At 42.1% G+C, this 288358-nt stretch overlaps 2 protein-coding genes and 2 long non-coding RNA genes across 7 annotated transcripts; 2 read left to right on the forward strand and 2 right to left on the reverse strand.

Annotated features, from left to right (window-relative positions):
* The first annotated feature begins 31723 nt into the window (after positions 1 to 31723).
* On the forward strand, positions 31724 to 48175 carry LOC309359016. Its single transcript, XR_014163697.1, has 4 exons — positions 31724 to 32152; positions 41831 to 41945; positions 46346 to 47261; positions 47843 to 48175. It is a non-coding gene; the product is annotated as an uncharacterized lncRNA (long non-coding RNA).
* A 1244-nt stretch (positions 48176 to 49419) lies between these two features.
* TTC17 (tetratricopeptide repeat domain 17) lies at positions 49420 to 103683 on the reverse strand. Of its 4 annotated transcripts, none has more exons than XM_081891245.1 (25): positions 103418 to 103683; positions 93055 to 93144; positions 91792 to 91961; positions 90831 to 90942; positions 89513 to 89644; positions 88097 to 88206; positions 87064 to 87208; positions 86575 to 86714; positions 86111 to 86271; positions 85216 to 85328; positions 84297 to 84443; positions 83554 to 83669; positions 82904 to 83078; positions 81674 to 81751; positions 80023 to 80247; positions 78458 to 78644; positions 66106 to 66276; positions 63140 to 63396; positions 61949 to 62114; positions 59999 to 60119; positions 57608 to 57767; positions 56218 to 56301; positions 53546 to 53665; positions 52581 to 52724; positions 49420 to 50444 (listed from the first exon to the last, which is right to left on the reverse strand). In XM_081891245.1, exons 1-25 carry the CDS (start codon positions 103649 to 103651, stop codon positions 50313 to 50315), a joined length of 3690 nt encoding a protein of 1229 aa, XP_081747371.1. In that variant the 5' UTR covers positions 103652 to 103683; the 3' UTR covers positions 49420 to 50312. The 4 variants fall into 4 exon arrangements, with proteins under 4 accessions (XP_081747371.1, XP_081747372.1, XP_081747374.1 ...); XM_081891246.1 differs by having other exon boundaries at positions 86575 to 86663; positions 103418 to 103652; XM_081891248.1 differs by lacking the exon at positions 103418 to 103683 and adding an exon at positions 103256 to 103339.
* Positions 103580 to 109747, forward strand: LOC309359046. The gene is made up of 2 exons (XR_014163707.1): positions 103580 to 103689; positions 109383 to 109747. It is a non-coding gene; the product is annotated as an uncharacterized lncRNA (long non-coding RNA).
* API5 (apoptosis inhibitor 5) lies at positions 106619 to 125485 on the reverse strand. Its single transcript, XM_081891772.1, has 14 exons — positions 125287 to 125485; positions 123670 to 123831; positions 122488 to 122581; positions 120119 to 120184; positions 118970 to 119121; positions 118009 to 118215; positions 116968 to 117072; positions 116457 to 116546; positions 114529 to 114710; positions 112826 to 112919; positions 112105 to 112161; positions 111480 to 111556; positions 110115 to 110251; positions 106619 to 108099 (listed from the first exon to the last, which is right to left on the reverse strand). The coding sequence occupies exons 1-14, from the start codon at positions 125353 to 125355 to the stop codon at positions 108020 to 108022; spliced, it is 1572 nt and encodes a 523-aa protein (XP_081747898.1). The 5' UTR covers positions 125356 to 125485; the 3' UTR covers positions 106619 to 108019.
* Between the last annotated feature and the right edge of the window lie 162873 nt (positions 125486 to 288358).

Consider the following 288358-nt stretch of genomic DNA (forward strand, 5'->3'; position numbering starts at 1 on the left):
ACCCCCATTCATACAAACACAATGCAACGGAGCGTAGGTAATGTGCAGAGATGGTACATTCACAAACAGTAACGCAGTCTCTTTCATGCAGGCTGATTTCATTGAAAGGACATCCTAGCCCAGAGGAATTTGAGGAGCCTGGTGGATTTTTAAGTTTGCGAGTTGCTTATTAGATCTTTCATGGGGTTCATCTTAACCTGGGAAAGTGGAGGAGGGGGAAGTGAGTTGCGGGGTGTGTGTTTGTTTCCTCCCCACCCTTTCATTTTGACAACTGTTGTTTTGCAAAAGCACACACACACACACACACACAGACGGAGAGCGCCTTTCCAGGCAATAAGGAAGTCGTTCCAAATGTCAAGTTAGGTGCCACTGAATGGAGGATGGGATACTTAAGTCACAATGTGTGTTGCCAAGATACTGGTAGCAGGTGCTGTGGATAGTGGGATAAAGGCGAAGCGTGGAATAAAGACACCCATCAGGCTCCCAGAGGTGGGGGGGGGGACTGCTTTCGGAGTGCAGGCAGGCATATATAGTGTCTTGCTAAATTTTGTTCAGATGTGCCATTTTCTCATTTTCTTTTGGAGATCAAGCTCAAGGGGCAACTGGCTCTGCCCATTTGCAACAGAAATTAACTGTGTCTAGTGCTGATTGGCCAGCTGATTGACCACTTTCCCCACTTCAATAATATTGATTAAATAAAAATAAAAATAATTTGTTGCCAAATTAACATTTATTTACATAGCTCAATGTATAAGCAACTCTCTAACCATTTTTTTTTAAAAAAGGCACATGGCCTATCTGAAATAGGTAGCAAAACTGAAGACTAAATCCGTGTCTAAGGTGGCTTTAACAACACCAGTTAATTGCAATGCAAAAGTGGGGGAATGGGGAGTCATGTTCATTTCATTGGAGAAAAAAGAGTGATGTTCTTATATGGTGCATCGTATGCATTATCCAGTTGCAGTCCTTACAATGGTCCTGTATTGTCATTTACCATATTGTAAAGTGGGAGCTGAGGCTGGCAGAGTGGCTTGCCTAAAGCCAGCAACTGAATTCATGGCGGGGGTGAAATGCTAAATGGGGCTTCCTGATTTTCTACACCAGCTTATGTGGTCTTCACCAGTGGTAAAAGGAAGATAGTCTATAGCAGAGAAATTGCCTTTAACCAGACCCAATGAGCAACGTTTTCCTTCTGTTATGGGCTGCACCACTTCTTTCAAGAAACAGGCTGTAGTGACTGTATTGTATTGAACTATATACTTCAACCTTTTCCAAGCTGGTGCCCTTCAGATGCTTGGAACTACAACTCTCAAGAGCTGCAGCATGTATGGTGGAGCTGATGGAAAAAGATGGCAAAAGCTGTTGCATCCTGTTGTGTTTCACAGAGGTCCCTAACCTTTGTAGGCCTTGCGGCAGCACAGAATACCCATTTCACAGAAGGAAAGCTGGAAATGCTCAGAACCCTCCAAACAGCCAAGATGCCTACACAAATTCCAGAACAAATATTCCAAGATGGGCGGAAAAGCAGGCAACTTGCTCCCCAGATAGACATCACAGCACCAAACAAAACCAAAACCCCCAACTTAAACAAAAATAAAAATGGGGAGGGACAGGGAACCTTGGCAGATGCCCACAGTCACTATGTTGTGGGTCAACAGATATATCAGATCAATAACTCCAAACCTCTTGCCTTGCCACAAACTACAGAGAAAATGGCACCCGACATCCCATGCAGCAGCTCTGCCTAAGGATTTGGTAGATCAAAGTGGGAATGACAATTGATGCTCATTTGCTTGTTTCTCCTTCCATACCACAAAGCAATATTAGAAAGCGCAGATCACATGGGGAAAGTCCACAATGTGACTAATGTTGCCCCATTTTCTAGTAGCAAATGCTGGACCTTTGAAAATGTATGGTCTATGGTGGTATTCTCTTTAGGCTAGACTTCTGTCTCTGATTGTAACTAGTTACTCTTGCCCTTGTTATTAGCAAAACATTTCAAAATTTACTGCAATGAGGTGGCATAACAAGTCTATAGTCTCTGGATATACCAGGATGTCCCTGAACACAAACTAAGCATGTGCAGTGGTACCTTGGGTTAAGTGCTTAATTCGTTCCAGAGGTCCGTTCTTAACCTGAAACTGTTCTTAACCTGAAGCATCACTTTAGCTAATGGGGCCTCCTGCTGCTGCTGCGCCGCCGGAGCACGATTTCTGTTCCTATCCTGAAGCAAAGTTCTTAACCCGAGGTATTATTTCTGGGTTAGCGGAGTCTGTAACCTGAAGCGTATGTAACCTGAAGCGTATGTAACCCAAGGTACCACTGTACATAGGAATTTAGGCAGCTGCCTTATGAGACAAGCCATTGATCTCTTGCTCAGTATTGTCTACAATGACTGGCAGTGGGTCTTGTGGCTAGATTTCAGACAGGTGTCTCTCCCAGTCCTACCTGGAGATGTCAGGGATTCAAATCTAGGACAGAAGAGGAAGAAGAAGAAGAAGAAGAAGAAGAAGAAGAAGAAGAAGAAGAAGAAGAAGAAGAAGTAGAAGAAAGTCAAAGAAAAATGTGCTTCTTAACAGAATCTGCTAAGTTAACCCTGCAATTGAGGCTGGCATGTAGTCTCAGACTCTTTTGATGCCACTTGGTGCAGTTTTACACAGCAAATTCTAATATTAGTGGAAGGAAGCTCCCACAAACACATGGATCACTTTGGACCAACCTTCTCACTGTTCAAGGGTTGGTGGCAATGAGGTGACAATGTTGCTTGTTGAGCATTCATCCTGATGAGTTTGCAAGGAGATCATGTAATATTAGCTACTTACTGAGCATTCACTTTGATTTGTTTGTGGGGAGATTAGATGACATTGCATCAAGCCGGGGTTATCTCACACTTTCCACACTTTCCCTGTCATTTCCCTTATCACAGAAAAGTCCAGTGTCTTACTCCCTTGCGGGTTCCAAACAGGGCTGCCAACTTAAATAAAATATTGGGTGGGGGGAGGTAACCCCCCCTACATTTAAGGTTGTATTTTAATTTTGTTTTTAAGTTGTAATCATTCAACTTGTTTTTATTATTGCTTGTAAGCTGCTCTGAGCCCGGCCTTGGCTGAGGAGGGCGGGGTATAAATAAAAATTATTATTATTATTATTATTATTATTATTATTATTATTATTACATAATTGATCAAATGACACAGTGCACACACACCATTTGAATGGCAATGCCCATCAACTTGAAGGGGGGGCTGCCTCCTCAAATATTTTAGGGGGGGAGCGAAGCCCCCACAGCTCCTAGGAGTTGGCTCCTCTGGTTCCAGGTGCCTTCAGAGCTCCAGCATATCTCTTATGTTTCTTTCAGGAAGGCTAAAAAGTAATGCCTACACAAATTCGGAGTGGAGTCTTTAAGACACATGGCTGGTGCCAAATGTATTGCTTTCTTTCCTTTGGACCACATCAGCAAGGCCAAGAGTGGCGTCTTGTTGTCTGGGCAGCCCAGGTCCTCCATACACACTGCCCTCTTCCTCTTTGGTCATGCTTGCTCTCCCCTTTTCTTCAGCTCGAATCTCTTGTCTCTTAATTCACCACAGGTGATGCTTTTCTTACTCTTGTCTCTTGCTGCTACCCTTGTATTACCCTTGTATTTTCTGTCCACTACCTGGCTTTCTGCTTGTTCCTTGTCCTCCCATGTTACATGCTCACCCACACATCCACATGCCCTTTCTGTCCTCCGTTCCATTCCACTCACTGTCACATTTTCACGCTCTTCTTCATGCCAGGCTCCTATCCTGCCTTCACACACATAATCTCTTCCACTCTCTTCTTCTCTCATGGACTTGAATTTATATTGACTCTCTCTGCCTCTTTCACTCCTGCTCCCTTTTCATGTTCATCAACTTCTGTCTCTCCTCTTTCTCGGTGGCTGGGGCCCACATGAAGTGTCTCTCTCGACCCCCCTATATTCTTTGTTGGGCTGAGCAGCTCTGTAGCATATCCTCAACATGTCCTCTTTGTAACATCATTTCTTGTCTGACTGGCTCACCTCTGGTCACACCTTGGTATTTTGGACAGGATGCTGCCTGATCTCACATCCACTCTTGTGGGCAAGTTGGTTTGTTGTGCAAGACCTTCCATTCAACTGTAATTGTGAATCCTACCTGAAAATAACGACAATCTGGAGGTGCTCAGAGTTGCTGAATTAATAATAATAATAATAAGTTTTATTTATATCCCGCCCTCCCCAGCCGAAGCCGGGCTCAGGGCGGCAAACAACACTAAAATTGACTTTACACAGAGATTTCACTTTATCCTATCTAGAAATTGCTTTCATACAACATGTAATCGCAACAGATGTTTTTAATTGCCTGCTTTAATTTATTGCAGTCGTACCTTGGTTGATGAATGCCTTGCAACTCAAACGTTTTGGCTCCTGATCACCATAAACCTGGAAGTGAGTGTTCCGGTTTGCGAACATTCTTTGAAACCCAAACATCTGACACGGCTTCTGATTGGCTGCAGGAGCTTTCTGAAGCCAATCGGAAGCCGTGCCTTAGTTTCCAAACATTTTGGAAGTCAAACGTACTTCTGGAATGGATTCCGTTTGACTTCTGAGGTACGACTGTATAATGTTTATCTTTCTGTGGGTCACCGAAAGTTGGCAAAGTTAGGGTTATACTGTAGAAAATGCATAAAACATTTGAATTGACCTTCTGTTGCACCCCCAGACCTCAGTGGTCTTTCCTCCATCCTGCGTTCCTTCCTCACCCTTGAGCAACCCAAATTGGCCTTTGTGACTCTTGTTTCAATTCTGCCAACATCCTGGTGCTGTGTAAGCCATTGTGTCAGTTTCATAGACAAAGACCTATAAGTACCGTATTTTTTGCTCTATAAGACTCACTTTCCCCCTCCTAAAAAGTAAGGGGAAATGTGTGTGCATCTTATGGAGCGAATGCAGGCTGTGCAGCTATTCCAGAAGCCAGAAGAGCAAGAGGGATTGCTGCTTTCACTGCGCAGCAGAGATTCAGAATATTTTTTTTCTTGTTTCCCTCCTCCAAAAATTAGGTGCGTTTTGTGGTCTGGTGCGTCTTATAGAGCGAAAAATACGGTACATAGCTCAGTAATGACCTCTGAAGTCTTCAGCTGGAGTTTAAAGCTACCTGAAGTCCATGGTGGTCATCTTCCAGGAGGGAAGAAGGAAATACTGTTGATTTTAGGCTGGTCTAAGCCTGCAGCAAGTAAGAGAAGCTACATACACGTAGAAAAAAAAAGTAGGGCAAGTTTAGAAGCTAGAAGCAACATTTTATCATTTTTTCACTGCAATTCCATGTTCTGCATATTTTGTTAATGTTCCACATGTGTGGTTTGGATACAAGGGAATTCTGTACAGACTATATTAACTCATTCCACATCCAAACCTTGGCTTTTTATTTTAAAGGAAAAAAAATCTCAATGCAGTTTAGTGACGGCCAGAGGATTCCAGAGAGGGGAGAGGACTCTCTTAAGGACCTCCAGATACATCAAACTATGCCAATGCAATGTTGCTGTTGTTGTTGAACAAATGTCCAAGGCAGTGTTCTTCCTGCAAGAAGGTTTCCATTGAAGCTACTTATAAGGAAGAATGACTTCAAGAAAAAATCCCAGACAAGTTAAGGTAACCACAGTGAAAGTTCCTGAGCTTATTTCATTCTGCAATCGTCATGGGCCAGAAGCTGAATACCAATCCCCTTCTTAAATTCTCATTCATCCCATCCTTGGACTATAGGAATAGGCAGACTAGTTTTCATGCTGGCACCTAAACTTGGAGTTTGCTGTTAGGATTTTGCCATTGAGAAAGTAAAGACTTTAAATAAGAGCTCTTGGGACTTCAATGCATCCTCTTCTTATTAAATATAAGGACGTTTCGACTTCACTGTCCTTTGCATTGATGATTATATGACTCTGGGCCAAAAGTTTTGAATAGCCCAAGGCAAAAGGTGTAATCTTAAACAAGGAGAAAGATTTCTTCAGGCAGTCATCATATCCCTAGCATCAGCTAAAATGGGGCAGCAGTCTCAGATGGGCAGATGTCAGGTACTTAAAATGGCAGTCAGTAGTTAGTTAGTGATAAGTTTAAAAGGATTCTTGTGTTTATGTCCTCTGTTCTGATTTTTTTTTTTAAAAAAATTTGCTATCTACCCAGATAACCTTTGTTATCCTTATTTTTTAGATGTCCCTTTTATGAAGAGGCACGTAGTGAGACCATTGATCCCCTGCCGGTGAGGCTCGCTGACCTCCCGGAAATGCAAAAATTCAAACTTTTCCTGTTAGGCAAAGATTATAAGACGACCCGGATGGTCGCCAGATTCTGTATACAGATCTGTAGGTGCAGACCATCCCCCGATTCAAATTAGTTTGTTAAGAAAATCCGCAAACTCGGTTCCATGGGTGATTCTGGGTCATTTCTCTGCGGTAGCTTATCCTAAAGTTTTTAAGTGTCTACACCCTTATCACATTTATAATTTTTTAATTTACTGTTGTACATTGTTTTAAATGTTTGTTTTCCTTCTGGGATTGTACCCTCAAGTGTGTTTTATAAGCTGGTCTCCAACCATAATAAATTATCTATCTATCATCTATCTATCTATCTATCTATCTATCTATCTATCTATCTATCTATCTATCTAACCTTTGTTATCCAATGGTATATAAATACTATAAATGATTAAATAAATTATGTCCAGCAAAATATAATCACTTGTAGTTATAAATCTAATATTTGATGTGTTGAGTTGATGCAGATGGAATGCAGCATAAGCAAATGAATATATTCTCATGGAAATATATGGATTTGTTTACAACACCAGTTCTGGGGAGGGCCAGGAGTGCATTGTGGAAGGTGCCAAAATATTTGGGGCCAACTCTGTATTCAGGGAAAACAGAAGAGAATGCAATACCAACACCCTGGTTGTATTCATACTAGAATGCTGCAATGCTCTCTGCATAGGGCTGTGTTTAAAGACAGTTCAGAACAGAAGCGTGCCTAGGTTCCCTTGTGCCCTTGGCAAGGAGTATTGGCAGCCCCCACTTCAGAAAAAAATCACTTTACTGCAATAGCAACATTAGAAATTACTACATTTTATATGACTCAAGTACTTGAAGCTTCCAGAATGAAAGCTAGATTTGCAACCTTACATAGAAAACTTGAGACAGATTTTGCCAACTCCTAAGTTAGCCTGTGGTTCAGAAAAGGAAACTGGTACAGAACATAGCCACTAGGATGATTGTGAAAGCCAAACATATCGATCATTTTACATCAATATCACCCCAGGTTCATTGGCTACCTATTTGCTTCTGGGATCAATTTAAAGTGTTGCTTTTGATCTTTAAATTCCTAAATGGGTTGGGACCAGATCATTTAGAGAACTACTTGTTTCTCCTATGAATCTGTCCCTAGGCCTTGAGATCAGCCTGCTAGGCCTTCCTCCGTGGCCAGCCATCAAGAGCCATCAGGCTGGTAGATACCAGAAACAAAGCCTTTTCAGTTGTGGCTCCACTTCTCCAGAAGTCTCTCCCTGGATAAGTATGCATAGCCCTTAAGTAATTAAACAGAACATGGACACTTTGGTGTCTCACTCACCGAGTTGGTTCCAGACATAATCTTCCATGGATGAAAATACTCTATCCTTCCAAGGCTTTTGGTCCAGGGGAGAGATCCCACTGTTAAAGGGGGAAGTTGTGATACACCTCCCACCTACCCCAGCCTTTTACTTTAAGGTCACCAAGTTATTCTGGTCCTATTCCGGTCCTTCATCCTGTCAAAGCAGTGAAGCCACATCTCCCCTTCAATACACAAGTTGTGGAAAGTATTCAGTCTAGCAGGGAGGTTGAGAAATCCAGTAGTAATTAACACGCTGACAGCCCCACTTCAGATGCCCAAGGTAGCATCACTTTTTAAGCCATGTGACACTCATTCTATTGGCTTGACAGAACCATCTGTCAATCAGAGCCCACCTGGGTAAAGAGCCCTTAAAAGCTGGAGTGTTGCCAAAATTTGGTGGTCCCTCGCCATCAGTCTGAACATCCAAGATGCTACATTACTCACAAAGAGAACAGAAGCCTGTATGTAAGTAGCTACATTTGGATAGGCACAATTGAAATATTACTTTTTTTTACATTCATGAACCTTTGGTTTGCTGCCTGCTTAAACCCTCCCCCAATAAATCTCTTACAGTTGAATATTTAATTAATATTGCACCTTTCCTCCAAGAATCTCAAGGTGCCATGCATGGTTCTCTTTTTATTATTAGAGTTTTTATTGGTTTACAAAAGTACATGCCTTGTTTCTTCTTTCAAGTTGTTCAGTCTTTTCTACAGATCAGTTACATTTGTAATGAGACAATAGTGTTGAATACAGTATAAGGTCAGGAAGAAGGGGGGGAGAGGAGGGGTGGTGGTAAGAATTATATTTCTTGCAGTGTACATGTGGGGTTTTGTGTCAGTGTCAACTAGATAGGTTCTCTTTCTATTCACCTGCTACGTTTCCTTAGTAGTGAGAGAGGTTGGAGGCCTAGGGTATGGTTGGGTGTCTGTGGTTGGCTGCAATGGGGTTTGTTTGCCTTTGTGAGGGGGTGAAAGGCTTTATGGGTCAAGTAAGATTGATTTGTATGCTGTTGGTGGGTTCTTGCTATTGTCTTGTTGGGCTGTGATATGTGATATACTGGGGGGGTCCTCTTCTATTTGTCCCCTTGTCAGTTTGAGTTTATTGTTTAGCTTTTCTAGTAAGGCTGTTTCCCATATGATTTGGTGCCACCGGTCCATGTTCACCCTGACAGGTCTCTCCAGTGTCTGGCTATGAGGCTTCTGGCTCCTGAGAGTAGGTGGGTTATAAGCAGGGCTGGATTTAGGTTTGATGAGGCCCTAAGCTACTGAAGGTGATGGGGTCCTTTATATGTCCAGCTGTCCTTTGTCAACAACAAATTGTCACTTTTGTTGTTGTTGAATATATGCTATATGGCAGGGGTAGTCAACCTTTTATACCTACCGCCCACGAATGCCGCTAATTCTTGATTGTAAAATGTAATGGGAATTGGGGTTGCTCGTGCGTAAGTTGCCGCTACTCTAGGCAAGGTTGCCTGGTTGAACCTCTCCCTGGCTACACAGCCCTTACTCCGCGGCTGTGTCAGTCACTGGCAGAATCCGTCAGTGGGTGTTTCCTGAACTTCTTCCAGCATAAAAGTTCTTTGACGCCAAGTCTCCGCCTAGCCTCCCTGCACGGAAGTCTTCTGCACAGGGTGGGGGTGGCCAGCGGAGGACCTGTGCTCTCCCCGCTGGTCTCTGTGGAAGAGTCCTGGAGCCATCTCTCCGAAGCCCTCCCCTGCTCCCCTTTCTTCCTGGTGTCACGCTGATTTCCTTCCTCAGTAGCCGAGTTCCCTCTATCCCTGCTGGGCCCTTCTCCGGCATCGCTGGGGAGCCTTACCTCCACTCCTGGCTCCGATGGCAGTTCCCTGACATAAAATTTCCTTACCACCCACCTTGATGGAAGGATTCAGCTTGTGCCGTAGAACCCCTTACCGCCCACCTAGAATCCTGAAACACCCACTAGTGGGTGGTAGGGACCAGGTTGACAACTCCTGCTATATGGTAATTTATGGACCTAATAGGTATCTAAAACCATTTACCACTGTTACTGTATGTAGGTTTTATTTTATTTGTTTTTTATCTTATATTTTGGAAATGTACATCCAGTGTTTTTTTTCCTTTAATTTTTTTGGGGGGCCCCAAGAGAGTGGGGCCCTAAGCCTAAGCTATAGCATGTTTAGCTTATACATAAATCCGTCACTGGTTATAAGCTCTGTATAATGTGAATTGGTCATTATGATCTTGGAAGATGTTCAGTAGGGCCAGTTCTGGGGTGAGTTCTAACACCTTAGTTATTTTGCATATTTCTTGTAGGACTGCTGTCCAGAATGGTTGGATTTTTGGGCATTCTCACCATATGTGGAGGTATATGCCTGTGGAGGTACAGCCTACCCAACATCTTGGTCAGGTTCCTGGGCATATCAATGCCAGTTTCTGTGGTGTTAAGTATCACCTGTGTGAGTTCCCTTCTTTTGGCTGATATGGACTTAAAGGGAGGTTTAGAGCACATTCTAGTTCATTGGGTGGGGTTAATTTCCTAGCCTATGCCATGCTCTCATTGTTCTTTGATTGCATCAAGGGGGTTTATGGGATTTTGGAGCATCAAGGGGGTTTATGGGATTTTGGAGCAGTATTTTGTATATTGCCATGTCCCCCCTGCTGTCAGGAGAAGATTTTCGAAGATGGTTAGGCTGATTTTACAGCAGGATTATTTAAGAAGGCATTTAAAAAGGCATGTAATTGGTGGTGTGTTAGCCAGGGTATTTGGGTGTCCCTTGGTTTGTCATGTATTTCTTGTGTTGGCATGGGTTTGTTGTTTTTGTAGAACTCTTTTAGATGGTGAAGGCCTTTGGCTTGCCAGGTTTTTATCTGGAGGTTTTGCGTTGCCTGTTGGAATAGTGGGTGGTGAGACAGGGGGGTTAGTGGGGATGGGGCTAGTTTGCCTACTTTCCTCTTCCATGCTATTAGCATGGATTTTGCGAACCTGTTCAGTGTTGTGGGAATTTTCTTGAGTTTGTTCTGGAGAAATGGGTATGCTGTTGTGGAAGTGTTTTTGATGGTGTCTCTCTCCAAGTGAACCCATTGTCTCGTCTTCTAGAATTTACAGGATTATGTGGCGTACTTGGTTGGTGATGTGATATGATTCTATGTTGGGGATCATGGTTCCTTTGTTCACCATTTTATTCTTACAATGGACCTTGGAGGTAGGTTAGGCTGAGAGACAGTGACTAGCTCAAGTCACCCAGTGAGCTTCCAGGTCCTAGTTCAACACTCTAGCCACTACACCATATTGGTTCTCTTGGGGCTCTTGTGTACACTTGTTCCTGACTCAAAGGGATATTTCACCCTCACTGCCTTAGGCTATTGGGCCTTACGCTGTGTGTCCATATCAGTGGGATTGGACTGAGGAAAGCTTGGTCCCTTGCGGTGTGATGGGTGCCAGCAGGATTGTGCTGGTCCCGGGGGGAAGGTTACCGTTGGTGTAGTCAAAGTCCGGTCCTGGGTCACTAGCCTGGAAACAGTCCACAAGGAGCGGGGCGAGGTCCGAAGCAGGAAGCCGGGTGGGGACAGGAACACTGGAGGGTCAGGTCTGGGTCCGGGCAGGAACAGGTACTCAACAACGATGTTGCTCCCGCAACCTGGGACCGGGCTGACTGGCCTTTATCTTCTCTGAGGCCAGGGGCGGTCCCGGCCCCCAGGAGACCCACCTCTCCTGGCCTTAAGGCGAGCACTCCTCCTGGGAGAAACCAGTTCCCTTCGCCTCTCTGCCCTGAACCTCTGCAGTTCAGGAGAGGCTGAAGGGTTATTGGGCCCAGGGGGAGACTCACCTGTAGGTACTGAGTCTTCAACCACCTCTGGAGCCAGAGTGGATTCACCTGGTGCCTGCTCCTGAGGATCTGGCACAGGTGCAGGCGCTTAAGAATCAAGGCCCTGCCCCAGTTCAGCCGGCCCTGGAGGCAGGGACTCCTGTACAGGCTGGGATTCCTCCGGTTCAGCCTCTGAATCAGATTCCCAGGCCATCACAAGGATGATCCCTCATCTCCATGACTAAAATTAATTACTCAGAGCCTTGAGAACTGTCCTTGCCTCAGGGTTAGAGTGAAAGGAAGGCTGATAGCAGCCAACTTCAGTTCTGAGAGATCAGAAGTACTCCTGCTAATGTGTCAAGAGGGAGGCTACTCATGACCTCTCTGTTACAGGGTCTCTGTTACGGGGTGACTTTAGCAACTTTCGTTGCAGACATGGGTACCACCTCTGACACTGTTCCAGTGGAGTTGTGTAACATTTGGTGTTGAGGGCGGCCGGGGAGTGGAAATCTCCAAAAACAGCACCCCTCCCACTCTGCTCATCAGATACTCTCAAAACTGAGAGTGAAGTCAGGTTCCAACCCAGAACTGCTGTGGTTTTCCATGTGTTTGGTTTTGTGTGGATTTAATTTAATTTTACATATTGTCAGTGCTTTTTTTCTTGGGGGTGGGGGCGTGCAGGGATACACATACCCCTAAACATTTTGTGAATCTAAGTTGCGCCTCATTGAGGGGCAGTATTTTAATATGAATAGGAAAATGAGAGTACCCCTAAACTTTTTTTAAAGAAAAAAACACTGCATATTGTTATGTTTTATTGTTTCCTTTTGCAAGATACCATGGGAGAGTTTCTGCCCTGAAAGTTGGGTTGTGCATTTCTTGAATAATAAATAAATAAATGCTACTTATCACATAAAGAAATCAACATAAAACAATGTGCTAAGGAACACACTGTGTGTTAGCTTAGATGGTAGAGGCTCCAGATACTTAAGCAAGATAATTAGACATTTACAAATCCAATTACGTTGTCAGGGGCATTTCTAAGAAAGTGTAAATTTTACCGGTGTGAAAGAAAATGACTCCCTCCAATTTATAGGACAAAATATTTCAGTTCAGGTGATTTCATAGTCAGGTAGCTCTTTTGTTTCTTTAATTAATCAAAGCTTTTGACAAGATTTCATATAAGGCTAAAGATAGGCAGAGCAATTCTAATGCCCTGATCTGCTGGCTGGAGGAGGTTAGGATGGGGTGGATGAGCCTCGCTGCTGCATAAAAAGAGCTCTGCCAGAAGTGGTGCCACATCTGCCAAGGAAGTCCCCATTACAGTGGTACCTTGGGTTACAGATGCTTCAGGTTACAGACTCCGCTAACCCAGAAATAGTACCTCGGGTTAAGAACTTTGCTTCAGGATGAGAACAGAAATTGTGCTGCGGCTGTACAACAGGAGCAGGGGCCCCCATTAGCTAAAAGTGGTGCTTCAGGTTAAGAACAGTTTCAGGTTAAGAACAGACCTTAAGTTCTTAACCCGAGGCACCACTGTATTATTATTATTATTATTATTATTATTATTATTATTATTATTATTATTATTATTATACCACCCTATACCCAGGGGTTCTCAGGACGGTTCACAGAATAAAATAAAAATACCAAATAAAAATAAAATACCTAATAAAAATAAAAACAGCAACACAATAGCCACCCAAAAACACATTTTAAAAGGGCATAGGATGTAGATTGGATCAACCAAAGGCCTGGTTAAAAAGGAACATTTTTGCCTGGTGCCTAAAGGTGTATAATGAAGGCACCAAGCAAACTTTCCTGGGGAGAGCATTCCACAGACGGGGAGCCGCTGCAGGGAAGGCCCGTTCTTGTATTGCCACCCTCCGCACCTTTCGATATGCCCATGGGAAGCTCTGCAGGCATAGATCTTCTAATGGCAGAGTTTCTGGCAACAGAACCTGGAGTTACACCAGGAGCAGGCATAAGGCATAGTGGTGACCTGGGATCTGCTGCATTCAAAACCCCTCCATTTTCCTAAAAGGCCCTAGGATTGAGTCCCTTACTTACAACAGCCTGGCCATTTCTTCACCCGCAATTGATTTGAAAGTGGGTTGGGTGGACTGGGCAGGATTAGTGAGAAGAAACACACCACAACCACACACTTCCTACCCTACCCAGGGCAAACCAGCAGAGCTTTGGAAGTGGCAGACTGCCTGCCACTTCACTGGACCACCCGCAACCTCATAAAAGCATAAGAAGAGTCTGCTGAATCAGACCAGTGGCCCATCTAGTTCAGCATTCTGTTCTGACAGTTGCTAACCAGGCAGGACACAAGAACACTCTTCCTTTTTGTGGTTTCCAGCAACTGGTATTCAGAAGCCTCCAACTGTGGGGGTGGAGCATAGCCATCATGGCTAAGAAGAGGAAGAAGAAGAGTTTGGATTTGATATCCCGCCTTTCACTCCCTTTAAGGAGTCTCAAAGCGGCTAACATTCCCCTTTCCCTTCCTCCCCCACAAGAAACACTCTGTGAGGTGAGTGGGGCTGAGAGACTTCAGAAAAGTGTGACTAGCCCAAGGTCACCCAGCAGCTGCATGTGGAGGCGCGGAGACGTGAACTTGGTTCCCCAGATTACGAGTCTACCGCTCTAAACCAGTATACCACACTGGCCTCCTATGGGAGCCTATAGCTTGCTGCATTTGAAGAAGTACTGTATTTTCCCGTGTATAAGACAATGCTTTTTGCTAAAAAAAAAAAATTAGGCAAAAATTGGGTATTGTCTTATACATGGATAGTGAATGCAGAGTGGGGACATGTGATTAATGACGGCAGCAAGCAGGAGATTGGCAGCGGCGATTGGGCGGGTGATTGGTTGCTGTGGCAAGTGGGCGGGTGGGCTGGTGGTGGTGGCGAGCGGGCAGACAATTGGCCATTGCGGCGAGGTGTGTAATTGGCAGTGGCTGTGGCAAGCGATCGGCAGTGGCGGGCAGGTGGGTGAGCGATTGGCAGAAGTGCCCTCCCCCACCCACCCCAAAGCTAAACAACTTAATTTCTTAATTTTGGGTTAAAAAGAACAGGGGTCGCCTTATACATGGGAACGTCTTATACACGGAAAAATACAGTACTTTTTTTTTAATCGGTTCTGAATCATCCAACATTCAACTTCATTAGATGTCCACAAGTTCTAGTGTGACGAGAGAGGGAGAAACGCTCTTCTTTATCCACTCTTCCAATGCCATGCATAATTTTATAAATTTCTATCGTCGCCTTTTACTCGCCTTTTCTCTAAACTAAAAAGTCCTGAAAGCTGCAACCACAGTTTGGATTGGATTCCTACCATGCAGATCTACCTAATTTCCACTGATAAGTTTGAAGAGAGAAATAGATGGAAACCTAATTGGAACAATCAGACCACATCTGCCCAGACCATAAAACATATTTATTTGCCTTGTTTTGGGACTCCCTGTCTAGAGAAACTCGCCTTGCTCTTTCCTGGTGGTTTTCCACCATCTTTTGTCCTTTTGGCTGACTTCCTACTCTTTTGAAGCATTTTTACTGACTCATTAGAAAACAGATTTATATTGTTTTATGCTGTGCTTCTATTTTTTAATCTTCACAACATTTTATGAGATGTTTTTATTTTTCTTATACTTGGTTGCAAGCCACCTTGAGCATTTGTGACATGAGCATGACTGAACTGCAGTTGAAAACATCTGGAGGGCAGTTTTTTTATACACAAAGGTGAGATATAATTTTTTTTTTACTAATGAAGGTATTTATAAAATCAATGTCATTTCTTTCCATTCATATAAAAAATCAGTATGGGGCGCACAAAAATGCAAGTAATTGAAAATCACTTAAAACATCGAAACAAAATAGCCTTAAAGAAAACAATGATACAGCAGATATAGGTAGAACAACGCGATTCAAAATTACAACCTGCTAAAAGTAAAAAGAATAGTTATGAAAGTGTCTGGTGAGTGTCCCTGGAGAGACTATTCCATGACTTGATCAAAGGGAGAAGGTGCAAAGTATGTTTGCCAGTTGCATACACATCCTAGATTGGCCTGGACTAGCATTTCGTAACTCTGCCACCTAATTCAAATAGAGAGGGTAACAGATCCCCAAATGCAGCACAAATGCAACACATCTAATAAAGCACATATCTAATGCAGTACACTGATAATTCATACCACCTTTAAAAAGAATCCTAATGCTGAAATGCTGTGCAGAGCATTCTTTTCCTGATACTTGTGAGGCTACTATAGTGGTACCTCAGGTTACATACGCTTCAGGTTACATACACTTCAGGTTACAGACTCCGCTAACCCAGAAATAGTGCTTCAGGTTAAGAACTTTGCTTCAGGATGAGAACAGATATCGTGCTCCGGCGGCGCAGCAGCAGCAGGAGGCCCTATTAGCTAAAGTGGTGCTTCAGGTTAAGAACAGTTTCAGGTTAAGAACAGACCTCCGGAATGAATTAAGTACTTAACCCGAGGTTCCACTGTAGTCTTTTAAATGTTACCCAGCTTAAATTTGAACTACCATGATTTCAGATTGGTGTCATCAACCATACAATCGAGAGAGTGTTCTCTTTTTCCTGGGCTTTTCCAGGTTTAATGGAAAATTCCAGTTTTAATTTAACATATGACATTTCCTTTTGAAATGGCATCCTTGTTTAAATTTAAGTGAAATTTGGTTTCAAGCTCCCAACTACCTTCCGTGCCATAAAAAAAGAGCAGCAACAGGCAATGTCTCTATACACTGTGACCTTTTTCTTGTCCCATTATTCTCAGGTGCCTTTCAGCTGGTAATCAGCAAGAGCATCTGAGTTTCCTTCCTTTCTTATTTCTTTGTTTTCTCCAATCGTTAAGCCTGAGCTGCCTGGGCAACAGCTCAGACCAGGTACATGGGTTCCATCAAAATGTGTGGATCTGAGCCTACTTTTATCAATGCAGTGGGAGATGTTCAATATTGTTGTTGTTGTTTAGCTGTTTATTCGTGTCTGACTCTTCGTGACCCCATGGACCAGAGCACGCCAGGCACTTCTGTCTTCCACTGCCTCCCGCAGTTTATTCAATATTGTATTTTAGTTAAAATTTATTATTATTATTATTATTATTATTATTATTATTATGGTCCAGTATAAACCTACCACTAATGCAGTAGGACAAGCAAAAGTGTGGATGACTCTAAAGTGGAACAATTACTTCCATTGATCTGGACACTACTCTTCTGTTGTTGCAACCTAGAATTGCATTAGGATGGTTTTCCCCCCTTCTTTGCTGTTGACTCAGGTTAAGCTTTCGATCTACTAAGACACCTAGGTCCTTTTCACAGGTGTCCCCCATCCTACATTTGTGCTTCTGATTATTCCTGCCTAAGAGTAGACCTTTACATTTGTTGCGTTGAATTTCATTTTGTTAGCTTTGGCACAGCTTTCCAAACCATTAAGGTCATATTGAATCCTGATTCTGTATTCCAAGTTATTAACTACCCCTCCCAGTCATCTGACAAACATCCCTTCTATTCCTTCACCCAAGTCATTGTTAGGATGTTGAACTGGGCCCAGAACAGAACCCTGAAGCACCCTAGTTGTCACTTTTTTCCAGGATGGCAAGAATAAAACAGCCTGAAATGTCATACCTTTATATCACAGACTAGTACAGGTGTGCATAGTTCTGGTTGCTCCATCTTGAAAAGGATATTGTAGAGCTGGAACAGGCGCAGAAAATGGTGACGCAAAATATCAGCGGAAGTAGAGCAGCTTTCCTACGATGACGGGCTAAAGCATGTGGAATATTCCAGTTTAGAAAAGAAAGGCGACTGATGGACTAAACTCTGCTTAGAGGTTTATAAAATTTTGGATGGTGTGGGGAAAGTGAATAAAAATATTGTTTCCCTACTCTCCTAATATTTAGGGTTTTGTCACTCACCTGATATTTGTGACTTTTTAATGTAGAAAAACAGCAAGAGCAATAGAGGCGAATAAGATTATCAGTAGTACGGAAAACAGAACTGAGGTCATTCAACGAGGTTGAATGCTGTGTAATCAGGATGGATAAAAAGAAGTACAGTGGTACCTCGGTTTTCAAACGTCTCAGAAGTTGAACGTTTTGGTTTTTAAACGCCAAAAACCCAGAAGCAACTGCTTTGGTTTTCAAATGCTTTTTAGAAGTCAAACATGCCATGTGGCTTCCGTATTGAGTTTCCCATAAGTACCGTAAATGCTTCCAGAAGTAAATGCTTCAGTTTTCGAACATTTTGGAAGTTGAATGGTTTTCCGGAATGGATTATGTTCGAAAACTGAAGTACTTCATACAGTGCATAGTTAATCTCTGGAACTTGCTTCTACAAGATGCATACTTAAATGAATTAAAAGGGGTTTAATTCCACCAATTTAAATATATATAATTGATTTTTGAATTTCAATTAATATAAACGTATAAAGTAATAGTAAATACAGGGGTACCTTGGGTTACATACGCTTCAGGTTACATACGCTTCAGGTTACAGACTCCGCTAACCCAGAAATAGTACCTCGGGTTAAGAACTTTGCTTCAGGATGAGAACAGAAATTGTGCTCTGGCGGCGCGGCAGCAGCAGGAGGCCCCATTAACTAAAGTGGTGCTTCAGGTTAAGAACAGTTTCAGGTTAAGAATGGACCTCCGGAATGAATTAAGTACTTAACCTGAGGTACCACTGTAGTCATCAAAAGGAATACCGAACTTGGAGAATATTAAAAGTAAGTATCAGCGGAAGCTTGCAATCAGTTGTGTTCCAACATAAGGAATCAAATAAAGGTGTCTTTCCATAATCTTCCAGGCGTTGATGCAGATGGAAATCATGTCCAATCTATTTGACAGTCAATAAAAGGATACCATGTTGCATAAAAGGTGCTTCCCTCCATCATGTTCTTTTTGTAAAGCGGTTAATTTGTTCTTAAGAACAATGTTCCATACTTGTGAGAGCCAGGCTTCAAAAAGTTTTGGAGTTGGATATTCTTCTACCACTAATTTGGTTGCTTTTAAGAAGTGGTGAATAAGATCTTTATTGGTCTCATCTTAAGTCTTCAGTTGTAGCAACTGTGTTGTCATTTGTTGGGGGGGGGATTACCAAAACAGATAATTTTGAGGCAGTGCCACCACATATGGCGTAAAGACCCAGGTAGTTTGCATCCTCACCAGCAAAGCTTTGGAATATTGTGGCTGATTTTATTTAATCTGACTGGACACATATACCAGTGATATGCTAATTTTAAGTGTTTTCTTGGGTCTTGTCAAAGGTGGAACTAAATGGCAAACTGTTCCAAATTTGTTCCCAAAGTTATTTAAATGGATTTAAAAGGTATTTGGACAAATGGAGGATAAGACTATCAATGGCTACTAGCCTTGATGACTGTGTCCTCCCCTCCAATGTCAGAATACTTTTGAAGGCTAGTTTCTGGGAATCACTAGTGGGAAGAGTGGTGCTCATGTCCTACTTGTGGGCTTCTCAAAGGCTTTGGATGGATGGATCACCATGAGAACAGGATGCTGGGCAAAGACAGCAGGGCTCTCCTTATTTTCTAGAATTTTGAGTCAACCAATGACTTTGAGAGGCAGTAGATTCAGAGTAAAAAAAAAAGAGCAAAGACTTCACACAATTCACAATTCAATTATTGAATTTGCTGTCATGAGATGTTGTGATCCTTACTGGCTTATACCTGGACTACATGTGCAGCATAATGAGGTGATACAATACACTGTACCACCTCAGGGGGTACCTAAGAGCTTGCTGGAACAGTCTAACATTCAGTTCTCACAGTGTCCAACCAGCTGCCTCTTCTGGGATATAACATTTTTCAGTGTTCTCATGTGTCACGGTCCAGGTCATAGGTGGCAGCAGTTCAGCCCTGACACACCAGAACCAGGGTATGGATGGTAACAATGGTAGCAGTTCAATGGAGGACGGAAACTTGATGAAGCTGGAACGCAGGAACAGAACCTAGAACAGGAGAAGGAACTGAAGCAGGATCAGGAGTGAAAACAGGAACTGGGAACAGCAGAATATAAACCACGTTGTTGTGGCAAAGAACCAGAGGGAAATGCTGGTCTTATGTACTCCTCTTGGGCTTGCTTCCAGGTGCTGCACATATGATCTTGCCATACTTCCCAGGCCTCACCCGACTCCCTCAAGGCAAACACAGCAAGGGTTATTAGTCAGTATGGCTCTTGTGGGACATTAGTGCAGTCAAACCAACAATTCATGTTTTGCTAGATAGGCATATGAAAGGGCTGAAGCTCACAGAGCTTTCCTGTAAGATTTGCTAGAGAGAACTCTGTGAGATCACTTCCTTTGTCTGCCTTGGCAGGAAGCTGTAACCCTACATACTTCCTCCCTGCCTAGGCAGCCTTCTCTTTCTTCATCATGCTTCCAAGCTGACCACATGCGCTTGAGCTCAAGCACAATTTTCAACTTATATTTTGTACTTTTGTAAGTTAGTAGTTATAAACTGCTGTAACTTCTGCTTCAAGACCTAGATTATGTAAGTAAATACTACTTTTATTTATTCACAAAACAATGTGTATGTGATTGTTGTTTTTAAGGGAGAGCAAAGGGTGTACTACCAGGAAAAACCAGGCTGCCTAAAGCATTCTGGATTATTGTTTCTAGAAGGTTAACTCAACCTTGTGTTAGCTTCCAAGTTTAAGCTGCAAGGATGGTACTCTGCTGATCTCACTCAGGAACAATAATAACTGAATACAGTGGTACCTCGGGTTAAGAACTTAATTCGTTCTGGAGGTCTGTTCTTAACTTGAAACTGTTCTTAACCTGAAGCACCACTTTAGCTAATGGGGCCTCCTGCTGCCGCTGCGCTGCTGCTGCACGATTTCTGTTCTCATCCTGAAGCAAAGTTCTTAACCCGAGGTAATATTTATGGGTTAGCGGTGTCTGTAACCTGAAGTGTATGTAACCTGAAACGTATGTAACCCGAAGTACTACTGTAATATATAATAGCCTAGTGCCTAAATCCATTCCTACAGCTTTACGAGCAGTTTTTAGCTATGATGTTATACACTAATTCAGTGTTCAGAATCATTATGCCTCTGAATCAGTTGATGTGGAGCATTCCATCTTTACAGGGAATCCTGGGAAATGTAGTCTTTCTTTCTTTCTTTCTTTCTTTCTTTCTTTCTTTCTTTCTTTCTTTCTTTCTTTCTTCTTCAATCACTCGTAGCCGAGTAAGATGGTCTTCCAATAACATAGTCTTAACAGTGTGTCCATAGGTGACTGCGGAGGCCAATTCTGGATCCACACGTCTTTCCACAGTAGGGACATAGGTTTCCGGGTGGGAGTTGATCACGGTGAAGGTTTGCCAAGCATGCCTTCCTCTTAGCTTGTTTCTCCTTTTCGCCCTGAGTGCATGCTTCTTCAAAGTCCACGACACCTTTAGTAAAGACTGTTCACTAACTGGAATGCTCACAGGGCAGTGTTTCTCAGTTATCAGTGCTTATACTACATTTTTTTAGATTTGCCTTGAGAGCGTCTTTAAACTTCTTTTGTTGTCCACCTTATTTTGCTTTTCATTGTTGAGTTGGGAATAGAGTGGTTGCTTTGGACGACTATCATCAGGCATCCAAACATGACGAGTCCAGCTAAGTTGGTGTTGAAGAATCATTGTTTCGACACTGGTAATCATTGCTTCTTCCCAGTACACTGACATTAGTTTGCTTGCCTTCCCAAGTGCTGTGTAAAAATTTCTGGAGACACTGTTGATGGAATGTTTTGAGGAGTTGGAGATGGCATTTATAAGTGCTCCATGTTTCACAAGTGTATAGTAAAGTTGGTAGTACAATAGCTTTGTAAACAAGCATTTTGGTTTCCCTGTGAATGTCCAGGTCCCCAAACACTTCAATTGGGAGAAAACTGCACTTGCAGAGCTCAGGTGATGCTGGATTTTGGCATCAATGTCCGCCCTTGTGGAAAGATAACTGCTGGTGGTGCTCCAACACAGGATCATCAGCACCCTTACAACTTTCAGGATTCTTTGGGGAAGTTAATATTTGCAGGCAGGGTTGAGCCCCCACAATGATGTGTGCCTCCTCCTTGGCCTTCTGCCAATGATGCATGTGTTTCACAGCATGCCCTGCCACCCCCGCTGCCCCCTGCCTACAAACACAGGCCCGACCGCCTCGAACCGCTGCCACTGCCCGCCTGCCTGCCAATCACCTTACCTTCACTGGCTCTGCTGCTGTGACTAGGCCAAGGCCACTGCTGCAAATGCTCCACTGAAGTCCACAGCAGCCACAGATGTTCTTCTAGAATCTGGGCCACACTTCAGAAGTATGTCTGCGGCTGCAGCGGGCCTCAGTGGAAGCCTTATGACTGAGTCAGAGGCCTTGACCTAGTCACTGTGGCAGCAGCAGAGAACCAACAGAAGCAAAGCGGTGGGTGAATGGCAGACGGCCGTGGTCTGGGCTGTGTTTGCAGACAGGGAGTCATGGTGGTGGCTGGCAATGTTGTGCGTGCATCAGGAGGAGGCTGAGCATAGAGCTCAGCATCGCACATGTATGACGCTGTACCCACCCCCGATCTTGGGAAAGAGTCGGCAGCTCTGGTGTGTGTTTGTTTTCCCCAGACTCTATCTGAGGAGGCATGTGTAGACTGTCTACATAACTCTCCCCCTCCCCTCTTTCTGTAGAGGGTCCTGCCCACTTTGTGGAAGGGGGTGTTGATAAACACAAGAGGCTAGCATCCTCTCCTCCCTACAATCCTGTACATACCTACTGAGAAATAAGTTCCATTGGTTTCAGTGGGGCTTACTCCTGGGAAAGGAGGACTGCACAGGACTGCAGTCTTAGTTGCTTCAAATTTATAAAGTGATGGATTTAATACTACTAGTTCCAGTGATGATGACTTACAAAGCCATGAATTCACTATTACTACTAAATCACCAGCACCATCATATCCCTTAAAGCCCAAGATACCCTCTCAGACCCCAATCTGCCAGGCTCATGCAGATTCGCCTCCTTAGGCTCTCAGTTTCTCATCTGCAAACTGGTCTCCCTCCCTCCCTCCCTCCCCTTTCTCTTGTTTTTCACCCAGCCCCAGCCCCCCAGCTATCACCTGCGAGAGTCTTGGCTACCGCAGCATTAACTTATGCACACACCATTCACCAAGTGTTCAGCAATGGGTTTCTCTCTTTTTGTCAATGAATGCACATTTTATGAATTAGAACAGCACATGCCCCCTTGTGGCTTGCCTTGGCTCCCTTGCCTGCTATGCAAGCCCCTTCCACGCCTGAGCTGGTGACACTGGGGCTAGGGCAGCAGGAGAAAAGGTTTCTTTTCCTGATTCCCCCGGGCATTGCCTGCAGATTTTAAAGGAGGGCAGCGCGTGCAGGAACAAACTGTCCAGCGTGAGCGACTGACCCGCAAAAATCCAAGGGCACAGCCGAAAGAAAGGAACTGCCAAAGGAGCTGGTAAAGGCTGCTAAGGGAGGGAGGGGAAAGAGCAACACAGGCAGTAGCAAACTTACAGGAAAACTCTGAGCTTCAAATCCTGCCATGTGCCTGTCTAGCACATGGTTTGACTGCATTGTAAATAGCCCACATTATGCACCAGACTTGGCACTCCAGATTAGTTACCAGTCCCTGGATCTGCACTCCTATGTGCTAAAATCCACAATTGGGTAACATCTTTATTGGAACCAGCCAAAATGTCACAAACCAAAGCTTTTGTGGTGTTCTCCAAAACTTATGAGGCACATGGAGTTACATATGTATTTATTAATATAAATATTTCATAAAAATATTCCTGAGCAGTTTATAACAAACAAACTTAAAACCACACAGTAAACATACTTAAAAAGTTAAAAACAAACATCAATTAACTGTTGTGGAAAGATGTGTTATGTACAAGATGTATTCTTAATTGCCTGCATGGGCCTGGGGGAATAGAAAAGTTTTCAGGAGGGGTTTTAACTTTTGCACTAAAGACACCTGCTGAATCTCTGTCAGCGGTGTTTTCCACAATATTGGGCTGAGGACACTAGACATAGAATTAGAGAATTGTAGAGTTGAGAGAGACCCTGAGAATCATCTAGTCCAGGGGCGCCGACTTATAAAAAATATTGGGGGGGCGGGGGCCCATACCGACTTATAAAAAATATTGGGGGGGCCCAAGACCTCCAAACCGCTGCTGCTGGGGGAACGAAAGAGGCGAGCCCCCGGGCTGCCCCGACCTTAAGTGAACCTGTGAGGGCCTGCCCTTTGCGGCAGCCGATTGGCTGCCGCCGTGGGCGGTGAATATTAATGAGCTAGGGGGAATCCCCGCTTCTCGTGGGGCTGACGCCAGCCCCGCGAGATTGTTGATGGTTTGAGAGCCCGCAACCCCACCCCCTCTCTAGATCGGGAGTGGCTTTGTTTTAACTCATTACTGAATGTATTTTAAAAGGTAACTATCGTCAAACAAGGAAAATAAAAAATACCAACATAATTTTGTGATTTTACAAAGCATAATATAACTAATAATTTTCTTAAATTTTCTTAAACGATTTTTTGAGAGGGCTCGGGCCCCCTCAGGCCCCATGGAGTCGGTGCCTATGATCTAGTCCAAACCCCTGCAATGCAGGAATGTGCAGCTGTCCCATACAGGGATCAAACCTGCAACATTGATGTTACCAGCATCATGCTCAGCTCTAACCAGCTGAGCTATCTGTGCTCTCCCAGTAAAGGCTTTCCTTCTTGCTGCTATCAAGTGAAACTTGCCAACTTGGGAAACAACTAACGATGCTGCTGCAGATGATCTCAGTGACTGAGCTAGAATATAAGGGCTCAGGCGATCCCTAAGGTACCCTGGAACTAAGTTGTTCAAGGCTTTGTGGGTTAATACAAGGATGATAGATGGGCAACCAGGGCAGTTGTTCTAACAATGGTGTCACATGTTCTTGGCCAAATACACCCATCAGCAGTGGCTGCTGCATTCTGCACCAGCTGGAGCTTCCAAATGGGACCCAAGGGCAGACGCCCCCCCCAATAGAGTGCAATGCCATAATTCAGCCTTGAGGTTAGCAATGCATGGACTACAGTGGTCAGGTTGCACCTGTCCAGAAACAGCCGGAACTGATGAAGCAAAGAAGCTGGTGAAAAGCACTCCTAGCCACAGAGTACGTCAGTGAGAGAGAGGGAAGGGGGAACACAAAAATTAGGCTGATAGGCCAAGAGATCAGCTGATAGAAGTTCCAAGACTGAGTCCCTCTCTGCTGCTATGGCTTGCTCCTAGTTGCTCCCCATTTCTGAGAATTTAAAGTCTGACGTGTAACCCAGATCTGTCCCAGACTTAAATGAAGCATGTAACTCCTTGGCTAGGCAATGATTTCACAGATCCTAAATAGTTTGCTCTAACCTTTTAGGAAGCCTTATTAACCTGCCCGTGATTCACTTCATTTCTCCCTCATCAACTATTTCTGTTTGAAGCTCAGGATGAGCATTTTTAAACTCAGCCATCGTAGACTTTCTTTCCTTCTATTCCTTTCCTAACCCTCAGTGCCCAGGATTTCAGTTCAAGCAGAACTAGGGTTCAGATGCTAGGACTTATTTTGAATTGGGCAGCATGGAATGTATTTCGAATTAAAAGTGCTGCGCGTCTTGGGGGGGTCACCTCTTCCCATACGTACCTACTTGAGCCCTGAGATCCCCAAGGGATGCCCTTCTTTTGAGGGAACCACTCAAACTGGAGGGCAGCTACAAGGGAGTGGGCCCTTTGGCAGTGCCTTCCACACTCAGTATGGAATGCACCCTCCCAAGCAGGGCCTTGCAGAGCCAGGCAGAGGCCCAGGCCAGGTAGATAATGTGACCCCCCCCCCCCCGGGATAACTGAAGTCTTATATAAATAATTTTCACAAAAGTTATGCTGACAAATAATTTTATTTCAAGGCTTGAACCGTATCTGCATATAAAGACAAAATGGAAAATATAGATATACAATAATGCTTTTGATGGACGCTGGGGAAGCTTTGCTTTCGCACTGCCAGCCATGGCCCCAGGGAATCCGCCCACCGCCGCCTTTGCACCTCTGCGTTCGCCCCAGTGCATCCCCTGCGATTGTGAATATGTTGACCAAGGCCCCCTTTGGAATCGGAGGCCTGGGCCAAGTGGCCCATATGCCCCCCCCTCTGTCTGGGCCTGCTCCCAAGAGTGTCTCATTTGGTGTCTACATTCATGTCCTTCCAGGACCACACAAAGACTTACTTTATTCTCCCAGGCCCTTTAGCATCAACCGTGTGCCTTTTAACATTATTTGAATATTCCTATTAGTATTTTAGCCTCTGTTTTTCTGATGGCTAGAGTCTGCTTTAGCCCTCATGAGATGGTTTAATTCGCTGTGATTAGGTCAGATGATCATGGCTGGTGCTATCTGTTCTGGTCTGTGTTTTATTGGAGCTCATCATATCCAACAATGTGCTTTTCAAGACCACATATTCTGCTTCAAAGTGCACTGCTGATTAATCAAACACTGAATGATCAAGTGTTGTACTGGCACGGGTAAGCCAGTCCTAAGGTGCATAGAGTGTTGGTTCTGGAACAGGGTGGCCTTAATTTAAATTGTAGATAAGATGCATAGCTGGTTCACTGTCTGTATAATGGGAACGCTAGACATCCACTTCACTGAACTGGGATAAGAAGCAATAATCACCCATTCTTGAGCCACGGAGGCAGAGGTGGTGTAGCTGGGCACACGGGCACATGCACACATACACCCACCTTGTCCAGGAAGACCTTGAGCGATGACTGAACTGAAATTACCTTCTGTGCCTGGGAGGTTTTCAGGAGCAGCAAGCAAGCCAGCTGCTGTCCTGAGTTGCCCCTCATTGAACTAATGAGAGATGCTACTTGGAGTTCCATAGGCAAGACATAAAGAAAAGGGCTGTGAGAATCAAGAAAGCATATGTCACTAACTGTGGTCCATGGAGAATCAGCACTTGGTGCTACAGAAATTTTGCATTATACAAATGAGATCAGTAGCAGCGCATGCACACACACACACACACACACACACACACACACACACACAGAGAGAAATACTAATACTGCTTTATTATGTTTTATTTTTGCAAGGCAAGAGTGATGGAGAGCAGGAGAACATATATTCGCTTAGTAGGAGGGAGAGCATCACACATGATGCTTGGTTTTGCCATGTGTGAATAGACAATGAAAGCCTGAATGTGGCAGAAGCACTGAAGTATCATGGTATAGTCATATTAAAGTGCAGTTTTAGGCTGATTTTAAGCATGGTGTTCAGGGTTCACAAGTAACTATGCTAGCATGACATAGGCATACAGTGGTACCTCGGGTTACATACACTTCAGGTTACAGACTCCACTAACCCAGAAATAGTGCTTCAGGTTAAGAACTTTGCTTCAGGATGAGAACAGAAATCGTGCTCCGGCGGTGCGGCAGCAGCAGGAGGCCCCATTAGCTAAAGTGGTGCTTCAGGTTAAGAACAGTTTTAGGTTAAGTACGGACCTCCAGAACAAATTAAGTACTTAACCTGAGGTACCACTGTACTTGTTATTGGGAATCACAAGTATGGAAAATGCCCTTGCAGTCAAGTCCTCCTTATGAACTTCCCATAGGCTTCTGGTTGGCCTCTGTGAGAATAGGATGAAGTACTAGATGGGCTTTTGGTCTGATCCTGCAGGACAGTTATTATACACTTACGTTCCTAATGGAAGTACACACTAGTGTTCAGTAATCCAAGATGATCTGGCTCTATCTTTCTTGTGCCATATTTAAGGATAAGCAAAACAAAAAACAGAAATAAGTTATATATGAAACCGGCAAAGAAGCTTATATTGAGGTGCTGGGGTTCCCCACCCCTGTTCTAGAGGAAACAGAATTTGCTTCTCAATTTCTTCCTCCTGGTGTTTTGTATATCTTGATTTGATTGGGATGTAGAACATGGAACTGTTCTTACCTTTTCAGATACCTTTTCAGATACTAATCAGTCTAAAGCAGGCAGGCATGCACTTCTATAAATCCATTGGTTGATGGCGATTGAGACAACTGAATAACCCCTTTTTTTGTAATGTGGCTTTGCCTTCCTGCCCTCCGTTTAACAGATATTTGATTCATGTCATAGATATAGGTATCCCTTTTCTCTCCCCTTTCCATTTATGGCTCCATGTCCAAGATAGAAGTTCTGACTGCAAAGTTATATTTGCCTTTTCTGAATCTATTACTACTAAGCTCATGGTCATGGGCATAGCCAAGGGAAGCAGGGGGGCAGCTGCCCCCCAATCAATCAAAATCAATACAAATCTGAGGTTTCCCCCCTCGTAACCAAAGCTTGCCCCCCATGGTCGTAGCCAGGATTTTTGTTGGTGGGGGGCAGGCTTTGCATCATGCCTACATTGTATTCAGGATCAGTTCAAATATGCAGAAGATGCAACTGATGCTGGAAGGTCATATATTAGAATGCTTTCCTTGAACATCATGCTTCCTTCAGTTGAAAACTTGCATATTAGGAACACAGGTACAAGTCTAAAAAGTAAAGGGATCCCTGACCGTTAGGTCCAGTCACGGACAACTCTGGGGTTGCGGCGCTCATCTTGCTTTACTGGCTGAGGGAGCCGGCATACAGCTTCCGGTCATGTGGCCAGCATGACTAAGCCGCTTCTGGCGAACCAGAGCAGCGCATGGAAACGCCGTACAAGTCTACCTGCCTGCTAATATGCTAGATTTTCACCACAATACTTTATTTTTAATAGAAAAGGAAATCTTTAGTCTTTGGTTTTTTATGGCTATACCACCCACTTTTTCAGTCAATCCTTAGTGGAGGCTCAGAGATCAATTGTTTCTTGACCTGGGTAAGTTTTCTGACTGTGCTAGCATTAAACACTAATTCAAGGCCTGTATGCTCTTAAACTAGTATAAAAAGAAGAAGCATAAACATAGATATTTGAGTTAAACCCTCACATCTGGCAAATGTACGCAGTGTCCATTAAATGCACTAGCTTAATCATTCCCTAATACAACACAGATGATGGCTTCTTAGTATACACATTAATTTTCCATTTATATTTCAATGTTACTTTAATTGTATTACTCAAAAACTGTAATAAATAACTGCATTTTAAAACAAACATACCCCCCAAAATGGGCAGAGTCATCCTATATTCAGCAATGCAGAGTGGGGGATAATTGTATCCAAGGCATGCTGAGCTTGGGAAGGAAAGAGGAAAACACAAAAGGAAATACAATAACGACCAACAAAAGAGAGAGAGGCATTGGATATGACATGGGGCATTTGGCTTCCCCCTCTCCCACCTAAGTCACAGAAACCAGGAAAGCTATAGGAAGAGCTCTGGTGTGGTGGAACAGCTAAAATTTTGCATGGTGGAGGGGGCTGGTTTGAATCCAGGATGAAGTCCTACATTTGAAAGGAAAGCCCCACAATGAGCCTCACTAAGCCATTCCAGGAGTAGTGTTGTGTGGATCAAGAGACTGGCTCCTGCATTTGCCAGTCAACCCTTCAGCCCACCCTCCCCCCAGACAACCTATGTGGGCATCTCCCTCTTGTTTGATGGGCCATCCCTGCCTGGTATCATCGCAGCAGGCCTCCCATTACCCTTCCGTCTGCTCCATGCAGTTGACTGATTCAGACACTAATACCAGGAGCTATCCTACTCCAGCAACCTGAGACAGCTTTCTCTGAGCAGAGGAAGGGCCACTGCCCTTGGGCGCACCAAGCTCTCCAACCTCTTCTGGAGGCTACCTGAGGCCAGATAGGTTGGGACAAAGGGAACACCTCCTGTCATGCCTTAGCAACAAAGAAACAATAAATGTGGCAGTATCAAAAGTTTTTTCTAGGAGGGATGAAAAAGACACATGCTAGTCAGTCACTCTAGCAGGGTTCATGTGTCTTGGATTAACACCCAAAATATGTATTATAACTGGAAATCATTGTTTGAAACAACTCCTATATTCACAGTGTGCAACTATGGTGAATATGTGTTGCAAACCCGGCTGCTGCTTCCCAGTACAGGTATATGTTGCGTACAAGGCTGACTCACACCTGCATGCATATTATTTGGTATTTCTGCACTCTAGATTTATTGAACATTGCATTTGACCTGATGCCAGAGTTCTGCAGTGTTAAACGTGTGAAGGCCACCTCACATACGCAAAGGCATCACTGGATTCTGCAATTTCCCAACGATTAGTGATGTATTGTGAACACACCAAGGCATTGCTTGCTATTAGACCACACGAATGTTACTGGAATCCCTTTAATCTCTTGTCACTGACTGGGGATTTTGTGTGCTGTTGTTCTCATTTTTATTGGATCGCGGTTTTATATCGTTTTCATCGCTCATCGCCCAGAGACCCTTGACCACCATGCAGCCACTAATAAAGATAATAAATTAGTAAGTGCGATGCATCTGGACTCTTGCGGAGAGTTGCCTGCTGCCTACCCCTGTCATCTGTGACACAGCCCGATGGACCGAAGCCATTTGTGAGCGAGGCGCGTATTTATTGATCTTAAAATAGTAATGAAAAGCACTCGTTGCTACGGGTGACTGCGACTCGTTCCATTGAGGAATTTCCCTTCTCCTTCCTTTCAGACAGCCCCGCTCCCCGCGGGTTAAAATGATCTATTCAGTTTAACAAACAGCCTGGGCCACCTTCCGCAGCCTTCTCCTCTCTCTTTGCAGCGCCGCGCCTCTCTTTCCCTCGCAAGGCAGCCCCACTGAATTCCGTGGAGCCAAGTCTCAGCGAAACGTGCCGGAGGCTTGCAGTCTCCACATGCCCCCCCCCTTCTTTCTCCTCCTGCAGGCGAGCGCGGGGAGGGGCCTGAGCCCGTTTGCGTATTTCGCTCCGCGCGCCCCTTTCCCCCGCCCGCCTCTCCCTAGCGAATAAGATCGTGCGTTTGTTTGTGTTTAAATATAGCCTCAACCCTTCTAAGGCTCCCAACTTCGGAGGAGAAGGGCAGAGGCGGGCGGCGGCGGCAGCAACAGCAGCAGCTGGCCCCGCCTTCCCCGACCCCCTCGTAATGCTGCTGCTGCCGCCGCCGCCGGGAAGCGCAGGCGAAGGGCGCCTCCGTCTGCCGTCACCCCGTGTCCCCACGAAGGGTGAGACGGGAGGGCGCTGCTGAGGCACCGCCGCCGCCTGCACTCGCAGGGAGACACACTGACGAGGTGGGGCGGACGGGGGCACAAGCTGCTGCGGGGGCTGCTTGAAAAATGCGTCCCAGCCAGCCAGCCAAGCTCCCCTGCGCGCACGAGAGAGGGAAGCTGCAGTCTTGGCTTTGCAGCGCGCGCCTGGCTTTTGCACGCCCCTCCTCCTCCTCCTCACACCGCCCTGGAATTGTGTAGTAGCCCTGAATTAGCATGTCACGTGTACGGCATGTGGAAATGAATCAGGGGCATGTGAGCAGCAGGCGGGGGGAGGGAGAGGAGGACGCCTGTGTTTGCAGCCAAGGATCTCCTCTCGCTCGGTGGTTGCGTAGGTGTCTCGCTTCCTCCGCTCGCTCCCTCCCTCCCGCGGCTGCCTCGAGCGCTCCCCCTCCCTTCGGCCCTCCATCTGGCCGTCCCCCCCTTCTCTGCCCCCCTCCCCGTGCTCGCCGCCTCCTCTCTGCCAGCTCGAGCGAGCCAGCGGCGCGCTGCCTGCCTATTCAGCCCGGCAGAATCCCTGGTCCTGCAGCAGTGGCAGGAAGACGGGGGACCCCGCCAAAATTGCCCACTTCCCGCGCAAGCCGAGAGCCGCCGTGCGAGAGATTGATGCACATCCATGCGCTTCCCTCACGATGTCGAATTTTAAGCACATCGCGGGACACACAGACGTGCCCTTTGAAGTTTTCCGGGAGGGGGGAAGCAATGGCTAAAGGCCCCCCTCTGGGATATGGCAAAGCTTAAATGGCAAAAACAAAGCTTCTGCAGGAAAAGCAAATATTAACACTCGCCAACCCCCACAACGAAATTTTAAAAGCGTTTGTTGTGACGGGGTTGGCTTATACCTCCTCAGACCTAAATGCAGGATGATTTGAAAGAAGGATCACTCGTGGCCTGGAACAAACGGCAGGGCTGTTTTGTGCGCTTCATTGCTAAGAGATGTGCCCCATAGACAAGACACCCCTGGAGCTAGGGAGGGTCAAGTCCGTGCCCAGAGTGCAATACTGGTGGCCCACCATTTGGACCTAGAGACAAGGTCACTCAGCCTTGGGATATTCTGGAACGTGGCCTTCTGTGCACAGGGAGTGGGGAAAGCATTCATAGAGGTGGGTGGAAATTTGGGGTGGAACAGCCTTGCAGCCGTAATAGTAAATCCCTTTCTGTTCCATGAAGAAGATGGGCACAGGGATCAAGGGGGCATGTTGGGCTGGGAGAACAAGCTGCTTTCCCCCTTATAATTCTATAATTCTCAGCTGTGCTTGACTCAGAATGGGCTCATTATGATTTCTGTCAATATAACCCAGAAGGGCGATGGCTACATTATATTAGGATACAGGGTGTGAGCCCCCATATTTTTGTTTACACACACAACTTACCACAGCCTCCAAACAGAACAAGCAGGCAATACCTGACAGCACTTGCCCAAACCTGATGTCCTAGGAGGATGGCATAGCAACCGAGGAGGTGGTTCCACTGCTCTCAACACAGGGTGTATCTGCAAATGGAGGGAGTAGCCATAGAGAAAGTGCCCGGCATTGTTGCTGATTATGAAGCATGACCAGGAAACAGAATTGGTAATACAGTATATAATATATAGATGTAGGTGTTTGTATGTTTATAGATAAACACATGCCTGTATATAAGTACAGTGCATATATCACTCTGTGATGTCTACATCCTCCACATTTTAATTTATAAAGTGAGGAAGTGGTGGGGCCAGGGTCAATCCTGTTTAGGAGTCTTGTAATCTGACTGATTTCTATCATGTGTGGCTATTTGTGGTTAGGTTGCTCTGTGGTGAAAGAAGGGCACTCTGCATATGGTCAGAGGCACACTATGACTGCTTCACATGTCCAAGAGCTAAACTCTGGTGCTGAAAACAGGTTGCTGAGGTAGGTCCTGGCTCAAAACCATAATGACAGAGCACATGTAGAACATTCGAAGTTGCCTCGGTAGCTCAGTTAGTAGAGCATGAGATTCTTAATCTCAGGGTTGTGGGTTTGAGCCCCATCTTGGGCAAAATATTCTTGCATTGCAGGGGGTTGGACTAGATGACCCTTGGGGTCCCTTATGATTCTGTGATTCAATCCTCAGGTATAGCTCGTTTATAAAAAGAACCCATGCAGAAGTAGACAGTAACAAACATCGATCTGTAGTCTGGCTCTGTGCAAGGTAGCTTCATCTGGCCCTATAAGCCATAGGTGGTGAACCTGTGGTTCTCCAGATGTTGTTGGACTACAGCTCTCATCATCCATTGGTCATCCTGGCTGGTGCTGATGAGATTTGGAGCCCAACAACATCTAGAGGGTCATAGGTACTACTCTCCCTATATAAGGAAGTTTTTAATGTTTGATGTGGTTTTATAAATTGTTGGAAGACACCCAGAGTGGTTGGGGCAACCCAGTCAGATTGGCAGCATGCATGCATGAATATTTATTATAGGCCCTTCCCCTGTGATTTAAAATAAGACCTGCATGTATAAAATCAGAAAGACATATTCATACACTAGCCTCTTTATTTTGACATATGTGCGCAAGACAAGGCATATTGCTGTGTGGTTGGGGTGGATTGGGCAGTATATTTGAGTCCCTTCTAATTCCTGGATTCAATCCAGCAAGGATTCAGTTGTTGAATTAGCCAGGCAAGGGCCATAATGCCTCCTATGTATAGGTCCTAAGATAACAAAAGAAGTTGCTCTGTGTCAGATGTCAAATGGATGGGGCCCCCATCCAGGACAAAGACCAGAGAATAGTGGTGTATGTAAGCTAGAAGCAGGCTGTAGGCTGGGCAGTTGAGAGACAGCCATGCCTGATTTCTGCCGAGGCTGTGGCTGTGGGAGCAACAAGACATTCTTGGGATGGTAACATTGTGAGCCGCTCCATCTTAGGCTCAGGTGGTACATATGTGTAAATAAACCGTATGTCAGTCTGAGGAAACTGAACCCTGAGTAAGCACCTAGAACCGCTGGAATCTCACACCGCTCGGAAATTTGGGTTGCATGCAACAATATATACATACCCTGCATAGAGCAGGTGAGGTGGACATAGATCTAATTTAACATGTGCTTACTTAACACTGTAGGGACACGGGTGGTGCTGTGGTCTAAACCACAGAGCCTAGGGCTTGCCGATCAGAAGGTCGGTGGTTTGAATCCCCGTGACGGGGTGAGCTCCCGTTGTTCGGTCCCTGCTCCTGCCCTCCTAGCAGTTCGAAAGCACATCAAGTGCAAGTAGATAAATAAGGTACTGCCTCGGTGGGAAGGTAAACGGTGTTTCCGTGCGCTGCTCAGGTTCACCAGAAGTGGCTTAGTCATGCTGGCCACATGACCCGGAAGCTGTCTGCGGACAAACACCAGCTCCCTTGGCCTATAGAGTGAGATGAGCACACAACCCCAGAGTTGTCCGTGACTGGACCTAATGGTCAGGGGGTACCTTTACCTTTACTTATCACTATGCGCCTTGCAAACTGCACTAAGGTCTCCTCTCTAAATCTTCAGAGGCTGGTTGCCCCAACTACTTTGTGTTGCCCTGGTTTAAAAACAACAACCCTGACAGCAGCACAAGCAAATCAGAATCAAGTATCCCTCTTCCTGCTACCACACCTATTCATACAATCACACAAAACATGCTAGGAAATTGACAGAAACTGCAAACTAGGAGCGGAGAGAAGAGTGGAGAGCTGGCAGTGAATGAGATACGGAGTCATTCACGACAATGTTTGAATGAACATGGAGCTTCCACATCCTTTTAATGCCAGGTCATCATGCTTCCCTCTGCTATTCTCTCTTTCCCCAGATTTTCTCTCTCCCTGATTCTTCATTATTTCCCTGACTACCAAGTGCCTGCTTCTCCCCAATTTCTTCTGTCAGGTACAGCCTGTCCTTATCCCCCCCACTTCTCCCCATACTGCACACTAGGCAAACCATGTCCCCAGAAGCCCTCCCTTCACAGGCTAGCGATGCCATCTTTCTGCAATGTGGATGAAAAAGGTACAGCCACGCAGGGGGAAAGGGAAGGAAGGAGGGAGAGGGAGAGAAGTGAGGTTATAAATAGCTCAGTAAACGCTTTTCTCATTGACATGGCTTGGACAGAGCATGGAAAAACAAACAGAGGAAACTCCATCTAACAACCGCACATCTAAACAACGCCTTGCACATTCCTCCTGCTAAATAATAACAGATTTTCCACAAAGGTGTAGATAATACCCAGGAAGAGAGCATGAACCAAAACAAATTATCAACACCCAGTGGATGTCAATATTTTGGTCCCTTTCAGTTCTCCCATTGTAGTAGTTAGACACACAGAGATTGCCTATATTTAGAGGAAGGTGTATTTTTAATACAGGGGAACAGAGTTTGCTTCCATTAATAACAGTGGAACACATTCACCAAGGCAGCCCTGGCTTGTGAGTAGTGAATGTTGCTTTAGTGACGTATGGAGACCTGAGAGATAAAGGACAAGGCAGGAGAGAGAACAAATATTTTGAAACTCAGATAGTGACTACCTTCAACATCGCAATCATGGGGTTATATTTTTTTTAAAGAAAACACAGGCTATTTGCATTTGGAAGGGAACACCTTCCAATTTGTTTTGGTGGGATTTGTGGAGTTTTTAAGTGGCATGTACTCATTTTTGGAAGCAAGTGTTTTACACAGGCAGTTGTGTGTGGTGAGCAGTCCCATACATTAAAAGTAAACAACTGAAATGCACATTTGGTGCCTTATGTGCAAAGCCACCAGAAGTCTGCCAGTGATGTGAAGACTGGAAAGAAGAAAAATAAGTATATTTGCAGGCGTTGGAAGGAAAGTGATAGTTGATTTTCTAAAAAAAACATTGTGCTAAGAATCACTGAACTTGAGAAGCCTGACATAATAAAACACGGGAATAGCAGACTCCATATCACCATGTTCTGCCAGCCAGGTATCAAACCAGTATTCCTTTGACTCCGCATTGATGTCTGGTCTTCATTGTACTTCTTCCTTAAGGCGATTCCCCTCATTGGTCATTTGCCCTTTTAGCTGTCACTTGTAACCATTCTAATTAATCAGCATAAAATTTGGCATCATGCTCTTATATTGGGCAGTCCAGTATTCCAATTTACAAAGAAATAAAAATTGAAGATCAGTTGAAATAAGAGGAATTTGTAATAGGCAGGTCTTTTGCTAAATTTAGTCCCTCATCCCAGCTTAGCCAGAGGTATGTCAATACAAGTCCTTGATCACACCCAGAAATTCTGGACGTGGGAATTTCTACCAGGCCTACCAAGCAGCTGCATACGTGTGACTTTTCTATGTGTGTCATGACTTCCTTAGTTTTCTCTAGGCACAGCTCATCAGAGACTGTTCCTGGGAGTCCCTCAAATTTCAAGAGTGGCTTGTTGGTCAGTGGAGCCAGTGTTGGAAGGTTGATATCCTGCTGCATTCACAGAAGCTTGCTGTGCTTCTTTCTTTGGACCAGAGGATTGCAAGACTAAAGCATTTGGAGCTTAGTACAGATAAGCAAATAGAAGGGGAAGAAATGGAGGCAGTGAGATTTTACTTTCTTGGGCTCCATGATCACTGCAGATGGTGACAGCAGCCACGAAATTAAAGACGCCTGCTCCTTGGGAGAAAGGTGATGGCAAACCTAGACAGCATCTTAAAAAGTAGAGACATCACCTTGCCAACAAAGGTCTGTATAGCTAAAGCTATGGTTTTCCCAGTAGTGATGTATGGAAGTGAGAGCTGGACCATAAAGAAGGCTGATCGCTGAAGAATTTATGCTTTTGAATTATGGTGCTGGAGGAGACTCTTGAGAGTCCCATGGACTGCAAGAAGATCAAACCTATCCATTCTTAAGGAAATCAGCCCTGAGTGCTCACTGGAAGGACAGATCGTGAAGCTGAGGCTCCAATACTTTGGCCACCTCATGAGAAGAGAAGGCTCCGTGGAAAAGACCCTGATGTTGGGAAAGATGGGGGGCACAAGGAGAAGGGGACGACAGAGGACGAGATGGTTGGACAGTGTTCTTGAAGCTACCAGCATGAGTTTGACCAAACTGTGGGAGGCAGTGGAAGGCAGGAGTGCCTGGCGTGCTCTGGTCCATGGGGTCACGAAGAGTCGGACACAACTAAACGACTAAACAACAACAACAGATAAGATACAACTAAGGGAGGGTGGAATGATGACCACATATTAGAAGATGATTCATGGTGTAGACAAGTGATGGAGCACTCCTTAAATTGTTAGATTTCAATTCCCATCAACCCCAGTCAGCATGGCCAATGGTCACAAATGTTGGGAGCTTTGGTCCGACTGCTGGAGGACTCCAGGCTCCCCATCCCTGTTGTAAAGAAAGTGGATAGAGAAATGTTCTTCTTCCTAATACTAGATTGGCTGTAGATTTAGAACAGACAAAATAGTGTAGCGTTTTTTGAGAAATGGGTGGTATATAAATTCTTTAAATTGAAATTCAGTGCCACAAAATGTGATGGCGACAGCTTAGATGACTTTCAGTGTCAATTAGATACATTCATGGAGGGTTTTTTAATGGCAGTTAGCCATAATAGCTATACGAAACCCAAGAGCTTTATGCAGTTGCCCTTTGTAAAAGGAACTAAGCATTTGGAATACATTGAGGGTCCTTTAAAAGAAGAATCTTCTTCTTTTAAATACAATAATACAAAGTCGGGATAAGCTGGTGCAGTTCTACAGCACAACAGGAACCACAGTTAATCTGCTGTAGGAAGCTGTAGGTGCACTGCTAGGAGCCCTCACCATGAAAGTGATGCACACAAACTCTGTCTAGATACGCTTTTTACAGTTGAAGCACTGCTGAATGAGGTGAATAGAATGGTAGTGAGAATGCAGCAATGGAGGGTGTGATTCCAGATAACTGAGGTGATGTATAAGCCCTATACAAACCATGGTTAGGCATTTCTACAGATGTTCATGGGAGTGAACTTCTGATGTGCCCACAAATTGGCACGCTGATCTGGTGTCATATTGGCACCATGCTAACTATCATTTGCTATTTTCATCTAGATAGATAAAAAATAAATAAATAGTGACTCATGTTACTGGACATATGCCATGCATTTAAACCCATTTCCAAGAATTAGATGGCGAGTGGTAAACGACATCTCTTGCAATTTAATTATGTTGCTGGCTGGAGAGTTGTGAGGTTTTAGCATTAGGTTACCAGGTATCATGTTTTCGTATTCACAGTTAACAAATGGAGAGAGCAAGATGAATAGGGGCTGAAGGAAATCAGCTAAGGGGAATCTCTGATATTGTGGTCATGGCAGCAGCCCAAAGATTATGACTCAGGAAACCAGGGGTTTTAAGCTTCTTGGCTGAGGTGCTGCATGGTCTTCTGGCTTAGTGGTTAGGATCATCAACCTCAAGAATCATAGAATCTTGGAGCTGGAAGGGACCCAAGGGTCATCTAGTCCAGCCCCCTGCAACACAGGAATCTGAGCTAAAGCATCCATGACAGATGGCCATCCAACTTGTTCTCCAAAGTGTTTTGCAGAACAAATAATTTGGTGCATTGTGCAGATATTTTAAACCTTTCATTTTGTGCCCTCTTGTTGAACATTCAAGCCTCCACACTTCAACGTGGACTTTTCTGAAGCTCTTGTGTCAGTGTATGTTGATCTAATAATACATGGTAGCAGTACCCAAGTCTTGAATCAGTGATCAGATTCTATTTGTACCTAAGTGGACCATCAACCCTCAAAAACATTTTTGAAAGTCCTGGCAAATGTCTACTGTTTGCAGAGGGGGGCGGGATCTAAAAAACTTGTTTACCTGCATTGTACCAAAAAGCTTTAGATAAGAATCACTTACTAGAAACTCCCAAGTAATCTTAGCAGTCAAGGGATAAGCAAAGTCATCATATGGATTGGTAATTGCTTAAAAAACAGGAAGCAGAGAGTAGGAATAAATGGACTGTTCTCCCAGTGGAGGAATGTAAAAACCAGAGTTCTCCAAGGACTGGGATTAGGAAAGGTGCTTTTTAAATGGTCCATTGTGAGGGATGAGCAGTGAGAACAAGTGACCGCCAGGTCTGCTGATGACACCAAATTACTGTATATATTTAAAGTGTTTCAGACAAAAAAGGAACGAGGAGGAACTCCAAAAGGATCTCTCCGAACGGGGAGAATTGGCAATAAATTGGCAAACATGGTTAAAAAACCAACGTGCCCAAATTTGAGGCCCTCTTTGAGTTTCAGGCTTAGGCCAAATGGCCTCCTGCCCCTACTCTCTGATTGGTCCAGGCAGTAGTAACTGTGAATAGGTGCAGGGCCTTCCCCTGAGTAAATGAAGCAATTGCTTCAAATGCTGATGCTGAAGTTGGCACTAATCCTCAATTTTTTGGCAATCCTTTGTTGCTGCCACTGGCATCCTTGGAAGTCTTTCTTTACTGCTGCCTGACAGCACTAACCAGAACTTGGAGAATGTTTCATGCCTCCTTCTTTGGTTCTTAGCACCCTTTCACTTTTGCAAGTTCCCCAGCTGCTGCTTTTCTGCTGGCTCTTATGGCTCTTAGCCATCATCATCATTATTGGCCACCCCAGTAGATGTTCGCGTGGCTGAACAAACTTCTTTGCTGGGTCAGGCACAGTGCTGTTTGACTCCCTGGCTGTGCTAGTCCCATCAGTTCCATAAAAAAAACAGTAGCTTTATCAAACTTTTGTCTTGTCCCCCACCCCACCTCAATTGTGCAAGGTTTGAAAAAGCAATCTTCGATACTGAACTTCCAGTAGAAAAGTTCCGGTGAGAAGCAATGCTAGCCCTTCTCAACCTTCCCAGAACGCAAGACCTCAGGGTAAGCCCCTCTTATAAGCAAAGTGGGGCAAAGTCCTGCCAATATTCAGAATTCACCAAAACTTCCAAAGCCATGGTTCAATCTTTCTCCTGTCACACAATAACATTAATAAATTTTCAGTGGTGGACAGACTTTCTAGATCAGGCATCCCCAACCTGCGGCCCTCCAGATGTTTTGGCCTACAACTCCCATGATCCCTAGCTAACAGGACCAGTGTTCAGGGATGATGGGAATTGTAGTCCAAAACATCTGGAGGGCTGAAGGTTGGGGATGCCTTTTCTAGATGGTTATATCCAGCTCCTCTGCCTGGCTGATCACGAGCAGTAGATCTGACCCCTGTATCTAAGGATGGGGAAAAAAAACTCACATAGAAAGAGCTCAGCTTGGGGTAGGTGGGAGCAGTGATGGCTCTTTCCCCAGCCTGCCTTTCTCTAGGAAGCTAAGCAGGACAAACACACACACACACACACACACACACACACACACACATAGTGAAAGAGAGCACAGAGGGGTGCTAGTTATCTTATAAAGGTAAAGGGACCCTGACCATTAGGTCCAGTCGCAGACGACTCTGGGGTAGCAGCACTCATCTCGCTTTATTGGCCGAGGGAGCCGGCGTACAGCTTCCGGGTCATGTGGTCAGCAGGACTAAGCTGCTTCTGGCGAACCAGAGCAGCACACGGAAACGCCGTTTACCTTCCCGCCGGAGCGGTACCTATTTATCTACTTGCACTTTGACGTGCTTTCAAACTGCTAGGTTGGGAGGAGCTGGGACCGAGCAACAGGAGCTCACCCCGTCACAGGGATTCAAACCACTGACTTTCTGATTGGCAAGCCCTAGGCTCTGTGGTTTAACCCACAGCGCCACCAGCGTCCCAGAGTTATCTTATAGTTTTCTTCAAATTTACGTTCAGAGCTGAAGGTTTAAAAATGCTGTAGATCTTTCTTTACACCTTTTTTCTTTTCTTTAGCAAAGTAGGAAATCCTCCCTGAGAGCCAGTGTGGTGTAGTGGTTAAGAGTGATAGACTCGTAATCTGGGAAACCGGGTTCGCGTCTCTGCTCCTCCACATGTAGCTTCTGGGTGACCTTGGGCTAGTCACACTTCTTTCAAGTCTCTCAGCCCCACTCATCTCACAGAGTGTTTGTTGTGGGGGAGGAAGGGAAAGGAGAATGTTAGTCGCTTTGAGACTCCTTTGGGTAGCAATAAAGCGGGATATCAAATCCAAACTCCTCCTCTTCTGTTGCTTCTCTGATTACTTCCGAAGATACCTGGTCTTTAGGGAAATCGCTCTGAGTATATGCAGAACAAATGCATGATTCTGATATACTGTAGTCTAGTGCTAGCACATGGGGCTATTCTCGAAGCAGTGCTAACCCCTCCTATATGTGCTATTGTGGCTGTGCTGGATTACTCTCATAGCAACAGATGGAGTGAGAGCCTTCCTTGTAGGGCTGAAATTCAGGCAGTCCAATCAATCATATTCCTTTTGTCCCACTCTCTGCAGAGGTCATCCAACAAGGTAACCAAAGATGGCTCAGTACCATAGTCAGACCTGTATCAGACTGGAATGGATCTAAATCTGTGCTATCTAAGATTATTTGCAGCTGCCCCACCACAACCCTCTCTGCCACCTTCCCCATGAAGAGAGTATTTGCAGCTGGTCAGTAGTTGTTCCAGTCCAGACCTGGTTTCTTTAGGACTTGCCACACAACTGCATCTTTCAAGGCAGCAGTGACCAGCCCCTTGCACAAGGAAGCATTAACCGTGATCTGGACTCAACCAATCAGACCTCCTCTGTTGGATTTAATAAGCCAGGAGGGACAGGGGTTAAGAGGGCACATGGTGGGATGTGTTGCCATTGGCACCTTGTCCCCACCGGCAGACGGTGTGAACTGAAACTGATCCCACAATCACCGAATCTGGCATTGGGTACTTCAACTTGAGATGAATCAACTGCAGAGTCAAGATCAAGTGGAAAGACAACAGAATACAAAAAGTACAATCTGTGACTAGATGAGCCCTGGGGTCACTTCCAATTTATAATTCTATGATTCTGTGACAATTTAATTTGAACTTAAATGTGTGCAAAATGACCCTTCGCAGCAGCAGTGATGTAGTGAAAGGGGAAATCATTGTCTCTGTTCACACTCAAATGAATAGAATTGAATTTAGTGGTTGAACAAAAGGATGAGAGAAAAGAGTGATATACATGAACCTCAGGTAAAAGCAGGTGGGTGAGATAAGAGATCTTAAGAAAGGGCAGATCACTGTGGAATAGATAACAAGCTTCTAATGAATGGTGTAGATCAAGTGAATCTATACAAATGTTCACACGGTCCATGTGATCCTAGAATCTGTATTGGTGCAAGATCTGGAATTTGTATAATCAGCCCTCGACATCTTAGGTTTGGAAAAATATAACTCATATCTCCTTTTGCAGATGTCATGGCAGTTCCTCATCTTCACCTATCATACAGTTGGCCAGAGATGAGTCCAACATGCACTCTGTCTGAATTTCATTTTGCAACATCCATACACTGCAAAGTGGGTAGGTAGTAAGTACATTGAGTAATTTTGTTTCTGTGTTTTGTGTGTGGGTAGGGCAGAGTTATTTGGGGCAGGATGCACTTGAAATTTCTCCTATGTAATCTCCATTTAATCAAAGACCTGTGGAGGATCATGATTGTGTCACTGGATAATCATTTCAACAGAGGCTGCTATGTTGACATAGATGGTTTTTATATGCTGACAGGAATATGTATTTTCCATATCATAAAACTTCCCACATGGGTTCATGGTAATTTCATGCCTCTGAATATCAGTCACTGGGGAACACAAGCAGGAAGGTACTGTTGCCCTCAGGACTTCATTGTGGGTTTCCCAGTGCCATCTGGTTGCCCGTGGTGGGAAAAATGTTTCTGGACTCGATCAACCTTTGGCTTGATTCAGAAGGCCTTTCTTATGCTCTTAAGGTGTATGCAAGTTCTCTTTTTCTTTTCCTGCTCCTCCCTTGTTGCCACAAAGAAGATTCTAATAAGCTGTTAGCATAGTTGCAACCTCTGGGCTTCAGTTTTGTAAGAGGGAGTGGCAACTAGATGGTGGGGATTCTATCTCCTGTGATATGTTGCAACCATTATGGACAATTAGCCGCACCAGTCTGTGAATAGCTTTTCATCTTATTATTTGGCAGATGTAGATCTGAGATGATACAATTCTTCATTAATCGCATCTCTATTATATGCTTTAAAATTCTCTGATGAAGGATGCCACCGACAGGATTGCAACATGTGTTCCTGCGATGAGAGAAAAGATATTGGGGAACTAGTTGAAAAGACTTTGTTCTCCATTTTGTTGGGTGTGTGTTGGAGCTCTTGCTTATTTAGCACACCAATTTTAGACGCTAAATTCCTCTCCCTTACTTTCAAAACAATGCATCAATAAACACATATGCAAAAAGAATTAATGGATGGAGAGTGATTCCCCCCCCCCCAGCACATCCATTAATGTTGCATACAAAAATCTAAATGTAAAGAATCTAGGTAGCAAGATCAAATGTATTTGTGGTTATTACAGAAGGAACACGAAACACACGGCAAAGCAGATACGTCAAGGCTGGCTTTCCTGGGTATGAAAGAGTTAATCCCTGTGGGGTTTTCATGTACGTCAGAGCAGGTTCCTGTCTGTGCAGCGCTCAGCTTGGATTGAGAGCTTTTGTTCCTTGTTATTTTTCACGATTTCTTTGCATTTAGTGGTGTGGGTTCCCCTCCCTTCCTTTTTATAAGAACAACACTTTAAAGCATGGCAACAGAGGTTAGATTTACTGCTGTCTTCTTTTTCCAGTGAGCAGGTACTTAGTATACATAGGGAAGGCAAGGCACCACCAGCCTTGGTTCTCCACTGCTTACGCCTTACGCATTACAGTGTTATCATCACAGCCTGCAGAAAAGACCACACCTTTCCCTCCCATTTACATTTTATTCTAACTAAGAAGAGAAAAACAAACATTTTTTTAAAAAATGAACCAATGTATTCCACATCAGAAAAAAATCTAAAGTGACAGAATCATGGCATTTGTAATCTTCAGAGCGACTGAAAAAGGACCTAGCATTGTATCACAGAATAGAAGAAACTTTATTATCCTTAACAACAAGGTTCTATCGTTTCTATACCAGTTAACTGCAAAGGGTGACTGTTAAATGGCATTTCAGGGGTTGCTCCAGATGATCCCTCACGTTCACTTACACTTCTTCCAAATGTCCAAAGCAGCATTTAGATGTCGATACGACACACAGTGCAGAGATACATGGGCTATGGAGATTTAGGGTCACTCCTCACATTAGGCTTTTAAGGCATACTGTACATCTAAAAAAGTTTTATGTATACTAATCATATAACGTGTGTGCATGACAGGTGTCTTTTTTTCCAGCTGTGTGGGTGAAGGGTGAACTACACAACAGGAGGCTGGAAGTGACTACATCTCCACACCTTGTGTAGACACACACTTGCTGTGAATCTGTCTCAATGTGTGAATCTGTCTCAATTGTCTCATTCAATGCAGAAAAACCTGCCTTTGTAGCTAGCTGTGTAGCTTTGCTTCCATTGATGCCTAGTCACCTTGGTACCAGGTGTGAAATGGGGGATAGTTGGGTATGGTTATGTATAGAGTCTAGCCTAGCTACGAACAGCAAAGCAACATGTTGTTTCAAGGACAGGAATCACTAGTTTGGGGTAGCTAATGCAATGCCCTCTTGACGTTGTTGGACCCCAGCCTCCACCAGTGCCAGCTGGCATGGCCAATGATCAGGGATTATGGTGGGCACCACGTTCACTACCTGGGCTGTAGCTGAAAACTATTAACAGGGACAAAGGCATAAGACCGGCTGGTAAATGTGGGGTGAAACCCACAGGACAATTGCCTGAGGAATATATTGCATTGGAGGACAGACCTTTCCTGACCAGATCTCTTTAATTAATGTTTCCATTGCTAAATTGTATGACTCAGTGGCGTCAGGGAGCTTTTCACTGCAACCAAATCGTTCTGATTGCTTAAGCCTCTGGAAGGATTATGAGTGTGTGTTTTAAACTTCAGCCTCTTCTGTCTCGGACTTGGTTGCATGAATCTTTCTCATCCTAAGTACATGGGAAATAAGGAGCTCCTTAATATTCACTGGGCTGTTGTCTTCATTGGAGTTATGTCTTCTGTTCCGATATAGAGCCAAAGCAGTCCTTTTAGAATGGTGCCCTCTTGTGCCAAAAAAAAGCATCTCTTTCTCTGTGTAGCTAGGAACATAAATGCTCTATCAGATTATTCAAAATTTCCACATTCCCCACTTAGCTTTTCTTACTGTTTTTAATGCATCCGATGCCCACAACAGAAGACCGAAGCATGCTGCCAAGAGTTGAATTCGAAAACCTTTTTTTATATAAAAACAAAAACATGAATTAAGTGAGGTGAGATGGGAGGGTGTTGCTGGGGAACCAGGGAAGGAAGAGGTAGTGGTGAGCCCTTTTAGGTTTATAAGCAAGCTGAACACTCCTCTCTCACACCGACTCCCAACAAATGGGCAACAAGTTCAACTATGAATGTATTAGGAAAAAATGGTCACCTTTGACGCCTGTAAGATGTCTTTCATTCTTTATCCGTGGGATGAGGATGGAGGGCAAGAAATCCCTTTTCAGGCCACCTTCAACTACATATGGCAGAGGAATCCCAAACTTCAACCCTCTTTTTGAAAAAGACCAACCTCCCCCCCCCCCACCTTCCTGGTGTCTTTAACTGTAATCTTTCTACAGAGAGCAAAGGACAAAGCCAAAAACAAAATCTACACATTAGAATTTATCCACATTGCTAATGACCTTTCCCTGGCTTTGTTTTTTTAAATATTGTTATTCCTCATGGATTTAGCTCTTGCAGGTTCTTGCAGGTGAGTAGAGGTGCTCAGTCCAGCTTATAGATATGAGTATGTGTCTGTTCTGCTTGTATCACAGCTGCGCTTAAAATAGGACCCAGCCGCCACCTGGAGGATTCCAGAAGTGTTGACTACATTTTCCCTTCACCACTTTTGGCTTCTCTGCAGCCTCATAGTTTAATGTGGTGTTGGTGTGTGTTGGGGAAGAATTCTTCACATTTCTAGAAATCTGCAAGCCTTGGATTTTCCAAGAAAGGGAGACACCATGCATCCCTGGAGTCCTATATTGTTATGTGCTCCTGGCTTCTCTGAATAGTAGCAGAACTTTCGGGGCTTGTCCTATGGCGTTTCTGTAATATTTATTTATAAATATGCAAAGGTGGTGACCAGCAACAGCAAATCCATAACCAGTCATTAGATCCTCATAGAGGCAGCCTTGTGCCTCAAGACGCCCCCCCCCCCCAGTTAGGGTGGCTGTTCATTAGTCGTGGAAATCTAGTATAAAAGATTGACAACCAATACTGCCCTTGTGAAATGGCCACTTTCTACTTATTTCCATCAATGGTCCTTTAAGTTATCAAAATTCAGGAAGATGAAGCTATTGTGTGGTCAAGAGTGTTTAAACTCAGGTGCTTAGGGAAGGAGACTGTAGGATAGTATCTCTCATGTGTAAAAGAAACCCTTTCAATGGGAAGATCAAGTTTCTTCCTGTGGAAGGGGCATAAAGAAAAGATGAGGTATCTGTTTTTATGAGTCACTTATTAGATTTGTTAATAGAGTTCTGAAAAAGTGAACAGACCTTATTTTCCTGGAAAAAATGAGCACATTTTCAAATTCTTGAGTTTTATTACTTATTTTCACTCCAATCTGTGGGAGGTAAGCATGCCATTTTATCAACAGATATACAACATGTCTATATATTGTTATGCACTATCCCAATCTTCTCAGCAGTGAGATATTCCAGGGTCTGTGTTTCCTTTTGGAAAAATGAGGCACAGCAGAGATTGTGGTGTTTTTATGATACAGTATATGGTTTATTTACACAGATATATAACCTGAGTTTTTGATGGAGAGGTTCCCAGTACCACACACCAAGAGCGCCTTGCTTCTTCCCAAGATGCAGTCCTGGATTCAAATTGTCCTCAGGCATCTCTCTGCCTCCTGCTTTCTGCTTGTCACATTACTCCTACCTTCTAAGCTTTTGGCCCACATTGCTTCCTCTCGCTCTTCTCTTAAGCTTTTGGCTTTATCTCCTAAGTGAAAGAGTCCCCACCCCTCTGCCATCTCTCAAAGAGTTTCTTTGATGCTTTGTTGTCCTAATGGCCCATTCCTCAGGTGACTACCTCAACACAGGAAGCTTAGACAAGCTTAATTAGCCCTAAATACATGCTAATTCCAGAAGATTTAGAAGCGTCTAATACACAGGCTTAAATACACACAGGCGTAGCAGCTTTAACACTGAACCTTAATTAGATTCGGATACCTACTGAACCCAATAATATAGGGTTTAGCACCCACAAACTCATAATAATATTGTAACCTGATGCCTATATTTGATTAAATTCTTCAGTAGCCTCATACAGAAGATCCATGTAATCTTCTTCTGAATTGTGCATGAACAGACATCAGCTTCATTTCTGATGCCCCAAAACATCAAGAAGCATGGAATCAAATCTCATGGACTCATCACCTCATCATATTCCTTAATGGCAGATGTTGTAGGCATGGGCAGACTCTATGCTTGTGGGATTTGTTTTTATAAAAACTCTTGAGATCCACCAAGCAGCGCTAGGTACAAGGTAGTGGTTGGCACAGTCAGAAAAATGGTTTCTCAAGTGGTGGAAGCAAGTGCAATGGGAACAGGAACCGGTGGCAAGAAAGCAGACCTCCAGACCATTCTCCAGAGAAGGAGCGATGACCTGATCTGCCAGAATGCCATGATTGACCTTTTCTGCTCTTCAGGTGAAAGAGACTGAAAGCTTCTTAATTATTTGGGAAAATATCTTTTCAGTATTTCTCTCTGCTACATACAAATTAGCAATATGTAAGTTATGGATTTTTTGGGGACGCAGGTGGCGCTGTGGGTTAAAGCCTCAGCGCCTAGGACTTGCCGATCGAAAGGTCGGCGGTTCGAATCCCTGCTGCGGGGTGCGCTCCCGCTGCTCGGTCCCAGCGCCTGCCAACCTAGCAGTTCGAAAGCACCTCCAGGTGCAAGTAGATAAATAGGGACCGCTTACCAGCGGGAAGGTAAACGGCGTTTCCGTGTGCAGCTCTGGCTCGCCAGAGCAGCGATGTCACGCTGGCCACGTGACCCGGAAGTGTCTCCGGACAGCGCTGGCCCCTGGCCTCTTAAGTGAGATGGGCGCACAACCCCAGAGTCTGTCAAGACTGGCCCGTACGGGCAGGGTACCTTTACCTTTACCTTTAAGTTATGGATTTAGAAAAAATCCCCCAATTTTACTAGTTACTTATTTAGCGATGCAATAGTGTGCATAACTCAATGAAAATGGAACCTGGTTCTTACAGTACAGTTCTGTTTACAGGTTATGTTGCAGGACACTCTCGAGAGAGAGGGTGCCTCCCACTATACTTCGTATGCAGGGTCTCCAGGCAGAAGAGTGGCACTCAAGACCAAATCAGCAGAGCCAAAATAAGCTCCTCAACCCCATGATGAAAATGTTCACCCCACCCCTGGAATCTCAGGAACCATGTAGAAAACTGTAACAAGGTGTGTGGTGAAGAAAACAACCTCAGGACAAGCAAAGGCACGAAATATCATGTGCTATATGACAAATAACCAAGGCAAAGAATCAGAAAAACAATTCTAGTAGGGAGCAGAGGACAACAAACTAGAGAAGGGGAGACAACAAAAAGAACAGTGATAAGTTGCAGGAAAGGATCAATCGGATAGATCCCCCCCCCGCCCCAAGACAAGAAAGAAAAGGGTAAGTCTGGCGGGAAGGACAATTCCACCTGGAAAAGGACTTGAATAGCTCGAGTCATAGAATGGGAAGGGACCAGCCCCTTCCCCTTTAGTCCAGCCCCCTGCGATGCAGGAATATTTCACACAATGTGAGGCTCCAACCCACGACCCTGTGATTAAGAGTCTCATGATCTACTGAGCTATAGATGAACAGTTCCAAGGATCCTCCCTACCAAGGATCATCCTCACTACAGAATGTCCTCTGGCCTAATCTGGCAAAAATGCAATTATACTAGTCCTCACTGCTTTGCAATCCAACAATGGCAATGAGTGTTGGAGCAGATTTCCATGTGTGCTTATCTTGCTGAAGCTGAAGATGCAGGCTGGATGTGCAAGATATGTATGGTGATGCACCTGCCTACCATATTTAAAGGAACTTGTGAGCCTCTGTTTTGGACCATCAGTTGTGACCTACATGTACGTCTAGCTCAGTGGGAGCCACTGTCATTTGCGTTTTCAAGCCTTCAGCAGTAACTAGGGTCTGGCATGCCTGATCTCCAAGTTGACATTAGGCAGGAGCTGGCTACTCTTAGTTCCTAGTTGATCATATGTAATGAATGCAAACTTTTAGAAAGATTTTGCAATACAGTGGTACCTCGGGTTAAGTACTTAATTCGTTCCGGAGGTCTGTACTTTACCTGAAACTGTTCTTAACCTGAAGCACCACTTTAGCTAATGGGGCCTCCTGCTGCCACCGCACCACCACCACACGATTTCTGTTCTCACCCTGAAGCAAAGTTCTTAACCTGAAGCACTGTTTCTGGGTTAGCGGAGTCTGTAACCTGAAGCGTATGTAACCTGAGGTACCACTGTATGTTGTTTGCTGAGGAGAAAAAGTCTGAGGAGGGGAGTCTGCTCTAGGGGTGTAAGCTTTTCCTGTGTCTTAAAGTTCAGACTGTGCTGCATTCTAATTTGCAGCACATGGACAAGTGTGATCCTATTCTTCCACTCAATGCAACTGGAAGTGTGTGGAATCAAATGCCCAGAGAGTCACATATAGAACACAATCCAAAGACCACTTGTACTCCAGTGTAACAAAGCTGAACCTGATCCCTATTGTACATTCAATACAACTTAAGGCAATTGCACCACATTTGTTGTAAAAGACATTTGACTATATAAAAAGAGAGGCCAGCATTCTCTTCATTAACATAATTCTTTATTTTTGTTCCAAGTTATGTGCCCTTGTTGATTCAACAATGAGACATGGAGCTTCAAGTCCTTCACTGATCAAGGTGGGTACTCATTTGGAAACAGACCGTTTGCCTTGTTTGCTAAAATGCTCTCACTTTCTCTAACTTGTAGAGTCACAGAGCATGTGGACAAATGCCTTTCACATTTGCACCTTGCACTCAGCTGGGTAAAACAAAAAATTAGTAAAGACAGGCTAAGGGCTGCAGTGGGTTTCACATATATATATGGATATAAAATCTCTTAAATAATGTTTTGTCTTATTTCCCTTTTCTTCAGGTAACCAAAATAAAAATGATTTTACAACTAGATGTTGTGCTTGCCGCTTCTCCTCCTCCCCCTAAAAACAGTACAAAAAAGGGTCTGCAGCCACCTGCATTCTTATCTCACAATCAATCTCTGAGCTGGTAATGCTGTAATATGGACTGGAAGAAATGGTAACATGTGAGTTTCTGATGGATAAAAATCTTCCTACGTAGTGTGTCTGGTGCAATGATGTGCTTTGCGTTTTCATAGATATGCTAGACAAGAAGCAGGTTACATTCTATGCTGGCACCAATTTGTTTTATGGGGAAAAAAATCTAAGGATGTTTGGGTCACAGGCATGTGGAATGTTTCTGGGCTCAATATTTAATTATACAGATGTTTAGTAAAAATGTTTTTTTCTTTAATGCTTCCAAGGATGCTTCCGTTTCTGAACAATAAAAACAATCCCAAATTCTTAGTTAAAATCCTGGTTTCCCAATTTATATTAGCACACCTCATTACAAGCATAATAGTGAAGAATGATTCGGTTGTCTTTTAAAAACAAAAGGGAAAAATGAAGAAGATTGTGATCTTTAAGGAGAACGTCTTTCTTTTTTCATGAGTAAATGACACTGAATGGCACGGATCCGATTCTTCGCTGGTGCAAACTCGGGTTGGAGTTTCAATGTTGATTCATACCATCTCATGGCTTTCTCAAACTCCTCCTGTAGGGCCCAGATGCAAAATGATTAGTGGTCAAAGTACCATAAGCCCCAGCAAAGCACCTACCAAACAGGTACCATGCTATTGATAGAAAGGCTATGGTGTTGAACATCAGGCTAAATTTCACACTGCTGCTTGTTGGATCGAGCCAGGAACAAAAACAACAGCTGAATTCTGGCACCTTTCAATAAACCATAGTTTAAAGCAAGCTTGCAAGAAACTAGGTATTTTTAAAACATAACTGAAATAAAATAAACTTGGAAGTAGATGCTTTGAATCTCTTCCTCGCAGCAATGTTTGAAAAGGGGAAGGGGAAAGGAAGTCTGTGGCCTGCTTCTGCTAATTTCTGTAGTGCTAAAATATGATTAAGGGTTATATCCAATTGGGTCCTTTGTGTAAAGACATTAAGTAAGGGACCGAAGACTCAATATCTTACTTTTGTGTTACGGTAGCCACTGAAAAATGGGAGTTGTATGCACACTGTTCCACATGAGAAGCTATTTGTGCAAGGCAATGCACTGTATGCATCGGCTCAAACTACACCAGCAGTGCATAAGAAGCCAGCATACAAACTGCTTCCCTTGAGGACCAGGGTTTTAATTTTTTTTGCCAGTGACAGTATCATCAAGGTAACACAGAAATTGGCCTGAAGTCATGGAACTAGTTTATGGCTCCTCAATGACTTAGCACAAGTTATTTCCAGTTTAGCATGACCTTCAGGAAATGGAAATAATATGGTCACATTTTGCTGAGGGGTGCAGATTTTTAAGTTTTTGTTTTTTAAAAAAAGGCTTAGTTTTTAAATGAAAAAATTAAGAATGGTAAAAATCAGTTTATGAAGTATATTATGTCAGGAAGAGATGGATCATGTGGAGTTTTTACATGTCAAGACGGGACAACCAGTTGCATCATATTGGAAAACTAAAAGCCACAGAATTTCACGGCATCGTCAGTTAAGATCTGTTTTCCCCTTTGCTACTCCTTGCTGTTCTTATACCAGAAGAGAACACTTCTAACCTGCTAGCATTTTCATGTCAGGATGCTCCTCACAGCCAATGTACTCGTTCATGAGGTTATTATACTCACTGATGACCCAAAAACTCCAGACTCAAACATTAGACTGGCAGAAGGGCATGACTGGTCATTGGCTAATCCCACAATCCACTGCGTTTTGCCCCTGATCTATGCCTTATTTGAATGCAACTTCCTACAATTAAGGCCAGAATTTTGACATTAATAACACCTTTACATTTATCAAAATGCAGAATTGCTGCCATTTCTGCAGTTGCTCCTATGTTGACCCGTCTTCACACAAAAACTTCTATCAATGTTGGTAAGGCATCGCTTGTGTGTTATGTGAACTTGCTGCCAGCAAAACGTAATGGATTGATGTTTTTCCCATCTATTCACAACTGTGTGCATACAAATATGTGTAAAGGCACACTAAGATATACCCCTTATCCTTGTTCAGAGTAAGAATGACCCTCCCAGCAGATCATCCCAGACAGGAGGAGCTTTTTATTTATATTTTTTAACAAAGCCAGCCAGTGCCTCTGGTGGCTGCTGGAGATATGGTGGTTGCCAGGGCAACAGAGAGTGACATGGGAAGAAGACGACGACCATGGTGCTGTTTCCAGGTTGCCAGTGATGCAATGCTCTTTAATTGCCTCCCCCATCAACTGAGATGCTTCTGCAGCCCACAGTGTCCTATCAAATGCTAGCCAGGCTTCATGCCAATGGGGAACAGGTCACGTGCTATGAAGGTGCCTAAAACTCTACTACAGGAAGAAAAAGGAAGAGTGGCATGACAAAGAACAGTGCAGGACGCTGCCCCCACCCTAATGCTAGGGACTGGGGCAGGCAAGCACCACAGGCACCAAACCAGAGAGCAACTTGATCTGAATTGGGAAGCTGGAGACACCCACATAGCGTTTTGAGAATTAGCCAGATGATATCAACTGTCAGAACCAACAAAACCAAAAGGGACAACTCTCTCCTTACCAGCTACATTACTAATTGCTGCCTCCCCACACAACTGTGGTTTATCTCCTTGTTCCTAAACTCTACCTATCTGTAACACTGGAGCATCAGGATGCTACGAAAGGAAAGGGAACCGCATCAAATGATTATTCACTTACCATTGCTACATAGACATTAGCCAATGTGAAATGATTGACAACAAAGTGTGGGGCAATTTCTACTGCCATTGTAGCCACAATGATGGCATCATTCCAAAGCTTTGCATTGTGAAAGATGTTTGCTAGGCTTATGAGTGGCACATCCTGAAAGAGAAGAAAAGTGGAACAAATCTAGTGAGAAGAGTATGTTGCTTTAGGCCGAATCAGGTCATTGGAAATGACAGCTGTTGAAAGAACCGGCTTTGCTTATTAGGGTCAGCTTCTATTTTGGGGGCTTTTCTTTTCTTTTCTTGCATTGCCAAGACAGATTTTAATGTATAATGGCAAAATGAAATGACAACTGTTTAACTGACAGTGTGCCAACAGAATTTCCTAAACAAATAAATCATGTTGAGATTATGAACTGTCCAAAAGGCAGTGCCTTTTTGTTGTTGTTTTTGGGAGAAAGTGTTTGGTAGCCTGGTATCCTGAAAAGTCTAGATCATCTATGTGCAGGCATGCAGCTGGTTTTGTGTTCCATTATGGGAGCAGAACTTAGCTAGCCTCTGTTCTGCCTACTACAAGCACACAAAACACAGGTTGGATCCAAATGCTCTCTTGCATTTTTTTTTGTTTTGGGAGGTGGACGCTTCCCCAGCTATAATCCTCCACACTGCACTGCACACTGCCCTCTATCCAGAACAGCTTTCCAGTGGGGGAAGAGGCTGCAGCCAAGAGCTGAAGCCAGTAAGCCAATCTTATTGTGAGCGGAAGTGTTTCTGCCACACTTTATATCTATTTTGAAGGCAACTGGAAGGCAACTGTAGATGATTGCCCTAAAATACTTTAAGGTTGTCTTGAAACTTCTGTATTCAGTTATTTATTCATGTGGGAGATGTTCTGGAGGCGTTAGTAACAGTGAAAGCACATAAACGTAGACACACAAACTGAAAGCTGGAAATCACAGACAGGCATACAACACATACCTTCATATGATAGGGGGTATGATGCAGGGCTTGCCGGAGGCAGTCAATTGCTTTTTTCCCTTGACCTTTTACCCTCCAGTAAAGGGCTGCCATGCTGGAGAGGACCCAAGAGGTTTGATTCTGGTGTGGCATAAAAAACACAAGATGGGGTGGGAGGGGGGGGCAATATCATATATCATTCACATTTGCACAAGGACCTCATTATTTTCCTTCGTCCATCCTAAGCTTATTCAAAAATTAAGGCACTTAACAACTTAGTAATGCACATCTTGTCTATGCAGACAGCATTATATCAAAGGGCGCTCATGGATGTCTGTAATGGGTACAACGGCTATGTGCTTTCTTCCAACAGCAGAACCTCGTATTTTGCTTAGTGCAGAAATGCTGCCACTCTTTGGTGATTTTCAATAACCATTTTAACTACTGGTTAAGAGTTCTGTTTCCCTTGAGGTGTTTCAAAGGAGTTGGATGGTCAGAGACGGGCTGGTGGGGAGAATAAGCCTGGGATGAATGCCAGCATGCCTGTTTTTCAAAAGGACCAACAAAGAACTTTTTCAGCAGGGGGATGGTCCACTGTCCCTCAGACCTTGTGGGGGGCCGGACTGTATTTTGAAAAAAAAAAAAAATGAACGAATTCCTATGCCCCACAAATAACCCAGAGATACATTTTAAACAAAAGCACACATTCTACTCATTTAAAAACACACTGATTCCCGGACCGTCCATGGGCCAGATTGAGAAGGCGATTGGGCTGCATCCAGCCCCCGGGCCTTAGTTTAGGGAGACCAGAGGCTTAGTTTAGGGAGAGTTTAGGGAGACCAGAGACTCTGGTACATTGCCAAAGGGAAATGGTAAATAGGTGCCCTTTGGCAGTGTAAGAGGTTTCTGGTCTAATTTAGGGTGTTTTCCGTTTAAAATAATAAATAATTGAAAAACTGAAATCGACACAAAGAAACATCCAATTTACACAATTTACAAGAATGTACCACTTTATAAGCAAATTTTAAACAACGATTACTATTACCATCTAGAATATAATACCCACAAATAAGAAAAAGAATAATAATGATTTACTAATGCATGTTAGCTTCTGCTTTCCATTGTTTTATCATTGCCTTTCCTCAACATACTGCGGAACCTCCTCTCATACATCCTGCCTTTATCTGAAAGACTGATAAGAGAATATCAGTTTGATTAGGAGGCTAGGCCACTTCTTAGAGAGGAGGGACCAGACTACTCTTATGTCACCCCTTGGAATGACTACTGCAGTGGGCTTTATTTGGAACTGCCCTTGAAGAGGACTCAAAAGCTTCAAGTGGTGCAGAATGCTATAGCCTGCCTCCCTGAGAATGTAAGGAAGTTGGAGCATTTTAGCCAGCGTCTGGGCTCAGTTCAAGTTACCGGCTTTAACCTTTGAAGCCTTATAAGCCTTTTGAGATAGCTCTCCACATAAGGTTTTCAACAGGTCCTCTGCTAGCATGGCATCATTATGGGAAGTAAGGATGACCTCCACAAGAAGCCAAGCCTTCTCAGTCACTGACCCTAAATTGTGTTACCACTCCCCAGAAGTCTGCCAGAGTACAGTCATACCTCAGGTTACAGCTGCTTCAGGTTGCGATTTTTCGGGTTGCAGACCCCCAAAACCCGGAAGTACCAGAACGGGTTACTTCCAGGTTTCTGCGGGTGCACATGTGCAGAAGCGCTAAATCGCGCTTTGCCCTTGCGCAGAAGTGCTGAATCACAACCCACGTGTGAGCAGACGCAGGTGGCGAACATGCATCCCGCACGGATAACGTTTGCAACCCAAGCGTCCACTGTAAATCACATTAGAGAGGCTGCAGGAAGGTGTTCAGTTGATAAATAATGCTCCCAATGATGGCTTTGATTTTATATTTGTTGTTGATTTTTAAAAATGTGCCTTTAAAATGGTATTGGGAGCCTTGCGGTGGTATTCAGTGTAGCACTCTCACAATTGTTCTGTCTGTGCAAGTGTCCCAGCTTGCCAGATGGAATGATACCTCTTCACCCTGTGTACTGTTCTGGGATTTCTCCCGACCAGCCCAGAGCCAATCCTGGTATGCCCCACAGAGAAATTTACGGTCTGCAAATAAAAACATCCTAAAGATCCCAGGCCACAGAGAGGTTAGGCTGGCCTCAACTAGAGCCAGGGCTTTTTCGGCCGCGGCTCCAATCTGGTGGAACGCTCTGTCACAAGAGACTAGGGCCCTGCGGGACCTGACATCGTTCCGCAGGGCCTGCAAGACAGAGCTGTTCCACCAGGGCTTTGGTCAGGGCGCAGCCTGACCCCCTCCTCTGGCAATCTGCACAGAATTTTGCTTGATGGTTGCCATTAATTTGATCTTAATTTGATTTTAATTAATTTTATAATGAAAGTTTTTAGAATGTTGGACTATTTTGATTGTTGTTAGCCGCCCTGAGCCCGGCTTCGGTTGGGGAGGGCGGGATATAAATAAAATTATATTATTATTATTATTATTATTATTATTATTATTATTATTATTATTCAGGGTCAGTAAGGGGCGGGGAGCAGAAGCAGAAGCCCTGATTTGTATCGCAGGTATTGAGGCAATGCTGCTGGTTACAGAGATGGCTATCAACCAAGTAAATTTAAGACAATATGAACTTGTAAGCTCTTAGTTGTGCACACCTACCTTTTCTAGAACTTTGGCAATTCTAGTCCCAACTTGTTCTAAAGATTGCGGTGGGTAATGGTCTTTCCCAAGATTCTGCAACACCTGAGGAACAAGAGAAGGCAACAGCTTAGGGTAATACAATCAATGCCATCTTAAAATCTGCATATTCCCTTTCAAAGATAAAATCTGTTCCCTTCTGACAGGCAATGTGCTCTTATATCTGTGTATAAGCTTTCCGGCATCCTGCAAATGCAGCTACACGAACCAGAAGAAAATAATAACTTCTATTCTGAAAGTGATGAGAAGCCAGGTCAGTGTCTAAACCAGGGTGTGGTGCTTTCCAGATTTTGTTGGACTACAACTCCCATCATTCCTGGCTATTGGCCACATTGGCTGGGGCTGATGAGAACTGGAATCCAACAGCTGGCGAGCACCATGTTTCTTATCCCTGACCAAAGACCATTCAGTTACTGGTACTTCTGCTAAATAGTCTATGTGGCAGCTAGACTGGTAACTGGGAGTGGCTGCCGAGACCATATAACACTGGTCCTGAAAGATCTTCATTGGCTCCCAGTATGTTTCTGAGCACAATTCAAAGTGTTGGTGTTGACCTAAATGGCCTCGGCCCAGTATACCTGAAGGAGCGTCTCCCCCTCATCATTCAGCCCGGACACTGAAGTCCAGCTCCGAAGGCCTTCTGGTGGTTCCCTCCCTGCGAGAAGTGAGGTTACAGGGAACCAGGCAGAGGGCCTTCTCAGTAGTAGTGGAACACCCTCCCATCAGATGTCAAGGAAATAAGCAACTATCTGACTTTTAGAAGACATCTGAAGGCAGCTCTATTTAGGGAAGTTTTTAATGTTTTATCGTGTTTTAATATTTCGTTAGGAGCCGCCCAGAGTGGCTGGGGAAGCTTGGCCAGATGGGCGGGGTTTAAGTAAATAATAATAATAATAATAATAATAATAATAATAATAATATAGAAATTTTACCCGATTTTATTTGGGTTGTTGGGGGAGACAGGTTCATGGAATGTGAACTTCTGATTCACTTGAGTCACATGGCAGGATAGCTCAACAAAGGTTCATTCTGTACAGGCACACCGTCTCTCACCACAATGTTGTGCATTAGCACACCATTGGCATGGAATAAATGTTGAATAGAAGCAATACGAGCACACTTTTCATACTGCACATCCTTTCCCCACAGGTGTCCTGCACATCTGTTTTAATACTAAAGTGCAAGCTGGAAGCAGAAGAATCCTGCGTTGGCACTGCCATCTGTCAACATCTGTTTCACACATGCTGCTAAACTACCACTAGCACTGGGTAGACAGCAATTGGAAATGTTACCTGCAATGTGCAAAGAAGCTTCTTACCAGTGTGTGTGTGAAGCCCACAGGTTAGCCTACCTCTTTTAGCTGACTCTCTCCCATGTAATGAAGACTAGCCCGATTGGCAACACCTTGAAGGTGATCCAAAGTATGCATGCTGGCAGGTAGGTTGGCATTGCAGAGAGGTTCCACGGCAGGTTCCTGCAGCTGGGTTGCAAAATCTATGTGTTCTGTAATACTAGAAATGAAGGGAAGGCCAAATCTCATCATAAATGAAGTATTTAGAGAAAGAGGTTGAAGGAGCAACAGTTCCAGGGCAGCAATAGCTTCTCCACAACACATTGTATGTCTGCACTCTACCAGCTGGTTTCAAGTTATTTATTTAGTTTTTTTAAAAAAACAACAACATGTTTCTACAGTGACTTATAATTGAACTCCTCCCAATAGTTTATAAATAAAATTTAAAACATGAGTAAATAAGCAGCAACATTAAAATTCAGCACTAAAAATCCATTCTTTAGTCTAGATGTTAATTGTATCTTAATACAGAAATCTTAAGAGGCACACCCCAGGGCTGGCTAGTTGCTCCTGTACCAGCCTTACATCGGGACTGAGGACTGGCATGTTCCTTTTGCTTCCACCCCTTGCCTCTGCATTCTGGAACAACCATTTGCACTGAGAAAGTGGACAGCATCCCAAATTATTATTTGCATGCTTGTGCCAAAACCTGGAACATCTGAGCCCACTGTCTCCTCCAAGTACAGCTATACTTTGAGTAGTCTGTCTGTCACTTAATAATAGATTGATATATGCATCTATTTCATTGCCCCATTCCTCCAAATGAAACAAGTTCAGCTAATCAGCTTTGAATGCATGCACAAGTCTTCTCAATTTTCAGTGAGATTCATCTTAAGATAGTAAAGAAAAAAGGAGCTTCCTTTTAAAAAAGGGGGGAGATAGATTTTATCTTCATTTTAGCAAAGAGCTTTTATTGCAAAATACTCTTATAATAATGCTTAAGGGAGAAGCAGGCTACTCAAATCTGTTGCTACCATTCCTTGCAAAATCCAGAGATTACTTATGGAGCAAGAAAACAACTGGCAGCTTTCTCAATCCTAGTATGTGGATATGTAACAGCAAGCTTCCCAATCCTTCATAATACATTCCTTTAGCATTAGGTTTCACTTTCCCACAGTAAGATGGTATAAATGATAATACTGCCAATGAAACTACACAGGCGTTAAGAAATCTGTTAATAAGCCAGACAGTAAGTTCCAGAGTTAACAGATTGTGTTATGACATGATTCCTGCTCACTCAGCATTGTATTATATCAACCGGGCTTAGGTCCTGGCTTTAGCAACAAAAATTTCAAGCCAGCTACCTGAGAATATATTATTTAAAAAGTGGCATTCCACACTTGGCAGCAACTCACACATCTTTCAGGTTAAGAGAGCTCCAAATATGATTTAAAAGTTGAGAGGTACATATAAAAATACTCATGTTAAGATACACTGCTGCTTTAGTGACATGCCACCTGAACTATGGCAATGTGCTCTATGCGGGGCTGCTTTTGAAGATGGTTGACAGAATGATACTAGGGCAGAATGTGGCTGTCATAACAGTGAATTTACTTTTGAATGTCACAATCTTGAACATTTATCTAATAACCTGAACTACCTCACTGCTCATTCCTAACACCACATCATTTATGAATTGTGGTCTTTTAAGTTCTGAAGGGCAAGAGATACAGCTGGAGGGCACTGTTAACAGATGGTGACATATTGTGCATTAAAAGTGACAAAGGTGATTATCCTAGGATACTATGGATGACATGATTAGGTAAAAAGGTAAAGGTAAAGGACCCCTGGACAGTTAAGTCCAGTCAAAGGCGACTATGGGGTTTCGGTGCTCATCTTGCTTCAGGCCGAGGGAGCTGGTGTTTGTCCACAGACAGCTTTCTGGGTCATGTGGCCAGCATGATTAAACCGCTTCTGGCACAATGGGACACCGTGATAGAAGCCAGAGTGCACAGAAACACAATTTACCTTCCTGCAGCAGCAGCACCTATTTTGTCTACTTGCACTGGTGTGCTTTCAAACCACAAGGGAAGCTGGGACAGAGCAATGGGAGCTCACCCTATTGTGCAGATTTGAATCGCCAACTTTCTGATCGGCAAGCCCAAGAGGCTCAGTGGTTTAGACCACAGAGCCACCTGCATCCCTTTTATGACAAGATTAGCCTCCCTATAACAGTGTGGCTGGAGTAGGCAGAGTTCAGTGCACCAGCCCATAATATTTTAGAACACTGATCAGTCTTCACCAGCCTGGTGACCTTTAGCTGTTTTGGATTCCAATTCCCATCAGCTCCAGTCAGAATGCAGGAAGGGCACCCAGTTGGTGAAGGGCGCCACAGATTATCTGTACTGGTTTGTGCACTAACCAAGTTTGTTTTCAAGAAAAAACACTCACTCAATATTTTTAGCAGAAACAGCAAGCCATGTGCTGGCTACTGTAGTAAGTTCTACTCTGCGAAGTTTTATGCACTCATCAGGACTTGGCCAACCCAAGCTGCGGTAGTCTCGCCTTTTCCCTGGAAAGAAGCAAACAAGTTTTTAGTATTAAGCCTGAACACAGTGAAAATATGCAGTGCACACAGCAAAATAAGGGATATTGCAGCTGGCTAACTGTTACAAATAACTGCTCATGTGAGTGTTCTAATCATGCGAACAGGTCAACATCTGAAGTGGGAGACATATAGAAGATTATGATGGATACATTTGAGTCTGAAAAAAACACACCGCAAAATGCATTTTTCTATTTATTAGACACTGCAATTTTCTGTTGCACCCCCACTTCAGTCAATAATTTATACATGGGAAAATAAACGGATAATTAAAACACAAGTATCAACATAATTATCAATACTGGCCCTAAGGTAAGAGGTCATAGGAAACTCCAAGTTAAAAGAACTTTGGGATCTCTATCCAGAAATTCCGCAACCACACACACAATATGAAAAGCTTCAACATTTTCTTTACACAATGGTTGAATATATTCTACTTTGCAACTTTTTGAACAGCAAATTGTGAATAGACCTCTGCTGCTCAGATCCAGGTATGGAGACATAGGAGCCAACTCTTAGGGGGCGAGGGGTCTTTGGCCCCCCAATACAATATGTGAGGGGGCTCAGCCTCCTCAAAGTGGATGGGCATTGCCATTCAAATGGTGTGTGTGCACTGCATCATGTGGTCGATTATGTGGGGCAGGGCTTGCCCCCCCCCAAATATTTTATTCAAGTTGGTGCCCCAAGTTGGTGTGGCTTGGTGTGAATGTTTTTTTTACTGTCCAGCACAGGTGGATTTAGGGGAGCATGGATACAGAGCCTTGGGGGCTCCACAACTATTATATAAAGTGGAAGGCAAAAGGCAGGGTTTGGGCATTGAATTTTGGCATCACACAAGGCGCCACTCAGCCCAGTCTTAGTTCATCAGACCAAGAGTCCTGGAAGTCTGCTGGTAAGTGTAGTAGTATTACCAAAAAAGGCAGCAAACAGACAACACAGGTGGAAGAAGCTGGCAGACGTCCCTTAGGAAACAACAGTCCTATCCCTGCTTCGCCATAATCCCATCCCTACTCTGGGGTTTAGGACCAACTATTTTTATGCTCTCTTGGCCATGCTATGTTTGTTAAGTTTGGCTCAGGTGGTGCCTTGCTCCCAAGTTGCATTTAGCCATGGCATTTGGCATGGTTGCTTGGTCTCCTCTTAGTCCCAGAATGGTAACATGAATGCTTTTCCAACAAAATCATGCTACTAAAGAGAGAATGAAAGAGACGAGGGTAGCTTAGGTGGCTCAGATCAAGAAGTACTTTAAATGCCCTCACCAATATGAATAAAGCCCCCACTCCTTATTATGAGATAAGTAAAAGGAATAAGATAGCAGTTCTTCTACACAGAAATACATACTTTCAGAAACCCAAGTTTGACTCTGAGCTTTACTCTGAAGTAATTTAGACAAAAGGTTAATTAAGCCCTATGCCACATTTTAACACATAGAACCTCACAGTTTTGTTACTTGTTTGTCCCTAATTCATGTATGATGAATATAACCTGTGGAGTCCTCAGGTCTTAAGTCACACTTTTATTCGTGTTCATTCTGCTCGCATGACTGTGACTTTGGCTATTGGGAAATATTGTATCATGTTATATCAAACACTATCTCACTGACTACAGCAAAAGGCTACACTGTCATTTCAGGACAGAAGGGTCAACAGACTTAAATTCTTTTTTAAAAAGGTTCCCCACTCCTCACCTATGTAATCATTTCTATCATTTCTTATGCTTCACTTGAATCAGTCATGAATAAAACACAACCTGAAGCTCTAAAAAAATAAATAAATAAATCCTAAAAATATATATACCTGGTGGTCCTGGGGAGGGTATTTTTGGCCCACTGATCTCCAATGCCATTTGGTAAAGGTTATCATTTTCTCCATTTACTCCCTCCTCTCCATTTTTTCCTGCTGGCTCTTGTGGATCTAGGTTCTCCGTTTTGGGTTTCTTTACACGTTTTACTTGGAATGTTATCTGTCAAAGAAAAAAAAATCATGAGGGTTAGCAACCAAATATATCAGGCGTGCTGCTGAGAATAAAGAGATAACTGGCTTTCGGTGGTCTGAGTTGATTTCAAGGACAATTTCCAGACAGTTTCTCTTTTCCCTGGATCTCCTGGCCCTCCTCCTTCTGATTGCATTTCATTCATCAAATTGCGCAAGTATATAAAAATAATTCACTTAACACAAGGTTGGGCAACAATTCAGCACTGAGGACCACGCTTGCAAGAGATAATCAACACTACATGGAGAGAGTCTCATGGGTGAGATAGTGAAGTCTGGAGGGCCACTGGGTCTGTGGTTCGTCTCCCCTGTCATAGGACTAACATGGTGAGGGTAAAGAGGACCATAGGGTGAGTATTCTCTTAAATTTTACTCACAGAAGACCTACTGAAACTAATGGAAAACTAATGCTGTCATGTTTAGAACATTTTATAATAACTGACAATTACAATTGATAAACATCAATGAAAACACACATTAGTACAGCTGAGAAACACGGAAATAATATACTATATATTATATACATCAAGCAACAATAAGAGGTCTAATAAGGAATGCTATATTCAAAATACAATTTGCTCTGTGATTGACTTATTGGAATGCTGAAGCAAAATGATCATTACAGACTCAGAGGAGCAAACAGGGAGGGACAATGTTAAGCCTTTTCTAGCCACTTGATATAAACTACAGGAACCAACGGGCAGAGAATTTAACCGATACAGAATTTGAGTAATGTGTTCTGAAGGTTTGGCCCCCTTGTCATGGACTTTGAAGAAGCACGAACTCAGGATGAAAGGAAGAAATGAGCTAAGAGGGAGCCATGTCTGGCAAATCCTCACCGTGATCAACTACCACCCAGAAACCTATGTTCCATGGGACACACCTTGTGTGAATGTTATCTCATGTGATTATCAGGATGCCTGAGCAAGGCTATAGATAACCCAGAGACACTGTACAAGAAATACACAGCTTGATCTTGCTGATGGGAGTTCTTACCCATTCAGTTTCGTCATCGTCATCATCTCCACAATCTCCAAAACAAGAGCTGGGAAGTCCGTCCTGAGAACCTTTCTTGAGGACACGGATCCCTTGCAAGTCCATCCGATGGCCTTTTACTTCCAGTGCCCCCTCAAAGGCTTCAAGGGGCCACGAATTTTCAAACTCGTCAACCAATGCCAACATTTCTTCGGACATCTGAGCATCTCCCAAACTCTCCACTTCTTCTGAACCATTGCTTTCGGCAATGACGGTGCCTGCAAAGGGGGAGTGACAAAATAAATCACTTGGATCAAAAGCTGTACAGTGGTACCTCAGGTTAAGTACTTAATTCGTTCCGGAGGTCCGTACTTAACATGAAACTGTTCTTAACCTGAAGCACCACTTTAGCTAATGGGGCCTCCTGCTGCTGCCGTGCCGCCAGAGCACAATTTCTGTTCTCATCCTGAAGCAAAGTTCTTAACCTGAAGCACTATTTCTGGGTTAGCGAAGTCTGTAACCTGAAGCATATGCAACCTGAAGCGTATGTAACCCGAGGTACCACTATTATAATTAGGCTTAGATGCCAGACAGGATGGCATCACACTTCTGCTTTTGCTTATGACTAAACTAATCCATAACCTTTCCTTGCCATACATAACAGCCTATATATGTTGAAAAGTCAAGTCACAATATCCGAGACATTATGGAAGATTTCATATTAATTGCAATAATGGTGTGAAAGGCATGACTGTGTGAACCTATCCTTGTTACAAGACCATTCCCCCCCCCCAGTAAAACAAGAACACAGAAGAGTTGTTTTGCATAAGGATCCAATGCTTAAGAACTGATTAAAACTTTCAGCACTATGATATTCTCAACTCACCCATATTCTGTTTTTGTCTGAAACCAAGACTATGGGAATCAATTTTACACATAGGTTTTTTTAATGATATAAATGCAGGCTGATGGTAATATAACCTCTAAGTGGTTTATAATAAATATTTTCAAAAGTTTGATTTAAGTAATTAAAAACACTTAAAAGTTCATTGAAACCAATATAAACTAAAGAGGGATTAAAACACAGCCGCATCTTTGTGTATGGATATACTTGCTTAAAGAAAGGTGTTTTAGCAGGTGCTGAAAAGAGTAAAGTGAAAGAACCTGCCTGATGTCAGTAAGTGATGGGTTCCAAAGTATAGGTGTTGCTACGCTAAAAGATCTATTTCCTACAACTTGTCACTTTGGACTGAAAAGTACTGATCTTTCAAAGCCCTCTCATTAAATTGTTTGTTGGTTTGAAAGCAATAATTTGAATAGCTCTCGGTAGCGACCCTGCTTGGAAAGTTTACACTGTAAGGACAGATCTAAAATGCTTGATTGGCACAAGCATCATTTCTTTCCACTGTATTTTCCAGGAATGAGTATTTTTAGGCAATCAAAATTATTTTTTGATTGCTAATTTTTCAAAATCAGACAATATTCTGTTATCTGGAAAATACCCTTTCCCATTTTGAGGGGGGCGGGAAATATCCAACCTGAAGAGCTCAGAACCTAAAAGGTATTAAAAATGTATTCACCTCATAATTCAAGCTCTCAAGCCACCATGCAGGGGATTCCATTAAGTTCCTCTAAAAAATGCTCAAGAGGCAAAATACATCAAAAGGAGCTGCATGCTTCTCTTAATGAAATCTGCAAGAAGTTCCCATTAGTTGAAGGGAGCAGCAGTTCTCAGAAACTGAAGCATTTCACTAAGTCATGTAAGTGAGGGGATTACACACAGGGATTGTTCACAGAAAAACTCCTGCTGGCATGACAAGAAGGAAATTCTGTGGACTTGCCCTTCCACCGAACAGAGAATGGTAAGGACAATGCGCATTGCCTCAGTATGATGTGGCAACTGCAGAAAGTGCAAATTGCTCATTTGTACAATTGGGGAGAGGAACAGGCAGTTGCTTGGCTCTGTTCACATGACTGAGATATGGATTGTACCTTTTGTGCCCTGATCTGAATCAATTCCCTTTTACTTCCTATTTTTGTGTTGGGATATTGACTCAGAAATAATTAGCGAGTGTGATTTCCTATTGGGAAGCCTCATATTAAGGCAAGAGGATGAATTTGGGTAGAGGGTATCAGGCAAGCATCCTATGTACCTACCAAGGCATGATCACTAAATGGGAGTCCCCAGAGTTTACTTGCAGTATGTCTCTAAACTGCGATTGCTGAGAGATTAACAAGAGGAGTAGGGCACTTGTTGATCGCCCAGAAGCATGTGGTATGGTGGACTACTATTAGAAAGAGGGTGCAGGACCAGGCTGAGGATGGATCTTCATCTAATCTAATCAAGGATCCCATTCTATCACAAACTGCATGTGCGCTTTCAGAGCAATGTGACACCATTAGCATGTCTGACAGATGGGAAAGTCCTTTAACAATGGAATTAAACTACAATCCTATGCAATCAAGCAATATGTCTCTACTTTCCCTAATCGTTCTGCAATCAAATTGTATGTAGCTCAGTGAAGCCTGACTTATACATGACATGGACCATAGGCAAGGATGTGTTCTTTTGGTGCTCTACTATTTTTTTAAGCACTCAACAGGTGCGGTGACCTATTGTGGTCCAGACAGGTATGCCATGGACAAATGAACCAGCAGATATGGCAAGTGAATTTAAACATATGCATTTCCGTGCAAGGGATTTATCTGTAGCCTGCTCTGCTGAGATGGTCAAGGGTGTAGGTACAGCAGAGATGGCCAACTTCAACATTACGGTCCTTGTATCCTTAATGGTTGTAATGGGAAGTTTCAAATTGCTGCAGAGAAGTTGCACACAATGAAATTCCCTCTCTCATACACTTTTTAATGCTAACAATGAAAAAGAGGGGTTTTCCAAATTTAGAAAGGTACAAAGTAACAACTGCTCTGAAAAAGAAGGAAAGGCTCAACCCCCCTTTGCTGTGTTCACTATTCCAATATTCACTTACTTTCTAAAGTCAAAGAGGATGACTCTGTTGTGGAGCTGTGAAGAAGATCTGTGGAATCGTCATCAGTCACTGCCACAAGATTTTCTTCCATGGATATGATCTCAGAATTGGGCTTGTCAAGGTACTTCTGCTTGGTATGGCTGTTGCCTTGGCTCTTCTCGTGACAGTGGCCTGTGAAACACACAGACATGACTCCCTTACGCCAAGCTGCTATAATCATCTGAATTACTGATACACACAAATGGTCTACAAACAAGGATGATCATGTACAATGCTTTGGAAATTAATGGCAGTCATTAAGTGACACACTTTCCAAAGTATCTCACCTGGTCAATCACAAGTGGGAAGAGGAGCACTTGGATGGGCTATGGAATAGAAAATCAAGTGCAAAGGAAGAGGGAGAACGACAGCAAGAATAAAAATATGGAATGCATTTTTATTTAGAAACCAACCCTACAGACAGTGCCCTAAGTCCTACAACATCATAGTTGAAACAGAACTGAGTGGGGGACAAAAACCATGTCTCTTGATGTGCACACACGGAAGGGAGGACAGGACACCCATCCCAAACTCTAGCCAAGCTTTGAAAGCTTCCTGAGTGAGACTCTGAACATACACAGAATTCATTATGTTGGCCACAACGATTTTCCTGCTCGCTCTTTCTTTCTGCTGCAGTATGAAGGCTTGGTCCTATTATTGAAAATCCTGTTATTTGACTCTCAGTTGGTTTCTACTGGATTGATTTTGATGGCCAAGTTCAAATACTGCACTGTCTCTCTTTCTCTTTAATTGATACAAATCTGTTCAGGAAAGCCTTACAATGTAAGTTTATAGGTAAGAGTTGTGAAATAAAGTGATACCTTGGTTCTCGAACTTAATCCGTTTCAGGAGTCCGATTGACTCTCAAACCATTCGAAAACCGAGGCGTGGCTTCCGATTGGCTGCAGGAGCTTCCCGCACTCAAGCAGAAGCCGCATTTGACGTTTGGTTTCTGAAAAACATTCGCAAACCGAACACTTACTTCCAGGTTTGCAGTGTTCAGGAGCTGATTTTTTGGGAGTCAAGCCGTTTGAGTACCAAGGTACCACTATAAATATCTCCTCAAGCCACATAATCCATGGAAATGTTGAATAAAATTCACAAATCTAATAAAAAACTGGGACTTTCATCCCCACACAGACTTTTGTTCCTCCTTTTGCACAAGTCAAGATTAAACCAGTTTCCTGTTTCAGCCAAACCAGTTATCGATTTTGGAACAAGTAAAGTGAACTTCAAATGGTTTAATATTTAATAATGTTAAGAAATGAGGTGTTGTTTTTTAAAGAAACAAATATGCATGGGCAACTAGATCAATGAAAACCTTTGTGAACTAGTCATACTGGGAACATGCTCAGCTGTAAAATGCAATTTTAGGTTTGGGTATCTATTGCTCCAAGTGAAATATGAGAAAGTATGAAGGCTCAGGATCTCACATAAATAAGGCCAGACTTTTGTTATTTAGGGAGAGGCCAAAATGAAACACAGCAAGATCTAAAGGACATGCAGCCTCAGTAAGAACCTCCCTCTTTAATCTGCTGGTGAGTGGTATTCTATTCAGTAACAGAATGAAGATGATAACCAAAATTATTTTACAATGTAGGCTAATGACAGAGTAGCATAAGCAGCTGAACTTCACATACTTGTAGAGCATCTGCTATACAATTACATTTGTCTTTGTCATCTCTCCCTGGTCTCAGCACTGCACCTCCCTCCCCTCCCCCAACTCATTTCACTCCCCCCCCATTAAAATTTAATTGGTTTCATCTTTTTAAATCTGCTTTATGCAGCCTCATGTATAATTCATCAGAGATAGTGAGCACAGGACCACAACACGGAAATGCGGCCTTTTTGGTGACATCTGATCCAGACTACATTGTGAGATGCCCTTCAGCAGAATGAACCTTGGATACTTTAGCATTCCAAAAAAATAAATAAGAGGATGCTATGGAAAAGCCTTATGGTGCATGCGTGTGTTTATATACACCCACACCCGCACTAAAAAGAACACTGTGGAGAAGAGATGAGGGAAGGACAAAATTGGAAAAGAATGAAATTCTAGAATAATATGCTTGTTAAGCTAGCACCATCTTTATTATTCGTTTTAAATAGATTAGATCAGGGGTGTCCAACTCCCAAGAGACTGCGATCTACTCACAGAGTTAAAAACTGGCAGTGATCTACCCCCTTTATGGGGGTTTAGGTCAACGTCTACCTGTTGGACATGCCTGGACTAGTTGATGGCACGCACCACTTTTAGAAGATGAAGCCCTGCTATACAGTGGATGCTCAGGTTGCGAACGTTATCCGTGCGGGATGCATGTTCACAACCCGCAGCGGTGCGTCTGTGCACATGCAGGTTGTGATTCGGCGCTTCTGCACATGTGCAAAGTGCGATTTAGTGCTTCTGCACATGCGCGACCACCAAAACCCGGAAGTAACCCGTCCTGGTACTTCTGGGTTTTGGTGGTTCATAACCCAAAAAAACGCAACCTGAAGCAACTGTAACCTGAGGTATGACTGTAGTAAGAAAGCCACGAAACCTACTTTACTTTACAGAAGTAAAGCAGTTTTACTTTTACAGAAAAAGCAGTTGGAGTATTGAAAACCAGTAGCAGCACTCAAAGAGCCACTTTTAGATCTAACGTCTAACAGGGAAAGATCTCAGATGCTGGAAGTCTTGACACCACTTGCCAGTGTGTACTAAACTAACGGCATCAAGTGGGGGAAATAATAGAAAATGGCACTGCTTTGGAGGACTTCTAGTTGAACAGAAGTGGGGAACCCTTTGCAGCCTGATAGCTGTGCTCCCTTCATAGGCACCTCGCAGGGTGGGCAGGACCACAGGCAAAAATGGGTGGGCCAACAGGAGCAACTGTGACTTTTGCACGAAGTCTACAATCCAGCCCAACAAAAGTCAGAGGTTTCTACACGTCCCCAACTCTGTATTGTCCATCCAGCCAAGCAAGAAGCCCCGTTACAGTTCAAGGGCACCTTCCAGACAAGCAAAAGCACTTGAGAAGGGCAAGGAGGCATTTGGTTCCTTACTTCTCTATTAAGAGATCATCAGCTGAACAGGAGCCAATGTACACCATAATACTGTTGAAATCAGGGCAACGGTCATTTTGATCAGCTATAATTGATACATCCAAGTTGTGGGCGGTTTCCTCTCAACAATGGTAAAGCTTCAATTTATATAATACTTTTTAATTTAACATTATAAAGTAACCACAGAAATGACAAAGAAAGCAACATAGATAGTAAAGCAGTAAGGATGCTAGACATGTTCTTTGGTGAAAAAAGGTTGAAGGATCTGGGCAAGCACATTCTAGAGAAAACTAGCATTCAGAGGCATATGGCCTCTTGACAGTGGTGGTAGAACATAGCCTTTGATAGTGTCATCCTCCAGACATTTGTCCAATCCTCTTTTAAAATCACCCGAGTTGATGGCCACCACCTCCTGTAGAAGCAAATTCCATAGTTTATAACTATACAGTATGTGGAAGAAGTGCTTTCTTTCATCTGTCCTGAATTCAACTACATTGGATGTCTCCCAGTTCTAATGTTATGAGAGAGGGGGAGAAACTTATCTCTATCCACTTTTTCAACACACAGCATCATTTTATATACCTCTATCATGCACCCTCTTATTCACCTTTTTTTCCAATACCAACTTAAGAAACCTCTGTCTAGTGTCTACTTGAAGATCTAATTTACTTGACCATGGCTCTTTGGCTACACTACTGTGAAGGCAATAATGGAATGAATGGCAGTTTGATTGATACCACATACTTTGATCCAATATATTATTATACGAACAAAACTAATTTAGTTGATGCTGTAATATGTAGTTCATTATCAATATACATTTCAGCAAGCGGACGTTCTCATCTATATTGATAATAAACTAGTTATATAACAAACCAGTGCACATATGTTTTTAACTAGGGTGTTCTCACCCCAACGTTGTATGTAAATGTATAAACAGGTTGATCCTATTAACATATAGGACAAACTGTAACAAAACATATATTAATCCAATATAACTTAGTTGTGACATTTCTTTTTTGCATTACAAAAGCAGCAGCAGCAGCAGCAGCAAGGCACACAACCCAATGTCTGACCAATTGCATAATGGGCTCTGTTCCCAGCAACGATAGTGCTAAAAATTACCCTTATGAAATATAAACCATCACTAAATAAATCATGAAAAGAAAAAAAACAGGGCGAACGTCTGTCTGCTAAATTTGAACACAACATGGCACAAAAGGGACACACGTACCCTTTCAGTGGGATGGCTGACAACCCCATAGCCCCTTTAAAAATGCACAATTGATCTATGAATAATGGGGCAGGGCTGCAGCTATCGTAAAAGCCACCATACCCTAACCCTTGTCCTACCTCGTCAATGGTTACAACAGGATTTTTCTCCCTGTGACGTGGATAGAGACCACAGCGTGTTCTCAGCCCTGTCTGGGAACGAGGCCCAACATGGAAGATGGTTTCTAAATTTAACTCTCCAACATCGTCAGCAGATAAGAAAGACTAGGAAATGCTATTTGCAATGCCTCTCAGGGTACTCTGATGCTACATATAGAGCAGCAGGCTAAGCAGTGGTGTGGCCTGAATTTCAATTAGTGCCTCAAATATAACTTGACGTCCTTTAGAAGACAGGGGAGGGTGAAACGAACAGACCGTTAGAATGGCGATGGCACGTTCTCGGAAAACTTCTTTGGTTTTTGTATTACAGTTTCTCGTATGTATTTCTGTTTTTTCTCTTTCCAGAATAAAATATTATCTATGTCCACAATCTTTCTTATATGGAGAACCCCCCCTCTTCAGCCATTATCTTCCTAAATACAGGCATACTTTGAAGATATTGCAGAATACTGCAAGAAAGCGACTATCACAATAAAGCAAGTAACACAATATTTTTTGTTTCCCGGTGTATATTAAAGTTATGTTTACCCTATGCTGTGGTAGCCTATTAAGCCAGGCCCCCTGGCTGCAGGGGCAGGATGGGAAAACCAGTAGCCAGCTCTACTTCTGTGGCCAGAAGAGGGGCAGCGATGGTGGGGGGGCTTCCTTCCTCTGGAAGCAGCCGGGCTGCCTGCAACTGCACCCGCAACCTCATAAGGAGCATATTTGTGAACTGCAATAAGGCAAAGCGCAATAAAATGAGGTGGGGTTCTATGGCTATATATTTATGTAAACCAATTCTATCTACTGCTGTTTAGAGCAAGCCAGAACGATAGTAGATACATTAACATTGATTTCAATGGCTGTAAACCATGACTTGGCCTGAGTCCAACCCAACATTCCTTGTTTTTAGGGTAAAATATCTGCTCAGTACTATTTCTCTTAAAACACCCAAGCAGCACACCTGAAAATGTTCCTGAGCCATGGCCACAGGACCAGAAAAAACTCATCTTAGAGAGAAAAAGACAACTTCTTGGAAGCTGCATTAATGGATCTTTTAGTGTTAAGGCAGATGGGCAACCTGTTCAACAATACAGACCCACCTCTAGGAATGTCTCATGTGATGGAAGACTGCCCCTAATGTGCATTATAGTTATGTTTTTTTAAGCAATAGATTTGCCTCTCATTTTCATAAATGTAATCAATCTGGCCTGCAGCATTATTTTAGGATTGTCACACCTAGAAGTGTAAAACTTCAAATCTTGAAAAGTATTGCTAAATAGACTGATGAGCTGAAAGCAAAGTAAATTTGATCTTCTTTCTACTTGCCTTCTTTGTGATTCAGCAGCACTTCTTGTATCTTCAATTCATCTACGTGGCCAGGAGGGCCACATTTCATAGTGGCTCAGAGAGAAACTTTAATAGCAAATCTGATGCACAAAAGCAAAATATACTCCAAAGTTTCACGAAATTCACTGGAACTTATTCCTAAATGTGCATAATGTAGCAACCACAGACACTTTTGTTTTGTCAGATTTGGGTTTGTTACATATTTCTAACAAGAGTCCTGCTTGTGGCAAGTTCCCTTGTGGCTGACTGTGGCTGGATAGCACCCGCTGCATGGGAATCCCAGAAGCACAATTTGAGCTGGTAGGTGATCAGATTGTTTTCCAAAAGAATGCCTATGATGGCAGATAGCTTCCACATGCTAGTTGTGTTTTTCCTACCTTCTTACTCTAAGAAAGCAACTGAAAACTCTCTCATGAAGATGCTTTTAGGGATCCCCCACTTGGCTTCTACCTATTATCTTGTCCTTTCACCATTTTCCCTTAAAGAAATGGTTTACTATTTATGATGTTATTATACTTATGTTATTATACTGTGTACTGCACTCGATACAAGCTTTAAATAATATCTAGTAAGGTATAGATATATTTTTCTGAGTAACAGTACTTCTATTCTGAGAGAACCTTTACTCTATATAGTGGTACCTCGGAAGTCGAACGGAATCCGTTCTGGAAGTCCGTTTGACTTCCAAAATGTTTGGAAACCAAGGTGTGGCTTTCAATTGGCTGCAGAAAGCTCCTGTGGCCATTCAGAAGCCCTGTTGGATGTTCGAGTTCCAAAGAATGTTTGTAAACCGGAACACTCACTTCTGGGTTTGTGGCGTTTGGGAGCCAGCACCTAATTTTTAAAGACATTATTGTGTTGCTAACTGTAGCTCACTAGCATCTACCCAAATAATATGATCCTGTTCTACTTGTCCAAACTGGAAAAAACAGGATTATAAATTACAATTTCTCGCCAGAACTTTGGGAAATCTTGGTTTTCTAAAAGAATGTTTGAAGGTTCTTCAAAGCCTCATGTGTGGTGTGGGTGATGTAAAATTGATAAGATACTAGTCTAAAAATAGCTTCCTCCCATGTCTGCCCCATTCTAAAAGCTGGTTGATACTGTATAAATTCTCCCGGTATAGCTCTGGAGAAAACAACACCGAAAGGAAACTACCTAAGGAGCTTATTCCAAAAAGCTCATAGAAGAAATACGTTCTGCTAAATGGAAATGTGATACCTTATGCCACAAGAGGGCATCAGAAAACACAGCATTTTCAGAAAGCACAGTATAGATGCTGCTTAAAGAAACACGTATGTAGTGTGGGAATATTCAGATGAAATGAGAAAATGTATATAGGATAGGGAATGAACAGGAGCTTCATAATAAGAAAAAAGCTAAGAAAAACCAAAACAAAAATGCTACAGAATGTATCCCATGTATGGGCGCATATACACAAAGTCCAAGCCAGCCTTCTTCAACCTGGTTCCCTCCAGATGTTTTGGACTTCAACTTCCTCCATTCTTGACCATTAGCAATGCTGGCTGGGGCTGATGGGAGTTGTAATCCAAACAACTGGAGGTGACCAAGTTGGAGAAAGCTGTCCTAAAGAAAGTAGAGGAAGCTACTATCGTGGCAAATGAAAGAGGGAGGCGTGAGCATATCGCCAAAGTTAATTTTTGAAAGTCCGTCTGGGACCATCCAGGGTAATCCCCCAAACAATAGCGCCTGATATTCATGTTAATAAAGGAAAGTAGGTACATCAAGGACTGGAAGTCAGAAACAGTTACTGTGGTTGAACATTTATTTTGGCCTACCAAACTTTTCTCCAACCTGTTGTCCTCTAGATGTTTTGGAGAACACTTCTATAAACCCTGACCATTATTTGGCCATGGTGGCTGTTGTCCAAAACACCTGGAGGCCATGAGAATTGTCTAGCTCGAGCAAATTTAAGGCTCTAACCCTACACTTGCTTTACTGGGAACAGAACTTATTTTTGAATAAGCATGTACATAACTGCATTAACCTTTCTACAAAACACTTGAGTGAAAAGGAAAAGGTGGCAAACACTGCAACACCTAGGATATATCCTAAATCCACTTACAAGGGAGTATGTCCCACTGAACATGGAGTTACTTGTAAGTATATACTGTATGCATATGATTGCATTATTAGGTCTGACACACACACACACACACAGGATTTTTAACCCTGGTGAAAACTATTTTTATTATGACATATTTGGAGCAGATCTGGTGACCATTAATTTTTGTCATGTAATTCTTTACCTGGGACAGTGTCTAAGGGGCAAAGCACAGCCCTGTGCCTAATTGCTATTCTTATGTTATTTGAGAAATAAGTTTATTTATTTACCTCAGATAAAAATCACTCGTTATCACACTGCTAAACCAGTATGTCAAGGGAGAAGTAGGATCTATTGCTACTGAAGCCCTTTCATTCTTCCACCTTTATAGTAAGAAACCAAAAGTAACGGGAGTGTATAGGCATACCATGGAGATATTGCAGGTTTGGTTCCAGACCACCACAATAAAGCACTTTTTGTTTTGTTTCTTAGTGCATATGCAAGTTATGTTTACATGATACTGTAGTCTATTAAGCCACACACCCCACAGCTGCAGGGGTGGGGGGAAACCTAGCTCCAGCCCTAGCCAGTTCTACTCCTGTGGCCAGAAGTTGGATGGCAGGGGCAGGGCGAAGCTTCCTTCCCCTGGAAGCAGCCAGAATGCTTGCAGCTACACTGCGTCTTTGTAAGAAGCAATAATCTGTCAAGCGCAATAAAGCAAGGTATGCCTGTACAACATGCCATCCCATTTCTGCACCATGGTCAGTTCAATTAGTAGAATGCTGAAGAGTTGTGCTCAGAGAGATGGTAATTCATCAATGTGATTAACTCTCACCCCATAACTAACTGGTGCAGCAACAAGTACAATAGTGGTGATACTCAACTGGGTATTTAGTTGTGTATTATTACTGAACCTTAATCCGGATGCGTTCAAGATTACCGGACTTGTGTTCCATAAAGTAATGACTTTCCATTAAATAGGAGTTAGCACCAGTAACTTGTGAAATGCAAGCAAACCCTACATGTAGGTTTTATTTATTTGATTACGTGGCACAAAACTTCACTACACCAATGTTGCACCATCTACTTTTTGTGTATCAGTGGTGGAGCATATGCATTACATGCTGAATATCCCAGTTTCAATCCCTGGCATTTCTAGATAGGACTGGGAAAGATCCCTGTTTCAATCCCTGGAGAGCTATTGCCAGTCAAAGTAGACTGGCATTATCCAAATGGTGCCCTCCAGATGTTTTGAACTTCATTCACCATCATCCCTGCCCCATGTTCACACAGGCTGGGACCAACAGGAGTTGTAGCCCAAAACATCTGGGGGGCACCAGGCTGGGGAAGGATGGCATATACAATAACAAGCTAGATGGACTCAGTCAGTTCTGGGTGTCCCTGTGCTTCAGATATGCTGAAATATTTTTCAAAGGTTTGATTCCTATAAGGAGGTTTTTTTTTCTTTTCTTTTTGATCCCATTAAGGGAAAAAAAAAGATAGAACACAGAACAATGATCATCAGACATCCTGGCAAATTCCTGGTTTCTTCTTTTCACTTTCCCTTTTTTTCAATCCCGCAATAAAATAATAAAATAAAAAATCAAGTGTCAGAAGCTGGAGTCATTAGAATGTTTATTTCACATTCTAAAAATAACAACAAAAGAAATGTCCACACCATTTCTCATGTTCAAATGTCTAATGTTCTCACATTAGCAGGGGATAGACAAGATGACCTGAAGTGTTGCCCACCTTTGTAGTCTATAAAAGAAAGGAACACAGCACATGAAGAGCAAGAGAGAGAACAATGTAAATATGGAAGCTTCCAATATTGAACCAATGTTTTGTCCACTTTCCCACTGGTAGATCTTGATTTATTTATTTTTCTGAGCGCTATTAATAGTTATGAACAGAGGGAAGAAATATAATCCTTATGAACCCAGATTAGTGTCAAATTGGGAACAACCACATTGGGACCATCATTCTTATGAATAGAGAGAAGAAAGCTTTTTACTTCCTTCCCACAAACAGTCATGCAACCAAAAGAACTAACATATCAGAATGATGCAGTCCTTACAACCCGTATTTCAATAAAACCCATACTCTGTGCATAGTTTTGTTGCCATACTTGTTGAAAATGTAACAGAAGATTGGGATTTTACTTCAAAAGACAGACGAACATGAAAAATTCACATATTCTATCAGTCATGAGAATCTCAAGTTGCAAAGGCAGAGTTTTTAGTATTCTGATCCTGCGCTTTCCCAGTAGATGGCCTTGAATTTAGCAATCCTAAACTACTCAGAAGTGCATATATGTGTGATTTTTAACACTTTGTATAACCAAGGGTTGAATAACAGTCAGTAGTGAAAATCTGTAACCAGCACTGAATGTAAAGGAAAGTTTCTTCACTTGGTTCCGGAAGCTCACAAACATTTCCTGCATCCTGGGGTTCTACTTGCACCCTAAGACTTTGGAAATGTTTTGACAATGTCAGGTATGACAAAAAGAGAAGAGAAGAATGAAGGTTGGGCGTTGGGAGGACAATGAAGTGGAAGCCAACAGTCTTAACAGCCACCAGCCACAGAGGAGGGGGAAAAGTGCTTGTACACTACAGGAAACTCTGTCTACCCCCCTCACTACCGGCTCAGACTTCAAGAAGTCTTGCTCAGCACCACAGTGGTTTAAGCCTTGTACAAAAGCATAGCTTTAAACTTCTCCCTTCAACTGAAATGGAAAACTTCCCTTTTTGAAAGCTGGGATTCTGAGAAGTCTGACTCTAGGTTCTGCACTTATGCTAAGAACCTGGATGCAAATATGCGGTCCTGTTTCTAATCCCTTGAAAGGTATCTCTTTATGAAACATGGGAAAATAAACTTTTGGCACAGAGATGAAACTTAAGTAGGGTAATGCCATGCAACTCCATCCCTTAAATCAGCGTTTCTCGACCTGTGGGTTGTGATGCTTGTGCAAATGTCTCATCGGTTGTATAAATAAACCCAAAAGGATTATTGCTTTTAATCCTTAACTGGTATAATACCTCAGGTAACATTTTGGGGTTTTTTGGCATATTATAATGCTGTGTTGATACTTGTAACCAAATGCCAGAAAGGGTCAAGTTTCACATTGTAATGGTAGTAAACTTTTCTCTGGCGGCTTGCAGCAGATCTGGTGATAACTTGCCACAAGGTGCTTGTAAACACCCACAAATTAGAGGCTGAGTAAATAGTTGAGCCAAGGGTGATTTGAAATGTGCTTAGCTGAAATAAGAAATACCTGCATCCTGTGTATTAACTGAGGTGAGACTATGTCTGACAACCATCAAAGCCTCCATTCACCTACTTGGTAATAAAATGTAAGCTCAAGCCATCCACTGATACTTGTCAAAATGGGCTTATCGTAAATAAAACTTTAAGATGCTCGTAGTTCATTATATCTAACACTGATTGTCTAACTATGCTTTTAGAAAAAAGTTTTACAGTTTATGAGGCAATACCCTGCAATTTGATGGTTGGTATTCTTACATTCTCACAAACAAACCAGTAATAATTTAGTGAGTACTATAAATATTTCAATAAATTAAATTCCACATTAATAGGGGTATTGTTGAATTTTGCTTCGATGCCTCAAGTGATGGTTTAAAAGTAGGCAGACTTGCAATTGAAATGCACAAAATAGACAGCTGCTGAAGACCAAAGTCCAAAATTCATGTGGCAGTAAAATGATGGGTAAATAAAATTCATGTGACAATAAAATAATGGGTCACCATTCTAAGTAAATTTGGACTTACAGGTTGCCATATCAAAAAGGTTGGGAACCACTGGCTTAAATAATCCTAATGTGTTAGCTCATATGGATAATTGGATAGGGATTATACTAGTTCATATTCCAATCATATATTCAAATAAAATTTAAGTACTATTGAGCAAAAATGCACTGGAGATTTAGCAGCTATAGGTGAAGACAGAATTTGTTTAATCTTTTGGCAGCTTTACTTGAACAGGAAGCTAAATCTCTTCAAATATTTACAGCAGGTTCTGAAGAACAGGGAGCCTGCTTTTATATAGTGGTGCAGATGGGTTTAAAGTTATATATGTTATTCCATGCTTAGGGTCATTCTCTCCCTGTTTCCCTGGTTCTTGGTATTTGCTAAGAAAACAGACTATTTCAGCAACCCTACAGCAGAGCAATGCTCTTGAAGGGCTTGAAACTATCCTAGCATTCTCTAATTAGTAAACACTGCACCCAATTTGTAAGGAGAATCAGGTAGGGAATTCTGGGAAGACAGCTTTCCAAAAATTACTCTCAATTAGATCTAACTGAAAAAACCCCACTGTTCCCTTCTCTAATTGGACAGAGAGAGAGAGAGCGCAGATGAAAAAGAGATTATCAATGAGGGAGAGAAAGAAAAGTAGTCCAATTTCTGCAGGTGGTGTTGAAGGGATAAAATTACTAATTTGGGGACTTTTTCAGCAGCTGCTTACCACTGCAGGCAGAAGAGGTGATGTTGTACAGAAATGGATAGAACTGCAAACAGCGGATCAGCTTCAGGCTCCTCTCACACTCCAGACACTTTGTCGCAATATCCAGGGCATGCCTGAAAGCCTGCAACGCCCCACTGACATTCTTCAGAGCCAAGCAGGCATTTCCTAAGCTCAAGAAGGTCAGAGGCTAAAAAGGCGAAAGGCAAACTTTCATCAGCACAGGCATAGGCAAAACCCAGATTTCAGTTCAGCTGTCAAAAGAACTGGAAATTTACAACAAGCATGCTCACATCTTGGAAGTTCTGTTTCAAATATGTGTGTGTATGCGTGCATATGTACTTAAAGCCGCCCTTTAAGATATCAGTATCTTTTTACATTAAGACTGATAATACGGTATTCAAGCCTATAAGATACAATATAAATTTATTGGTTTGGCTCTTAAGTAGCTAAAGCAGAAGGAAACTCATTCAAGGGGTCCTTTGCATGCCCTGCAACAGTTCCCACTGTTCCTACAAAAGCTTCTCTAGGTGGTATGGGGATCCTCCGAACAGTAAGGGGTGGATTCAAGATTCCCACTTCTCCCAATTGTTCAAGAGGTCCTCTGATCCTCTAGATTTGCTTTGGAAGGGGCACAGGGGGTTGGATGGGACCAAACCCCACTTGTGTGAGCTTCCTTCCACTCAATGGTTTGTGAACATTACTGAAGTGTTCTGAAACTCTTGTATAAATATTTCTGACTAGTTAGGAGCAATGGGCAACCATGTCAACTAACAGCAGCTGAACAAAATGAAGACAGGGTTTAAAGAATTAATTTGTGTGAAGTTAGCAAACATGTGCTGGGCACCTTTGAGTAATTATATTTTTACATCAATACATTCAAGCCACTTCCCAAGATTCAAATGTAACAAACCTCTTCCACTAACTCACTTCTGGACACTGAGATGGGGTATGAAAGAAATACCGTATTTTTTGCCCTATAGGACGCACTTTTCACCCTCCAAAAATGAAGGGGAAATCTGTGTGCGTCCTATGGGGCAAATACAGGCTTTCGCTGAAGCTTGGAGCACCAACCCCTCTTGCTCTCCAGGCTTCAGGAAGCTATCAGCAAGCCTGGGGAGCCCGCGGGAGTTCCCACAGGGCTCCCTAGGGTGCGGATAGCAGCCTGCTGCACGGAGTGTGGTGCGCGCTGAAGCAGAGCGCCCCGCGCTTCGGGCAGACATCGGCCAGCCCCACAAGCTCGGGGGACAGCGGGAAGGCGCAGCGCCGCCATCCCGCTGTTCCTCGACCTGGTTTGGAGGCTGGCGCTGGGGAGAAGCGCGCTTGGGGGACAGCGGGGGGACAGCGGGGAGGCGGAGCGCCGCCAAACCGCGGTTCACCGACCTGGTTTGGTTTCCCGACCTGGTTTTGGGGGGGAAATAAAGGAATTTCCCCCCCTTTATTTCCCCCCCAAAAAACTAGGTGCGTCCTATGGGACAGAGCGTCCTATGGGATGAAAAATACGGTACTTCTGCTTCAATCCTACTTAAGCAAACAGAACAGAACAGGGGGGGAAAACGAAGACTCACCTCAGAACCATTGATGGCTAAAGCTTTTCGGAGAAGCTTGCTGGCATCCAGATGAAGACCATAATGAATTAGAAGGTTGGCTAGATTGACTAAAGGGATATCCTGGAATTCATGTGGGGTCAAGTTAAAGGCCTTTTGTAAGCAAGTGAAGGCGAAGGTGCCATTTCCAAATGCACGCCAGTAAAGGCCAGCCTCATTGAGAACCAACCATAAGGGATCCCTTGCCTGAAATTAACCACAAAAAAGAAAGGCTACCCTCATTAATCTCATTCCATGCTTTACCATGTTAGACTACCATAGCTACAGGTGTTTGCAGAGATCACTGCTGGAGGGTCATGCATATACAAATCAGCTGCACACAGCAAAACATTGATCTAACCACTTCCCAATATTCTATCACACCCTAGTGAAAGAAGGAACATAGGATGTGCTGATGCAGATGAGAGCAGGCTTGATTCTCAATGGCTGGAGTCTCCAAGGGCAGGCAGCATGTTTAGCCCCCATTTCACAGCTATCCAAGTGCTTTCTGCAGTATTTATGGCTTGCATCAAAAGCAGCATTAACAATAAAAGAACAGATTTGCATAACTGCAGTTTTGCAAGATTATGGCCCTATATAATGCGGAAGGTGTTACTGTATTTCTAAGGCTCATGTCTAAGGTCTAAGATCTGTTTAATAACTCATCAGTTAAGTAGAACTGCGAATCAGCAGGGATTTTGAAAAAATATATATATTACAGAAACAAAAGCTACTTGAGAGTCTTGCTTAGAATACAATATGTAATTAAATAGACCAAGAGTGCTAGTATTCTGTGAATCAAACAATTCACATTACAACGTGAGTATCTACATGCATGTATTTTCTTACAAGTTATGTCTCCTTTCTGTGGGTTCAAAAGCTTTTATGCTGCTATTTTAATTCTGCTGTTGTTATATTTTACTCTTTTATATCGTGAGCTGTCCATAGAACATATGCCATTAGGAAGCCTCTATAGAGAAAGCAAATACACAATTCTATAGTCTCTGGGATACCTACCCTATCCTTCTAGCATTCCTGTATGGTTAAAATGCTATAATTCAGAATATACTATCACATTTCCAACATTTACCAGAGCTGGCACTGTACATTTTCTTTTGGAAGGCAGCAGCACTGCAGCAGAATTTCTTTCCTACAATTTCCTAGATTGCTATATTTCTTGAAATCATAGGTATAGCCATACAAGTATTTTCACTGTACAGCAGGAATATTGACCTGTAAATCTCCTTCAGTATTTGTCAATCCAAGGCTTCACAGCTATCAATATATTTTTTGACAAAAGGCCCCTGTATGTTTTCAATCATAACAAGAATAGCTTGAAACAAATTCAATTTCTAGTCATCCTTGGTACTCGTGGTATTATATTCTTTGTCCTTATTTCACTCTATGTCAATCACTCATGGAGGCTGTAAAATCTGACCAAATCAGCACTTTTCACAAACATTTCTGACAAAAATAAAGAAGTGGAATGATTTACAGTTGACTTAAGTGGAACACTCTGAATAAATTAAAGAGATTCTTGCTTCTGTACATGAGGGCCCTTTGGGATTCTGGAAAAAAATCCATATACTCTAAGAGGAAAATAAAAAGCATACATTGCGGTCACTAGAATTACCTTTACAATGGCATGATAGATGAATGATCCTATTTGCTGCTGTGTAACTGATTGATTGTTGACACGAGAGTATAATATCTGTGCAAGACAGAGAAGTGTTTAAAACCATACATTTGAACCTATCGAATGTAAGACTTTAATGCAAAAAACTTACGTTTGGTAATTCAAATTTAATGATCTAAAGGATCAGCAGGTTTATCACAAAATGAAAACCCAAGAGAGCCTACTTTTTTATTTGGATGGTTATGGCTAAATTGCAAAGACTGGAAAAATCCTTGCAATTCAACTGGAAAATTCAACAACTCATGTTAACTTCATAAATTAAACAAATAATGTATTATGCTTGTAGAGACAATGATGATCGTAGAACTGAAAACAAGCAACCTGAACTTTGGCTAAAACCAGATAAGTCTTATGCTATCTGCATGAAGGCTTATTGTTGGTAGAGAGTTTGGAGAAAACAACATAGTCAAAATCCAACAGAAAACAAACAGAAACTGTAAGTCTAAATAGTCCAGTAATATAACCTAAGCTGGCTTGATTTAGCAACAGCTACTTCTGGTCCCTTACAGAGGGAAAGGAGGTGATGATGATAATAATAATAATAATAATAATAATAATAATAATAATAATAATAATAATATATACTACTAATAATTTATTTATACCCCGCCCATCTGGCTGAGTTTCCCCAGCCATTCTGGGCGGCTTCCAATCAAGTGTTAAAAACAATACAGCACTGATAATTTTGCACATATTGCTGGGGTGGTTCAGTGCTAAGATTGAGAGAAAGTGGCTTGCCTTAGGCCACCTAGCAAGTTCACAGCAGTGGTAAGATGCCAGTTATGGATTTCCTAATTCACAGCTCAAACTCTTAGCCACCAGCAATACCACAATGTAAAGCACCACTAATATGCAGTGCATTAACGATTCCTTGCACTTGTATCATGTCAACTAACCGAATAAACCAAGTTCACAGAATCTGATCGTAATGCAAAAGCGGGGTGCTGCCTCAAACATTTTGCAGATAGGTGACTGTCAATTGAAACAAACACATTGTAACGGCTACAGGCTTCCTTTCAGTGGTGACTTGGCCATTTCCAAGCTGAATTTTATGTGGGAAGACCACTTGCTTTCAAAAGGTTGTCAAGTCTGGAAGTGACAATTTATAGGACAGAGAAGACCAGAAGTATACTAACAATCTTCAAATATAATCATAAAATCTCTTACTTGTTTGGCATGATCATCTGGCATCTTTACCCTCAGATCCAGATGACCGTCTAGTTCTTTGATCAAAAAGTGCATAGAGTCACTGTTATGGGCATCAGAAATGGAAGAACAATCTGGCTCATAGACCTCGGTTTGTGCATCGTCATCCCCTGGACTGCTAAGTATTGAATGGATTCTAAGAAATTTAAACAAACACCACACAGGTATAAGAATATGATTCAGACTACAGGAGCACCAATTTAAAGGCAACAATCATAGTAGAATGAAATTGCTTTATAAACTAGAGAGGCAGAACATATGTTCATTACTGTCAGACAATAGTACCTTTGGTTTGGCACTCTTTACTATGCCACAGCACTAAAGGTAACCTGAAAAAGAAAATCCCACTGAAGTAAATCCCACTGAACTCATTTTGATTTACTCTAAAGGTAGCATGCAAAGGACTGCAGCCTATTTTCCAGTTTTCTAACTGAACATCACATGCAACATCTTTTAGTCTCATTGGTGTTGGTTTTTCAGTGCTAGGCATATTCCATGTTTCAATAACTGTATTTTTATATTATACTATTATTATGTTGCTGCTACTGTGAGCTGCTCTGGCTACACTTGCATATAAATGACATAAGAATTGATTTATTAACAGTACTCACCTTTGCCCCCTGCTTTCTGGATGCAGGAAATAAGTTGGTAGTTCTCCTGGGGAGGGGATAGCTGGATAGGTTTTTACACACTCTGATCTTTTAGGCCACAAAATATCCTGCTTCTCCTGATCACAGAGAAAATATTTATTAAGGTATCACAAAGTGGGTTTACCAGTTATGACTCTCTGATTTTCTACTTGCTAGAGAAAACTCGCCAGAACGCAAGAAACCAGAACTTCTAAATGCTTCCACTTTCTTTGGGCTGTTATTCCCAGTTTATCAAAATCCATGACAAAAGTCAGATGGCTGCCCTGCAGTTTTGAAGTCTGTTCACCATGGTTTACTATCATAACATCTTTGCAGTTTTGGCGGCAGACGGAGTTGTGAATGGAGAGACAAAACCAGAGTTGGGAGGAGAGACAAAACCAGAGCGACCCAGAAGGTACCTTGGGAGGAATCTAACGCTTTGAGAGTGAACGTTCGCTCACACAATGGGACTTCACCTTAAAGAAGCAAATGGGGTTGGGGATGCAGGGGGAGGAGAGGAATGAGAAGTCCTATTGGATGAGTGGAAGTCCATTTTGCTTGTGCACAGACACCACTGCCAACAAGAGGCCCAAAATAGATTAGCTTTATTTTATGCATATTGTTAGTTATGTACTTGTCTTTAGCAGAACGCTACTAGCAAACAATGAAACTGGCTAGGAGGCCTTGCCTAGGAAAGAAAAGTCATAGCTATCCTATCCACTTACTCTGTAAGCCTCAGATTCCAGGCCCCATAATGAGAAGACAGAATGGACCAAAGGGGAAGACTCCAAGGAATGGCCAAAGTCACTGTGGTTTGCATGAAGCTCAGAATTCATGGATGTCATACTGGAAATGGAAGAATCACTGCCAAACTAGAAACAGAAAATGCATAAGAAAAGTTTGGAGCATGAAATTGACACCTCAAGGAGACTTCTTTAAGAAAAAAACTACTTCCTTACAAAAAACTAACTACATTGGGTTGTATGCAGTGCAATTCTGAGCATGCAATTCTGAGCCCCCTCACGAGATGCTGAGAAAATCAACAGCCCTGATATTAATAATTTTAAGCAGCAGTGCAAATCACCTCCCCAAACTTCAGAACTACAGGTTCTAAAGCAGGCACAATCTTTCTTCAAAGCATTAAAAAACAACAACACATTTTGCTAGACAATACTTTCAATTTCCTTCTCCTGATGAACAGTGTGAAAGTTAGTTTTGTTTTCCCTGAAACCCATTCATCACGTATCTAGCATCTGAGCACACCATGAAGGAGTTATTGTTGATCAAAATCCAAAGATGAGGCAGGGAGCCACAAAGTAAGTTTGTTTCAATATCTGGGTGCTTTTTTCCGTCTGATGCTCAGGACAAGATACAGTGATCAGCAACCTGGAATGAATGCATAATGTCTGTTGTGTTTAGGAACCAGGCAGTTTATGCCTTCCAAGATGGAAGATGGGGCTCCAAAGGGAACCTACATATTGGATTGAGTAGAACTCCCTGCACCCCAGTTTTGTTTTAAAATCTTGTGCTAGGGTAAATAGAAATAGGTATAAAAGGAATATCCTCATCTTTAGACACCTCAGGAAGATGTGTACCCCTCACTATAGATCATGAAGCAGGGAGAGCAATGCTCTACAGACAAACCTCAACATATTCAACATTTTCAAACATGTCACCACGGTGATAACGGACAGGTTGGTCCCACTGGCAATGCAAACTGTGCTGCTGGTTGCCCAGGCGACAAATCTGATGGTTTCCTGCAGTATATAAACATGAAATTCAAGTTAAAAGCTAACAAAATTATGGTTGACAGCATTTAGGATCAAGAAGATATACCTAACAGATCTCTTCCAAGCTAAGCATCCGAAAACAAATGATTCTTAATTTCCCTTTTTTATTATGTTTCTTGATTCTGCATGGAGGAAGAGCATTTTAGATAATAAATTACTCACTATCTTGGTCCACATAGAGCTTGTGCATATTGGCTATCTTGGCCAGCACTTCAGTTTTTGTCAGAAAGAAATGCATTTGCTAACCTTGGCTCCAGACTACAGGGCTCTTAAGAAACATGCATTTTTAGTACTTTGGAGCACATTGAATTTACAGGCAGAATTCAGAGGCTCATGCATGTGACACATTTCTTTTGAACAAGGAAGGTTGCTGGTTTTCCTCTCAGGTTTAACAGAATGTTTAACAGAATTAAACATAGAATTTAACAGAATTAAACAGAAACTCTGTTAAACAGAGACTCTCATGTTTAACAGAATGTTACTCCAGAAGGTCCTGTGACCTTCAAAAGTGGCTTTTTGTAGTGGAGACAAGGGGCTGCATGCTAAAAGGAGAGTCTGTTTGTTAGAGCAGAACACACTAAAATGCAACTTTTTGGCATTTTTAATATGCCGTCAGGAAGTGTTCTAGTCAGTGAGCTGGTTTATTCAAAAGCCCTGGTTTTACCTGAAACAGAATTCCTTGGACAAACATACAAATTTCATTTCAGCTTTTACATTTCCCAATGAACATCTTGTTACACAACAGATACCTAGTTGTGCCTCTTTCGCCATCTGTGTTTCATGGATAATGTTCCTCAGGATCTGTTCTTCCTGAATCAGCTTGTGCTTTTCTAAGATCTCTTGCTGCCTTAAGTAATGGTCATGTTGCTTTTGATATTCCTTCAGTTCATTTAATGTTCGCTGAAGTGATCTTGAAAAATTTAACACCAAAGAAAAGGACATTTAAGTTGCTTAAAATAGCTTTTGCTTACACACTTATGTCAGTACTTACTTTCAAGGTTGATTTTTCTGTATACTTGTTTCTTAGGTTTTATTAAACGATACAGTTAAGTTACAGCATGCTACCATGCAGCTGATTTTCAATGCTGCAGTGTGTGCTTTAATTTTCCTTAGATTAAAATTATGCAGTTTTATATTTTATTTTAAGGAAGTAGTAAACAAGAAAGTAAATCTGAACAAGCCTGTGTATGAATTTTGAGGATAAATTCACTACCTGTGCTGAGCCTCCAGTTTCTGCTCAAGCTTTTGCTGACATAGGACAGCATGCTTCCTTTTAATTGCTTGTTCAAACCCTGGTTTTGCCTGTAAAGCATGATCATAACATAGTACTGAGTGGTTGTATTCCCCAAGCATCTGAAAAAAGGGATTGAGGGGAAAAAAGACACGTTAGCAGCATTCAAATGTAATATGAACATTTAATGTAGCTTCTGAATTTCATATTGATTACGAGTTTCAGCATGTGACTGCTCTGGAAATAGAATCATGTTTAATACATCATGGCTGCTTTAGTGAGGCCCTCCAAAATAACAACAGCAGCAAAAATGCAAATAAATGTTATCTGTCGGTTTAAAGATCTTCAAAGATAGCCAAATTCAAAACATTCTTATCCTGAAGATGCATGAGTCTCACTGTTCAATTTGTAAGAGAGCTAATCAATGTGGTATAATCTTTCTAGATAACTGAAAAATAAAATATTATTTACTGCATATATGTTTCCTAAAGTATAATAGCTGGTGAAGACGTCACTGTAATCCAGAGCTGCATGGACCACAATGGCTGCATCAGCAGAGAAGTGCGCCCTGTGTAGCACATTTGCCAGGTTTATCAGTGCAACATCTTTATTGTGCCTGAAAGAGAGGGAAAAAACAAAGCGGTCATTAAGATGATATCCTAAGGCATATCTAAGCAACTGGCAAGCCTCTGGCCTCAGGTTCGATCTCTGGTTACTTGCATGCAGGAAAGTGAGAACTATTGAGAAGCTACTAGCCAGAATCTATGCAAAAATGCAATTCAGACATAACAATAGCCCAGAGCTTCCTAAGCAACTGGTCTAATATGAAGTGTCTTTTTATATCCAAAAGCATGCACATCTATCCTGCTGTCTTATACTTTTATCTATTGCTAGGAATGTCAGTAGTCTAAAAGCGCATGGGTTGACTGAGCACAATGGTTTTGGAGAAGGCTGCTGGTTTTTTTTATATATATAATGAAGAGCAATTCAGCCAGTACTTCCATCAGATGACGCACAATTATGTATAAATAGTCTTCTTCCTTATTTGGTTCTAAAACCAGAATTAACTATTGTAGTTCGGTAATTTATAAATAGTAGTAATAATCTCAACATCATTTGCTGATAAAGAATAATATTCTGAAGTGAGTTATGACTAAGTAACTTTGGTTACGGAGCAGGGAACATGCCAAAGCTAGCCTAAGTTATTCCCACACATCTTTGTATAAGCAGGACAACATACACATGCACACTATTTAGCATTCACTGTGATATGGTTCAGATAAGTCAACAGCACAAAACAAGAGACACCCATCCAAAGAGCCTAGTGTAAGTCAAACAAGAGATGGCAGAATCTCTAGATATCTATATGCATCTACAACTCCATCATATAACTGCATTGGCCTGTCAATCCTAAGGGGGAAGCAACTGCCACCCTCGATTAGCTTAATTTTCAAATCATACAACAGACTGTATTATGCTGCTAATAAAAATCCATTTGCCTCACCTTGTAGAAAAATGGAGAGCCCGCATGGCACACTCCACTACTTGGTATGGCTCATTCTTTATTCGCCAGTAGAAGGAGGCCATATTATATAATACCCAAGAAGAAGAATTCTGCGAAGAACAGGAGACACAAGAAGTGTTTACTTTTTTTAAAGTTACTAAACTTTTTAGCTGTTGGTGGCTGAAACAGGATTCTGAACATACACGCACTATCAGAATGCCTGTTATCCCCAAATTCAGTTATGTGAATATAAAGAGTTATGCCTAAACCTTGCTACATGAATGGCTGATTCAGCTATGAACAGCCAGAGTCTGTCCACTTCCTTACTTGTTTGTGCTCCGCAGGTCAGTAGCAGTCTTTTTCGAGCAGAAGCCATGTGGGGAGGGGGGAGGGATGGAAAGAGATTGGACAAATCAGTTTTTCCTTTTGCTGGTTGGCTGCAGCCATTTCAGGAAGACACCATGGATGAAGTGGGAAGAGAGACTGGATTAGAAATGTTCCCACAGGAAAAAGAGGAAATTGCCAGCTCATTATGTGAATGCCTAACGAACGATTTTCTGGGTATGCATTGTATCCAGAAACCGGGACCTGCATGCAATCCATTTTCTTCTAGTCTTCACAGTACTGTATATGAAAACTTGGGAGGGCTAATGAAATAAAAACTCTAGAAGGAATTTAACATGGTGCTGTGGCAATTGTTCTGTCAGTAGAAGCTTGTGAGACACAACAACTGCCCCTTGTGCACTGCTTAGGGATTCCCCCCCCCCAGGCCAATTTCAGGGGCGGGGTGGGGGGGCTGGAAGTCCTGCTGTGTTAGTGGAAGTCATTGTACAAACTTCCACTAATGGAACTTGTTAACTGATTCCTGCCCACTGATTTAAACAAAAATGAGTTGGCTATATATCTGCTACAGATAGATAGAAATGTATCTGCATCAGCCACTACTCACTGCAATTTATACAAAGAGTATATCACACATTGGAGCAGGAACCGGCAAGCCACTCCATTATCCCTGCCAAGAAAACTCCATGGACAAAGGCAACAGTTCTGGTCCATGGGGTCACGAAGAGTCGGACACGACTAAACACATATCACACATAAAATGTAACAGAACACATAAAATCCCAAATTAAAAATTACGCAAATTAAGATTCAAGGCACTATAGTGGTCCTCATTTAAATGGCCACTGGTAGAAATTTGCAGACTTTACAGATTGTCTTGGTTCACAGGGAGAAAAGCCACATAAAAATCAGATGAGCACTTAGGGTAAGTAAGCATCCATTGGGATGTTTTTCCTTAACTAGCAGACAGAAGGCATGTGAAGATTTAAGTGCCTGATAAATATAAAGCATATTCATGTTGAATCAAAGGTTCTATACACTCATTTTGGGGACACACACACACAAGGTGGTTACCTTCATGAGACCTTCATAAATGCGGTGGCCTATCTCGTCTATGCTTCTTCCTAACCGTCTTGATAAGTAAGTCAATATAGGATCTTCTTTAGGTAACAAGGGTGCAGAAAGATTAACTCTTTCTTGAATACCCTGGGTGGGGGACAGAGAGGATAGAAAAAGAAAAAAGTCAGTGACTGATAAATAAAATGGAATTCTCTACTATCAAGGTGGACAGACTTCGGTCTTTTGTTGTCTGCTTTTTTTCATTTTACTGGTCCAGTAATGTCTTCACATTTTCATAGCAGGAGTGTGCATTCAGAATTTCTTAACAGTTAGCTAATCTGTGTGAATACTGAACATGAACCTCTTAAGAAAATAAGTAATGCTTTGATACACAGGTCCACCTATTTCAGCATTCTTTACAGAAATACCCAGGAATCAGCAGGAAACACCTATGATAAGGTGGTAGAAGGTAGTCAGTAATTCCTCATGTCAAATTTACCCACAACTCCCCAATTTAGCAAATACTGCCCCAAAATTTCAACACATAAAGCATCATTTCTGAAAAGGCAATATCTAGTTTACTGAATCCTATAGCAGTCTACTCAGATGTAAGCCCCACAACATTTAATAGGACTTACTTCCAGATAAGCACACAAAATTGCTGCATCTGTTATTTAGAAAATGTATTGTTCTAGTATTCCATATAAAATCATGTTTAAGTATTGTTCCATCAATACCTTCAGCTATTTTTATCCTAAAACACCCACATACAATTTAGGCTGCAGTTAGTGGGGAATTTTGAAGAACTTCAGCTGCTTTAAGTGCTGTAGCAGAATAACAATGTTTGTTACAATGCATAAGATAACCAAGCCTACTGTGTTACTTGCTACCTATTTAGAAAAATCCAAATTCTGCACCAGCAAAATTTTCCAATATTTTTCTTTTAGAAAAAAAAAATCTGAACATTTCTGACAAAATGAGGCACGGGGAAGAAAAAGCTATTAAGTGATAGAAACTGAAGTTCGGATGGGGGAGGAAATATGAGACAGTAGTCATTGTAGGCCAGAAAGCTGGAGAGGGAATTGCAAGCATCATCACTAGAAGCTTTGCAATGATTTCCAAGTCTAGCCCAAAATGTTCAGTAATGTGGCTACAAATATTACTAGGCTGCTTTAAGAAGAAAGTTATTCAGATTTACTTCAATTAACAGATAACATACTTTAAAGTGATTGTAAGACAAAGCAGTCCTGACTATCTGAATCTACTTGGACATCTCAGGAAGAAAGGCAGATTAGAGGTAAAGTAACGAAAGACTACATCATTAATTACTTACCCGTAAGTGCTGGAACGCATGAATGCTATATGGAAGATCTAGAATTTTTGTGCATTCTGGCTCTTCTAAGTCTGGAGGTAAAGGAGACTTTGTGTCTACGTAGTCCTCAGGGCTAAAACCAAATAGCAACGCAAACATTAGCATATTTGTTTGCAGTCGAAAAGATCACAAAATACTAGGAATGGGAACTAAGTCATGTAGGAATGCTGATTAACATTATCTGTTTTAAGTCAACTAACACTATATATTTTTCTATCTACATCAGATCAACTTGCATTAAAATTGTATCTGCTGAGTCTTCAGTTTAAGACTATAAACTAGTACTAATCTCTTTCCCCCCCATAGCAGGCACAAAATAATTCAGTTAGAATCCTATAGTGGGTACTTTCTGAAGTGCATATCCTTGCTCAAATAATTAAAATGAACAATATTCAAAATTAAGGAACTCTTTTGGATTCTGCCATACTGACGCTGAATAAAGAAGGTTTGGAATCAAGTTCTGAAATAGAGGTAACTCACAACTTATACACATTTAACTTGTGCACATAAAGCTTTATGCCCTTGGCATTAAAAAAAAATTAAAAATTAAGGGGGTAGACATCCAGGAAAATACTTTGGCAAACCATGGAACCCAATGGGTTTTGACTATATGCAATTTGGGCTTTATGTGCTATCCCACAACATTACCCCTGCCTAAGTTGAGTACATTTGAAATCATGCTCTGGAGAAAGCCTACTTCACCAAGAACGAATGCAACAAAGTTTAGGAATGCCTAGAAAAGACACATAAGCAAATATTGTTGAGATGACTATAAATATCTTTTTGGGAATATTCAGGAGAGCTACTCATTACCTTAACAGTCACTTATTATTTCAACCTGATTCCCAATGGCACAATCATAATCCGACAATCTGAAATTACAGCTGTTGCAAAAATTTCATACAATTAATCATCTCACTACCTGATATCTTTGCTCTCCAAGGTGATGTAAGTGCCATCATAGAGATCCAAGTCCCCCAAAGGCACCTTTGCTTTAATGCAATCCGGATCTTCCTTATTATGTCTTTGTTCCAGTCCTGTGTCTCTGTCTTCATTCTCCTCTATATGGATCTTCTGAGCAACCAATTGCTTCTAGAAGAGATACAAAAAAACAAAAACAAAACACCATTATTTGAAACAGAACCGCATACCAAGGCATTTCAAAAGGCTTCTTGGGGAGGGTTGCAAGGGGTTGCAGTGAAAGTGGGAAGGTAGGTCAGCTCTGTTGCTCATGCTTTTCAGGATACAACACTTAAGACTTTAATTTCCCCCCATCCCAGTGTAAAGATTGGACACTTCAAACATTGAGAGCCACAATTAATCACTGCCATGTGAACAAGTCTTCATAAAGAATCAAGGTTGCTAATTCTTTTAGTGATTAAGGTCCAAAATACAGTGATATGTATGTACGTAGGATCATCTGCACAAAACAGGGCCAAGAGTGCTCTTAGCTGTACATAGTGACTTATTTTTGACGTCTCTGACTAGGATGCAAAGAAATTTCTTTATGTCTGCTGAAGGGGCTGGGAATTCTCTGTATGGCTTTGGTTTCTTTAACCAGCAGAACCCCCAATCCTAGCTACATTATAAACTTGCTAGCTGGCTTCAGACATGGGATGCTCTTTAAGAAAGACAAACACATAGGGAACTAGCGTGTTTTTTTCTGGCACTGCTCAAGCTTCAGACTGGTCCCTCTTTTTAGATGGGAGATGTGTAGAAGCTGGGGTTACTGTAGTAAAGCATGAGCTTTCATGAGCCTGTGCTTTGGTTCAGATGTTTGGTGTCTGGAATATCAAAATGAAAACCATGTCAGATATGGTTTCTGAAATGCCACTCAGTTTCAAAGAAATTTTCATGAGGTGAGAGAGGCTGTTCTTCAAGGGGAAAAAGCTTGGAGCCCTTTGGACTCAGAGAACGAATTCCATGGTTCACTGGAACCTGGCCACGCTTTACAGCTCCAATAGTAAAGGAAAGCCAAAAAGCTTCAACACTTTTTTATTTAAGTTGCAGGTTTTATGCATAGAGACTGAAATAATAAAAATGAAGAAAAAAACTATTGATGCTAAAGCTTCCAGCATCAGTATTTATCACTCTCCAAATGCACTTCTTTTATCAGGAAATTAGCATTTCATACTTTTCAGTACCTACAAAGCAGTTTCCAAGACCATTTCATAAACAGCCTCACCTCCAACTCTTTGAGGTAGTTAACAGTTGTTTCTTGTCTCATTAGTATTACTAAATCGTGAGGATGTTTCAGGTTCATTGGCGAGTCGACCTAGAAGACAGTTCAGAATAGCTGCATTATTAAACAACCTTAATGTTTAGACAGCTGAATATTCAGGCATTTGCTGGTAACAGGCTACAGCACTGAGGAATTTCTGAACACTATAAATTGCCAAATGGCTACAGGCAACTTTCAGAAGCTTAGGATATAGGGCATTGAAACATAATGCTGTTTTTATTTGTTTTCTTATATTTATATCCTACTTTTCTTTCCTCATGGAACCCGCATACTGACAAGATCCGATGCTTAGCTTCAGTAATTACGCATGTTACATAATGTTGGGCAATTTGGTATGAGGATTAAGTAGTTAAAAACATACTCTGTGTTATAATCTAAAGTGTGTGCCTACAATTGTATAGCGTCTGAATATTTACATTTTGACAATATTTGTTGGGAGATAGGGTCACCCCAATTAGTTCGTCATATCTCTCTGATTTCTCAGACTTTCAGCACTACTGAATGTAAGATTAAAATTTTATACTAAGGGCGTAGGTCTGTTAAGAGTAAAATCTCACACTTAGTATAGTAGGTTAATCGTTAATATAGTTATCTAGCTATAAAAGATAAGTTAGATCCAGATTGCTAAAATGCCAGTGAATTGCTTTCCCTGATATGCACATTGAGTTTGCTAGTGCTCCTGTACAGGAAAGTAGAAGTTTGACTCCATCATTTTCTGAGGGTTATTTATGAAGGGGAAAATCACCACTTATTATTATTAATTAAATTTGTATATTGACTTTCTTTTGAAGATCACAGGGTGGTTCACAACATAAAAATACAAAATGAGAACACAAAATACTTAACAAAACAAAAACAACCCCCCCAAACACATTTAAAAGGACATATAATGTTAATCAGCCAAAAGCCTGGTTAAGGGGTAATGTTTTAGGCTAGCCCCCAAATATATGTAATGAATTTGCCAGGCCAGCCTCCTTGGAGAGAGCATTCCAGAAATGGGGAGCCACTGCAGAAAAGGCTGATTCTTGTGTTGCCATCCTCCACATGACATCTTGTGGAGGGGGCACATGAAGAAGGGTGTCAGATGATGATCACAGGGTCCTGGTTGGTCCATATGGGGGGAGGTGGTCTTTGAGGTATTGTGACCCTAAGCCATTTAGGGATTTATGGGTCAAAACCAGCACACTGAATTGGGCCTGGAAACTAACTGGCAGCCAATGCAATCAGGCCAATATTAGCCTTTTATGTATAAATCATCATGCCCCGAGTGAGCAAGAATTTTGGCTGCCGAATTCTGCAGCAGCTGAAGCTTCTGAATCATCTTCAGAGGCAATTCCATGTGTAACATGTTGCTATAATGCAGGCAACCCCAACCTTCGGCCCTCCAGATGTTTTGGACTACAGTTCCCATAATCCCTGACCACTGATCCTGTTAGCCAGGGATCATGGGAGTTGTAGGCCAAAACATCTGGAGGGCCGCAGGTTGGGGATGCCTACTATAATGTAACCAAAGGTTACCAGAGCATAGACGACAGAAGTTAGGCTATTCCTGTCCAGGTAGGGGCAAAGCTGGGCCACCAGCCAAAGCTGATGGAAAGCACTCTGTGCCACCAAGGCCATCTGAACCTCAACTGGCAGCAATGGCTCCAGAAGTACCCCCAAGCTGCATACTTGCTCCTTCAAAGGGAGTGCAACCCCATCAAGAGCAGGCAATCTCCCATCCATCTGGTCTAGAGAACCACCCACTAACAGTGCCTCAGCCTTATCTGGATTGAGCTTCAGCTTGTTGGCTCTCATCCAGTCTGTTACTGAGGAAAGACAAAGGTCCAGCACACCCACTGCCACATCTGCAGATGTGAAGGAGAAGCAGAGCTGTGTGTCATCAGCATATTGCTGACAATGTACTCTGAACTCCAGATATCCCCACACAGCAATTTCATGTTGATGTTGAACAGTACAGTGGTTCCTTGATTTAAGAACAGTTCTGTTTACGAACTACAGTGGTACCCTGGGTTACAGACGCTTCAGGTTACAGACTCTGCTAACCCAGAAATAGTACCTCGGGTTAAGAACTTTGCTTCAGGATAAGAACAGAAATTGCGTGGTGGTGGTGCGGCCCCATTAGCTAGAGTGGTACCTCAGGTTAAGAACAGTTTCAGGTTAAGAACAGACTTTCTATTGATAATAATCAGCTAAATAGTTTGAGGATCTATACAACTGTGTAACATGCAGAAAACAGCCTTCTTAGAGAAATAAAAGACTGGAACTGAGGGAAGCCGGGGGTGGGTGGGTTTTGTGGGGGAGGGTGGGGGGAGGGAGGAAAAATGGGGGAAAAATAAGGATGATGTGTTTCTGGGTAATATGTTTTGTTTTAATTTTGAATTTAAAAAAAAGTTTTTAAAAAAGAAAAGAACGGACCTCCAGAACGAATTAAGTTCTTAACCCGAGGTACCACTGTATTCAGTTTACGAACTCCTCAAAACTGGAAGTAGTGTCCTGGTTTGTGAACTTTACCTCGGTCTAAGAATGCAAGCCGAATGGCGGAAGGGCACCAGCGACGGGAGGCCTCATTAGGGAAAGTGCGCCTTGGTTTAAGAACGGAATTCCGGAATTGATTAAGTTCGTAAACTGAGGTACCACTGTATATGGAATAAAACTGAACCCTGAGCAACCCCACATTGAAGGCTCCACAGGCCCAAAGCAAAATCCCCAGACTAGAACTACTGCAAAGTGGTGCCATGTACCCCTACCTCGGACAGCCACCCCAGAAGGATACCATGGTAGATGGTATCAAAAGCTGCTGAGATATTAATCACTTCCGTGGCCCAGCCAGTGGGCAGGGGTCCAGAGCTAGAAAGTGAAGGAAGTGAGAGTGCTGTTGCATTTAGGTTCTGCTAGCACATTCCCATAGGCATCTGACTGGGCACTGTAAGGATGCTGGATGAGGGCCACTGGCCTGATCTAGGAGGCTCTTCTTACCCTGGAGGATATCTCATGTAGTCTAGGCTATGATCACATTTTCATTGAAAGCAGACGGCACACCTAAATGGACCCTTGCAAATAATAATAGAAGTAGGGAAAAGATTCTACTTCATAGTAGGCAGCAGGGTTCAATGGACATGGAATAATGCCATTTAGCATGATTCCACCTTTGTACCTTAGGGCAGAAATAGAACATCTATTTTCAGAAAGTTGCTGATAAAGTAGTATAACTTGTGTGCAAACGCACACATCTATCCATCTAACGGTCTTCACAGATCCTCTTGTTTTGCAGAATTACAAATATGTATAAGGTTCCCTTTTCTCACAAATGAGCAGGGAAGGCAATTGTTAAGCAGTTCAAGATACTCCTGCATGAAACAGATCATTCTAAACCCATTTCAATTAGATGTTTGGATGATGTTGGTTGGATTCTGATAGCTGCCAAGAGATGGGGGGTGGGATCCCATTGAAGCTCCTGGATGGTTTAGCAGCTTTCTTTTGAGTATTAACAAGATCATAAAGATAAAAAATAAAATATCCCACCCTAAATCAGAAGATAGTGTTTAGGCAATGCATGCAAAATAACAACCAAATGATACAGTACGGGTAAGTTCTCATGTCAGACTACCGTTAACAGTTTATGTTAACCAAAAGGTTTTTAATGTGAGGGGAGTTATCTGTTTATATAATACAGTCTACTGGGATACACTGCTTGTTTTTAGATTCTTATATTCTGTTACTTGTTTTGCTGAATCTTTTATGGTAAATTAGTTTATAGTCAGAGGTGCTTTTTGAAAGGCCAGTTGCATGCTTAAAAATGTTAGTTTTGAATTAGTCAAGGATCTCAGGATGACTAAACATAGGTGGGGCCTTAAATGCCAAGTTTGCTTATGCTACACATCTATGAAGAAGCACAGGCAGCCATAACATGCCATGAAATTCAGAAGAGTTTAATTGCAGAGAGGCATTGCACTCTGTGCCTTTTTATCGGTCACCTTATTGCTAACTATTCATATAATCAAATATGTTTAATATGTCTATCCTGTTTATTCTATCCTATCTCTATTCTGACCAGAGTGTTCAACAACTATCCAGCTTTTTGATCACAACACAAAACTGCAAAATATTCCCCATACCCTCTTTAATAATACCAAAATGAACATGGTGGAACAGTATTTTAAAGGGACTATTTGACAGATCTTTAAGGCTATAACCCCAAGCGCACTTACTTGAGATTAAGCCCCGCTGGGTCTTACACTGAGTAAATATGAACTGGACTGTGAATTTCTACAACTATTCTTTACTTACACAAGTAAAGGAGGTCATTTCAGTGAAAACAGCAACATTTATAGAATCCATGAATTACGGGAAAAGAGAAAGTAGAAAGACCCACACCATCTGCCCCACCCATGTAATTGCATTATTCACATCAGTCCCCAACTGTGTAAAATTACATGACGGAAAAACAATCCCTATGTGACTGTGGGTGGAAAGCATCTCTGATCCTAATTACATCTGTTGCAAATGTGTGCTCTTGATCTCCATGGATCCAACTTTCAACTAAGAGAACGTAGGATTTAAGCCTATAAACATTTTCTCATATGCAAGTTCCATTGGAAATCAAAAAGGGTCACTATGACTTGGGCAAAAGGAGAACGAGCAATTTAAATAAGCACAAAGTTGCAAAATCACTGTGCCGCTTACGCAAAAACATCAGAACTTGCTTAATGCAGAGGTCTGAGATGAGGAAATTTTGTCAACTCTTTTAAAAAGCCCTGGAAACACTGTACGTAATAGAGAACATCAGCTGTGGTGTGAATATTGTAAGACATTTGAATAGTTACAGCTGAAGATTTTGCAGCATCTAATCAGCATAATTTGACAATTACCGTATTTTTCGCTCTATAGGACGCACTTTTCCCCCTCCAAAAATGAAGGGGAAATGTGTGTGCGTCCTATGGAGCGAATGCAGGCTCCTTGGCTTCGCCGCGACGCGCCTGTCCTGGAAGCCGGAGGAGGAACAGAAGGGTCTCCTTCTGTTACTTCTCCATCTTCGCTGAAGGGCGCTGTACCTTCTCCCTCTCTGCGCAGCGCCTCTCCTGTGAGAGGTGCTGCGCAGAGAGAGAGAGAGAGAAAAGGCGCAGCGCCCCTTGAGCAATGTGCCTGCCCAGCGAAGCCGGAGGAGGAACAGAAGGGTCTCCTTCTGTTCCTCCTCCCGCTTCGCAGCGACACGCCGGTCCTGGAAGCCGGAGGAGGAACAGAAGGTTCTCCTATTTTAGCAGTAGTACAGCCTCCCCCCAACTTATGTTTAGTTGATGCCACTGCAAGTGGAAATAACAGCAACTTCATTGACATCCTGGCCACCATTTTGAATCCTTCAAAATGTCCCAGGCCTAGCATCATTCTGGAGACCTCATTCTGGAGACCCTTCTGTTCCTTCTGCAGCTTCGCTGAAGGCGCTGCGCAGAGAGAGAGAGAAGGCGCAGCGCCCCTTGAGCAATGCGCCTGTCCAGCGAAGCCGGAGGAGGAACAGAAGGGTCTCCTGTTCCTCCTCCCGCTTCGCAGCGACGTGCCTGTCCAGCGAAGCCGGAGGAGGAACAGAAGGATCTCCTTCTGTTCCTTCTCCAGCTTCGCTGAAGGGCGCTGCCCCTTCTCCCTCTCTGCGCAGCACCTCTCCTGTGAAGGAGGGGCGCTGCGCAGAGAGAGAGAGTGACGAGTCTGTCCTGGCTTCTGCTTTAGCCCTGCGCAGCCTCTTTGGGCAGGGGGAGCCTTCATCCCGCTGCCCTGAAGAGGCTTGGCGCGGTTACCCCAGAAGCCAGAACAGCCACACGGTATCCCAGAAGCCAGATCCCTCTTGCTGTTCTGGCTTCTGGGGTTCAGAATAATTTTTTCTTATTTTCCGCCTCCCAAAACTAGGCGCGCCCTATGGTGCGAAAAATACGGTATATTATTCAGATATTTTTTCCCAAATGCAATATTCATTAAACTGATCTACCAATCAGTAATATTTGAAGTCAAGAGTGGGCCCTATGTGGTCCTATGGCTACAATCTGTTTCTCCTTCAGCAGCCTGCTGAGTGGAGAGGGAGAGAAAAAGAGATGTTAGAAATGTGGCCCCAAGTCCACCTTTGCTGCTGGCACCATTCAGCACCAACTTCCTTTCTACCCATGATCTCAAAAAAAGACTGTCTACTCATTTTAGGTGATTTTAACACCACAGCCCAGCCCAGGCACTGTGATCTGCTTAACAGACCTGGTTAACTTTATCATAGCCTGAAGATGTCTATGTACAGATAAGGACTTTCCCCAGTGGTCCCTAACTTGTGGAATGATCTCCTTATGGAGATCAGGTGCACAGCAACTCCTGGAAGCTTTCACCAACAATTTAAAACATAGCTCTTTACCCAAAGTTTTCCCAACTGACATACACACATACATAATTGTATTTGTATGCTGCCTTTCCACAGTTTAAACCAAGTGCAAGATGGCTTACAACATGAAAAAATACATATCTACAACATAGCAAAAGTAGTTATAAACAATAAATAATACATTAAAAATACAGAAGCAAATGGAACAATTTTCATATAAAGCAAGATCTAAAATAAAGATACAAAAAAAGAACAGCAACAACCCCCCGCAACAAAAAACCCCAGCCCAAGAGTTAATACTGATTCTTGGCATTTCTGGCTACTGCAGCTGATCCTGATGTTTTATTTCTGCTTCATTAATATCGTTTTATCATATTTTGTTATATGCTGTTTGTTTTACTGATTTATAACCACCTCAATATTTATTTGAAATAAAAGACAGTATACACATTTTAATAAGTAAATATTAATTTTTTAATTAAGAGGCATCTCCACACCAGAATAGCTAATACAGTATGACATCCATTGGTATTTGATCAGTTAGAAGATAAGCTGTCAGCAAGATTGGGTAGGGAGACAATTTCAATTGTCCCCTCACCCCCTGAAGCTCCCCAGAAATCTGCTCCGAAGGGTCCCCTCCAGAGGAGATCAAGGAGGGGCAGCAGGAAGGGAACACCAAAAATTGCCCCCCTCCCCATTCTGCTGACTAATTCTGTCCAGTAGCAGACAAACACTTGTTGCTTACCATCTGTTTTATATCTAAAATTCATGGTTAGGCAATAGCTTTACTAGGACCAACCAAAACCTGAGGCAACTTTGCATAGCAGGGAAGCAAGTCCAACTCTCAGACTTTGTACCCTTTAAGGAGATTGCATTAGAAGTGTAATAAATACAGTGGTACCTCAGGTTACATACGCTTCAGGTTACATATGCTTCAGGTTACAGACTCCGCTAACCCAGAAATAGTCCTTCAGGTTAAGAACTTTGCTGCAGGATGAGAACAGAAATCGTGCTCCGGTGCCGCCGCAGCAGCAGGAGGCCCCATTAGCTAAAGTGGCGCTTCAGGTTAAGAACAGTTTCAGGTTAAGTACGGACCTCCGGAACGAATTAAGTACTTAACCCGAGGTACCACTGTACTAGAGTCACTTTCAATATCTCATATGGTAAATAGTATGGATATTAATTATTACAGGAAAATCAGAAAGCTGGCAAAACTGGGAAGTGATCAGCAGAGGCTCTAGATTAAGAACAGTTTGTAACAAGTAAGAGAGTTATGATCAGAAAACAAATTTAGTTGCAGACCTCAACAATGTACAATGAAGTTTAAGCATAGCCAAACTTTCCCATCTTAAACTTACCTACAGATTCACCCCACCACCATATGACATACGTTATAAAGCACAGAAGAGAACCAACAAATCTAGGTAACAACAAAATATGTGATTTGTAATACTAATGAAAACCAGGAAGCCCTATAAAAACAGGTTATTATATGTAGGTAACCATTGAATTCACTCTATAAAAGGGAATACCTTTTATATGAAAGCCCATCAACTTATAACAGAAAAGCAATTCAAATGAAATAAGTCCTTTTAATTTGGTAGGAATGCTCCAAGCTGCTGGCAAAAATTTAACTTATAAAACAGGGGGATCAAGCTGCCATGATAATTCTTTTTCCAAACTACATTTCTGGTGAACTGTACCTGCTGAATAGATTTACCACCTTCTATACCTTGCCTGTGGGATGCGGGTGACGCTGTGGGTTAAACCACAGAGCCTAGGACTTGCTGATCAGTAGGTCAGCGGTTCGAATCCCCATGACGGGGTGAGCTCCTGTTGCTCAGTCCCTGCTCCTGCCAACCCAGCAGTTCGAAAGCACATCAAAGTGCAAGTAGATAAATAGGTACCACTCTGGCGGGAAGGGTAACGGCGTTTCCATGCACTGCTCTGGTTCGCCAGAAGCGGCTTAGTCATGCTGGCCACATGGCCTGGAAACTGTCTGTGGACAAACACCGGCTCCCTCGGCCAATAAAGCGAGATGAGCGCCGCAACCCCAGAGTCGGTCACGACTGTACCTATTTGTCAGGGGTCCCTTTACCTTTTTATACTTTGCCTAGTCATTGCTGTGTAGTGGACTGATGCCTTGCCATTCAAAACAGAAAATCTTCCTATCAATAAATGAGCAATGCTTCACCCAGGTATAGCCCAGATAATACTTAAAGCGAGGGTTTGATGGCTCTGTGGTTCACTTATAAAACTCACTCAAAAGCAGTGATGTGTGAAATAGAGAGTGACATGGAACTTTGTACTTATCAACCTCTGCCCAAGTCTCTCCATCAAGAAAGAAAGAAACAGAACAAACTGAATGAGGGCAAAGGTGAAACTGACATGGCTGCCTATGAAATCAAGACTGTTAAAAAGGGAGCCAGAGGGGCTCTGATAAATCACAGAACCACTTATCCTAATTACTGCCCTAAGTAAACTAGTAGAAAGCATTACTGAAACTAGATGGTTAAACAACATTAATTAATTAGAATGGCTTCTGCAAAGGATGTTTTGCTTTTCATTCTTTGAGTGTCAACAAGCATGTAAGGTAGGGGAGATTCAGTAGTCATACTTGGACTTCCAACAAGGCTCCTAAGTAAACAGTAGTCATGGTTGTGAAATGGTGATTGGTTGTGAAATCATGCAGAAGAGGGTAGGAATAAGCAGAACATTTTCAAAATGTTCTGAACAAAACTCTGTACCGGGTCCATTGCCATTTAACACTCCTATATGATATGGAATTAGGGTGAGCCGTGAGATAGCCATGCTTGTAGATGAAACTTGAAAGAGATTTTGTAGGACTCAAAAAGGGCATTTCAGGTGGAAGATAACTGTGTGCCACAGAAAACCCTAAATGAAAGCTTCAACAGTAGGTGCAGCATTGTAGAGTGGGGGAAGAAAATTGTTGGGAATTAAGAGATATTTAAAACACTACAGACAAGAGCTTCTAAAGTGATCAGGGAGCTGGACTTCCAAACAAGGAATGGCTAGCTAGGACATCTGGAGCTCTTTAGAGAAAGATGACTATGAAGACACATGACCTGTTAATAAAACTGAGGAGTCTTCAGTTCACCTCTCTCATTATTCTGGAATGAAGGTCCCAATGAAAGTGACAGGCAGCCAATAGTACCTTTATCTCTCTATTACATGTAACACATGGTTACTTACGGAATTCATCACTACATAATGTGTCACGGTGATAGCTTAGATAAATTCACAGAGGTCAACCTTTACCGTAACTAAATGAGAATGTCCATAAGCAGAGGCAGTATACACCTGAAGACCAAATCGTGGGCCGCCCAGAAGGGATGTGGGCAGAAAAGCAACAAGGAAGGCCTGCTGACGCTATTCCTACATCACACTCTTTCCTCAGAGGCACTTTGCTGTCCTAAAGGGATCCCTGCTGGGCTCTTCTTAGGTCACCACCACAGAAACGCTGATCAAACGCTGAGCTTCAAGAACAGCAGCAACGAGGTTGCTGGAAACCACAGGAGGGGAAGAGGAGGAGAGCTGCTTTTGTGCTCGAACCCCGCTTGCTGGTTTCCCACAGGCAAGGGCTCAGCCAGGACACTGGGCTATTTGGGCCACTGGCCTGATCCTGCAGGATCTGCTCACGCACCTCTCTAGAAAGAACCTCGCGGCCATGTGCACCTGGAGACATGAGAGGGAGGGAAGGAAACTCGAGCCAGCAAGGGAAGCGGCGCTGGAAAGTGCCCTGCGGAAGGGAGGGATGGGAAGGGGCTGCACCTCAGGCACCGGCAACGCGCCCGCGGAGCCTCTCTCTCTCTCCTTCCCTACACAGGGGACGGACCCTCCTTGGCACCGGGAGAAGAATGCAGAGGGAAGGGGGGGGAGGAAGCGTTTCTATGGCGACGGTTCCCACAGCGGCCAGAGGAGCCCCTCCCTCACCTGCTGCTGGATCTTGCCATCCTCGGTGACCACCCAGTGGGTGGTGGCGGCGCCAGGCTGAGCCGCAGAGCCCAGCAGCAGGAAAAGGCCCAGCAGCGCCCAGCCCGGAGAGGCGCACGCCAGCCCTCGACCACCCCGCCCGGACACTCCTGCTCCTGCTGCTGCTGCTACCGCCATCTTCCTCAAGCCCGGCCTACCCGCGCCACCCGGAAGCGGATTGACCTCCAGCGCCATTTTGGAGAAGGAAGTGCGCGCGCTCAGAAAGCTTAGAGGTACGAAAAGTTTAGACTCGCGCGAAGCCTGAACTTGTAAGCTTAGATGTTTCGAGACGCCGCTGTGCGCGGATGGATTCTCTGCGGCAGCAGCATAGCAGCTTGTTCTGCCCTCAGTCGACTCGCCTTGTAAGTGAAGTGGGAGAAGCCAGCTCCCTGTTAAGACCGCAAGTCCTGCGTGCGCGTGTCACTCTAAGTTTCCTCCTCTCCTATCTCTATGTGACCGGGAGAGGCCGGAGGAAGGGGAGGAGAGCGTTGGGTCAAACAGATAAGGACGTCTCGCGTGGCTGCGCCCCTGAGAGCGGGAGGCGGAGAAAGAATGTGGCGAAAGGGGGCGTGGCCTACAAAAGGAGGGCGCCGGGAGTAGAGAAGAGGCATCCTCCGCCACGCCCTCCCACGTTCTGCTCAGAGGCAGCAGCCAATCGCAGGCTCCCAGCCGCTGTCATCGGAAGGTGAATACGAGGCGCGCTCTTTTTGTTCCGCCAAGGGAGCACCCGCCAGCTGGCTGACCGCGTTGCAGTCCTTTGGTTGCACGTGTGCCTTAGGCTGCAATCCTGTGGCCGCTTTCCCGAGAGGAAGCTCTTTTTCACGGAGGGCCAGAGTAGACGGACTGCTTCTGACATGGGGCCATGTGCCCGTTTGGAGGCTGCTGCACCTGCCCGTCCGGACATTTCAGGCTGCCCCCCAATCTGAAAAAAACGCCCCAGCAACAGCAGGCCATATAAGAGATATACTGACACAGGGGCCGAAACCCGTGGCAGACATAGATTACCCTGGCCCCGTGCCCACTATTACAGCACCGAACAGAATCGGGCTCACCTGCATTCTGCACAGGGCAAAGGGGCCAGATTCCAAAGAATAAATGCCCTTAGAAATGACAATATTCAAAAAGTAGCAGGGAAACATTTCAGCCTTGCTAGACACTGCTGCTAATCTTAGAAGCTGTTAATCAAAAACAAGGTTCTTCCTCAACGTAGGAAGGAACTGCATCTAATCAATTTTAAACTGGTATTTTTGTACTATATTTTTGAATTTTTAATTATGACTTTAGTAAGAAGGAATGGACCACCTTTCCAGTATGCATCTATAGTTAAATGGGGCTGTTTAATGTGTGCCATGTGCACGACACATTAAGTTATCGAAGGCATTCAACAGCTTGAATACAGTGGGGATGACAGGGTCTGTCACTTGACAGGATGAACACTTGCACATGCACACCCCATTACCAAATAGGACTAATTAAAGGTACAAGAATTTAGGGATTTTCAAACCAGAATTTAGGAATGTTCCTAACCATCCAGAGATTTATGTAAGTCATTGCATCATTGAAAAGAAAGACTCATTTGTCAATGGCTAAAGATTAAACTTAACTGCAGGACCAGGAATATAGCTATGGATTATAGAATACCCTTAGAAATACATAGAATGGGTGACTGTGTGAGTGGACATTATTACATGTCCTTCACCCTCTGATCCGAGGCCGACTACATTAAAACACAGTATTAAAAACAATGTACCATCTCAAAAATGTAAGGTGGGTCCTAAAAATATACACCTCAGGTGTCAAAACCAAGGGTACGGATCTTCCATAATGGGGCTTCCCTTCTCCTCATGCAGCCTTCTTGCAACCCCCCAAACGGCTTCAGAGGATTGCTGGCGATCAGTAGAGAGTTAGAAGATCCAATGACTTAATTCAGTTTAAGGCAGCGTCCCAATAATGTCTACCAACATGGTCTTCAGGCATGTTCATTCCTAACTAGGGAGGCCAGTAAGAAAAAAAGAAGACAGAACCTTCCCGCACCTTTAATAGTTGTGTAGAAGATGGAGTGGCTTGTCATGAAAGCTACACCTGCTGAAATCCCTGTTCACAACAAAGTGCAGGAACCCCCTCCCTCACCTGGCCATCCTATTCACAATCTGCCTATCCAAGAGCACTGTAAATTTGCTGTGAATGACGAGGAAGAGAAAGGATGTTGCTGTTGTATTGCACTCTTACCTTCTTCAGATGAGCATTGCTTTTTCTATGCAAAAGCACCATGCTGCAAGTGCATTATCCCTTGATGACTGAGCCAAGTAGAGAATCACCAACACCCAACCAAGCTCTTTTAAGTGAATTAATTATATTTAACTCTCTTTTGCATCACACCCAACTCATAAGAACACACAAAAATGGTTTACATTTAGATTATCCCTAAAACCTAGAGATGACATATTTTGTTAAAAGTCCAGTGTGTTTTCAGGAACCTATCATTTAAAAAAGACCAAGCAACAAGAAGTCACTAACAAAATTACAAAATGGATTTATTGCAAAGGCATAAAGGAAATTTTACAAAGAGAATGTGATTAATGGGTGTCTCCAAAAAGAAGTAACTGCAGCCACAACAAAAAGTGAAAAAGCTAGCTGTTTCTAAGGACAATCTGCACATCATTTATGAATAGAAATAGTTTTTAGTCAATTTGTTACCTAGGGGACCCTCCCCATTCCCTGTCCAAAGATACTTGGGCACAGTAGTAATCACTGAATGCCCATCCTTAAAAATTAGGCTTTCACATTATTAAAGGACCTCAAATTGCCATGATAACCAAAATATGCAGCATACTGAATTAACCAAAAATATTTCAAAATCCATTTTGATCAATTATTTGTACTTTGACCAGGCCAGTTTCTAAAACAAAAATCTGAATAGATGTAGATGTTTCTCCTTAATTAGAATCATGTTTGTGGCCATCAAAAGAAAAACGAAACAAGGTTGTACACATCAAGGCTTCACCTGCAGTTCCATACTGGTTTAAACAGTCATGGTTTGCCCTAAGGAATCCTGGGAACTGTAGTTTGTTAAAGGGTCTGAGAGTTGTTAGGAAACACCTATTCTCCTGCTCCAAGTGGTATGATACTGCTTTAAATGCATAGCACAGATGGGGCCCAAAGAATGATTAAAATGATTTATTTGTCCAGTTTATAAACTGTTTCTCTCTGATATACATGAGGCTTGCTGGAAATATGCTTTGTACAAAATGTTGGTTTTCAGTACAGGCATCAAACTCTAGAGGGGAATGGGGGTGATGCGAAGAATGAATATGCAATTTTTAAAAATAAAGCCTGACACTGGGTAACTTAAACATTCCTGCAGTGTTATAAATTTTCCTATGATCTGTTACTGATACTGACATTTTATGCTGCTCACTCTTCCTCCTCCCATGCCTAAGGACCCAACGTACATTTTTAATGGGAAATATTTTTGGGGGGAGGTGAGAATCAAGTTTGCTACATCATATTATTTTAAATAAAATATCTAGAATCCTTATCACTATGATGATTCCATTATTACGTAAGATTTACCAAGATGTTTTAACTTTTTACCCAAGTGCAACTGAATAGCAGTAATTTCAAGTGCCTAATGCCATGCTTAATATTTGTAAACACAGGTATCTAACTAATTAAAAAAAAACAACACAAAAACAAAAGAGCTTCTTCTAAGGGCTAAACTGATCCAAGCTCTTTAACAAGAAAGAGTTATTACAGCATCACAAATTTGCCATTCTTGGGGTAGCATTTCTAGCAGTTTTATTCTTTTTCACTATAATTTTATGGCATATATATGAATATATATATGCACACACACATTTATAGAGAACACTTAAAAAGCCATTTGCAAAACACACATTATGTTACAATATATGGAGAAGAGCAAAATGTGTTCACGTTAACACCTGGTCTTCCCTGCTCCCTCCCACCCTTCCCAACAAGTAAATGGACTGACTTATGATAAAGAGCACAGATTATTCTGCATCCATGTTGCACATTTTAAAAATCAAGGATTCCTATCAACAATCAATGCTACCACTGGTAGCCTATACTACTTTTTCTGCAATATCATTCTTTCCCACTTACTGCAAAAAATAAAATAAAAATACGATTTTGTCTGGAGAAGGGTTACCGCTGATTTCAACTTCAGTTATAACATTTCCACCTCTTATCTAGCATATGAAAATTATTGTACACTAAGGAGCCTACTTTGTATAGCCATATTTATAGATGAATGTAACATCAGCAGGAAAACCCATGCTTTCTTCCTGAATAAGTCTTGAAGATGCTTAAAAAACAAACCCAGACACAAACTCAAACTGCCAGCTGCTAAACATCCAAAAATACAGTTGTAGCTTCACTGTGGGTGAGTCTGCAGTCCATTAGAAAAGTAGATCATACATACAAAGGTATAAGAACATTTAAATCAGTCTTTTGCAGAAGACAGTTCTTTAAACAATGCAGCCCTCCAGGCAATTCGTCAAGACTTGAAAGATGATCATGGCAATGAAAACACCATTGATTTTAGTAGATTCTTCCACGAGTGCGATTACCACGGCCACCCCATCCTCTCCCTCGTCCACCACGGAAACCACCTCTCTGCTCTGAAAATAAAGAGAAATAAAGGTCTGTTTTAAAACATATAGATCTCTGATTGACTAGAAGGAAAACAGCAACTACCCCTAGTTATAATTCTAGCTTTAAAATACAAGTGGCACTTAAGCAAACATGACAGTAAGAATTGCAACATACTCTCTAATCAAGTAGATGCGGAGCCCAACTGTGTGAAGCAAGACCAGTAAGAACCACACCAGCTCCCAGCGTATACTGCCCAGTTCACATAAGGCTTAATCCACATGGTCATTCTCCCAGTTACACAACCACTCAAGGGATAGGACAGTGTGAACCTGCCTTTGAATAGCTTTTCCTATGGTAACTATATTTCAAGTCAGAATATAAACCTGCTTGTATGTGCCTCCCAACTCTGAAACAAGGCTGAGTATGAAATATTTAGCATGTTCACGTGTGCTACCCCTCCTTATCCAGTAAAACTATTTTAACATCAAAGTATCTGATACACAGAAAAAGTAGTAGTAATCCGTATAATTACTCTGTATGTACATATTTTACACATACTGCATGTCTGTTGTTATCATTATTTCTTAACCATCCTTTACTCTGAAGATCACAGGCTGAGTTACATTAAAACATACAAACTTGAGATAGTGGAAGGTATAGTCAGCAATTTACTTCAGCTTGCAAGATGTCAAAGCTGAACACAAATTTGAAAATAGGCGCTTGCCAGTTTAGCTATGGTAATAACTCATTCCAAGAAAGGTTTTGCAAATGGCAAGTCAATTGGCTCTCTCCACCCCCCCCCCCCAATTATGCTACACAGGTACAGGTAGGCTAATCATTTCTTTGTGGACTTATTTGCAGAACTTGTTTAACAGAATAGAAAATAACTTTACCACTTATGGAACATGTGACTACCTGTATATTATTAAGTGTTGGAATCAAAGGGGACTATTTTGGAAGTGTCCACGTCATAGTTTCCAGTGTTCCTCATTATGCCTGCAGCCGTTTGCAACGCTAGACAAGCCACTTACAAAACTCTGGGGAACTTCCGATGAAGCACTAATTGCCGTTATACACTTATGAGACTCTTTTGAATCCAGACAATGTCTTTGTTAAGTAAACAGATTGTATATAAAAACACTGATTGCATATGAAAGCCAAAGTTTGTATCAAACATACCATTTTTTTAGCCCTTAACTGAATGAGAAAGCTGAACAATGCCTTTTAAAGAGAAAAAAATGTTGTGTGGAAAGGGCATTAATTGAAGCTGCTTATGGTGATCTCTCCAATTCTTATTTCGTTTTTCCAGCATTCTAGTAGGCTGCAGTCCTACCCTACTGACCAACAGTGGCAGAGATTCATTGAACAACACAGCCATTGTCACTCCTACAGCCCTGGCCAGGAAAGAAGGTGGGAGGACAGATCAAAAAGCCTTTGTGGTGCACCAGTGCTCAGGCTGGCAAAGCAAAGAAGGCTGGATCAGGTCCATTGCTGTCATATGAGAGCTGCAGGGTCTGCATAGTGTCTGGCATAGTGAATACGAGTTTGGATTGCTATTTCATGAAAGAATTAAGTGATGGCATGGAAGACCTTCCCATAAATCTGAATGAAGAGTTTCCTATCATGTTACAACCCCCCCTTCCTATTCAATGTGAATAAAACCTGACTCAAGAATTGGATGTGACAGGTTGAAATTGTATACAGGTAAATGCCAATGAGACCAAAAATAAATATCTTGTACTAGACCACAGACAGGAGACCTGAGGCTTTCCAGATGTTGCTCGACTAACAAAAGCTGCAGTCCAATAGCATCTGGAGGGCCACAGGCTTGCTACACCTGTCTAGACATTGTTCAATATGATATGTAAATCAAAATCATGCCAAGATTGTATCTCGAAAAAGCACACACAAAACTCATGAACAGGAATACCAGAGAACAACACCACCCAAAGGCAACAGAGCCTGGCAACTTATCTTACAACACAAAACAGAATCCTATTTCTCCCCTGCACAGAATAACACAATCTCTTGCAATGCTTACCATAAGAAAAATTTCCCAGGTTACTACTGTATTTCCCACTGGGTGGATTGTATATCTGCCTGGCATCCCTTTTTGGTCCTGCTGGAGCCTTCTTTGTTGGCAAGTCTGAAGCTGCATCCTCACTTGCTCTTTTTTGCCTTCAAAGAAAATAGGGGGGGAAAATATTGCAGAGACAAGTAAGAGTTAAAAAAAATGAACCCAATATGTACAGCAATGGAAAACAACAAAATTCCTAGCATTTCAAAGCAAGAAGATTCCTATTACCTTACTCACTAGCTCATTTGTTTGTAAAATTAAAAATTAAAATAAAATGAGAGCCCTCAGGGCAAATATGTCACAAAATTGATAAAACTGAACATCACCTTAATAACCAAAGCTTCTATTTTTCTTAGAGCAGAGGTAAGTAACCAAAGTGCTCTCCAGATATTGCTGGACTCCCCATAGCCCCAGCCAGCATAGCTACGGGCCAGGGATGATGGGAGTTACAAGTCAACATCTGGAAGACACCATCTTGGTTACCCTGAGTTTGGAAAAGCCTGCTCCTCTGCAAGAACAGGTGGGCTTTTACTTTTATTTCCAGACACCAATAGCAGAAAAATATAAAAGCAGCTTGCTTATTTTTATTTTTATAAAAAGAAAAACCCACCATCTGCTTATTCTCAAGCCAAGAAGATACTAGGTAGCCTTATGTTTTGCCTAGAGAAGAGATGACTCCTAGATTAGCCATCTTTTTTAGGACCAAGATGCCAGGATCCCAGGCACTGCATATGGCATTCTGCTCAGACATGCAGTATTTGTAGCTCTCCCTATTCTAGCAGCAGTAGTCTCTGAAAGGTTAAGGACTCTTTGGAGCAGCTCCTCACCAGGAGTGGGTACTTCTAGAAGGAACACAAAGATTATCAGCCCCCTGTACTTCTCCTGTGTGCATGGGAACATGTTGCCAAACTTCTCTGGATCCCAACCCATCTCTCTCTCTCTAGAGTAAAGTTATTACAATTGCTGAAGCGACTATTTGTTTTGCTAAATAAAGTATATTCTTTTTAAAGCAGAGGTTAGGTGGCCATCTCTAGTTGAGATTCCTGCATTGCAGGGTTGGACCAGATGATCCTCGAGGTACCTTCCAACTCTACAATTCTATTATTCCTTTTATCTTAACTCTCCTTTGGGTGTTCAAACACACTGACTCAATCAATGAATGTATACAAAATTATAACTTGTGCAGAATAACATTTTTGGCATAACTTTATAGATGTATAAATAGATTTAAAAGAAGATTCCAACATTACATTAACAGGGATCTGCTGGAGGGCAAAAAGACAAGAGAGAAATACATAAATAGTTGGAAGTCATTCACTGCTAACTTACCCAGCTTCAGATTTCTGTACTGGTTTCCATGACAGCGTCACTGTGCTCTTGTATGAAGGGGGAATGTGGAAGAGATCCTAGAGACAAAATAGGAATTATATGTTTCTGGGAATAGTACTTTAAACAGCTGAAGAATAGATGTTAAAAACTAAAGTTCCCCAATTCAAAATTTATTGCATGATGACAGATTTCCTGGATTTAAAAAAATTCACTCCAAAATCCACAATTGGGAAAATCCATCGTTAGGATCAGCATTAAGTATTAATTCAGTCTCTCTCTCTCTCACTTCTCTTTTATGTTTTTGTAAAGGATTTGATCAAATTCCATTGTTGAAAACAGACTAAATTTCCCTACAGGTTTGGTATAATGCTCAAGCACAACAGGGTGAGGATAGAATCTACTACTACTACTACTACTACTACTACTACTACTACTAATGCTGCTGCTGCTGCATCTGACTGGGCTGAGCAGCACCCAGCAAAAGTTACTGGAACAGTATTACTGTTTCCAGAAAGAACAGAGTTAGGGCCACAGAATTGATTGGTCACAAATAGCTTCAGGGCTAATATCTTCACCAAACCATCCTTTTAAAACAAATCCAGTAATAAAATATAGAAGGGCTTACCTTGATTAAAACATTGATGTTATTTGTAATTTTCAGTGCAACCACTTTAATTTTGTTCTGCAAAAAAGGAGAAAGGCTATCTTAGAAATGTTAAAAATTAAATTGTTTTTAAGTCTATATTTAAGATGTTTCCAATGAAGCTCAGTGCATTCTTTTCTTTTCTTTAAATGAACAACAACACTGAGGAGAACAGTTTTCCATTTGAAACACTACCAGTTGCTAGAGTCTGGAATCTTACATGCATAATCACATGCACATGTAGTTTAGTTATGGCCCTTTGGCTTAGGTGGAGGATTGGTGCAAAACCTCCCCCCCGCCCGCCCCTCTTGCTACACTTCTAGCAACACACTGCTTTTCTGTTCTCTATGAAACAGAGTGGATGCATAAAAATAGAAGCGATACAGTGACACTCTTCAATTAGTTCAATCCAAGGGTGCTTGCTTAAGTGGAGAGATACTTCTGCTCATGGAAAAAGACATCCCCCATTTTCATCAATTCCCCTTTTGTGCAGCTCCCATATCATATCCTGACAGTCTCACCCCCCTCGGGAGCAGATTTTCAGAAGGCACAGGGCAATTTGGAAAAACTATTTTTTGTGAGCAACACCCCCAGTTACTACTGATCAAAGCCACTGTCACGAGCTTTATCCATCAGACTATACTGTGTAAAAATCATTTTGGTAAATTCAGCTAAGGTACTGCCGTCACAGAGGACTACATACCTCTTCTGTCTTTAATGCTTCTCCTGTTTTGCCCTGGAGTGCCAAACGAAGCTGTCGGATGTAAACCTGCAGTCCTCTAGCAAAATACTGTAATCTTTAACAAAAGAGAATAGCTGAACAGTAAGTTATGCAACACACAGTGAAATCAAGATGATAAAAAGGAAAACTGCTAGTATCTTGAAAAAAAGAAAAGCCTCAACAGAAAGACATTTGGCAAACTGAATTTGCCTAAGTAAGAGACCTTATGTAGAATGTCCTAAATAAAGGTGTCTCTATAGAGGAATAAACTTTAGGGTAGATTTATGAATCAAGACTTTTTAATATCAAATATAATTTAAACATCAATCAAAACCAAGAACATTTTACTGAGAGAAGCGGAACTTTGATCCTAAACCTTCACTGCCTTGAAGGATATTTCCAAGAGAAGAAAAGGCTAAGGTGTAAACCCTACACAAACCCAGAGTGGAGTCCCTTTTGACGGATGGATAGTGCCTTGTACGTCTCCTTCCGGCAACTCCTGCAGCCAAGCTGGTGCCAAATGCGACTAAAATCAAAGTTGGCTCTCTAGTCTACCGGGGGTCCTAGTTGCGACAGCTACCATGAAAAATTTCCCATGACTTCCAAGTTACCATGGAATGGCAGTGGACGGCAAGCTCAGATTTATAAAGGGGTTTATATGTTTATGTTTTTATTTCATTTGTATATGTAAAATAAAAAAGGCAAATATATATGAAAAACTTCCCATAATGCCAATTTTAAATGCTGGGTAGACTCTATGCTGCTTGGGTCGGGGGGCGGGAGGGAATCAAAGTGTCTAAGGCAGGTGTTAAGGATGGATCCTACCCCCAGGATGCCAGATGCTGTCACTGACCATGGAGAAGATTGTTCTGATGCTGAAGAGAAATCTGAAAGAATTATGTAGTCTTTGGTATCTAACCACTCCTTTATCAATTTTAGAAACTGATTATGGAACAAAGGCATGGAGGAAATCTCACATGGAGGTTAGCAGAAAACCTCAGAGCAAAGCCCTAACCTAGGGTCACCAAGGGACACAAATGTTGAGATCCACTAAAATCCATTAAATAATCCTTAGACACATTTCGGTTACTATTGGTCAAAGTGCCATTTGATCTGAGAATTCGGAACATGTGAGCCCTTTATGAGTTCTTCAAGAGCAGCTTAAATTGCAGTTCAGTATTAATATGCTACAGGTCACGAACGTAAAGGTAATTCTTTGTTGGAAGCATTACAGCTTTTATACTCGATAAGCCTTCGGTGCATATTAAAAAGCTCAAGGCATTTTGTTTCACCGCCCAGTAAACTATTCATTTCATTGCTATACAAGTATAGGCTAGTTTGAGTTACAGAAAGACAATATGACATATCCAACAAGTAACTTTTAATCAGAAAACTGAGAAGAATACTCTCATTAATTTTAGAGGGCCAGAAGCAAGTTTGAAATGTCAGTTTGGGGCTATACAGCTATTCTGACATAGACATTTCCCTATTGCCCTGAAAACTAGGAACAGTATCTTCAATATTTTCAGTCTGAAGTTTTAGTTAACCTTTTCTATTATTGGCTAAAGCTTGCTTATTAATCACATGGTTAATTATAACTGGCAGAGAAAAGATCAGCAGGATTCTACATGACTCCATTACTGCTATTCTAATGAAGTCTGCACATGCATAAACTTTAACGTTACCTGATTTTAAAGTCTTTCACTTTCTCTGTGTTCAGCTTGGCTGTCAGGAAGTCTGGAAGTTTTCGACCTAGTTGATGAAAGCTATATAACAAACACTCCACATAGCTGAACTGCAATTTGGGCTCTTCATTGCCAGCGTTCTCCCCATTCTCCGCTTCTTCTGGAGGGAGTGGCATGTATTCCTGAGAAACAGAAACCAGAAGAATTGACACTTGTTACTTCATGTAGTATTTAAGATGTCATTGCGTCAACTATGTATTTGTTACCAAATCTCCTTCCGAAAGAGGTTCACAAACATGGTTGCACAGCCAAGTACAGTGGTGCCTCGCAAGATGAAATTAATCCGTTCCGTGAGGCTCTTCGTATAGCGGTTTTTTCGTCTTGCGAAGCAAGCCCATTGACAGCTTAGCGGATTAGCGGTTTTTAGCGATCAGCTGTTAAGCGGCTTATCAGCGGATCAGCTGATAAGCGGCTTAAGAAAGGGGGGGGGGAGAGGGAAAGAAACCCGCAGGAACTCGCAAGATATTTTCGTCTTGCGAAGCAAGCCCATAGGGAAATTCGTTTTGCGAAGCGCCTCCAAAACGGAAAACCCCTTTCGTCTAGCGGATTTTCCGTCTTGCGAGGCGTTCGTCTTGCGGGGCACCACTGTATATTTAATCCCAGCTGTCATAATTAGGGTGCAATCTCAAGCCATATTTGTCCTTTTAAAAACCAGAACACACAAACTGCCAACATTTCCCCTGTTATTCTGTCCCTGCTCCTCCCTTCTACTTCTCCGACTGAGTGAGAGTAGGTAGCAGCATTTTAAATGTTCCCTTTTACTTCACTCAGTCAAGATTAGTCGGCTTTTGTCTGCCATTTTCCACTGCATCTTGACCTCTGCAGAGTGTTTATCCATTCCAGTGTCCCTGCTCTCCTCCTGACTCTCTCCTCGGCAGCAAGACAAAGACATAGGCATATATTCAGATGGAATTCATTCCCATTGCCTACTACAGGGGTGGGCAGACTCTTCCCCAATTCCATATTGGTGAAGGGAGCCCAGATGGAAACATGGGGAAGGGGAGTGATTAAAGAAGTGGTGGTGGGGACCCTCGGTAATCAGACCACAGGACAGAGACTTTTAAAAAAAAGGTGTGTGGGGTTATTGTTAGCTATTGTGATACAGTGGTACCTCGGGTTAAGAACTTAATTCATTCCGGAGATCTGTTCTTAATCTGAAACTGTTAGCTAATGGGGCCTTCGGCTGCCGCACAATTTCTGTTCTCATCCTGAAGCAAAGTTCTTAACCCAAGGTACTATTTCTGGGTTAGTGGAGTCTGTAACCTGAAGCGTCTGTAACCCGAGGTACCACTGTATATATTTTTGTGTTTTTATAATTTAAACCACCCTGTGATCTTTGGATGAAGGGCAGTATGCAAAAGATTATAAATAATAAATCCTCCTCTTGCAGCCCACTTAGAAGACAGGAAGACAGAGATCGGAAAACTACACCCACTCCACAAATTTATGGCTCCCTTACAGATTACACCAAGGCAGGGGGCGGGGGAGCCCAATGTTGGAGGATGACAACAGTACTCCACCTGTGGTTTGGTGGTCTAGCTACCAAAGCTGGACACAATTTGTGAGTCCCTGCTCTCTATTACTGAAGCCAAGCATGTATTTCCTCCCGGCTGCTATTCAAGCATCTTTCAAGTGCTGTGCTATCCACAGAGAATTGAACTTCTTCACACTTGTAAACACACTGTGTATGAAAATTAGTCAACATCTGGTGTTCAAATCTGCTAAAGCAATTAGCTATTACAACACGGTTATCCCTCTGGAAGTACTATCATTACACTAGGTGCTTTTCAATTCAAATAAAATAAAAGGCATAATGAAATCTAATTACAAACTTTCACTCTCTCTCTTAAGACTAATAATCCTCTTACCAGTAGTTTATCAAAAAGCTTCTTCAAATTTGATTCTAGCTTTTCCATGTCTCCACAAAAGGAGCTCATCTCAGCAAGCAGTTTCAGCACCTACAGTGGGTGGGGAGAGAGGAAAAGGGCCATTGGAAAATTAACAGTTGCAACTTTATACCATGACAATTATAAAAAAAAGAACAGATTTTAAGACAGAAAGAAAGGGCTTATTCCTGGATATGACAGTGCAAATCAGAAAATGTGCCTAGAGGGTGGAAGATAGTGCCTCCTGTAGGATCTTAGTTGAACAGCATTCTTTCAGGCTGCAGACTATATGCATAAATTGTTTGAATTTTGTTCTGCATAGCAGCACACATGATAAAAAAGCAAATCTATGTAATACTTTAGGAGAGAGTATAAAATAAGACAAGCAGAATCAGCCTTGTCCAAATTAGCAATAAATTTATTCCTATCTTCTTTTGGCATACCTTGGATACCTATAATTCAGGCCCCATGAGATATTTCCAGATTAGCTTACCTCTAACTGTATATCAAGGCCTTCAACTGGGGTGGTCAGGGAACTCAGGTTTGGCAGCACATGCTCACAGAAGTAAGTGACAAATCTTGTGGAGTGAACATTTTTCTGTAGAAAAACAAAATAGCAGCTGTAACAGCAACATTTTCCAATGCTTTGCTGCACAATTCCAATTTTTCATTTGATAGCAGCTAGCACTAAAAGCCTTTTTAATCACAAGATCATTAAGTTAGCATACTACTACGTAAACATGACACTGTTTTCCAAGACTGAAACACCTTCAAAGATTTTAGACAGCAAGCATGCTCAGATAAAACAGTGGTGTGATTTACATACAGTGAGAGATAGGAAAGCTACAACTCTAGCAAACAGGTACCTTAAATGGGTTGGTTTCCTTTCTTTAAAGCTTTAAACTCAGCTTCTTTTAATTCCACTTGGTTTTTAATCTGATTTAAATTTTGTTGTCTCCTCCCTGATTTGTTTTGGTTAATTTTATTCTGCACTTGATTTTAATCTATCTTAACTAGATTTTATTGGGTGATACCAAACATTAATCATTCTCAGGGTAGATCCAATGAAATTGATGGCCTTGCTCTATTTATTGGGAGAGTCCTTGAGGGGATAAAAGTAGCATACAAGCTATTTTATAAATATATATCTGTGACACATACAACGGTCTTGCAACTTTTCACAGTCATGTACAGTGGTACCTCAGGTTACATACGCTTCAGGTTACATACGCTTCAGGTTATAGACTCCGCTAACCCAGAAATAGTGCTTCAGGTTAAGAACTTTGCTTCAGGATGAGAACAGAAATCGTGCTCCGGCGGTGCGGCGGCAGCGGGAGGCCCCATTAGCTAAAGTGGTGCTACAGGTTAAGAACAGTTTCAGGTTAAGAACGGACCTCCGAAACGAATTAAGTACTTAACCCGAGGTACCACTGTATTGTATTATGGGATAGTCATTCTGACACAACCAATACAGCCATGCTGTATTGTCACAACAGTCACAACACTTAAAAAACAAAACACCATAAATACTTACTGAGAAAAGCGGGACTGCTTGACGAGTACACTGTAAGAGTCTATCCACACAATCGGGGTCAGATGGATTGAAGGTCTGCTCAAGATCAGCTTGTTCAGCCACTAGTTCAACTAGCTGCTGCCGCCCACTCACTGTCTGCAGGCTTTTCAAGCCTGATAGTATCTTCATAAATAAGACAAACTCCTCTCCTGTCACATCCTCGAGCACCTTAAGAAAAGAGAAAAATAGAAAAGAATGAAGAATCATACCAATGCAGGTGGGAACAAGTGCCCATGTGTTATTTTTCCTTGCAAATGATCATTCCTCACTTAATTTTTTTACAGCACATTTCAGTGTACAAACCATTTTTAAAAGCTCTTCCTTTAGTATTAAAGCTTCCATGCAATAAAAGTCAGATGGAATGATCTCCCCCAATGCTTCATATCTGAGCAGAATTTGAATCTTGGGCGAACATTCTGAATCCAACACTTTGTACATTATGCCACACAGAACCCAAGTGCTGCTGCAAATTAACTTGTTTTATTTAATACAATGGGTCTAAGGCTGCAAACCTTTGTAAATTTACCTGGGCCAAAGCCCTACTGTACTCAGTGGGACTTTTCTCTGAGCAAATATAAAAATGGGATTAAGGAACAATGGTTTCTCTCCATCTTAAAATAAATGCTAGCTATCACTTGGATGCTTCTCCACCACTAAATGGAAAATGACCCTTATGTGGCTGTGAACAAAAGTGAATACGAAGATTATAGTCTTTTTATTAGCAAAGCTGATATTCAATTTTAGATAATGTAAAATGTTAAGATTCAATAGATGTTAGATAGGTAACATTACCAAGTGGCTTGACAACGTGTTTCCTACACATATGGTATGTGAAGTTGTAAAATTTATTCCTCCAATTCCAGTATCACCCCCCCCCCCTAGATAGCTAACTTAGGTATTCTCAAAAAACTAATGTACTCACTTTCTTCGATTCTGTTAGTACGAGTTCTTCTACTTCTTTTGTTAACACCTCTTCAGGCAGTGTTTTGAGTTTTGTGGAGAGGAATTTGATGGCTCTTTCTCGTACAATATCCTCTCCTTGAAGAATCTGACTAAATAAACCACCCAGTGTTCCTAAAATAGAAATAAATATCACATAAGCATCCCTTTACAATTGAAAGGAATATAATTTTGTTAGATATTTGAGTATTCCAAGTATATGTTATATAACATATGTTATATGTTATAAACACCATCTCCAACTCCTCAAAAGATTTTGTCAACGGTGTCTCCAAATTTTTTTTACACATCTCTTGGGATGACAGGCAAACTAATGCCAGTGTACTGGAAGAAGCAAAGATCACCAGTGTTGAAGCAATGATTCTTCAACATCAACTTTGTTGGACTGGTCATGTTGTGCAGATGCCTGATTATCACCTTCCATAGCAACTACTCTATTCCGAACTTTAAATTGGAAAGCGTAATGCTGGTGGTCATCAGGAGAGGTTTAAAGACTCTCTCAAGGCAAATATTTAAAAATGTGGTATAAACACCAACAATTGGGAAACACTTGCCTGCGAGCGCTCCAAATGGAGAACAGCCTTTACTAAAGGTGTCATAGGCTTTGAAGACGTTCGAGCTCAGGACAAAAGGGAGAAACGTGCTAAGAGGAAGGCACGCTTGGCAAACCCTCACTGTGATCAACTCCCGCCTGGAAACCTATGTTGCCACTGTGGAAGGACATGTGGATCCAGAACTGGCCTCCACCGTCATTTACGGACTCACTGTTAAAACCGTGTTTATGGAAGACAATCTTACTTGGCTACAAGTGATCGCCAAAGAATAACATGAGTCAGCTACATGGAAATAATTGTAAATGTTATATACCACATTAGAAGAAAAAATCCTGTTGCTTCTAAAAGATCTATACCCTCCTCTGGAATAGCTATCTATTGTAATACACAAAATTATATTCTTTGTATCTTTGCAAATTGTTCTATTATTTTTGTCAAAAAGGTATTCAGACTGGTAACTATTCCGTATCTCCCAAAAGATAGTCAATTCTCATCCCAAAAGATCCAACAGAGCGTACAAACAATTTATAAATGTCAGGATATAAGGCATACTTTACCTTTAGCATCCATCTTAAATATGCTTAGCAAAGCATTGTTAACCAAGTTGAATTCTGCAGAATCATCTGGGGAAAAGAGAAAATTAAAGATGAAAAATATTTTTAATTCTAGCTAAATAAAGTGAAGCACTGGAAATCGACACAAACTAGAATCTCATGTGATAAGAAATTATTCAAAGAACCAGGTGAAGAATGAAAGTGGCAAAACCATCGTCTGAAAAACAGAAGGCAGATAACATAGCAGTACAAATACAAAGCTGCATCAGCTGACTTATGTTTATTCCCTTCCCGGAAGCATATAAAACATTCCCTGTAAAACACCATGCACAATGATAGCATAATAATAACACTGCTTATTTTTTTAATATGCGTTTTATTAGTTTTCTTGCTTAGCAAACACATACAAGAAATTAACAAATATGATAAACAAAAACAAAAAAACCAAAAAACCCCATACATATATCCATATAACCATATGTTCTTACAAAAAAACTTATGCCACCATATTCTTAATTCCCAATTCCTTATCTTCCCCAATAGACTTCCATCTTCCTCAAAGCGGGTCTGTCTTATCTGATTAATAAACTGCTTCTTTAATCATTTTGCCATTTCTTCTGTTATCTGAATACTATTCTTATAATCCATATTGTGGTTAGCAAAAATTAATCAAAGCATGTCCAGGTTTTAACCTGAGAGCACTGTTTTTTAAAATATTCTTTATAAACTATAATATTATAATTTATGATTTATAAATAACACTGCTTATTTAATAATAATAATAATAATAATAATAATAATAATAATAATAACAACAACAATAACAATAATAATATTTTATTTATACCCCGCCCTCCCCAGCCAAGGCCGGGCTCAGAGCGGCTTACAAGCAATAATAAAAACAAGATGAATGATTACAACTTAAAAACAAAAATAAAATACATTAAAATAATGGAACATTAAAATATTAAAATGTAGCCTCATTGCAGGAGGAGAAGGAAAAGAAAGGGAAAAAAAGAGAGGGAGGGAATCAAATTGGCTCCAAGCCAAAGGCCAGGCGGAACAACTCTGTCTTACAAGCCCTGCGGAAAGAAATCAGATCCTGCAGGGCCCTGGTCTCATGAGGCAGAGCGTTCCAGAGTTGAAAAGGCCCTGGCTCTGGTTGAAGACAATCTAACTTCCTTAGGGCCTGGGACCACTAGGGTGTTGTTATTTATGGACCTTGAGGCTCTCCGTGGGGCATACCAGGAGAGGCAGTCCCGTAGGTACGAGGGTCCTAGGCCGTGAAGGGCTTTAAAGGTTTTATTTTACAACAGAAACAAACAAAAGAAGCAGAATACAACAGAAACAAGCACAAAGACAACAATTCTAGATTCAGGTAGGTAGCTGTGTTGGTCTGACGTGGTTGAAATAAATTAAAATATTGTCCAGTAGCACCTTACGAGACCAACTAAGTTTGTTCTGGGTATAAGCTTTCGTGTGCATGCACACTGAAGAATATCTGAAGAAGTGTGCATGCTCATGAAAGCTTATACTCAGAACAAACTTAGAAAGACAACAATGTTTAATCAATGGGCAACATACAACACCACACAAGCAGACCTCCCCCTTCATTTATATCCCCTTGCACCCGCCCCTCTGCTCCAGAGGGAATCTATTGCTTTAGGTGATAGGGGCAGGAGAAGGAATTCATTCTGCCAAAAGTGTACATTCCACCAGTGAATGAACACCACTGGATTTCAGCCAATGTCTAGAAGCCATATACATCTATCTATCCCATTTAACTGTGGGAAGCAAAAAGTTTCATTGCAACATGTGAAACAGCATTGTTTCCAACAAACCTATGCAGCTTTTAAGACAAAGACCTAGAGGTTGTGGATACTTCTTCCCCAAGAAGCTAGCATGAAGAATTCCTGCACTAGCCAGAGCAGGTGTACCAGCTGCTGTGCCAGTGCACTAGAAGAGGGCACCTTCTAGTGAAAGACACAGAATGGTAGGGGTTCCATTTGGTTCTGAGGCATGCCTGTCCTTTTCTGCCTGCAATGGTACATTAGCATAGCCCTTTCCTGCACTGTGGACTATGTACCTTTTAGCACGAGTCAAGATTGACAAGCACCTTTTAGAATGTACAGATTGCCAGCTCCCTGTACATGTTGAGTTTTCAATCAAAGGAGGGTCAGAGTGTTTAGAAATTTGAATGGTAGGTAAGACAGCAAAAGTTATGGGCTGGTGAAGACTCCGAAAATACAGAACTGCAAATATTGACATGGAAAAAACAAGATGGTTAAGGAATACAACCATAGCAATGAATCTATAACCTTGCTCTGATTACACCTTGTAAGGTTACAAATACAAACACCAATCTCTTCTACCTGACTGAAGAAGTTGGGTGAGTATATCTGCCACTCTGGGGAGGTTGTCACCGGTAGCAAACTGAGGTAATTCTTTGATTGCTTGGCGCCGGATCTATAAACAAAACAAAGACACACACATTCACCAACCAAGGAATTAAAATTCTCTTACACAGATGATAAAGTTTCAAAAAAAAAAAAAAAAAAAAAAGAGGTTGGGAAAGTCAGACACAATCTATTGTCTGAATGTGTTGTCAGTTTTTATGTTCACCGTTACTTAATTGCAAGAGGCCTAAGGCTACCATGAGGCTCCGCTAAAGGATTTAGCCTGAAATCCTATATAAATGTACCTGGGAGGAAGCTCCTCTGAAAATGGGACTTACTTTGTGGTAGATATGTAAATATGACATGCTTATCTGTCATTAGATCATCACAGTACACCAGATGAACAGTCTAAAAGTCACATCAATATCTACTGAGGTTAACACACACCCAAATAAAACTACAACACAGACAAGTTTAAAATGACAAATTTCCTCTTGCACTGTTGCTAAACATTTTAACAACTAAAACAGATTTAAGGATGAACCTTTTCTGTACAACTTTCTCACTTTATGTCATTGTTTTGTAAACAGGCAATGATGATGTAGTTTCATCCTGCCTTTGGGAGTCATTCCTGTTTTGGTTTTGCTAGTTTGCATTGTTCTTTTGAAAGTGGTATTTAAATTATTTTGTTAATTCATTTTAAATTTTACACCATATATGTTGAGAGCACATGTTGAAGAGAAGCTTATAAATTCATAAATAAACTACTGTATATGAAAATACTTTTTGAAAACTGATGCCTGTGCCTAAATGAAGTTTGTATGAACCCCAACTCCTGATGAACAGGTAAAAAACGTACCCACACTTGCTCCCAGATGATTATATGGTACATTTTTTTAAAAAAATACACTATCAACTTCCCATAATTTTGTTTCATAAAATAATTTACTAATCAATTGACAAGCATGCCAATCCTGGTTAAATAACCCAAAGATGTAATAGCAGTTTCTCCTGGTTTAGACCTTATGAGTGAAAAGTGTTCTGTTCCCCCACAATTTTTTTATGGTTAATCTGATAGTGGGGTGGGGATGAGAGGGGAACGGATGAAATCAGAAGGAACAAGAGGCAAGTGCTAACTGCCGATGAAAAAATACTTACAGAAACGTCTTCATCCTCACAAAGGTCCAGTTGGGCATTGATAGCTGAATCTGCCAGTTCAGGGAAATGTTTGAAGAATTTTGGAATAAATTGTGCTGCTAATCTCTTCTCCTTGGCACCTCCCTTGACACCATCCAAGATCACCTGGTAAGCATCTTTGTGCTAAAACAGAAGATAGAAACTCTCTGCTTTATGCAGTTAACAGATGCAATAATCTACTGCAATATCAGAATACTGTTATAAGGCTCTGAATAAATTTATATATAAAGAATGAGATATTTATAGCTTAGGCATATCCGAGAGTATATCACCACTATCCACTGCAGATCTCACCACCACTAATGTGCCAAACAGCACCCATAAAGTTATTTTTAGTGTCTGTTAGATAACTATAAAACCACTTTTCCTAAAAGTCTAAGGTTGCAAACCAATGCCCATGTACATGGGAGTAAGTTTCACTCAATTCAGTAAGGCATGTATAGGATTGCATTGCAAGCATCTTCTACAAATACTGCAATATCATCCTATTTGTCCTAGTTTTTGGGGAGCAGGCTTAATCTGGGAAAGAGCTGAACACTTTTATCATTATGTGTGCAGTGTTTAATTTTAGATGGATACTTTATATGCTCTTCATAACCTACTGCTAGGTGTCCCCAAGTGTTGGAGGAGACAGAGCCATGGATCATCGCGGGTGGAATTATAGTGCAAAAAAAGAAGACCCCTCCCCGGTCTTTTACACACATCAAGGTACAACATAGCAAACACAGATGTTTACAAGAAGAAGAGCTGAGGGGGGGGGACCCTGTGTTTGTGAGTACAGTACAGCACTGGGGAAAGGGCATCCCTTGGGGCAATGGCGTTAGAAGAGGATGCATGGCACACAAGTCTCTAAGGCCACAATTCTAAAACACACACTCCTGAACACAGGAGGAATGGTAAGTAAACATGCATAGGGCTGAGCTGTAGGGATGCATACTCACGACAACGTAATGCTACATGTTATACAAAATGAGATGTTATAGCGCATCACTTGCGACTACGGATTTCTGAATGAACGCCCACATAAACACGACTACAACCCTTTCCTCTATAAGCAAGCGCAGCAGGCAGCACATGGTATCCTGCGGCCGCAATTCTAAACAGGTTTACTTTTGAGGAGAAAAAAAACCCCTTGAACTAAACGAGCGCTGGGAGAAGCGAGCACGGGATTACTACACTGCACGTCCCGTCCCCCCCCCCCACAAAACACCTCTTCTTTATCCTTTTACGAAAAAGAACCGGGTTTTTTTTTATTTTTTTAAGCAGGCCTTTGCCAAGAGCCTTCGGCCCAGCCGTGATCTCAAGCTCCTACCCTCAGGTTGTTTAGCTAAGGAAGGGGCACCTTCTCAATGGAAGATTTCTAGCGGAGGGGGAGGAGGTGCCCCCCAAAGGGGGGGGGTCCGAATCCAGACTCATGACGGGGGGAGGGAGGTGAGCAGAGGCGGAGCGTGGGGAGCCTGGCTCGTCCTCCTTTCTCTCCCCCCCCCCCCATAGCCGCCTCCGCCGCATAAAGGCGCCGATGTTCCCCCGCCGCCGCCTAGGCCCAGGAGCCCCGCGCGCAGTCCGAGCCGCTCGCACCTCGGCCGCGGTCTCCTTGGCGTCGGCTAGGATTCCGTAATTACGGTACAGCTCCTCCACGGTGGGCATCGTGCCGCGGATGGTCCTCTCACGGCCGGCCTCTCTCGCTCTCTCAATCTCCCGCTGAAGCTGCGACGAAAACAACCGCTTTCCCTTTCACGCCACCTCCAACCCGCGGGCGGAAGCGAGCGGAACCGCCTAGTCAGGCCGCGCGCGGCTTCCGGCGGCGGTGGGAAGAGGGCGCATCTGCCCCCGTCCTGCCTACAGCGGCCCCTGCCGTCGCGGAGGTGTCGTTGCAACCGGCGCGGAAGCGGAGCGAGTGATGTCAGTCACATTCAGGAATCAGTTGGTCTTTAAGGTGCTACTGGAAGGAATTTTTTTTGTTTTGACATTCAGGAATCTTTCTCGTTCGCCCTTCTGCTGCGGTCGAATCAGGAGCCGGCTTCCCGCTAGGAATGCTGATGTTCGTCAGCCCCTTCTTACGTAGAAGGTTCATGTGCTACCATTCTTTTTTATTATTACTTTAAAAAAGGTGAAAAAACCTGCTACTATGAAGGTGAAAGAGGAGAGCGCAAAATGTGGTCTGAAGCTCAACATCAAAAAACGAAGATCATGGCCACTGGTCCCATCACCTCCTGGCAAATAGAAGGGGAAGAAATGGAGGCAGTGAGAGATTTTACTTTCTTGGGCTCCATGATCACTGCAGATGGTGACAGCAGCCACGAAATTAAAAGACGCCTGATTCTTGGGAGAAAAGCGATGACAAACCTAGACAGCATCTTAAAAAGCAGAGACAACACGTTGCCAACAAAGGTCCGTATAGTTAAAGCTATGGTTTTCCCAGTAGTGATGTATGGAAGTGAGAGCTGGCCAAAAAGAAGGCTGATCGCCAAAGAATTGATGCTTTTGAATTATGGTGTTGGAGGAGACTCTTGAGAGTCCCATGGACTGCAAGAAGAACAAACCCACCCATTCTTAAGGAAATCAGCCCTGAGTACTCACTGGAAGGACAGATCGTGAAGCTGAGGCTCCAATACTTTGGCCACCTCATGAGAAGAGAAGGCTCCCTGGAAAAGACCCTGATGTTGGGAAAGATGGAGGGCACAAGGAGAAGGGGACAACAGAGAACGAGATGGTTGGACAGTGTTCTCGAAGCTAATAACATGAGTTTGACCAAACTGCGGGAGACAGTGGAAGACAGGAGTGCCTGGCGTGCTCTGGTCCATGGGGTCACGAAGAGTTGGACACGACTAAACAACAACAATAACAACAGGAAGAGTACATCTTGGTAGCAGATGTTGCAAAACATTGCTGTTTGAGCACTGGGAAAATAGCAAAAGGAGAATGATTGTGAGAAAAGCCATCCTGCTCCAAAACTGCACAGTTGTGCTTTAAAAGACCCAAGGACTAATAAAAATGTTGAATAAAGGCACTGGAACTGTGGAGTGTGTGTATTTTTTAAGACCCAAAGTATATGGGTTGCAATAGCATTTCAGCGTAACACACCCACCCACCACTATCTGTATGTGTGCGTGCGTTTAAATAAAATAGTGGGAACTGGTATTAACCCCAAGTTACTTTATGCACACTCGTTTCAATGGGTCTGCTCTGAGCATAACTAATTTTGGATACAAGCCTATGTTTTGTATTTACGTTAAGTATCTGTTATGTTACTATGTTGTAAACTGCTCTGTGGCCTTTCAGTGAAGGGTGTTGTATACATTTTAAAAATAACTAAATAATAAAATAACTGCAACAAAATATGCACGAGAGTGCTTCTTTTCAGAGTTGCAACCAAATTCCCCATACCCTTTGTTTATTCTCCAAAGATGGTAAGGGTTCTATAACCACTGAGCATGCTCAGTCCTCATTTGGGATTTCCTTGTGGATTTCCCCCCTAAATATTTCTGTTGCAAATCTCAGGATTTCCTCAACCTCACTATTTTGAGCAGATGGTACTTTGGGGCTACATTATTGGATCCAAAGGAACACCAGTATTAAAAAACACATGAATAACAACACTATTTAAATATATAAACTTCATTGGACAGAAAAGCAGAAACTGTTTTTTAAAAATTAGAAGGCAAAATATGTTATTACCATTGTGCAAACAAAGTGTGAGTTACCATGGCATAATCTCAAAATGCTTTTGCCATAGACTCTGGCATAACCTGTACTTTTTGGTAGCATTTAACCATTTTGACACGAATAAGCAGAAATACAGGCTGAATTTAAGTGATTGCCCCTAGGTGGCAGTAAGAGCCCATGACAGTCTTCATCCACCCAAGCATTGGGCACTGTATCAATTTATCTCGTGTGGAAATAAAGCACTAGTGGGAAGCAAAAAATTAAAATTCCTTGGCTGGTAAGAAAAACACAAAGAAACAAAAACTTCCAATGGTGGGTTCCCATGGCACTTTTAAGCTGCATTGTTGGAAACCCTCAGAAGGACATTTCAGAGCTTCACAGATACATTTGCTGTACCACCTTAATCAAAGGGTAACTTTGATAAATTCAGTTACAGTTTATAATTTAATAAGGTTTAATTATATATTTTTATGCTAGGTTTTGACTTTTAAACGATTAGCCCCTTTCCTGCTTTCTTCAGGGTAATGCAACAAAACCCTATAAATAAGTGAATGTTCAACGTCTACCTGCAATTAATCTCCAACTTTACTAATATAAAATAGAACTTGATTTCTTTTTTACTTCTGTTTACTGCTTCACAAGGAACCTGTATGCCTTTCACTTAGAGCTGGAGATGGGTCCAAGTACTGGCTGGATTTCACATTTCCAAAAAAATGGGTAATATGTAATGGTTATTTCTTTGTCTCTAAAACCTGTCAGCAATGGAAAGGTCATAGCCCCCTGGTAAAGCATCTGCTTTGAGTGCAGAAGTTCCCAGGTTTAAATCTGGCATCCTATCTGCAACGGCTGACTTCATGGCTTTAACATCATACCATCTTTTTCCTCCCTCACCACCATTTTGCTGGACATCCAACCTAACAAAGTGTTCTAGAAAGCTTGTTCTCTGTTCTGTGCCATTACTCTTGGTCCTAATAAGTCATTGCCCCATAGTACATTCTAGATTTTCTTCCTCTCCACCAACACAGTTGTCTGTGTTTCCCCACAGGAATTTATGTCAGGGTCCTGCCCCAAAACACTACGACAGCGACTCTTATTTGTAAGTCAGGGGGTGTCTTTGTTCAGATTTATAGTGGGACAGGCTCAGCACGAACCACAGGGTCCAGAAGTCAAGATTCAAAGCGTGTCCACTCTAGGTGTCTTCAGCCCCCACAATGTCAAGGGGGAAGAGGAGGCCGAGCATTGAGCCAAGCGCAGCTTCAGTGGCTGGCTCCTTCAGAGTGTTTGGCCTCTTTCAGACTACGTGCGATCCGTGTGACATCATGTGCACTGGGTCACCTCAATCTTGGGAGCAAGTTGGTGCCCCTGCAAGATTCTAAGGCAAGAGCAAGGCAATAAATTTACAGTCGTGCCTTGGTTCTCGAACTTAATCCATTCTGGGAGTCCATTCAACTCCCGAAACCGTTCGAAAACCAAGGCACGGCTTACGATTGGCTGCAGGAGCTTCTGGCAGTCAAGTGGAAGCCGCGTTGGAAGTTCAGCTTTCAAAAAACATTCGCAAACCAGAACACTTACTTCCAGGTTTGTGGTGTTCAGGAGCCGATTTGTTAGGCAACAAGACATTCAATAACGACTGTATAACATTTGCTGGGTTTTATTAGAAAGGGTATAACCATTCGATTCATAAGGACCAGATTAAATCATGAACCTGATTTTCTGCAAGCTTCTAGCACATTTCTTAGGACATTTCTCCCAAATGAGACAGCATCTTATCAACTCCTAGATGATCATTGGTGATTATGCCAGCTATGAATGTATTTTATTTTTGAAAGCAGTATTTCTGGGTGAATGCAAGGCATTAAGGAAATATTAGGCCTTTCCAAGCAAAGGATTTTGCACACTCACTTCCAATAAATGTTTTAAAACACTCAGATAATTCTGTGCTACTACTCTCATGTGATCAGATTCATGAGGTCGTAGGGAGATATTAAGAGATGCTCTAGGAGTGCTAACTTGCTTCACTTGTAAACAGTAACTTTATTCCTTCTTCCTCTAGTGCTTCCAATAATTGCTATTACCATTCTCTGGAAATTTGCTATTCATATTATGTCTCTTGAATATGAAATGTTCCAGACGATATGAATTATTCAAAGCAAGGGCATAACATATGCTCACAGTAGAGTGTTATGATACTTTGCTTATTATTCCCTCACTTCTTGTTTAATACAACCAATTATTGTGTTGCTTGCCCACTGAATGAATCCCTTCATTGACTTTTCTCTAAGGATATTCCAGTCTTTATTCCTGAAAGGCAACTTCTATTTATTTATGAATCTATTCCATGTGCCTGCTAGCAGACATGAAGCTGATTGCATGCATACTTTCTTTAAAAATAAAATATGTATTTATTGATTTTCCAATATCATTCCAATAGCAGCCTCATTATAACTATACCAATTTTATCCAAATAATACAATGATTAATGCCAATTATTCCAATGTCAAATTATACAATTTAATCAAACTGGTCTCCCTGCGTGCAAGATTTGATGACTTCATTCTTCTACATTTTTTCTGCACTCCAAAATCTTTAAAATTTCCATTCCATTCCAATATAATAATCCCTTATATAACAGCTACAATCTTGTGTTTCATTCATATTGGTATATTAGGTAATTTATAAAGTTTTAAGTGAGGAACTCTAATTGTAATCCCTATTCTTTTCCAAGTGTGATAGTTCTCCCCCATGATGTTTTCTCGTCCATATATGGTGCTATATCCTTCATTGCTACAACTGTTGATGGTTCCCATCATGCCTCGGGAGAAGCTGTTATCTCACAGTTTCCAAAAGTCTCTGCATCACTTCGGCCTGTGATTTGGCTTCCAGTAAACAAGCAGTCTTCACCATTTTTCCAGCCTAGGAAGAATGGTCTGAATCCAGACTGCAAATAGGTTATGCAATTAAGCAGGAAGAACCAGATGCACAAATATAGGATGGGGGACATCTGGCTTACTAGCAATATATGTCTAAAGGATCTAGGGGTCTTGGTGAACCACAAGCTTAACACAAGTCAACAGTGTGATGTAGCAGCAAAAAAACCCTAATGCTATTCTAGGCTGCATCAAGAGAAGTATTGTGTGCAGATCAAGGGAAATAATAGTACCACTCTATTCTGCCTTAGTCAGGCAACACTTGGAATACTGTGTCCAATTCTGGGCACTACAATTTAAGAAGGATGTTGACAAGCTGGAACATGTGCAGAGGAGGGCAACCAAGATGATCAAGGGTCTGGAAAATAAGCCTGGAAAAGAGGAGACTTTTGAGAGGAGATACGATAGTCATCTTCTAATATCTAAATATATTCTAATATCTAATATCTAAAGGGCTGTCACATGGAAGAGGGAGCATGCTTGTTTTCTCATGTTCTGAAGGGTAGGGCATGAACCAATGGCTTCAAGTTGCAAGAAAGGAGATTCTGACTAAACATTTGGAAAAACTTTCTGACAGTAAGAACTGTCCAGTGGTGGAACAGACTCCCACAAGAGGTGGTGGACTCTTGGAGGTGTTTAAGCAGAGGTTGGATGGCCATCTGCCATGGATGCTTTAGCTGAGATTCTTAAACTGCAGGGGGTTGGACTAGATGACCCTTGGGCCCCTTCCAACTCTAAGATTCTATGATTCTATGAAATAGTTAATCCAAAAGCTTCTATTCCTGCAGCTGGTAAACTCCTTTCTTCCCTGCTGCTTGATTTATGGCCAATTGTTCTTATCTCAAACACATTCCTTTGTGGATAATGGCAATTAGGGAGGACTTTGTTCCATATTTTCAAAGCATGGCATTCCCTCCCCTCCCCTCTCAGTTCCTTTCCCTCACACACACAGTTCCAGTTTTGTTAAATTCCATATATATATTTCAATTTCTTCCTTCACTTGTTTCCCCCCCCCCCACAGTTTTTTTTTTAATCTTGCATTCCAGGGATGGTTGCCATATCATAAATGTAGAGAAAAACTTTGATATAAGCAAACCATGCTTCCCTCCCCCTATTGTCTCTTTCACTGAATGAGATTTCCTTTCAGTCCAAACCTTTTAAATCCTTGTAGCTGGGTTCGTTTTTGCAGGTTTTTTATCCCATCATCTCTAGCACGCGCCTTTAGTTTACTCCAATTAAAAAAACAACAACCAATTAGCAGGATAACCTGTGCCTCCAGGAATGGGATTGGGGGTGGGGTGTTGTGGCAACCAGAGTGCTCCTTGCACCCAGTGCATTTGCCTGTTCTCGCATTCCATGGGGAAGTGAGTGCCAGACTTCCAGGCAGACTGTGGGTGAGAGCCATGTTCCTCTTCCAACTGAAGAGGAATGGAGAAAATGCAATTCCCCCATCATATTCTGATTATCTCCATCTGTCTCTCTCTGTGGGGTTGGGAGAGGCTTCCATCCCCTGGCGCACAGGAAACAGGAAGCTGCATGCATACTTTCTTGGCAGTAGGTCACGCTGACTTTGATGGGAGTTGCTTCCTAGTAGAGTTCTTTTCAGGTATTCCTTTACACCTGATCCTAGCTGTCCAGGGTTTTAAATCACATGAGGCACCTAAATGAGTACAGTGGATGCTCGGGTTGCGAATATGATCCGTGCGGGAGGCACGTTTGCAACCCGCAGCATCCGCATCCTGCAGTGCCACATTTGCGATTTGGCTTTCTGCGCATGCGCAAAGCTCAATCTAGTGCTTCTGCGCATGCTTGAGCGCCAAAACCCGGAAGTAACCTATTCCGGTACATCTGGGTTTCGGCATGTCCATAACCTGAAAATGTGCAACCTGAAGCGTCTGAAACCTGAGGTATGACTGTACAAGAGGCTGTCTGGTGTGGACATTCAGTCCCCAGTGTTTGGAGGGTGATGAATTTGGTGACAGTGATGCCACAGAGGGGGCAGATACAGAGCAAGTATCTTGGCTCTTCCACCTCACATGACTGAACTCACCTGTGGTGGAAGGCTTGAACAGTGCTTAAGTATGTTTAGGATTGCAGCCTTAAAGTCAAGCGTGTAATCCAAGACTCTTTGGAATTGAACTATGATTTTTGATGGGAATAAATTAGGTTAAATTTAATTTGCTAGGCTAAATGGCTTGTGGAGTGGGAATGCTACCAAATTGTTGTTATTTTTTGGGTGGGGTTCTATCATCTACTAGCAAAGTTGATTTGCTGTTGGTGCACAACGAACCTGCTTCCTCCCCCAAATCAAACTTTTCGCAATAAGGAAAGTGAAAGGCCTTTGAAAGCCTTAAATGGCTCAGGACTGCAGTACCTTAAGGATTGCCTTTACCCACTTGAACCAACCTGGCTTCTACAAGCATCATCTAAGCCCCTTCCTCAAGAGGTCTGGAGGGTGGCAACATAAGAACAGGCCTTTTCTGCAGTGGTTCCCCATTTGTGGACTGTTTTACACATGGAGAATTGCATGGAGCCATCATATTTAGGCAGCAGGCAGAAACTTTCCTCTATAACCAACAAATTCAGTTAACAACAACAACAACAACAACAACAACAACAACAACAACAAGTGATGGCGAATTGCCCTGGAAAGTATGGATAACAACCGCTTGACACAATGTTGTTTAACTTCTCTGCAAGCAAATCAGAATGAATGCATAAAAAGTAACTGCTGTCATCTGACCTTCCCACAAACTTTGTGCAAATCCAACAAGACAAATGCTCAATAAACAGGTGCTCTGAACTTGACCTGGGCTGTTAAAGTGGCACAGAGTAAAATTTGGGTTCTTTCTGTTCTATCTTATTTGCCCAGCAGGGGACACTCAATATCCACACTTCCATCCCTACTACAGACATCTCCCAAGAAATATGATACAAACCTAAAGTATTAAGAGAAAAGATTGTTCAGACTTGTAATGAACAAGGTTCTTTCTTTCTTTCTTTTCTAATCTAAGAGTACCTAACAGTACAGTAACAATAACCACTACTTATCAATAGCAATATGATAAGAGCAACATTTGCTTAATTTCTATTCCAAGAGATAAGTGAGGATGACAGTTTCAAAAGTTATATTCTTTTGTTGCAGAAAAGAGTCACACTCAAAATCAGACAAGGGAACCTGAAAATGAAGATGAAAAAGGACACTTTTATTTTTAAAACAAAGGCAGCAAAGACACACAACAATCACCTATATCCTCCTACTAAACTACTTTCTTGCCCTGTTACCTACCCTGCCCTTCTGCTCATTACACTACATATTTTCTGCTTGAAGGCCTTCCAAAATATTCTTATGTCATTAGAGGTGTGTCTGCTCTCTGCTTCTTGATTTTCTGTTTGGACTTATTCCCCCCCTCCATCCCTATTTCTCAAAGCTGACTGAAGTCCCTCTGTGACAATTAACCTCCTAGGTAGTGGCTGCCTCTAGCAATTGTAATTAAGTGGCCAATCAAGGAGCCAATGGATCTTTCCTCACAGAGATGAATGAGGTGGCGAAAGGAATGGTTATTTGTGAGATTAAAAATCTGTTTTTTCATTTTTTTAAAAAAAGGTTTCAGGAATATAGTGGGAAGCAAAGTCTTTCAGAGTTCTTTTGCGGATGACAGCGACACTGCCAGGAGAACAACAACAGGCAGCAAAGAAGTCTGATTGTGACAGAATATCTTGATCCTTTGCATGGGAGGCAGGCTCACACTGAAAACAGAGGGGAGAAAGGGCAGAACTGCCACAATTTATTCAGAACATTAATAAATATTCTATGAATCAATAGACTTTTGTGCAACTTTACAACTTGTGGATTGCAGACTTCAATGTGTCTGGCTATTTCCAGAGGGGGAGGTTCTAACATTTCTATCCTGCAGAGTTCATACATAGAACAATCGTAGCATACAGTGGTACCTTGGGTTACATACGCTTCAGGTTGCATACGCTTCAGGTTACAGACTCCGCTAACCCAGAAATAGTGCTTCAGGTTAAGAACTTTGCTTCAGGATGAGAACAGAAACCGTGCTCTGGTGGCGTGGCAGCAGCAGGAGGCCCCATTAGCTAAAGTGGTGCTTCAGGTTAAGAACAGTTTCAGGTTAAGTACAGACCTCTGGAACGAATTAAGTACTTAACCTGAGGTACCATTGTACATTCATGGTGGTGTAGGGTAACAAGGAATCTGCTTGTTTCAAGACTACCACATCCATTCCCCTGCCATTTTGTTGCGACTGCCTGCACACCCATCTACAACGGTGCAGCTTTTCACCAGCATGCAGGTGGTTGAAGGGCAGGGATGCGACTTCCAGCAGTGTGTTATTGTGCCAGCACACATCTGTTTCTGACAGAAGAGCAGCACTTACACCACTTCCTGTCTCCTCTTCATCTGACTTCCTGGCAGAGCTTGGATTGCACCCTAAGCCTGACATCATGATTGCGCTTGATAGTGATCATATGATATATTTCAGTGGGCTTAGGTACGCCCACCTCCACAAAGGATTGTGCTATACATTTACAATCCTATGTATCATTCTTTGGGAATAAGCCCCACTAAACTCTGTGAGATTTTCTTCTGACTGAATACGCATAGTTTCCTGTGAACATAATTAGAAATCACATTTTATATTTTTTTACTAAAGGGCCAGACCCCACATGATGTGGGAGATCTGTGAATGGCTCTATTTAAAAAAATTTAAATTATAGGCAGCTGAGATGCTGGTCCAAATTTGATCAGAGGAGCAACACTGGGAGAACGGATGTTTCATCCTTATACACATCATTTTCTTCATCTAAATCACCCTCCTCTAGTTGTCATTAGCCCTGCAGGGGAAAAATACCTTTAGGCAGCAGGACAATCAGCAGCTGGGAGAGGATTCAGTTCAGTGTGCAGGTAAGAACATAGGAAGAGTCCTTCTGGACCAGACCAAGGATCCATCGAGTCCTGCATTCTGCTTTCACAGTGGCCCACCAGGTGCCTCTGCCACACAAGCAGAACCTGAGCCTAATAACACTCTCTCCTCTCCACCTTCTTTCCCCATAATTTCAATTAGCATTCCAAGTTAGAGAAGAACTTCTGGGGATGGAATGGTGGCCATGATCCAGATGAGAGCATTATGAGCTGGGTAACTTTGTATTCTGACCCTGTGCTGACAAATTTCGGCATTGCTACTTTGTTCTTGCTTTGGGGGAAGCAAAGGAGCTGCATGGAGTTCTGGGTGCCAGATCTCAAAATTAATAAATCATATTGCTTTCCTCTGCATTATGGAGAACATCTCAGCAGACTGGGGTCACCTGAAGTGGTGAATGCTATCCGTGAATCTTTAGCCGCTTGGTTTGTTTTTGATGTGTGTTCAAGCTCCTGTTAATCTCTGACGAGCTGCCTTTCTACCATCTACAGTCAGCTTATCCTTTCTTGTTTGAAGGGGACTCACACAGGAGCAAAGCTGAGGAAAGAAATTCAATTAGTAGGAAAATGTGATTGAAAAACCACAGAAACTGACAGGGGAATTTAAGGATCTGGAACTAGTTTGAACTTAATGGCTTTCCTTGAATGTGGTTGACAGAGATGGCTCCAGAGAGTCATTTTTGGCACTTGTCCTTTGCTACTCAACCCTGGATGTGTGAACTAGAGCAGCAAGAGGCACACAGTCTCAGATTTATTTTCTGATTTTGGCTTCCACAGTATTTATTTTATTTTCCTTGAAGAGCAAGGCAACAAGCATATATAGAATCATAGAACTGTAGCTTTAGAAGGGACCATGAAAAACACCTAGCCCAACCCTCTGCAATGCGGGAATATTTTTGCCCAACATAGTTACCTTGTTTCCATTTCCTGAACCTATTTTGCAATCCAGGAAAATGCTTTCTCCAATAGCCCAGCTATGGTTTCTAGATACACTGCTATCTCTACACATAGGCTCCTTCCCAACAAGTTCATGAACAAATTCATTGCTAGAGGAACAAAATCATGTCCTAGGAACTCATCAAACAATTCTGAGATTATGCCCTTTTCAAAGATTCCCCATTTCATCTCCTTGGTTTTCAACCACACCCCAGACAATTAGTCATATTCCCATGTCTGCTGAGCATGTTGAGTCCTCATTGGGCTGTTTTTTTTGGGGGGGGGGAGGGAAGGAAGGTTCTCCTCCCTTAGGGTCACTTTACTTGTACTTCTCCAAGTCATGTCCCTGTTGTGTTCTACATATGGATAAGTGCTTGGAAAATGAGTTTGTTACTGGTATATATGATAGGATGCCCAACCTACATTTGCAAGTGGTTTGAATTCCTAAAGTGCTGTACCAAATGATTGAAGTGCAAGTGTACAAAACACATGGATCATCCCTTCCCAATTATCAGCCAAGTCTGGATGAAAGCCCTGCCAGTAAAATGTTGACAAGACCCTCTCCTGACTTCCCTAAAAATGGATTCAATAAGAGACAGGATCCCTAAGTGCTTTGAAACAATGATGAATTAAGAAGTGGCTTTGAATTAAAAACATAATTTTCAATTAGCTGCCAATTCGGTGGAAAGTGGGTGGGAATGAGCCAGCATGTGAAAGGGATGGGATAGTCTAGTATTCTTTGTAGCTGCTTGTCAACTAACAGGCTTTTCCCCTTGTTAGAAATCACCTTGCTGTAATTTGGCAGTGATCCATAGTCACAATATGTTTTGTTTCTGAATTACCACTAAGCAAGAGCTCAGACTGAAAGGAGGCAGACCTGAGCTAGTCACCAGCAGAATTATTTTCTTTGTGTTAATGGGATGAGTATTGAGAGCAACATCTTCCATGGCAGGATAAAAGTGGAGGGTAACAGTCGCTTAACTTGACTTTGTGCAACCTCCCTGAAAACCAATCAGAACGAATGCTCAGTTAACAGAGGATGTCATATAACCTACCAACAAACTTCATGTAAACAAATCAAGGTACAGTGGTACCTCGGGTTACATATGCTTCAGGTTACATACGCTTCAGGTTACAGACTCCACTAATCCAGAAATAGTATTTCAGCTTAAGAACTTTGCTTCAGGTTGAGAACAGAAATCGTGCTCCGGCGGCCTGGCAGCAGCAGGAGGCCCCATTAGCTAAAGTGGTGCTTCAGGTTAAGAACAGTTTCAGGTTAAGTACGGACCTCCGGAATGAATTAAGTACTTAACCCGAGGTACCACTGTAAAGGCTCAAGAAATGGGTTGCTTGGAAGTAATCAAAGAACACTGAATTCTAATCTGGAAAAAGTGTCATGCAGGAATTTTCCTTCATTCTGAAATAATAATTATTGAACTGTGGGTTTGGCTTCACACGTTGGAAACGAGAACCCACTGCCTCTTCTTTTTAAAGTGTTGTGGAACTTTTAGTGACTAACTATGATACCTAGGTCCTCTGTTTTAGCTCATCTGAAACACGTTTAGGCTTCTGCTTAATCACATTCACTTGCTTTATTGTTGCAGAGGGAAAAGGAAGGCTTATTTTATGCAGTGCTTCTGGAAGTTTAAGACTACAACCCCTATCAACCCACCCACCACTGTGTGGCTGATGGGATTTGTACTCCAAAACTTCTGGAGAGCACCTGGTTGGGGAAGCCTGCCTTATGATATGCTGCTTTGCTGAGAAGCCTTCCAGGCTTTCCTGACCAACTTTTCAAGCTTCCGTTTCGTTGCGTTTAGTGTTCCATCTCTCTGTTTTCTCTTATCCCTTTTCAAGTTCTGTGTATCATTAATCCGTGACCATTGGAAGTGGCTGCTCGAAGGGCCAGATTGAACAGCAGGAGGCGAGGATTAGCAGGAGTGCTTCACTAGGGCTGATAAGACTAATGAGAAAAAAACACTTTGTATTGTGCATTTCTGTAGCAAAAAAACCACCTCAAGCAGTTGGGCCTTTGGCTATTTCATTGCCAGTCACTGGATCTATGCACTCTCCCCACACATTGGAAACATCTCTTGGCTGGAGATGCATTTATCAGTAGGGACTCAACAAGTACATAATAAAGGCTTGCAGGCAAAGGCAATCCAAAAGCCACTGATTTTTCTCCTAGACATGAAAGCTGGGTTACATTCTTCCTAATTGGAAACATCGGGTGCTCTAAGGATGGCGTCAAGACGCCACATGGAGAGCTGTGTGGTAGATGTGAGAAACTAATGACACACTTTCACACCATAGAGGTTTCCTCTAAGAGTTTGGAGGCTAATGTTATATATTAAAACTCTCCTGCTAAAATGAATTTGGTCTGTACTGGGAATTCGCTAGAATGGCAGGCCCCAACGGGCAGCAATGTGCCATTATTTATCCTACTTGCTATTTACCCCATCTACAGATATTGTTGCAAAATATGCTGCAGCACATATTTTGTGCTAGCATACTTATGACTTCTCTCATACGCTAATTAAAAAACCATCACTGATTTTTTTTAAAAAAAGAAACTTATTTAGTTGTTTCCAACTAAACACAGTCAGAGTAGCCCCATTAAAACCAATAGAACTGAAGTTAGTCATGCCCATTAATTTCAGTTGGTTTGCTCTAAGTATGACTTAGGTACAATCCTGTGTATTTTGGCAGAATATTTAATTGCGTATTTAAACATGTAATTTTGTGCAGATTTTTATTTTTTAATTGCAGATTAAATTGTGGAAATTACAAAACAGACTTATGGGTGAGCACATGCAGTTGTGACACAGAATGGAAATAGGTCAATCTACCCATTCTTGATATAAGCCTTTTTCTCTCCTGCAATTCAGGTATCCTGGGCAGCAACTATTGTAGCTTTATAATACCCATGGGAGGGCAGGAAGCTAGAGATGCCATGAAACTGGAGCTTCATGAAACATTCCATACTTTGCAAACCCTAACCCTTTAGGCTTGCAACACTGTGTCTAAGAGACTCGGAACTCTGTTTGCATCTTAAGCAGACCTTCCTTTCTTCCTTTTACACATGCTGGAGGAGATGGTGGTGGTAGTAATGGAATGACAGTACTTACCAATGTGTAGATCAAAGACAGGGAGCCTTTGTGCCTCCAGATGTTGCTAGACAACAACTGCCCCCATTCCTCATCATTGGCCATGTTGGCTGGGGCTGATAGCTGTTGGAGTCCAACAACATCTGGAGTGGCATTGGGGTCTCCCTTCCTGGTGTAGACAAAAGAACACACGATTCTCATCTTCTCCAGATATGCCACTTCTTTGCAGAACATGGCTTCCTATTGCCCCAAGTCCGTTTATTGGTAAACCAGGTCTATCATTAGTTCACATATTTTAAAACTGAAATATGGGCACTGGCCTTGGAAGCTGGGTCATTTTAGCTATACATTTGGATAGGATAGGTAGGGGACCATTATGGCACTTAGCATAAAAAGTGAAAGTTGTATCTTGTATATGTTCCGTTTCTGCTTTGACGTTAGCTGTGTTATACAATAAAACTCTATACAGTTATAGAATAAAACTCTATTCTGCTCTAAAGAATGTGGAGTTTTTTTTACAGAGAATCTGATCAAATACAGGCAAATAGCTTTTCTTCCCCGCCACAGGCACAGAGAAGCTGCACTGATATAATCTGAATGAGTAAATATCGAGTCCTGGTTAAGTCATTTCTGTGTAAACATGGATTTTGGTGATATGACTGGGAGCTTTCACCAAAGCAATAAAATGTCTGCAATACAAGGCCCTTGACACCACCGATGGGCTCTTGTCTGCCTCATTCCTCCCGGCTGCATACGTTATGAAGTTGAATTCAAAAACCTTTTTGTTTCATCATATAGTTGTACCATACTTGAAAGGAGAGTTGTACTTCAGACTCACGACAGAAATGTATAGCAATTCAGTGAACTGTTGCTATGAGGTTCACTCCTAGTTCTTGTCCTAAATATCTGAAAGACAGCCTCCTTCACTACAGACCCTCTCAGGCACCAATATTGACAGGGGGGGCCCTATTGGTAGTTCTGTCACTCTCAAAAGCTCTCAGGGGTTTTTTGTGGTGGCCTGGGAGAGGGCATTCTCCATGGCATCAACATCATAGTAAGCTAGTTAGTGTTAGCTAAAACTGTGCCTCCCTTCCTACATTAGAAGGGGATAAAAAGATACAAAATTATGTTGGAATTAACATAAGGGGTAAATGATTTTTCACTGAATAGTAAGACCAACAGGGTTGAATCATAGGGCCAGAGTCAACAAAATAATTGTGCTAGTGGCAGCTAGAGTGTAACTTGAGCAGTTGGGCTTTCCTCCTCTATTCCCTCACGTGCCCCTGTACTCCCTCCCCCCACCCCTATGGCTCTGCAGGGTGTCCGGAGAACATCCAGAACAGAATGGGAGGGGGCAGGAGAGGGGAGATAGTTCCACCTGGCAAACTCAAATGCTTGCACTAAGCAAAGGAGTAACACTAACTTCCACCTACAGAGTGGAACTGCAGCTTAACCATCTATTATCCAGGCTGCATACCCCTAGGTCTTACAATCTTTCCTTACAGGACTTGGTCTCCAGGCCCTTCACTATCTTTGCGACTATTTTCTTGATAAGTTCCAGTGCTGATATTCTTCTTCAACTGAATTGCCCAGAATTGGACACAACATTCCAGGTGAAATCTGATCAAATCAGATCAGATTTGGATGCTTTTCTCATGATTTGGATGCTTTCCCCCACTAACTGCAGAACAAAATGTCTACAGAACGTGGCAGCCTACAAAGAATCTTACTTTATCTCGGGATTTCAATAGGATTGGGTGACCATCAGTTTTGGTTTCTCTCAGTTTCTCTTGTTTCACAAGCTTTTTTGTTTTGAAGTTCTTGCAAAATTCACCTGCATCTTAGTGTAAATTTCTCCTAATATGCACATGTTTTAATGCAATTTTGCTGAATGTAAGGCATATTTGTATGCCATTTTCATGAATATGTCCATTTTAATGCATTCTTTACCCTGCTATATGCATTTTTCTGCAATAACTTTACTGAAGATCTGAACTGCAAAATTCAGAGAAATGCACATTTCGAAAGATGACTGTGGTTCGGTTTGCATATAGTTCCAAAAGTGCAAATTAGGTAAGTTCATCTTTAAATCTTAACTAAATTAAATTTCTCCCCCATCTCTAGATTCTGGGAATCTTTTTCCTCTGAGACATATTCAAGAATACAGAATACCATCACTACAAATTATACACCAATAAAGACTCATCTAGCAATTCTTGCGTTCTTCTCAAGTACAAAGCCTCATAGTTTGCAAATGTACACATTGGAATTGACAATATCATTAATCTGTCTAATCTAATACATTCTTTTCAGACACTGGAATGATCTTGAACACAATGTTTTGCTGCCTTAAACTGATTATTTAACCAATTGCGACTTTAAAATTGCATTGCTTTTAAATTTATGAAATTATTATTTTGCAATGTATCTAAGTTGATGAGTGCCTATAAGCTGAAAAGCAGGAGGAGGGAAATGATGCTAATAAATGCCGAGATCCCATTTGCCTTCAGTTGGCAGACACTAAGGGCTTTGCAAAGATTGGGATGGTGATTTGATGCAACGTCTAATTATTGTCATTCCCTTCCCTAAGCAGCCCCCAACGGAAGACTGCTTCTGTTGTTGCTTTTTGGCATGCCAGAAGCTTTTATGGAACCCAACCTGGCCTGCCTTATCACTGAACTTTCTTACGCTTTCTTCTTTTCTACACAAGAGTGGAATTCTGGACAAGTAATCGCTGCCTTGTCAAAATAATTTGGTGCCTCTTCCTCACCACGTGCCTGTACTTTTATCTTCACTACCTTAAAGAGAAATCAGCGTTCTACGTGGGCATGTATATTACAGACCCAAGTCGTTCCCGACAGGGAAGAGGGCAAGGCCAGGCTTATCAGTCCACAGCACACCTTGTGGTCACGAGAATCCATTCTGAGACACCATCCATCACTCAGGAGTGGCTAGGAACTGCAGGTGGAGAGAAGTACAATATTGTAGCATATGTTTCAAGATAACCTTTGCTGAGCAAAAACACCTTCCTGCTCCAAATACCAGCCAGTCATCATTGTCAATGGGATGATTTGCTCTTGCTCAGTAGACTCAGTTTCCTGTTCATTTTTGTTTTCTGTTTTAAAAAACATTTAAGATGATTTGATGTTATCAGCAACAGTTAATTCAAAGAGACAGTACTTCCTGCAACCATTCCAATGTTACCATTTCATATTGACTTACCTTGAACTTGAATTGCATTACTATGGGCCCCTCAGTCCACACATCCGACATGTAGCCTAACTACTTTCCTACCTGTGTTAAATTACTGCATTGACATGTTGAGGCCTAGTTACATCTTAATTTTAATGTGGGCCCTAAAGAGACAAAGGCTTTTAAAAAACTGAAACCAAGTATGAGGCTCTTGGACCAAACAGATCACTGCATGCAGGGAGTGGAGGTTTAAGCCAATGGCAGTAATTAAAACAATTCCCAGTGGTGTCCATGGAAGTGGGTTTTTAAAAGAACAAAGCTTAAATTATCATTGCTATTTGCTTTGTGATGGTGACAATTTTTTCAGGGTCGTGGTGGGGGAAGAGAGAGTTAAATCTCCCCTCTTTTCATATTATGGTCCTGATCCAGGTTAGGGACCCCTTAGGTTAAAAAACAACAACCTGGGATCAAAATGCATTTTAAGTAGTGTGTATTTAGCCCCTTGGCTGTATCCAACTAAGAGTAAACAAATTGAAGTGAATGGACTGAAGTGAGTCATGCCAGTTGATTTCAATGGGTTTACTCTGATTATGACTTAGCTGGATACTACCCTATGACTCAAAGAATTGTAGTAACAGAATGGAAAGGTATGGAGTGTTTATTTTATAATGAAAAATGTGTGGTACATATAGGGGGTAAAATCAAGCAATTTCTGCCTTATACACACGGCAAAACTATTAACCATGAGGGCATTTGTACAGACCTGTGTATTCTGAACAATGACAGTTCTTTTTTTTTTTGTCCCCTTTCCAAATTCTGATGAATTGCTCCTGCCAGTGAATTTGTTCCTCAACCCTGGGTGGCTGAGAGACCTTTAAAAGATGTATATGTGCAAAATGTTAAGCTGGTTTGAGTGAAAATCAGATAGGACTGGAATTCCTCAGTGTTCCAGCTGTCAGGCTGGAGATATGGGGGACAGCAATATGCCTGATTTAGTGCCAACAAATCATAAGGTCTTGAACTGCTGGCCATGGAGATATAGGAGAAAGATATGAACATAAGAAAAGAGATACACACTCTTATTCAAAATGTGGGGAGCCTGCCACACACTATGCTGCCTGGAAAAAATTAGAACACACCAGGGGACCATAGAGATTGTATTGGATTGAAAATTTACTTAGCCAACCTTTGGGGACCCATTCTTGCCTGTATGAGCTGATTTCACTGCACTATTTGTCTTGGTAATGCAACCAGAATAGCTTTTGCCCTTCTGAGAATTCAAGTGCCTGTTGCTGTAACCTCTTCTGAGCTAAAACAAGAACTGCATCAGACTGATCTGCTCCTGTGAAAACCCAAACCTGTCCTACATCCAAAGCTAGCTTGGCTAATGTTTGCATTCTAGCAACCAAGAGCTTCTTAGCCTGAGAAAGAGGCTGTCACGTTTCTCATTGGAATATGTTTGGCTGGGCAATGAAAGGCAAAGCATCTTATGATTACCTTAAGGGACATCATCACATCCACAGGCAATGTCAAAATTTATAAGAAGTGACGTGATAGAAGGTTATAAAATTATGCATGGTCTGGAGAAAGTGGAGAGAGAGAAGTTTGCCTCCTTCTCCCATAAGGCTAGAACTCGTGGACATTCAATGATGCTGAACTTTGGAAGATTCAGGACAGATGAAAGAAAGTACTTATTCGTTCAGCGTGTAAACTGTGGAACTCACTCCCACAAGAGGCAGTGATGGGCACCAACTTGAATGGCTTTTGGAGAGAATTGGACAAATTCATGGAGGATAAGGCAATCAATGGCTACTAGCCACAGTAGCTGTGATTATTATTGTTATTAATTATTATTTTATTTATACCCACCCATTTGGTTGGGGAACTCTGGGCGGCTTACAGCATATATAACACATAGTAAAACATCAAACATGAAAAACTTCCTAATACAGGGCTGCCTTCAGATGTCATCTAAATGTTAGGTAGTTCTTTATCTCCTTGACATCTGAAGGGAGGGCGTTTTGCAGAGGGATGCTCTGTGGAGTGCTCTGCTTCCACACTCAATGTTCCTGAATATCAGTTGTTGGAAACCACAGGAGGGGAGTGCTCTTGTGCTGGGGTCCTGCTTGCAGGTTTCCCACAGGCATGTGGGTGGCCACTGTGAGAACAGGATACAGGACTAGATGGACCATTGGCCTGAACCAGCAGACTCTTCTTGTATTCATATTAATTCAGTTAATTTATAAAGGTAAAGGTAAAGGGCCCCCTGACCATTAGGTCCAGTCGTGGCCGACTCTGGGGTTGCAGCGCTCATCTCGCTTTATTGGCCAAGGGAGCTGGCGTACAGCTTCCGGGTCATGTGGCTAGCATGACTAAGCTGCTTCTGGCGAACCAGAGCAGTGCACGGAAACGCTGTTAATTTATATTCTTCGCTTAATTTAAAAAATCTCAGAGTGGCTCACAAATTGAGTTGTCAAATATGTAACAGAGCCAAGTCAACAATTCCAAGACTGTTCTACCAATCAAACAGTAGCAACACGGGTGGTGCAGCCATCACTCCAACATTAGCACTGCTAATGGGCTTGGGTGAGACTGTGGGGCTATCCAAGTGCATTGATGGGAGCAACAGACTAATGTCAGTGGTCCCTCCTGGTGCACTATTGTACATTCTCGGCCTCACCATCGCCTCACTGCAGCCCCATCCAAGCAAACAACAGTGGTGGTCATATCAGGAGGACAGCACTTTGGCTCCACTATAAAACATCACTATAAATCACTTCTCTCTGAGCCCAAGTTGCAACAACCTCAAGATGGCCTGAAAGAAGAGGCATGTCTTTAGCACCTGATGAAACTAGAGTAAAGGTGATAGACAAATACATGAAGGAAAAGGCTGTGCATGGCTACTAGCCACGATTGTGTACTACGTCCAGTGTCAGAGGTGATATGCCTCTGAATACCATATGCTGGGAAAGGTGGGATTTCACTAATGTCCTGCTTAGTAGCACCTCATAGGTATTTGGCTAGCTGTTGTGAGATGGGGCTTTGGTCTGATGAAGGTCAGCACTGATCATCGGGTCCTAAAGCCAATATAAATGAGAGGTGGGGTGACATTATAGTATCATTGTCAGTGGAAATTACAATATAGTTCTCTCATTCATTCATTCATTCATTCAAGCCAAAACTTTATCAATTACAGCCACAAGTAGGGTTGGCATGACAAGGATCCTGTTCCTCATTCTACCTCGCCATGTTGATGTAATGGCATTTGGTTGGGGTTGAGAAGTGCTCCCCACATGGGAATCATTCAGTCTTGAGCTCTGGCAGGGTGGAAGGCAAGCATCCAGGGCCTTACTGAGTGACCAGGGTAAGAGATTCCAACCAGGAAGAGGCCCCAACCCAAGCTTAGCACATGTCATGGCTGTTGTAGTCCTGTGCTGCCAGCCAGGGCAGAGCTCAGTGGAGGGAGAAGCCAGCCAACCAGCAGAGACTCAGGGGGATACTTGCCTGGTGGCAGAGTCCATATACAAGTTTCAGTCCAGTCCCAAGGTCAGGACTATCTCAGTTCACATAGTCAGACGATCCGGGGGTCAAGAAATCCGAGGGTCCAAGGTCACGAGAAGCAAGAAGCAACAAGGTCTGGCCAGCAATGATGAATGTTGTTTCCAGCAACTGATGGAGGCTGGAGACCCTGCTTAAGAAAACTGGAGCCAGGTGGTTCTCATCAGGAGCAAGAAGGCTGATCAGTAGCAGGTAACTTTGCCTTCTGTTCCTTCAGGCTGCTGCTGAGCAGGTAAGCTGACTCCTGGCCCATGACAATAGCCAATCCTCCCCCTAGGCCCCTTTAGAGGATCTCATTTACTATGTGGATCTTGCCCAATGCCATTTCCATTATACAAAGCCTAACTAAGCAAGTCTTAAGTCATTGAGGGAAAGGTAGGGACAAACCCAACCAAAGGGGCCAATTAAGGTTGGGAGAGAGGAAAAAAACATTTTATGTATGTGTTGTTGTTTTAAAATATGTTTATACTTATAGTTGTATTTTAAAATGTTTTTGTGCAATTGTTTTTATACTTGTCATTATATTGTCAAATGATTTGACAAACCTCATGGGAAGCGACACATATAAAAAAACAAAACAAAACATTTGCTTCCCAAGTCCAGCTCTCATCACCCTAGTCCTTGCCTGGATCTTTCATAGAGCCCTGTCCCCATGAGATGGATTTTATCACTCTCTGACTGGGAAATGCTCCACTGTCCACTTTGCACAGGTCTCTAGTTTGGGCAATTCCTCAACCTCTGCTGCTTTGATCTATGATCTATGGGCACGATATATATATTGATCAGTGACTGGACATGGAACTGTGTAAGGCTGAAGGACGCTTCTTTTATTGAGAGCCAATTCCCTGCTTGCTCCATTTTCTTGTTATGAGCATCACAAGCAGAGATTAATGGCAGCCGTTCCACTTGTTTAAGCAGCTGATGTCTCAGCCCTAGATCCCACCTGAGGCTCCCTGCTGGACAATAACAACAGGCCATTACAGAGCTTAGAAAAACCCCATAAAGACTGGTATAGCTTGAGCTTCTAGGCAGGTAAAGAAAAACAAAGTTTTATTCAGAAAAACTGTTTAGAAAACAACAATAACCGTCTCCCTGTGGACACTGAAAAATAACTAATTAATTGAGACACCTAGAAGAATATCCCATTAAAAAAAAATCAGGCATATAGTTCCTGCAGGAGTTATTGAAAGGCAATTGATTCAATTCAATACAGTATGGAATATGCAGAAGTGCAACAACGCAAAATTTTAATCCCATTTACCTTTTTAATTTCAAGTCCATTTTATTTATAGATCTCTAATTTGTATGTCAAGGCTAATTCACATAACTGGCATTACATGATAAATTAACATCTGTTAGTGAGTTTTGCTATATGAAGTAGTGTGTGTGTATGTGTGTGTGTGTGAATCATGATTTGTCAATGCGCTGAAACACAGGGCAGATTTAACACACAAATATCACTGGAAAATCAACAGCTACCATGTGCTTCTATAATCAGTGTAACTCAACCGGTCTGACCTCCTCTCCACTGTGATAGCATCAGCAACAAGCCCACATTCTAGCAGGTCATTGTCATATAAAAGACTGAACGAAGCTGAGAACAGGAATTACCTGATAAAAGGTAAAATATAAGAAAACCATGCCATCTATTAAATTAGGGACAATGTTAAGAACCTGGAAATCTAAATGTTGCATTGGGAGGAATAAAGGATAGGAACGGGTTTCTTGCAATAGTAGATATCTCCCACTTGTCCAAAAAAAGGGGGGCAACATAAGCCATGTAATGCTACCTCCCAACCTCCAAAATCAGGTAAAAATTAGGGGTTAGCATGCATTTTTGCCACCATTGTGCCAGTCACTAACCTTGGCAGCTGTGAGGTATGGGTCCTCAGCCAGCCAGGGCTGAAAGTTCAAGAGGCAGAAGTGAACCAGGCAGCTTCAGTATAATATCAAAATCTACAGATAATCAGTAGCAAACCACAGGTTTTTCCAAGCACAACAGATGAAGAACGAACTTTGGGTTGGAATAAATGTGAATTGGAATATGTTCTTGGAATATATATTCCCAATTAGCATAGAAATTATTTTAAGGGTAATGTGACACTGAGCAAAACAACATGCTACTCCCTGCCAAACCAACTCTACAGTTGATTATAGCAATAACACAGATTATTTCAGATTTGAATTTGTGGGCCTCTCTTCTTGTGGCACAGGTTTAAGAATGCTGGCCAATCTCTCCTTGAACTTTATGTTTAAATTTTTGAAATATATGAGCTGTGGAGACACTTTTATAAAATGAGTTAAGGCAAAATTGATAGTAAATAATGTATTGACTGAGAATTATAAGACAACTAAAGGTGCTAGACAAGGTTGTTTACTGTCACCTTTATTTTTTATATTAGTTTTAGAAGTTTTGGTGCAAAGAATAAGATGTAATCAAGAAATTAAAGGAATAAGGGTGGGACAGAGACAGTACAAATGAAAAGCATTTGCAGACGATGTGGTGATATCTGTAGAAGAATCAATAGAGTCAATACTGAAAGCATTAGAAGAGATAAAAAACATTGGAGAAATAGTAGGTCTTAAAATTAGTAAAGATAAAACCAAGCTCCTGGTAAAAAAAATCACAAATGATGAGAGTAAAAATAAATCATAAAATATATCAGATTGAAAGATTGAAAAGAAGGTCAAATATTTAGGTGTATGGTTAACAGCAAAGAATATAAATCTAAATAAAGATAACTATCTGAAAACCTGAGAGGATATGAAAAGAAATTTGCAAATTTCAGGTAGAATGAAACTTTCATTGCTGGACAGAATGTTGACCATAAAGATGAATATATTACCAAGAATGTTATTTTTGTTTCAATCAATACCGGTGATCGAAAAGACAGACTGCTTCAACAAATGGCAAAAAGATATTTCTAAATATATCTGGGAATATATTGGGAAAAACCCAAGAATAAAATATAAAATACTGATAGACATGAAAGAGAGTGGAAGTTTCTCCCTGCTGGATATGAGACTATATTATGAAGCATATTGCCTGTGCAGGTTGAAGGAATAGTTGTTATTGAAGAATCCGCATGTCTTAGACTTGGAAGGTCATGAAAATGTTTTTGGTTGGCATGCTTATTTGTATGAAATGGTGAAAATACATAAAGATTTCACAAACCATATAATTAGGAAAAATATGTATAGAATATGGAACAAATATAAACATTTATTGAAATTAAAACACCACTTTGGCTTTCACCTTTGGAAACCATAGCAGTGGGGGAAAAAAATACGACGGAAAGTTGCGTGACTTATAGAAATTTGCTAAGGGAGGAGGGTAGAGAATTTAAATTAAAAGAGTTTAAGGATTTACCAGTAATGTTAACAACATGGTTACAATATCATCATTTGAATGAAATATTTTTAAAGGATATGAAGCGGGGGTTTGGGGAACAAATATCACAATTAGAGAGAGACCTGTTTAACTGTAATGTTCAAGTGATGTCCAAAATGTCCAAGATGTTATTGGAATGGGAGACAAAATATGAACAAGTGAAATCTTCAATGATACTTTGAGAAATAGATATTGGTCATATAGAAATCGAAGCATGGGGATGGTTATGGAATATGCATATACAATTTATGTGCCTTATGGTTTAAGAGAAAATTATATGACAACTAGGTACCTAATACCTAGTAGACTGGCAAAAATGTCTAAATCAAACTCAAATAAGTGTTGGAAATGTAAAGAGAAAGAAGTCACCTTTTTCATATGCAGTGGTCTTGTAATAAGGTTAAAGTTTACTGGGAAATGATAAATAATGAATTGAAAAAGATTTTAAAGATAACATTCGTAAAAACCCCCAGAAGCTTTTCTCTTGGAAATTATGGGATTAGAACTACCTAAACAGTATAGAATTTTTTTATGTATGCAACTACAGCTGCAAGAATGTTATTTGTCCAAAAATAGAAGGATGAAGAGGATGAAGAAAATGGATACAGAAACTAATGGAGTATGCAGAAATGGTGAAACTTAGCAGAAGAATAAGAAATCAAAACAACTTTTTAGAAAGGAATGGAAATAGTTAATGGGTATTTACAAACAAATTGTAAACCAATCAAGGAGAAAAAGATGAGTACAATAATAAGTTAAGGCAATTTGGAGTATGCAAGAAAGGTCAAAAATAAATGTAAGGAACCGCAGAAAGAGGGGGAAGGGAGTCAAAGTTGAAAATGTTAAAATTATGGTTAAATAATTGTTGGGATATATAGCAATTAAAATTATTATTAAAAAGAAAAAGGAAAAAGAATGCTTGCCAATCTTACTAAGATTGTGAAAAAATGCTTTGAACATACAAATATGTTTTGAGCATGAGAAATATTATATATATATTTGTGTGTGTGTAACAATTTTTTATTAATTTTTCAGTCTCAAAATATTTTTTTTACATAATACCATGTAACAATTGACTTCCCTCCTTCTCCTTTCATGGTTCATTTTACTTCGCTATCATTCCTGCATATTTTACTATAACCAATCTAATCGTTTCCCCATTTTACATCCTTCAAATATTTACCATACTGTTGAATTTATCTAAATGCTACCAGCGTTTTCAATTGTACACGAAATTGTGCATGTAAAATATTCTTGGCATGCCTCAGCTTCCTGAAATATTTGTATACCACAAAAACGTAACAGGGAAAGAGAAAGCACTAGGCAAGTTTTTCTTTCTGTCTTTAAAGACTACAGTGGACACTTGGGTTGTGAATGTGATCCATGAAGGCACATTCGCAACCCGCAGTGTTCACAACCCACAGCACTGCTTAAATTTAGCGCTTTTGCACATGCGCGACCGCTGAAACCCATTCCGGTACTTTCAGGTTTCGGCGCATCCATAACCCCAAAAAACGCAACCTGAAGCGTCTGAAACCCGAGGTATGACTGTATAGCAGTGTGTGATGGCCTGAGATTTGGATTCAGATGCTGAACCTGAGGAATCCCAGCCTGCACAGGATTCCCTGCCTCCAGAACCAGTTGAGCTGGGGCTGGGGCATGAGCCTGAAGGGTCCTCACCTGTGCTGGATCCTCAGGTGCAGGCACCAGCTGAGTCTGCTCTGGCTCCTGAGGGGGTGGAGGACCCATTGCCTGCAGGTGCTCCACTCTCAGCCCCGTCAGAGGAAGCTGAGGTTGCCTCTGGGTCCGGTAACCCTCTAGCCTCTCCTGAGGTGCAGAGGTTCAGGGCAGAGAGGCAGAGGGAACTAAGTTTCCACAGAAGGAATGCTCGCTTCCAGGCCAGGAGAGGTGAGTCTCCTGAGGATCGGGGCCACCCTGTGCCTCGGGGGTAGATAAAAGCCAGCCAGCCTCAGTGCCAAGTTGCGGGAGCAACTTCGTTGGTTGTCAGTTCCTGCCTGAACCGTGTCCTGCTATCCTGCCGTAGCTCCTGACCTCACCCGACTACCTGCCCTGCATCCAGCTTCAACTTTTATGGGCTGCCTCCATACTGCACCTTTGACCTCGGACTGGACTCGGACCTCGCCTCTCGGTTAGCCCACGGGACCAGCACACAGTCCACATGCACTCTGCTGAGACCTACCCTGAAAGCAATTTTGAGTAAAGCAATTCCAATCCTGAAGTTGAGATTCCCTGAAATAAAGTTTGGTTGATCCTCTCGGACCAATCAACCAAATCTAGTCAGCTTTTAAAAATAGCTTCTGATAAAGCTGAAATTCAGGTTTGGGGATAAGTCTCTTACAGTCCTGCACCCTTTGCAAACAGTATAAATGTCAGGGCACATTTATTGACCTCTACAAATAATTGCTGTTAGAACATGTGGAAAAGAGGCAAAGGAAGATTGCTTGCAAGCCAGTAGGATTCAGCCTATTACATTATCATAGGACTGCTGGGGTGGAGGGAGGAAGACCCAGAGGAGAGGTTAAAAGCTAAGCAGGAACATGCCTAGCCTTGTCAACTTTTGCTGTGACAGAAATAAATGGAATAAGAATAAAAAGGCTCCATTTTCTATTCCTGGACTGTGCAAGCTGAACAGAGAATGGGACACTTCACTCCTAGTCAGGGTACTTTATACAAACATAATGTAGATGAAGGAAGCTTGGGTGTAAGAAAACGAATGCATGAATGATGTTATGGTTGGGATGGGGAGAAATTTGATTCAATTTGCATTTAAATGTGAACCTAATTTCAAATTTCCGAAACAATACACAAATCAAAACACAGCCATTGCTCAAAATTCACATTTCTCTGAATTTTGCAATGCAGTTCTCAAGTCAAGTGATGTATTCAAAAATGCATATGTTAGGGTGAGATAAGAGTAAATATGCATATAACAGTGAAAATAACTTGTAAAATTTGCTTTGCAGAAATGTGTATATTAGGCAAAATTGTAGATAAACATATATATTAGGAGAAATTCGCAGTAAGATCTTGATGAATTTCCATACTATCCACCCACAAACTGATGTGGAAAGGTTGAGAAATGAATTTAAGGCTGGAAAAAAAAAAACGAGAGAAAGTGAATTTGACAAATTTGCCCATGCCTATATCACACTTTTTGCACAATTTTGATTCCCTGAGCTAAGAATAAAATCCAACCTTTAGGCCAGTGGTGGTGAACATTTGGCCCTCTGGGTATTTCTGATCTACAACACCCATAAGCTAACAACTAAGGATGATAGAGGTTGTAGCATTGGTGGTTGGTGCTCATCCTCTGACTGTCTGCAACTAAGTATGTGAGCAGGTGCCCCATTTGCCCTAATGGAACAGCCTCCACTGGGTTGCAGTCCAGGGATATCTGGGGGGTGAAAGTTCCCCCACACCTGCTGTAAGCCAATGAAAGTATCATACTGTCTTCTGATTTTAGCAAATGATTGCTTGGTTCACATTCTATGACACTTGAAGCAAAGCAGCTGAAAACCATCCTTGTATCTTTATGCTCCTCTTTCTAACCAAGAGGACCTGTATCGTGCTGTTTCATTATTCAATGAAAGAGCAGTATTCTGTTGCAGCCATGAGAATTCTTACTAAAGGCCTTATCTTGTGATTTGTGGTGTTATCTTATCATTGCTTTGCAAATGGCTGGTCTCCTACATCTTCCCGACATTCTGAAGTTCACAACACTTTGAATCTTCTTTATCTCAGAGCTGCAAGGAACATTTCTCCTACAACATTCTTACAAAACTAGCTCAGCTGAACAACTGGTTCTTTTCTGTGGTCTCTTGAGTAGTGTCTCTTAATTTGTTTAATTCTTGCTCTGCATCTTATAACATACCTGCCAAAACCCAAGAGAGCTCATTAAAATGCCTTTCTTCTGCCCTCTATCCCAGAGGAGAACGCGGGACAACTGTATTAATTACACTATAATTAGATCCCAAAATCCCATTAACATTTCCCAAGAGACTCTTAGGCACAAGACTCCCACCATTTACAATCCCCCAGGTAGAAAATTTATTTATTTTGCTGTCTGCAGCGCTCTTGGGATTGTTGTTGAAGAACTCTTAGATAGGAGGAAAGCTGTGCTACAGCTGTATACTGCTATTCAGGTAAGTCTGTTGGAGATTTCCTCTGTTGGTCTCATTTAGAGCCATGCTAGAGCTGGGGGAAATGTACCAATATGATAGTTAAAAAAAGAAGACTACCACCAACAACACCACATGAGCTGAAAGAATGTCCTTGAAGAGTCGCAATATTGGCACAGTAATAATGGAATTTTAGATACCAGCTGTGGAGCAGAATTACATAGATCAAGGAACAGGGAAAACTGTACTAGTAAGTGATGGGGATAAAATATGTATACAGTGGTACCTCTGGTTACGAACTTAATTCGTTCCGGAGGTCTGTTCTTAACCTGAAACCGTTTTTAACCTGAGGTACCACTTTAGCTAATGGGGCCTCCCGCTGCCGCCGTGCCACCAGTGATTGATTTCTGTTCTCATCCTGAGGTAAAGTTCTTAACCCAAGGTACTACTTCTGGGTTAGCGGAGTCTGTAACCTGAAGTGTTTATAAACTGAGGTGTTTGTAACCCCGAGGTACCACTGTATAGGGCACACACAAACATACACAAACCTACTATGATGTATTCTTTTCCGATTTGCATAAAACCTGCAAAGTAGAATTGCAGCTGGGGAGGAAAGGGTTAACCCTCGTGTCCCCAAGGCACTGCCCCAAAATGCCCCTCTTGTGAGGCAAAAAGCTCTTTATGAGATCCAACAGAAGGCTTTTTTTCTCCAAGCCTAATTATAGTACAGCGTGTGTGTGTGTGTGTGGGGGGGGGGCTGTCAGCGCTAGAGTTAGGGGCAGGTCAGCAAGCAAGAAGCAGAGTTTGCCGCAGAAGTTAACTCTTTATTCAAAGAAACACCATACAACTCAGCAATGCTTCCTAGTAAGTCTTGCCCCAATGGAGCAGTTGCCAGGACTGATGACTTTTAATCCTCTCTAAGGCTTCTCCACTGCTAGATGTTTCCCCAGAAGTCTAATTTCTGTTCTGTGCTATGCGTCACACTGTGCGCCCTTGAAGACAAAGCGGGAGGGGAGCTTGTCACAGCAGGAGAGGCAGGCTCCCTGCATTCTTCTGTAGTCTCTTGCCCCTTGTCCTCTGCTTCAGCCTCTGAGTCAGAACTGCTGCCTGTCACAGACCCTCTTTGTTGACTAAATCCTGTGGCCCCTTCAGCACCCAACAACTCCTCTCACTCTTCTCCCTCTGACCTCTCCTTGGTGTCCCACCACCAATCCCCAGGCTCTGAGCCTTCCTCCTTTGGGATTTCCCTTGGGGGTTCCCTGGCTGGTGCCCCCCCACTCTTTGTCACCCAGCCAGTCCCTGACAGGTGCATTTGGTTGGCACAGTTGGGGAGGGAAGGGTTCACCCACTCTTCCATGAGCACGTTGACCTCCCCCAATTAGACTGGAAAAATTAATTTTGGCATATATATGTAAGGGATGGAGTGGGTAGGCTGGAGTGACAGGATGATCTTCCTGAAGAGGGCTGCTGTTAACGCAAGGAAGGAGGAAATAGGGGAACTCAGATACAAGATCTTAGTTAAAAGTTCTTCTAAGGACCAGCTGGGTAGAAAAACATGAGAACTAGAGGCCTCTAAATTTGCTGGCTTCTTGGCTGCATTGGTGAGGTGCCCTACTTTGATAACATTTCGTAATATGGCACCTGTGCGAGCCCAAAATTTTGCGCCCCCAAATGGATCTTCTCAGTTATGGATCTTCTCAGTTTTGTGCCCCCTTGGCTCAGTGCACTGTGGGGGGGAACTGCCCGCACCGTCCTAAATCTGGTTCTGTGGGGGTGATCCTCTGTCCCTTTCCCCCCCATCTCTGTTACAGCCTGATGTGGAATGGATGTGGACTAGTGACAGCTTCTGGAGTGAGGAACTTGGATACCTCAGAGTTGGTTTTAACAACAGCAGCAGCAGATTCAAGGAGAAGAGGATGTGTGACTTTCCTGCTTGCAGTTCAAGGGAGGTAAAGGGGATAAAAGTCAAAAGAGAACCATTGGTCCCCAGTGGTTATTGGTAGCTTTTGAAATAGCACTTGAATTAATATTCTATAGTCCCCATTTCACTAAAGATGGAAGCATTTGAATGCTAGAGCCCAAACAGATAAAATCAAGCCTTAGGTACACCTCTCGGAGGAGCCATTAGTTTCTTCGTCCCTGCATCTGCGGATGAGTTATTACTTTTAAGTTAATATTTTAGATGATAAAAAGAACTTGATTGAAAAAGAAATAAAAGGCAATCAAAGGTCCTTGGAGGCAGAGAAGAAAAAGGAGGAGGATAAGAAAAAAACGAGGGTGAGGTAATGAGGTCACTTTCTTTATTATAAACTGGAAGTAATTCCACATTGATGCTACAGCAGTTTTGCCACTAGAACTGCAGGCAGAATGCGTCCGGAATCTGACTGTCCTACAGCGAAAGCTTGTGGCAGCCTCGTAGCTCATTTCGACATCTGAGCTCTGTGTCCTACCTGCATCTTTCAAGTTAATGCACCACGAGGTCCCTATCTCACGCCGGCAAATGGATAGCAAAGTCTTCCCTTGACAGGCTCCTGATACGTTGGGGTTTGCACATTAGCTCCTTGTGCAGCAGGCTAATGCCGTTTACATTTTGATTGAGACATCCTGGCTTTTGCTCTCTCCCTACTCTCCTAAAAAAAGAAAGAAAAAGGAAATAGCACAAAACATATAGCCACGGTACTGTACTGTCTTTCCACCTTGCAACTTGTCCTTGGATAATTGCTTCAAAAAGTACGGAGATTAAAAGTTAACAGAAGATATCAGCCATCAATATTTTGCTGCAAGCCATTTGCTTTGTAATGTGGTTGCGGTGGGGAAAAAAAAGACTAATTCATAGTTCATTCCTGTTTTGCCTTCCCCACATTTATTCAGCTATGAGGGCAATGTACTGAATGTACCATTCATGTTCTTCTACTTACATATAGGACTCAAGGACCATTTTGACCTACGAGCCTGCTAAATGCTTTCTTTTAACTATTCTGGTTAAAACCTAATTAGTCAGCTACTGGCTTGTTAACTTTTAACACTCTTAGTAAGTCTACATTCCTTGCCCTTTAGTTGTCAGGAAAGAGATCTAGCAATTGGAGTCTATTTTAGCCTTCCAAATACAGACTTCAGTCCAAACTTAACAGTAAAGGATATGTTAAAAAGCCCACACATTCTGTGCTTAAGGAGATCTGCTATAAATAGGCATGCCACAAGGTGTGGATTTAAACTAGGGCCTTCTGATCTACACAGGTGAAAGCCACTGTATGGGAAATATTTAAAACTGACAACCAGGCTTCTAAGCATGTTATATTTTGGGTTACCCTGCCTTTCAGGGAGGGAGCAAGAGAAGAAGGCTTAAATTCCACCAGTCCCCTCATCCCACACCATTCAGATGAGAAGGGAGGTCTTCCTGACCCATGACCCCTTGGAGCCCCACAACTCAGGGTGAGTGACACAGGCTAGCCTCAAAAGGAATCTGTCCCGAATCCCTGTGTGCAAGTCTCCAGAATCACTATTCACCTGAAACGTGTCTCAAGGTGATCACCATCTGTGACACCCTTTTTCATTTCCCTGCACATTCAAGCAGGGACCAGTCCAATCCACTAATTTATGCAGCTCCCACCAATAGCTATACTAAACCTGCACAACAGAATGGAGCAGGTGGGGGAAGCCCCCCCCCCCAAGTAGAAGCCAGTTGCAGGTGAGAATAATAAACTCTTACTTGTCCCTAGCATGGCCACTGGCTAATCCCCACTTTGCATGCAGGAGAGGAAGGCTGAGTGAGGCTGCCTTATATAACCCACCCACTCCTCCAAAGTCCTGACAAGCCTCTAGGGGGAGACCAGGAAGTGGCTTCTTGCCCATCTTCTGGAGGAGGGACGTCCAACTCCTGAGAGACTGCGATCTACTCACAGAATAAAAAACTGGCAGTGATCTACCCCTTTTTTGGGGGTGGGGTTTTCAGGTCTAAGATGTTCAGCTTTTTTTAGGGAGGACAGACAAAGCTGTTCATCTTTTTTTATAGGGGCAGGTAAAAATGTTGAGCTTTCTTTAGGGGGAAAAGGGAAAAGTAAGTCACCAAAAGATCGATCCAGAAACAAACAGCCTCACAGGGAAAACTCCCTCTTCCATTCTAGAGATCATGGGCGAATGGGGGATAGGGCGAGGGGGCGGGGGCGGATCCTCTTTTTCCCACGCAAATGAAAAAGAGCCTGTGATTGACACAAACATCCTGGGGATCGACCAGTCGATCACGGTCAACTGGTTGGACACCCCTGTTCCAGAGGAACGACATTTTCACACAGCTTGTAGTAGCATGCAGATACACACCATTCTATTGCACTTTCAACATCTCTGTTACTTTATTTAGCTTGCTATTCAGTGACAACTACTGCTCCTTTACAACCTGACCATGATGGCTGGGGCTGAGGCAGGTTGGGTTAAATCCGCACCATACCTTTAAAGCACTCTTATACCACTTTATCAGTCATGGCTTACTCCCAAAGAATCATGGGAACTGTAGTCTGTGCTTTGCTAAGGGTGCTATGAAATGTAGATCTGGGAGGGGTCTCTATACTACAGTTCCCATCGGCTCCAGTCAGCAGGACTAGTGGTTATGGATAATGGGAATTGCATTCTGACAATATCTGGAGGGCAGCATGTTAGCTGCTCCTGATACACAGCGTTGGAAAAACCCATCCGTGATTTCCAGGAAAGCCAGATGTCAGTGATTCATAATTTTTGATAGTGAGGCGTGCCATCACAAATGCAGCCTGGGCCAAACTAAGATGCTTATAGAGTATCTGCAGCAGCACACCAGACTGATTCTGAAGTTATTTCTGTGCAGTTTGGAGGAACTGGGATGTTTTAATGATCAGGACATGATTGTATGAGAAGTTTGTATCACGGTTCTGCTTCCGGAATGTCCATTCATTCCTCCCTCGCCCGTCTGCCTGCCCATCCCTCATGCCAACTGCTATTGTGGTGGCTTTGATAAACAGCCTCTTCTTAGGCTGCTGCATTTCTGAGCCAAGTGTGTTTGGAGCTGATGTGGCACCTAAAGCCTTCCCTAGACTTTGATGATATTAACAAATCGAGTTGCTTCAGTGGGTTGACTTTTCCCCTCACTTATTTCAAAGAGCTTTTTGGAATGAAATCACCAAACCCATCACAGCTGCCATTGTAAATCAAGCTGACAGTCAATTACAAGACCGACAATGTATTCGAACAAGCCTTGCATTGAAAACCCAGCCATCTCTAACATGCTTATGGAACTGTAAATAGTTCTTGTTTTGAGGGCACAACTCGCCCCCCCTCCTTCCTCCAGCAAAATCCTTTCCTTCCTTGTGTACAACTGACACTGAAATATGGGCTAAGGAGTCAGCAGAACTGTGAATGCTCAAGAATGCTTACAGCAAAGCGGTTAGGTCTATCTGCCTTCTGGAATGGGAGAGCAAGTAGGTCATCATGCTAGTTTTTTCTTTATCTTCTGAATTTTACATATTAACAATTTCATTGCTCCTTTGATTCCCTATGAAACAAGTGGAGGATTTTTACCTGAGGTTTTTCCAAAACAGTTGCCAATTCAATCTACAGCTTACTTGTGGGATCACCTTATTCTACCATCAAACACTTTGATCTGCAGAACGGGCACTATTACATGTCGGTACCAGATTGACCCCCGGCTTCCAGTGCATTTTCCTGTCACTTTCCTGATCGAAAAAAGGGGGGGCTGGGAGGGGAGAAGTTTGTTGCTCAAGAACACTGAATCAACTTTAATTGTACAACCTGAATTTTTCAGTATGTGACTGAATGCCACCCAAAATAGTGGCAGTCTGGAAGGGCCTAGGATTTGGGTGTGTGTGTGCTATACACACAGCACTACTTCAGTCCTGTGGCTCTTTGAGGTCTGGCCCAATCTAGTTAATGGCAACCCATGCCCACTCTCCACTATTCCATTTCCCATCTATTCTGTTATATTTTATAAAACTCATGCCCCACCTCAATTCACATTCCTGTTTTCCAACCATCTCATTGTTTTATCCCATTTTCTCCCCATCTCAGCATACAAAATACCTGGTTGGGCTTGGGAGTACATTTCTCCCAACAGACTGGGATCCAACTATTGTTCCTTCTCCCACCACACAAAACCCAATAAACAAAGTGTTAAAATCACAGCTCTCAGGGTTGTGTGCAAGCAACTAAAGTTAAGCCTCCAGTTCTCCTGACTAAGGTTGCCATATGTCAAAAGATAAAGGGATGTGGGTGGCACTGTGGTCTAAACCAGTGTTTCCCAACCTTGTGCCTCCAGATGTTTTTGGACTACAATTCCCATCATCCCTTGCCACTGGTCTTGCTAGTCAGGGATGATGGGTGTTGTAGTTCAAAAACAGCTGGAGGCACAAGGTTGGGAAACACTGGTCTAAACCACTGAGCCTCTTGCACTTGCCAATTGGAAAGTTGGCGGTTCGAATCCGTGCAATGGGGTGAGCTCCCATTGCTCTGTCCCAGCTTCTGCCAACCTAGCAGTTTGAAAGCACACCAGTGCAAGTAGATAAATAGGTACTGCTGTGGCAGGAGGTAAATGGCATTTCCATGCACTCTGACACTCCTCATGGTGTCCCGTTGCACCAGAAGTTGTTTAGTCAGGCTGGCCATGTGACCCGGAAAGCTGTCTGTGGACAAATGATGGCTCCCTCGGCCTGAAAAGTGAGATGAGCTCTGCACCCCATAGTTGCCTTTGACTGGACTTAACCATCCAAGGGTAATTTACCTTTTCTGACAAAAATCTACACTTCCGACATGAGTTGCCATACGTCCAGTTTTTCCAGGACATTTCAGAGATTTCTGCCCAGACACAGATTCCAATGGGAGATTACAGACAAATGGCAACCCTACCTGACCCCTCCGAGCCAAGTCTCAGATGTCTGAATAGTTTCTCTTGTAAGTTCCATAAAAATGTCTTTGTGTATGCATGTTGGAGAGAGCTGCAGAGAGCACTGTGGCAGGCATTGGAACAATTGCTCAGGGGTAGTAGGGCTGTAGATGCCTAAAACCTAATGTCCTGTCTCCACACTTCTATTTCAGAATTTGTCCTGTCACTTTGAGGAGCTTTACTGGATTCAGGTGCAGAATGCTAGTAAAAAAGAAAAGAAAAAAGAAGAAGTAAATTCATGTTATCAGACCTAGCCATCCTGAGGGGCTGTGTGGTTGGATATAAATCCCCCCCATAACTATGAATGAATAAATATCCTCTTTCTGACAAATGAGAAGTCTGTTGGGTTGTGCTCCTTGTTCAGAGTTATGAGAAATTTGCAGAATTCTGGGAACAGCATCTGTTGGTTAATACATTGTTGTCAAAGGAGCCCAGGAAATATAGTATTGACCACTTTTTCTTTTTCTTTTGCACAGTGCCTATTAAGAGCAAAAAGCACATACATTTCCCCTGCATCTGAAAAACTTGGCAGATGGAAGGCATATAAGTCTTCCTGCCTCTGGAAGCTCTGGAGGCTCTCCAGGCAAAATAGGAGCCATCATTGTGTCAAATAGTTATTGGAGGAACGGATGCATGTGGCCTAAAGGCTCTTTGGGATTCCTCTGCTGTTTCCAAATTATCCATGATAAACTTGGTGCCTCGACAGGAGCTCTAATGATAATCCCAGAAAAAAATAAAATAAGGGCATGGACAGATTGTGTGGGGCAAAGAGTTATGTGATGATAATTTATGGATGTCAAGGAACAGCACAAGGGTGGCCAAAGGAAATCATTCACCTTAACAATAAACACGCATAACCTGCTATTTTCTCCCACACAGCATGGGATGAGTACAAAGTGGCTGGTGTTTTTCTGACAATACAGGACTTGTTTTACCACTAAAGCCTACAGTTTAAATGCTACCAGGTAGGTCGTGAGGAAGAATATTATCCAGTGAGTTGTCACAATTTGACCTCAACCTCTCCTTTATTCTTCAGGAATGTCCAGCTCCTGCTTTTGACAATATTTATGGTGCCGGAGGGTGGGGGTGGAGCACAAAAAGTGTGACACAACATTAAACTGCACAGAGACTTGACTTATTACAGAGATCCCAAGCAATTGCCTCTGAGACCCCATTTTTCTATTACGTTCAATAGATCTGGTTACACACAACAAGATGTTATGCTATGAGCATCTGAGCAGGCTTTCAAAGTTGGCTTTACAATTCTCCCTCATCTCACTGCCCCCTCCGCTGGTACAATTCTCTTATTCTCTGACCCAGCGTGCTAGTAGGCCAGAATACTTTGACACTTAGTGGTGAAGGCAGTTCCTTTCCTCCAATGAACCTTGCTTCGTGAAGAAGCCAAATCCACTTTGTTTTCAATTACGACTTCAAAGAGAACCTAGAAATGCCTTCTATTATTTGATTGTCTTCTACAAAAACTAATTCTTTCGGAGTTCTTTTTGTAGACAGAGGCAGCAGTGGAAAAAGCTCTGAATTGCACAGTGTCACATGTACCCATTTGTTATTAGAAACTTCAGTCAATCCTTCTCAATGCCAAATAAGTCAGTCTGAAGCTGGTGTTGCCTCTACACCAGGCCTGTATAGTGCTACTGAAGCAGTGCTTCCCCCCAATAAGTTGCAGACATGATTTAAATTGTAGTTAATATAGTGCTATATTATCTGTGTCTGTTCCTGTGACCAATATCCTTCTATATTGTTTATTCAAAACTAAATCTCCTATAGCAGAGGTCCCCTGCAACTTTAATGAGAAATATCCACCTTGCTTTATCTCTCTCTAGTTGATGCATGTTCAGTGTGTCCGAACATTAGTGATGATTTGCCCTTCATTTGCACCTTCCTTAGTCAGTTTCTGTTTCCTTTGTCCCTGTATGTATGGAAACTTTGATCAATGGCTTCCCTACACCAGCCCTTTTTAAAATCCTGTTTTGCAAAAGAGCATGATGTCACAGGGCACTATGTCACAATAAAAGAAAGCGTGACAAAGGTAAGGAGAGGAAGCAGCTAATTAACCCTGGGTTGTAGCCAACTAAGTTCTACTCAGTGTAGACCCATTGATATTAATGTCAGAAATCAAACTGTGGCCCAGGGAGCAGAGGTAAGCCAAAACTCTGTCCATGTAGGAAATCAAAGACACCTGTCTGGCAGTTTTGACCATTGCAGTCGTTCAGCCTGGGCTTTAATTATCCTTTTCCAACCCTATCACAGGCCCTGTGTACAGCAGGACTTTGCGTTGAGCCTGTCACAACATAGACAGATGAATGGATGGACAAGCATGTTTCTGATTTTTCCATTAAGTTCATTACAAAAAGCCTAAGGTTTTCCCAAGAGTTACCTAAAATGACTCAGAAAGACCCAGCAGGCTCCAACCACTTTTGATGTGTCACTAAATTCAATTCACAAAATTTGATCTGAAGCATCTTCACCTGTCACTGTCACATATTGGTATAGATCCCCTCTTGTCTTATGTGCTGCCACCACCGGTAGACTTGTAGCTCTGTGTTGCTGAAATAGCTATCGAGTGGACCAAGAGACAATGCCCTCGAAAAAGAAGCGGAAAGAGGTTTGTACACAGTGATTTTTAAAAAACTAACCATCTGGTACATTGATTCACAATAGGATATCAGTAAGGCTTTAGGTAGCTGCATCTCCTGTTAGTTGTAAATCAAATAAGTGTCAGTTGATCAAACTGGCCACCCTATAAGAAAAAGAGAAAAGCAAGCAAACCCTCAGAGCACAAAAGGGATATAATTCAACTGTGTAGAAAGCCAGCCTAAGGTCCTAACTGAATCCCTCAATCTCTTCAGGGCAGGCCAGAGCTCAGCAAGAAAGCATTTGAAACCCTGGGCTCAAATAGATCCGGGCCTCAGCTGGCCCCTTGTATCTATTGACTTTTTGGTTTCCTGAGCTTGGTCTTCAAAAGCAACGTCTATATAGACACCTGGGGCTAAAGCTTAATATAGAAAAGAGGCTTCCCAGGCAGACAACAGACAAATTGCTTATGGCCCTGCTGTGTGCAATTACGTTGTCAGGAAGGATGGGTCCAGCCCTCCTTGACTCCAGCTGCTGAGCTATGTGCCTTTTTATTCTGAGAGAGATTCATCTAAGTGTATCAAAGATTCCCATTAGTGCAATTGGTTCCATTCTTAACCGGTATTTTTTAAGCACACTCCTGGGGAGAAAAGCTTTTAGAAACCAACAGGGTGTTTCGAAACATAATTTTAAATCCTTGGCCAAAATGTCAGTCAAATCCAAACACATCACCTGCTTCTTCCACCACACAAGGCATCTGTGTGAGAGAGTGCTGGCATGTACACACATTCCTGGAATTAATTCTTGAGAAAAATTTCTATTGCTAGTTTGGTTTCCCCAGTCCCAAGCCATGGATTTCCATTAAAAAAATAAATAACAAAAACCACTGGTGTTTTTAAATGTCTCTAATCCAGTGTGTTCTTCCTTAATTGTCTTTCCCCACAGTTTTCCATTCTCTGGCACAGTCGTTCTGCATCATGGGATTTATACTCTTAAAGCTGTGTTAGCGCAATCCTTTACATGTTTACTCAGAAATAAATCCCATTCAGTTCAATGGGGCTTATTTCCAGGTATATAAGACAGCAGCCTCAGGACCTCTAATTCAGGGCAGGTCTGGTACCTCCATGGAAGACTCCACACAACCTAGCTGATCTACATGGGCAAAGAGTTGACAAACATGATGGCCCAATGTGGAGCCATACAACCATAAATAATAGTGTCCACTGATAGTTTAATATTAGAAGCAGTCTTCCATGTACTCTGAGCAAGTAGAATCTAGCCAGCTGAAAAGGCTGCCATTCCACAGAGGAATTATGTTCTAATTGCAGGATTTTAATTTACAGCCAGTAAGTGGAGCTAAAGTTCTATGAGAAAATATATTGCTATAAATTCTATTGGAACATTTCCCTCCTTATATCTATTTAGTTTTTCTGTTGCACACAAACAATTGCACTGTGGGTGCTTAGTGTGATGTGTTAACTTTTCTGTTTCATTCCATGAGTCAATATATTTGCTGTATTAACGGGACCTCGAGCAATATTCCATGCTATTTATTTTTTATTGCTATTTCCTCCTTTCCCTGCTACCCTTGTTCTTAACTTTATACATTTTTACATTAAGACATTGCATTTCTGAATACTTTCTCTCAAAGAGGGACAACTAAAGACATATTTTTCTAACTAGTTGTCAGGCGTTTGAAGGTTTTCCTCTCCTCATAATAATAATTTTAATATATACTTATAAAATGCCATCTATATAAATGGAATGTAAATGCAACATTCCTTCAGTACTTTCCCAAAGATGGTTTAGGACAGTGGACAATGCAGCATACTTGCAGAATCAAAATTCAGGAGAAGGAGCCCCAGCAAAGCAGACGCAGCATCCATGGTTCCTTGGTTTCATGATCTTCAGTCACCTAACCTTGGTAGATGTGATACTTATCTGATAGTCAAGATTCCAGTGTGAAACTCTTGCTTGCATGCCCATTACTCTTGAATCCAATTGCAGAATAGTGGCTTGGCCTTAGCAGCTGATTTCCTTCTACTTACTGTAACCCTCTGTGCCATATCCCCCATTCCATTTCAGAAGGTTCCACAAACCTCAGGAGCAGCTTTGGGGGAGAGGGCATGAGGAGTCCCAAGAACTTGAATGGGTGGATGGAGGAATGGGAAAAATCAGGTCCCCTGACTTGGCCCAAATCCATATTGCAGTTGAGGATTTAGCACCATAATTAGTGAACTCTTCCTAGATCTTTCTGTAAGGACCAAATCCACGTGTGACATAAGTTAATGTTTCACAAACATAGTTTCTTTGATATTTAGGCTTAGGAGACCAGAATTCTATGTGGTCTTCTGTGTTGTTAGATGGCAGATCTTTTGGCACATATTCCTTAAGGAATTATATCTTTTCCAGACATAACTGACTTTTTAAAACATTGATTCTTCTGACCAAGAAATATTATGCTAAAGTTGGATCTGCTGTAGTATATTCTGATGTTGAACCATGTTTTGGGATGAGTGTTGTGTTGGAAAACAAGCCTTCTTCGGGAGAGACTGGCTCCTCTCCCAGGCTCCCGGCTTGCTTACCGGTGATCTGCCTCTAGCTGCATTCCCAGACAGACTAGGGAGATCTTGATATAGGCGACATCTCCCAGCGTGGGAAAATGCACACCCCCTCCCTCCTTGCTTCTCAGCAGGGAAAGGAGATAGACAGAAATCTATTTACATCGCTTTATTTCTGACTCTGCAGCACTACAGAAAACACGTCCAAACACTTTAGACTCCTTCCAGCAAGTGACCAGTACTTCCTGTACATACGCAAGAGGAAGGTCTCAAATTACAGACTTCACAAAGACTTTTCCAGCCTGTGAACTTCCGGGAAAGTTCTTTGCCACAGCTAGCCATATCACAAGATGTCAACAAGCTGGCTGTCTGCAGCTGCGATGTTCTCATATTGTACCTCTGTTGTACCTCTGAGATGCTATCAATTTTGCCTAATTTTGTATGGAATCACACCAAAGTATCCTGGTGAGATTATTACACTGAAGCTCTCTGTAAGCATCAAGTCAATGTACCATTATTATTATTATTATTATTATTATTATTATTAGTAGTAGTAGTAGTAGTAGTAGTAGTAGTATACTGCATGCATCTCTGGGCGGTTCACAACATGAAATCACAATATAAAAAACCACAACTCTGTTGCAAAGCTTTGCAGCAAAGAAGAAGTTGAAGGTTTAATCTCTCCTCTGCCACTCAATTTCCCCAGAAATTTGTCCCTAGTTGCTTCCAGCTCCCTTCTGCAGGATTCTAGAGCCATGTTTCAAAGGTAAACTTGGGCCCTGAAAAGCCACTGGGAGAAGAGGGAATGTACCTGGCAGGGGAAGGGTGAAGCACTTTCTCCTGCCTCTTTCTCTGTTACAAAACAGCCTCTCTGAGAGTACTTTACAACTGGGAAGAAGCCATCTAGGCTAACATTATACACTGTTGTGGTCTGAGGCATTGTGTGGTCTGAGAAGTTGCAACTGTCAGTGATGTCAATTTCAGGTATTTCTTAAGCCAGGCATAGGCAAACTCGGCCCTCCAGATGTTTTGGGACTACAACTCCCATCACCCCTAGCTAACAGGACCAGTGGTCAGGGATGATGGGAATTGTAGTCTCAAAACATCTGGAGGGCGAGTTTGCCTATGCCTGTCTTGAGCTCTGATTCCAGCAGACGGAGCAGGACGGTCTTACTCTCCAGACAGAGAAGCACTTAAAAGTATAGTAAAAGGAACCTTGTTCTATGGGATACACATCTTTGCAAGCAATTTCCCCTGACACAATGCTTTTTTGGTATGTTATATTCACCTCCACTTTTCTTGGCTGGAGAACTGCATTGCAAAATTCAGAGAAGTGCAAATTTTGAAGGACAGCTGTAGTTTAGTTCGCATGTTGGTTGGTATTCAACTGTAACATGTGTATATTGGAACCCACATGCATTTCCACCATGCATAACTAACTTTTTGCATGTGCAGAACAAGGTCTATTAGGGCAATGGGATTTTAGTCTCCTCTCCTGTGCATCCTGCCCCCCAAAACATAGTGAAGGTTTGGAGGAAAACCCAGAAAAGTTTAGAGGGTATGCAGAAGGAGGGGGGAAAGTCCCACTGACCAAATGGAAACCATTCCATATGCACATAGTCTTACTTAATACTATATTGCATGCAACCCCCTGTTTCAGAAAGGGCAGATCAGGTCAGTCTGGGTTAAAATGTGAGTCAAATTCCTTCCTCATCCCTGGAAAGCTACAAGGGATGTTCGTAATACTGCAAAAGCTGCCCAGTATTATCTTTGCTTTACTGAAGCTGGATAATCAATAGATCAATATTCCTTCTTAGAACAATCTTTAATTGAATATGCTTTTTGTAACTTGTGGCTAAAGTATTTCTCTCCCCACCCTTCCTTCCTTACCCTGTTACTGCTCTAGGCTGCTGAGATGCCAGCAGTATAAATGCCAGCCTCTTCCCATCTCCATTCCACATAAGAATTGTTTATGAGCTACTGAAGCATTCCTTAACCTTTTCCTGTTAATGAAATGTAATTTGTGTTACAGGGTTTTGATCATCATATCAGCAAAGGCAGCTGGAATACATTGTGCCATGCTTAATAATCAGGAGGTTGGAGCTGACAAAATGTGAAATATGTTTACAATCTAGGATCACCCCTGCAAGGCTGACATGGATTTCATGGTAAGCTTGCTAGATTCTGTTCCTAGATTCCAGACCCTGCCCACTCCTTCCCCTTCTATCATGAAAGGAAAAGAAAAGCTAGTCCCCCATATCTAGGGGATGAAATTTTATGGCCATTCCCCACAGCCCACCAAGACAGGACTACAGTGGTACCTCGGGTTAAGTACTTAATTCATTCCGGAGGTCCGTACTTAACCTGAAACTGTTCTTAACCTGAAGCACCACTTAAGCTAATGGGGCCTCCCGCTGCTGCCGCGCCACCACCCCACGATTTCTGTTCTCATCCTGAAGCAAAGTTCTTAACCTGAAGCACTATTTCTGGGTTAGCGGAGTCTGTTAGCTGAAGCGTATGTAACCTGAAGCGTATGTAACCTGAGGCACCACTGTATTTTTTTATGCCTCTGATCTCAAAATGTTATTGCTGATTTCCTTGTCCATAGCCTTTCTGGCATTTCAGAAAGTCTAGGCAATGAGGTCTCTGTTTGCCCTTTCTCCCTATCCACATCCCTCATAACAATTGCATAATATCCCATTTTGGAAAACAAGACTGCGAATGCAGATGATCTCCCCCTTCAGGCCAGAGTACTGGAGTAAATGCCTTTCAGCTGTCTCCACTCCTCTATTCTGTGGACAGAAGATAGGCCACAACTTTCTCACCTATAATCAGGAAGCTAATATCTACTTTGTAAAGGGACCCCTGACCATTAGGTCCAGTTGTGGCTGACTCTGGGGTTGCGGTGGTCATCTTGCTTTATTGGCCGAGGGAGCCAGCGTACAGCTTCTGGGTCATGTAGCCAGCATGACTAAGCCACTTCTGGCGAACCAGAGCAGCGCACGGAAACACTGTTTACCTTCCCGCCAGAGCGGTACCTATTTATCTACTTGCACTTTGATGTGCTTTCGAACTGCTAGGTTGGGAGGAGCAGGGACCGAGCAACGGGAACTCACTCCATCGTGGTGTTTCGAACCGCCGACCTTCTGATCGGCAAGTCCTAGGCTCTGTGGTTTAACCCACAGCGCCACCTGCGTCCCTTCATACAGGTTAGTAAAAATGTATGATCATGTGTCAGGGACTGGACTGAAGAGGAATGGTGGAGGCCGCCCCTCCTCCTCCTGAATCTTCCTGAGAAGAGGAGGACAGTACAGAATTACAACAGTGGTTTTCAGAAGGTCTTGATTCTGAGACAGAAGAAAGACAGAGCTGGGAGATAATGGAAGGGGAGGAGGGGAATGCAACAGAGCCAGAACAGTTGGCTAACATGTGATCATTCGAAAGCATTCCAGACCCCCCTTCTCCTAGAACTAGGTGAGCTGAGAAAGTGGAAGAGCAGAAAGTGAACCGACCAAGGGCCTTACACAGCCACCGTAAGTTGCTGCTGACGACAGAGAGGGAAAGAGGGGGAGGAGATTACTCGGAGTAATGACAGTGATGGATAGGGACTGCATTCCTTTGTCTCTCTCTCTCTCTGTAAATCGTGAATAAATTATGTGGTAAGGACCTTCTTGTTGCCTGTTTTTTCTTGCCACCATCAGGGGAGGGAAAGGATTCCCCAAACCTTGACATCAAAGCTAGTCATTCCCCAACCTTCCAGCAAATGGTTTGGACAAAGTGAGACAGGAACCTTAGATTAGTTCACCATTGCTGGGATTTATTGGCAATTGTCCTTTTTTGCTGCTCCGTCACGCACATGGGGTGAGACTGAAGGTTCCTCGCAGGTGGGAAATAAAAGAGCACTAAATATTTAATGCCAAAAAGTTAAATATTATCATAAAAGTAGTTTAATATAAATGGCTTTCAGCAAATCCTTATCCATATTTCATGATTGGAATGGTTGGCTGCCTTCTAATGTTTGCATGCAATTAATTTTAATGGGCGTGTCACATTAATTCTTCCCTCCTTTACCCAAGAGACCCTGGCCCCATCAAGAAAGCAAATAGCAGGACATCAAATGTCACCAAGGAAAGAGAAGGTGAGACTGTGCTCTGTGTGTAGACCTGGAAATGACAAGTTAATAGGCTATTGATAGTTTCCCTAATACATGGAAAGCAATTACTGTGCTTCTGTGGGGGCGGCTGAGGTCTGGCAGGGGGTTCTTATGCAAGCCAAGGAAATGTGATATTACAGCCATTTAAATCAATCTGAGGAACTCGGGTTGGCTTCGGCTGCCCTTCATGGATTTTTCTGTGAACACTGTAAATGTTTTGCCACATGAAGCAAAAGTCATTGCTTTGCCCTGTACCTCAAATCTCTGTGGAGGTTCTAATTGTAGAAGAGTAGCTGAATCCCATTCCAGAACACAGTCAAATTCAGCTGAAGCTATGTGTATGATGGAGGTATTGATCATTGATTATCTTCTCCCTTGTCTGCCCCAGAAACTTTCTGAACCATTTTGAAGCATCAGTCACCTTGGGTTGATTAAAGGTGCATAATGGTTTGATCACTGTGGTCAGATCCAGCAAGTCTTTTCCTCCCAAGAAGCTGCATAGCTACTAATTTATTGTATTGTCAGAGCAGTGTGCTGGGCAGTTTTGAACTGGAAAATTGTGGTTCAAATCCCTGCTCAGCCGTGAAGCTCACTGAGTGACTTTAAACTCTTGGCTATCTACACCAAGCAATGCCCACCCACCCTTTATATATATATTTAGCTTGCCAGTCTAATTATTTTTGTGCTCTCAGGAAGAAGGACCCCCCAACCCCCCCCTGATATCGCTGCTGAGAATTATTCTTTATCTATTACAAGTGTATTCCACCTTTCTTCCAAGGGGCTTGGGATGGCATACCTGAGGTTCTCACACCTTATTCATAACGCTGTGAAATTGTGAGCAGCAGCAGTTGGCAGAATGGCTCTAGAATCATAGAATCATAGAATCATAGAGTTGGAAGAGACCACAAGGGCCATCGAGTCCAACCCTCTGCCAAGCAGGAAACACCATCAGAGCACTCCTGGCATATGGTTGTCAAGCCTCTGCTTAAAGACCTCCAAAGAAGGAGACTCCACCACACTCCTTGGCAGCAAATTCCACTGTCGAACAGCTCTTACTGTCAGGAAGTTCTTCCTAATGTTTAGGTGGAATCTTCTTTCTTGTAGTTTGGAACCATTGCTCCGTGTCCACTTCTCTGGAGCAGCAGAAAACAACCTTTCTCCCTCCTCTATGTGACATCCTTTTATATATTTGAACATATCACCCCTTAACCCTTAACCTCCTCTTCTCCAGGCTATACACCTGGATTCCTAACACTGAGCGTTGTTGCAACTTCCTGAGAGGAAGAGCCCAACCATTGGATTTGCTCTGCCATCGTGTCTGCACCACACTGAGCTCCTCACCCCTCCCACTCTCAGTAAGCAACAGTGATGCTCAGTGTTGGAAAGCCTGCTAGCACTCTGCCTGAACTGCCAAGCTGCGGTATGGTGAACAACAGGTTTGTAAACAGAATACTTCCATATATAGAGAGGCAGTAGGAACTGACCCAAACCCTGTGCATACTTGTGTTTAATTGTGCAGACCTGGATTACACAAAGGGGACCTTCATTTTAAAACTATACTTCTGAGCACCAGATGCTGGGACAAACCTTGGGGAAATTACCACCAAGCCCTCTGGGAAAGCTTATAGTGGCTTCTGACTGGCCCCTGTGGAAAAGAGAATGATGAGCTAGAAGGAGATAGCTCTAAAGCTTCATCAACTCATGCCAAAGCTATATATTCAGCAAAAGGCTGCAATCCTAGACAAACTTACCTAGAAGTAACTTAATGAGACCTACTGTTTAAGTTTGCGCTATTGATCAGGATATTCTTGGAGTCACCTGAAGACCAGCTATTTGTTAGTAAGTGACTAGGACCAATGGCATTCCATTGTAGAATCCTATATCTTAATAGCAAACTCATTCTCTAAGTGTGGATCATTATATAGCCAAAACAGCACCATCCACAGACAAGAATTTGGGTATCAAAAGGCTTTGGGGAACCCTGAAGTTTGCAGAAGTTAAAAAAGAAACCTAGGAAAAATGTGTTAGAGTGGAAGGAAAGTCCCTCAAATAGTCCAGTGAGGAGTAAGCAAGCTCAGTGAGCATGGCATGCATATTGATAAGTGTTAGACGGTGGATGGAACCCCATGGGAAGGGGAGGGGGGATGGAGTGGAATTGAATATCATGAAAGACAGGCTAGCTGGAACCTTGAATTGGAGCACTTCATCATGCAACGTTTTATATTAGCCACTCTCACTTGTCTCAACCATTTATACATCTCCTGTGTTTGTTCTTGCCACTGCTTTCTTAAGTACCATTTGGCAAGTTGCTAGACCTTTGTTTGCTTCAGTTTCCTCAAAACGAAAGGAAAATGGAATTAAATAAAAAGGACAGAGGCCTTGGTCACATCTCTCATCACTTTAAGTATTTCACAAGTTTGAGATACGTTCTTCCTTCCTCTCTCATTGGAGCACTGCAACTAAGTGCTGGCAGAATCCCTCTGTTTGCTACCTGTGCACAGCAACCCTCTTCTGAAGATCCACAATGCAATTTCCCTGCATGGACACTTCTGAGGATGTTTCACTTTTAAGAGCTCATCACTTCTTAGTTCCCATTTGCCAGAAGTGATTAAAGCAGACTAAGAACTAATTATTAGAGGTAATTCCATGGCTTTAAAACACACACACAGACAATGGATTTCAACCTAAACAAGTTCCAAAGAGTACAGTGGCACCTTGGTTTGCAACCGTTTTGGACTACAACTGTTTTGGATTACAACCACATCAAACCCGGAAGTGTGTGTCCCTTTTTTTGGATTACAACCCAATTTTTTGGGATTACAACCCATTTTTTTTTTGGGAGACCCCATTGGCGAAAGCGTGTCTTGGGTTACAACCTGTTTTGGTTTACAACTGGACCTCCGGAACAGATTATGGTTGTAAACCACTGTATTGTAAAAAGTGGGGGGAGGAAGTAGGCTGTATGCGAGACCTTTCTAACCCTTGGATCCAGGAAGTGTTAAAATATAAGCCAGGCTAGCTTCAGATGAGGTGATTGCCTGGGTGATGGGCCATTAAGGAAAAGAAAGGAAAGGGGCTCAGTGTGAGATGGCAAATGGGTGAGGTTCCTCTCCAAGTTCGTGGTTAGTTAGAGGGACAAAGCTAGAGTAGGGAGTTGAGAGTGCAGGGGTATGACCTAGAAGTAAAGCAGCAAGCTGGAGAGAGAGAGTCAGAGAACGTTTGAGAGCAATGTTTGATTATTGTTTGAACCCAAGGCTGCAGCTATCCCATAGAAGAAACAAGACTCTTTGGGGGTGTTCACGCAGTGAACCCCTCCATCATAGGCTTAGGTTGCATCCTGTATATGTGCAAATAAACCACAAAGCATAAAGATACCACAGTCCCCTCTGTGCCTCATTCCAAAAGGAAAGACAAATCCTGGGGAAGTGCCTGGAACCCCAGAAATCTTGCACCACTCAGAGATTGGGGTGGCATGCAACAGAATTTTAAGCCAATAAAGTTTGCTGCCATTTTATACTTAAGATGGTTGAAAAATAAATAATTCTATGCTCATGCTGAAAAGTAAAATGACTTTAAAAAAACAAAACAAAACAAACAACCCTGGAGGAATTGGTACTTTACTCTTGGTGACTTGCATTCAAAACAGTAGGAAAAACAAGTTTTTTTTGTTTTTCTTTTGTTTTGTTTTACTGGTCTCCACTGATCCTCTGTGCTTGCCCATAGTTTGTGGAGATTATGCAAATTTTATTATTTATACCCCACCCATCTGGCTGTGCCTCCCCAGCCAGCTCAAAGCATATCTAAAAACATGAAGCCTTAAAAACCTCCTTATACAGGGCTGCCTTCAGATGTTTTCTAAAAGTTGTGTAATTCTTTATCTCTTTGACGTCTGATTGGAGGGCTTTCCACAGGGAGGGCACCTCTACTGAGAAGGCCCTCTGCTTGTTTCCCTATAACCTCGCTTCTTGCAGTGAGGGGACCAGCAGAAGACCCTTGGAGGAGGACTTCAGTGTCCAGGTTGAACGATGGGGGGTGGAGATGCTCCTTCAGGTATACTGGGCTGAGGCTGTTTAGGGCTTTAAAGGTCAGCACCAACACTTTGCAATGTGCTTGGAAACATACTGGGAGCCAGTGAAGATCCTTTAGGACGGGTGTTATACGGTCCCGACGGCCACTCCCTGTCACTACTCTAGCTGCCGCATTCTGGATTAGTTGCAGTTTCCAAGTCATCTTCAAAGGTAGCCCCATGTAGAGCACATGGCAGTAATTAAAGTGGGAGATAACCAGGGCATGTATCACTCTGGCGCGACAGTCTGCAGGCAAGTAGGTCTCAGCATGTGTACCAGATGGAGCTCATAGACAGCTGCCCTGTTTTGGTTCTCATATTGTTTTGAAAAGTATGAATCAAGTTTCTCCCCCATTGGTAATGGGGGTCCCTTATCTCCCCATTTCACCAGCCTTAGACTCAGTCATAGATGCCAGAAGCACCAGCCACAGGCAGTAAAACAATACCTTTATTAGGACCAACTAAGAGTCACAATGTGTGAGTTGATGAGTAGCACTGAACTAACTCACAGGTTGGATGTGTAATAATTTTAAAAATAATATAAAAATGAGAAGTTGTTTTTTCTCTCTCTATTGATTTTAAACCTATTGTGTTATCACTTTGCCAATATCAGGACTAACACATTTTTCTTTATATCTGTTCTCCGCCTTGGAAGGGGCTTGTACACTCTAATTAGGGCCAGAGATGAATTAGTATTACTGGGTTTTATAGTTTCATGTTTATCTTTCCCACTGTACTTGTATCTAGAAAACTTTTGCAGTTGCTACAGGCTTACCTTAATCTGTGAAAGGTTATCTCCTTACAGTTTTAAGGACCAAAAGAGATGGTACCTTAAGGATGTGATTGGCTTTTGCCTGTTTGTTTTTTATTTACTAAGCAGTAGCTGCAGATGGATCCATCTTGAGACTAGGGGTGAGAGAAATCTGAAACAGTTATCTGAAACAGCATATGATCCAAAATAAAGCTCTCCTTTGAAATTAACACTTCTCAGAATCATAGAATTGTAGAGTTGGAAGGTACCCCGGGGTCATCTAGTACATCCCCTTACAATGCAGGAATCTCAATGAAAGCATCCATGGCAGATGGCCACCCAACTTCTGCTTAAAAACTCTCCAGTGAAGGAAATCCCACTACCTCCTGAGAGAGTCAGTTCCACTGTTGAGCAGCTCTTACTGTCAGAAAGTTCTTTCTGATGTTTAGTTGGAATCTAGTTTCTTAGAACTTGGATACATTGGCTTGGGCCCTAGCCTCCAGAGCAAGAGAGAAAAAGCTTGCTCCATTTTCATTGCAACAGCCCTTTAGATATCTGAAGATAACTATCATATCTCCTCTCAGCCTCATCTTTCCCAAGCTAAACATACCAATCTCACTCAACCTTTCATCATAAGTCTTGGTTTCCAGACCCTTGATCATCTTGGTGACCCTTCTCTGCACATATTCCAACTTATCAATATCCTTCTTAAATTGTGTTTCCTTCTTAAAATGTGCTGCCCAGAACAGGCCATAGTATTCCAGGTGTGGTCTGACCAAGGCAGAATAGAGTGGTACTATGACTTCCCTTGACCTGGACACTATATTTTGGTTGATGCAGGCTAGAATAGCAATAGTTTTGCTACTGCATTACCCTGTTGACTTGTGTTACTTATGGTCTACTAAGACCCCAGTATCCTTTTCATGTATACTACTGGTAAGCCAGGTGTGCCCCATCTTATATTTCTACATCTGGTTCATCCTGCTTATATTGAATTTGGCAACACAGTATTCCAGCCAGTCGTGACCGACTTTAGGGTTGCGCGCTCATCTCGCTCAAGAGGCCGGGAGCCGGCGCCGTCCGAAGACATTTCCGGGTCATGTGGCCAGTGTGACGAAGCTGCACTGGCAAGCCAGCACCAGCGCCACACACGAAAACATCGTTTACCTTCCCGCTATAAAGTGGTCCCTATTTATCTACTTGCACTTAGGGGTGCTTTTGAACTGCTAGGTGGGCAGGAGCTGGGACCGAACAACAGGAGCTCACCCTGCTGCGGGGATTCGAACCGCCGACCTTACGATCAGCAAGTCCTAGGCACTGAGGTTTTACCCACAGTGCCACCCGCGTTCCTATTCCAGCCAGTAAAGTGTACAAAAATGCATATGCTAGGGTAAAGTTGGCACAAAATACTTATATTAGTTAAAATAACATAGAAAAATGTGTTATGTTAGGGGAAATTGCTTGCAAAAATGTCTATATGCATCAGAACTGCATACAAAGTGTCTGGATAAATTCACACTGACCAATTTTCAAGAGGGTTTTGTATAGAAGAATTTACAAATTACTGCAGGAATATGGAGAACTAAATTTAAGACTGGGGAAAATGAGCAATGGTGAGAAAACGAAATCGACCAATTCACCCATTCCTAATTGGGACCATGGTTTAGTAGGGAGAGAGTATTTAGCACTTGGTTATACTGCCATGGTCCCAGTCCTGCAGCTGTCTTTTGCCTCAGAAGCACATAGCAGTGGGTTCAATTGCCCCGATCAGGACCAATGAGGAGAAATGTTTCACCCTCTCCCCAACCATGCAGTTCTGATTTGCTTCGCACACACACTCTTCAATAATGACTGCTACTTAGCAAGCCAGGAGTGGGGATATTGTGGCCCTTCAGACATTTCTCATCAGCCCTGACTGTAGACTATGCTGACCAGGACTCATGGGAGTCCAACAAATTTCTCCTCCTTGTAGTAAACAAAAGTAAAGCATAGAAAGGCTAGGAAATGCTTGACATATGCTGGTCCCAAGACTGAAACAAAATGCAGAAGAACTTAAATACCACAAACGGTGTTTTGCTTCTTTTTTATTTTAATATTCTACCCATGAAAGACTGGAAAGGATGCACTCCATATTGTGAATCATACCAGGTACAACTTGGTAAAGACATTGTTTTCCTGACACTATTAAATTACTGTGCCAGGAATACTAGGCGATTCTCACCAGCTTCTACACAAAGTGTGTTCTCCCTCATGGAGAGCACGTGTTGTGGTGGGGTCCACCAGGCCACCCCTATGTTGCCAGGCAGGATTACTAAGGAAGCCTGTGGCAACGATTGGATGGCTGGATTGCTGGGGTAAATCCTATGTTGCAATTTGGTGGGAGGGATGTTGCACCAATTTGGTGCAATTGGATGTTTTAAATCCTTTGAACGCAGCTTGGAGCTTTCTCTTTCGCTGCGTGCAACGGATCACCCACCCACCCACCCTAATTTTATTGGGTTTTGCATTGACCTTGCTATGCCTGTCATGGGGTCGTCTGCCATTGGGGCAGGGAATTTTGTCCATCTGGCTGATTGGCTGGGCCATTTGGTTTTTGCCTACTGCGTAGCAAATCGTCACGACTTATAAGGTTGCGGTTAGGCATTGGTTATCAATTGATTGGAGGAGGGGTTAGGATTGGAGGAGTGGTTAGGATATTGTTTTCCCTTACTGGCTTTTGGTGGTGCCTGGAAGTCAGTTCTGTCCCCAGGTGGGGGGACAGATAGTCTTAACCAATGCCTAAACAACCACACACATTTAAGTTGTGGCCAAAATTATGCCAAAAACCTTAAACAAAATTTATGTGTGTGTTGTGAGTTATTTGAGGGGTAGCTTGTGGACCTTGACACACAACTCTTAAAGACCTGGCCATGGCATAGTGATATTAGTAGGCTATAATTGTGCAGTGGACTGGCAGCAAAAGAGCAGTTGGAAAAGGAAGCATGAGCTCATTGTTCAAAGCAAGGAGAGCTTAATGCTTCTGTTTTTCCAGCCACCAGTTTCACAAACCCATTAGGGACAGCACAAGAAGGCTGGCTGGCTGTTTTCTGTATTATCTTCTAACAGGTGAACAATTAGTTAATTGGTGCTGCTAATTACAGCATCCATTAAGCAATCCCAGGTGGCACGTTTACCCTTCACATACATATCATTGAGACATTCCAGCAAGAATTGTCACACGCAACGGAGACAATAGCTTCTTTATGTACATATTAGGCACAGCCTGGTGCAGTTGCGTAAAGTGATTCAGAACATCCCTTGCCATGGGGTTTGATTATGTGCGGGATTATTCAGAACAATTTCTGACCTCAGTGGGAAGGAGTGGAGATGCTAGAAAAAATGCCAAGTTATAGACATATCAGCAGATGTCTCTTTACTTGTGCTCTCGTTCCTTTTCAATGATTTTGTACGTTTGCATTGCAGGTTAATAAGATCTTGTAGCACTAACACTTTCAGGATATAGAGATAACTACTTTTCCCCTCCTGCGAGAAGCATTTGACTCCTTGTACCCTACATGGCAAGGGACGCGGGTGGCGCTGTGGGTAAAACCTCAGCGCTTAGGACTTGCCGATCGTATGGTCAGTGGAATCCCCGCGGCGGTCCCAGCTCCTGCCCACCTAGCAGTTCGAAAGCACCCTTAAGTGCAAGTAGATAAATAGGTACCGCTTTATAGCGGAAAGGTAAACGGCATTTCCGTGTGTTGCACTGGTTCTGGCTCGCCAGAGCAGCTTCGTCACGCTGGCCACGTGACCCAGAAGTGTCTGCGAACGGCACTGGCTCCCGGCCTCTAGAGTGAGATGAGCACGCAACCCTAGAGTTGGACACGACTGGCCCGTACAGGCAGGGGTACCTTTACCTTTACCTTACCCTACATGGTTATGACTCTGGATTAGCAATGCATGGACCTGCCCGTTATGATTCTCTCAGTTTCTCATTTTTCCAATCATAAATTTAGTTATCCACATTTGTGCAGCAATTTCCTAATGAAAATTACTCAGCAGTTTAGTGAAAAATTCTACAAATAAACACATTTTTGTATTCAAATTTCCCCTAATGTACACATTTTTACAAAGCAAATTTCCTGAAAATCATGATTTTTTGCATGTTATTTTCACTAACACATGCACTTTTATGAGCACATTACTCTAGGCATTTGTGCACACATTATTAGGCAGGAGAACAGCATTGTAAAATCCAGAGACATGCAAACTTCTAAGGATGATGTGTTTCAGTTTGTGTATTGTTTCATAAAGTGTGGATTTGATAGGTTTGCCTTTAAATGCAAATTTATCAAAATTCCCTCCATTTCTACCCTGGACAAAGTTTCATGGATCCCTTCATATAAATGTTGGGACTAAGAAGACCTGGAGCATACTAGGAGCATTTCCAGGAGGACAGGGGGAAATCAAAACTTTATTTATTCCCAAGAAAATGTAAGAATATTTTAATGGTGAATGATAAAGCTGATTCTGGCAGGGAGGGAACAGGCAACAACTGATTAAAGGGTTGGTTTCAGTAAGGGCTGATTTCTCAGTAAGATAGTTGGGAGAAGTAGCAACTTTCTTCCAACAACATCAAACTTCAAGACCTTTGCAACTGGCTGCCTTCCTGTTCCTGCTCTCTAGAATAGAATGGAGCTAACATCTGAGTAAGCCTATGTTCTTGCCTGTTGGACTAGACACTGGGGAATTTTAATTGGGAATATAGCACTCTATTAAGTGCCATGTGGTTTCACAGCTTTAATTTCACTTCCAACTAATTAGCAAATGCCTCAGCAATGCTAAAAGGCCACAGTGTGGAAAGAATCCTGGCCTGTACAACTTGTGATGCACCCAGCTTAACACAGCACACTAGCTAGGCATGGCGACCCACTAAGGTTTAAATAAATTTGTTTTTGCTCCTTGCCTAGAATTGCAGAAACAACATATAGCTTGGAGCTCTTTGATGGTAGATCACAAGTGGTGCAAGGCTATGGACAGAGGACCATACCTAGTGCTATTTGTCTAGAAGGTGCTATGAACGCCCCCCTGACAATGTTGCCCATCTGAGAGGTTCTGGCTGAAAAAAAGCCTTGATCTATAACCATAGATATGAAATCTGGCACCATATTGTGATTAGGATCATTCTACTCTATACAGGATGAGCTAGGAGTATGAGGTGCTAGGAGAGGGGTACCACCTCTGGTGGGGCAAATGTCATGCTCCTTCTGGGGTAATGTGTCCACCTCTGGTTCCCACTCTGCACTGAGCTTTCCACCTAGAAACTGTCAGCATGTGACAGTGGCCAAAGCCTGGGAAACAGCTTTGACTGGCTGGCTAAACCAAGTGAGGGTAGCTGATGGATCTCAAACCCTTGATGAGTTAGGGACTTCTTCTGAATGCGAAAAACAGGCTCTGGCAGATTGAGCTGGTGAGACCAAAAGTGGGTCCAATAGTCAAGAAGGTGGTTACTACACATGCTGTAAAAGGAAAAGAGAGGCAGATGGTGATTGTCAACCTGGGAAAGTAGCCCATCTAGGAGAAGGAAATGTTGATCCTAAATGTCACCTGCCTTGCAGCTATACTAGTTCATGAGAAAGGCTTTAGGAGTGAACCCTGGGAAAAATCCATGTCCGCTGCCTTGCAGGACATCTTCAGGAAAAGAAAAGGCTAAGGAATAAACTTTACACAAATCTGGAGTGGAGTCCCTAAGATGGTTTGATGGTGTCTTGCACACCTCCTTCCATCAACCCCTGCATGCAAACTGGTGTCAAACATGTTGCTCCACTTTCCTTTGTACCACATCAGCGAGACCGAGTTTTGTCATCTGGACAAACCAGGACCTCCATACACACTGCTTGCACTCCAGAATGGTCACTTTGGTGCAGCTAACACAACAAAAACAATGTGAGAGGCAGCAGTTCTGAGTTACTGATGTCTGCATCCACAGCAGGCACTATAATTTTTCAGCAGTTTGACTTCACCCCCAAAGGTGCACTCCATTGTTTTTCAAGACAGATGAATGCCAACAACAGGCTAAAACAATGTTTCCTAAGCTTGGGTCCCAAGCTGTTGTTGGACTACAACTCCCATCATTCCTGACTACTGGTCCTGCTAGCTAGGAATGATGGTAGTCCTACAACAGCTGGGGATCAAAGTTTTAGAAACACTGGGCTAAAGCATTAATATTGTATGTTCCCATTCCCAAATGAAAATATGTACACTGCACCATTGTAATATGTTAAAGAAACAATGGCTATGATGTAACTTTTGCATAATTTTAATAGCCCGGCACATGAGGCAGAATAAGTTGTTGTTGTTATTATTATTTTATACCCCGTCCATCTGGCTGGATTTCCCCAGACACTCTGGGCAACTCCCAACAGAATAATAATAATAATGCGACAAAACATCAAACATTAAAAACTTCCTTAAACAGGGAAGTTCAATAAATAATTGCCCATGTGCATTGGGAAGCAGTCATTATTAGATAGTACCAACTTCATTGTGAAGCATGACTACTCATGGGGCATCAGTTTGTGGGGCAAAATGTAATGCTGGATTCTGGTGAACACAGTGGTTTTGAACCAAACACATCTCTGCTCCAGGTCAAAGAAGCTGGGAGGCTTTGCAATATTAGGTCCAAACTACACATGATGATCACAAAGTGTAGCTCATCCCTGTAGTTGAATGTGCAAGCAGAAGACCAGCATGGGAGGGGGGCGGTTCTTAAGACTTTTCCACTAAAGGTCTCTTCCTTCCCTTCTCCAACAGCTTCTTTGTGCTCCATGAAGGAAATGGTATAGGTACTAAGCTGAATGTATCCAATCTAATGGCATGGAAACAATTTTAGATGGAGTTTAATCTGAGTGCAAGGCTGAATCTCTATTGGAGTGTGACCAGCATAAGGTTGCAAACTAGTGTATAACATACTGTGATACTGTGATAGACTTTGCACTTGGCTGTGTGGCATCAGCTGGAGTTTCATACCATATGCTTTTGACCTATAATGTTCTTCCCCTACATGGCACCTTCCAGATGTTTGGGGCTATAACTCCTATCGTTCCTCTATCATCAGCCATGCTAGCTGGGGCTGATGAAACATTCTGAGGATTTCAGGTTGATGATGGCTACCTTATACCATATGCACGTGAATAAACTGGCAGAACATCCTAGTCTCTTTCACACATTATTTGTATGAAGAGGCAATGTGGGTAGGAAGGGGTTGTGAGGCTGCCCCTCTGCCTCTAATGACATGTAAGTCCCCATGGCCCCACTCTTGCTTGTCTGAAGTGGGGAAGCCTATGAATGTAGATCACTGATCACAAAGGGCTTGAAGACCCATGGAAGTCTATAGATACAGGTGTCTCTGTGTGTAGCCTTCCTCACTTCAGACATCCATGCTGATGTGCGCACAGCAGGACAGGGCCAGGAGAAGCCACAAATCATGAGGAGAAGGCCAGAATAGTGGCTGTGCAGCCATATTTCATTGTTTTCACTATACTGTTGTTATTGCTATTATTACTAATTACCCATCCTTCACCAGGGTGGGTTACAACATTAAAACACAAATATTAACAACAGCTTAAAACAACTTACAACTTACAGTGTCTGAGATGTTGCTAAAGATTGGAGCCAGGACTCTATCATCGGAGAAGCCATGATGTGTTCTGATGAATATGTGTTCTGATATAAGCTTTAATATACAAACTACTAGGGTAATTATTTTAGAATGAACAAAGTGCAGAGAAGCTGTATCCCAGATGGCCATAATAACTGCACCCACTTCAATGGGTATTGTCTCTAAGGACTAGGACACTTTGTCCCAATGCAAGTGGCCTTTCTTTATTAGAGTTTTCAAAGTCTCTCCCTTATTGCTGCCCCTTTCTCTTTAGCTGCCTCCCCCACCCCCCTTTGAATTTCAGATCTACTTTCTCTTCGCTTTTAACAGATTTTTAATTATCCTGGTGCCACACTGAGATGAGACTGAGATGCCCACCCCGGTCGCTTTTGAGTCACATCTGCAAATCACATAGGTATAATCTCTATGGCAACTGACCCATGTTGAGAGGAGGAAAATAAGCCCAGAACTAAAGGTTAATTGCTGTTTCATTTATGCATTTTTGTGCAGTTCCAGCATTGTGAATTGAAGTTCTAATTAGAATCAAATTATCAGCAGATTGAACATCTTCTTTGTTATTAGGGTAGCAATAAAACTAGTCAGCCTGCTTTCGATAGCTGCTGAAAGAAAGATACCGACCCTTCCAACCTCTGCCATGGAATTTGTACTGTAAGCCCTGGCTGGGCTTTTTAATGTGAAAACAAAACCTTCCCATTTTTTTTGCTGTCTGTACTTTCTCTTTACTATAGACACAAGCATGAAGACTTAATGATCAGTCTGGTCATTCACATATATTTGTGCAGTGCTTTCCCCCCTTTAAAAAAATGTTTAGGGGTACTCTTATTGAAATACTGCCCCTCAATGAGGCTAAACCTAGATTCACAAAATGTTTAGGGGTATGCGTATCCCAGTCCCGCCCCAGAAATAAGCACTGTATTTGTGTGTACACACACACACACACACACACACACACACACACACTCCCTCCCCAATCTCAACTCCCATACCAGGGTATTTCAATAACCTCCCTAAACTAAAAGCATGACTATCTATAGCTTCTGAGGAATCAAAATGGAGCACCAATCCAATGTGCCCAGATATTCACCTCTTCAGTGTATGTAGCTTATCAAAGAATTGTAGAGTTGAGGGGGGGGGGACTGTTAGGGCCATCTAGTCCAACCCCCTACAATCTTGACTAAAGCATCCATGACAGACAGGGATGCCAGCTTAAATAAAAGGTTGGGGGGGAGGGCTATGTAAGTCCCACCTCGCATAATCAATCACATGATGTGGTGCCCGCACAACATTTGAATGATGGGCAAATCAGGGACTTCAGAGTTTACAGAAGTACAAAAACACTTAGGTGCGTGAGAAATTAAAGGAACTTCCATCCCACACGCATAGCCCAAAAACAACTGAGCATGCTTAGTTGGCATATAATATTGACTAAGAGCTGGAAGAGGAAAAATCCAAACAGAAAATGGGAGTGGGGTGGGGGTATAGGCTAATGGCAATTATTACATCTTCTGTTTGTGAATTACATACAGTATTAGTTTGGGTTGTGAGAGGTACCTCCTTTTATCAGCTCTAGTACTAACCTCAGTTTCACTGAAGTGACCTAACCCTCAGAATCTGAGTTGGTGAAGAGTTCCAAAGTTTAACTCAGGAAATATATGCTACCAATCAAAATTGATGGGCTGAAAAATTAGATTTGCATTGCCATTAGTGCTGCTATGTTGACATTCTAAACTCCAGTCCCTGGCCCTAGTAGTTTGGTGCCACGTTAATGTAGGGTGCTACAATGAAAATCTTTAGAAATGAAATTTGAAAAGCAGCCGCTAGAACATAGCAGAACAACATCTAAGACCAAGTGAGTGGACATTTTACCTCAACATCCATAATCTGTGAATTTGTTTATTTAATAAAAATGAGTGTGGTGGAGCCGTGCTATGATCTGGAATGACAACACTGTTCCTTCTTCCCACAACCTGTAATATAGGAATCTGAGTCCATTTAGCCCGGTGCTGTTGATCTTGACAGCAGCTCTCCAGAGTTTCAGACAGGAGCTCTACCTGGAGATGTTGGAGATTGAACCTGGATCTTTCTGCATATGAAACACATACTCTGTCACAGAGACACAACGATGTGCCTCTTGTGGCTCTCCACAAGGAGTTGCAGCTATCTTGTATCCTAATTTGAGTTCTGGTTAATCCTGACACATAAAGTAATCTTGAAAACCATCTTCTAAGTTCCATTTAATACTGGTATGCTGGTTAGAAAATTATTTGGATTAAGCATCTATCTGTTGATATCTATTTATTTATTCATTCGATTTGCACCTCACTTTTGACTGGAGTCCTTGATGCAGCTCTCAACATTCATAAGAAGCAATTTCACTCTACAAACTTTAAAGCAAATGACACACATCTCCTCTCACACGCAAAGAATGTTTAGTTCATCAAAACATGAGCGATAGCAGTAGAAATTGTGACTCTGAGCTGATCCTGGAGCAGGTCTATGGAGGGTGTCTTCACAGCCTTTCTCCAGACTGTGCATTGTGCGTGGAAATACACTCTGAAACACTTTGAAGTGAAATTATTTCCGGAAAGGAACATTTAACATGGAGAAAGGTAGGTGATCAGCGCCTCATCCGCCACAACTATAGGGCATCCTTGAAGATAAGAGAGGGAGAAAGGTGAAGCCACAATCAAGCTTCCAGGGTGAATAAAACATTAGGTGACTGTTCCTGCAGTTGTTTTATTTTAAATGCATGGCTTTTGATATACAGTATACATGTATTTTATCAGTGTTGTGAGATGCTTTGAGGACACCAGTTGAAAAGCAAGAAATAATAATAATTTGAAGACAAGGGAGAACTGCTGAACCCTACTTGAAATATTATGCACAGTCTGATCCTATACAGTATATGTTTATTTGCATTGATTTACTGACTAAAAAGGGCTTCAAAGTAAAGTGGTGTAGAACTGTAGTGTTAGAATCAAGTTCTGTTCCAATCTGGTACTGTATTCATTCACCTGGGCCCTATAATGTTTTTTTCAAAACCACATCTAGACATCTCTGTTAAGGAATTCCCACTGGGAAGATTTTGAAATCACATATCTAAGCAAACATGAATATGGTCAATAATCCTTACAAGAAATTATTCAGTTGGAAGAAATATTTCCACATGAGCAACTGTAATTAAATTTCTTCCAGTTCTTACCAAGCTCTAGGGAACTTCTTCCTTTCCCTGAGGGATTTCAGTGCAGATCTGATTTACAGCCAAACAAAATAAGAGATAATCTTCAAAAAGATATTTTTAACAAAAATACAATTTCTTGCCATTAAATGGCTTTTGTGAGGTGGTTTTCATAGGCAATATAGTTTATCTATTACAGGCATCCCCAGATGTTTTGGACTACAATTCCCATCATCCCTGACCACTGGTCCTGTTAGCTAGGCCTCATGGGAGTTGTAGGCCAAAACATCTAGAGGGTCGCAGGTTGGGGATGCCTGATCTATTAGAATCATCAAGGTGGTAGTGGCACACATGGTGGGGCAGAGTCACCTTTCTGACACCCAACATTGATGAAACTTACTGGACCGAGCTGGGCTGGTGGTTGCACCAGAAAAATATCTTTTTATACTCTCAGGCCTTTTGAAATAATTGAATTTAATATCTTATCACAACATTACACCCTCTGCATTCATTTGGCATGAAATGGAATTGGAGTGGCATTTTAGCACAAAGAGGAGGTAGGCCATGGCTTCCACAGACAATATGAGACTCCATTATCAGCCTGACAAAATCCAAATTAATACGCAGTGAGGCTAAGATTAGTTCCAATGGCAGTGAGTGAATCACTGATAGAGAACTGAGTCCAAACATGTACATAACAGTAGATCAGTCAAGAAAATGAACCAAGAAGCCACAAACGTGCATTTGACCAGGGAATTAAACATGTAAATCCAAAGGCAAGATTGTTATAGTGAATATGCTCAAGGTTTTCATTTCATTGTCTGAACATTTCACCTAATAATTTTGTCTCCCCCTTGCAGAAACACAGGCAGTGAACTGAAATATTCCTATAACAATAATGCACTCAGAACTGATTTAAAATGCAAACAATAATTTTATTAGCGTAATAATGATGAACACAAGGAAACCCCTGCTGGATCAGACCAAAGGCCCATTAAGTCCAGCATCCTGTTCTCACAGTGGCTAACCAAATACCTATGAGAGGCCTGCAAGCAGGTCCTGAGTATTGCTATTCAGAAGCATACTGACTTTTGACGGTGGAGTGGAACTTCGCCATCATAGCTTTCTGCTCCAGAGCACGATGTTGAATTAGATGGGCCATTGGCCCGACCCAGCCAGCTCTTCTTAAATTCTTATAAGAAAGATTTGAATGCAGCCCTAGGATGTGTTGTAGTATGATACTTCAAGATCATTTTGAAGATGTGATACAAACACACAGGACTGTGTTACAATGAAGCTGTGCCCTCTTGCAGGGAAATGGGGTTGTGAGAGATATTTCCCAAACCAAATGATTTCGCTAATCCTGTCATTTGTATTCCTGTATGGTTTGAATATGGATGTGTGCCCTTTCAGTCTAACCTTGCCAAAACCACAAGAACTGAGCTCTCTGCAGCTGGAAATGTCTCTCATCAACTGTTTCAGTAAACACAGAATTAACTTTATGGTCTGAAAATGCCAAGAACTGCACATTTAGAGGAAAGGTAATGAAAATCACACTATTGCTTCCATTGGCCACATTGGATATTTAGCAACTTCTGTCAAACTTCATCTGTCTTTTGTCACGTTTGGCAAATCATTTCCCATGTATTTATGAATCTGATGTCATTATCAACATGGAATAATTGGAAGCAAGCTAATGATTTATCACCAAAAGCATGTTTTTGATGGTAAATTTTCCTATGGTACGTTTGACTTATTAGCCCATTTTAGGTTGTGTAGGATACTTCCAGTTCTACTGTACTCTGAACACAATGTAATTCTCATCTTTGATATCTATGGTCTGTTGAAGTTGTAAGCTTTAATGTACATAAAATGCTGTGCTTGAATTCATTGTATTTAAAATGCTGTAAACGGATGTTTACCTTAGGCAAGAGGTTCCACTACGGCAAAAATATCAGAGAAGGCTGGCATTTTTTCCATTTCAATGAGCTAAGCTACCTGATAAGTCATCACTGGAAACATCACTGCAGAGCTCTCACAGCAGGAAGCTGAAACTTGAGAAGTGTGTGTGTTTTGTTGGACATGGCAGCAGCAAGCAAAGGTCTACTAAGAAGCAAGCCTTCTGCACAGTCGTACCTTGGAAGTCAAACGGAATCCGTTCTGGAAGTCCATTCGACTTCCAAACATTTGGAAACCAAGGTGCGGCTTACGATTGGCTGCAGGAAGCTCCTGCAGCCAATCGGAAGCTGCGGAACCCATGTTGGACGTTCGGGTTCCAAAGAACGTTCACAAACCGGAACACTCACTTCTGAGTTTGCGGCATTCAGGGGCCAAAACATTTGACTTGCAAGGCATTCGACTTCTGAGGTATAACCGTACTTCACTTGTTGCAAGAGTAAACATGACATTCCAAACTTGGATTGGGGATTCAGAAGTAACTGCTTACATGAGTTGAGACATAGTTGAAACATTGTATGGAACATCTAAGAAAGCTGTTTCACTGGCAGATGGATCTAAGATTTGCATTCCACCACAAGGAGATGCTTCATTTCTGTTTTTTGGCCCCCTTCATCTCCTGCCTCTGAGTCTGGAGGCTTTTGCTGCTTACTAAACCCTGCTGCTTCTTCAGCTGCTGAGACCTCCTCCTCCCAGTCCGCTTCCTCATCTCCCTCTGACCACGCATCGTGGTCCCACCACTGGTCCCTGCCTCAGAGTCTTCTTCCCTTGCACGTTCTCCAGCTGCTGCCTCCCACCATTCCTCTGCACCCAGCCATTCCATGACATCTGGACATGCGTGTTACTGGTGTTTGGCCCCCAGAAGGCTGCCTACGAGGAAATATGGCCCTTGGGCTAAAAAAAGTTTTCTCAGCCTTGTTTTAAAGTAAAATCTGGGTTTAACAGAGATGAATTTGATATTAATTCTCTCCTAGAATGGCAGAACTAAACTAACTAATCCTTGATACCTCCCTAAGAGCTGATTCTATGACGCATATCTACTTCATAGCAGAGCAAACATTTGATCATTTGGACAGCAGAGGAAGATTTGTAGATTACTTTACTGAGATATTTAAGAAAAGTAGCCTAAAACACTGCTGCTTTAGATAATATTCTATGCTAGCAATTCTCTGAAAGCTGGAGGCTGATTGCATTGTGGAATAATGGCAGAATATGAAGGAAAACATGCAACAACCACTGATTTGTCTTTTGAGCTGCAGAGAAAACAGACAAATTAATCTGCCATGGTGGCTTTCCCTTTCCTTTCCCTTTTAAAGACTCTGGAGAAGTGAAGTTGGCTCCATTGCACAAGCTGCATACCAAAATGAATCAGTGATTCCTTTTCCTTTTATTAAATAGCCGAGAATTTATCCTTCTGTGTGAACACTTCACTAACATAAACCATCAGCTCAAAGATTATATGACCAGAATGTCTAAAATGAGTTCCTTTCATCTTTTATAATAATGTTTAAACTCCCTATCATGGCTCTTAGCAAATATGGGGAAAGTGTTTATATATCTTTCCTAGGAGATTTCACATTTTTGGGTATGAGGCTTTGGAAATCTATGGATTAGAGCTAGAATGTGACTTGACCCTTTCCTGCTATGTTAAATACACAGCAAGAAAATAGTCACAAATTTGATTCCCACCCCCACCTCTGCTTTGCCAATGACTTTCCATTGTCCATTCCTTCGGAGCAGAAAGCACAGATAAATCATTAGAAGTTATGTAAATGGAGAACTTGCTGCTTTTTATCTCAATTTCTTTCACAGCTTTTTAAATTGTTTCTTAGATTTCTTACCTGCCCTTCATCATGAGGTCCAAGGGCGGGTTACAACAATTTAAAAATACCCTAGGCATCAAAGTACACAATCAGGAAAATCAACAGCAAACAAGGTTCCTTCTGCACTATCACACTACTTTAAACAATCATGGCCTCCTCCAAAGAAACCTGAAAATTGGAGTTTGTTAAGGGTGCTGTGAGATGCTAGGAGGTCTCTATTTCCCTTGCAGAGCAACAGTTCTCAGAGTGGCTTAATGGTCAATTCCTCTTCCCGGGAAACTCTGAAAATTTTAGCTCTGTGAAGGGAAGGGTCTCCTAACAACTCGCAGCAACCTTAATAAACCATGGTTCCCAGGATTCTTCGGGGGGAAGCCATGGCAGTTCATGATACTGCTTTAAATGCATAGTGCAGATGGGGCCCAAGACTGCTCTCAGATAGTGTTTTCTTCCATGTGGGTTTCTTTTTCTATGGGATAAATAGTTTTAGTCTAAAGAGCTTAGCTCTCCATGACCCATTTCCACACATTATTGTACTCTGTTCTCCTTTATTCTTCCTATGGCTGTGTCTCTTAATCAAAAATCAAATGAGCATAATGTGCGGTGTGTGTGTGTGTGTGAGAGAGAGAGCATCAGAGCATTCATGACTTGAATACTTCTTCCCTAGAAACATTCCAAGGGGAGTACAGCTTGAGTCTGCTGCAAGCAGGATGTCTCTGTCAGCAGCCCCTCTGAGTGGATCATGCCATGAATAATGCAGAAGAGGAGAGCTCTCTGCTTTCCCCTAGTACCTCCACAACAGGTCACAAGTGACTAAGCTCTGAGGAGGCTGCGTCCTCCTCAGTATAATTAGTCTTCCTCTAACACTACTGAATTAGCACTTCTGTTTTATTGTACCTTGGGGCTAAAATGGTTATTAGGTTATAGAACAAGCAAATTATTGCTAAATGCCTCAGGCAAATTACTCAGTACCTTCTGACTACCACTTTATTAACCACTTTGTACATCACCAGGAGAGCTCAGGCTACCGAAAATCAGTGCAGAAAGCAAAGACCATGTGCTACAGTAAATGATATAGCTTGCTCTGTCACATATTGCTTGACGACTCTGATGATCTAAGGGGTGCAGCAGGAGCTTCTTCAGCCAACTTCAGTTTTGGAATCTTTGTTTAGGAAACCTGGGCATGTTTTTGGAATTTAAGAGGTCAACCAAGAGTTACCCTAAGTTTCTAAAAGGGTGGAAGATGTCAAGCTGTTTAAGCAGTGCAATGTGCAAAATACAGCACAATTTCCAGCATTCATAATGGCAATAAGGATGATTTTATAATGTGCCACTGCAATACACTTCACATTGTTTCACATTGTTTGTCTCCCTGTGATAAGTGTTCTCAGCTCCAACTGTAATGTTGCTGCTTATTACTATGCTGATCATTGGCATTAAACTGAGTCTTTCTTTGCTGTCCATCCCTCCAGTGTCCATTAGGAATATTTGAAAGTGGAATGGAGGATTCCAAAATAATAGTGATTCACTTTGTAAGTCATTCTACATAAAATCATAGAATTGTAGAATTGGAAGGGATCCAGAGGGTGGATCATCTCCAGCCCCCTGCAATATATAATCATAACCAATGTTACGGTTAGATCTTCAATCACAATTTGGGTAATGTTTTGATGAGTGAAATGGGCTATTTAGTTCTGAGATTAAATGAGGGAGTGAGTTTGCAGTGATCAGGAAGTCTTTCTATGACAGAAGGTACCTAAATATATCAAATACTTGAAAGTCTCACTCTTTATCAGGCTGATTTAATTCAGACAACCAATGAAATTACAAAAGGCCCGACCTTCTAATCTTAGAAGCATGCATAGATGCACTGATAGAACTGGTAACAAGACAAGATGATGGGGATTTTTATTTATTAGTTGCTTTATTCACAAAAGTGACCCAAAGTGGTGTACAACACAGCATATGTACAGTGGTACCTTGGTTTTCGAGCGTCTCCGTTAATGAACATTTCAGTTTTCAAATGCCGTAAACCTAGAAGTAAATTCTTCGGTTTTCAAACATGCATCGGAAGTTGAACATGCCATACGGCTTCCGTATTGAGGCTTCCATATTGAGTTTTCAGGTTTCAAACGTTTCAGAACTCAGATGGTCTTCCGGAACAGTTTACATTCAAAAACCGAAGTACCACTGTATACAAACAAATCACAACAAACCAGCCAATAAAAAGTTAAAAGACAGAGCCTGCCCCACTAAATGAGACTATAAACCCAAACCAGAAGAGAGCCTTTGAAGGACTAGGACTCTTTTTGTATTCACTGAGACAGTCAGTGCATCTGGTACACCAAGGGAGTGGTGATATTACCACAGAAAGATCAGAGGAGGCTTTGTGCAGACCACAGGAGATCCTTGGCACCATATCAGTCCTCCTCTAATCTTCTGTGGCCTCCAATTCATGCTTGGAATGAATTGTATAATCCATTTTGGATGCTATAATTCCCTCCAAAAAAATTGCAGGCGGAAATGGATTCATTCCATTGTCAACGTAATGTTCTGGAGTTCCTGGAAAGTATCCAACATATGCGTCCAGACAGCAAAAGCTTCTCAAATTTTGTGGTGGGACTTCTTCCTGTTTCTCACCCTAAACCCCTGCGCCCTCCACAGATCTGCTCCAAAGTGTTGGGGGGAATCCTCAGAACAAAATTGGTGGATGTACAGAGGGAGGAGGGGAGGAAAATTCCATTGTGCAAGCAGAAACCCTTGCATTGACAGGACACATTAGTTAGTGCTACTTTGGATGCATACATCTGTCTTCTTGTTCAGCTGTCTTACGTTGTTGTTTTTATAAATGAAATTTGGAATTTTAAATGTAAGCTGCCCTGAGTGGCTTTTGCACCATAAGTGTGGGATAGAAACATTTAAATGAGTAAGTACATAAATGAAACCCTGAGTATCAACGGTACCAAAGCTGCTTTCTTCAATCTGTAGAAATAAACAGAATGGTGCTATTTTTCTCCCATGCCATAACAAGTCTTACACAGCAGTTTCTCTTGCTTTTAAATCATTACAGTGTTGACCCCTAGGACCTTCTATTTATTAACATAGCTTTTGAGGTGAAAGGCATGGCTATATTCATTTGCGTTTATAATGACCATCTTCCCGTTTAGGAGCAATGGACACTTGTCGTTTGGTCTCCCACCTAACATCTTAAATAAATAATTGCTGTTTAGATGGGTCCCTTTGGAAGCCCAAAGCGCACTGATCAGCCAAAATTTCTGTATTCAATTAGCAGATCCACCATTGGGAGGAGAGTGAGCACAAGTGGAAACTGATGACTAGGCTGTTTATGGCTTGCTGTGGCTCTCCAGTGGAGTCCTGGTTTCATGCTACAGGGCATTTGGAAGGATACTGGCCTTGTCATTATAGGTCAGCTTGTGATTAAAAAACGGAGATGATATTAAGAAAAAATAATAATTGGATGCAGCGTGGGTGACATTAAGCAGTGTAATTCCCCCTATTAATTGTATTTCCATACTGTGCCTGATAAAGTTTTAGTAGACTGAAGCATGGCAAATTTGTGGACAAAGCAGGTTGTTTATTGGAGCAACACAGCCGTACTCATTTTATCCGACAGTAATTATGGCATACTGGCACTGTGGCTGTGTTCCAGTTTATTCCTTTAGGACTTCAATGCAATATTGTGGTGGGTAATAACTAAAAGTAGAGGACATACGAACCTCAAATAGGTTGAGACTGAGGAGGGGAGCACCAGGCAGAGTAAATGTATTAAGTGGGTTTGTCTTCTTAGGCAACATCCTAGATATGTGTTAGTAACAGACAGGGATGGGTGAATGTATCAGTTTTGGTTTCTCTGTGTTTCTCATTTTCCCAGTCTTTAGTTCAGTTCTGCACCTTTCCACATCAGTTTGTTATTTTTTTATATATTAAAAAAGTCTTCACGAAAATTCATCAGCATTTTAGTGCAAATTTCTGATATATACATTTTTGTCAGAAAATTTTCTTTACACATTTTTAGAAAGCAATTTCTCTTACTATAATGCCCTTTTGCCTATTATTTTCATGAATACTTGCATTTTTATGCACACGTTACCTTATTGCAGTGGCACCTCGGGTTAAGAACTTAATTTGTTCTGGAGGGCCGTTCTTAACCTGAAACTGTTCTTAACCTGAGGTACCACTTTAGCTAATGGGGCCTCCCGCCACCGCCACACTGCCGCCGCATGATTTCTGTTCTCATCCTGAAGCAAAGTTCTTAACCCAAGGTACTATTTCTGGGTTAGCGGAGTCTGTACCCTGAAGCTCTGTAACCTGAAGCATCTGTAACCTGAAGCGTCTGTAACCCGAGGTACCACTGTATATGCATTGTTGAACACATTACTGCTAGACAACAGCATTGCAAAATCCAGAGAGGGCAAGTTTCTAAGGTTAGCTATTTTTCAATTTGCATATAGTTTTGGAAACTGTGAATAAAGTCTGCTTTTAAATGCAAACTAAAATAAAATTCTCCAATATTTCTAGCTTGAACTGGGGACTGTTTAGGATCACCAAACAGCTTCAAACCATCTTGGGGGTGGCTTGCATGGCCCTACTGCTCACTATTTGTGGGATGCTATTGACTGATGATGATGATAGAATAAAATATGAGTTAAGTATGGTACTCTTGCAGCATACAAATGAGAGAAAAGAAAGCAAGGTTGTGCATACAGAAAGATGATGCCAGGGGAACAAGTCGTTGGGTCAATATTAGTTTCACTTTAAAATATACACATTGGGAACTTAAAAGCTCCTTTATGTTATATATATGTTGGAGAAGTTAAATTACTACTATTTTTATTTTTTGTATCCCAACTTTTTCCCTTACAGGACTCAAGCTGGCTTTTAGATAAAAACAAGAATTGCTAAAAAGGTAGAAAAAACAATTTAAACTATAAAAATATAATTTTTAAAAATTTATTTAGTAAATTGGATACTACCTTTCATCCAAATATCACAGGGCGGTTCACAACATCAAAATACAAAAGAAGAACAAAAAATACGTAGCACAAACAAAAGCAAACAAAAAGCAATACCCCCCCCCACACAAACACATTTTAAAAGGACATCAAATCTGTTTAAAACTGACAAATTATTACAGTAAAAACAGCACAGCACTAGCCTTTTCATCAATTTCCAAAAGCCTGTTTGAACAAAATGGTCTTTGATGGAAGAACAAGGAGGGAACCAGTTTAGCTTCTCCAGGGAAGAAGTTCCAGAGTCTGGGAGCAGCTACTGAGAAGGCTCTCCTTCTAATTCTAATTAATTCTAATTCTAATTCTAATTCTAATTCTCCTCCCTCCAATTGCCATGTTTTCAGATGTAGGCCTGATTGAGATATGACCTGAGTGACATAGTTGCCAAGATGGTCTGATATCACATGGGAACAGAGCTGTATGGGAAATCATTTTTGTGGCCTAGCTCCCATGAGGACTGGTACCATTTTAATGACATTAGAAGAGGTAAAGGTACAAGGAAAAGGACCCCTGGATGGTTAAGTCAAGTCAAAGGCGACTATGGGGTGTGGCACTGATCTCACTTCAGGCCAAGGGAGCCAGTGTTTGTCCACAAACAACTTTCCTGGTCATGTGGCCAGCATGACTAAACCATTACTGGTGCAGCAGAACACCATGATGGAAGCCAGAGCACATAGAAGCCCTGTTTACCTTCCCGTCGTAGTGGTACCTATTTATCTACTCGCTTTCGAACTGCTAGGTTGGCAGGAGCTAGGACACAGCAACGGGAGCTCACCCCATTGTGTGGATTTGAACTGCCGACATGGCAAGCCCAAGAGGCTCAGTGGTTTAGACCACAGCACTACCTGCTACCAAGGCTGTAGAACCCAGGGCTGGCTTAGGACACTTTGGCACCTGAGGTAGACCCCCAAATGGTGCCCCCACTCGGCACCAGGGAAGAAGAGGTCGAGGAATATCTACACGCAGAACAAGCAGGGGAGGGGGAGAGAAAGATCAACATCGGGATGTGCTGCCCTGGTGGACCCTTGATGCCTGAAGCAGTTTCCTCACCTTGCTTCATGGTTGGGCCAGCCCTGGTAGAACCATCCTCAAACGTAGTTCCACTGATATGGTCAAAACGGCCCCAATCTACTTGGAGGAGTCTCTTTACATGATCAGCTTCCCACACTGGCTACGACAGATAACATGGAGAGAAAATAGGAGGTGGAGAGAACTAAAGCAAAGAATGAAGAGAAAGAGACAAAGGAAAAGAAAAAAAGTATTACCCAAAGGAACCCGAGGAAATGTAGCAAGAAAGGGGATGGTGAGATACAGACAGTCACTTTGGATACCCTCTGTAAATACATTAAAATGAACTCAACGAACAAGCACTTTAAAACAATCAAAATGGAAAGGAGTGGTCTTTCAACATAAAGGAATGTTCTTGACTATCATTATTCACATCTGGTCCCAATCTCAATATTCTAGTGCTACAAACATTTTCTGCTTCTCCTATTGAATGAATGATGACAGAAGTGGCTGTAATTCAATCTCAACTCAGTTTTAATTCCCACTTTCCTATATATTTCTGAACTCCGTCTCTCTTAATAAACGTTCCATTTCAGAGCAATTATTTCCTTCTTGGATTCAATTGTGTTGACGTCTGAAAACGGAAGTGTCTACTGCCTGGTTAGGATCAATATAGCAAACCTCAAGGCATTTTTTCACAGTTTCTGATCAATGTTGAGACAAACACTGACTGAAAGTTTAACAGGCAACTTACTCTTACCAAGTTCCGTTATTAAGAGTTCTTCACATAGACCAAGACAGCTATAATGGGCAAAAAGATGGAATTTACTTCTAAACCTGATGGAAATGGGTGGCAATCTAATGCACGAGGTAAAGGATGAAGGGCTATATGTGTCTCCAGTGTTTTGAAGCAAAAGCTATAAAACAGTCAGCAAATGTCTGAACCAGTGCTTTTCAAACAGTTGCTCTCATCTGCACATCAGCCCTGCTTAGGCTTCCTGATATGGGTTCTGTCCTAGAATTCATTGTGGCAACCTCTCCTAGAACCTTGTGCTATCTGTATAGACATGTATCTGTATAGACAAGCAAAGGATATTGAAATATCATTTGCTAACCTAGTGCCCTCCAGATGTTCTGGATTACAACTCCCATCAACCCCAGCCCACACTCCAAAACTACCAGATTTTTAAAAAAATGTTGCACCCAATAAATTAATTGAAGGATGAAGTTGGAAATCATTGGAATTCAACATTCAAGATGAGGTACAGCCTTCTGCCATATTTCCATGCAATGGCATTTTCACCTCCTGTTTATTTAGGCCGCAGAGCTATATACACACTTATTGAACAATACACAAACATATTGAATAAATCCCACCCCAGCCCCAGTGTGGGAAATAGAAATAGTAGAAAACAATAAAACCCATTGGGCAGCAATGGGGGCAATCTTTTTTCAGAGCTGTGAGAGGGACAGTTTAAACTCCCTGTGCCTGCATGCTGTGGTCCTAATCTGGATTACCACATGGCTAAAAAAGAAGAAGCTATGAAGTAACTTCAAACAACACATTTGAAGTAGCATATAGTTAGACCTTTAATTATGCGTTCTGCCCGGACACTGAGGTCCAGCTCCAAGGGCCTTCTGGCAGTTCCCTCACTGTGAGAGGCCAAGTTACAGGGAACCAGGCAGAGGGCCTTCTCGGTAGTGGCGCCCGCCCTGTGGAACACCCTCCCATCAGATGTCAAAGCGATAAACATCTACCTGACATTCAGAAGACATCTGAAGGCAGCCCTGTTCAGGGAAGTTTTTAATATGTGACATTTTAGTGTATCTTTCATCTTTGTTGGAAGCCGCCCAGAGTGGCTGGGGAAACCCAGCTAAATGGGCGGGGTACAAATAATAAATTATTATTATTATTATTATTATTATTATTATTATTATTATTATTATTATTATTCTGATTAGTTTCCCTATTAGCGTGGTCTAATAATTAGTTTACGGACTTAATCCACGTTCCTTGGCTTTAGTTGATCAGATTGAATGAGAGACATAACAAAAATATACATTTTTTCTATGGACTCTGCCCCCCATGTGCCCTTTTAATAAACAGAGTCTAGAGCAATTACACCTCCACAAGGACTACAAAACTGTAGTTGTTTTGTATGGGACGAAGTGAAGATGATACATTCTGCACGGACAGGGAGGAGATCTGAATGTTCCATGTCATGACTATAACTTAATGGGCTAGGCAACAAAGTTGCAAGCTGCTATACTAATGTTTCCAGAGGACTAAAATTTAGAGTAGCATCTATTACCCAGCAGCTGGATCCAGGCTTGCTGGGTTAGATGTTAGTACCCAAATGCTACCTCGGAACTTGCCCTCAAAAGTCAACACAATGCAACCTCCTAGACCTGAGGTGGGGAAGGTCACACCTTAGGACATTCCGCAAGCGATGCTCCTTCCATCAGCCACACTCCTCACTGGCCCTGTCTTATATCCTCCTCAAGTGGTTTTGTTGGGTGGGATATAACCTTGGGCTGTAGCAATGCCTTTCGCTTGCATGGATGGAGGACAGACAGGTGTGTGTGTGTGTGTGTGTTATTTTCTAGAAAAATGAACGCCTCCCTTGTTCTACTACAGTGGCAATTGTGCCCACCTGAGATATGCTGGAACTCGGTTCTGGCGAGTTCCTTCTGAAAAAGCAAGCCCTGGTGTGAGTACATATAAAAACCTCTGGTTTTGTGAGGCCGGAACGTAGCCTCCAAAGACAAGAGTCACATTCATTACTCCGCTCACTTTTGCCTCTGGTTATACCGACCGCTGGTATGTGGCCTGTAGAGGATTGCCAACAAAAGAATATGGCCTCCCAGACTGATAAAGTTTTCCCACCCCTGCCCTTGGGGCCTTTCCCCTCCAGCCTGTGTTCTGTGTCATAAACAGAGAATAGCTTTCCACCCATAATCAGATGGAGGTTTTTGTGTCAAAGTCTTCTTCTTTAGTGCTATGGTCACTGGATGAACTATATGCCAGGCATCAATCCCCCTCCCCACAACAAAACATTCCCACTGTGCTAGCTGGTGTGTGCATCCCTTCCTGCTTACTGCTGCTGTCATTGAAGTCAGCTGCGGTTTGGTCAAGCCTTTAGCATTGCTTGACAATGTCTCACATCAGCAGCTCTGCCTAGTGTGCTCCCACCATAACTGACGGCTCAGCATATACCTTACAGGCGATGAACACCTGTTTTGGCAGGAGCACATTTGTTTTTCTTGGTGTGAAAGAGCAAGGCTTGTTTACAGAACAGGCAGATTTACTAGAAAATATATTAGCCATGCTTTTCACTCTCAATCAGCAGCATGACAGCTACCTAAAGAGATCCTTCCTCACCCAACTGCCTCTGCATTGCAGGAAACTTGCCAGTCACTATTACAACATCTTAATGAGTTTAACTTGGAAAACAAACAAACAGCTACTCTTGCTGCAGATGCCCACTCATCAATACGTTTCTTCACTTTTCCCATCAGGAATTTTAGCTATAGGCATATTTATTCACAATGGCAGTAACTTTGCCATATATTCAGGAGAGCTTTTAGGGAGACATCACTGGGATTTATAATGCCATAAAGCCGCCTTGTGTTGACTCTTTAATAAACACTCTCTAAGTTGATGTTCCATATATTCTTTCTAGCTTTTGAAACCTAACTCTTGACAGATCAGTGGCTTCTGTGGGACTCACAATTCAGTGCTGGATTTCCCCCCATTAATAATTTTATTAAGAGTTTTATAAACTGTACAGAAACAGGCACAGCTAAAGAGTCAAATCTCAATTTACATTGCCATTGAATGAGTTCCATCTTTTTTTTTATCCTCCATATGGAGATACATGGACACTTACACCCACACTATATGGCTTCTTTGCGGCTTACAAGTATAAAATCATTATAATCAACAACAACTACAACAATTAATTAAAATAACATTAATATGCAGTATAACCATAGTACTTGGCAATCATTTTTAATTATTTCTATGCAATTTTACTTACCAAGCAAAACTAAATTATATAAATTTAACCAAAATATTGTTTGAATTCCCAAGTCATGTCACAACTTTTTAGGACTCCTCATTGTTGAAAGTTGAAAAATTCAACACACCTTATTACAGCAGCCAACTGTACCATAGCGGCAAGGTCGACCTTGTCTAACATGAGAGAGAAGAAACTTCCTTATACAGGGCTGCCTTCAGATGTCTTCTAAAGGTTGTATAGTGACTTATCTCCTCAGCTCAGGAGTCGCATAACTCCACACCCTCCAATGGAAATAGAGACATCCTACCATATCCTCCAACATTTCTCTCATGGAAATAGGGATGTCCTAAGGAAAAGTGGGACATTCTAGCCTCAAATCCGAAATTGGGATGGCTCATGTGCGTAAATCTGGGACTGTCCTTGGAGAATAGGGACACTTGGAGGGTCTGTTGTTGAAATATATACAACAAAGAATTAATCAATGTGAGTCATGTGACTCAAATTGGGTCTACTAGATCCATATATTTTTTTAGCAGTGTGGACTGAAGTTGCTTCTGGGGCCCCTCCAGAATTAGGGGCCCTAAAGCCTAAGCTTCAATAGTTTCACGGTAGTTCCACCCCTCATCCCTGGCATCTCTAGCTAGGGCTGGGAGAGAATCTCTGCCTGAAATCCTGGAGAGCCACAAACAGTCAGTCTTGACAATGCTACAGTAGGTGAACCAATGTTCAGACCAAGTATAAGGCAGCCTCCTACGTTCCTATGAGTGTTGAACCATTTATGGCTTGCAGAATGGGAGGTGACATAGAGAACATCACCCAGCTTTATCCTCTACAATGAGATACTGTTCTATGTAGAAACCTGACTGGAAAGTAGTTTGTGATAACCCTGAAAGAAGAGCTGGTTGGTCTATTCGATGTCCAGCAGACACAAGCGGCTGCATAGCCAAGGCCAGAGGTGGCTCCTTTGTTGCCTAGCGATGGGAAGATGGAGCTACTGGTAGATGTTTTGAGGCACTCTGCATTTATTAGGCTTGATGAGATCCAATTAAACTGCTATCGAGACGAGTAAACAGAATGTTTATTTGTAATAATTTCCCAATCCACCAAATAGTGCAGTTAATAAAAAATATAGCTTCTGCCCTGTTTTCACAATAATTTAAAATTTACAGAGCACAGCACCAGACAACTGTTAAGCCCCACAAAGAGAGAAACATGAGCATCATAATGGAAAAGGGAGTGTTTTTAAAACATGCCCATTTTTAAGATTTAGTTTCACCCTCTCCTTCTTTTTTCCCTGCGTTATCAAGTAATTAAAGTTCTCAACTAGTTTGGAAATGGCTCAGATTTAATTTCATTTTGCTAAGCACCTCAATTTTTCAGCCAGGAAAAAAAGACCATTAGGAATTTGCATTATCCATTACAGCCTCCTTCATGATTTGAAATTTATATGGGAAATGCTAATTGGACGTTCATCATCATAAAGATAATGATTTCTGTACTCTTCACCACGATAATTAAGATGAAAGATGAAAATGATACAGAGTGAACATTGTATTCTTTATTTGCTGTGAATGGGGACTGGGAAATGAATTCCACCCTTGTCTATCAGGGTATGGGCGGGGGGAATCTGGGGAAATGTGGAAAGGAAATGGCATATGAAGGTTTGTTTTGCTTCATTTGGAGGCATCATTTCTGATGCTATTTCAGTTGTATACAAAAGAAGCTCACACTGTGGGGAACCAGCATGAAGACAGATGGGTTCAATGTTCTTTAAAGACAGTTAACCATTTTGTGCTTCAGACCTTATAGTCAACAGATGTGTGTGTGTGTGTGTGGGGGGGAGAATAGTGTCTGATCCTAAGTTGTGTTGATCTTTTCTAACAACACATGCACACAAAGACCTAGTTCACTCATGTGGGAGAGATGATAACAGCAGACCAGGACTTGCTTTATTTATTTTATTTTATTAATTAATTAATTTCTATACCACAACTTCAACTGAGGATCATAGGACAGTTTACAGAAAAAAACACACAAAAATACATACAATAGTAACAAAAAAAGCACAAAACCCAATAGCTCCCCTCCCACTTTAAAAGACCTTAGGTCAGGGGTCAGAAAACTTTTTCAGCAGGGAGCTGGTCCACTGTCCCTCAGACCTTGTGGGGGCGGTGGACTATATTTTTTGGGGGGAAATGAACGAATTCCTATGCCCCACAAATAACCCAGAGATGCATTTTAAATAAAAGTACACATTCCGCCAACCTAGCAGTTTGAAAGCATGTCAAAGTGCAAGTAGATAAATAGGTACTGCTCCGGTGGAAAAGTAAACAGTGTTTCCGTGTGTTGCTCTGGTTTGCCAGAAGTGGCTTAGTCATGCTGGCCACATAACCTGGAAAAACTGTCTGCGGACAAATGCCGGCTCCCTCAGTCAGTAAAGCAAGATGAGCACCGCAACCCCAGAGTCATTCGCAGCTGGACTTAACTGTCAGGGGTCCTTTATCTTTTTATTTCTTTTTTTTTACACATTCTACTCATGTAAAAATACCAGGCAGGCCCCACAAATAACCCAGAGATGCATTTTAAATAAAAAGACACATTCTACTCACGTAAAATCATGCTGATTCCTGGACCATCCGCGGGCCGGATTTAGAAGGCGATTGGGCCGGATCTGGCCCCCGGGCCTTAGTTTGCCTACCCATGCCTTAGGTTCTTTAATTATCCAAAGGCCTGGAAGAAGAGAAATGTTATTGCTGGGTTATGTGAAGCAACTGATAGATGATGCATTGTGCATGGCAGAGGGAAGGGCATTCCACAGTGGAAGGACAGTGGCAGAAAATGCCTGTTAATGGACGGGGTGGCATTGCTTATCCGGCTGCCCAATGCAGAGGTTGCTGCCAGTAACTGAAATGGTGGTGAGGTAGTGGGGAGGTTGGTGCAGTGTGGGAGCATCAGATTGGTCCTGCCACTCTGCCTGTACTGTACTGACCTCCTCAATACCCTGCCTCTCCCCTTCTCAGTTACTGGCAGTCACTTCCATACTGGGAAGCCAAGGAACCAACACTGTGCCACCCTATGCTGCCAGGCAGGCTGCTCTGCATGATCAGAATCAGGTTTGCACTGTTTGGATAAAAGTAATAGCTTGAACACCCAAAATATCTGGAAGAGAAATACTAATCAGAGCATGATGCAGGAGACTTCAGAAAGTGCTTGCAGTATTTCTCAGTACAAATCACATGAAAAATCAGCTGGTGTAGAATACTCAGAAATACACACAGACTTTCAGTATTCTTTTTTTTAAAAAAAAAAGAGAGAAAAGAAAAGAATGGCATTTTTATTTCTATTATATGGCAAAATCTGTTACAATATAGCAATTCAATTAGTACCTCACTTTGTAGGTTTAATAGTTACTGTATTTAAGCATTTTCAGAAGTGCCCCTGCTGTTTTATGAGGCCATAAGACCGTTCCCAAAAGGATGAGCTTTGAGGCCAAGTAATATCATGAAATAAAAGTGCTATTCCTGGTGTGAGACTGCTGCGCACATGTGATAGGCGCTAAGATGGGAAAGTACAAAAGCTGCATCGCCTGAATTTGAACTGTAAAAGGTTTGTCATTTCAAGGGGAACTGCTACTCAGAAGATTTCTTCACCAGCCTATATGTCTGAATAGAGGAAGATCTGAAGCTTGCCTTCAACATTGACCCAGAACAAGAACAAGATTGGACAGCTCTGTCCAACACTGATGAAATTTCAAAATTAGGTTTTGAAAGCCAGAAGTTTTCTTCCTAGTTTCTTTGCTCAGTGGTAGAGCGTCCTTTGCCTGCAGAAGGTCCCAGGCACAAGCCAGGTAGGACTGGCATGTCCCTTGCCAGGAATCCTGGAGAACCACTGCCAGCCAGTACTGAACTAGGTGAACCAATGGTCTGCCTCAGCTTCCTAGGTACATTATTTTGAATGAATGACAACATATGCCATTCCTGCTGTCAGCTGATTTGCCCCCAGTATGGTTTATAGCTGTGCACTTGACCTTCAGTGCACTGATCATTTTCCTCAGAACATATCTGCACTGCAGATTTCAACTTGTTTAATTGTCAGTCCAATGCCTAGAGAAATATGGAAACTATAATTCTGGGATAGGAGCTATGGATCACTAATTTTACATATTAAATGCATTTATATTGTTACGTGTACCTTAATTTCTGTGTGACGAGAGACTTCAGGGCTGCCAGAATACACCTTGGGTTTGGCATCATTAGAATGAAGGTCACTGGACACTGTGATGTTTTGTCATATATGGTTTTATGTACGCATATATACAGATGGAAGGGTTCGTAGCAGATCTTGCTCCTCCATTAGATTTCTGCCCCTCTCCCAAACATGGTTTTGGACTCAAATATCAAGTCAGGTCTCTTTGTGTCCCCAGGTCCCAGCTCCAGAGAATACTTGACAAGTCCCGCTCCCTGTTATACCCAGCATAAAATTGCCTCTAGCCAGGTGAATGGGGATTGAGGTTTACCTCCTCCTTCTGGAAGCATCTTGAGCTAGTAGTTTCTGTAAAAAATCACCTGCACTTGGCCAATACATTTTAGTTATGCAAAAAGATGCTGGGGCCATTAATTCAGTAAAGAGATGCTTTGAAATTTTAGCAGTTCCTTCTATTGCAGCAGGAGTAGTCCTCCAGATGTTGAACTACAGTTTCCATCATCCCTGACCATTGGCCACGTTAGCTAGAGATAATGAGAGGTTTTGTCCAACTGTATCTAGTGGGTTACTACAAATTCCCATTTTACAGATATAAAACCACAGGCCCACACACTGAAAAATGGCAAACAACAATGGAACCAAGAGGGGGAGTGGAGAGAAGTCAATCAAGTTAATATTTATTATTTGAATTTTTGTTTGAGATTTTTTTTGTCATTATAAAATTAATAAATTGTATTTAGAAAAAAGAAAAATGGCACACAAACCAACCCTCCTATTCTATAATAATATACTGCTTTTCATAATATTTATCCCAGCTGTTTTATAATGAAAATTAAAACAAAATAATACAGAATAGAACAATTAAAAAACACAATCAAGATATCAATTAAAGCTGTAGAGTGAAAACCTGGTTTCCTGTGCTTAAATAGAGCGTCCCTCCTTATACTTAAAATGGAAACTATCAAAATGCGCAAGAGAATAAAAATGTCTTAATCTGATGCTTAAAAGATGATCCACCTCCTTGAGAGGAGTTCACAGAGGGGCATCACAGAGGAGAAAGCTCTTGATCTCTGATGGTAGCAGCACTTTGAGAATGGCCTCTGGGAGATATTACAGTTTGGACAGGGTGATATAAAAAAGTTAGTCCTTAGGTCTGTAAAGAGCTTTAAAATGTAAGCATCCAAAGCAGAACCTTCAATCGAACTCAGAAGCGACCAAGTAAACAGTGTATATCTCTAAAAACTGGCAATATATGTTCCACCCTTACTGCTGGAATTTGAATTAATTGCAGCTTCTGAACCATCTTCCAGGACAGCACCCTGTCCATTGAATTACAGTAGTCTGCATGGGATAACGTACTGATAATAGTATTAACCCTTAAACTGCAAACTGAATGATCCTGACAGGTTGCAAGTTGTGCAGGCTTGGTCTGGGCCCTATTGGTTTTCAAGCTAAAATGAGACTGTAACTGTTCATCCTGTCATCTACCGTTAATATCTAAATTACCTCATTGCCTGGTACTGCTGGCAGGAAATCAAACCTTTTCACCCTGCTTCTTGGAGCATGTGTCACCGAAGACGGACTGTCATGTCTTAAATGCTGGCACTACAAGCAGCCTCAAGGGGCAGTTAAGAGCATTTATATAACTTCACATGGATCAAATGTAGGTTGGGTCACCAAAGTCCTTTTTTATTCTTAGCTGACAAGTTCAACTTATGTGACCGCCCCAGAGCTCAACCTTGTTTAAAAAACCTCTGTTTAAAAACACAGTTTCATTGATCATTTAGCCAGAAACACCAATGCTTTTGCTCCTTGTAGACAAGGTTTAGCTAACCAGACTTTGGCCCTATCTGCACAATACATTTAAATCAGTATCAGGCTACTTTAAATTGTCATGGCTTCCCCCAAATAATCCTGGGAACTGTAGTTTGTTAAAGATGCTGAGAGTTGTTATTCCCCTCACAAAGCTCCAATTCTCAGAATGGCTCATCAGTCAATCCCTCTTCCCAGAGATCCTTGGGAATTGGAGTTATGCGAGGGGAATAGTGGTCTCCTATCAACTCTCAACACCCTTCACAAACTACAATTCCCAGGATTCTTTTTTTTTGGGGGGGGGAGCCATGACTGTTTAAAGTAAGTATGATATTAAATGCATAGTGCAGATGGAGCCTTTGTTCAAACAGAAGGTTCTTAAAAAATAAATAAATCTGCATAACTGCAGTTTGGGTGTTATACATCGGTCAATTCCTATTGATAAACTCATTTTCTGCTATTATGAAGCAATGTCTATTGATCTTGAAATAACTAACAGATCCAGTACTATTTGTTTGAGACTCGAAATGTGAAGAGTCAGTTGTGAGGACAACAATGACTCATTCGTCCTGCTAAGTGTCTTCTTAAAGGTAATCAATAATGTCACGCGAATGAAGAATTGCACCATTTCATACGGATCCTTCTGCTGTGCCATGATTTATTGGCACTGCTTGGGGGGAGGGGTTGCCACAGAGCTTAACAAACCTCCTCTAGCTTGAATTCAAGGCTTACAATGGATCTGTTCCCAGTCTGCTTTTGATGTATAATATGCCACTTTATCAAACATTGCCTTTTTGGAATAACAATTAGCAAACAAAACGGTGCAGATTGAATTAGCATGTTGTGTGCAGAGCCATTGGCAGAGATCTTAAGGTCAGCAAATGCCAGGGAAAAATCTTGTGCATTAAGGGGATTACATTTACAAAGCCATGAAGAACAGGTCTGGTTGAGAATATTTGATGCCTGCCTCACAAAACAGGAAAGGGACAGTGCACACTTCATTTGAAATGAGCCCTGGAAGGAGCACGTAGATCCGAGCATCTGATACTACAAGTACATTCATCAGCACATGCTTTCTGTGCTTCTGAATGCTCTCAAGCAGGGGATGAAGGTTGATAACCTTGCCATGCTGTTTGCTCCATGCACCTGGTTTTCAGAAGGATGCTTGCTGTCTGCCTCTGAGCATCAAGTTTCTGTTCAGCTATCATGATGCAATAGGTGCTGATCAGCTATCTTCCAAAAGTGTCTCATTCACTTTTCTTTTTAAATAGATCTAACTAATTGCTGTCCCCCAATTTGGTGCCAATGAACACATAAATTAATGATGTGTTTGTTGTGTGAGGAGCTTCCTTTTGTCAGCCCTCAATCGGCTGCCCACCAACTTCATGGGATGACCCCTAGTCCTACAAGAATTAGAAAGCAAAGGAGAGAGTTGGGAAAATCTCTTTATTCACACTGCCCATAATTTCCCCCAAACATTTCTTGTGTCCATTTCTTCCTGTAGGAAAGATAGCCCTTGAACATCTATGTATTACCATCTATGTAACCTTTCCAGCATCTACTGTTTCTTTTCAGAGGAGGTTACCAGAACTGTGCATAGTATTCCAAATGTGTTAGCACCAAGGGGTGATAATGGCATTGTGATTGTTTTAGCTTATTTGAAATGCCTTTCCTAATAATCCCACATTTGGAACTAACTCTGTTCACTACTGCAGCAGACCAGTGAAAATATTCACATCAAGATCACGTTCGTGGATAGCTATATGCCAGGGATTGAACCTGGGACCTTGTGCATGCAAAGCAGATGTGCTGCCACTGAGCTGTGGCCCTTCACCACCCTGAATAATTGGGCTTCAACCATAAACTTGGTTGAATTTGTCTTCTGCTCACCCAAATAGGTGCCTACTAGGAGAACCAGCCTTGCAGGGAGTTGAGAAAACACATGTCAGGCCACGCTATACGCCGGGTGGCCTGCATTTGGTTTGCGGAGAGCGCCAAATTGTGAAGATCTGCACTATGGCTACTTCAGATGTTTAAACAAATAACTAAATATCTTTTTATGCATGACTTGTTTGGCAACATAGTAGGTATTTCCACCATCAGCAAAGGTCTCAAACATTTCCAAGCATGGAATTAATTTCTTTTGTTGGTATCACCCAAGAGTTGCTATTTTATTACTGATTTGCTTTCCCATTTACAAATAAATAAAACTGGTGAGTACATTGAACAGAAAAAAATAATAATCCGGAGGCAACAGCTGCAGGCTTTAGGAATGGATTCATGAGGCTGGGATATTGATTAGTCAACAGTGATTAAAAACATTCTGTAAAGAAACTTCTAAGTCTGTTCACCTGCAAGCTGCTGATTATGGGAAAGGACATAACCATTTTTAATTGAATGGCTAAGATGATAATTCTTTGCAGACTGTGACAGTCTGGCAGAGGAGGCTTGTAACTTTGGTACCAAGGGTTGGCAGTAATGCATCTGATTTGCATGCACTAGGTCCCTAGTTCTCAGCCCTGGCATCTCAAAGTAGGGCTGGGAAAGACCCCTGCCTGAAATGCTGGAGAACCATTGTCAATCAGTGTTGACAAAACTGAGTTAGATAGTCCAGTGGTTTGACTTCAAGGCGGTTTCCTCTGTTGGCCATGGAGATATGCAGGAAAGAGACAGTACCTAGATGTTTAACCTTATGCTCTTGGAAAGTGCTATGACTCCATCTTAGGCAGTAGCAGCTGAGGAAGAATGGCTAGACTGATGAGAAGGAGTAGTAGTAGTATAAACTGCAGAGTTGCTGGACTCAGATCCTGCTCCTGCTCCTGCTCCCGGCTGAAACTGTCAGCTAAGAACACCTTGAACACAAGACACTTGCGGTGGAACCTTTAGAGATAGTTCCCACATTCTTCCAAAGTACCAGCCCTCTTACCGTAGGAAACCCCTGCCTTCCTGCAACTGTTTGCCAGTGCAATCTGCCCTGAGAAGAGGAAGCACTAGGTTCAAACCAGAAGACTATCCCTATAAGGCTCTCCAGGAAGAGGGTTGAACCTGGGAGGGGTAGTCCAGCTCACAGAAATATATATAGCCTCAGTTGAGCTCCAGCCATTGCTGGAGCAAATCACTAAGCCAGAGATGTCTGCTATCTGCCTGATTATGCCCTTGAACCCTGTGGGCTCCTTCTTATGATGAGAACAGGATACAAAGCATCTCCCAATTACTTGTTTTTCATCCTACAATCTTCGCACCACGATTCTAAGTGTTATATCTAGGCTCTGTATTGGACCAGATTATATAAACTGATGGTGGTGGTGAAGATAAGGCCATGTTGAATGCTGTTAACAGAAGGGAAGTTAAATTGCTATAATTCTTTTATTAAATTGTTGGGCAAGAAGAGTACTCTCCTGTTCTTATACACATTCTTGTACCACATTAAAAGGTATATAGAGAGGTGATCTCAATAACAGTATTTTACCAAAGTTTGAGTTGGATAGCAACTGGAAGCAGTTATGTAAGATTCCTTCCTTCCTTCATTTTAAAAAGGACCATCAGCTATAGGTCAATTTGGGCTAGTTTTTATCTTAAAATTCTATTTTTAGTAGTTTAAAAAGGCTTTTACTTATCCCAAGCCAAAGGGACAAGGCAGATTATATCTATAAAATGTAAAGCATGTTTCTATTTATTAATTTATGACACACAACTGCTTGTGCTGAACTTCTCCATCTTGTGACCAATAATTATTTGCAGAAATTATTTAGTAGTTTATTTACTGGTCATTTTCAGACCCCTCAAAACTGCTTGCAACAGTATGATTAAAATAGTGAAATACTATTATTACTTTTTGGAAGAGGCACATAGATTTATTTTTTTTAAGTCAGATAGTTTCTAGGAGCTTTGTGAACAGGGGAAAAGCCTCAGAAGGATAGTGCAGGGAGAAAAGGAATATTAATTAAGTCTTACACAAACAGCCATATATTATTCAGTGTGGTTCCACTGATGAAATGAAGGCTAAAACAGAATTATGGAGGTGACATCCCTGTTAACACTTTGCTGAGTTAATAAAATCATATTTTCCATTTGAGTGGCTCATTCTATCCTAGGGTTTCAAAGCAGTTTATAAATACTAATGAATTAAGACTCTGAGGGAGAAAAGTGCTGTGTTCACCTACCAGCTTTCAGAGGCAGAAATGGCAATAAAGCTAATATTTCCTGCTATTTATCCACAAAGCCATCCATGCACCACATGAGATTCATTAAGCAGAGTGAAAGAGATTATTACCTCCCAATAAACCTTAGTATTTGTACTGAGCCCATGCTCATTAAGATATGAAGCCATCATTTTTTAGGAAGCATCAGTTGTCTTTTGGCAGCAATGCTCACCATGTAATGTAGGTATCTTCCAGGAAACCCATAAAATTCTTTGCAAGGAGTTTGTGACCTTCTCACCCACTTCCTCCTCAATTTTTGTGTGTGGTTGGTTTTAGAAGATCAATTTCACCACCATCTGGTGATTTAGGTTGATTCCTCATAACCTGTTTAGTTTACTGAGTTTATCCTCATTTGCTCATGCCAAAGTTGTACAGTGGTAAGCTAAGTAATTGTTTCCTCACACTTACAAGAACATTTCCTCATCATTCCCCTTATCTAAAATAAATAAATAAAAATCATCTATTTTTTTGAAGCACGATTGTTGCACAAGAGCACTAAATCCACCTCAACTGCACAATTTGAACTGGCAAATACATGATTGAATCCTGCCTGCAAAATGACAACAGTCTGAAAGCAAGTTTTCGTTCACAGCTCCTGTGTGGGTTCCATCAAAGTTGTCTCCGTATTCACTGAGGTCCAAGACCACTACAATTTCAGGAAACATTTTGTTAAACACACACCCACACACACCCACACCTGAAAGTTGTTCAGTCTCTCAGTCAACCCCTATAAACAACTCAGTTCCATGGAATTTCCTCTACAAGGTGGCTAAAAACATAGCAAAAATGATTGTGCTCTGATTCTACTTCATCTCCCCATCTTTTTTTTTAATGAATGAGGTTTTCTCTTTATGAACAGCCCATTTGAAAAAGCAGAGGATAAGACTGTCAAGTTCTCAACTAAATAATTTTTAAGGTGACCAAAGTGTCCAAAGCCTAATTCTACAGCGGTAGCACTGCTCCTAGACTCAAGGTGATCAAACAAAGGGAGACTATAACCCTGTGAGGTGGTGTATCATACTGGTTTAAGAAACCATGAGCTATACCTTGAAAGCTCCTAGTCCAAACAGGAGCTCAGTACTGAATTTACTAGTTAACCTTCAGCAAACCACGGTCTTCCAGGAGACTTCCACCCAACACATGTATTTGCCATACTTTGTTCACTCACATTTTACAGGGCATCTGCCAATGTCCTCATGAAGTCACTGTCCTCTGTTTTTTTCTGTGTTTTTCCCATTGTTTTTCAGACTGTGGAGAATCTGTCCTTTGTTGTTGCTGCAATGGGTGGAAAAGTAGCAAAATGAATGCAAGGGTGGATTTTTCTTAGCATGGACTCCCATCTTTCTGAGAGGCCTGATTTTGACATGCGCAACAGCATCCCAGGTAGATGAACTATTCACTGTGCACCTGCCCTTCTGCCCACCTCCACTGTTACTGTTCCGATTGGAGTCATTTTCTCAGCATGTTAATTTTTATAATTGACCTTTTAATCTGTGCCAAGATACCTTTTTATCCCCATTTGTTTAAACATTAAAATATTCTATTAGGTAGCATTTTAGCAGAAATTAAATGACTGAATAAGAAAAGCTATTTTTCCAAACAGTAATATTTTCTAAGCATAGGTTTCCTCCAAAATCCCTTTTTAGCTTTCCAAGAATGTAATAATATTAATAGTAATAATATTTTCATGCAATTGGACCAACATAATAACTGTTTTAGAGCAAAATATTTTTATTATTATTAAAAATGATACAGAATTGATTTTAAAAGTAACAAGCTCAGATAAATCTGTCCCCATTTGACTATGCCACATTTACTAGTGCTAACAGAACATAGTATGATATACCCAAAGAAAAAACACTTCATTTGTATATTTATTATATATTTATTGCATTTGTCAGTTGCTTTATAGAACGAAAACTCTCAGAGTGATTTGACCACGGTAAAAAAATTCAAGAAGTAAAAATCAGGACGCAAAAGTTGTTGACTTTTTGGGGGACATTTTGGGAAACAGTGACACACACTTCCTGGTTCTATTTGCCCTTTGAATTCCAGACATGTCTGGGAGATTCCAGATGTATGGCAATCCTAAAAAATAGCACATAAAAGCAATTGAATACTAGAAAAATAAGTAAAACTTTGAACTATGTAAAATATTTTTTATTTATCATCCCTTAGATTTATATACCACCCTTCATCCAAGGATGACAGGGCAGTATAGAGTATAACAACACAAAAAAATGTAACATAGCAACAACAAACAAAATAATAACACCTCTCCTACCCCAGTTTAAAAGGCCATTATTTGTTGTTGTTTAGTCGTTTAGTGGTGTCCAACTCTTCGTGACCCCATGGACCAGAACACGTCTGTCTTCCATAGTTTGGTCAAACTCATGCTGGTAGCTTCGTGAACACTGTCCAACCATCTCGTCCTCTGTCATCCCCTTCTCCTTGTGCCCTCAATCTTTCCCAACATCAGGGTCTTTTCCAGGGAGTCTTCTCTTCTCATGAGGTGGCCAAAGTATTGGAGCCTCAGCTTCAGGATTTGTCCTTCCAGTGAGCACTCAGGGCTGATTTCCTTCAGAATGGATAGGTTTGATCTTCTTGCAGTCCATGGGACTCTCAAGAGTCTCCTCCAGCACCATAATTCAAAAGCATCAATTCTTCGACGATCAGCCTTCTTTATAGTCCAGCTTTCACTTCCATACATCACTACTGGGAAAACCATAGCTTTTACTATACGGACCTTTGTTGGCAAGGTGATGTCTCTACTTTTTAAGATGCTTTTTAAAAGGCCATATATTGTTTAATTAGTTGAAAGCCTGGGAGAAGAGGAATGTTTTCACTGATCCAAAAACATATCGGCGAGGTCAAGAACTACCTGTCTATATACTGTATATGTGGGTATGAACACATTTGTATGCACACACACGCATACAGAAGAGAACGGAAACCATTGTGTGCACGTATCTTCAATAATTGTTCCAAGTTACTGAGTGGGGGCTTGAGCTAAGTGTGAAAGGAGCACTTGGCCTTGTTGTTTTAGTGCTATTGGCGTAAACATTAGACAACAACACTGTGATTAAGAGTGACCTCTTTTATCTATTTGCTGCTTCAGGTCTGCTGTTAGGAGAAAATTATTCTGAGTCATTATTCTTCCCTATGGGGTCTGGCACTAGGATTTGGGTTATTAGCAAGGGCAAAAGCTGCCTTCGAGCAATCAAAGTTGATAATGTGACAAAAGAAGGCTCGGAAGAGCTACACCGAGAGGGAAATAAGTTGCCACATTAGTTTTGTGGCAACAGGCAACATCTTTTGAAGTCTCACAGCAACAGCACAGATGGCTCGTGTTATCTTTTGCCGTAAACTTGAGAGAACGGGTGTGAGGAATAGCTATTTCCTGATCACAACATACTGCAACTTTTCTTTTTTAAGCTGTAGCATTTTTCATTCAAAGTGCAGTTTAGGCCCTTAAATAAGAGAGGGAGTTGAAGAGGAACTGCTGAGGAAATTGCTTCCTCTGATTCGTAGGAGAGCGTTGCTCTGGGAAAGGCAGTTATAAACACTAGGAAATATGGGCTTTCCCTTGTCTCTGCTGCAAAAAGGAAAGAAAAGAGAACTAAAGATCTAACAAATAACAAAACAAAACTGTAATATGAATGCATAAAGTAGGCTCAAGAGCATACAAGAGGGCTATCTCAGCTTTAAGTGTTTAAACAGTAAAGAATACGGATTATCTGAATCTGGGTGGGAAGTGGCAGTCCTTTGCAAAGAAACAAACTCCAAAACTCCAAGGAAAATGGACCATATTTTCAAATGTGGATATTGCAAGTTTTAGATCCATTTCAGAGATTAGAAAACGGATGGCAGATTTATTGGATTTTGAAACTCTGAAGACAGTGTTTTGTTATGCTAAGACTAAAAGGCTGAATGTGGTAGTTCTTCTGCCAAGAATATGGCTGTGGGAGAAATTCAGTTTGATCTGAATTTTACTGCAAATCCGCCCAAGAAATATGCAAACAGAAACACATTTAGCCTTCAGAATTCCCACTTTTCCAAGTTTTGTGATGCTCTTCTTCAACCAAATAGCGTGTACCTAAAATATTATATTAGGGGGGAAGTCTGTATAAAATGCATACATTGATAAAGATAACATATAAAACAAAATAAAGCATATATCATTATTCCAAAACAATATGCAAACTGAAACATCTAGCCTTCAAAATTCACACTTCTCCAAATTTTGCGATGTGCTTCTTCAATCTAATGCTTACAAAACGTGTATCTTAGGAAAAAATTGCACTAAAATGCTAACAAATTTTCATGAGGACTTTTCTATAAAAAGAACACACAAACTGATGTAGAAATGTGGAGACTGCCGCTGAAGGCTCTTCCCAATTGCACCCCAGTTGCGGAACTATGTGTGTGGGTTTTGTTTTGGGTGCTAGTGAGTTCACAGCAGACAGGGTGCTAGTGAGTTCACAGCAGACAGGGAGGGAAGGGCTAACCTTCCTTCCCCAGCTGTGACCCCTCCTCTAAGCAGCAGTCAGGCTCATATAAAGTCTTCTATCAGCTTCAGGAGATTTTCCACTTCTAACTGTAGTGGAGAAAGGGAGGGGTGAAGCAGGGGTGCTGGAGGGCCTGGTGGTTGGCTTGTAGCTTGACACCTGAATGCTAGATAGAGCCTTCCTATGAATTCAGTTCTATTCCATAAAAGCTTCTCCCACAATAAACCTTGTTTTTTCTGTTTTTTTCCTTTTAACTTACCTCACCCTTCAGCATCTCAAAAAGACAGCAAAGTTGCGATTTTTGCAATAAGCTATTGATTAATTGGTTAAAGGGCAAATATTGAATCTGGCAAAATTCATTGATCTGCTGGCTGCCCTGCTTATTATTATTGATTTCATAACAGCACTGGAAAGCATAGGTTTTCTGTGCCAGCCAATGGAACTGAAAGGTTAAAGGGGGCCCAAAGAGCTCAAGCAACTTGACAAATGAGAGTGGATTAAACCTTTAAAAAGTCCTCCAAGTAAAATGTCAATGTCCACTAGATACAGAATGTTGAAAGACGTTTCCCGAGGACATGATTTGAGTCAGCCGGAGAAAAATGAAAATGAAAATTCTTGAGTAGATCTCGCCGATTCTAGTCACGAAGTTCTGTTTCTCATGCACACGACTCAATCCAGTCCGAGAAGATGAAGACAGAAACCAGGTAAGGTTTGCGCTCTCTCTCTCTCTCTCTCTCTCTCTCTCTCTCTCTCTCTCTCTCTTGCTTTTTTCCTTGCTGTTGCTGTCTGTAGATGACCCTATTTATCTAAAACTGACTATCTCAAAAATAAAAAAGCACCAGGAGAAAAATAAATAAAACCTGAAGGGTGAATGCATCTGCACCCCTTGGAGCATTATAAAACAAAGGCTGTCACAAAACGTACACACGCCCCTGCCTCCACCTGTCATCCATTTCTCCAATGAGTGAGCAACCAGTAAACAGCCTAGTCTGGCATGACAGGTTTATTGCCCGGGAGGGAGGTGGCATGTGCCGGATGGGAGTTTGTATTGGTAGTTTATTGCCTGATTGAGTGTGTAATAAAAATAGCCTAAACCCAACTCGGGTCATTAGCATCTGTTAATATGGGAGATTTCACAACTTGACATAACCCTGGCCAAAGGATCTGATATAACGAATCACCATTGCTGCTTGCCTGAGCTTGGGGTGGAAAACAGATGAATTAAAAATGACATCCACCCTAACTTTCATCACATTATGAAAGCTCTTTCCATCTGATCCCAAATGCCATGTGGATGGGTCAATTTGCAGATTGCCGTGGACATCCTAATGTTCATGTAGTAGGCACTTCAAGACAAGCTGTCATAAATAGTTAAGTTGCCCTGGGAGCAGCGCCAGAATGCATTTCCATGATGACTGCAGAGATGCCTGCTGAAGTAGGGAGGGGAGCAGGGAAGCAAGTGCCACATTAGTGGCTCTCTGAGTTATTGTGTAAATGGAGTGTGAAATTCTGGTCCATTGCTCTCTGCTATAACTTTTTGTCTTGCTGATAAGGATTAAGAAAAGTGCTGCTTGATTTGATATGGGGCGGCGGGGGTGGGGTGGGGTGGGGGGTGGCGGTGTGATGGTGGTGGAAGGATGTGAAGAATGGAAAGCTTTCCCTTTGACCTTCAGGAGGCACTTCACAGTTCATCTGATTTATGCATTGCTCAGCAGTGAGTCAGCTTTCGGATCCAGAGGCAGATTTAGGAAACCATGAATGTGTATGATGGAAGTGCAAATACAAGAAACAGCGCCAAGTATCCCTTGAATATTTAAAGAGTAATCTGTGTTAACCACTACATGCAATAAGGGAAGGGATTTTGCTTCAGTTACTTGGGATGCAATAATCATTCTATACCACCCTTCATCTGAGGATCACAGGGATATATAAAACACAAGAATACATAACATACTAACAAACAAAACCAATAACCCCATTACAGTATATCTTATCTACCTGTCTATCTTAGCGTGCAGGAATCTACAACACTCTAGTAATGACCATGTGACTATGCAACTGAGGAAGCAATATTGGAAAGATGGGAACCTGCTCCATTGTGTGCTAACAGAATCACATGGTAAGGTATTTCTGGACTCACGAAGTGTGGAGCTGCAGTCTGAAAAGAGATAAACAAACAAACAAACCAACCAGCCCTGTGCACCAAAAGTCTGGTCTTTTGGAGAAGCAGGTTTGTTGACCTCCTAGTCAACTATAATTGTGGAACCTGAATTTGCCAATATGAGATTGAATCTCACTTGAAAATAGCAGCAGTCTGGAAGGGCCCACAGCACAGGCACTGCAGTCATTTATACTGTGCTAGTAAACAGAACTAAAACTCCCACTGTGAATGAGGCAGGCAGCAGCTGAATGGGCAAGGAACCCAAAACCTAGGAAAATCTAGTATATCAATAGAATTTCATTTGGGGCATATCATGTTTTAACCATTGATTAGCATATGAATGAAGTTACTGAGAACTTGAAAAGGAGACTCAATTAAGGGTTTAAAACGGGTTCATTTGTTTTTTGGAACTCTTTGCCCTCAACTCTTCCAGCGGGAAATGATGTATAACAATTTTGAGAACATGAAAAGTACTATCAATGTCTAGGAGACAGGAAAGCACCACATATCATTTTTGGGTACTTGTACAAGAGAGCTGAACATTGTTTTTTTAATTATTCGACTGTTGTAAGCAGTGTTTAATTGGAAAGCAAATCAGGTGTGAATTGCAAATGGTGTCTTCAACTACATCCAAGGCAATCTTTATTGAGGAGCTAATTATTTATGGAAACATTTCATTTAAAAAAAACAATTTTGCCCAGATGTTGTACACCATACTAACTAAAATGAGATGTACATGACAGTTGTATAGATTTTTAAATGCTTTTGGGGTAGAAACAGCAGGAAAACTCTAAACTGGATTTTCCAGTTTGTTACTCAAATTGTATTATTCTATATAGGGAAATTGCCTAAACTTTCCACTCTTCTGCAGAAATGTTGATCTACATATGACAATTTATTCTTCAGGTGTTTGCAAGAAGCTTTTTGTTAACCATCAACTACAAATAGTTCATTGTAGAACCAATATGCAATACTACTTTCCCCCTTCTCTGCATTATACTAATGTTTGCACATTGCTTGGTGTTAAAGAAATAATAGAAACTTGTGTGCTTTGGTTTGTGAATGCAACAAATTCTATGGCAGTTTACCTTCCCTGGCAAGTATAAAGAATATCAGGTAACAAGTGATGAGAAAGATCTCTTTCTGAGATATCCAAGAACTGCTGCCTGCCAGTAGACATACTATGGACAATAATCTGATCTGGTATCAGGCAGCTTCAGTAGCACAGCACATACTTTGCACAAGGTCCCAGATTCAGTCCTGCACAAAACAAACACATAGCAGGTGATGCACAAGACCCCTGTCTAGGGATGGGAAAGAAGTTTGGTTCAGTTTGCATTTAAAGCCAAATCTTTCGATTCTGCAATTTCTTAAAAAATAAGCAAAGTGAAACACTACACTCATTCACATTTTGTGATGCAGTTCTGTATAAGAACATAAGAAGAGCCTGCTGGATCAGGCCAGTCGCCAATCTAGTCCAGCGAATCATTTATTGTTCCAATGATTCTGATAGCCATGATAAGTATTGTAACAATATAAACAGCCTTTCGCATCCTGGTGCCTTACAGATCTTGGGATAGCTCAGTTGGTTAGACTGTGGCACTGATAATGCCAAGGTTGCAGGTTAGATCGCTGTACAGGACAGCTGCATATTCCTGTATTGCAGGCAGTTGGACTAGATGATCCTCAGGGTCCCTTCCAGCTGTGTGAGTCTATGACTACAACTCCCATCGGTCCCAACCAGCATGGACAGGCATCAGGAATGACAAGGTCATACAAAAATCTGGAGAGCATCAAATCAAGGAAGGATGATCTGAAGGGTTATCTCAGGCACCCCCAACATTCGGCCCTCCAGATGTTTTGGACTACAATTCCCATCATCCCTGACCACTGGTTCTGTTAGCTAGGGATCATGGGAGTTGTAGGCCAAAATATCTGGAGGGCTGCAGGTTGGGGATGCCTGTGTTATCTAGTCCTTCCAATTTATCTGAAAATTTACCTCACTCACTTGTTAAAGTTAAAAGGGTCATGCTGCAAAGTAACACAAATTTTGTCCCTCAGCTAGAACTAAACAGTGAAGGTAAGTCAAAACAACAGTCATTTTTTGTGAGGAATGAAGGTCCTGTTTTTTACGCAGTTAATTTTATTTGGATTCATGTCCCTTTACAATGATGCCTAGGGAAATTCTTGAATCATAAAATCACCTGCAAAACAACAAAAACACATTAGAAAAGGCTGACAGATTTGCTTATTATTAATGTTGGCCTAAAATGTCTTTAGAATTGAGGCTTTTCTCTGAGTCATTAACCATTGTTTTTCCCCACATAATAATTTTTTACACTTCCTTCAGGTTAAATTTACAAGGCCCCAAGCTTCTTAAGGCTGTTCCACAGTTTTCAAGGTTGCAAATGCGTATTTGTATAGCTGTGCACCTGCAAGACAGGGGAGGAGAGCATTAGGCTTGGGGGGCAAATGCAGCCCTTCAGGGTCTTTCTAGCCAGCCCCTGGGATTCCCCCTAGGTTGTGCCCTCTCCCCAGACCACACTGCTCTGTGATCTCATGGGAGCCAGTGTGGTGTAGTGGTTAAGAGCTGTGGACTCGTAATCTGGTGAGCTGGGTTCGCTTCCCTGCTCCTCCACATGCAGCTGCTGGGTGACCTTGGGCTAGTCACACTTCTCTGAAGCCTCTCAGCCTCATCACCTCACAGAATGTTTTTTGTGGGGGAGGAAGGGAAAGGAGATCGTTAGCCGCTTTGAGACTCCTTAAGGGGAATGAAAGGCGGGATATCAAGTCCAAACTCCTCCTCCTCCTCCTCCTCCTCCTCTTCTCATTTAGTGGCTTTACTTGGCTGGAATGTGTCCTCGAATTGTGGCAGTGCCTCTTGCTTGCCTGGATGGAAGATGGAGTGGTTCGTGTGTGGCTGGAATGCAGTCTACTCTGTGAAGGTAAGCAGCACATCTGTTGTTCCATCCAGGGCTGGCCCAAGTCATTTTGGCACCTGAGGTGAACCACAAAATGGTGCCCCCATCACCTCAGTGCGAGGGAAGTAGGGGTAAGTGAAGATCTACATCAGGAACAAGGGGCTGGAATAAGGGTGGGAGACCAGCAGCACCTCCCATTTTCAAAGAAGCCGCTGTAGTTGTGGCATGGGAGTGGAGGCTACTAAAGACACTGCAGCTTCCAAAAAGAGCACTGCAGCAGCAGGTGAGGCATTCCTTGGAGGCTGGATTTGCTGCCCCTGCAGATTCTGCCACCTGAGGCCGTCACCTAACCTTGTCTCTTGGGTGGGCCGGCCCTGGTTCCATCTACGCTTGTGATTGGATTCAACCACCAATGACATGCAGCTCCTAGAAGGGCTGCCACAAAAGGATGCAGCCCTTGGAATGAAAAACGGTTCCCCACACCTGTTGTTGGCTATATGCAACAGGAGACATTTGCCATGAGCACATATTACATTATCTTTTTTTGCCATCCATGGAAAACTGTTTAATTGGATAAACCTTAAAACATATATGTGTGAAAATTGACCCTTATGTTGCTCTTCTCATACTTTCTTTCCTTCAACAACTGCATGCTGCTGCCATCAGTATTATTTTACTTTCTTGTTTCGAATTTATAATATTCTGACACTTGTACTGAATCAATAAATTCATTGGTCAAATACAATAAGCTGAAGTACAGGCTTTCCTACATGAGCAGCACTATCATATTGGTGCAGTTTTCCCACAGATGTACCACTTAAGACTCCACGTGGGAAATTACATGTTTCAAAATATGAAACACACTGAGTCTTAACCTCACTAAACACGTGTGAGGTTGCGGTGGCAGTGACAAACAAAGGTTTTCCACCACCGTTTCCTCTGCAAGTAGCCATCTGGCAGATCCTTTCTGTGGTGAATGAGTTTTGCTCTTAGCATGAGTTGACACCCTCAGCAGCTTACTGTAACAACTTTGCAACTTTACAACAAACCTCTCAGGATTTGAACAGAGTTGGTTACCACAATCACAGCAAGTCCAATGGAGGCATTCAGGGCACTGTCTGTTCCATCTGTCCTGGACCAGTATTGCAGGCTGACGATGTAGACAAAATGCAGGCTGGGCTTGAAGTTTTCATAGCTTGGGGGGTACTCCTTGACCCAACATTGTCACTTGTGGCCCAGGTGACCTCAGTGGCAAGGAGTGCTTATTTCGAGCTCCAGCCGGTGGACTATGTATAACCTCTTTTGGACAGAGATGATTTAGCCATACTGGATTATAGCAGTGCACTCCCCATGGGACTGCCCTTGAAGATGACTCGAAAACTTCAACTGATTCAAAATGCAGCCATCAGATTACTGGATGGAGTTGCCATCCAGAACTTTCTTAACATGTTCTAAAATAGCTGCATCAGCTGCCATTTAAAGTGCTTGCACCAGTGTTTAAACAACTTGGGCCCCTCAAATATCTGAAAGATTTACCTTCTGTACAGACCCTCTTGGGTGTAAAGATCAACAATGGGAGTTCTCATGAATTGAAGAAAATGTTCCATCTAACATTTGTTAAGAAACCTAAAGCATTTCTGTTAGGGATTGTAGGAAAAGACCTGCCAAGAAAGCTGAAAAATATCTTCATGTATGCGATAACGGAGGCGAGAGTTTTAATAGCACAAGGATGGAGGAATGAGGAGACCCCGACTAAAGACCTATGGCAAGAGAAACTGATGGACAACGCAGAATTGGCAAAATTGACTCATAAACTACAGGACAAGGATAACTGTGACTTTAAAGATGAATGGAAACCTTTTACAAAGTACTTAAAGAACCAACAAAGTGAACTGGTCTCCTTGGCAGGCTTTGAATAAGCATTCACAATAATCAGTCAGATAAATTAAGGATTGATACAATTTTGTAACATGCAGAGAATAGCATTTGTAGAGAAACCAGAGATTGGAGCTGAGGGAAGTTGGGGGGGGAGGGGAGGGGGGGTTGTTTTGTGGGGGGGAGGAGGAAAAGGGGGGAATTAAGAAGGATATGTTTTAAGATAATATGTTAGGTTCAAATTCCTAATAAAAAAAATATACAAAAAACCACACAATGGGAGTTCTCTTGGTAGTTCCACCAAGAGAGGGCATTCTCTGTGGCAGCTCCTAAGTCCTGCAGTGTGTCCTCCCCCTTACCAGAGGTGCACCTGGCACTTTCATTATACTGTACATCTTTCTGCAAATGCTGAAGTTTGTTAAGGGTGCTGGGAACGGTAGCTTTGTGAGGGGGGTACTATAGTTACCACAGTTATTTTGGGGGAAGTCATGTGCCTCAAATGTAGGGTGTGTATGCAGTGTATAGCTCAATGGCAATGTGTGTGCCTTGTGCGAAATCTTCGTTTCCATCCCTGGCATATCAATGCTAAATTAAGGGTGTGGTAGGATTTGACATTAGTGATGTATGGAAGTGAGAACAGGACCATAAAGAAGGCTGATCGCCGAAGAATTGATGCTTTTGAATTATGGTGTTGGAGGTGACTCTTGAGAGTCCCATGGATTGCAAGAAGATCAAACCTATTCATTCTTAAGGAAATCAGCCCTGAGTGCTCACTGGAAGGACAAATCCTGAAGCTGAGGCTCCAATACTTTGGCCACCTCATGAGAAGAGAAGACTCCCTGGAAAAGACCCTGATGCTGGGAAAGATTGAGGGCACAAGGAGAAGGGGACGGCAGAGGACGAGATGGTTGGACAGTGTTCTCGAAGCTACCAACATGAGTTTGATCAAGCTGCGGGGGGCAGTGGAAGACAGGAGTGCCTGGCGTGCTCTGGTCCATGGGGTCATGGAGAGTTGGACACGACTAAACGACAACAAGGTTTTGACATATGGTGTGAAAGGTCTTTGTTGAAGACACTGGAGATGTGCTGCACCCAAAATACTGGGGCAGATGGAAAATAGTCTGACCTGTTATGAGGCAGCTTCTTGTCTTTTCAGTCTGATTCAGCAAGGCAGCTTTACATGCCCTTAAATTCCTACCCCATTATAGAAATTCAGCTGTTCAACAAGACTTTCTTTGCTCAGAACATGAGATCAAAGGCTTTCTTGTGTTTATTTTAAAGTAACCATTTATTCCTCAGGAGATATTTTTATTTACTTGCTTCCCTTCCGACTTTTCTGCAAGATACATGGCTGAATCCTGTCAAATACTATTATATTGACACTCTCACAATAGGGTAATGATATTCTTTTTTTATATATCTTCAACGTTTACTCCCACCTTGCCCTCGTCTGTTCCCATCAAGCAACTGTTTATGATGAATTCATTTACCAGAATGTGCTGCAATATATATTTATGCACCATGACAGGGCTCGGTAAGAAAGAAAAGAAAGGAAGAAAATCCTTGACTTTATATAAAATTCTATGTTTTCTATGATAAGTAGAGTCTTTAAAAAGGAACAGACCAATTGAACTCAGTGGAATCACAGGCTGGGCAAGAGATATGGGAGTAGTCCTTGAGCTGCATTAACATTTTTCTGTGATTCTAATGTCGAGGTGACTATAATGGGTGGTACTGAATTAAAAAGCTTGCTAGTGCGAGCATTTTGGATTGTGCCACAGAACATGGCTTCCTTGTCCTCTCCCTGTGGTAACCCTTAAATCTGCTCCAGGCGGGAGGTATGCAGGGAGAGGAGAGGGAGAGGAAGTTCTATTGCACCATCAAAAGTGCTTGTGCTAGCAGAACTGTTTAGTTGGATACCACCATCTATATACTTTTTGCCTTGGGAATTGAGGCGGAGATTTGTTGAGAAAGCTAAGGACATTTTGTTGCCTGCAGAGCACATGAGGGGCAAATGACTGAAGGAATCTACATCCCAAAGGAAAAAACAAATAAAATAAACATTACATTACACTGCACTCCATTGCTTTCCTTATCCAAGCTCATTCCATTTCCCCCCTCTTCTCATCAATGAAACAAGCTGGCTTTTCCAATTCAGTAGATCAATTTGCAGTACCTGTTATTATGATTTACAACCACTTTGGATACCTTATGCCTGAAACCATGATTAAGAGTCATGAGATTTGAGGGCTTGGCTCTGATGTTGATTAACCCCATGACCACAGACAAGAGAGCAAGTGGTGTTCTAGAGAGCCACCTTTTGCCAAGGGCATTCAGCTAAACGATACAAAACTTTTAAGAACTGTTTGTGAAATAGTTTGTAATCTTAGGTGCTATTTTTCTCCATCTATCCACAGTGTTGCTGTTTGTGACTCAAGACAAAAAATCTGCGGTTAAAGAGCAAGTTGCAGAAAAAGTTAATATGGTGATATTGCTTAGACCATCTCCCATGATTGCTTGTTGACTGTTTCTCTGTAAATAGAGTATTTAATCTCAGTTGTCTCTAAGACTGTAACTTCTTACATATTTTATGTAGTCGACTATGGGGTGCGGTTGCCAGTTCTGGGTACATTAACAAGATAGTGATAGTGAAGGGACCTGGAGACCGAGTCCAATGAGGAAAAGTTGCTAAGAATCTCCTGGAGAAGATATTATTACGAAACAACACGATAACCTTTTTCAAATATATGAAGTCATATAGGCTGTGCAATGGGGAAGGCAAAAGAAAGGAGAACAAAGGGTGAAGGAATTTTATAGGTCATTTTTAAAGGTCCATATTAGCTATGGTTAAGCATGTAAGGGCTTACTAGAATTTATATATGTATACATCTGTTTATACTTTCAGTGAATTATTAATAGTAATAAAAAAACAGAGGGAGGAGCTGGAGTCAGGGGGAAACTAAACTTGATGTGAAGAATCTGTGATTGGAGAATTCCCCTATTGAAACACATTTCAATCGGAGAATCCATGCAGAAATGGGGAGTTTCATTACTCTAGCCCCTCCCCATGCCATGGGGAAGCTGAGGGCCACGTTCACTTCTGAATAACCTTCCAGGTGCCACATGCTACTGCTGACTGGGGCCAGATAAAAAAGTGGGCAGAGCAAGGAATGCCAATCAGGGGTGCCATCTTGTCCTCAGGATTGTGGGTGCCCGCTGTCACAATGTGGACGTGCAGGTGTGTGTATGTGATACACGTCTGTGTTGCAGCAACTCCTCTTCCTCCTATCCACAGCCAGTGAGGCACCCTTTTCTGTGGGGAGGGGCTTGGAGAGACTGCCTCCGCGTCCAAACACCCCGCCCCCCGGAAAAGGGTGCCTCTCTCGCTGGCTGCAGAGGGCAGAGATGAACTGCTTCTCTCTTGGAGGCAGAGCTGCCACCAGCTACTGGCTTTTTTCCCATTGTGGGTGCCCTCTGCATACATTCATATGCACACTTTACCCCACTATATGCATTTTTCTACATATTACTGGAGAACTGCAGCTCAAAATTCAGAGAAGTGTGAATTTCAAAGAATGGCTGTGTTTTAGTATGAATATTGTTTCGGAAAATGTGCATTAGGTGGGAACCCTTTTAATCAGAGGTGGATCAAATTTCTCCCACATCTCTATCCATAAGACACCATGGTTACATTAACATTTGTCAAGAATAGCATTGGAGGGCTTGCTATAGGCTTCATAATGCATATTAAATTCAGTTATACATTCATCTTTCAGCAGGGCCTGTGTGCCTTTTCTTTTTTTTTTGTATTTATTAAACACTCCTGCAAATGTATCACATGGTCTCCACAGGGTGTCTTTTACAAGACAGCAATAAGGCGGCGGGGGGGGGGGGAGGAATCATTTAATATTTCAAAAAGTATACATCAAGTAGAAGAACCTTGAAGAAAAATAGTGTTTAAGGAGACCTCTCTTTTTACAATTGACTGGTAAACCTTGCATTATTCTCAAAAGGTTCTGCTCTCCAGGATTACAGGCAATTTTGCAGCAAAGCCACATTTTAGTAGAGGCTCTAAAAGCGATATTTCCTTTTAAGCATTTGACATCGCTGACCTGCATATTTTTGTATGCAGAAAAAACATCCAGGTTCAGGCTTCAATCAGTAACTTGCAAGTGTTTTTTTCCTCTTGTGCATCATCTGTCTGTCGGGAAAGATTCCTCCCCCCCCCCCCGCTTATCGGACCACTCATTAAAATGTTTGCTTAAAGTGATAACATTCAGAGAAAAACATGGTTTGGGGTTGTTTAAAATCTCTTAACATTATGTCTGTACGGGCTGCAGAAGTGATGAGGGAATGAAAACTGGTACATGGTGGTGAGGGATACCCACCCCCATGCGTGGAGTGCTTTAAGAGGAGCAGAAATGGATTGCATGAAGTTTTCTCTCCTTCATCATAAGTGGACTTTGTCCTGTTGCCTTATTCTATAGCGGTGGACTCGTAATCTGGTGAACTGGGTTAGCGTCTCCGCTCATCCACATGCAGCTGCTGGGTGACCTTAGGCCAGTCACACTTCTCTGAAGTCTCTCAGCCCCACTCACCTCATAGAGTGTTTGTTGTGGGGGAGGAAGGGAAAGGAAAATCTTAGCCGCTTTGGGTAGTGATAAAGCGGGATATCAAATCCAAACTCTTCTTCTTTTCTCTGAAGTGTCTACATCTGACCATGATTTGGCCATGTATTTGACTATTTGACTTGACCATTGTGAACAGGAATGTGTGAATCTGAACATATCTATGGTTTATCTTTGTAGATCCTGGTATAAGCAGTGCTTTTTTCGGGGGGGGGCACAGGGGTACGCATACCCCTAAACATTTTGTGAATCTAAGTTTGGCCTTGTTGAGTGGCAGTAAGTTTGGCCTTGTTGAGTAGGATGGTACAAGCCTAATAGCACCCTCATCTAAAAATGTGTTCTGAAGGCATTTAGGGAAGGCATCCTGAGCTCCTCACACCTTGTAAAGGTCAACACATGCAGATCAAGTTGCTACCAAAGTCTATTCAAACTCATGAATGCGAGGTGTCAAGGCAATGGTGGGACAACCTAAGGCAGAGAGCAAACAAATAGATGGCCAGGTTCAGTTAATTGTTCACTATTGTAGTCTTTCAACCTTTTATTGAAAACTAGATGGCCAGTTTTTAGTCATTTTCTCACTAGGATGTGCAGGACTTGCTGATTTCAGAGTCCCTTCCTTCCCTACTAGGATGCATTAGCTAAATATATTTTTAGAAACTTCAGAATCCCAGTAGACATTTGGGTCAATTGGCTTTGCTATCTCCAACAGAATTTACCCAGTGCTCTCTGCAAAGCTCAGTGGAGCCCTTGGTAAAACCAGGAAGACAAACAAGGCTCTAAAGAAAGTCAAGATGGCTCTGGACTAAAATCTTCTGGATCCAAGTACTTCCATACTATGGAAAAAATAAGTATTTCTGAAAAATTGTCTCCTGGTATGTCCCACAGAGAAACTTACGGTCTTCAAATAAAAACATCTTGAAGGTCCCAGGCCACAGAGAGGTTAGGCTGGCCTCAACTAGAGCCAGAGCTTTTTGGGCTGTGGCTCCGATCTGCTGGAACTCTCTGTCACAAGAGACTAGGGCCCTGCGGGACTTGACATCTTTCCGCAGGGCCTGCAAGACAGAGCTGTTTCACCAGGCCTTTGACCAGGGCACAGCCTGACTCCCTCCTTCGGCAATCTTCACGGAGCTCTGGCCCAATGGTTGCCATTGGTTTGATTTGAATTAATTTTATAATGAATGATTTTAGAGTGTTGTGTTGTGTTGTACTGTTGTACTGTTTTATTGTTGTTAGCCGCCCTGAGCGGGATATAAATAAATAATAATAATAATAATAATAATAATAATAATAATAATTATTATTATTATTATTATTATTATTATTATTATTATTATTATATGCCAGGATGGTTTAATAAAACAAAACAATAACAACATTAAGTCTTCTAGATGAAATTATGGGACCAAGTCCATTTCTGAGTTGCGTTGATCAGAATGATTCTTGATCAATCCGATGCAATTGTCATTGTCTTACACCATCTTACACTTTTTGCTGAAGTAATCCATATTTAACTCTGAAAATAAATGGTTTAACCTTTTCAGTTTTAAATTTAAATCACTGCCAGACAGTGGAGCTCAAGAGCCATGTAAACAAGCCCTGGGCATCTTTTCTCTTTATTAGTGCAAAGAACCTGGGTATGTACGAGCAAAGAGGCAGCATTCATTTTCTTATATGAAGGTGTTAAGTATTAATGCATTTGATTCTTCAGTGCAAATGAATAGACAAGTATGCTTCACAGGGCAATTTGGGCAGGCATCTCTACACCAGAACTGGGTGGGCTGCATAACACTTGGTTATTGCATTTGAAAACTCACACTAATTATTCATGTGAAGTCTTTCTGAAGATCTGAAGATTTTTTTAAAAAAAACAACCAAACAGAATTTTGAGCTGTGCAACAAACATCTACATCCTGTTGGCATAATAACATTTAGATTATCATTGGAAAATGTAGACACTCATTGATGAGAAGTGCGTCAGTGGACTGTGGTTTCACAAAATAATAGCTAAGTGAATTGACCTGGTGCTACAAAAGGAAAATGGAATGTGGATGCCATGGAGCTTCATAAAAAGCTGTAATTCAAGGGCACCAATTTCATATCTTGTTCCTGGTAAAGAGGACATAGAAGGCAAGGTTGGGGGAAGTCTCTTTCTTCATTCACCTTTCGTATCTCAAAGTTTCTGTCTCTTTTTTGTCTTGCTTCCATTCCCCATTTCCTCCCCTTGCCCCCTTTCAACCATGACTTCTTTCAACCGAGGCCCTTTAGGAACCTACATCTGAAAAAGCAAACAAACTGGGAAACGTCTGTCTCAGTGCAACAAGCACACTTTAAAAGAGAAACATATTTTTATGGCTAGGAAAGTAATGGAGGGAATGGAAGTGTAGGGTGAATGAATCATTTGCACAATACATTTAAATAAACTCCAACCCACATTCAAAGCATATGACTTTCCCCACAGAATCCACTACAGCAGTGGTTCCCAATTGGTGGTCCACAGACCCCAGGGGGTAACCCACTCAGGGGATCCAGGGCTTATACCCATCAACTGTCTGGAACATTCTTTTTGTGGGAGCTGTGCTCTTGCACAAGAGCACAACACCCAAAACCACTCCAGATTGCAGCTGGATGTGCAGCTTGTGTGAGATTGCGGTGCCCAAAAATGAATGTTTTAGGGCGCTGTCCTCTTGCGTGAAACCACAGTGCCCCCAAATGCATGTTTTGGGGTGCCGTGCTCTCACGCAGATCATGCGCACCCCGGTTTTGCACTGGGACATGTTGGAAGGTATGGTGACACCATTCACATAACAAAAACTACCACAGATATATCAACATTTTCAGAAGTAGGGGGTCCATAGCTTGGTTTTTGAAAAACAAGGGTTCCACTTCAAACATTCATTTCCACAATGCCATCAGCTGGACATCATTTGATGGCTGATGGCTGTATGAGGAACTGTCCTCCTTACATTAGTTATGACTATGTAACTTGTACCGGTTAATACACTGCTGTATTAAGGTAAAGGTACCCCTGCCCGTACGGGCCAGTTGTGTCCGACTCTAGGGTTGTGCGCCCATCTCACTTAAGAGGCTGGGGGCCAGCGCTGTCCACAGACACTTCCGGGTCACGTGGCCAGCGTGACGAAGCTGCTCTGGCGAGCCAGCACCAGCGCAGCACACGGAAACGCCGTTTACCTTCCCGCTATAAAGCGGTACCTATTTATCTACTTGCACTTAGGGGTGCTTTCGAACTGCTAGGTGGGCAGGAGCTGGGACCGAAGGACGGGAGCTCACCCCGCCGTGGGGATTCGAACCGCCGACCATGCGATCGGCAAGCCCTAGGCGCTGAGGTTTTACCCACAGCGCCACCCGCGTCCCACACACTGCTGTATACAAAGCATCTATTTCTAGAGCTGGGGAGCTGCCAGATTCGTGACAGCATTCTTGTTTTCTGACAAAGCAGTGGATGCCTGAAATACCATGCTAGCTACATCATCTCTCATAGGAGAGCTATTAGGTCCTCACTTCTGAAATGGGGCAAGGGTTGGCATGGATAGATGACAGGCTGCCTCACAAAAATCTCATGGATTTTAGGAGGCTGCTGTGAAGATGTGCAGGAATCACATTCCAAACTGACAGCCTCTGCAAATCTCCCATTGTTAGCTCTTTTACACTCATCTTCTACACTTTAGGGGGTTTATTTTACTTCTTTATTCTTTATTTCATTATTCAGAGGAGATTGTTGCTGGGTTTCCTTTCTTCTCTCTCCACCCCATCCTGATAAGTTAAGACTTCTGTATCAGGACATTCACATAACAGATGTTTTGCAAGTTGTTTCCCTGCCCCACAACATTCACCTCATTTTCTGGTCTGCATCCCTTCCTCCCTCCTGCTCATTTACACATGGATGATTCCAGGGTTTGTTTGTTTGTTTTTTTCCCATGCAGAAGCTCAGATAATGCTGGAGGTGATGGAATTTGATTTGATTGTGTAAGGAAATTCTTATTATGTGGCTGAAGAAGCCTCAACTGCAAACATATTTTCACATATCTAACCCTAGGGATGTTGGAGAATTTAACTGTAAATGGAAATGGGACTAGGAATTGCCAAAATTTACATCTTCACCCAAGGTCAGGATAGGAAATTGCACCAGCAAACATGAATGGTATTCATTAGCATTGGTTTTTTTTAGTTTGTGAACGTAACATAATCATGCTGTTTTCTGCATTGTTTTTGACAGTTCCCTTCCACTGAAATGCATTGAAGTTAATTATGTAAAAATATCATGTTAGTTCCCACCATAGCAAATAGTGAGATAAACAACATCACTTTTAGTGGGAGCTGAACAATAGTGGAAGGGAAACACTGCTGATTGTGACGAACATAGGATGGGGTGGAAGCTGCCCCTTCCTTATATTCCTGTCTATGAGTTCCCTGGGAAGAGACATTAGTTGTTAAACTGCTCTGGAGGAGAATGGTTCCCAGGATTTTCTGGGAAAGGTCATGACTGTTTAAAATGTTATGATACTGCTTTAAGTGTATAGTGTCGATGGGACTTAGAACTGCCTTCTACTCATGCAAGAGAACAGTAGGATCCCTTTCCCATCCAAAGACTAACATATTACTGAGCATGCCCAAAGCTACAACTTAAATCACTTCCAAAGAATAATGTACAATGAATGTCGGAAGACGAGCAGAATATAAATGTGACAAATAAATCAAATTCTAAATTCCAAACATATTTCTATGAATTTTGACATAATGTGTTCCATTTGGCAGGCACTTGGTTCTATAAGAGTCTACAAAGATGTGCTTAACGTTTTAAGTAAAACCAAATAGATGTCTAAATTTGGGTTTGAAATGCATGCAGATGTGTAAACACAATTGGCTGTCATTCAGGATGTCACAAGGTTTTGAATGCCTCCTTCTAAAATAGTGGCCTGGTTATTTCTGTCATTGAAAATGTACCCATTAACTATGGAAAAGACCCATAAAATAGGTATGCCCATATGCCTGATGATCTGAATGCGAGTCATGAATATTTCCACTAAAATAAATTACACAACTTTTCACTAAGGGACAATTTCCCCAGCATTAGGAGTGGAGCAGCAAAGAAGGTAAGTTACCGTATATGTGCAAATTTATGCAAAGCATCAATGGAAGAAGAGCAACTGTAACTCAGTGTTTCAGGTTACAATACATTTACCGTAGGTATGCCATGAAGAAGAAATGTCAGACCCTTGGGTGTTTGTTTGTGCATCTGTCTGTGTGCATTTTTAAAACTAAAATGGACAGCAGGCATTACTATGGTACTGAGCTGAATTGTGCTGCTATCGGAAGTGGGGAGGGATGGAATCATTCCTTTGACTCTGCTTTCATAGTTACAAAAAAACAGAAGGAAAATAAAAGTAATCACCAGTCTGTAAACTGCACAGCTTTGATTTTCAATGCATAATTTAATGCATGTTTTGACCTTTTGGTGTGCCATATGAAGCTTTGATCCTTAACAGCCGACTGTCAGGGTGAACTTTGCATAAGCTCACAAAACAATATAGTTTTTTAAAAAATCACCCAAGTGATTCCTTTTTTTAAACAAAAAACCCACATACAATCACCTTTAGAAGCTGCTGCTGGACAAATGCCACAAAAAGCAGCACCCAGGCCTGTGTGTTTACAGGTCACAACTAATCAGGCTCTGTTAGTGAGCACAGATAAACTTCCTGGATTGTATAGCAAGCAATGAGGCTCCCAAAGTGTCAGATTGAGAGATGAAGTGCTATTGCAATTTGAGCAAAGATAAAGAACAAGAGGAAATGTACAACTCATCCTCTCTATCTTCCTTCAGCTGAAAATCCACCTCTTTCATGAAGTATTCAGCTTAACTCCTCAGTTATCCTCATCCCCAGTTGAAATAAAGCTTAGGTATGTATAAATGTATTTGTTGCTTGCATCCATCCTTTGTTTACCTTTAAGAACACAGGAAGCAGCCTTGTACTGAGTCATTGGTCCATCGTACTCAGTATTGTCTGTGCTGCCTGGCTGTGACACAGATTGGGGTATCTTCTGGTGATAGAACTATTGCAGTTATCAATATTGTGCAGCTTGAAGCAATTGAGTGCATAAAAACTGAGCCCTTTTGGAATAATAATCATCCAGACCCATACTTAGGATTCAAAGCTTTACTAACCAGAACTTCTTCAGGTACAGAAACAAATCCACAATACATCCCAATAGTTCCATAAAACATATGCTTGTCTAAGCATAGGCTCAGCATCTTAGAAATATCATGTAACTCCAAACAGACCTAGAATCAAAGGTCTTTCTCTCTCCTCACAGCCTCCATTGGTCTGAGATACTCATTTGTACATCCTTCTGCCACTGTGCCAGGGAACAAAAGACAAAGCAACTCCCTTCAAAATGGCGATTTGCAATTGAATACCTTAATCATGTGATCTAAGGTTAAGCACTCACGTGAAAGAACAGAGAACACCAACAGTTAATTACTAACCCAGCTAGAAGCTCAGAGAATTCTCTCTCTTTAGTAAACTCCAATGGAATTTTCCAATGCTAAACCCTTCATCAATATACATACAGGCATTCTCTGTTTCAGAGCATTGAATCCCGGGCGTATGGCAACCCATGTTGGAAGTGTAGATTTTGGCTAATTTCCTTAAAAATAACTTAAAACTTTATTTTTGGCAAAAAACATAACAAAACCCTATAGCAACCCTAACTTACACAATTATACTTAACAAGAACCTGGGGCCTTCTGCATGCAAAGCAGATGCTTTCCTGTGGCTCTTTGCCTGTCCACCTCTTCCACCACTCACTTGTCTGCCTCAGTTTAGACTAAGTGCCTTTAATGTGTTGGTGGGGCAATAGCAACAACAACAGAAGAAGAAGAAGAAGAAGAAGAAGAAGAGTTTGGATTTGATATCCCGCCTTTCACTTCCTTTTAAAGAGTCTCAAAGCAGCTAACATTCTCCTTTCCCTTCCTCCCCCACAACAAGCACTCTGTGAGGTGAGTGGGGCTGAGAGACTTCAGAGAAGTGTGACTAGCCCAAGGTCACCCAGCAGCTGCATGTGGAGGAGCAGCAGAGACGTGAACCCGGTTCCCCAAATTACGAGACTACCGCTCTTAACCACTACACCACAAAGCAGATATTTGGGAAGAGAGATCAATTTGTACTAAACAGTGGTCTGAAAAGCAGTGGTAATTATAATAATTTTAGACTTAATGTTTTTACTGAGTTTTTACTGAGCTTTTACTTAATTTACTGAATTGGAGTTCTCTTTAGATGGCAATGTGTAATACTTCACTGTGTGATAAGCCAGGCTATCTGAAACTGAGGGCCCACAACCAGCAGGGGCCCACTGACAACAGATGCATGCATCTCCTCTTTCTTTTCACCATGGCAACCAGCTGTTTGTTTGCCTGCTTCTTGCTCTGGCTTCGACTGCAGTGGTGGTAAGAAGGAGGAGCAGTCGATGACGCTGGCTGCTTGCTCATTGACTCTCTGTCTGACATGCGAGTGGGTGGTTGCAATGATGAGGGAGTAATAAACGTTGGTAATAATGGCAGTGTGGAGGTAGACTCACTGAGGAAAAGAGGACCATGAAGGCCATCTTGCCCAACGGTCCTTCAAGACCTGCAGGCAACATTGCACCTGCTCATTCTGTTGAGCGAGGTGCTGGGCCCTGCTCCAAAGTCTTAACCTGATCCCACCAACCTTTGAAAGATGTAGTTCAAGGCAGCTTGGGATAGAACTCTTGCCATACCTAAATATTGTGGTGCTCACTTTTCAAGCCCTACACAACTTGTAACCTGGGTACTGAAGGTCTGTCTACTTTGGGAAAGGGGAGTAGCTCAGTGGTAGAGCATGAGTTTTGCATGCAGAAGGTTCCAGGTTCATTCCCGGGCATCTCCAGGCAAGGCTGGGAAAGGCTCCCTGCTTGAAACCTTGATTGCTGCCGCCAGTCAGTGTGGACAATACTAAGCTAAATGGACCAACTGTCTGACACAGGCTAAGACACTTTTCTATGTTCCTTTTATGTACACTGCAGTAATCTTCAGAGGTCCTCTTGAGAGCTTGCAGGGCAGCAGCTGAAGAAGGAGCAAAAAGGGTTTTCTTGTGTGTGTGTTTCTCTGTGGCTGATTAGCTGCTCTCCCTGTGCAAAGGTCAGAGGGGGCAAGGTTTCTGTTGAGGCAGGTGATTAGCTGTGGGAGGAGCTTATCAGAGCTTGCAGGGCAGCGGCGCAGTTTGATCCATCTTTTAGATTTAGGCGAGCTAGTTTCAAACCTTTGTTGGGGGAGACCTAGGGTTTTTTTGGGGGGGGGAGTTATTTGTCCTGTCTTCAGGCTTTTTATGATGGAGGACCGCTGTAGCCACCCCCAACGACACGTTTTCAAGATGGAGGGTGAGGGAACAGCTGCAGTCGCCTGCAGTTCCTGCGCAATGTTTGCCATCTTGCCAAAGGTTGCAGGCAGCTTTACCTGCAGCAATTGCATGTTGACTGCCCTCTTAGAAGACAAAGTCCAGCAACTGGAGGAACGTGTAGCTACGCTCCAAAGAATTAGAGAGCTGGAGCTCTTCTTGGAAGCAACAGAGCACACCGTCTCCACCAAGGAGGAGACAGGGGACTCCCCTGAGAAGGAGGCTAGTTCACCAACACAGGAGCCAGATATATGGAGAAACGTGACCCAAAGACGTAGGAGGCCCAGGGTTCGCTCTGATTGTTTAGAAATACACAATCACTTTGAGGTCCTCTCCCCTAGCATGGAAGACGAAGAGCAGACTCCATTTGAGGATCTCTCCCTCATTACAGTCGATCAGGTATATGAAGACGAGCAGCAAAGTCAGTCCTCAGGGAATGTGCAGGCAACCTTGGAATGGACAGGTCACGGAAGAACCCCGACCAAACCTAAGAGGAGGCGTGTAGTGGTGATAGGGGATTCCCTACTGAGGGGAACAGAAGCAGTGATCTGTGGGCCTGACAAGATGTCTAGGGAAGTGTGCTGTCTCCCCTGGGCTAAGATCCAAGATGTAACTGAACGACTGCAAGAAATCATAAAACCCACTGACAAATACCTCTTCCTCTTGGTTCATGTGGGAACCAATGACACTGCAAGCAATAGCCTCCAGAAGATCAAAAGAGACTACGAGGCTCTGGGCAGGAAATTGAAGCAATTAAATGCACAAATTGTCATCTCATCTGTCCTCCCAGTTGAACGACGTGGCCCAGAGAGAGAGGGAAGAATAGTGGAAGTGAACAGCTGGCTTTGCAAATGGTGTAAACAGGAACGGTTTGGATTCTTAGATCACGGACTGCAGTTTCTTGAAGATGAACTTCAAGATGCAGTTTCTTGAAGATGGACTGGCAAGCGATGGGCTGCACCTCACAACGGTTGGGAGGAATGTTTTTGCCAAAAATCTCAGAAACCTCATCAGGAGGGCTTTAAACTGACAAATGTGGGGAGGGAGACAGTGCTCCTGAAGGTAGGAGTCTATCAACTGATGAAGATGATCATCCAAATGTCATAGACCAAATGGAGCAAGCAGCACGCAGACCTAGTGGTGGGAGGAAAAAATCCTTAAATAAGAGACACAGGGGAATGATTAATGGACTTCAATGTCTGTACACTAATGCGCAAAGCATGGGAAATAAACAAGATGAGCTTGAGCTCTTGGTACAGCAAACTAAATATGACATAATAGGCATCACTGAAACCTGGTGGGATAAGTCCCACGATTGGAATGTGATAACGGAGGGATACAATCTATTTCAGAGAAACAGACCAGACAAGAAAGGAGGAAGAGTGGCATTATATGTCAGGGATGTGTATACCTGCGAAGAGATCCAAGATTTAGAACCTCAAAGCCAAAGTGAGAGCATTTGGGTCAAAATTAAGGGAGAGAAGAATAACAGTGACCTCATTGTGGGAGTTTACTATAGTTCCCCAAGCCAAACGGAGGACATAGATGATGCCTTCCTGGAACAGATGGCAAGCATGCAAAAGGAAGGGAGATAGTAGTAATGGGGGACTTCAATTACCCGGATATTTGTTGGATGTCAAACTCAGCCAAGAGCATAAGGTCAAACAGATTCCTCACTGGCCTTGCAGACAACTTCATTGTCCAGAAAGTGGGAGAAGCAACAAGAGGAACAGCCATTTTAGATCGGGTCCTAACCAATGTTGATGACCTGGTTAGTGGGGTAGAAGTGGAAGGATCATTAGGCGCGAGTGATCATGCTCTTCTGAAGTTTACTATACAGTGGAAAGGAGCAGCCAAGCATACTAGGACTCAATTTCTTGTGTATCTGAAGAAGTGTGCATGCACACGAACGCTCATACCAAGACCTAACTTAGTTGGTCTTTAAGGTGCTACTGGAAGGATTTTTTTTTGTTTTGACTATGGCAGACCAACACGGCTACCTATCTGTAACTCAATTTCTTGACTTTAAGAAAGTCGACTTCATAAAACTTAGGGAAGTGCTGGGTGAGATCCCATGGACAGTAATACTAAAAGGAAAGGGAGTTCATGGTGGCTGGGAGTTTGTTAAGAGGGAGATAGTAAAAGCACAACTTCAGGCAATACCAATGAGATGGAAACATGGAAGGTGCCTAAAGAAGCCAGGGTGGCTATCTAAAGAACTTTTAACTGAGTTAAGATTAAAAAAAGGATGTGTACACAAAATGGAAAAAGGGGGAAACCACCAAAGAGGAATTCAAACAAATAGCCAGCACGTGTAGACACAAAGTCAGAAAAGCTAAAGCACAGAATGAACTCAGGCTTGCTAGAGAGGTTAAAAGCAACAAAAAGGGCTTTTATGGGTATGTTCTTAGCAAAAGGAAGAACAAAGAAACAGTGGGGTCACTCAGAGGAGAAGATGGTGAAATGCAAACAAGGGACACAGAAAGGGCTGAACTCCTCAATGCCTTCTTTGCCTCAGTCTTCTCCGATAAAGAAAACAATGCCTGACCTGAAGAATTTGGAGCAAATGATTCAGCAGAGGAAACACAGCCCAGAATGACTAAGGAGATAGTACAAGAATACTTGGCTAGTTTAGATGTTTTCAAGTCTCCAGGGCCAGATGAACTGCATCCAAGAGTATTAAAAGAACTGGCAGATGTGATCTCAGAACCACTGGCAGTCATCTTTGAGAATTCCTGCAGAACAGGCGAAGTCCCGGCAGACTGGAGGAGGGCAAATGTTGTCCCTATTTTCAAAAAGGGGAAAAGAGAGGACCCAAATAATTACCGCCCAGTCAGTCTGACATCAATACCAGGGAAGATTCTGGAGCAGATCATTAAGCAAACAGTCTGTGAGCACCTAGAAAGGAATGCTGTGATCACCAATAGTCAGCATGGATTTCTGAAAAATAAGTCATGTCAGACTAACCCGATCTCATTTTTTGACAGAATTACAAGCCTGGTAGATGAAGGGAACGCAGTGGATGTAGCCTACCTTGATTTCAGCAAGGCATTTGACAAGGTGCCCCATGATATTCTTCTAAAGAAGCTGGTAAAATGCAGTCTTGACTATGCTACCACTCAGTGGATTTGTAACTGGCTGACTGACCGAACCCAAAGGGTGTTCATCAATGGTTCCTCTTCATCCTGGAGAAGAGTGACTAGTGGGGTGCCATAGGGTTCTGTCTTGGGCCCAGTCTTATTCAACATCTTTATCAACGACTTGGATGATGGACTCAAGGGCATCCTGATCAAATTTGCAGATGACACCAAACTGGGAGGGGTGGCTAACACCCCAGAGGACAGGATCACACTTCAAAACAACCTTGACAGATTAGAGAACTGAGCCAAAACAAACAAGATGAATTTTAACAGGGAGAAATGTAAAGTATTGCATGTGGGCAAAAAAAATGAGAGGCACAAATACAAGGTGGGTGACACCTGGCTTGAGAGCAGTACATGTGAAAAGGATCTAGGAGTCTTGGTTGACCACAAACTTGACATGAGCCAACAGTGTGGCGCGGCAGCTAAAAGAGCCAATGCAACTCTGGGCTTCATCAATAGGAGTATAGCATCTAGATCAAGGGAATAGTGCCACTGTATTCTGCTCTGGTCAGACCTCACCTGGAGTACTGTGTCCAGTTCTGGGCACCACAGTTCAAGAAGGACACTGACAAACTGGAACATGTCCAGAGGAGGGCAACCAAAATGGTCAAAGCCCTGGAAACGATGCCTTATGAGGAACGGCTAAGGGAGCTGGGCATGTTTAGCCTGGAGAAGAGGAGGTTAAGGGGTGATATGATAGCCATGTTCGAATATATAAAAGGATGTCACATAGAGGAGGGAGAAAGGTTGTTTTCTGCTGCTCCAGAGAAGCGGACACGGAGCAATGGATCCAAACTACAAGAAAGAAGATTCCACCTAAATATTAGGAAGAACTTCCTGACAGTAAGAGCTGTTCAACAGTGGAATTTGCTGCCAAGGAGTGTGGTGGAGTCTCTTTCTTTGGAGGTCTTTAAGCAGAGGCTTGACAACCATATGTCAGGAGTGTTCTGATGGTGTTTCCTGCTTGGCAGGGGGTTGGACTCGATGGCCCTTGTGGTCTCTTCCAACTCTATGATTCTATGATTCTCTGGATCAGAGGAATAGAATGATGTTGGTGTCCCCATTGTGGCCAAAATGCAGTTTGTGAATTTATCATCGGCTTCCCCCATTCTGTTAAAACACTATACAATAGAAGTTGCCCCAAGTTCACCTGCAGTGTCAAAGCAGTGGAGTACTCTTCCATCCCTAAATATAACATAAATAAGAACTGGCAGCTAACAAAGGAGGCTTTTAGCCCCACAAATTTAGCCGAAGATCCAGTAGCTTTATCATTATGCCTTGCTCTCTCCCCCTGCTCTGGGTGAGACCTGCAGACATTATTATTTGAGATGCATTTTGACCCTTTCCCTGTGAAATCGGAACAGGGTCACCCAGGAAAAAAAGCAGAGAACATCTCACCTGTGCCTTGAATTACTCAATGGGCCTCAGGAGTCAGCAGAGTTCAGCCTAAATCATGTTCAGTGTGCTGCTTGGAATTATGTATGAGCTGCTCTGATTCAGTTTGGAGAAAATAAAATAAAATGGGGAGGTAGGAAGTTCCTAGGGCGCTCCCACCCCCCAAATTCTGTGTCCATGCAAGTCTTGTAGGCAGTGCATTATCTATTAATATAATTGCTATCATTCATATCTTTGGCTTAGTTAAGAACCAGAACTACGATTTATAACCCCATTTAAGAAGGGGAAATCTGTTTCACTGATCAAATGTCTCTAGCGATGCTAGAAGAAATGATATCAGTTCTGACTTCTGAACAGCAAATCAGGCAGTCCCTTTGAATGGACAAAAATACACCTCCCTCGGATATTTGCGAAATTCAATCACAGTTTCATTCACACTGGAGCTTTAGATATTACTGGCAATCCCGAGGAAGAACTTCAAGTGCCAATAGATCAGGAGACAACAGCTTGTTCATATTTCAGGAAATTAAATTGGCTTTTAGACTCAGAACACCTAATTTGTTGAAAAACAAGAAGTGAAAGAACTATTTCAGGTAACCACACAAATACCTGCTTCAAGATCCACGAGTAATTATGATGCAGCCGCCAACAGCATACAGAGTTTTGTGCATTCATGATGGAATGGGAGAGGTTATACACAACCCCACTTGCGATACGCTTTGCACTTGGTACAAATTTAGAAGTGGGCATAGTACTTTGCTTCCAATTCATGCATGACCCTTGGATTCCTGCTGATGTCTTGTAACTTTCCATGCCACAAATGTTTCAGTTTTCCTTTTCCTTTCTGCCTTTGTTGTTCAAGAGTGCCCCTCCAGAAGGAAATAAGGCAGTAACACCGGGGAAGCACCACAGAACTTCTTATGAAGTGGAATGAAGTGTGGCTGGTCCAACATAAATCTACTACTAATGTACTATTATTGACATGTTGTGGAAAACGCCAGGAAAGAGCCCCAGTCTGGAGAGGCTGAGCACGTATCTGCATTGTTCTTCACTGGGTTCAGCTGGCCTTCTTACAGGGTATGACCTGAAAGTTTAGTGAATGGTCACAGAAATCGGACAGTGAGAAATATTTGAACATACATACCTTACAGGTCTTCAAAGTAGGCCCCCTCTGATACAATGTACCATTGACAACATTCATAGAACTGTTGGAAACTTCTGGAGAAGTCCTCTTTTCGTACTGCTTTCAGTTCCCTTGTCACATCAGCTTGGACATGTGAAATGATGGAAAATCTGTGCACTTTCAGTGCAGATTTCAGTTTTGGAAAAAGAAAGAAATCTGGTGGGGCACGTCAGGCAAACATGGAGGGTGGGACAACTCAGCAATCTCAGTAACGATGTCACGTGGAATATGCCATTTTTCCGCCATCATTCAGATGGACAAACGCCCATCCTGCATCAATAACTCATGAACTCTGTCAACATTTGCCGCCATTCTGCTCATCAGTGGTCTGCCAGACTGAGGGTCAGCTTTGATGGTTTACCGCCCTTCATGGAATTGCTTAAACTACTCAAACGCTGTTTTTCGAGTTACAGCTTCATCTCCGTAGACAATTGTGAGCATTTCATTGGTTTCTGATGCCGATTGTATGTTTGGATATTTCTCGCTGTCCAATTTCTGTGAATATGGGTATATTCATATTTTAGGTCTGGCTTCCTTTTCCTTATTTTATTTTTAGAGGCCATCTTAACATGGATTCACGTACTCCACTGTCCCCTAATTGCTTAACCAAGGATCAAAAATCATTTCTCAGTATTGTACAGATGCACTCAGCCAATTTTGGGGGAGTGCTCATGGTAACTAAATTAAACTTTGAGTCTGGAATTTTAATTTGTGGGGACAAAAATACCCATTTCCGCATTAGACAGTTCAGGTGGTAAACGGAGCCTCTGGCAGGCAAGCGGGGGAGGGGTGAGTCATCTAATCAGCGTTTCGGTCATCAGATTTAAATTGTAAATCAAATTGTTGCCTGTGCATTAGAAAAGCACATGCCATGTTTTGTTAACATAATCAGAAAAATAGAGCTGCCACATACTCTTTTCCTATCTGCCAGTCACTGCATTAAATGTTTCTGCAATTTTATTAGAATTCTCTCTTTGCAGATCCCACTCAGCTGTGAAATTGGAACTGCAAACAGAAATATTACATTTCCATTTACAGTAGTGGTAGAAAAATATCCATTTTGACATGAGCAGAGGAAAAGGCAACCTTGCTGTCCTGTCCTTGTTAAGAAAGAAAGACAATGGGAGAACCCCTCTCAAGCTGTCTACACAGTGGAAAAAGAGAACTCAAATAGTAACTTCCCAATATGGGCTCAATGGTGCAGAGGACTGTGTCTTAACTCCCTGAAAAATTATTGTGTTTAATGTTGGGAGGGGGGCAAATGGGACAAAAATTGTGGTGCTTAACGATGTGGGAACCTTTGGCCCTTGAGATGTTGCTGAACTTGAGATGTTGCATGTCCTTTGGCCATGCTTGCAATGGTTGATGGGAGCTGTAGTCCTCTTCTAGTGTTGCTGCCCACAAACGGGCATTGTACTTGTGGCTCTGAGCTTAATGATAGACTAGCAGAGTCCCGTCAAATCTCTTGCATGAAACGTACTCATCAAAAGAGAAGGAATCCATCACAATCAATCGCTTGGAGCAGGAGCCAGAAAGTATGTTATCAAAATATTATTTAGAACCGAATGGTGGAAAGACTGGGACCAATAAGCATTCACATTGAAATTATTTCCTAGCAATGGGTCTTCTACAAGGACTTTACTTTTCCTCATTCACTTTTCCAAACCCATCAATTTTCTTTATATGCATATGCATTATTTTCACACTATAAGCTTCCCACCACATTGTTCCTTGCCTAAATATTTTTGTACAATCCACCCTAATGCCTTTTTCTCTCTTGATCTCATCCTATTTGACCGCCTTCCAGATTCTTCATTTCTTTGCAATGATTTCCTCCTTTATCCTCTTTCTTTCTTTCTTTCTTTCTTTCTTTCTTTCTTTCTTTCTTTCTTTCTTTCTTTCTTTAAAAATGAGTTCTTTCTTGCACTGCAAGATTACTTTAGCAACTTGGGTTTGCTAAAGTGCAAGGGGCCTTTTTTATCCAATTATGCAGAACAGTAGCTGGAAATTATTTTCTGTGTTGCTGTATTTGCTAGGATCATATGCTTTCTGGGAAAAGAAATCTAAAGGAGGAGTGTTTGAATTTTGGCATAGAAGAGAGAATTTCAGCAGGGAATTCTCTCATCAACCCTGAGCTAGGAAACACTAAAGACACAAACCAAAGGTTTCCCTTTGGTGGATACAATTATTAAAGCCTAATAGCTGTTTCACATTTGGTTGGGAAACCCTACTGATAGGAATCTAATGAAAGCCCTCCTAGGAGCTCTAGGAGATTCCAGAATTTAATGGTAGATCAGGTGCCTATAGTAGATGTAGAGAAATCGAGGCTTCTCCAGTATATTATCCCCCTGTACTGTTATTGATGACACATCCCTGCCTGTTATGTGGGTAAAGAGGCATGTTGCTTGCTCAAACACCCAGGTGACAAGAGTGTTTTTAAATGGCCAGAGGAGAAATAAGGAAGGAAAAGCTACAGCTACTTTTACAACTTAGGCTATTAATAATAGTAACAGAGTTTTGAACCCCAAGCTGAAATGGACAGCTTTCAAAGTGTTTTGGTCCATACCTTGTTCTAAATTGAATATTGTGCTTGGTGCACATGCCTAATTGTTAGCTTATAGAGTGACCTCAAGCATCTGGGCAGATTGGTAAAGGGAAAACTATGTACTATGTACTTTTTTACGTCTTCTGAGAAGCTTAATACACACACACACACACACACACACACACAGAGAGAGAGAGACTTTAAGAACTGCAGCTAATAACATATATATTGCTGTGCAATTTAGCATATTAGAAATTGCCATTTGTAACATGCTGATTAATTGACAAAAGATTTATCATGATATAATGAAAAAAATGAAAATTAGAATTAAGCTTCGAGGAAGTCATAAGCATTAAATCAGAGCTTTCAAGCTTAATTCCACATACTGTGTTTCTGGGTGCCTGATTTCTCAAATGTAATCTTGCATGAATACTGAATTTCTGCTTGAAATCTCTCTGCGCTTAATTAATGTGTTTGGTGTCACAGGTGATATGAACAATAAATTAGTGTCTCTATTATAAGTTTATAGATTTTATTAGCAACTCATGGATAGTTTATGCAAAATTAGTCAGTAGACTACCCATTTCAAGACAGACATTTGTGAATTAAAAGGAAAGCAAATCACATTCTGATACCAGGCAAATGATTTGTAGTATACTAGTACTAGTACATATGACTTGCCTGCGCCTAGCCAATGAGCTTCATAGCAACAAAGTGGTGTTTTCATGACCTGAAGTAGTTAACTCAGGTTGCTTATTGGAAAGACTGGCCTTCCAACTGGTGTGGTGAGTTTGAGGGTTGGGTAGGCTGTATGCCTGAGCTCCCTCTTCTAATTCTTGGAGCCAGCAAGGGTTCAATTGCTGGATTAGCCAGGCTAGCCTGTTAATGGCCCACTGAGCATAGGTCATTAAGGGAACAAAGGTAGTGGTTCTGTGCCAGAGAGTTTGTGAGCTGCAGGCTGGGAAGGCAGAGAGAGAGAGAGAGAGAGAGAGAGAGAGAGAGAGAGAGAGAGAGAGAGAGCGAGCCAGGCATGATTTCTGCTGGAGTCCAAGGCTGTGATTATGGGATAAGCAAGGCCATCTTGGAGTGTTAATGCTGAAAACCTCTGCATCACAGGCTCAGGTTGTATATATGTATAAATAAACCATATATCACAAAAGACACCACAGTCTCTGCTGTACCTCATTCCAGGGGAAACACAAAGTCAACAATATTTTTGATTGCTAGGTCATATGTTTCGCTCAGCTTTTACAGAAGCTCGTGCTTCTGTAAAAGGGTGGGGGTGGGGGGCGAAAAGGTTTGAATGAATTTTTGGACGGAGGGGCTTTTCTTACCTTAATTACATTTATTAGCAACATACTTCTAAGATTGCATGACTTCAGATATATTTCCTTGGGATATGTCTTATAGAAAAGGTAAGCACTGAAAGCAGTTGCCAAATGAGGCAAAGCTAATGCTCTCTTGGAAGGCCATTGTTTTTGTTCTAGTGTAATTGAAATGCATAATATTGCCCTGAGGCAGTCTTATATTACCTTAACTACAGATAAACACAGAGGCCACAATCCAGCTGAGAGTTAAAGGATCCTTAAGCCCATTCATATCAACTGAGCTGATCTAGCTAGGGATGCCATAGGATGCAACATTACCAACTGAACCGGGAATTGCATGTATTGAAACAGCTCTTACACAAGTGATTCTCCTCACTGATCTTTGGCTGCATTCAGACAGCACCATATTCCATTTTCTCAGTGTTAGCTTACCTGATAATTTTTGCATTTCATGTGATCGTTCACAAGACATAAAAACCACTATGTTAATTGCTTCCAGGAAAAAAATATGTTTGCAACCCTGTTAACTGAGCAAACATGAGGACAAAATTTGGGGTGGTATCCTGGCATACAGTCAGGGGCGCCGACTTATAAAAAATATTGGGGGGGCCCATACCGGGGTCCTGCCCCGGGAAGTTTTCTAAATTTTAGATGAAAATTAGTGAGTTTTAAAGTTTTTAAAAAGTATTTTAGAGTCATATGATCAACATTAGAACCCCAAAAACTTGACTCTCTATAACTCCACACTCCGGGAAACTCGACAAGCCTGAAACACTTTTTGGCTTTGAAAAAAGAAACAAAACATAAACACGCACGGTATTTTCGTAAAAAGCTAATTTAATTTACAGTAACAATTATGCTTATAGACTATTACAGAGCAGTGAATTTATAGCTCTGAAAAGACTGAAATGATATTTAAATAAATCCTAAACTATCATTAAAAGAATAAAACAAAATATTCCTGTCGCACAGTAATAGTGCTTTGATTAATAAGTGAAATAGCTAATTTAAGCTTACTTTGAATAAGGCTGAGGGTTCATTAAATAAAAATAATATCTCAAAGTTAATGCTTTAATACAGTTAATAAAGTTAATACAGTATGCCTAATACTGTATGTAAATACTGTAATACTGTATGTAAATAACGGGCTTTAATTGGGTCTTACACCCTAAAAATATTTAAGTATTTGAAAATAACTAATACAGTACTATAGTAATATAGAAATACAGTACTAAACTAGTACTAATATTTTGAAACTGAAAATTTAACATTCTGTATGTATTTAATTCTCTATTTTATAAAGATTTTATAAAGTTTGGAGTAGCCCAATGCAAAAATCCTGAGGATCCATGTGGATCCATGCTTTGTAACCACGTTTTTGCACCACTGTGACCCTAGGCAACAGTGGGTGCGTGATTTTTTTGGTGCAAGATGTAGCCATGGACATGCTATGTGATCTGATGGTGAATTTGGCGTGACTCAATGCAAAAATCCTGAGGATCCATGTGGATCCGTGCTTTGTAACCACGTGTTTGCACCATTGTGGCCCCAGGCCACAGTGGGTGCGTGATTTTTTTGGTGCAGGCTGTAGCCATGGACATGCTATGTTATCTGATGGTGAATTTGGGGTGACCCAGTGCAAAGATCCTGTGGATCCATGCTTTGTAACCATGTTTTTGCACCATTGCAGCCCCAGGCAACAGTGGGTGCGTGTTTTTTTTGGTACAGACTGTAGCCATGGACATGTAATGTGATCTGATGGTGAATTTGGGGTGACCCAATGCAAAAATCCTGAGGATCCATGTGGATCCGTGCTTTGTCACCACGTTTTAAATGGGGAGGGAAGGAAAAACACAGAAGGGACAAGAAGCACAAGAGGGGTGTGCGAAGAAGCAGCTGGCTAAGAATGCAGGGGAGGAGTTTAACGGGGTGGGGGGGAGGAAAGGAAGGCAAAAGTCCCCCCCCAGCCAGCCCCCCCTCTCTCTCCCACCTGCATGTTTGAGGTGGTGGTGGGCTGGAGCCTGCACGCAGTGTGACTAGGAAAGAATTAGGAGTCGATCCTTTCCTTAACCCTCTGCTTGCCAGGAGGACAGGGGATTCCCTGCTCTTTGTTGAGTTTGAGCAAACGCAGCAAGAGAAGCGGGTGGGCAGTAAGACCCTGAGGCAGAATGCTTCTGCCTTCCCTCGCCCGACCGACCGACCGCCCGATCTTATTTTTCCCTGATTTTTGCCGCTGCGCTCCGGCTCCAGGGACCACACATTCACTCAATAATTTTCTTAAATTATTGGGGGGGCAGAGCCCCCCCAAACGAATTTTTGAGGGGGCTCGGGCCCCCTCAGGCCCCATGGAGTCGGCGCCTATGCATACAGTTATTTCCTACCCTTTTCATGGGTGAATCATGAGGGAACAGAAGTGCACATGTGTATAAAGATGGGTGGCCACCTGCCTGTTGATATCTGTGTTTGTGGCACACCACGTCCACTGGTGTTAATGAAATTTAGTGAAACATGAAGGCGTATCAATCAATTTAGCACAGCTCCAAAATTGCAACAGTGGAATGCAGGGTAAAAAGGAATATTGGAAACCAGGATAGAAGCACTAGCATTATAACTAGGAAAACTAACACGACAATTCTCATGCCTGAATGCACCCTTACTGATTTCAGTAGTTCTTAAGGTACATAGCAGGGATGTAGCTTTGCTCTATGAAAGTCCTGTTAGCTTCAAAGCATTTTGAGGATCTGTTCCTGCAAAATGTATATATCAAGAGTTGGCATTCTTTTAAGTATTGATCGAACAGACTCTTATTTAGGCATACCTAAATATTCATATTTACGGGATTATTACTATACAACTCTCCATTAGGGGCAGCTGACTTAACTCCAGCTATTGCGAAAATGTGGTTCTAAGGATCCAGGAGCCTATTGCTCTCCTCCTTCTGTTGTCACGTCCCATGTTCCGTACTGTGTTGCTCCCATCTTTTTGCCTATACTTAATGAGAGCTGATTCTGCGACTCAGTACAGAAATCTGAAGGTATGGCTGAAAAGTAAGACGCTGGGCACATCACAACTATTTTATCTCATGGGTTCTTTCTTATAAACCTGAGCAATCTGCTAACGCTGATTGTTGGAATGCTATTGGAGGCACTTTGCATAAAGTCGTTTGCTCATACCAGGAAGAGATTTCTTTTCACTTTCTGCAAATTTAGACTAGGACAAGTGACAGCAGTTTTTAAGCTTGACTTAGGGACTACTTTAATCAATGTTGAAGAGCTGTTCAGTTCTTTTTTAATCTGTAACACGGAGCCCCTAACCTCTTCTATCAGCAAAAGAGATTCTTTCTAAGCCTTCGCATGAGAGCCAGGTCACTTGCCCTAGTGACCAGAACAAGCTGTCACACAGGTAATTACATTCTGTATATACGGAATATCATCTGCAGCTTCAATTGAAGCCTCTTTGCTCTAACTGATTGGTCCTGATATTTTTCCACAGGCAATGTGATCTCATCAGTGGAACTGGGGCATATGCCGCGGACAGGCTTTACATTAATAATGACATTTGTCTCAAAACCCTGGTTCTATCAAAGCGGGAAACTATTTGGAAAAATTACAGTCAGCTGTACAAAAATTGGCGTCATTTTCATCAAAGGTGCATGTTCATCCATGAACAGATATACTTTAGAATTTTCACAGCCATGGCAATCAGAATTCTGAAACCCTGTGCTATTTTGATGTATTTGGGTTTTTTTTAAAAAAACAACAACACATCACTGCCATTTTACCACATTCCAGAAAGCTATCACCATTGTTGAATGTATTCCCCACCGTTCTATAAAAGTACACAAGGCAGCAAAATCAGCACAATGTAAAATAATGTCAAACTACATCCTTAACTAACAAAGAAAACTGCAAATGGCATAACCACATATGAGGATGACTTAAGCTTTACATGTTAAGAGTGAAATCCAACAATGTCTGCCCACAAGTGGAGTGAACAACATGGTCAGAATGAGAGGCGGAGCTAGGTGCTCCGGCACCCGGAGCAGTGCACATGATGTGTGTGCAGGGGCGGGGCTAGCCACATGTGGGGGTGGGGCTAGCCACATGCAGGGGTGGGGCTAGCCGCGGCACGTGTTCTGGGGGCGTGCCTATGGTTAGCAGTGCGTGTCTCAGGGGGTGCTGCCTGTGGCGCGTGTCCGAGGGGAGCGGCGCGGCAATTTCACCCCCCTCAGGGATAACGCCCAGGTCAGACCTCACCCACCACACCCTCTTTCTCCACCAGTGGTCAGAATCCCCCCACCCTTCTGCAGCCCTCAGTGTGCTCCCAAGCTCTGCTATGATAGTTTACCTTTACTGGGACAAGGGATGCAAAATTCTGTTTCTGCCTGGACTGGATCTGAGGGATAGGATTTGGGAATACTGTATTCCAGTGGCTGCAGTAGTTCCTCTATGACTGAGTCCAGAGAGTAGCATTGGGAAGCTGATTCTCTCTCTCTCTCTCTCTCTCTCTCTCTCTCTCTCTCTCTCTCTCTCACACACACACACACACACACACACAGAGGTTAATTTGTTTTTAACAAGCAACATTAAGTGAGGTTTGTTTTTAACTTTTTATATGGGCTTTTATTGTACAGCTTTCCATTTTATTTCTGTAAATGACTGATCTTTTTAAATGCATTTTTAAAAAAAGATTTCAAAACTTATGACACTGTGGCTGTTGGGAAAATAAAGTACATATGCATTTTTCAGACTGTGGACTCCATAATACACAGCAATTGCATTAAGTTGTATTTGTGAGGAGATAGTGAAATTAAACTAGACTGAAAGTGTACAATTGACTAAGTTTCAAAGATAAGAACAAGAAATTCACTGCGTGGGCAAGGAAAATGGAATAAGAAAACAGAATTCTAACTACAGATTTTGCACATCCCTAGTTGATAATATAATAGTATATTAACTGCAGACAAAAACCAGGAAAAACTGTGATATAGAACTGTAAAGCTAATAGGGACCATAAATGTTATTTAATATACCCCTGCACTGAAGTAATGCTCGCCAAACTCAAATATTTTCTGTCACCTCTGCACATCATGACCAGAATTTATATAACAAAACCTTACAGATATTCAGCTTCAGAAACAGACACACATATCATTGTTACCTACAGAGCTGGGTTTTATAGCGTAGCATTCCTGAAACCTGCATACCATTGGTGAAAAAAGTTATGAGCGCATTCATAGTTTATTTCAGTCATACTTTTCAACTAACTGTCCCCCACCCTGGCTCCCCCTCCCACCCCCAGAGGTGTTTCCTGAAAACACTAAAGATAGTAGATGAACCAGAATCAGAAACTCAGCTCTGTGTTTTCGGTAAAAAGGAATATATAACACCTATCTTTGGTACCCATTTCATAAATGGATACATTCTCCTTACATGCATCTCACATATTTTACCTTGTCAGATGAGTTTTTCTTTCCCCTCATACCTGTTGATCGTTATCTAGCCATTTGTTACAGCTAGTAAGATGCTCACTAGAGTCTGAAAATGTGTACAGAAATCTGACCAGAATATGGTATTTATGGAGGCTTTCTTCCTTCTCTATGTTCTTTGGGAGCCTTGCTTCTACTCATTAACTGTTCTATAAACCCCCATCTTCCTTTCTCCTCTATAGTTCAACTTTGCACAAGTTCTATTCATGTGTAGATCCTCCTTTTGCTCATGTTGCTGAAATTCTCACTGCGTTCTCAAAATCATGGACAATGTATCTGTTTTTCCCTAGGTCCTACCAGTGGTGCTATTATTAATATTTTATTAGAAGAATTTCATTTATAAAAAGATAGAGAGAAAGAAAGAAAGAAAGAAAGAAAGAAAGAAAGAAAGAAAGAAAGAAAGAAAGAAAGAAGTGGGTGAGAATGAAAAAAATAAAAATACTGTTACATTACCATATATTAATACACAGGTGTGCATAGTCATATAATTATCAATAACATAATATAGTCTGTGTAAATGCATTCCAAATATGTTATTTATCCAAAGAAAGTCAGCGTCTATAAGCTGTTCATATATTGCCAATGTTGTCATGTCAAGCCATTGATCCAGTGGAATAGTTTCTCTATTCTTCCAATTCATCAGTATCAGCCTCTTGGCCATCATTAGGGCACATAGAATCCAAGAATGAAATAAATACTAAAGAAGGCTGCCACTTCCCTTAAGGGCATTCTTGACCAAGGGGTATATGAGAACATCTGCAGTTAAATAATAGGGAGCCAATTCAGTCACCAATATCTGACCTGTCAATTGACTGGCACATCCCAGCCCTCCTGAGGAGTGATGCTTTGGATTCATCTACTGGAATATTATTAAGGTACAAAAAAAAAAATCTGTTGCTCTATTGACAATTCATTTTCTCAAATAATGAAAGAAACCTAATGCAGGAATTAGTAGCTTTTTCAGTGAAAAATCACCTTTTGGAGAAGAGGCTCCAGGAGATGGAGGTTCAGACTCAATAAAGAAAACTGAAGGGGAAAAAGCTTGCCCCAGAAGTAATCAAGCACACCAATTAGAAAAGAAAGGCCGCTTCAGTCTCAGGAGCCCTGCGACAATTTGCAAGGCTGCTGCCAGATCAGCTGTGTCTAGGTTGCTGTCTGAATTTTCACATCCTAGGAGAGTGCCAGCTTGATGCGTTCTCAAATTCATATGCATGAATGCAAGGCTTTGTCTCTGTGCATTTTCCTCTAGAGCTCCTCAGGGAGACATTTAACATGGTGATAGCTTATCAAAATCTTTCTCTTTGTGATTTCAGAGAGGAGTTTTTGCAGAGTAAACTCTGTTAAGAGAAGACTTGAGAGAATTGTGTGTGTGCATTTTAGCTCACATAAACTTGGCAAGGTAAGAGTGCTATGCTTTCTAATTGATCAGGACTGTCTTAATACCAAAGATGGCATGAATGGCTTCATCAAAGCCTAGGGGGTTTGTGTCTGACAAAGTCACTGTACTTTTGTCACCGTGAATGCAAATTGTAGGTTGTTGTCGGCTCCCGCAGAAGTAGCATAATCTGGAGTTACAGAAGCATAACAGACTAATCAAAGCTTTGTCCAACATCTCAGCACAATCAAGAAATTCATGAGAGCCCAAGGAACATCATGGCAAAGATGGATTGTGGGGTCTGACAGGCATTAAGGAGGTTTGGACTGAAAGTCAGGAACAAGATGGAAAGATAGGGAGCAAAGTGGCAATATGTTTCTGAAGAGTGCTGGGGACAGCAGATGGACTGTTCTTTATCCCTTAGAGAAAGCTGGTTCTTCTGCATGGTTTTTACCACAAGAAGGGGAAAAAACCTTTTGCACCAGAAAGCAAAATATACATATTTTGACAGTACCCATGCTTGTAAGGGAACAGCACAGTAATAAAAAAATGAATGTCAGCAACTTTAACAACAATTCACAACATTCACAAGATCTGCTTTCTAACAACAGAGATCTGAACTGACATTAGGTATGTCAATTTCAACTTCTCTCTGTTTTTCATATTTCCAGTCTTCAGTTCTCCACATTTCCATATCAATTAAACAAAATTGTGTGCAGTTTTGCCTAATATTTCCTTTTTTCACATTTGTACATATTTTTTGTATGGGACGTGGGTGGTTCTGTGGGTGGTTCTGTGGTGTTGCTGATCGGAAGGTCAGCAGTTCGAATCCCCACGATGTGGTGAGCTCCCATTGCTCAGTCCCTGCTCCTGCCAACCTAGCAGTTTGAAAGCATGTCAAAGTGCAAGTAGATAAATAGGTACCACTCCAGTGGGAAGGTAAACGGTGTTTCTGTGCACTGCTCTGGTTTTGCCAGAAGCAGCTTAGTTGTGCTGGTCACATGACCCGGAAAAACTGTCTGCGGACAAAGATCGGTTCCCTCAGCCAGTAAAGTGAGATGAGCGCCGCAACCCCAGGGTCATTCGCAACTGGACTTAACTGTCAGGGGTTCTTGACCTTTACCTTAACTTTTTGTTGGTTCAGGGGAAAATGGGTATAACAATGAGAAATTCTGGACACCAAGATCCAGGTTTGGGGCAAGTTCTCTTTGGTGAGAGAGCCCCAGCAGAGATTTAAAATGACAAAGTATGCAGCAAAATGTGAAAATATAGGCTGGTAGATCCTCTTTAAAGGGAGTTCCAATTTTTCCTTAAAAGGTTTCTCTTTTTCCCTAGCATAGAAGAAAGACCACATGTTTGGTGTAAAATAGCTTATTTACAAACCCTTCAAAAGTCAGATTCCTGTGCTTCAGAAAGTTCATAGGCAGTAAAACTTGGCATAATTAGAGCAGTGAAAGTTAGTGGTATAGGCTTGTGAGAGCCATGTGACCAATCTGGAGTAACCAGTGTAACCTCTTCATTCGTTGAAATTCTCAGGTAGACTGGAAGGGTAACAAAGGATTGATTAGGTGAGCTAAGCCTGGCAGGACAGCTTGCTTTATGGTCTTAACTGCTTCATGCACTAATTAGACTTAAGCAGGGCTTCTTTTCAACTGGAACTCACCAAAACTCTGTTTTGGCACCTCTCAGGTGGGCACCAATGCCATTATAAGAGAACAAGGAAGGTGCTCATTGTGAGTTCTGTCACCTCTTTTTCTAGAAAAATAGCACTGGACATAAGTATACTGGTTATATGAGACTAGTTATCTCACAATTTTCACTAGTATATGCATTTTATGCATACTTTACCCTGGTATATATTTTTGGAGAACTGCATTGAAAAATTCAGAGATGTGTGGATTTTGAAGGATGGCTGTTTTTGTTCAGGTATGGCTTTGCAAAGTAGAAATTAAATAGGTTTGCCTTTAATTGCAAACTGAATTGAATTTCTCTCTCCTGCCTAGCTCAGTCATCTAAATAAAGTCACTGGATGATGGTGGTGGTTGTTGTTGATGATGATGTGTGAGCACATCGTCTATAATTTTTGATGATCTCATTTGCACTGTTGCTGTCAATTATGACAGAAGTACTTTAAGGGTGAAATTTTTCCAGCCCCACCCTTCCCAGCTATCGATTCTCCTCTGTTTGTTACATTGCCTCTGAGAAGCAATTGGAAGTTCTATTTGTAATGATGTCACGGCTATGTGTCATCAAGCAATTACAGTTAGTGTGTAAGGGGTTTGGGTTTGTATATATATGTGTGAAAGGAATCAGGGGATTATTAAGTCTCCAGCAGAGAGGAGGGTCCTTTTATTTTGGTTTAGAGGTGCTGGTGGAGGCGGGGAAAGCAAGAAGAGTAGCAAGCTTCAAGCTGATACACAAAAAGATTTATTCCCACCATATGTATGAAGTATAGTGTAATTCAATTATATATATATCTAAGGATACATTTTCAGAGACATAGTTTCTTGTATACGAATCTAGTGAAGCGCTTTCTGGAGGAATCTTCTCTAGAGAGGAAGTCTGGTCAATGGGCAAACTAAGATTTGTAAGCTGCACTTTGAATATCACTCAGGAAATGCCCAAACCAGCCCCTGATGTGCCTTTTGGGCTGCAGCTGACTGACCTCTCTCCCCCTGAAATGTCATGGTCCCATGAAAGTAGAGCAGCTAGTTTGGCACAATGGCTATACCAACTGACGTTAGCAAAAGGTTCTTTCTGTTACAAATGTTGCTTGAACATTCTTTGTGGGGAGAGCATCTGCTTTGCATGCAGAAGGTCCCAGGTTTAATCTCTGTCAACCAGCCACCAACTCAAAAACGGACCCTACGCTTGCTGTCCTGGAATATCGCAGGGTGGGGAAACAAAGGCGGAGACCCAGACCTAATGAACTTCTTTAAAGATTTTGAATTAATACTTCTACAAGAAACATGGTCAACTAGAGATATCAAAATCAACGGATTCACCTCCTATACGAAACCCGCATCGAAAACAAACACGAAGGGCCGGCCGAAAGCAGGGTTCTGTTGTATGATCAAAGACAACTTAGGGTTTGAAATCAAGCAACTAGAAGAATGCTTACCACTTGCACAAGCTCTACTTTTAACCCAAAACAAAGATTCTTTGCTACTTGTAAATGTCTATATCCCCCCAACCAAAAATAACAGCAGCAGTGAAAACTGGTCACAACTAACCTCTTATATAGAAAACTTGACCGATAAATACCCAAATGCCTCACTGATAATAGCAGGTGATTTTAATGCCAGAGTAGGAACCAACAATGAACAACTATGTAGCAAACTAAATTGGAATACTGATAATGATATCGCACATGCCCTGAAAATAGGACGATTCTCCAGAGACAGGGTTGTTAACAACGAAGGCTTACGCCTACTTGAATTATGTAACAACTTTAATTTGCAGATTGTAAATGGTTCAACAAAAGGCGATAGTAGCGGGGAGTTTACATACTTCTCCCCCCGAGGATGCAGCGTCATCGACTATATTCTTGTCCCTTATAATATTATAAATTTGATCATGGACTTCAAAATTGGAACGCGCACTGAAAGCGACCATCAGCCATTATCGTTGTCTATTAACTTAAAGGACGAAACCAAAATCATTAAGTACAATACCATAGAACCTTCTCAATACAAACAAATGACCCAATTAAAATGGTCCCAGGAAATGAGTGTAGCAGTGGGGCAAAAACTTACAGCCAACTTGAGAAAACAAGTATTATCCAACTTAAAGATCACTAATTTCTACAGTGATATTCCGAAAATTTATAATGAAATCTTCCAAATGTTTGTAGAGCTTAGTACTCCACCTAAAGTTTGGGTACTTAAACATACCGCTAGCCCTTGGTTTGATGATGAATGTTTCCAGCTAAAAAGAAAACTGCGCCAAACATTTAAAAACAATCGCACTAAACTAGAGCCCTCTTATCTTGATGAAAAAAGAAAATATCATTACATTCTGGCCGAAAAGAAACAGAAATACGCAACCCAAAAATGGCTACAATTATTTGACTCAATTCAGAGTAAAAACAACAAAGCGTTCTGGAACTTAGTGTATGGAGGATTGAAAGCCGAAAATCAACTAACTCTACCACCAATTGCAGAATCCAAATGGTCCCAATACTTTACATCTGTATTTAACAATCTACATAGTGAACTTAAAGGAAATGAAACCACTAAAAATAAAATTATTAAACTCCAGGAGTGGCCAAGGATAGAGGAAGAGGAAATTAGAGAGATAGTTAAAAATTTCAAATCGGGGAAATCTCCTGGGCCAGACGGTCTACCAATAGAATTATTTAAGACCTATATAGATTGGTGGGCAGAACCCTTAGCCCAACTGTTTACGCTTATAGATAAATATGGGACCATACCTGAGATATGGCTAAGATCAATAATTATTCCAATCTTTAAAAATGGCGACCCAAAAGAACCAAGGAATTATAGACCGATAAGCCTTCTATCAGTGATAGGGAAAATCTACGCTAAGCACCTCTTATCTAAACTCCTTACCTGGATGAAAAATCTAAATTTACCAGGGAAAGAACAAATAGGTTTCTCCAAAGGTTGCTCTACACTAGACCACTGTCTTATTCTTATGCATCTGGTTGAAAAATACAGATCCCAAAGGCAATCTAAGATATACGCTGCTTTTGTAGATTTTCGTGGTGCATTCGACTCAATTGACCGCCAAAAGTTGTGGAGGAAACTCGCAGAATTAAAAATTGATCAGCGCCTATTGATCCTAATCCAAAATCTACACTCTTCCAATACCTGTCAGGTCAAACTTAACATCAAAGGTCACCTTTCATCAGACATCCCAATCTCGAAAGGGGTAAAACAAGGGTGCATTCTTGCCCCCTTTCTATTTAATTTATTTTTATCAGACTTGCCAGATTACCTTCAAAAAATAGAATCACATGCCCCTAAACTTAATCAGAAACCAGTTCCTCTCTTACTATACGCAGACGATGCTGTCCTACTATCCTTAACGAGCTTGGGTCTAAAACGTCTTATATCTTCACTGATCCTCTATTGCGAATGTAACAAACTCTCTATAAACTATGAGAAGACAAAAATTTTGGTCTTCTCGAATGGTTGGAAATTAGAGAAATGGAAAATAAGAGGGCAAGAAATCCAACAAGTGAAAATCTATAGGTATCTGGGAATCTTATTCCAGAGCAATTTAGGGTGGGCAACCCATCGCACAAATGCCATAAAACAGGCAAAGTGCATCTCATCAGCAGTTGCCCGTTTTCATTATCAGAAAGGTAATCAATTTATTCCCGCGGCAAATCAGATATTTCAAACAAAATTGCAATCCCAGATATTCTATGGAATCCCGCTATGGGTCCAAGCATATAACAATGATTTAAAAAAGATTCACTCTAGCTTTCTGAGACGTATTCTTGGACTCCCAGCTATGATCAAATATGAAACAATGTGTGCAGAAATAGGCATACACACAATGGAATATTGGGCATGGTCCACCTCAATAAAGTATTGGTTACGCTGCCACTTCCGCTGCCCTCCATCAAGTCTGCTCGCTGATTTGCTCAAAGACTCCTATAAATCAAGATGGTATCAGCACCTCGAAAAAAAGATTGAATCTTTAGGCGTCGAGCTGGAGTCCCTGTACAATTCTAATGAGCAATATATTTCCCATAATATCCTAACTAGACTAAAGGATGTCGAGAGACAAAATATTACGGCAGCTGTAAACAAAATTTGCTCCCCCATATTCTATGAATTAAATATCTTAGATAGCAGAGCCAATTACGTCACTAAACTAATAATCCCAGCCCAACGTAGGGCTTTTATGCTGGCCCGCTTGAATGTTTTTCCCTCAGCATTTGTCAGGGGAAGATATCAAAACATTCCTAGAAACAAGAGACTCTGCAGATGCTCTATGAATGTCCCGGACACTGTAGAGCATATTCTCCTTCATTGCCCACTGTACAGTACGCTCCGTCAACGCGTGCTGTCCCCTCTTTTGGGTGGTCTGGAACCGCAGCAAGGTGAATGTGTGGGATTCTACCTATCCGACGTTGACCAAAGGGTAACGGCGGGGGTAGCCGAGTTTTTGGCAGCAGTCCTCCAAGGAGCAGGTTAACAAGGAAAACCACTGACTCTATATGTATATATATATATGTACTTAGCAAACTGCTGCCTTTTTAATATATATTTCAAGGCTTTTATATGTTATTTTCTCTTTTAAGGTTTTATTTCCATAATGCCTAATAAAGGTTTGATAAAGTAAGTAATCTCTGGCATATCCAGGTGGGAATGTATTCACTCTGAAACCCTGGAGAGCTTCTGCCAAGACAGCATAGACAATACTAGGCTAGATAAGTCAACGTAGTCTACGGCAGCTCCCTATAGTCCTATTATCAAATCTAAAAGCACCCCCAGGCTGCGAGTCTTTTCTTTGAGGGGGACGCAACCCTTTCCAGCACAATCTGAAAGTATTTACTTGATGGGGGAATTCCTCACCCCACAACACTAGCAGTACCTCCGTCTACACATGAGGCAGCAGACACAATAAATCAAGCGGTAAGAGCGATTAATGGGTTGAATGAGTTCATTCTAAGAGAGAGTTCCCTTTGAAGAGGGATTGATTGATAAACCACTCTGGGAATTGTAACTCTGGGAGGAGAAATGGGGCTTGTGTGTGTGTGTGTGTGTCCTAACAACTCTCAGCACCTTTAACAAACTACAGTTCCCAGGATTCTTTGGGGGGAGATGTGGATGTGACCTAATATATATATATATATATATATATATATATATATATATGAATGAATTAAGGATATTTTTTTAAATGTATCATGTGTATATAGCAAGCTCTGTTCCCATGGGCAAGATGTGCCACTGTGATTGTTTGCCGCCTAGCACATAACGAGGCCTCGTTCGTGGTTGCAACCTCCAGCTGCTATTATAATGCAAACTGTAATAATGTTAAGAGAGGCTCAGCTGGACGGTGCGATGGAGTGTGTCCTTTTTTTTTTTTTAAATAATATTTATTAAGATTTCCAGAAATACAGAAAGAAAAGATTAAAATACATTCAAAACCTTATTTTCATACACCCACTTTCTGGGACTCCCTCCTTCCCCCACCCCTACCATATTCCCCTATCATATTGTTGGCTCCACAAGCTCTCAGTTCTAATTAAAACTTAGTTTGTTTAGACCATTAGTCAAATTTAAATTTAAATTTATACAATCCTCATCAATACCCTTAATAAAAGACAAAAGTTCTCTCCCCAGGGCCCACCCCCTTTCCATTCCACAATTTCCCTTTTTTTAATGATAAAGACACCCCACACAATAGAAATATAAGAAAGTAAGAAATAGAAAATATAGTAAATAAGAGAAGGCCAATTCATAAAATAGTTGACAAGCCTTTGGATTCTATTTCTCCCCCCCCCCCCGTCCCCGGTTTAATTTCCCCCTGACCACCAATCCATGTTATCTGCCTGGAATTCTTAAAGTCCATAAATCACATTTTTCCCCCAACTCCTTGCTGGCTTTTTCTTTTTATAATTATTTTTAAAATTATTTTTAAACCATTTAGCTTCAAATCTTTAATAAACCTCCCCCTATTGTTCTTTCCAAGTTGTAGTCCAGTTTCCTCTTGTTCCGCTGCTAAAACGTTCTAACTCAGAAATTTAGTAAGACTGCAGGGGTTATTGTTATTCAGGAACAAAAACTTGCGTTCAGTCCCTTCCTTTCTTCAATAGAAAATTCTATTGTCTCCTTTAGTTGGACACCCTGTAGACACAATATTGTTTCCGTTTTGCAGCTTTCCCAGAAGATAACCAGTCCTGTAAAATTCCGATGGTATTTTTCCACTTACAACCTTCTTTGTAATGTCCCGAAACTCCTCTAGGGGGATTGTTATAACTTTGTTTTCTCTAGTCCAAAAGTCTGATTGTTATCCATGTTTTCGCCATTTTGTATCCAAGTTTTAACGGATTGTAACAAATTGTAACAAAATTAACCAGCAAAGACCTCATAATAAAGTCCTCTTTGAATTTCTGACTTTGACAGCTACTTTGACAGCTGTCAAAATCTCCTTCACTTTTCGCCAGGCTCTCTCCTCAATCACCCCGGTTCCCAGGGGGGGGGGTTTACGTTTTCCTTCTCCCTCAATTCTTCCTCCAGCACAGTTCTTGTAATTTCCCATTGTGGAACTCTTAGTTTTATCCGCAATACAATTCTTTTTGGACCTTGGTTTCCCAGTCCTTGTTTTAGAAGGTTTACAGTAGGGAGGGGGACTGACTTCCTTTTTGGATCCCCCCCCGCTCGTATCAAATCCGAAAAAAATTTCTTTTTTTCTCCTTTTAAACCCGGTTTCCAAATTACTCACGGGTTGTTGTTAAAAAGTCCGAATTCTCAATGGAAGAAGTCAGCGCTCTCCGCCGGATGGCATGCGGCTTCGCTTGGCAGGGATAGCAGAGGACTCAAAGCACCACGCTTCTCCCCGGCACCCGATCCGTAGCCTTTAAAAAGGCTCCTTCACGAGTCGGGAGGGCGCTAGCGGTGCCAGCCGAGTCTCCATGTCCACGGCCTCCGTGTCCGTGGTTTTTAAGGGTCCCCGCATCGCCGGTGCGGTAGGACCCAGCCCCTGCCAAGCAGGCTCCCTCCGGAGCTCGGAGGGAGCCCGCCATTCGGCGATGGCGCCAACCCGGAAGTCCCGCGATGGAGTGTGTCCTGAGTTTCTCATCTGGCATGCTTTGCGGCTGGAATGGCTGCCGGTCTCTCTGTTAGAGCTGGCTCCTGCTTGCCTCTGGGACTCATCAAAGCAGCTTTCCTCTTGATTATGGCCATTCCATTTGTTTTTCAAAAATCAATTTTAAGTCTATTACTTTCCATTTCTCTGCAACACTTTCCTTCTCAGCCTCCCAAATGTCATTAATGGCTTGCCTAAGCCTGCACAGCTTATGCAACCATGAGAGGCCAGCAAAATGTACCTACTGGAAGTCCTGGGCCACAGCTGGCAGAGTTAAAGATTTAAAAAGCGGCTGTGATAAGTCACAAGTGCAGCATGAGAAGGGGGGCGGGAGTTAATTGAGTTTGAACACTGACAAAACAGAGACTATGTTAACAGAGGCATTCAGTATGCAGAGTCAGTTCACAGCTAATTAAACCTTCCAAGGAGTTTCATCCAGCCCTAGTACAGCCATGTAATGATCTGTAGGCTCCAGTAGTCACACAATGCATAATTGTTCGACATTTCCCATTCAGGGCATTTTCAAAAACTTTTTTTTTGCTGAGAGATGATACTTAAAGTTATATATTTCAAAGTTCTACGCACCTCCACCTTTGTCTTCTCTTCTGCAAATATGCAACAGTTGTCCTCCAGAGACATAGGTGTCGGCTCCATGGGGCCCTGGGTGCCCACAAAATCCCCCATGAATGGGCTGGGCACCCACAGATTTCAGCACCAGAGCCATGCACACTGCATGGCACCCATGGCCCCGGGCACCCACAGTCGTGGGGCCAAGCTGGCACTCCACTCCAGACACATACAAAGCATAGTGTCCTCTCATGCTATGTCAGATCAAGGTGAGCCCAGTAGGTCTGCTCCTCTCTTTTGTTCTTGTGTGCCCTTGTCTACACATGCACATGGATGTGCATATGTGTACACATGCATTTTCAAGTCTTGAGTCATGGTGTACCATGAGGAAAGTTGCATCTCTACTAGGGTTTCCCCAGCCACTCTGGGCAGCTTCCAACAAAATATTAAAAATACATTAAAACATCAGTCATTGAAAACTTCCCTAAACAGGGCTGCCTTCAGATGTTTTCTAAAACTCAGATAGTTGTTTATTTCCTTGACATTTGATGGGAGGGCATTCCACAGGGTGGGCACCATAACCAAGATATATGGTGCCTTGTGGACTCCAGATAGGCTTTCAGAGATACAACTTCACTAAGTGTTGCCAATGAGGTGCCTTTCAGATATTGTTGGACTATAACTCCCATGATTCCCAGGCAACATAGCCAATGGTCAGGGATCATGGGAGCTGTAGTCTATCAATATCACATTGGCTATCCCTGGTTTAGATGACTACATTGGAGGCTAAAGAACATCACATCCAAGTTAAGGCTTTCCACTTCTTTATTCAGGGTCAGCTGCACAAGCAAAGCTGCCAGGGCTTCTGTGTAATGGACTTGGGAGATATGAGCTGCCAGAAGACTGGGCTTTGAGTTCTTTCCTCCTCCTAAAAAATCAGCTTCTGTGAAAATGCACAACCACTGCATAGGACAAAGAATTATTCTCAAGGCCATACCTGAATTCTTCACTCTGCTGGAGGGTTGCTGAACGAATGGGGTTTTAATCTACTGTAGCTAAATTCTCTGTGTAATATTAATCATGTCAGGAATGAGAGGAAGCAGATATTTCATGTAAGCAGAGGAAGCGTGGCAGTTAAAGTAAGGGAAAAGGAATCCTGGCTTTAAAATGCTCACGATATTTTAGCCAACTATTCTTCTACTACTATTATTGCTTAGTCTTTGCCATCTTTCATTAGCCTGCCCTAACTTGTAATTTTGCTAGGCATGCTTTTACAATTCATTTGCCACATCATATTTTTCACCAGAGGCTCCATCATTAGGATGATCACAGTACATAAAAAGAAACCTGTTGGTTTATCTCTTATATGCTTCTTAATAATCCAAACACTGACCCTGCCTTTCCACTGTGCTGGAAGAAATGAAATGCAATCAATGCGCTGTTAGAAATTGCTAGGCTCTTTGCTTTTGAAACAAGACAGGCATTCCAATCAGTTTTAATTAAAGAAATAACACTTCAGAAATAGTAGCTTTTACAAATAGCCTATTGAGATGTCCTTCTCTGTATCAGGGATTGTGAACCTCAGGCCCTCCAGCTATTGCTGGACTATAACTCCCATTATTAGTGGTCATGCTGGCAGGGGGTTAAAGGAACTGTGAGGGAGTGGGTGGCGTTGTGGTCTAGACCAGTGTTTCCCAACCTTGTGCCTCCAGATGTTTTTGGCCTACAACTCCCATCATCCCTAGCTAGCAAGACCAGTGGTCAGGGATGATGGGAATTGTAGTTCAAAAACAGCTGGAGGCACAAGGTTGGGAAACACTGGTCTAGACCACTAAGCCTCTTTGGGAAGGTTGGCGGTTTGAATCCCAGCGATGGAGTGAGCTCCCGTTGCTCTGTCCCAGTTCCTGCCAACCTAGTAGTTTGAAAGCACACCAGTGCAAGTAGACAAATAGGTACCACTGCAGCGGGAAGGTAAACAGTGTTTCTGTGCGCTCTGGCTTCTGTCATTGTGTTCCATTGCGCCAGAAGCGGTTTAGTCATGCTGGCCACATGACCCAGAAAGCTGTCTGTGGAAAAACACCAGCTCTCTCAGCCTGAATCGAGGTGAGCGCCGCACCCCAAAGTCACCTTTGACTGGACTTAACTGTCCAGGGTTCCTTTACCTTTTTACCTAAAGGAATTGGAGTTCAGCAAGATTCCCTATTCCTGTTGTATATTATTGTTCTTCAGGGTGGATTACACACTGCTTTCCCCTGTGTGAGTTGTTCCAGTCTTCCCTAATCATGCACACATATACAGTTTTAACCTGTGAAAGGGCAAGTCACTGATATGATTGGTAACAATTCCTTCACTATGGGACTTTTTCCTTTGTTGCAATAATGGAGCAGGAATTGTTGCATACAATCCCCTGACTGCTTCAGTCACACATAATGCAACCTTAGATCCATATTCACATGGCCAATGGCCAGAGAATGTGGGAGATGCAGTCCAACATCTGGACATTGCTCATTCCTGCTACCCTAGACCTTTGCTGTAGTCATGTAAATACCTACAGCAATGCTGGGGAACCTGCTGGCCTCCAGATATTGCTGGACTCCAACTCCTACCATCCCTGACATTTGGCCATGTTGGCTTGAAGCTGGAGTCCAACAACATCTGGGGCACTACATGTTCCCCATTCCTGGCCTACTGCATTGTTGAAGCTGCTGGAGTTACCAGACCCATTTGTTGTCAATCAGTGGTATTCATCCATGGAATCCAAACAGAATTAAAAGCAACACTTTGGAAGTTAGAGTGAGGAGGGGGAATCTATTTTTGACAAACTATTTCTAGATCAAAACTAACAGTTTCTAGAAGTAGTCAGGGCACATATTAACATAGAACAAAAGACATAAGAGGGTGAATTAACTGAGCAAGCAATCCTTCAGGGTAGCAGATAAAATAATCCAGGTATAACCCTTCTTCAGAAATTCTGTTATTTGCAACAATGGTTTGAAATACTTCCTCAGAGGAAAATCAAGCAGGAGCTGGTAATTATAGAATTGCTTGGCATCAGTTCAGGTGGATATAATTAGGATTGAACTAGCCACTCAACTGCTTTGGAAGAAAGACAATTAATGATTTAAAACTCAAGGTAGCATGGGTCTAGGGCAATATTTCTTCTCCCCTCCCACTGAATTTGGGGCAGAAAGCAGGAGGAAAGAACCTATATGTTGGGCAATCGCTCACATAGAAGGGCAGGAAATAATTCAGAGGCAGATGTAACTTGCAAGGAAGAATAATGATGTTACTCTATGTACCCTGGCTCTGAACAGGGAAGAAATAACAGGGCTTGATCAATGACAAGTTGTGTAGAAGGAGATGTGAGATGATGAAGAACCAGCAGAGGGATCTTGTAGGGAATAATGATATCTTGGCCCCCTGGTCCACATCTTCTTTCCCAGCAGGTGTGTTTGGAACGATTGATGAGTCCTCGGGCTTAGGCAGTCGGCAGTAATTTAGAGTGGTTGGCCATGCGCAAGCGACTCTCATTGTTGGCGACAGCTTCATTACAGCCAGCCCATCTTTCACTTACCGGAGACCTTCTTCCATCAAAGAGAAGATAAATGGAAAAATACACCAGACCCTATATGTTTGTGATATTATCCTCTCCATTTCCCCCCTGGTCTACTTTTATTTACAGTTTTTGAACTTTCCCTTTAAGTGGTAGGAGAGACTCTCAGAAATAGCCTCCCTGGTTTCATCTGCACGCAATTGACTTGGAGTCAGTTAACTTGGGATGACCTGAAGCGCCTTCTGATTTGCTTAACTTATTCTGATGGATTAATCAAAGGCTAAAGCGAATGGAGAGATCACTGTAAAGATCAAGTGCTCTTGATTAATCTCTGGTGGTTATATCAATGATGGATGGCACTCACAGATTTTGTCAGAAGCAGAGGAACCTGTGAATGACACACGATAGTAAGGAGTGGGGTGTGGCCTTCTTCATAACATGGTTTTTTTCTCATCGAAGGGCTTTGGAGAATGGCTAAAACTTTGTACAGATCACATTGTGCGAAGATTGCTCACAACAATATGCTGCTTTGGGTGCACTTTGTGAACACAATGCTCAGAAGCTGGGGTACTTATACAAGCAAATGAAATACCATGTATGAGTGGGATAGTTCATGTTGGATATTTAGTTATTTATATTCTATTTACCATATGTTTCCATCTATAAGATGCCCCATGTGTAAGACACCCCCTATTTTGGGGGACAGATTTAAGCAAATGGGGGGAGATGTATCTGTGTATAAGATGCTCCTAATTTCTGACATTATTTTTAAAGGAAAATACTTAGTCTTATACACAGAAAAATACGGTATATTCTGTCCTTCCTCCCGAAGGAATCCAGTGGGGCAAATACACACACATACACAGAGAGAAACATCCTCTCAGCCAGTGATTTCAGGGTTGGCAAGAACAGTATGTTCTGGTGGTTTTTCCTATGCAGAAAATTACTTTCTGTTTAGGAAGAATGTATCCCTTGGGGGAGGGACCAAACCTTAGTGGCAGAGCATCTACCTTGCATGCAGAATGTCTTAGATTTAGTTTCTGTTGTCTCTAAGTAGGGCTGTGCAAACTCCTCTTGCCCCGAAGCCTGGAGGCTCACAACCAATCAGAGCAGACCATACTAAGCTGGGTGGACCAATGGTCTAACTCTGAATAAAGAATCTTCCTGTTTCCTAACACCTCTGATGGATTTTCTTTGTTTTGTACTTCTGTACAGCTTGCGGAATACAAACACAAATAGTAGAATGCATGTACACCTATTTTTGTTCCCCCAGCTCTTACTGAGGAGTGGATTATGCCCTTGGGGAGATGAATACTCATTAATGAGAATGGGGATTGATGTGTCAAATACGAAGCAGGCTTCCTGTGGGAAGAAAAATGACTGGTGCACCTTTCAAGCATACGTTCCACATAAGAGCTTAAATGTAGAGTTGATCTATTAGGTAGTCAGTTTAAATTGAATCTATTTATACTTCATCTGATAATAAAATGTTGACTTCGATAACTGATCTTCCTCAAAAAGATAGTTTGGACACTGCATGAATGTGTTGCAGAAGAGCTCAATGGTTATGAGAATGCAATCAGTTAGTCTCAGGGCTCAGACATCACTTCTCTTGTGTGCTAGGGATTCCTACTGGAAAAACAAAGCATGGTCTTATCTGTTTTGAAAAGTGAGAGGACTGATTGCTGATTGGTGCCATTTATCCTTTTAGGTTCCATTGTTTCAACTCCTTCCATTTGTGCCTGCCTGATTTGTCCATCTCTCTCTCTCTCTCTCTCTCTCTCTCTCTCTCTCTCTCTCTCTCTCTCTCTCTCACACACACACACACACACATTGTATACATGCTCTTTGGATGCATTTCTTATCCCTAGCATCTAGTAGTGAGTTTTTTCTGCATATTCTGGAGACCCAAGGCCTTTTACTCACATCTTTTGAATTTATTTACTTTGAGTTGGCATAATAAAAACTGTAGAATAAGTGGTATCACCTACTCAGACAGAATGCTATGGCAGTAGCATTTTAAATGTAGGAAATATAACGAGACACCGGAAATTACACCATTGTCAGAAAAGATGAATGGTACAACTATAGTAGGAGCTAATTGGAACCTTACTTCTGATCACCATGAAGGTTATTCATTCTGTGCGGAAAGTGTTGTTATACAGTTTACTCGCTAGATGGTACTGGACACTGTTGTATCTGGGCAGAGTTAGGAGTTTTCTGTTCCTTTTCTTCTAATAACTAAAATTCTGGTCTAGACTTCCATGATGACGCATACATGTTTCAGAAAATATAAACTAATATTTAATGTAATTATAACACATACATACACTTCTCTAGAAATATAGCAGTAGACTTGGAAGGGACCCCAAGGTCATCTAGTCCAACCCCCTGCAATGCAGGAATCTCAGCTAAAGCATCCATGACAGATGGCCATCCAACCTCTGCTTATAAACCTCCAAGGAAGGAGATTTTATTTCTCTTTGATAAAAGCCTGATAAAATATTTCATTTCTCTTTATAGATAAAATATTTTATTTCTCTTCATAAACTGATAAAAATTTTTTCTTTATAAAATGCTAAAATGCTGCTTACAAGGAAACTTCACTAACTGAACATGAACAAAGGAAACAAAACAATTCTCCAGCTAGGGATCATTCTGACCCTCTGTGAAGAACCCTGAAATGTATTTCGTACTCCCGCTACCCAAGCAACCAATTTATTTCCATACTCAAAGTATTTTATGTAAGTGGATGTTCACCAGGCTAGCCTTTGTTTACCAGAAATGAAAGAGACAATGGCTGTATTTTCTCAAATGGATGTGGACAAAAGGTTTCATGAGAACTCTCTGACATTTCATTTTAAATGTCTGTGCTGTTACTGTTTCTTAAAAAATAAAACATGTACAGTACACATGAGTGAAGTCAAATTGCCAACTTCCTGCTACATCATTTTCTGGATGCAAGAAGCTTTCAAGAGGTTAAGGTTCTAAGGAACCTACGCACTCATGAGTTCTTATGCTTACAAAGAAATCCTGTGCTTTTCTTCTCAAGCTGTGGTGCAATCCTAACCATCCCTACTCAGAAGTAACTTCTACTGAATTCAGTGGAACTCACTCCCAGGTAAGAAGAGTTAGGATTGCACTCTTAGTCTCTACAAGGAGTTAGGGCTGCCTTCAGATGTCTTCTAAAACTCAGATAGTAGTTTATTTCCTTGACATCTGATGGGAGGGCGTTCCACAGGGCAGGCGCCACTACCAAGAAGGCCCTCTGCCTGGTTCCCTGTAGCTTCACCTCTCACTGTGAGGGAACCACCAGAAGGCCCTCAGCGCTGGACCTCAGTGTCCGGGTTAAATGATAGGGGTGGAGACGCTCCTTCAGGTATACTGGGCCAAGGCCGAATAGGGCTTTAAAGGTCAGCACCAACACTTTGAATTGTGCTTGGAAACGTACTGGGATCCAATGTAGGTCTTTCAGGACCAGTGTTATATGGTCTCGGCGGCCACTCCCAGTCACCAGTCTAGCAGTTCTCTGTGGATTCAGACATGAGTCTCCCCCAGGCCAACTTGGAGATGCTGGGGATTGAACCCAGGACATTCTGCCTGCAAGGCAGATGCTCTACCACTGAGCTATGTTTCTTCCTCAGAATAACTTTATAGCAAAAGGCATTTTGCTGGTGTAAATTCTCTTACCTTTTAATGGCATGCTGCACCTACCAAAGATGCTTCTTTTAGGCAACCTTTCAAGCGACAGCAGCCCTACCCACCATGACAATGTTGGCTCTCAGGATACAATGTTGGCTTTTCAGGATACAAGCCTGAAAAGTCCTGCTTCCACATCTAGATTCTTTGGTGGCAGGCCTGTTTGAATATCCATATAACCTGCCATTTATCATTATCCTTTGTTTACAAGCCTCCAGCCAGATCTCAATTCCTGCGATGGGGCTCAGATCCAAACCTATTTGCCGTAATTGTTCTAAGATTTTGTGAGGCATTGAATCAATAAAGTGTTTACTGTTTAACTTACTTATCTAATAATATTTTACATTTATATAGAGCCTTTCATCCTGAAAGATTTCGAAGCGCTTCACAAACTATGCTAATATAATTGCAGCGCCAGCAGAAATGCGTCAGTAGCAGAACAAACAGGTTAGCGTTGAGCCGAGAAATGTCCTGGACAAGGACATTGGGCAAAGTGGCTGTTTTCAAAACTTAAAAGGCCTGCTCTGGGCCTCTTTATCATGCACTGGTTTCAGTTGTTTTAACAGGTGTTTGCCTCAAGGAATTTCCAGCAGAGCAAAATAAATATGTATTGCAGATTCTTTACAAATGCTGCATAGGAAAGATATTCCCCTTTGGGTTTGGGAGAAGCTCTAAAGTTGTTATTTATCGTAGGAACTGCATGATTATTCATTGAAAGCACCACAATCTCTGGCTTACTGGTTCTATACAGTATTGTTATTCTATACATTATTCTATACATTATTGTTAAAAATAAAATAAATGGGTTACAGATACCAAAACAAAACTCTGCTCCATCACTAGGGATTGCATGCATGGACTTTTAGCATGCACGTAACAGCAAGCAACAAGAGCCAGTGCTATTTCATGAAACCTTCTCCCTCAAAGCCCTGATTTAAGTCCAAACATTATTCAAATACCTTTCAGATCACCTCTAGATTTTGATGGTAGAAATCCTGATTTAATAAATGTGAGCATCAGTGATTTCCCTGTACAGACCTATGACCATCTTCTTTTGCCCACAGGTGAGAAGACTAAGAGATGTAAATCTTTTTGATAATGCTATTGATATGGATTTGATTGTTGGATAGGTAGGGTTGCTAATATAGTTCTTGAATTTCCCTAAACTTTGTTTGCCACTGGATCAGATGGCAAAGATGCCATTAATATATCATCACCATCTGAGTGGTTCACAAGTTGGGTATTTAAGGATGATGTATTCAGCTTTCCCCATAAATAATCTGGCATCACATAGATCCACATGGACCCATAGTTGTACTTCAGTGATACGTACTTCCAAAAAACAAAAGCAAAAACTATATATAAGATACCATTATGGGCACCTAAATTTCTCCCATATTAAAGAAACCCCATCAAGTACTTTGCTGCTTCATGTGATGTATAATAATAATAATAATAATAATAATAATAATAATAATAATAATAATAATTTATTTATACCCCGCCCATCTGACTGGGTTTTCCCAGCCACTCTGGGCAGCTCCCAGCACAATTAAAAACACAATAAAACATCAGACATTAAAAACTTCCCTAAACTAGACTCTGAGTGTGCACTAGACTTGGCAGGAAGTTGCATGCTGAGGTGTGCATTTAAAAAATACAATTAAAATAAAGATCAATTTTGAAACTAACATTGTCTGGGTAATAAATTTTGTATGGCGTGACACACCAATAATTAATTTTGGAACTGTAAAGGTTACTATGTAGGTTCAACAAAGGCATAAAAAGCAATGAGGTTAATAGAGAAAAAATTTCACATATGAAAACATCTTGGCAGAAACCCTACTACAGATAAAAGGAAGTAAACAACTGGGCCGGCTGGCTAGAAGGATTTAATATTAAGTAGTCTAAAAATTTCCACTGCAATGTGGAAATAGTAGTGCCATTATACACACACACACACACACACACACACACACACACAGAAATAAATAATTCTGAAAAAACCATACAACAAAGCTAAACTGCTCTAGAATGGAAGCAGCCATTGACTGTAAGTATTCTGCAAGTATGTATTCTATACATATGTGTACAGTATATGTTACCAGCTAGCCTAAGTCTTAAGAAATATAATAAGAGAAACTATTCCCCTCCTCAACTTAAAATCTTGTGAATTTCTTCCACCAGTCTTCTTTTAAAAGGAAATGGGCTTAAGTGAATAGAGACAGCTCTATTCTGGAAAATAAAATTAAAATAAATTGCAGACAAAGATAATTTGTTTGGGGGAGGTGTAAAAAGTCAGGAGCCCATTTCAATGTCAATGAGATTACTTACTAGAAAATTAAATACATTTTCTGTTAAATGTAATAATGAATTCCATTGTCTGTGCTGCTCAGGCAGAACTACAATATAATTATGTTTAATACAATTAAACACAGTCTCTATTAAAAGTAATAATGTGGTCTATTGTCTACTATATTACTCAGGCAGAACTACAATACGATGAAGGCCTTGTATCTGAGAAGGACACAAGAGTGCTTATTGCATCCTCATTTTGAATGTTACATCCTGAGGCTCTTCTAACAATTTTGCTTTGTATTTCCACATAGAGCAGAGAACCCTTACTAGTTATCTCTGCTGGAGTGAAATGCATTTGGTGGCCTTAATACTTTTATCATCACTGAAGCCAACAACCTTTCTGCAAGCCATATTTCAGTTGCCTTAGCAGAGAATCCATATATAACAGGGGCCATGAAGGATGGTAGGCAGTTTAAAATGATTATCATTATTGACAGGTAGGTAGGTCTTTCCTTACAGAGAAAGGACCAATTATGGATGACTAAGGTGTGCCATCAAGGGACGTGGGTGGCGCTGTGGGTAAAACCTCAGTGCCTAGGACTTGCCGATCTCATGGTCGGCGGTTTGAATCCCCGTGGCGGGGTGTGGTCCCGTCTTTCAGTCCCAGCTCCTGCCCACCTAGCAGTTCAAAAGCACCCCTAAGTGCAAGTAGATAAATAGGTACCGCTTTATAGCGGGCAGGTAAACGGCGTTTCCGTGTGCTGCACTGGTTCTGGCTCGCCAGAGCAGCTTCATCATGCTGGCCACGAGACCTGGAAGTGTCTTCGGACAGCGCTGGCTCCCGGCCTCTTAAGTGAGATGAGCGCATAACCCTAGAGTCTGTCAAGACTGGCCCGTACGGGCAGGGGTACCTTTTAACCCTTAAGGTGTGCCATCAAGGGACGCGGGTGGCACTGTGGGTTAAACCACAGAGCCTAGGGCTTGCCGATCAGAAGGTCGGCGGTTCGAATCCCCGCGATGGGGTGAGCTCCCGTTGCTTGGTCCCTTCTCCTGCCAACCTAGCAATTTGAAAGCATGTCAAAGTGCAAGTAGATAAATAGGTACCGCTTCAGCGGGAAGGTAAACGGCGTTTCCGTGCGCTGCTCTGGTTCACCAGAAGCAGCTTAGTCATGCTGGCCACATGACTTGGAAGCTGTACGCCGGCTCCCTCGGCCAATAAAGCAAGATGAGTGCCACAACCCCAGAGTCGGTCACAACTGGACCTAATGGTCAGGGGTACCTTTACCTAAGGTGTGCCATTACTGGAAACTATGAAGCCATGGGTGGCTAAAAAGTACTCTTCCCCATCTGATGCCGTCTGGGTGTTTTGGATTTCAAGGCAGGAGTTGGTGGGAGTTGTGGACCACAACACCTAGAGGACACCAGGCTGAGAAAGCTTGTTTTAGACTTCACAAACGATGCATTTATGTCTGTAGACAAGGAGAGAGTGCTCAGCTAAGCCTGGGAACAGTACAGACAGGAAACCCCTGCCTTTTTTGTGGGTGGTTTGCTTCCAAATTGGTCAGCATGACAGGACTACAGAAGTTTGATATTAGAGTGCATGATCTGAGCAATTCTATAGCGTACACTCAAAAGGCCTCTGCACAGATTAAGCTGCAGTCCTTACAACAAGCCTGTCAGGTGGGTCAGAGTGCGATGAAGAGCAGCTTTGCTAAGGCCACCTAGGAAGGTCATGGCTGTCTGAAAAATTTGTACCAGGGACTTTTGGATTCACACTCAGTGTCTTTGCCACTATTCTCATTCAGGGCACTTGTAGCACAAGAGAAGATCAAAGACACTTTTAAGTTTTTTGTGTGGCAAAATGTCCTATGAGCTGCCAATAGAGCTGTCAGTTTGAGAAGAAATAATTCAGCAGCCATTTTTAAAATTGCAATTAGCTAGAGAGACAGTAGCAGCAGCAGCAGCATTTTATAAAAAAGAAAGTTAGGTGGAAATAGGAAGCTGGGAAGTCTTGTAAATATAGAATGCCGAATGCAACACTAGCTGCATGGCACATTTGCAAATTTCATAGTTCATCTTCTGTTGCCCTGCTCTGTTTTAATAGCTGCCTGCTTGAAATGGTTTTAAAGGTGATGTAAGGCTGGAAAGATACAAAGGGAAATAAATATTTAAGACCAGACACCACTTGCAATTGGCTCAAGTGCTCCAAGGTGGTAATTTCATATTTGTGGAAAAGAAATAAAAAATCAATAAAATATTCAAAGCACTTTCCACTAGACCTTAAAGTGCCCTTTACTGCATCATAAAAGCAGCATGATACTATTACTGATTACTCACTGGGAGACAGAGACCAAAGCTGTGAACGTTCTCTGCTTTTCCTGTTCATAACCCTTTCAAGCTTGAACTTCACAATGCATTTTTTTTTTTGAAGCAGGTTTTGGCCTTTGATCTTTAAAGACATCAAAAACCCCTCCACTAGTGAGCCTAGCACTTGTCTTTAGGTGTTGGGTTATAAACAACCATTGCCAAGGGAAATGAATCTAACAATCTTTTCCACCTGGGACTGGTTCTTTCTTGTTACCATGACCTTGAAAGGCTGAAATAAATCTGAAATCTTCAAAAGGACACAGTTATGAAAAGTTGAAGGGTGGAAAAAAAAATATTTCGCCTTCTTTATTACATTACTAGCAACATTTAGATTGCAGGCCTGTGAAGACCTACCAGGGAGAAAGTCTGATAGAACTCAAGGGGACTTATTTCATAGTAGACATGAACAAGGTGGATCTGCATCAAAGTGTTGTAGTGTGGAGTGAAGCCTGATTCCAGCCAGCCAGAATACTACATTCCATTTCCCTCTCTAGTTTTCTGTTGCCCATCCCTGGCAAATAAATAAATAAATCCAATCACTATTCTGTGGCCGCTGAGCATGCTCAATCAGCCATTTTGGGTGTTCCTGGCCCCCTATTTCCCGGCTAAATATTTGATTTTGTTGTATTTCTGCAAAACCCAGCATTCCTTTGAATCTGCCGATATGCCCCTCCTGTGTAGTTGGTGCCATTTTGGCAAAAGAGGGTTCATACAATAAGAATTGGTTCGTGATGATGATGATGATGATTATAAGATTCCATTACACAGAGTACTTTCACATTTAGTAAGCGGTGGGAGCACGGAAGAAGCCAATCTGGAGTACAATCCAACATGGAAAGAAATCACATAGAAGCTGTTGTGCATTAGCACATTCATACCCAATCACAATAAAAAGGTGTCCAATCCACCAACTGTAATAAAGGTGCTTAGAGCTCTCCCATGCTCTCAATGTGTTGTTACCCTCAATAAAAATTTTGCTCAAGTGAATTTGCATAATATATCAATATGCAATTTTAACTTACAGAAATAGCTACTGCAGTCTTCCACGACCCTCCATTTCACCTGTACTTCTCCAAATACCACATAGTGAAGCTACGGAATATGGTATTACAATAATAAATGTTTGGAACCCACTTGAGATAGCATGAAAAGAAGATTAGACCCTGAACTTTGTCTAGTAGGCAGGACACAAGTATTTCTAGCTAGCTAGCTAACTAACTAGCTAACTAACCAACCAACCAACCAACCAGACCACAGGTAAATGAGTCATTGGAACAGTGTCCTATAGTCTCATTCCGATATTTGTCTTTTGGGTTACTTCAGCATCTGGAGGAGGAGAATGGGGACAGTGCCACTAGCTCTGCCTTCCTGTCCCCATTGCCCTTCACAAATCAGAGAGTGACTGGCTGCAGTGGGGAGCATGCTCTATTCATGTATGCTCCCTCTCTCATGCAGAAGCCTGAATAGGGCTTGTGAGATTCGGGTTGACTCAGTGTCATGGGCCAGAAGTTGGCTTCACCTGCTGAGCAGCAGCCTGAAGGAGCAGAAGGCAAAGTGACTCTACCTGCTGCTGATCACCCTTCTTGCTCCTGATGAGAACCAGCTGGCTCCAGCTTTCCTAAGCAGTCTCCAGCCTCAGTCAGTTGCTGGAAACAACATTTGTCGTTCCTGACCAGACCTTGCTGCTTCTTGTGAACTTGAACCCTTGGCTTTCTTGACCCCTGGATCATCCGACTACATGAACTGAGATACTCCTGACCTTAGGATTGTACTGAACCCTGTATACATACTCTGCCTCCAGGAAAGTACCCCCCTGAGACTTGGATGGTTGGCTGACTTCTTCCTCCATTGAGCTCTGCTGGGGCTGGCAGCACAGGACTACAAAACTCAATCCCAATCAGGGTAGCAGTTTACAGGCCTGCTTTTTAATAGAATGCTTAGTTCATTCAAGGCATGCAACACAGGATCAACATTATTATGTGCCTCGCTCTTGCTCATAAGGGGAACGTGCGGAATTTTCTGAGCTGTTAGATTACCTGAGAGCTTTGTGGGTATGTGCATTTGGTCTGTTAGTTCCATGCTATTCTGAAGGGATAGCTGGAACCAGAAGCCAGCATAAGTCTGCCAGATGTCCAGAAGCTCCACAAGGGATCCTATGATATTTGCCTAATGCGTAAACGTGATGGGCTTTAATTAAAGAGAGATTCTGTATTTACTTTTGCTACCTTTGGGCCAAATGTGCAGCAGAGCAGAACGTGCTGTGCAGTGTATGGCAAGAACAGCACATGGGAGATTAACCTCAGAAGAACAAACAGAGCATTCAGGTTGAAAACGATACGTGGCTGATCTGAATGGGGTTGCCAATTTGTTACTCGGTGATTAGCTCTTTACAACAAAGTCCCTGTGACTTTCACCTTCTATTTTGCCCTTGGTCCTTTAGTCTGCTCCTGTGAGACTCACATACTTGAGGTTGTGCTTTCTGGAGAGTAGGCGGGGGAGGTGGGCAGATGAAAAAACCTTGAGAGAAATGGGTGGGAGAAGTAGCTGTTTTGCCTTCATTCATAATTTTTAAATCTGGCAACCCTGGGGCTGAAGAAAGTAGGCTGTGATGCATACATATAGAGAAAGTCAGCTTAATAGTTCTGAAACAAGTAAATTTTGAAATAAAAGGAGACATGATATAGTTTATTTTTCATTTGGAAGTGAATTTTGCCAACGTACTAGTAAAAACTTGGAGTAGGATTCACCTAACAAGCCCTATCAGTGGAAGCCCTTTAGAATAACTTCGACTTGCTTAAGAAGGCTCTCCTCCCTGTGCCGCCCCCTGACGTGGGTTGATGGGGGGGGACCCCCAGAAATAACAGTGTGGATTGTGGGGAATTGTTCCACCTGCTAAGCTGAAATGCTTACACAGACAGAACAGTCATTATAGTTCAATGTTGATTCCCCACTCATTGGTTTGTATTCAATGCTAGTTATACTAGAGTAAAGGTAAAGGTACCCCTGACCGTTAGGTCCAGTCATGAACGAATCTGGGGTTGTGGTGCTCATCTCGCTCTGTAGGCTGAGGGAGTCGGCTTTTGTCTGCAGACAGCTTCTGGGTCATGTGACCAGCATGACTAAGCCGCTTCTGGCGAACCAGAGCAGTGCACGGAAACGCTGTTTACCTTCCCGCCAGAGCGGTACCTATTTATCTACTTGCATTCTGACGTGCTTTCGAACTGCTAGGTAGGCAGGAGCTGGGACTGAATAATGGGAGCTAACCCCATTGCAGGGATTCAGACCATCAACCTTCTGATTGGCAAGCCCTGGGCTCTGTGGTTTAGACCACAGCGCCACCCGCATCCCTTATACTACAGTAAGGTAAAGGTACCCCTGCCCATACGGGCCAGTCTTGACAGACTCTAGGGTTGTGCACCCATCTTACTTAAGAGGCCGGGGGCCAGCGCTGTCTGGAGACACTTCCGGGTCACATGGCCAATGTGACAAAGCTGCATCTGGCGAGCCAGCGCAGCACACGGAAACGCCGTTTACCTTCCTGCCAGTAAGTGGTCACTATTTACCTACTTGCACCTGGGGGTGCTTTCGAACTGCTAGGTTGGCAGGCGCTGGGACTGAGCAACGAGAGCGCACCCCGCCACGGGGATTTGAACCGCCGACCTTTCAATCGGCAAGCCCTAGGCGCTGAGGCTTTTACCCACAGCGCCACCCGCGTCCCAATAGAGTAGACGCATTTAAATTAGTGGACACTGGTAACTTAGTTTTAAGGGATCTACCCTGATTTCAACTAGGACTGCCTACAACCCCTGGCTTGCTCTTGTGCCTTTGGACAGCTCCTCAGACTGTAGAAATCAGCACATCCAACCTTTCATAGAACAGAAATAAATATTAGAGTGGGTTCAGATGAACCCTCCTCATGCATTCAAAGAATGGTGTGAGGGAACTGTCAGCCCATGCAGACTCCCCATTGCTGATGTCCCCTGTCATTTACCGTTTATGTGAAAAGGTCTTATACACATATTGTCGGAGACACATAGAGCCAATTGGTCCAGAATTTTCCCATGCATAAAGGAGATTCACATGGGTACATCAGTAGCTGAGTAACATCAGTACATGAGTACAGCAGGGGATGGAAGGAAACGAGGAAGCTAATTGACCATTTGATGAGTGAGTGATTTATTCTTTCCAGCTAATGTCATTCCCACTCTAGAGCAGGAGCACTTTTTTCTCACCTCCGCCCCCTTATTACAAGGAAGAATTACAAGAGCTACTCCTGAAGGGAAGGTTTTGGAGTGGGGAGCCCTGTGGATTTATAAGCCATTTTGGATTTTGGATTTATAAGCCAGATCTGATCCCAAATCTTCCTTCTTCACCTCTTGCTTCCAAATCTAGTGAGGGCTTTGTTTAGCTGCCCGTTTCAGGGGCCAAGTATGAATTATTTTGAGTGGGGAGATTCCTTGACTAGCATTTAGGATCCCTCTATTTCATCTAATGCACACTGTTGGGAAATTCAGATTGGTTTTCTGATCGTGGCGTGGATTGTATGTTTGTTTTGCATTGAGTGCAGGTAAGTGAGGATGTTAAGAACATGGGCACACTGTTAGGTACACTGAGAGATTATTGTGTTAAGGGCACCCTGGAGGCAGTCGCAATTGCCTTTTGTGTAGTGAATCCTGGTGTGTGTGCATGTGTGTCCTAACCTTTGGCTGTGGAGTCACAATAAAGATATTCTCATCTGCCTATACTTTCTGAATTTGGTCAGTTTGGCTTTTTAACAGCACTGTGCCTCATGAGACTTAATTGTGGTTGTGCCTGCGTAGAAAGCTGCTGATAAAGGCACAGCTTCAGGGGTTGGTGGAGAAGTTGCAATTTTGTACAAAACGCAGCTTCTCCAAAAACAGGACAGCTTCCTGAAAGTGTTACTCCATCCTCCAAAGCAAGATTTCTTCAGCACTGGTAACTTAAGAGATATGTAAAATACGTACAATGCCTAATAAAGGTTTGGCGAAGTTAGTATGCAACTTAAGACAAAAGCCAAGATAAAGTCCAAACCAAAGTGATGAAATGGGAAACAGCAATGCAACAGAGGTCTCTGCGGGCTGCCATTAAACCTCACCTGAGCCAAAGATGTTTAAGTCATGTGACAGGCTTTTCTCACCCAGAGACAGTTTGAAAGCTAGTTTTAAAGGGAAAGTGTCAACGTCATACAACCTGAGCGCATAATTGTTTCTGTGGTAGAAATTGACAGAGGACTATGTGGAAGTACAGTGACCTGTGGCAAAGGATTGCGGGGGCTGCCATGTAGCTTTAACAATTGTGCAGAAGCTGTTGTTTTGGCAGGAGCAGCTTCTCAGGTCATAGTAATACAGGGGTGAGACTAGCTTTTTTTTTTACTGATTTTTTTCTTTTCTATATAACTGTGAAGAGGGAGAGGAGCCTTGCCCTTCTTCTTCTTTGGAAGAAAGGTAGATTGAATTCAGCAGTTGGGAACTTCAGGCCCCTCCCTAGGGCACACTTCATCTTGTTGACACACCCCTTAGTGGCCTTGTTGCCAGCTCTCCCTGAGATCTTTGGTCTGGCTGGAAATGGTTCTCGAACTGTGATAACAGCACTTGCTTTCCTGGATGAAGAGGTTTCGGATGTGTGTTGAGGTTTCGGATGCTGTACGAACAGGACAGTAAAGAGCGGAAAACCCCAAACTGGCTGGTCTGCTGCAGCGCCTTTGGGGCTCTTTTTGCTCAGCCGCTCCACGCAGGATGCCCAGACTGAGAAGGCACCCTTGTGGCCAGGGAGGCACAAAGGGAAAGGCCAGGTGGGGCATTGGTCCCATTTGGATATGTGACGCTATACCCAAGTGGGCTCTCATGTTGTTTTCAGAGCCTGGGCATAGATTCTGGGACTTGTGTCTGAGTAGAAGCACCTCGGATGGGGCGTCGGGGTGTGTGCAAAATGGAGCTACAACCCCCAGGGTGCACATTTTCCCTTGGTGAGCCTCTGCTGTGGGTGGCACTTTGCGATAAATAAGTGGGTTTTGGCACTCGGTCTCTAAAAGGTTCACTATCACTGATCTATACTAAGCTACCTGAATTTAGACAAGTTACTACATGGATTCTGTCCTGTTACTTGGAAAGTGCAGAATTCTATCAGAGATTCCACAGCTTCCTGCACAATAGAAGACAAAAGAGATGCTTTGGGGCACTAATCTGATTTTTACGCTTGGGACACATTCATGCATGCACATACATGCACAACCTTGCACATATTACAAAAGCTTTGCCTTTTACTCTTTCTGGCTGATTAATGGTGAGGATACATTATCAAAGCTAATAGGAGTCAAATGAAGAAAACTACCCAAGTGAAACCCTATAAATTGGTTCCTGCACTGTTGCCATCTCTCCTAATACTTAGAGCCAAGGATTTTCATTCTTGTCCAGCCAGAGCTAAAAGGGAAAGGATTAGAAAGTAAATAACTCCCACACCTGCAATAGGGGAGCAGTCAGCTATTTCACTGGTCCATTTATTAGCAAGCCTGAAATGTAAATCTATATCACAGAAAAGGTTTTTTCCCTACCCACTTTACAAGTGATATTTCTTACCTGAAGCGCATGGGAGGAAAAGGGACTGCACTTCCATCTCTGTCTTTACTGCCTAGCTGCTTATTTTGTCTTTTCTGCTATACTCAGAAAGACAAAAGCTTTTATTAATTTCACTGGGGAATTTGTTAGGATAGATTTTCTCAAAGCACAAGGCAGATCTCCACAAGGAGTCACATATAACTAGAGATGGAAGGACCTGCCAGTTTCTCAGTTTTTCCCATCTTTAATTCAGTTCTCCACATTTTGCTGCAATTCAGATTTTTTTTAAAAAAAACAACTGCATGAAAATTCACCAGCATTTTCATGTGAATTGATCCTATTGATCACATTTTATATGCAGTTTTAACTAATGTACACTTCTTGCAAGCAAGTTTTCCCAATACAGTTCAGTTTGTGTGTTATTTGCTCCAATATGTTGATTTTTATGCACACTACCCCCAAAAACATGTTTTTGTTTTGCAAATGTTGGTCAATTGGCAAACTGCATAGCAGAATGCAGATCCATGCAAATTTTGATAGACACTGTGCTTCATTCACATAATGTTTTGGAAAGAGCAACATTTGATAGTACCAGCTTCAAATGATACTGGAATCAAATATGTTCCCCATTCCAACATACAGCGGTCTTAGTGCTGGCTTCTCCCTCATCTTTCACACAAAGGCGGTATCACTGATGCAAAGTCTAACATCACTGTGTTAGGTACACATGAAAGGGCCTCTACACTCATGTCACTGTATGTGCATAGAGCTCCTCCACACAAGGGTACTGAATGGCAGAGGATTGCTCCTGTGCACACACACCAGTACCTTTTCACACATGTACCAAGCATTTGGCCTGCACATATGGCAGTGGAGGGGATGTGGCTGACCTTGCCCTCCCCAATACATAAAGGATGCTTGTGTGTGGTAAAGGAGGCCTCTGGTCAGATGTGCTGCTGCTGTTTCCTGAAATGTAGAGCAGGGCAAGGTGGTTGCAAGCCTGTCAAAAATGCAACACGCAGAGGAGAAGGAGAAGAAGAAGAGTTTGGATTTGATATCCCGCCTTTCACTCCCTTTAAGGAGTCTCAAAGCGGCTAACATTCTCCTTTCCCTTCCTCCCCCACAACAAACACTCTGTGAGGTAAGTGGGGCTGAGAGACTTCAAAGAAATGTGACTGGCCCAAGGTTATCCAGCAGCTGCATGTGGAGGAGCAGGGAAGCGAACCCGGTTCCCCAGATTATGAGACTACCGCTCTTAACCACTACACCACACTGGCTCTCCACCAAGTTGGCTCTGCTGGTGTGTTTGCAGTGTGTTGACCCTACTGTCATCTTGTCCCTTCCCCTCTGCCTTCTGGTAAGCAGTGAAAGGACCAACCAGAGGGTGAGTGCGACTGCGCCATCCAGTGGCAGAGGTACCCTCTCCGGCACCCGGGGCGGGATGCCGAGGGGCGGGGCGAACCGCCTGGTGACACATGCATGACATCTGTACAGACTGCGCATGCGTAGCATCCCATACGGAGTGTGCACACACGGCAGCCCGTACAGTCGCCGTGCAAGAGGGAGCCTGTATGGATGGTGTGTGAGAGCGGCAGCCCGTATGGTTGCTGCACGAGAGCAGCGCCCATACTGACTGCGAGCACCCTTGGCCGCTCTGCAGCTGGGGGGAGGCAGGGGCCATCTTGTCAATCCCCCCCCCAGAGTGGCATCCGGGGTGAACAGCCCCCTCCGCCCCCCACTTTGTACGCCCCTGGCCCCATCACACTGTATATACTTCCTTGTATAGGGAAGTTTTTAATGTCTGATGTCTTACTATTTTAATTTGTTGGAAGCTGCCCGGAGTGGCTGGGATTAATTCAGCTAGGCAGAGTAGCAGCAGCAGCAACTTCTTGTGTGAAAATCCTCACTTGTACGTCCCGACTGGGTCAACAGGAGCAGTACTTCTGAGTAAGCATGTATAGGAGTCTGAACCAATGGCACTGAAAGAAGCTTTAAACTAGTTAGTATTCCATCCTTGCTCACCCCCAACTTAGCACAATCAATGTTATTTGAATGAGAGATATAGTAGCTGTGAAAATATTGCCCACAAAATCCATATAAGATATGCACAGCATGTCTCCCAATTACCATACTTCACTTTCCCTAGGACAACTCTAGCAAATGTGCAGGGAGTTTACCCATCATCACAGAGCAGAAATACAATTGTGTGCCTGACCTCACTTAGTCTGCTCCTTGTAGCCTTGACCTGTATATGCTTCCATCAGTCTTGTTGCTGTTGTTCAAGGATATGGCCCTTTATATGTTGTTAGACTATGACTCCCATGACCCCGATCATTGGACATGCTGGTTTGGGCTGATGGAGTCTAACAGGTTCCCCATTCCTGTTGTAGAACAAGACAGGATGTGAAATTAGTTCACACCTTTTCTTGTCCTGCCCTGTTCCCCCAGGCACTGCAAAATAATGAGTGCATGTGAAAGAACAAAGAAACCCACAAGCCCCAAATCTCTCTTTCTCCATTTTGTATTCTGTGGAGAAGCAGAGAGAGAAGAAATGCCATGGTGCATCTGCATCACCACAACCAGATGCCTTCATCTGCCCTGGCTATAACAAAACTTGTCTCTCCTGTATCTACCTCTGCAGTGCCAGTAGGCGCTGCAATCTTCCAACAGTTTGACTTCACCCCAAAGATGAAGTCTTCCATTGTCTCCTGAGACAGATGGATGCCAATAAGAAGAACAAGGCACTTTTACACGGATGCCAACAAGAAGAACAAGGCACTTTTACACTGATCTGGTTCACGTGTAAAAGTAAACCACTATTTAGTATTGCATGCACAAGCTCACCCCCTTTCCTTCCACTCCAGTGCAGACGCAAGGAGCATATAAAAAATATTCACTTCTGTTTTCTATGAACTGTGGTTTGTTTATGTGTTTGAACAAGGAACTGTGGTTAGTGTTAACTACAGCTTTTGAAAAAAAAGAAACCATTGTTTGATGTTGGCTTGTTTCAATAAATCTTAGTTAACACTGATTACAGTTTGGGTTCTGACAAGAAGGGTGGGTCCCTGCCCCAAAGCACCTATTATTCATATTTTGCTAGAGGAATAAAAAAAAGAGGATGGAGGTAAGAGATAAGGAGGAATGGCATGGGTAACAAAGGATCAGTGTGAGCAAATGCAGATCATGTACTGAGACTTTGCTTCCACTGCAGTTAGCAACAAGGGAATAGAGTGAAAAGTTTCACAAAGAAGTTAGTAACAGAAACACCATAAATTGAAAGTAGAGTGGGAGGTTGGGGGGACTTTGAACAAAATTTGCAATATTGAACTTCTCTGGCATTGTCGCAGTAAGACTTTGTCAGTATAAAAGTACTGAATTTGCATGAAGTCAAACTTACCTCACAGAAGGGGTTTCTGGTTGCTTTTTCACGGGCCATGGCCATATTGATGGAACTGCAGGAAATACTTTTTTTGTGCTTTCTCGGTGGATAAGAGCACGGGATGACTCAGAAAACAGGAACGATCACTTGAAAGGAAGACAGACGAGCCTGAAGTCTGAGTGGGGAAAATAAATCAAACAAAAGCAAGCCAGAAATGCAGGCACTCTGTGTTAAATAGTTTGAAGGGTGAATCAGGTTATTCTTTGTACAGAACCATGTGAAGAGTCTCCGTACATAGACAAGGATGGAATTGAAAAATAAGTGAAGACAAATGTCCTTCAGATGTCAGAGGGAGGAGGAAACTGGGGAGGGAAGACAGAGAATGTCTGAGAGCAAAAGGGGTAGGGGGAGTGGAAGGATGATGATGATGATAATAATAATAATAATAATAATAATAATAATAATAATAATAATAATAATAATTTATTTATACCCTGCCCATCTGGCAGAGTTTCCCCAGCCACTCTGGGTGGCTCCCAATCAGGTGTTAAAAACAGTACAGCGTTACATATTAAAAACTTCCCTGAACAGGGCTGCCTTAAGATGTCTTTTGAATGTCAGGTAATTGTTTATCTCTTTGACATCTGATGGGAGAGCGTTCCACAGGGCGGGCGCCGCTACCGAGAAGGCCCTCTGTCTGGTTCCCTGTAGCCTCACTTCTCGCAATGAGGGAACCGCCAGAAGGCCCTCGGCGCTGGATCTCAGTGTCCGGGCTGAACAATAGGGGTGGAGACGCTCCTTCAGGTATGTTTAACTGGGCTGTACTCTTAAGTCATAAACTTAAGTCATAAAAATATAAGAAGAGCCTGCTGCATCGGGCCAATGACAAAGCACCCTGTTCTCACAGGTCAATCAGTTGCCTGTAAGAAATCTGCAAGCAGGACCTGAGCAGAAGAGTATTCCCTGACCCATGGTTTCCAGGAACTGATGCTTAGAAGCATTACTGACTCTGACTGTGGAGGCAGAGCATAGCCATCATGGCTAGTAGCCACTCATAGCCTTACATGCCATGAGTTTGTGATTTATTGATTTTTCCATTTGACGACTTCCACAGGTGTTCTAACGCTTCCTCTGTGATATTCAGGAGGAAAGATAACAGTAGTCATAGTCTGCTTTCGAAGAAGAAGGAGAGAAAGCAGCCAGGTGAAAATGGTGAGAAAGGAATATGATATGTAGATAATGTTCCATGCTGTAAAGGACTGATGAAAAGCAATCCTTGGATTTGTCAGTTTTCGTTTAAGAGATAATAAGAGAGAAATGGAATTTCTACTTTTAACATCCACATGTAAAAATAAAATCCTCCATTTGTGAGAGAGTCCAGGACAGAGACAGAAATAAACACTTGGAAGGGAACGCAGAGGTTAGCTCTCTTGAAGCTGTGATGCTGCCAGCGAAACACTGCTCTGCTTATACTTTTGGCTGCATGTAGTGCTTCCGTTACTAAAAGAGCAATCCTATCTCCAGCCAGAGAGCAGTGGACCAGAGTGGCTAATTCTCTTCTGCATCCCAAGCCCTGCTGGCTCTTGCCATCAAGAACAGGTGGTTGTGGGGAAGCGTGAAGGAGGAATTTGAAAGGTATTTTTACACCTCAGACATCCAGTACCCTGGGCCATAAGGTCCCAGTTTAGGACTTTTCATAGAATTGTAGAGTTGGAAGGGACCCTGAGGATCATCTAGTCCAACACCCTGCAATGCAGGAATATACAGTTGTCCCATACAGGGATCGAATCTCTGACTAAAATAAAAGGTTTTAAAATAAAATCTGACAAAAGCAAAATGTTGGTCAAAAACACGGAGGAGCAGTCAAAAAAAGCTTTACAAAGGCTGTCTGGTTTAAAATAGATTTAAAAGTCAAATATTGGGGAATTTGGCTGCTAACAAAGAACCTGAGCTTATTTGAAAACAATTATATTAAATTGCGGAAAGAGGTTAAGAAAGACTTGGAGACATGGGGATGAAACTTTCCCTGCTAGGTAGAATTTCAGCCGTTAAAATGAATGTACTCCCTAGGATACTGTTTTTATTCCATTCAATTCTGATTGTAAATACAGTGGTACCTCGGGTTACAGGCACTTCAGGTTACAGACGCTTCAGGTTACAGACTCCGCTAACAGAACTTTGCTTCAGGATGAGAACAGAAATCGTGCTCCGGCAGCGCGGTGACAGCAGGAGGCCCCATTAGCTAAAGTGGTGCTTCAGGTTAAGAACAGTTTCAGGTTAAGAACAGACCTCCAGAATGAATTAAGTTCTTAACCCAAGGTACCACTGTAATGCAAGCTGCTTCAAAGAATGGGAAAATATTTCTGAATTTATTGGGGGGGGGGAGCCAAGAATTAAATATAAAATTCTAATACAAAAGGAAGAGGAGACTTTGCCCTGCCAGACCTGCAATTGTACTATGAGGCAGCTTGCTTGTGTTGGTTAAAGAAATGGATTATTTGGACAATGCAGACATTTTAGGCCATGACTTAAAATTAGGCTGACATGCATGTCTTTGGTATGAGAAAGCAAACATTTATAAGAGTTATGAACCACATTCTCAGGAAGAATTTGTATAGAGAAATATAAAAATCTGCTAGAAAGAAGAACACTTTTATTGAAGCAATTACAATTAAGAGAGTTAATATGGACAGACAATGAGTGACTTACAGGGAATTGCTGGACTTTGCAGGGGTGAACCCAGACTCAAACTTATGAAGAACTTAAGGAGCCAAGTCACAGATTGGTTACAATACCACCAGCTATATGATAAGTTTAAGTCAGACAAAAAATTGGGTTTTTGGATCCAAGCTCACAATTTGAAAAAGAACTGTTACAAAATAAGGATAAACCCTTGTCTAAAATGTGTAATTTTTTTTATTAGAATGGGAAACAAAAGACAGGCTAGTTAAAGCATTAATGACACACTGGGCAATAGATACAGGACACAATGTAGATCTAAACCTCTGGAAAAGAGATTTGGAATTTACCGTGTGTTATTCTCTGAAAGAGAACTATTTGAAAATGATTCATAGATGGTATTTAACTCTGAGAAGGTTGACTAAGATGTATAAAGCTGAATCAGATACATGTTGGAAATGTAAAGAAATGCGAGGGATTTTTTTTTCATATGTGGTGAACATGTAGAAAGGTTAAATAATATTGGGAAATGATTTATAATGAATTGGAAAAAAATGTTTAAATTTACCTTCCCCAAAAAACCAGAGTCCTTTTTGCTGGGGATAACAGAAATTCCCAGGTAACAGATAAGTTTATTTATGTATGCAACAACAGCGGCCCATGTTCTGTTAGCTCAAAAATGGAAAGTGAGCGAGGTCCCATGAAAAGAGGATTGGTAACTTAAGATGTTAGAATATGCAGAACTTGCAGGCTTAACACACAGAATAAGAGAGCAAGAAGAACATATATTTAAAGAAGAGTGGAGAATATTTATTGAATATATGAAAAATAATTGTACACAGCTGAAAACTCTGGCAGCATTAAGATAAATTCAACTGAGTAAACAATGTTTGATTGATGTAAAAGTGGAAAATTGATTTGAATAGTTATAGTAAAATATGCAGGAATGTATGATATGTAATATGAACCATAGAAAAAGAAAAGAGGTCACTGGATATTTTAAAATTTGTAAAATGTTCATTTTGAAATGTAAAAAAACTGAAAACAAATAACCTGTGACTATTGTGTTCTCAGCACCACACTCTTCTCACTGGCTATCACCAGCAAGGAAACTGGTTTTGGAGTTCAACTTCTGGAGGATACTGCATCAGGGCTACCTCTGCACGATCTCAATAGCTCACCAATGGACTTGTTGCAGGAGTCTCATGACAACACTCCATGATTTTAAAAAAATAAAATTGGCTCCTGCCATTGGATGGAGCTGGGTCTTCCATTGAAGGAACCCCTCCAACCAGTGGTGTTTCTCTCCACTTATGGAGGCCAGCAGAGTAGCAGCTATGCATTACCCTAACCTCTCAGCAATCAACGTGTGTGTGTGTGTGTGTGTTTGTGTGTGTGTGTGTGAGAGAGAGAGAGAGAGAGAGAGAGAGAGAGAGACTCTGTGCTTTAACACAGTGGCTCCCAAATGGTGAACCATGTACCTCAGAGGGTCTACGTAATTCATCCAGGGGGTTCATAGCACCATTCACATAACAAAAACATAACAAGAAGAAGAAGAAGAAGAAGAAGAAGAAGAAGAAGAAGAGTAGTTTGGATTTGATATCCCTCTTTATCACTCCCCTTCAGGAGTCTCAAAGCGGCTAACATTCTTCTTTCCCTTCCTCCCCCACAACAAACACTCTGTGAGGTGAGTGAGGCTGAGAGACTTCAGAGAAGTGTGACTGGCCCAAGGTCACCCAGCAGCTGCATGTGGAGGAGCGGGGACACGACCCCCTGTTCACCAGATTACGAGACTACCGCTCTTAACCACTACACCATACTGGTGTAGAGATACATACATACATACATATATATATATATATATATACATACATACATACATCAACATTTTTAAAAATATGGGGTCCATAGCTTGGCTTTTGAAAAACAGGGGGTCTGAAGTACCTATCTAATTGGGAAGCACTGCTCTAAGGAATTAAGTACTTTCTTGAAAACTTTAGAAATCTATGAGTCATTTCAGATGACTCACTAGGACAAGCTTGGGCATGTGTTGCCCAATGTTCTATATGGGGTGGTCCCAAGATTGTCTTTTCCTGTTATATCATATGATCTGTGGGGGGTTTTGTTCCTAAATCCATGGTTGAAAATTGTTGAGAGTGCATGCTGTCTGACCAACTATTTTCTTGTCACAATAAAAATAGGCATATTGACAATCAGCCCACAGTTTGAATGCTATAACTTCACTGCCTGAATGCTGGCATTTAAATTTCAGAGATTTAAATCCGAATTCTTTTATTTTAATGATGCTCTTAGGACTGTGATGTCAAGAACAATCACAATACATTGAGATGGGTTTTGTTTTTCTAAATTAGGCTTGAATGTCAGATTGTCATGACTTCCAGTCACTGTCATGATGTATCTTAACTATCACAAAAACATCTGATCTTCTGCAAAAAGCTTCGGTGCTAAAATTCGCTGTGATCTTACCACAGCCATAATAGTTAGGAGAATATGGACTGACTGCTTATTAATGCAGTGTGAGAAATAAGTTACCATATTGTCAATTGATGTGTATTTTCTATTTCGATTCAAGCTTGACTTTCAACAAAATGTTGCAGCATGAAGCACTGGTGTTCAGGATCCCAGCTACTCAGCTACTCCACCCCCACTCTTGTTTTCTGTCTCCTACAGTCTGAACACTTGAAACTGAGGGAATTATAAGAACAGTTGAAGGACATTCTTCTTTAATGAAACTGTAACAGCAGGTTGTTAGGAATTCAAAATAACTCTGCTTAAGACTTGGGAAATATAACAATCATATTCTGTACTATTAGTGCCACTTCGCAAAAAGTACTCTTCTCTGTGTGATCTCTACCTAAGGTATCAGTATGCTTGGATGTTTATCCATTTGTTGATCTAGGAAGAGGATGCTAGTGGTATCATCAGTGTTGGGTACACACTGATAAGATCTGAGGGATGCTGCAAAACTAAATTTGGAAACTAAATTTGGGGTGGGGGGTGGGGGTGGGAGGGAGATGAAGTCCTCTTAACCTCCCTTCAGAAGAGAGCTGGGAAATAACCTGCCCAATATTGTAGGCATCAGTTTCCAACTTCTCCTTTCCTGTAATCCCGAAAAGGGGGGAATGAGCCATTTCCTAGGGAGATATTTCCTCATAATGGAGTTAGCAGGAGAATCCAGAGAGGAATTAGTCTGTATCAAGACTATTGCAGTCAATTGGAATCGAACCTTTCCATTTTCTTTCCCCTCCCCTGTTCCACACATTCTGAAATGACAGTAAATCTGGATTATCTTTATCAGGATGTGTGATTGCTTTGCCCAAAGATTTTATGCCACCGTATAAATCCAGCATAATGTGCCAGATTAGCCGAGTTACTTAAAAGAGCAGACTGTTCTAGTGGCACATTTATTAATATCATATATAATGGGGATGTAGCTATACAGTGAGTTTCTATTTAGGAAAAAAAAAAGCCCAACTAGGGAAGTTTATGGGGTTGGCCTGGTGCCTTCCGAGGTGAGATATGCACCCAAATGGATTTTTATGCCTCCTGCACGAGAAGATTATAAACCACAAGTTAACTGTGCCCTTGCTCTCAGTTTGGAGAAAGCATATCCATAATTTGTCACAGATGCAACTAAATAATAAACCATCTTTTGTGGCTGCTGTGACATCGATGGTCTGAATGCCCTTGTTCTGTTTGTGGTGCTGAGTCGGCTGCTGTTTATTGGAATTGTTTTATTGGTTCCATTTGTCTGTTTCTCTGGATGTTATTTTAAGCGTTTTATTTTGGAAACCACCATGGAAGTTTATGAAGAGTAGTCTAAACATATTTGAAATATTTAAAAACAACTCATAAAATGATGCTCTCTGCAGAAGCATTAGCAACTTACATGAGGGTTCAGTTCCGGGGGTTCACGCATATACACAAAAACACGTAAAGCCAGGAACCC

The sequence above is a fragment of the Podarcis melisellensis genome (assembly GCF_964234715.1).
Source record: "Podarcis melisellensis genome assembly, chromosome: 1".
Taxonomy (NCBI): domain Eukaryota; kingdom Metazoa; phylum Chordata; class Lepidosauria; order Squamata; family Lacertidae; genus Podarcis; species Podarcis melisellensis.

What these genes read in the sequence shown, in the direction of transcription:
- TTC17 (XM_081891245.1), bottom strand. Translation starts at nt 103,651, where the DNA reads ATGGCGCTGGAGGTCAATCCGCTTCCGGGTGGCGCGGGTAGGCCGGGC. An exon ending in AAACTGGAGGCTCAGCACAG is followed by an intron (nt 86,272 to 86,574) that starts GTAGTGAATTTA and finishes AAATTTTTCAAG; the next exon opens with ATCACTTCAGCGAACATTAA. An exon ending in TGGAATCTGAGGCTTACAGA is followed by an intron (nt 83,670 to 84,296) that starts GTAAGTGGATAG and finishes CTCTGTGATCAG; the next exon opens with GAGAAGCAGGATATTTTGTG.
- API5 (XM_081891772.1), bottom strand. Translation starts at nt 125,355, where the DNA reads ATGCCCACCGTGGAGGAGCTGTACCGTAATTACGGAATCCTAGCCGAC. An exon ending in CACCCAACTTCTTCAGTCAG is followed by an intron (nt 120,185 to 122,487) that starts GTAGAAGAGATT and finishes TCTTTTCCCCAG; the next exon opens with ATGATTCTGCAGAATTCAAC. An exon ending in GTACAGAAATCTGAAGCTGG is followed by an intron (nt 110,252 to 111,479) that starts GTAAGTTAGCAG and finishes TTTTCTTTGAAG; the next exon opens with GCAAAAAAGAGCAAGTGAGG.